Raw genomic sequence first — 288358 nt, 5'->3', positions numbered from 1 at the left:
CTGTATTGAGGCCATTGGTTAAAACCCAGAGAGGCCTAAGAAAACACCAGCCTGTTTGTCTAGCTAGAATGGTGATACTAATACTGGAAGTAAATATAAATCAATGTTCAATAGATTGCAATACAGCTCCAAAAGTAGGTTACACAACGCACAGATCAAGAGCACTCCTCTCCTCATTGTGGGGACAGCCTCGCCTGCCTTCCACTCCTCTTAAAGGAGCAATCTGCAGTTGCTACCTACATTTTTGGACTTATAAATGAATGATATGTACACATTGATTCTTGAAGAATATAACTTATAAATGCCTCATGAGCTTAGTTCAACTGTTGTACCCCATCAGAACCCAAAATATACGCCTGTTTTACTTCAATGTTTGTAAACAAAGTAAATGTAAACAAACACGATATAGTCTCGAAACATAGTTAAAACTATCATTTGTATATCATGGATGGTCAGTCCTTGCATCCATAGCTCTGTCTATGAATTTGAGAGTGGTTATATTTCTCCAGCCCTATCCCTCAGCTTTTTAATGTAACAGGGGCAGGGATTACACTTTGTTATTGTTTCATCTGCTGATTGCTGCTTTAAGCCTCCTCTGATCCACATCTTCCATACAAAGGTGATATGTTTCCCATGCAATTTTCTCTCATGTGAAGCTGGCTGGTAATTTCTCGCTTATCTTCCAAAAGCAATGAGATCTGTGAAAATCCTAAGACTCGTTTTAGTCTTGTTGAATTTTTCCCACCTTGTTGGAGTGGAGTGCAGCTACAGCCACTCTACACATTAAGCTGGAATCGGAGTAATGTATGTATCTTCTGATACATTCTTTCCGTCCCTCCCAGCCTCTCAGTATGGACCCCCTAAGGCCTGCAGGGATACCTGTTGTGTGTCCCAAATGGCACCCTATTCCCTACAAAGTGCACTACTTTTGACCAGAGGCCTATGGGCTCTCCGCTGTTCAGGAAATCAGAGTTGCGGGACTTCTAAGAACAAAGCAACAATGAGAGAACTGGGAAGTGTCCCAAATGTCACCTTATTCCCTATTTAGTGCTATATCCCATAGGGTTCTTGTCAAACAGTAGTGCACTTTGTAGGGGCATGTGCAATGAGGCTGCGTACGAACGGAGTACAAATGGAAGAATCACATCACTACTGTAACAAGCAAAAGATGTGGACTGGAAGGATTCAGGCTGATTTCCATTGACTCTGGCTGTCATTGATTTGCTTTTCAGTTGAGTTGTTACTGTCATATTCCATGACTGTTTTACAATGCTTTGACAATTATGTTGAAAAATCATCTAGTCAAGTTCATCACAACATATGGTATAGGCCGCTTTAAAACATCAACGCCTTGCCTTGAAGGGCCATACATGGTTTAATACAGCTTTGATGTACATTTTTTACTTCTCTGCGTCATCCTCTTGAGTAGCTTTGAGGTAGGATCAAGTAGCGTTGACGAAGGAGATAAGACAGCCATTGTTGTTCGGCAAAGAGCCTTTTGCAGTATTGTTGACATTTCCTGTTAGATCGCTGGTCTCATATCCTGAGATAACTTTCCTACCAGGTGGCGTGGCGAGAATCTGTCTCCGCACCACGTGCTCTCACCACTGGTGTCCCCCAGGGCTCTGTTCTAGGCCCTCTCCTATTCTCGCTATACACCAAGTCACTTGGCTCTGTCATATCCTCACATGGTCTCTCCTATCATTGCTATGCAGACGACACACAATTAATCTTCTCCTTTCCCCCCTCTGATAACCGAGGTGGTGAATCGGCATCTCTGCATGTCTGGCAGACATATCAGTGTGGATGACGGATCACCACCTCAAGCTGAACCTCGGCAAGACGGAGCTGCTCTCCTCCCAGGGAAGGACTGCCCGTTCCATGATCTCGCCATCACGGTTGACAACTCCATTGGTGCTCCTCCCAGAGTGCTAAAGAACCTGGGCTGATCCTGGACAACACCTGTCGTTCTCAACTAACATCAAGGCGGTGACCCTTTCCTGTAGGTTCATGCTCTACAACATTCCAGAGTACGACCCTGCCTCACGCAGGAAGCGGCGCAGGTCCCTAATCAGGCACTTGTCATCTCCGTCTGGATTAACTGCAACTCGCTGTTGGCTGGGTCCCTGCTGTGCCATTAAACCCCTACAACTCATCCAGAACGCCGCAGCCCGTCTGGTGTTCAACTTTCCCAAGTTCTCTCACGTCACCCGCTCCTCCGCTCTCTCCACTGGCTTCCAGTTGAAGCTCGCATCCGCTACAAGACCATGGTGCTTGCCTACGGAGCTGTGAGGGAACGGCACCTCGTACCTTCAGGCTCTGATCAGGCCCTACACCCAAACAAGGGCACTGCGTTCATCCACTTGGCCTGCTCGCCTCCCTACCTCTGAGGAAGTACAGTTCCCGCTCAGCCCAGTCAAAACTGTTCGCTGCTCTGGCACCCCAATGGTGAACAACTCCCTCACGACGCCAGGTCAGCGGAGTCAATCACCACCTTCCGGAGACACCTGAAACCCCACCTCTTTAAGGAATACTAGGATAGGATAAAGTAATCCTTCTAACCCCCCCCCCCTTAAACGAGTTAGATGCACTATTGTAAAGTGGTTGTTCCACTGGATATCATAAGGTGAATGCACCAATTTGTAAGTCGCTCTGGATAAGAGCGTCTGCTAAATGACTTAAATGTAAATGTAAATGTAAAATATCCCTCTGTGCATAGGTTACAGGCTTAAGTGTTCACTCATTTTCACACATTTACTCTTCAATGTCCTCATATTATATCCAAGGTTAGTTACAGTGCAAATAGGACTATGTAAGTGTACTGTGTGCACTGGTCATCAATTTTGTGTTGATTTACCCCTATTTTGATAATTGGTTTGTCACTTTTAATTCAAATGAATGTGGTAGCTGTTCTGAAGTGGTTGAATGTCACCATTCATTCTTAGGCTGCTTTAATAAAAGTAGATAGGCTTGAGTGGCTTCGTAACCTCAAACACAGCTGGAGGCATATGAAGTCTGTATTCCAATCCACAGACACTCACTATGCTATAGCTATTTTGTAGCTATAGAGAGCTGATTGGCCATGGCCTCTGTTGGTATGGAAACCCGCCACAGAGCAGGCGGGAGGGATAGTGTGGTCTCAGAACGAAAAGAAAGTCAACCACCTCCTCCTGAGGACCAATTTGCTCCGAGGCTCTCTGAGGAAAGGCCTGTTGCTTACATTGGGCCCGCTTACCATTTAAGGCCAAGCTGCAGCAGGCAAACGTAACCTTTTCCATACCAGTTTGCTCGCAGACTCACTGGAGACCCAGGGAGGGAGAGATGGAGAAAAAGAGATGAGCAGGAGTGAAATACTGGCTGGCTGTTTGAGGGAATTTCGAGGGAGTCAGAAACAGAAGTATCTGTTGCATTTGTGCAGTTCTTGGTTGCATCCCAAATGGCACTATTCACTATATAGTGCACTAGTAAAAGTATGTACACCTTGTCTGAATCTTCTGGTCTGCTGTTGTACAGTTGACCTCTTTCAGCCCTGACACCTCCATTTATCTGTCAGACAGTACCCAGTCAACATACCCAACATACCTAGTCAACAGATAACAACCTTTAAAGGATAAAAGCCATTGAGAATTGATTCACCAATATGAACCAACCAGTAGCTGAGATTGGTGAGTGGTAGGGAAGGACAGCTTTTATTTGACCTTGTGTGAGGGTCATGGTGAGATTTGCTGTTTTTGACACACCTAGAGCACCTAGAGGGGGAATAGACTAATTTGTTGCCTATACAATATATTCTCCAAAAAAAGTCAGTATAGTATACATAAAGATGGCTGAATTGTAGGCTGTAGTACTGATGTCAATGAACTCATGATATTAGTGTTTAAACATTTAGCTAAACCTAGGCTACCAGATTAGACTAAAAAGACAACCCAAAACCTCAGAGTTCGTCCCTAATTGCACCCTATTCCCTATAGTGCACTACTTTGGACCAGAGCCCTATGTGTACCTGATCAAAAGTAGTGCTCTAAATAAGGTATCTGTTTGTCTTTCCTTGTGTTGAAGGATGGAGGATATCTCCTGAGAGCACGGGACTTCCTGGTGTTTGTGTAGGGATGTAGGGATTGGGTTGGATGCAACAGCGATTGCACTGCCATGGTTGGCTAGAAATGGAGAGGCTTTAAGGATCAGGAGTTTGGGTGTTTCATTGTAGTCCAAAAAAGCACCACAGTATGTGTCTGATAGAGTGCTACTTTGCTCAACTCATCTGCCATAGACATTCATTGGTGGACACAAAAGTAAGAAGAGGTATACATTTTTTTGATGTGTGTCAAAGTGTGTGTGTATTATGGAGTTTTAATGTAGATATAGACAAAACATCTCCTGTGCAAGCTCTAATTCTACGCACTTTTCTAGGACACTAGACGGGGGCTCGTCTCAGCCTGAAGTCAGGGAGCCAGGAAACAATCAACACAATTCAATAATCACCAGCTAGGACTGTCCGTTCATATGGAGTCAAGGCATTTCTCTGGGTTTATTTACCTTGGATCCAATTCCATTTGCTTTTTAATTTCATGGCCAAGTGGACCTCCCTGACTTCCTGGCCTTCCACCCGGGGTCGGACCCCCCCCTTTCCCTGCCTTCCCACCCCCTGACAACACAAACTGCGGGCACAAAGGTCACGCCACTCTCCTATAAACCACACATACACACGATGAAGAGGTCCCTGGCTGCATACTCACACGGACGCACGCATGTATGCATGCACGCACACACACACGCACACACACACACACACACGCAAGCACTGTGCGCATACACATACAGATACAGCTGTTCCTGGATCACTTTGCTTGTTTCCCCTGACATCCTCCATGTAGGAAAGCCACGGCTGTGGCTATCAGTCGAGTCTCTGCACAGCATAAAGATGTCATCGGACAGCGACTGTAAATCTCACTTAAAGCACTGTGAGTCTTCCTAGGGAGGAGGATGTGCTGTGTCACGAGGCAGAATACAGAGTTTCCAGCACTGTGACAGTTTAAATGCACAGGTTGAGAAGTAGCAGTGGATGATGGTTTTGGAGGCATTGTAAGATAACCATGATGGATGATGGTTGAGAGGGTGAGGTCAGGAAGTTCCTTGGGATCAGGTCTACCTTCTGTAACACAGCAGATTGTGAGAGGAAGCCACAACTCCAGCTACTGGGAGACCATGCTGACTCCATGCTGACTCCATGCTGACTCTGAGGTCTCCACGGTGTGCAGGTCCAGTCCAACATCAACAAAGCAGTGAATGTTTGTAAAATCACAAACACAGAATGATTATAAAAGAGAGCTATCTATCCTTGTCTTGTTCAGATCCCCTACTGACTGAATGTGTAAACTCTCCCAGTGAACCTGGCTCCAGTTGTTTGTGTATGTAATATGCACTGCAGGTATGTGCAGGATGTTTTGGTTTCTCCGCTGCTCTTTGCTAAAGCCATTATTTTTGGCGGAGAGTTGTCATGGTGATCCTTAGCTTGATGCTGCTGCTAATTCCACAAAGTTTAAGTAGAGAAAGACAAGGAAATCATTCAATGCAGAAAGGTGTTGGTGTGCTTCTATGTGTGTTGTTAACCATACACTGCACTGCACTTGTTTTGGGGCTTTTTTTGTTTGGCACCCTATGATTCATATGACGGTATGAGACATGGTATGAGATGGACTCAACATGAGACTCGAGAGACATAACTGAATTATATTTTATCAACACAATTAATTATTTGTATATGCCAGGATTAATAATCAACTCTTCTGCTGATTGGCTACAACAGGGATATGATGTTTCCTGTATTGAGTATTTCCTGTTCAGCTTATTCACTGACATTTGGCCCTTGGCAGTCATAGCAATTCCTATCCTCTCTCTCTCTACATTGTGCTAGGCTTTTTCATTCACTGAAATGCTTGTCCAAGGTGTCTGCCAGATGCAGACAAACATTGCGTCTCAAATGGCACCCTATTCCCTACACAGTGCACTACTTTTGATGGGCCCTGGTCACAAGTAGTGCACTACATACGGTAGGGAATAGGGTGCCATTTGGGACGCACACACAGTCATACATAGTTATAGTAATGATAACAATTATGAAGTCTATGCACTTACTGTGCCCCCTGGCTCCTCCTGGAGACACTGATCTTTAACATAGAAGCTTTGTAGTGTGTGTATGTTCTGTGTGTGTGTGTGTACGCGACCTGTAATGTCTAAGCTTTGTAGTAGCTGTTGATGCTGTAGATGCTGAGGGAGTGATTTATCTGCTGCACTGCTGGTGCTCCTCCTGGGAGCAGTCCGTCTGCTGTGAGGAGGCTGACTTTGACGGCTCAATACACTTTGACTGAATGATATCCGACTGCATCTCAAATGGCACCTTATTCACTATATAGTGCACTATGTAGGGAATAGGGTGCCATTTTGGACGCAGACAGAGTCCCCGTCAGGCTCCTGGGTAGTTTAACCACAGAACAGACCAACTGGCACTGTCGATGATTGAGCCAAGGATGTTAGTCTTGGCAAGAGCTGTGAACATTTAATGTTTCTATTCCCCCTGTGTGTTTACGACAAATGGATTTGGATCTGTCTTTAATTAAATAAATATAAAATATGAATATAAAAAATCAAGACCCTACTGGAGTCGAAGACCCAGGTATGAGTTTTTCTCTCCTTTCAGACTTAGTATTTAAGGGGCAATCTGGGATTCAGACAACAACAAAGCCACAAAGTCACTGTTTTAGTAAACAGCTGAGGGATGGGCCTGGAGAAATGTAACTATTCTCAATTTCATAGACCGAGCTATGGATGCCAGGACTGACAGCATTTATGTTATATTCTATGGATGTAGATTGCCCCTTTAACAAATGCTGCATGTTGGTGTCACCAGAGACCTGTGACTGTTCCTAATAAAAGGGTGATGTAATGCACAAGCCCCTCTCTGTCTGTCTGTCTTTTGGCCCGGCAGGTTTGCTGCTGAGCTGTTAGTTCATACATACATAAAGCCATACTCTACAGGCCAAGTCTGCATCCCAAATGACACCCTATTTGCTTTATAGTGCACTGCTTGTGCGTAGGGCCCTGGTCAAAAGTAGTCCACTATATAGGGGTATAGGGTGCTATTTGAGACCACACATACAGTAGAGTGCTGATAGCTGACATATGTGACAAGCTCCCCACTTGCACCATGACACAAGAATTCACACACTTCCTCGCCATCAACAGCTGCAGTTTTAACAAGGGCACAGAGATTCAATTACTTTCTGTTTTTCACTTACACATTTTCATCAGCTGGGCAATGGAGGAAATGTGGTAACTAGATGTGGTAACTAGGTTTCTGCTGCCTGAAACATGGAGTACTCTGTATCCCGGCTATATTTAATGAGGAATTGTAGAAGAATAAGATAGTGGTACATTGAAGCCAGAATACAGTGCCCCCATTATGGGTTACTTTGGGGCAGAAATATGATGTATAAACTTGGGTCCACAGAGAGTGGCCGTGGGAGGGGAGGTTTTCAGCTGGGCCCAATTTTTGGTGTGTAATTCTGCTATAAAGAAGTCAACATCAGCGTGGAGGTAAAATAGAGGTAACTGTCAGGTGAAGGTGGCGGGGGGGGGGGGGGGGGGGTCTCTCTCTTCCTGCTGTATCTCTTTCTCTTCCTCACACACTCTCTTTCAATTCAATTTCAGGGCTTTATTGGCATGGGAAACATGTTTACATTTCCAAAGCAAGTGAAATAGATAATAAACAAAAGTGAAATAAACAATCAAAAATTTACAGTAAACATTACTCTCACAGAAGTTCCAAAATAATAAAGACATTTCAAATGTCATTATGTCTATATACAGTGTTGTAATGATATGCAAATAGTTAAAGTACAAAAGGGAAAATATATCAACATAAATATGGGTTGTATTTACAATGGTGTTTGTCCTTTTCTTGTGGCAACAGGTCACAAATCTTGCTGCTGTGATGGCACACTGGTATTTCACCCAGTAGATATGGGAATTTATCAAAATCAGGTTTGTTTTCAAATTCTTTGTGGATCTGTGGGAAATATGTGTCTCTAATATTGTCATACATTTGGCAGGAGGTTAGGAAGTGAAGCTCAGTTTCCACCTCATTTTGTGGGCAGTGTGCATATAGCCTGTCTTCTCTTGAGAGCCAGGTCTGCCTACAGCACCCTTTCTCAATAGCAAGGCTATGCTCACTGAGTCTGTACATAGTCAAAGCTCTCTCTGGGTTTCTGCATGGATTCCTCTGTTCCATTTAATTTTCTAATTTAACCTTTAACCTAGGCAAGTCAGTTGAGAACAAATTCTTATTTACAATGACAGCTTACCCCGGGCCAATTGTGCACCACTATATGGGACTCACAATCACAGCCGGATGTGATGCAGCCTGGATTCGAAGCAAGTACTGCAGTGACGCCTCTTGCACTGAGATGCAGTGTCTTAGACCACTGCGCCACTCGGGAGCCCAATTTGCTCAGTGTTTGAATTGCAGGCAGCAGCCAGCCCTTAGACCTTTCCCCAGCCCTTCTCCTCAGCCCAGTCTCTCTCCTCCAGCCCCAGCCAACCAAGTCTCCTTGGCCGCTCTGCTCTCCCTGCCTCCCTCCCTGTCATGAATGAGGCTGAGGTGGTCTGGGACCCCAGCCTTGTCTTCTATGGGTTGTATGTCTGTGATTGTGTACAGAGAGTGGGGGTAAGTTTGTTGGGAGTTAGTAGTGTTTCATGTCTGTACTTTCTATGCCTGTCAGGTTTGGGTGACATCCATTGATGTGTGGGTGAAATTAAGATATTTGAATGTGGTGTGCATTTCACCAGAGGTGAGAAATGTGTGCTATACTAACTTATTTGTGTCCTTGTAGCATGTCACCTCAAACTGTTATGGGTCAGTTTATGCTAACTAAATAAGAAGAACAGAAGTGAAGCCAATGGATAAATCTCTACTGGAATTTTCTTCAGATGGTTTTAGGGCACAAACACTGGCATAGCCCCCCCCCCCCTCCCGTTATACCTAATGTCCAGAGAGTTGGTTAGATTTGTCTAAATTCCTAAATTAATATTCGATCGATCAAATGTATTTATAAAGACCTTTTTACATCAGCAGATGTCTCAGTGTGCTATACAGAAACCCAGCTTAAAACCCCAAACAGCAAGCAATGCTGATGTAGAAGTACGATGGTTAGGGAAAACTCCCTAGAAAGGCAGGAACCTAGGAAGAAACCAGGCTTTGAGGGGCGGCCAGTCCTCTGGCTGTGCCGGGTGGAGAAAGTACATGACCATTAAGGCAAGATTGTTCTTCAAGATGTTCAAACATTCATAGATGACCAGCAGGGTCATTCAGAGGTCGAGACAGCAGGTGCAGTACAGAGAGAGAGAGTCAAAAACAACAGGTCCGGGAAAAGATAGCATGTCCGGTGAACAGGTCAGAGTTCCATAGCCGCAGGCAGAACAGTTGAGGAATGAGCAGGGTCAGCTATACCTTAAGGACTCTTTATTCATGTTCTCATTACATGAAGTGTAATAAGACCACTGATGGTCTGTAAAGTTCTCAAATGTTGATAGATTTAAACAAACAATATTAGAATCTCCATTTTCACAACCATAAACCGTCAACTCCATCTGCATGATAGATTACGATAGAATATTTGGTTCAAATATGTTACATTTAATTTGGTTTAATTTAGTCATTAAGCAACTGAGGAAAAAAACAAGATTGCTACTGCATATACCACTTGAATGTATACCAAATGTTTGTCAATTCCGTAAAACATGAACTCTTTTTTGTCTAACGTGAAACTCAGAGTGCTAAAAGATCTGAGAGTGTTTTATTGGGGATTTCCAAATGAAGAATTTTCCATGTTTTACAAATGTTTGTATCAAACTTGTATTTTTAAAGGTAAAAATATGTCTGTTTTGATTATCTGTTGTTAACTCCGTCAATGACTTGTCAACTCCGTCACTGATGACTAAACCCCTTAAGATATACACTACAGTTCAAAAGTTTGGGGTCACTTAGAAATGTCCTTGTTTTTGTCCATTAAAATTACTTAAAAATTGATCAGAACGGTGTAGACATTGTTAATGTTGTAAATGACTATTGTAGCTGGAAAAGGCAGATTTTTTAATGGAATATCTACATAGGTGTACAGAGGCCCATTATCAGCAACCATCACTCCTGTGTTCCAATGGCACGTTGTGTTAGCCTTTTAAAATTATAAACTTGGATAAGCTAATTGATCATTAGAAAACCCTTTTGCAATTATGTTAGCACGGCTGAAAACGGTTGTCCTGATTAAAGAAGAAATAAAACTGGCCTTCTTTAGACTAGTTGAGTATCTGGAGCATCAGCATTTGTGTGTTCGATTACAGGCTTAAAATGTCCAGAAACAAAGACCTTTCTTCTGAAACTTGTCAGTCTATTATTGTTTTGAGAAATTAAGGCTATTCCATGTGAGAAATTGCCAATAAACTGAAGATCTTGTACAACGCTGTGTACTACTCCCTTCACAGAACAGCGCAAACTGTCTCTAACCAGAATAGAAAGAGGAGTGGGAGGCCCCGGTGCACAACTGAGCAAGAGGACAAGTACATTAGAGTGTCTAGTTTGAGAAACAGACGCCTCACAAGTCCTCAACGGGCAGCTTCATTAAATAGTACCCACAAAACACCAGTCTCAACATCAACAGTGAGGAGGCGACTCCGGGATGCTGTCCTTCTAGGCATAGTTCCTCTGTCCAGTGTCTGTGTTCTTTTGCCCATCTTAATCTTTTCTTTTTATTGGCCAGTCTGGGATATGGCTTTTTCTTTGCAACTGAAGGTGGGCCACCAATACTTCTCGGAGATAGATTGAGTAGTACGAGTAATACCTGGATGTTCAGCGATGACAGTTGTGTGCGCCCAGGTCAGCAGCCGATCCCTTATCCCCGTGGGAACGTAAATGCGCTCAAGAGGACAAGTAGTGGTTGCGGGTTCCCTCTCCAGAGCCTGGCGAATGTCCACATCTACGTCCCAGACCACAGGGGCTACGACTCGAGAGGGAGGAATTATGAATGCATTCAGGACAGGACCCTCTCCCGAATAGTAGAGATGGGACAGGGCATCGGCTTTGGTGTTCTTTGAACCTGGATGATAGGTCAGCGTGAAGTCAAATCTAGTAAAGAAAAGGGCCCACCTTGTTTGGCGCGGGTTCAGCCGCATCGCTGTCCGTATGGACTCCAGGTTCCGATGGTCGTTGAGGATTACGAATGGATCCTTAGCACCCTCCAGCCAGTGTCTCCACTCCTCTAATGCCTACTTCACCACCAGGAGCTCTCGATCGCCTACGCCATAATTCCTCTCTGCAGAAACAGTTTCTTAGAGTAATACGCACAACGATACCATTTTTGTGGATTACCTTGTTGTTAAGACAGGACAGCTCCCACGCCCACCTCTGAACCGTCCACCTCCACCACAAGGGGTAGCGTAGGATCTGGGTGTTTGAGCAATGAGGCGGAGGTGAAACGTCCCTTCAGTAGGCGGAAGGCCTCGTCAGCTGCTGGACTCCACACCAACCTACGGGGTCTGGCCATGACCTGACCGCATCTACCTTCTTAATGTCCATCATCACTCCTTGCGGGCTGATCTTGTAGCCTAGAAAGGAGATAGCTTTCTGATGAAATTGGCACTTCTCTGCCTTGACATATAGTTGGTTGGCCAGGAGGTGTTCCAGGACTACTCGAACGTGAGCGTTGTGATCCTCCAAGGTAGCCGAGTAGACCAGGATGTCGTCGATTTACACGACCACCTGGCATCCGAGCATGTCCCGGAACACCTTGTTGATGAATGCCTGGAACACTGATGGAGCATTGGCAAACACACAGAAAATCCAAGATGGTTGCCAATCAGTCTGTCCGTTTGTATGTGTGATCCTTGAGATCCGTGTTTTTATGTTTTAATGACCCTGATCCTGTTCAAAGAAGGAACACATTTTTATGTGAAGGTGGATGCTGTATATAACAACAATTATTTGTATTCTATTATTTACTTGTACAAAGATTTCTGATTGAGAAGGTGTCTGTCTGCGCACAAGGCCAGCTACGCGAGCGCAGGTGCGCACTGAAGGCTAGGAGCGGAGAAGCAGTTATCGGATTGGAAAACCTGAAACAACGTGGGCCGTGGGAAAATCTATGTTGTTTTACACAACGTCTACTGGACGTTGCAAACCTGTGCTGAAATACCTCTAAAAAATGACATTATGTATCTGTTACTGTGCCTGCTCTTTACTCAATGCCATCCTGGATTTAATAGGCTGAATGATCAATGGGTGAGTGAATTATCTTCGCCTTATGCCCTACAATTTGCAAACACTCCGACGAGACCATCATGTCACTACAACAAGATACTTGGTCTCTCTCTGCAATTGCATTTGTACCACTCTCAAACGCAAATGGACCTACACTTGATGGCATACTTCCAAAGTCTCAAACTATTGAATTACTTTTTTTCTGTGGGCAACTGAGATATATTGTTACAGTTGAAGTCGGAAGTTTACATACACTTAGGTTGGAGTCATTAAAACTCAATTTTCAACCACTCCACAAATGTCTTGTTAACAAACTATAGTTTTGGCAAGTCGGTTAGGACATCTACTTTGTGCATGACACAAGTCATTTTTCCAACAATTGTTTTAACAGAAGAATTAATTTCAACTTGATCATTCACTGTATCACAATTCCAGTGGGTCAGAAGTTTACATACACTAAGTTGACTGTGCCTTTAAACAGCTTGGAATATTCCAGAAAATGATGTTATGGCTTTAGAAGCTTCTGATAGGCTAATTGACATCATTTGAGTCAATTGGAGGTGTACCTGTGGATGTTTTCAAGGCCTACCTTCAAACTCAGTGCCTCTTTGCTTGACATCATGGAAAATCAAAAGAAATCAGCCAGGACTCAGAAAAAGAATGTGTAGACCTCCACAAGTCTGGTTCATCCTTGGAAGCAATTTCCAAACGCCTGAAAAGTACACGTTTATCTGTCACAAACAATAGTACGCAAGTATAAACACCATGGGACCACACAGCCACTCAGGAAGGAGATGCGTTCTGTCTCCTAGAGATGAACGTACTTTGGTGCGAAAAGTTTGCAAATCAATCCCAGAACAACAGCAAAGGACCTTGTGAAGATGCTGGAGGGAACAGGTAAAAATGTATCAATAGCCTCAGTAAAACGAGTCTTATATTGACATAACCTGAAAGGCCTCTCACAGCAAGGAAGAAGCCACTGCTCCAAAACCACTATAAATGAAGCCAGACTACGGTTTTGCAACTGCACATGGGGACTAAGATCGTTCTTTTTGGAGAAATGTCCTCTGGTCGGAATGAAACAAAATAGAACTGTTTGGCCATAATGACCATTGTTATGTTTGGAGGACAAAGGGGGAGACTTGCAAGCCGAAGAACACAAATCCCAACTGTGAAGCAGGGGGTGGCAGCATCATGTTGCGGGGGTGCTTTGCGGCAGGAGGGACTGGTGCACTTCACAAAATAGATGGCATCATGCGGTAGGAAAATGATGTGGATATATTGAAGCAACATCTCAAGACATCAGTCAGGAAGTTAAAGCTTGGTCGCAAATGGGTCTTCCAAATGGACAATGACCCCAAGCATACTTCCAAAGTTGTGGCAAAATGGCTTAAGGACAACAAAGTCAAGGTATTGGAGTGGTATCACAAAGCCCTGACCTCAATCCTATAGAAAATGTGTGGGCAGAACTGAAGAAGAGTGTGCGCGCAAGGAGGCCTACAAACCTGACTCAGTTACACCAGCTCTGTCGGGAAGAATGTGCCGAAATTCACCCAACTTATTGTGGGAAGCTTGTGGAAGGCTACCCGAAATGTTTGACCCAAGTTAAACAATTTAAAGGCATGCTACCAAATACTAATTGAGTGTATGTAAACTTCTGACCCACTGGCAATGTGATGAAAGAAATAAAAGCTGAAATAAATAATTCTCTCCACTATTATTCTGACATTTCACATTCTTAAAATAAAGTGGTGAATCTAACTGACCGAAGACAGGGAATTGTTACTAGGATTAAATGTCAGGAACTGTGAAAAACTGAGTTTAAATGTATTTGGCTAAGGTGTATGTAAACGTCCGACTTCAACTGTATGCTTTTATTGTTGATCTCTGGTAATGTGCGACCAAACCCTGTGCCGGTAGATACCGGTAGATACCGATTCCCTATGATTTTAAAAACAGAGCAGGTTTTGGCATCTTGCATGTTAATGTCAGAAGTCTATTTCCAAAAATAGACGTGATTAGAATATGGGCCAAAACGACAAATGCAGAAGTAATGGTTTTATCAGAAACTTGGCTAAAGAAATCTGTGCCAAATAACTTGATTTATATTGATCGATACACGGTTTTTAGAACGGATCGTATGAGTAAAGGAGGAGGGGTTGCAATTTATGTGAAATCCGAGTTTATCACCTCTGAAATTCTCTCGATTACCAAAGCAAAACATTTTGAACCACTTGTGGTTAAAGTGAACGTATATAAGGACTCCCACATCACTGTAGTCAGCTGCTACAGACCGCCCTCGGCTTCGGGAGACGCACTAAGCTCTCTTTCTGATGTCCTGCACAAGTTAAATGACTATTCATTATTTTAGGAGATTTGAACTGTTACATGCTTTCATCTGTATCAGACTCTTTTAAAGAACTGTGTGACTCTCTGAATCTCGCTCAATTCATTAATTCGCCTACAAGACCGAATCCCAGAACACCTAACAAATCAACGCTATTGGACGTTATTCTAACGAATACCCCTCACAAATACACATCGACTGGGATATTCTGTAATGATGCCAGTGATCACTGTGCAATTGCTTGTGTTAGAAATACAAAAATGACCAAAGCCAAAGACATTTTAGACAGTTTGATGAGCAAGCGTTCTTACATAATTTGTACCATAATACTGACAGAGTAAGTCTGATTCTCCATGTTGACACTGCCTGAGACTATTTTATATGAAATTTGTCTCGATCTGTGATAAGCATGCCCCTGTGAAGAAATTTTGAATCAGTGGAAGGGACAATCCCTGGTTTTCAGATAACTTGGCAGAATTAATTAGAAAGAGAAATATCTCTTGGGCTCAAGCTAGACATACAAATGCCTCTGTTGACTGGGTCTCCGTCAGAGCGCTAAGAAACAAATGCACAGGTTTGATCAGGAAGTCCAAATCAGATTACTATTTAAATGCTGTCACAGAGAGCCTAAACAACCCTACCAAGTTCTGGAAGCTAATCCAATCAGTCTCAGGTTCTAATGTCTCCACTGGCCTTCCTGACCATTTAATGATGGATTCTAATGAAGTGAAAGATAAAGCAGATATTGTAGGGTTTTTTAACAAGCACTTCATATCTGCTGGTTCAGTTGGTGGGGCCCAGGCCTGTAATGTAAACTCTGTTACAGTCGACTATAAAATATGTCCTCATGTGAACCATTTTAACTTTGAGCCTGTTTCTTATACTGAGGTCTATAAACCACTAAAGGCTATAGACACTAGAAAGACTGCAAATCCAGAAAACCTGGATGCCTACAGTACATCTTAAAGCTAGCAGTTAGTATTATTTCTGAACCTGTGGCTCACATTTTCTACTTGAGTCTCTTGACCAATTCCATACCCAGCATTTGGAAATAAGCTTATGTCCTCCCGCTGCTAAAGGGTGGAGATCCCTCAGATGCTAATAACTATTGTCCCATCTTTAAACTCCCTATCCTGGCCAAAGTCTATGAATCCCTAGTGAACTCAGTTAAAAAACGTCTTAATTGAAAAGAACATACTGAGCGGGGTTCAGTCTGGCTTTAGATCTGGGCACAGCACCACAACTGCAGCTATGGCAGTGGCAAATTACATCGTTAATGCACTTGATAAAAAGCAACATTGTGCTGCTCTGTTTGTGGATTCATCAAAGGCCTTTGATTCAGTTGACCATGAATTGGTAATTGGACTCAGAAACATTGGTCTCAGTGAAGGGGCTGTAAATTGGTAAACAGAACACAATGTGTATATACAATGTATATATTTCTTGAGATTAATAGAGGTGTGGACAAACCTATATATTTAGCTCCTGTGTTGTTCTCAATTTGTATTAATGATTTGGGAAATGGGATGCAACCAGCAAAGTTACATCTATATCCAGATGATACAGTCATATATTCATGTGTTCCTTCTCTGGTTCAGGCTGTTGAAGAGCTCCTGACTGCTTTTCAGTCACTGCAGGCCTTCCTTTATGGTCTCAAACTGGTCTTGAATGTACAAAAAACTAAATTCATGACCTTTACCAGAGCTAGAACTCTGCCAGAGAACGTTAGCATTGTCACATTTGGTAGCTTATCTATTGAAAAAGTGTTATCCTACAAAAAGTTAATGTGGTTAATCTTGTGACAAAGCTTACATTGAAATTGGGTTTTTATTTTCGTAATAAGACTTGCTTCCCACTTATGGCTAGAAAGAAGCTTGTTCAGACCACTTTTTTCTCTGTTATTGATTATGGTGACTTGTTGTATATGCATGCAACCTCCTCCGTCTTACAGAGACTGGACTCTGTTTATCATGCATCCTTGCGCTTTATTACAAATGCCTAGTCACTCACCCACCATTCCACATTGTACCAAATGGTAGGTTGGGCCTCACTTTATATGTGCAGAAAGATATATGTGTTCATCTACTAAGCCCTTTTGGACAAACTCCCTCTTTACCTCTGTAGTCTGGTCACCACCAGCAGTTACCATACCCGGTCTGCTAGTTGGTTGCTACTTAAAGTCCCCAGGACATTCACAGTATTAGGCAAGACTGCCTTCTCTTCTTGTGCACCAGAGGCATGGAATAGTCTACAATCCATGCTTCATCTAGATATGTTAGTGCCACTGAATTAATTTAAAATATTGATGGAAGACTGTGTTACAGAGGAGTGTAAATGCTTTTTTTTAGGCTGGATCATGTTGTATTGTATTGTTGTATGTTTTAATTATGTAATGTATTGATTGTTTCTACCTTCGTGGCCAGGTCTCCCTTGAAAAAGAGACTCTGGGTCTGAATGGGCTTTTCCAGGTTAAATAAAGGTTAAATAGATTTAAAAAATAAGCCAAAATGAATCACCAAGTACTCGTAGTGACCAGACATCGTGCTGAAAGCTGTCTTCCATTCATCTCCCTCATCAATGCGGATGAGATTGTATGCACTCCGCAGGTCCAATTTGGTAAAGAACTGGGCCCCGCGGAGCTGTTCGATGGCTGCCGGCACCAACGGGAGAGGGCAACAATACTTGGTGATCTAATTTAGTCCTCGGTAATCAATACATGGGTGTAATCCTCCATTCTTCTTCGCCACGAAGAAGAAGCCTGCTGACGCAGGAGACGTGGACGTGCGGATGAAACCTTGTTGGAGTGCCTCATAGATGTACTCCTCCATGACCTTGGTTTCAGCCACCGACAGAGGGTGCCTAGATCGACATTCGGCTGCCTAGATCGTGATTTTCATCCTCGACCATGAGAGGGTGGGGTTATGGCGTTGGAGCACCCTGGAATTCACTAGCGCTGTAGAAACAATACATGAGGAACAGTCAGCTAGTGTGCTCGACACTAAAAAGGGTGATGAAGATGGGATACTCACACCTGCCCCAGGAGGTGGAAAATCACGTGACCGTCCCTCTGCTCTCGGGGATCCCGAGTTGGGGCGTAAGCTAGTGCCCCTCTTGGCCACAATAGGGACAGAGCCCCAGCTGTTTACGTCTGCGTCGCTCCACCGCAGGGAGGCGGGTAACCCCTACCTCCGTGAGTTCAGGCTCTGATACAGAGCTTTCACTGAGGGAGGGAGAGAAGCGATGAGGGTACCGATGCTCCCAAATAGGTTATCCAGACGGATGGCCGTCGCGATGAGTGCGTCCAAGAAGAGGTTGTCATCTCGACATGCCAGTTCCGTCTGGACCTCCTCGCGCAGACCTCTTCTGAATAACATAAGGAGCGCCGGCTCATTCCATCCGCTGGATGCTGCTACTGCCCGGAAGGTGAGCACGTACTCGGCAGCGGTCTGGCCATCCTGATGTTGTTGGAGTAGGTGCTCACCCCCCTCTCTGCCCTCCGGTGGATGATCGAAGACACCTCTGAACAGAGGAAAGAACCACTCATACGAAGCCAGCTCCTCCTCTCTTCTCTACCAGACGGCCGTAGTCCACCCCAAGCCCGCCCAGTCAGCAGAGAAATAACTGTGGCAACCTTGGATCTCTCATTCTCAAAATAGAAAGAGCACTGGAGTAGGAAGCCACGGCATTTTGATGTGGTTTCGTCATATTTTTCCGGGAGGGACAAACGGGCATCGCTGACCTGGGCAGACTGCTGAATGGACTGGTGTGCTGGCTCGCTGGGTCAACTGGTGGCAGAGTATCCTCCGCTAGTTGAAGGCAACGCCTCTCAGGTATGTTTGAGACATTGAAGACTGAGAAGAACCTCTTCCATAGCCGTACCCAGTGAAGTGATGGAGTCCAGGTGTGTCTAATGATGAGGCGCAGGTGCACGTAACGATTGTGCCAGGTATTCGTAATGATGGTTGTCAAAGCCAGTGATTAGTAAACCGACGACGTCAAACACCGGAGAGGGGGAGTAGATGTGACAATTTGTGGGAAAAAAGTTGAGATTGTCCCATCTTTCAAGAATCCCTGAGCTCTAAAACAGAAACATTGTTCTCTCTGTCGCATTGCAAAAAAATATCCAAACTAAAAAATCTTATGCGCTACACCATTGGGAACACGACATGAAATTGAGGATTATGGGTAAGTGTGGCCTGCTTCTAGTCCATTTATTTCTTAAGCAAGCTATTTTCAAATGAGAAAGTACTGTCATAAAAAAATCGGCAAAGCCGTACATGGATATTTTTTTTGAAGGGGACACATTTCTGTAATAATCATTAGAGGACAACGCTGGAGAAGACATGATGGTGTACTGCTTTCAATGGTTTCAGAGGGAGCTCATGTGTTTCCAGCATGTATCATGATGTCAACACAGAAAAAACTCCCCTTGGGCATCCAGGCAGGAAAATGAAGGAGCATGTTCACCAGAGACCTAAATAATTAACTGAAAAAAAGGGTGCTTTGAATTTACTTAATTAAAATGTGTACATCGGTTCCACATGAATGAAACATGTTAGATAAACACACATTTTTTATTTTTCAGTTTACTTATTTTCTTTTTGTCAAGCAAATATAATTTGTTGAAGTAAATGCATTGTAATGGAACATAATCAATTGAACATGATTTGGTAAAGCTAATTTTATTTTAATTAAATGTGTAGCTTCAAATGGATTTGATCATGTTCCCTAAACCTGTTCACTACTTAATAATTAACATTATTTTATTGATGATATTACTCATAATTATGTAGAACTTTGTCCATGCAAAAAGTACAGCTCGTGAATCATAAGAACATGATACAGACAGAAATAAGTCAAGACTGAAGTCCTTTTAAATGTCAACTAAATCAAGAACTGCTGGTAATATTTGAACACCTCCTATTACAAGGTTAAAATTAAGTGGTTCTGTCACAACTTCCGCCGAAGTCGGCTCCTCTCCTTGTTCATTTTTCATGTATCCATTTGTTTTGTCTTGTTCCCTGCACACCTGGTTTTCATTCTCCAATCAATCTACATGTATTTATTCCTCTGTTCCCCATCATGTCTTTGTGTAAGATTGTTTGTCTTACGTGTGTATTGTTGACGCGCCAAAATGGCTTGTTCTTTCCGTGTTATTTTTCACGAAGATGTTTATTGTTAAACATAATTCTTGTGACTGTTTTGCGCATTTTGCACTTTTGCCTAATAAAGTGTGGGCCTGTTCACAAATCTCTGCTCTCCTGCACCTGACTTCGCTACCAGTACGCACACATCTGACAGGTTCTAACCAAGATTTCCATTCTATTCAGATTACATTTCAGACATAACCAATTTGATCACTGTATTATTCAGCATTCATAAAAACAAAAGACATGGAGTCTTTAATCTGAATGATACAATTCTGGAGGGAAAAAAAGAGTGCATCTAACCGCAGCTAATGAAATAAGATGGAAGACAGAGGAGATGACATAGTAATAGTGATAGAATATGATGGTGGCACAGAAAAGGAGAGGAAGAGAAAGAAAAAAGGACAGAAGATGGAAACACTTCAATCTATTAACAATCTATTAACATTCCTAAACAAGGTTTTCTGGGTCTTCACCCATATACACAGACACTCCCTTTATGATGCACTCTCATCCGACATCTATGTTGCTATTTTAAGAAAAGAGAAGGATTTTTGAAATGTATGTCTTATTTTGAAGCCCAGTCAACTTTTGGTGTAGAACCACATGTGAATGTGTCTTTGAAGCGTAAGGAATTCTTACATCAGCCACAGGTGCCATGATTGATATGAGTCTTCTGCCCAGCTGTCCTCCTCTTCTTCAGAACAACTTCAGCAGGTTATCTGAGTGTATATCAAGTTGAGAAAGAAATTTGGACTGGAGTGGGGTTGTGGTGATTCGCTTAAACTCAACATTGATCTGAAAATAGTAGTTCAACAAATTAGATTAAAAACTGCAGAAAGGAAAATAGACGGGATGATCACACAAGCAGCAATCTAGAGGGTTCTCTACAGGGAGAGAAATAACTAGACAGTCAGCACAAATGGTGAGAACTCTGAATAAGGCTCACTTATGTGGCAAGCTGAGGGATAGAAATCTTCTACCTTCACCAACAAATCCCAAATAACATACCCAATACATCAACAATAAGACACGCATGGCTAATTTATCTCAATGACTTCAAAGAGCGCAGGCCATCTTGCCATGAAGTCCTCTACCATGGGTGCGTCATGGACAACTTCATGTGTCCTGTATACAAACATCTTCTCCATTTTGAACTTCACTGTGTCTCTGTTGTTCCTTTTCTTCACGTCGTACAGTAGAGCTTCCGCATGTCCCCGAGGCTCTCTTCTGTTTCTCCTGAGGGATATTTGGGGCAAACATTCACTTCTGCTCTCTTTGGCTTTTTAACACCATAGGCTGCACTTGACTTCCCTGCAGGTTTGTGTTTCAAGGAGTTTATCGTCACCCCTGGACATCCCAGTCTTCTCAGGCGAGTGCGGTAGTTTGCCAGTTTGTATTTCAAACTGGTTTTCCATCCTCCACATACAGTGAAGGAACATTTCTAAGTCAGATTTTTAGTAACCTCTGTTGAGTGGACTTTACTTTGGTGAACAATTAAGGCATTCCAGGCCTTAAATGCGCATGGACAGTCAATGTATGTACATGGGTAACGGACAGTATGGCCGTAATGTGGGTGCTTTAACTTGTAATGATACAAAAGTTAGGACCTACTTGAAACCAATTCTGAACACCTCTTACATTTCCACATGTAACGATCGTCGTATAGCGGAGAAGGAGAAGACCAAGGTGCAGCGTGGTAAGTATTCATAATTCCTTTATGAATACTAGAACAAAACAACAAAAACGATAAACGAACAGTTCTGCAAGGTGACATACACTAAACAGAAAACAACCACCCATAAACACAAGTGGGAAAACAGGCTACCTACGTATGGCTCTCAATGAGACAATGATAGACAGCTGCCTCTGATTGAGAACCATACCAGGCCAAACACATAGAAACAGAAAACCTAGACCTACAACATAGAATACCCACCCACATCACACCCTGACCAAACTAAAAATAGAAACATACAAAGCAATCTACGGTCAGGGCGTGACATCACATTTGCACAACACTGGAAAAATAGAACAGAAGTACCATGAGACCTAAAGACTGACATTCGTAGCAATTTTTTGGGTGGTATTAAAACAACCTCTGATAACAGTACTCACCAACACTATATAGCATTTGAATGGGTAGACAAAGCAGCACACATGTAGTAGGAAAACACCATGGACCTGTAAATATACATTTTGTTCATGAAATTATTATTTGTTTCATTATGAAATGCTTGATTCAATTATCTATGGATTTATGCATGCATCCACTCATATGCACCTACATTGAATTGTTTTTATTTTTGTCAAATCATTTTAAATGTATTGATAAATGGACACCGATAATATAAAGTAGTGAAACAATTTGCTCCACATCCCATTTCAATAAGTCACCTTTGCACCACATTTTGCAACATGGAGGCAGCCATGGGAAAACTGTTGAACTGCATGAAAGCACCAATCTCATAGGATTAGGTGTATAATCATTAGATCTTAAATATGTAAAAAAAAAAAAAAAAAATGTCTGTTTGATGCAAATACATTAACTTTAATTTTTTTAAACTTTTACCTCACATGAAAAAAAATGGCGCACTAAATGCTGCTGCAAAGTGATTGCAGGCGATGTCGTGCACAAGCACCAAAGCATTAGTTAGCTAGAAAGTTAGCTAGCATGTTAGCTAGCTCAAGCGGTGTGCACTCCCCTTTAAACCTTAATTAGTTCTTGGCTTGCTAAATTCTAAGTTCTTGAACAATAGGTAAACATCATGATATTTCGCCAACTAACTTTACCTCCTTGAAAAATGTAAATCTTGACCTAGTCCAGTTTTACTGGTCATAGAAGCTAGCTGGCAACATCGTCTTTTACCTTTAGCTGACATGCAAGTATGTTTCAGACTCGAGCACAAAATGAGGATATGGAGCAATCACTAATGACATTACTGCTTACAATTCTGATTACAACCACATAGACAAACGTTGAATAAAATCTAGCACCATGCTTACCTTGACCAAGATTCTAGGTACTGTCTTCTCCACTAACGCGCCAGCATTCTTTCTGGAAGATGCTTCTCTCGCGCGGTTTGAATTGTTCCTCGTTACTCATCATGAATGAACTTTATTGGTTCACACTCCCCCTACATGATTCAATCTAGTACATCTGATTTTGCTTCATGTTGCATTGATTGCAAGCAATGAAATCGCGCTGAGAGGAGAAACAAAACATGTTTGAGTAAATCACACATAATATGTTTTTGTAAATCTGACAGCCCACCTTGTCCCGTTTTTTCAGTGCATTAACAATCCTGCGCTGAGAAATACTCCACCTAATTCCTCTAATGATTCCTGGTTTAATTGGCAGGGCAATGACCAAGGCTGCATCAAAAATTGCACCCTATTCACTATGTCACTAGTCACCATTACTTTTGACCTTTACTGGTCAAAAGTAGTGCTCTACATAGGGAATAGAGTGCTATTTGGGACACAGTATACAGGGGTGGTGTAGTGGGTGGTGGTGTAATTGAATGTAGTGTAGGCATTAGGCTGAGGCTCTCCAAGGCCACTTAGCATCCTGTGGTAGGAGCTCTCATCACTAGTCACCATCAATCACTGACCAGACAGCAGGCTTCTAATGCCTGGAGACGTCTTGCCCTCCTCGCTGGCTCTCTGCACACATGGAACAAGACTGCCATATTGCCAACACACGGGCTATGGTTATGTCCCAAATGGCACCCTATTCAGTATTTAGTGTACTACTTTTTTTAAACATACTGTATAAATAACGAATAGGGTGCCATTAGGGAAACAGCCCATTGCTAGGATAAAAATGATATTGCCAGGTCTCCCGATGGACGTAGCAGTCTAAGGCACTGCATCGCAGTGTTGCAGCGTCACTAAAGCCTGGGGTTCAATCCCAGGCTGTGTCATTACTGGCCATGACCGGGAGTCCCATAGAGCGGCGCACAATTGGCCCAGTGTCGCCCGGGTTAGGGGAGGGTTTGGCCGGGGGGCTTTACTTGGCTCATCGCACTCTAGTGACTCCTTGTGGAGGGCTGGGTGCCTGCAGGCTGACTTTTGTGGTCAGTTGAACAGTGTTTCCTCCGACACATTGGTGCAGCTGGTTTCCGGGTTAAGCGAGCGTGTGTTAAGAAGCGCAGCTTGGCGGGTCATGTTTCGGAGGACGTATGACTCGACTTTCGCCTGTCCGGAGCCCGTTGGGGAGTTGCAGGGATGAGACAAGATCGTTAACACAAAATTGGGAATAAAAAGGGGGTAAAAATTACATAAATTACATAAATTACATACATTTTATATTTGAGATTCTTCAAATAGCCACCCTTTGCCTTGATGACAGCTTTGCACACTCTTGCCATTCTCTCAACCAGCTTCATGAGGTATGCATTTCAATTAACAGGTGTGCCTTCTTAAAAGTTAATTTGTGGAATTCTTTTCCTTCTTATTGCACTTGAGCCAATCAGTTGCGTTGTGACAAGGTAGGGGGGTAAACAGAAGATAGCCCTATTTGTTAAAAGTCCATATTATGTCAAGAACAGCTTAAATAAGCAAAGAGAAATGACTGTCCATCATTACTGACATGAAGGTCAGTCAATACGGAACATTTCAAGAACTTTGAATGTTTCTTCAAGTGCAGTCGCAAAAACCATCAAGCGCTATGATGAAACTGGCTCTCATGAGGACCGCCACAGGAATGGAAGACCCAGAATTACTGGATCTTACTTTAAGACATGAAGGTCAGTCAATCCAGACCCAGAGTTACCTCTGCTGCATAGGATAAGCTTCACGGAGTTCAAGTAACAGATACATCTCAACATCAACTGTTCAGAGGAGACCTTGCGAATGATCGAATTGCTGCAAAGAAACCACTACTAAAGGACACCAATAAGAAGAAGAGACTTGCTTGGGTCAAGAAACACGAGCAATGGCCATTAGACCGGTGGAAATTTGGAGTCCAAATTGGAGATTTTTGGTTCCAACCGCCAAGTTTTTGTGAGGTGCGGTGTGGGTGAATGGATGATTTGCGCATGTGTATTTCCCCACTGTAAAATATGGAGAGGAGGTGTTATGGTGTGGGGGTGCTTTGCTGGTGAATCTATCTGTGATTTATTTAGGATTTAAGGCACACTTAACCAGCATGGCTACGACAGCATTCTGCAGCAATACGCCTTCCCATCTTGTTTGGGCTTAGTGGGACTATTTTTATTTTTATTTTTTTCAACAGGACAATGACCCAACACACCTCCAGGCTGTGTAAGGGCTGTTTTACCAAGAAGAAGAGTGATGGAGTGCTGCATCAGATGACCTGGCCTCCACAATCCCCCGGCCTCAACCAAATTGAGATCGTTTGGGATGAGTCGGACTGCAGAGTGAAGGAAAAGCAGCCAACAAGTGCTAAGCATTTGTTGGAACTCCTTCAAGACTGTTGGAAAAGCATTTCAGGTGAAGCTGGCTGAGAGAATTTACATGTTATTTTGATTTGTTTAACTTTTTTGGTTACTACATGATTCCTTTGTGTTATTTCATAGTTTTGATGTCTTTACTAATATTCTACAATGTAGAAAATAGTCAAAATAAAGAAAAACCCTTGAATGAGTAGGTGTTCTAAAACTTTTGAAACTTCTAAAACTTTTCTGCATTCAATTACAGCATTTAAAGCATTATTTGCTGGTTGATGGTATTGATTGAGCAAGCTAGCTACGTTCTCATGCTCGGAGATCCTGTCTGATGTTGCAGATCAATGGTGCTCGTGGTTCAGTGTTTATTGGTCTCCAGGGTATCGGCCTGTCTGTCTCCATGAATTTACATCTGGACTCATTCATTCTGTCAAGGGCAACCACAGAGCACAGGGGAATAGCTGAACTTTGCACCAATCTCAGTAAAATGGAAAGGGGAGGTGAAATGTATAGAATAATTCACAGGTCTGCTCTATATCATAATAGTATACATTGATGCAATGCTTCAGTGAAGAGGATGGATGTCCCCATGTGTGAATAACTTATTCAAAATGGTGGAGCTTTTTTCACCTTCTTCTTGAACCCGCCTGGCTCAAGTCTATGTGTCCTATTCACCTCTCTCACTATAAAAACGGTCCTTATCCTTCCCGCAGGCTCAATGACAAATGGAAAGCCATATTTCTTACACAACTTGAAGAAACAACATGGGGTAAAACATCTCAGAGCGTTGGGTTGATAGCTTGAACAGTTATCAAGCTCATATCTGGTAATTGGAGAGACAATCTTCAATAGATCCTATAACTAGCACTTACTAGTGTAAAGAAAAAGGTCAGTAAACCAAAGATACATTGACTGCCACTACGTATAATAAGCTAAGCATTGTCTCTTGCACCAAAACACTCTGCAATGTTACTAAATAAAGCACCTCAGGGCATTACTAAACAGGGTTGCACTGGAGGCATGTTGTCAGTTGGTGCAGTCAGCAACACAAATGTCAGTTTGTAGCCTAAGACATGGCAACAGTAATTAGCTGGACCTACTCTAGTCAGACAGCCCAAGGTTGTTTCAAGGGTACGGAGAAAACTCAATGTGTGTTTTTCCTCGTTTCCAATACATGTCAATGCTACATTAGACCCGTGGAATGAACTGCAGACGAGAACAGTTGCAGCCTGTTAATAAAAACAGCCCTGGCTAATTTATAGCGCACAATACCTGTGCACTTTACACATCCAATGTAAACAGCCTATGGTATTTTATGAGCACATTACCTACTTTTTTTTGCACAGTGAGGTTGTTTGAGTGTGGTGCATGGAAAGGGCTTTTCCTCTAAATAAAAAAATGTCCCTATTATTGGCAACAAAAAAATGAATTGGCACTGTGGGTATCCTATTGGAATGAATAGGCCTTTCATAGATTTAACTGAACACATAAGGTCCTAGACAAGCCAGTGATGAGCCACTTGGTGCTAAACCAAGATTGAAAACATGGCCTCAGTGTGAGAATATAATAGCATGGGATACTAGACTACATTAATGTATAACAGAGAGGGAAGGAAGGAGAGAGCAAACCTTCACGGCTAGTGAACATTATAGTGCAGTAAACAGGGAAAAGTGCAACAGCCAAACGATCCACTAGGGTTTGGTGATTATCACTTTCCTGAGAGTGAAGTGTGTTTGCCATGTTTTTGTGAACGCTTATAAAGACACACTTTTATATAAGTACTACAAGTAATATGTCACAAAGCGTATTTTTCAGTGATGTTGTTGATATGTTTTCAAATCGTTCTCTAGCAGTGATGCACTATACAGTATTTGGAATAGGGTGCCATTTGGGATACACTCAAGGTTATGTCTCAGAACTGAATGGTTGTTTTGCTGCTGAAGGTAATCCATGCAGCCAGTTGACTCATGGGGCCTTGTTACCAGCCTGCCCTTCAGAATGCATTATAATTCAGTAAATCAGGGCAACACCTGCAGTCACTACCTCATGTGCAAGTCAGCATGGTGTGTGTGTGTGTGTGTGTGTGTGTGTGTGTGTGTGTGTGTGTGTGTGTGTGTGTGTGTGTGTGTGTGTGTGTGTGTGTGTGTGTGTGTGTGTGTGTGTGTGTGTGTGTGTGTGTGTGTGTGTGTGTGTGTGTGTGTGTGTGTGTGTGTGGGGTGTGTGTGTGGTGTGTGTGTGTTGTGTGTGTGTGTGTGTGTGTGTGTGTGTGTGTGTGTGCATAATATATAGGTGAGCATACGCATGTGTGTGTTGTGTGTGTAAAGTATCTTTGTATGCATTACTTTGCTTTGCAGTCTGTTTATTTAATAATACTGGACAGAGGAATGTCAGTGTTCATTGATGTGATATCTGTGGCAGCTTTGTATTCTGAAGGGAACAGAACCTCCATGGCGTTGTCCTAAATTACACCCTATTCCCTATATAGTGCACTACAGTGCCCATAGGCCTTTGGTCAAAAGTAGTGCACTATGTATGAAATAGGGTGCTATTTGGGATGTACAACATTACACAATGGAATAAGTTTGTTTGGCATCTACTCCTCTGGGAGTTCTTTGATAGACATTCAACAGATATCTGACTGGATACATTGAATTCCTCACCTATGAGAACAGTTTTAAGAGTTCAGCTTTTTTTCTACCTTTATTTAACTAGGCAGGTCAGTTAAGAACAAATTCTTATTTTCAGTGACAGTGGGTTAACTGCCTTGTTCAGGGGCAGAACGACAGATTTTTACCTTGTCAGCTCGGGGATTCGATCTTGCAACCTTTCGGTTATTAGCCCAACGCTCTAACCACTAGGCTACCCTGCCACCAAAGGAATGTCAGTGTTCATAGCTACAGGTGATATCTTGACCCTTGACTCAAACCAAGTCAGAGTTTGGTTGTTGTCTACATTTTGGTTGCTAATTAGGATATTGCAATAAGTTTTTTTTAAATCCACCTTAAAATAAATGTACGTTTTGTGTCACTTGACAGTTCATTTTCAAGGTTGTTTTCCTCCCATGTAGACCTACTGCACAAAACAAAGAAAAGAGCAGAAACATGAGTCTAAAATGTAAAGTTGAGAGGAAGAAAGATTGCTTTCCAATCATCGGATCTTCCATAAAAGTCTCTCAGCAGATGGTGAGTATGCAAAGAGAGGATGAAACAGAATCTTAGGGACACCTGCACCACACAGGCAGGCAGGCCGGGCCTCCAGTGAAAACTGAAACCTTTTCTCTCCGCCTTTCAGGAAATCAGAGTAGTAGAGCTTCTAAGAACAGAGCAACAATGGGAGAACTGGGAGAAAGGTCTGGTAGTGTTCCAAATGGAACCTTATTCCCTATTTAGTGTTCTAGCCTATAGGGCTCTTGTCAAAAGTAGTGCACTATATAGTAAATAGGGTGCCATTTGGGATGCTGACCTGGCTTTGCTCATTTAATCTTGTTCCAGATGGAAATTGGACTCCAGTTTGAAGAACTTCTTTGTTTCAGCTGTATGGATAAGAATAGATACGGTGGGTATGTATGGTTGCTATTATTCATACTGTAGTCTAGCTCTTTGTCCTTGTGATGATCCTCCTTGATATGATACTGTTACAGTTATAAGTTAAAACATTTTCTCTGATAAAAAACAATAGATGTCAGATCTTGCTTCAAATAAATGTGTATTTAAGTACAGTATTTGTATTTTAAATCTTATTTTTTGTGTATTTGAGTATTTTTTTAAATGATTTAAGTAGAAGCCTGAGAGCTGTAGTGAAAGCCTTTTGTTGATTGTACTCTGTGCTGAGGTGAAGTGGCTAAAAGCTGCCCCTCTCCCTCCCCAACAGCACTCCACACACCTCTCCACTCCCTCCCCAACTGCCCTCCACACAAAGGACCAGTAGAGAGCAGGATGAGAGAGAAGGCAGCATAAGCCCTTCTACAAGCCTTTCTCTGAACTCCTTAACAATCTAACATGGAGTGGCTGTGGCATACCTGGGGCCTGGAGGAACATGGAGGCTCACTGTGAGGGGGACTTAGGCTAGACATACTCAGGTCCTCTGGGGCTCCTGATGAAGGCCTCACTAATGGACGTCATTGTTGGATTGAAAGTGTTGGTTTAAGGGGGTGGGATGTGGGGTGCGGGTGGTTCTTGTATGATAAATATTTGAGGGTGGGTAGGCTCAGAGCCAGAGAGCTGTCTGTCAAACAGACTGATTGGCGTACTGCAAAGGGAAACTCCACAGATTTACATTGAAATGTGAATTTTTTGTTTCAGTTTGGCTGGAAATGGGTTCTTGGTGAAACCAGCACAGTTATCCAAATGATTGGGTTTTCTTTTGGTTTTGACAAGTTCATTCCAAATGACTCGACTAATTGGCCCACACAAACTATTACTTCAGTTTTTCTCCGCTGTTTGCACTGTCTAAAATGACACTGTAAGATGTATAGTTTAATTTCTAAACTGGAATCAGCTGTTAGGTTGATGAATCGCTGATTGATGAACGGTAGACCAGCAGTGATCTTCCTAAGGGAAAGGGTGACAATGTGACGCTGTGGCTGGAATCGTGTGTGTGTGTGTGTGTGTGTGTGTGNTGTGTGTGTGTGTGTGTGTGTGTGTGTGTGTGTGTGTGTGTGTGTGTGTGTGTTTAAGCGCTTATTGTAGCTTATGATGGAAGTGTCTCAAACAATGTGTTATGGCCCTGTTAATGCAGAATGCTACATTGTAGGGCACGTTGAAGATTCTGAATTAGAACGTTACCTCACTAGTTTACCCGTTTACAGGTTAGGGAGTTACAACCGTGAACTGTATCACCTTATTCCATATGTTTGAGTGAAGAAAATAAATCAAACACGTGTGAAATATGTCTGTAGAAAGATACAAATGTTACAAGGGACTGTGAAAATAGAGGAAGCCTGAGAAACACACATGGCGATCACATTTTCAGCAAGGGAGCACTTGTCAACCTGGAATGTTGTTGCAAAAACAAATACAAGTTGTTCCTAATTGCTTTTACTTTTGCACAAAAATCCTAGTTACAGCCAAAGGAGAGACGTAAATCAGTGTTATGTTTTCTCCGGTCGGTCTGGCACTAACCTAGGAGACTACCATCTTTCAACCTCCTCAGCAAAAATGTTTAAATAGATGTGCGAACCAGGTACAGTTTCAGCAGGCTCTCCAAGACAGTTGAAGCAGAGGTCAGATGAGTTACTTCAGAGAAAAAAATCTTCTGTAAGTCATGCTCAAAATGAATTATACGATAGGATACTATGACTTTATTGTCCATTTAAGTGGACGTTCATTTTGTGAATTTACTCTTCATTTAATTGTGTTGTTTTTTTGGCAATGATATACACAAAATACTCTAATGTCAAAGTGGAAGAACATGTTTATATTTTTTTGTTAATGGAAAATAAAACACAAATATATCTTGATTAGATAACTGTTCAACCCACTGAGTCAATAAATTGTTGGAATCACCTGTAGCAGTGAATACAGCTGACAGTCTTTCTGGGTAAGTCTCTAAGAGCTTTGCAAACCTGGATTGTACAATATTGCCCATTATTCTTTAAAAAATGTATCAAGCACTGTCAAGTTGGTTGATGATCATTGCTAGACAGCCATTTTGAAGTCTTGCCATAGATTTTCAAGATGATTGTAACTAAGCTTCTCAGGAACATTCAATGTCATCTTGGTAAGCAAACCCAGTGTATATTTGGCCTTGTGTTTTAGGTTATTGTCCTGCTGAAAGGTGAATTTGTCTCCTAGTGTCTGTTGGAAATCAGACTGAACCAGAGTTTCCTCTAGGATTTTGCGTGTGCTTAGCTCTATTCCATTTATTTTATTTTTAAAAACTCCCTAGTCCTTGCAGATGACAATTATATCCATAGCATGAGGAAGTCACCACCATTCTTGAAAATATGAAGGGTGGTACTCAGTGATGGGTTTTGTATTCATAACGCTTTGTATTCAGGACAAAAAGTGAATTTCTTAGCAAATTCTTTGGTAGTATTACTTTATTGCATTATTGCAAACAGGATGCATGTTTTTATTTTTATATTTTTTTCTGTACAGGGTTCCTTCTTTTCAATCTATCATTTATTGTGGAGTAACTACAATGTTGTTGATCCATCCTCAGTTTTCTCCTATCACAGCCATTAAACTCTGTAACTGTTTTAAAACCACCATTGGCCTCATGGTGGATTCCCTGAACGGTTTCCTTCCTCTCCGGCAACTGATTTAGGAAGAACGCCTGTATCTTTGTAATGACTGGGTCTATTGATACACTATCCAAACTGTAAAATTAATAACTGCACCATGCTCTAAGGGATATTCAAGCCAATTTTGTTTACCCATCTACCAATAGGTGCTCTTCTTTGCAAACCATAGGAAAACTTCCCTTGTCTTTGTGGTTGAATCTGTGCTTGAAATTCACTACTCGACTCAGGGACCTTACAGATAATTGTACGTGTGGGGTACAGAGTTGAGGTAGTCATTTAAAAATCATGTTGAACACTATTGTTGCAGACAAGTTGAGTCCATGCAACTTATGTGACTAAGCACATTTTTACACCTGTACTTATTTAGACTTGCCATGACTAAAGGGTTGAATACTTATTGACTCAAGACATTTCAGCTTTTAATTTGTAATTAATTTATAAACATTTCTAAAAAATATAATTCCACTTTGACATTATGGGGTATTGTGTGTAGATCAGTGTAACAAAATCTCAATTTAATCAATTTAAAATGCAGGATGTAACACAACAAAATGTGGAACAAGTCAAGGGGTGTGAATACTTTCTGAAGGTAATGTATGCTTGTGGTAAACTTTTTGGAAGAAGAATCAATTGTATAATGTGTAAATCTATTCCATGTCCATGTTCGCTGAATGGACAAATTAGCCCCAAAGAACAGCTGGGGGAAAGTGATCCGTGGCTCAACCTATACAGACAGTTAGTAGTTAACGCTTCAAAACGCTAATTCAATGAATATCAGTATACTATCAGGGCCTCCTTAGAGCACTGAGAATAAACTACTGTTGCACAGTTCTTCAACATGTTTCCATGACATCCTAACACACACCAAACACACTGTAGTGGTGGAAGTGTAGTTTCACTATTAGTACTTGTACTTAATAAGCAGTTTGTGGGAGGCAGCATTTGTTAGGGTGCATTCCATTCTATTCCCTGTTTTGTGCACTTATTTTTGCCAGAGCCCTATGAGCCCTGGTCAGAAGTTGTGCACTTTATAGGGAAAATGGTGCCATTTGTGACGTAACCTCAGCCCAGCATTAGAATACTCTGATTACAGAGTTCTCGAGTGGCGCAGCGGTCTAAGGCACTGCCTCTCAGAGCAAGAGGTGTCACTGCAGTCCCTGGTTCGTATCCAGGCTCCATCACATCTGGCCGTGATTGGGAGTCCCATATAGCGATGCACAATTGGCCCGGGTTAGGCTGTCATTGTAAATAAGAATTTGTTCTTAACTGACTTGCCTAGTTAAGTAAAGGTAAAATAAAAAAACACATCTTGATATCAGTATGGCCTTCATGTTATAAGATCATGATGTTATCCAGGAAATACTCTGGGAGTGTGTCACTGGATTGATAGAAAAAATTACTAGCACTTAAAATTACCAGTGTTCTTCACTCTTTGTCCTGGAGGTCCACAGTATAGGGGCTTTTGTTAGGCTACAACCCATGCTATAACCCCTGTTTCAACTACTATCATCAAAAGAATCACTATGTTCAGTCGAATATATGGTTTTACTTCACTTCACATGCATAATATGTATGTTATGTGTTTGAGAGGACAGCAGCTGGACAGCAGAGGAAAGCTGGAGGACACATGCCATTGCTACTTCTAACGTAATTCCCTTCTACTATCCATCAGGATGTCAATATTCATTTTTTCAACTCCGGAACCAACCTCACCTAATAGTGTTTGCTAGCGATCCCAACCAAACAACTGTTTTATGTAATACACTGACTGAGAGGGCACTACTGGTCAACCTTACCAATGCAGCCACTGTCTTCAGCTGTTTTAGTCTGGACAAAGAAGAGCTTGTTAATTGTTTCTATATGAGATTAATTCTGAACTTGCAGATAGGAGGAAACCCGTTAACAGCTGTAATTAGAGTTCCACACACCACTCAGATGTTTGCTGGGGACTTCGCATATGTCCCAAATGGCACCCTATTCCCTATATAGTGCACCAATTTTCTACCAGGGCCCATAGGCTGCTAACAAACCTCTTACATTAAATACATCTTTCATTTCAAGAGAAGAACAGCTCTCATGTACAGTTCCCTTCACAGAGGTCTGGAGAATGACAACATGGCATCACGTCATTCAAACATCCAATAATTCAAAGTGTAATCTCATAAAGATTCAATGGAGATGTGCAACCCATGATATGAGACATAGATGTGAGAGACAATAGCACCAACAGTAGTGTACTTGTGTCTGTTGTTTACCTCTCATGGTTTCCTGTCAGCCCAGTCAGTTCATCTGCCTCATCAGGGTGTACTGTATGCTGGCCTGTAGTATAACCGCTGCAGAAAGCCTTCCTCAAGGAATTAACTAAACTCCTGAAGACTATATGTTAAACATAGCCAGAGGCCCACTACAACAAATGACAGAGTTATACAAAGACAGACTGGCCACTCATTATCTCATCCACTGTGACACGGTTACACCATGAAAGGAAAAACATTTCCTGGCCTTTTTCTCAGTTTGCTTTCTACGAAAAATAATGCCATAAAAAAAGCTAATGTCAAATACAAATAGTTTCAAATAATATTTTCTTGAAACTTGTGGACCTCCCCTATCTTGATATGTTTTCTGTTCGTGTCCAGTTTGTGTTGTCTACATCTTATTGGTTGTGATTATTGAAAGAGATTGAAAATAATGGTCTGACTGATCTCAGCAGGCAAAGAGAGAGAGAGCAGAAGAGATATGTACTGCAGATTACATGGCTGATTCTTTTTTCTATTCCCTTCCTTTGTGGGTACCAGTGAGTGAGGTCATGACATGCGGCTGTCTGTCTGCATTCTCTAAACTGTGTGGCATTTTTTGTTTGCTTTTGTCTCTTCCTTGTGTATGGTCCTGCCATATATCGATACGGATCTTTTATCATTCCAGACTTTGTTTATTTATGATGAACTCTTCCTGTCTGCGTGTGGGGAGCGTTCGGCAGGCTGCTTCCACGGTTCTGTATCCCTGTCTCCCTGGGTGGTACTGGGACAATGCAGTCTCCAGCAGCATGGTTCCAGGCTGGGGGCTTGAGTCTTCCCACAGTGGAGCAGGCCATCACAAACCACGTCAGGTTCCTCTCAGAACAAAGACAGCTAATTATCTGTCACCATTGACAACGCCGGTCCCGTTATAGGGCACCTGTCATCTGTCGCATAGAGAGAGACCTGGAGAGGAGCGAGCATCTATACTGTAACACTAGCTGTGTGTTAACACTGTACTGTATCAAACAGGGCTTCAATGGGACATAGATCTTTGAACTCCGTGCTTGGCACGCTGGCCGAGCTAAACCACTTGATGATTAGTGATGGTCAGTGGTCAGTTCAGTGGTCAGTTCAGTGGTCAGCGGCTGCAGCTCACTCAGCACTGGAGCGATGCAGGTCAGGTCAGGGCAGGTTGACTCCCAGCAGGAAGGAGAGAGGCTGGGAGAGGAGCGGCAGGCAGGGCCATGCTGCATCCATGGGGGGGAGAGAGGAGCAGAGCAGAGGGCAGCTAGGCTGGCTGTCAGAGATGGAGTGGATGGAGCAGAGGGCCCCCCGTCCGGTGACTGCTTCATGTCCAGATGGTGTGTGACCTGACAAATAGGGGTCAGTCTGTGGGCTCTCAGACCGGCCTGTTAGCATGGGGGGCGAGCAACTATTGTTGTCCTCCGAGTAGAAAGGATAGAGGATAGCCAGTAGTAGGCAGGGAAATGTATAATTGATCAAGTTGTATCTCTTGTATCTGCAATTCTTTTTCAAATAACAATATTCAAAACAACATTATGTAAAGATTTAAATGATAGTTAGAGCCTCACTTTCATAACGGCTAGTTTCCTTTCCTCTTGCCTTGCACTAATTTTACTAGTTAATCCAAATAATCCGTGTTTGTTTTTTTAGACATGCCAGGCATGCCATATCTGACGCAACTGAAGTATGCGTTAAGTTAACAGTTTTCACATTCTTTTTGGCCTTTAATCATCCTCTTCATATAGTTTGCATTAGATGCTTTTAGGCGGCTTTTAAGGCACCTGCACACTCATTCATTTACACTTGTCTGAGCTGAAGCACGTCCTGTTCCCTTAACAGCTCTTAACGCCCATCTAAAGCTCTCTGGGTTATGCAAACAGATGCCATCAAGCATAGGAAATGTTTTGTCTGTACTCCATTAGCTCACAAATGGCTGCCTCAACACACTGCATGTCATAGTCTGGAAGAGACTCAAGCATGCTAAGACAGATATCTTGAAACATGCTTCGCACTTTGATCAAACATTGAGAAGGCAGCTTCGAACTTTGGTAAGGAGGAAGGGAGACTACATTAATAATGAATTCAATTGAGTGTATTAGACTAGTTTAAACATGTATTTTGGGTCAAACTACTATCAAATGGCAAATTATTTGCGGACATACAATATGTACCCATGAGCCTCTTTACCAAGCCATTTAAACACACGCATATGAAAATTGCTCTAGGAAATTGCCAATGTTCAACAAACATCCTTGAACTCTGTGAATAATGTATTCATGCGTAACAAACAGAGCACATCCACTTCCACTCCTCCATTCCCCGTCTGTTTTCCTCATGACACTACCCATTGAAAGCCCCATGAATGACTGTCTATCTAGGTTCTCTCTCAGTGGGTTTTTCCCCTTCCTTCGTGTGTGCTCCTCCACAGGGCTGTGTGCTCCTCCACAGGGCTGTATGCTCCTCCACAGGGCTGTGGACCTTCCGTTGGTATTTTGATTCCGGCATCCCATCCTCCATGCTCCTGTTTAGATTCTTCACTTAAACATCTCCGCCTGATTTCTGCGGAATCCGCTGGGCGTTTTTCTCCGGAAGCCCGGGGATCAGTGGGAACAGAGTTGGGAATGGCAGGACTCTACAGGCTCTCCAGAGGAGTACACCTGATTAAGACAAGTGTTCTATCAACAACTTGAGCTCCGGACGTTTCCTTCCTGAGGTTTACCACAAAAATCCCAGGCCTTCCAGCGAGCCCTCCCTAGTACTGCAGTGGTGTTGCTGGTAAATACCTGGAGCTAGCTGGATGTCTGTTCAAAGTAATGCACTATATAGGGAATAGGGTGCCATTTGGGCCAGATCCAATGCCTCTCCCAGTCCCGGGCAGCCTGGCTAGAGAGAGAACACGGAGGGAGATGAAGAGATTAGTTGATCATCCTCTCTGATGACAGGGTGTGCTGATGTGTTGCCACAGAACCAACATCTATCAGTGTCTTTCTGTAGGGCTAGGAAATAAGGAGTGGCTGACTCCTTTTCGGGGTTCTACATGAGTATACTATACACTAGGTCCTGTGACAGACTAGCGTTCTGTCCAGGGGATGTGCTTGTACACAAGCTGCCTCACACTACAGAAACAGGAGATTCTGGATTCTGCTCTATGAGCCGTTCTGGCTCGGACAAGGCCTACTTATTTTATACACTATCATTTTCAAGGCACTTACGATACTCAACGTTTTCAGAAATTGTAGGCTTATTGTTAAGGCTTACTATAGTTCCATTTATGTTGTCTATGTCTATTTCACTGTTGCAAGATGGCAGTACAGTAGATATTCCATGGCAATCGTATCATGAAATCAAGAAATACCCAGTGTTTTTCCCCCTCTTTCCTATATCTGTGTGTGTCTGGCTCTATACTAAGGCAACAGGCCAGAGACTAAGCGGACTCCATGAGATGGGACTCCAAAAATGGCAGCTGTTCACATTTCCTGCGTATTGAATGTCGAGTGGTTGGTGAGTGCATTATTAACAGATGGACTTCCTGGTTGTGTTAATGCAGGTCTGAGATTGGGAAATGGGAGAAATGCAAAGAGCGCTCAACCCTGGCACTGTGACTTGGCCCAGCTGCCCAGTATGTGTGTGTTTTAAGGGGGCTGTTTGACTAAAGATTGCCACTTCCACCTTAGGCCCGATTTGTTTAATTTCCTAGTGGAGTGATTGGATTATGAATTGATTCATTCATTATTCTCGGCACAAATGCACTGTACGGTATATTGAATCAGTGTTATTATGCTGTGTCTTCATCTGTAGAAAATATTCAGTTGATATACAAACCTGTAGCATGGCACCCTATTCCCTATATAATGCATCACTTTTGACCAGAGCCTATAGTAGTGCGCTATAAAGGGAATAGGGTGCCATTTGGGACAAAGATATTTCCTACATTGATTTAGTGCTCAATTCAATCCGTAGCTCTGAAGAGCTTTAATACTATATTATAACGAGCTATGGAGTCTAAGAGAGCTTTTCTCTAATGGCATTCCTTTTATTGAGTACACACACACACACACACACACACACACACACACACACACACACACACACACACACACACACACACACACACACACACACACACACACACACACACACACGCACACACATCTGCTGTAAGGAACTGCATGGAGTGTTTTGGTTTGTGCTTCTTGAGGTTGAGTGTATTGAAACCAGAAATAGCAGATATTTAAGTAAGAGCAGCCGTGTTGTTGATTACAGATGAACTGTATTGTTAGAATACATTTAATCGATTCGCACACCTAAAATCTATCCACACATTTGGCTTGATGAAGTGTTGCTTAGGCACTTAGATAATTGTTAATGCACAAAATAGTCCTCAGTCCACACATGTATTCATCCACACACATTTCTCTTCTTGTCCCCCATTATGAAATTGGGGAGGAGATTGTGGATCTGTCACCACTCGTTAGTTCGTACGTTAGTCACACGTGATATCTCAGACAGCACTGGGACGATTTTCACAAAACTTTGGTGAATGATACGTCTTGCCATAGATATCCTGCATGTAGGTTATTACACTGATTGGCCCAAGGCGGAAACTATAGAAATTAACTGAAATGTGTTAGTCACGCAATATCTCAATTGGCCCAAGGGGGGCGCTGCATCATCCGGGGCAGACGAAATGTCTACTGTTGCCTTGTATAAACATGTTTTTCTTGTTTCAGCTATCATCAAGCTCGCCATGTGCTATTTATTTTGTTATACAATTATACTGCACACACCTTCCTGTGTTGTGTTATGTCCCAAATGGCACACTATTCCCTACATAGTGCACTACTTTTGACCAGCCCCTATGGTCCACTATGGAATAGGGTGCCATTTGGGACACATACTCTGTCTTGGTAACTGGAATGAAACAAGCCAGGAGGAAGGCTATTTAAAATTCTTCTGTCTCAGACCAATCAGCGGAATCAGTAGAATAAACAGTTCCTAGTTAGTCTGTTGGGCTCTAGTTCGTCTCATGCCCTGAGGATACTTCTAACTCAACGTCTTCAGGAAGTCATGACTGACTCTAGTCTCCATCTCAGAGTTATACCGTTCAAGTCTGCTGCTCTCACTTTGTCTGATGGCCAAGATATTAACTACTGGAGAAGGAATGTAGATACAGTATATGATGTGGAAATGTCTATTTATGGATTAGATAGTTTAAATAGTATTTTTTCTTTGTACTGTTTGGTCACTCTTCTGGGAGGATATTTCTCTTATTTAGCTCTCTATGACAAAGCAGGTCATATGAATATAGTACCATATCTACAGTATTTGTCATGTAGTATTGAAACTACCTGAACCCCTTCCTACATCAGGGGAACATGTCTGCCTCGTTACTGTTATTTTATTGTTACTCTTAAATTTATTTATTTTTTATTAAGTATTTTTTTACTTCAGTTAATTTTTGTAAATATTTTCTTAACACTTATTATTCTTAAAACTGCATTGTTGGTTAAGGGCTTGTAAGTAAGCATGTCACTGTAAGGTCTACACCTGTTGTATTCGGCGCATGTGACAAATAACATTTGACAAGGAAGAGTTCAAAGCTATTTTATTGTAAGTAATTGGACCCAGTCCATGTAACTAATTTGACCACAATTTATGTTTCATTGTTGATATATAGTTGTTTATATATAGTTACAGTAAATATTATTATTCTAATTCTGGATTTTAAAAAAATACCAGAATCCTTTTCTATTTCAAGGGATTAGAAGTAGACCCCATCCGTGTAACTAATTTGACCACCAAGTTTTCAAAGCAATTAGTCACAACAGTATGTAAATATCCAAACAGTTTGTTCCGTGCTGCCTGCCTACCACCCCCAGACTCGGTGTGCATCCCAAATGGCACCCTGCTCTCTAGGGCCCATAGGCCTCTGCTCAAAAGTAGTGCACAAAATAGAGAATATGGTGCCATTTGGGATGCGACCCATGTGGCCTCATTTAGAAAGATGTAAACCAGTCTACTTCCTGTATACATAGTCACTGGCAGAGGAATTACTGGCACAGTTTATCTCAACTGTCTCCTGCCCACACATTTGTTAACTCACCCAAGCATTACAGCTAAAGAGTCAGCTTCTCAGAAAAGTGCTGGCCACACCCTAATAGAAAAAAACTGTTGAAAGTTGACATATTTTCTTTTCTTATTTTGAAAATGTTAATGAATTCCAATGACTGTAATGTGAATATAACATATTGTAATAATATTACATAATATTCTGTATGTAGCATACCATCATAACTTCTGCCAAGTACTATACAGTGTGAGCTGTTGTCTGTTCAAATAAAAATCACATTTTATTAGTCACATGTGCTGAAAACTGCAGGTATTTCACCTTACAGTGAAATGCTTGCTTACGAGCCCCTAACCAACAGTGCAGTTTCAAAAACTACGGATAAGGATAAGAGATAAAAGTAACAAGTAATTAAAGAGCAGCAGTAAAACATAACAATATATACATGGGGGTGCCGGTACACAGTCAATGTGCGGGGCACCGGTTAGTTGAGGTAGTACGTACATGTAGGTAGAGTTAATTAAAGTGACTATGCATAGATGACAACAGAGAGTGGCAGTGGCGTGGAGAGGGGAGGGGGCAATGTGAATAGTATGGGTAGCCATTTGACTAGATGTTCAGGAGTCTCATGGCTTGGGGGTAGAAGCTGTTTTGAAGCCTCTTGGACCTAGACTTGTCGCTTCGGTACAGCTTGCCATGTGGTAGCAGAGAGAACAGTCTATGACTAGGGTGGCTGGAGTCTTTTACAATTTTCAGGGCCTTCCTCTGACACCGCCTGGTATAGAGGTCCTGGATGGCAGGAAGCTTGGCCCTAGTGATGTACGGGGCCGTTCGCACTACCCTCTGTAGTGCCTTTCGGTCGGAGGCCGAGCATTTGCCATACCAGGCAGTGATGCAACCAATCAGGATGCTCTCGATGGTGCAGCTGTAGAACCTTTTGAGGATCTGAGGACCCATGCTAAATCTTTTCAGTCTCCTGAGGGGGAATAAGTTTTGTCGTGCCCGCTTAACGACTGTCATGGTGTGCTTGGACCATGTTAGTTTGTTGCAGCCCCGTCAATGAGAATGGGGGCGTGCTCGGTCCTCTTTTGCAGTCCACAATCATCTCCTTTTTCTTGATCACGTTGAGGGAGAGGTTGTTGTCCTGGCACCACACGGCCAGGTCTCTGACCTCCTCCCTATAGGCTGTCTCATCGTTGTCGGTGATCAGGCCTACCACTGTTGTGTCGTCTGCAAACTTAATGATGGTGTTGGAGTCGTGACTGGCCACGCAGTCGTGGGTGAACAGGCAGTACAGGAGGTGAGTGAGCATGCACCCCTGGGGAGCTCCAGTGTTGAGGATCAGCATGGCAGATGTGTTGCTACCTACCCTCACCACCTGGGAGTGGCCTGTCAGGAAGTCCAGGATCCAGTTGCAGAGGGAGGTGTTTAGTCCCAGGATCCTTAGCTTAGTGATGAGCTTTGAGGGTACTATGGTGTTGCACGCTGAGCTGTAGTCAATGAATAGCATTCTCACATAGGTGTTCCTTCTGTCCAGGTGGGAAAGGGCAGTGTGGAGTGCAATAGAGACAGCATCATCTGTGGATCTGTTGGGGCGGTATGCAAATTGGAGTGGGTCTAGGGTTTCTGCGATGATGGTGTTGATGTGAGCCATGACCAGCCTTTTATAGCACCTCGTGGCTACAGGCGTGAGTGCTACGGGTTGGTAGTCATTCAGGCAGGTTACCTTAGTGTTCTTGGGCACAGGCACTATGGTGGTCTGCTTAAAACATGTTGGTATTACAGACTGGGACAGGGAGAGGTTGAAAATATCAGTGAAGACACTTGCTAGTTGGTCAGCGCATGCTCGCAGTACACGTCCTGGTAATCCATCTGGCCCTGCGGCCTTGTGAATGTTGACCTGTTTAAAGGTCTTACTCACATCAACTACGGAGAGCGTGATCACACAGTCTTCCGGTACAGCTGGTGCTCTCATGCATGTTTCAGTGTTATTTGCCTCGAAGCGAACATAGAAGTAGTTTAGCTTGTCCGGTAGGCTCGTGTCACTGGGCAGCTCTTGGCTGTGCTTCCTTTTGTAGTTTGTAATGGTTTGCAAGCCCTGCCACATCCGACGAGCGTCAGAGTCGGTAGTACGACTCGATCTTAGTCCTGTATTGACGCTTTGCCTGTTTGATGGTTCGTCGGAGGACATAGCGGGATTTCTTATAAGCTTCCGGGTTAGAGTCCCGCTCCTTGAAAGCGGCTGCTCTAGCCTTTAGCTCAGTGCGGATGTTGCCTGTAATCCATGGTTTCTGGTTGAGGTATGTACGTACGGTCACTGTGGGGACTACGTCATCGATGTACTTATTGATGAAGCCAATGACAGATGTGGTGTACTCCTCAATGCCATTGGAGGAATCCCGGAACATATTCCAGTCTGTGCTAGCAAAACAGTCTTGTAGCTTAGCATCTGCTTCATCTGCCCACTTTTTTATTGATCTAGTCACTGGTGCTTCCTGCTTGAATTTTTGCTTGTAAGCAGGAATCAGGAGGATAGAATTATGGGCAAGGGAGAGCTTTGTATGCATCACTGGCATCCGTACAGTGATACCACCAGCGTAATGACTGACTGACTGTCTGGCTGTGGTCTGGTCACAGAGCTGACTGACTGGCTGGCTGTGATCTGGTCTGGAGACAGAGCTGACTGACTGAGCCTGACTGAGCGAGTTGTGCCAGTTGTCTGCATGTTGTTCTGACTCGCTGCCAAATCATAGTACTCAGCCAACAAATGGAGCATGACACAGAGATCCATCTTAGAGTGGCGCCGTGACATGGACTGATTCTCTGTGGGGCTAGCTGGGCTGCCTCCCTTTTCACATACTATATCTCTGGACACTGTACACCAACTGCAAACATGCTCAAGTGGCAGATGATAGACAGGACAGACAACTCTTATTGTTCTTTTAAATATGTGTTCTAATGTAAATATGTGTTCTAATGTAAATATGTGTTCTAATGTAAATATATGGGGGTATGAAATTAGGGCATGAGGTTAAACCCAGGCTGAATTAATGAAACTGTTTGCTACTGTACATAACTGTAGAAATTAGTGAAAATAAATACATTTCGATATAGGCCTTATCAAAAGTAATTTGTGGACGTATTACTTTTTCCTTGTTTGTGAGTACCCAGCTCATTGTGGTGAATAGGGCTATACATTGTAAAGACATTGTGTAGAACTGGACAGGTGAGTCTGGTATAATTGCTAGGTATTTTAATCTCCAAATGTAATCTGTGTGCATCCCGAATGGCAATTTATTCCCTATATAGTGCACTACTATTGACCAGAGGTCAAAAGTAGTGCACTATATAGGGAATAAGTTTCCATTTGGGACACAGCCTCTCTGTGGGAATAACTGGATACTTGATTGTATAATACATGCAACAGAACATAGTCATTAAACAACAATTGAAGTTTTTTCAGATAAGGATGGATTTCACCCACCTGTTGGATTTATTGAACCTGCTGCCTTTACAGGAGGCACTGCAGGTGTTTTCCACTGAAAATAATATACCGTTTATTTTTGAATTTCTCCTGAAGAGAAAAAAAAACTGGTTAAAGGAGAGATTCATTAGTAGATGTGATACAGTACATATAATTATGTAGGCAAAAGCAGAGTAAAAGGCATTAGGGCATCAACCTGACAAAATTATACAGTAGTTAAATCATAACAATGGTTGCAGTATAGCATCCAGTGCAATAAAAAAGCATGGAACCAAAGGCTCTTACATATACAGTACTGTACCATAAATTCAACTTTATAATTGGATTTGATATGACAAAAACCTCCCCAGATCAATCTCAACCTGTACAAAGGTCCTCGTCCACACAGCAGGTGAGGCCGCGTGTGACCTTAAGACTCCTATAGATCCAGGATTGCATCCCAAATGGCACCCTATTCCCTACATAGTGCACTACTTTTGACCAGCGCCATACGTACCCTTGTCAAAAGTAGTTCACTAAATAGGGAACAGGGTGCCATTTGGGATATAGCCCATCTCTACTTCCACGGCTTCCAGTCAACAGGAAATTACCTGTGGCTTTTGGCTGATTGCTTTGTCCCTCATGGGCGGTTCTTGGGGCGCGCGTCCGTGGAGAATCCCCTGTCTCCGTGCTCCACACAGGACGCCAAATAGAAAAATCTCTCCAGTGCATTAGGGCTTCAATGAACTAATTCACTTTTTTATGATCTCCCATGTCTCCCTGTCTCGAGACTCGTTTTATGGCAGACCAACATTTTTGTGTTGGCCGGGCCAGGCGGCATGTGCAGCTGAGCCTTTCCTGTGGATGGAGACCCTGGCTGAACCAGGTAGACCCACACAGGCAGACCCAGGCCGAGTGAAGCTGGAGCTGAAGCTGGACAAGTGTAGTTAGACCACTCTCTCTCTCCATGTTTTCACAGCAGTTAGCTGTTAATGGAAACAGAGCCCACTGGCTGTTAGCTGTAATGAGAATAAGACCCAGGTAGGCCTGTGGGGAGGAGGAGGGGAGGAGAGAGGATGGAGGTGGTAAGGAGAAGATGAGGTGGGGGGAACGGCCTTCGGAGTGTCCGTCCATCCGTTCATCTCTCTGATCATTGGACCAATGAGGATTTCGTCTGCACCCTAGGAGGAACCCGGTATTGGGGAAATTAAACATTTTCAAACCTACCTTCCCTTACAAACCCAATACACCCACAGTACCTTAGAAGAATACCACATTACTGATTGATCGAATAGTGTTTTGTCCAATTGAAAATATTGATTCATGATTTTTAATGGTAAAGACTGAAGATATTGTAACACAGTACATTGTGTCACACATGAACACATAGCCAGCAACTTTTTCCTATTCGACCAGAGGAGCTCCAACCTGCTTTCCTCACATCCTAATGAGTCAGACTCACGGCCACATGAGTTCAGACTGTGATGGTTGGGAGAGAAGGGGCCTGAGTCAGTCGAGGAGAATACGTGTTCACAGTCATGGAAAACAATCTGACAGTGTGTAGAGGGCCTGAACCCTGGTCCCCTTGACAACCAACTCTGTCAAATGCTATTCAAATTGAATTGAAATACTTTAGCTGGGCTTCATTGAGCTTGTCTGGTATAATGGAACCAATAGAATACTTATAAAACTGTATAATGAAACCAAAAGACTACTTATAAAACTGTATAATTGAACCAATAGAATACTTATAAAACTGTATAATAGAACCAATAGAATACTTCTAAAACTACAAACTCCACCCCTCTGAGACTCCAAATAGCAGTTGAACCCGGGACTGCTTCAGACCTCCTGGTGAGTGCTGTGTATTAAGCCTGCTGGAGGAGTACACTAACAGTATAGTATGGACCTTAACCTGAATCAGTCCCTACAAGAGAGGAGATAGCTGGGAAAGACCAGAGCCACTGGGTAAACTATATTGACCTCACACTAATAGGCAAAACATTAGAAACATAAAACACATCATAACAGTTACATACTGTGAGAGAATGGAATATGCAGTATACTGTATATCCTCAACAGAATGAGACAGAATGCGCTTGCTGCTGCCAAGATTTCAGTAGTCGTGTTTATTCAATATCTAAAAACGACATTATCACTATTAGACCATATTCATAAAGCATCTGAGTAGCAGTGCAGGATCAGTTTTACCTTATAGATCATAATGAATTCTTATTATATGGATATGGACCTGATTCTAGATCAGCACTTCTTCCATGCAACACTTTATGAATATGGGACCATGTGAGGTTTTAGGGAATGGAGGACAACAATATTCTGTGGTTATTGATCTGTCTCACAGCTCCCTCTAGTGTCCAGAAAAGTATTTTGTTTGATGTGAAATACCCATAACTCGCATCAATCATAGATAGCACAGCAGATATCTGACAGAGACAACTGTAGTTGGTCACAGGAAACATGATTATGATTAGCCTACCAGATTATTATCTTAATCATTTCATCCTCTCTGTGTAGCAGAAAACAAATGGACAAGAAATGTGAAATATTCAACATTCAATTAAATATATTTTCCATGTTGCTCATCCATATATTGCAGAGTAATGGTTATTTTATGATGAACATGTGTGTATGAGTTAATGAAAGATGGTTAACACATTAAGATTCTGAGGAGAGGAAAATCCTGATGGGATCCATACCTCATGTCTCTCTCTGTCTGGCCCAAAGTTCTTTACGATGATTACTTTCACAGACTTGATTTTTTACAGTATCACCTTGGTTTTGCTGTAGCCATGCCTGTTGACAGCCACACCGGGGACGTAAATGTCAGCCGACGTGCTACACTAGAGTATGAATTAAACCATCAGACGCAGAAGTAAAACAAAATGGACTGGACCTGCAAGCCAAGTGCTACAGTGTGTCTATGCTACAGTGTGTCTCAATTAAGTTACATCTTTGCGATCATGTGGGACAAACTTGCATGACATTTTTTACGGTCTTGATTTTTTGGATTTTAACTGTCTGTCTGTGTTTGGAATATTTTATTTTACACATATTTTGTAGTTTGTTGCTGAATTACAATTCTCTCATAAGCATACAGTACCAGTCAAGGTGTTTTTCTTGGCCCAAGCAAGTCTCTCCTTCTTATTGGTGTCTTTTAGTAGTGGTTTCTTTGCATCAATTAGACTATGAAGGCCTGATTCACGCAGTCTCCTCTGAACAGTTGATGTTGAGATATGTCTGTTACTTGAACTCTGTGAAGCATTTATTGGGTTGCAATTTCTGAGGCTGGTAACTCTAATAAACTTATCCTCTGCAGCAGAGGTAACTCTGGGTCTTCCTTTCCTGTGGCGGTCCTCATGAGAGCCAGTTTAATCATAGTGCTTGATGGTTTTTGCAACTGCAGTTGAAGAAATGTTCAAAGTCCTTGAAATTTTCCAGATTGCCTGACCTTCGTGTCTTAAAGTAATGGTGGACTGTCATTTGTCTTTGCTTATTTGAGCTGTATTTGCCATAATATGGACTTGATCTTTTACTAAATAGGGCTATCTTTTGTATACCAACCCTATCTTGTCACAACACAACTGATTGGCTCAGATGCGTTAAGAAGGAAATAAATTACACAAATTTACATTTAACAAGGCACACCTGTTAATTGAAATGCATTCGAGGTGACTACCTCATGAAGCTGGTTGAGAGAATGCCAAGAGTGCAAAGCTGTCATCAAGGCAAAGTGTAGCTACTTTGAACACTTTTTAACACTTTTTTGGTTACTACATGATTCCATATGTGTTATTTCATACTTTTGATGTCTTCACTATTATTCTACAATGTAGAAAATAGTAAAACTAAAAGAAAACCATTGACTGAGTAGGTGTGTCAACTTTTGACTGGTATTGTATAAATATTTTTTCTAATGCCCATTAAGGAAAGAGATCGAGAGAGTTTCTATTCTCTGGATCCTGTGTCCTTGTCCTTGCCTGACACAGCTGGGTAGAACTCTTAGTAGAACCCTGGGCTTTCTGACATGGCCTCCTAAATGGAAGGTCCCACTCTCCCGGACAAGGTCAATGCAAACCTCTATGATTATTCTTGAGATAATAACATGGTGATTTTTGATGGACATGGGTTAAAAAAAACATAAAGAAGGAATAAAAAACTATTCTGGAAATTCTGAGCACTCTACTAGGGAACAAGTGGAAGCATCATGTCTCCCGACGATTTTATTCAGGAGCCGTTGGTTTTTCCCCTCTGGATAAAACATTCCTGATTCCTGCTAATTAAGAAAAAGTATGTTAATGCTCATAACTGTCAATAGCTGATGTTGTAACGCATTATGTAGCCTTTATAAAGGCTCTATGAATGCATTCATAAGGACACCAACAGTAAAATCTTACCAAAACTACAATATTAAATGGATGGATTAAATGGGAATATCACAAATAAGTAAGAATATACAGTAGCTGTATCCAGGCTTTGCCTTACAGTGTTTGTTTACGTCTGTGTGTGTGTGTTAGTACCTGCGGCATTTCCATCCTCTCACTGACAGTCAATTCTCAGGTTAATGTTTTGATGGGAGCCCCGTCTCCTTGAACACCAATATTGTATTTATTTAACCTTTATTTAACTAAGCAAGTCAATTAAGAACAAATTCTCATTGGAATAGCAATGCAATGCAGCAGAGAAAGCTAACAGCTCCACATGGCTGCCAGGTGGGCCAGAACCAAACAAAGGAAGCCTTTAATAAGGCACTATGGAGGTCCAGGGAGGGCCTTGTAATTGCGTGCATGGGGTGGATGCATCCCAAGTGGCACCATAGGATGCATCCCAAATGGCATCCTATTCACTATATAGTGCACTACGTTTGCCAAAAGCCCTATGAAGTCCATATTATGCACTACATAGGGTGCTATTTGGGATGCACCCATAGTATGCCATGCTACATATGTGGGTGGTGAGCCACCAGTTGGACCAGAAACCACATCAGATCCCAGAGATTGCAGACTGGGTAAAGATGTTTTTCTTTGGTTGGCCGAGAGACAAACGATTTTAGTCTTTTCCGAAACCAGCTAGCCAGCAAAGTAAACATGTTGTGAAATGGAGAAGGCAACATGTTTAACTAACATCTAAACAACATCAAGCAAATCATAAATTCTGCCTTGAATCTGACTCTGCGTCAATGTTATGGCTTTGACCATATTATCACCATAATTGCGACATTATAGTTTTCCGGTAGACTAGTATGGCTCAATTATATTTTAATCTTCTTCTCTTGCACAGTCATCTTCATATCATATGCTAGTTTCAGGTACAGTATTACACTGGCTCCTATTGTTGTTCTGAGATGGGAAAGATACTGCACTGCACTGTACATTCATACACAATCATGCTTTCAAAAACCATTTCACAATATGTGTCACACCCTGATCTGTTTCACCTGTCTTTGTGATTGTCTCCACCCCCCTCCAAGTTTCGCCCATCTTCCCCATTATCCCCTGTGTATTTATACCTGTGTTCTCTGTCTGTTGCCAGTTCGTTTTGTTTTGTCAAGCCTACCAGCGTTTTTCCCTCTGCTCCTGTCTCTCGATTGTTCCTGTTTCCTAGTTTTCCCGGTGTTGACTATTCTGCCTGCCCTGACCCAGAGCCTGCCTGCCGTCCTATACCTTTGCCCCACCTTTCTGGATTACTGACCTTTGCCTGCCCTGACCCTGAGCCTGCCAGCCGTCCTGTATCTTTGCCCCACATATCTGGATTACCGACCTCTGCCTGCCCTTGACCTGCTTTTTGCCTGCCCCTGTTCGATTAATAAACTGTTGTTACTTCGTTGTTGTCTGCATCTGGGTCTTACCTGAAACGTGATAACATTTGTGTACCTTTATTTAACTAGGCAAGTCAGTTAAAAACAAATTCTTATTTACAATGATGGCCTAGGAACAGTGGGTTAACTGCCTTGTTCAGGGGCAGAACGACAGATTTTTACCTTGTCAGCTCGGAGATTCGATCGAGCAACCTTTGGGTTACTGGCCCAACGCGCTAACCACTAGGCTACCTGCCGCCCCTACTGGTAGCCCCTTACTACTTAACATGTAGTAAAACTGTATGTATTTTTTTAAGACATGCAACTATTTCAAATGTTTTGCATAGTTTGATTTCATTTTAGAATTATTGCAATCAAATCAAATCCAATTTTATTGGTCACATACACGTGTTTAGCAGATGCTCTTGCGGGTGTAGCGAAATACTTGTGTTTCTAGCTCCGACAGTGTAGTAATATGTAACAAGTAATATCTAACAGTTACACAAAATATACACACAAATCTAAAATACACACAAATCTAAGTAAAGGAATGTAATTAAGAATATATAAATATATGGAAGAGCAATATCACAGCAACATAGACTAAGATACAGTAGAATAGTATAGAATACAGTATATACAGTTGAAGTCGGAAGTTTACATACACTTAGGTTGGAGTCATTAAAACTCAATTTTCAACCACTCCACAAATTTCTTGTTAACAAACTATAGTTTTGGCAAGTCGGTTAGGGCATCTACTTTGTGCATGACACAATTCATTTTTCCAACAATTGTTTACAGACAGATTATTTCACTTATCATTCACTGTATCACAATTCCAGTGGGTCAGAAGTTTACATACACTAAGTTGACTGTGCCTTTAAACAGCTTGGAAAATTCCAGAAAATGATGGCATAGCTTTAGAAGCTTCTGATAGGATAATTGACATAATTTGAGTCAATTGGAGGTGTACCTGTGGATGTATTTCAAGGCCTACCTTCAAACTCAGTGCCTCTTTGCTTGACATCATGGAAAATCAAGAGAAATCAGCCAGGACCTCAGAAAAATATTGTAGACCTCCACACGTCTGGTTCATCCTTGGGGGCAATTTCAAAATGCCTGAAGGTACCACGTTCATCTGTACAAACAATAGTATGCAAGTATAAACACCACGCAGCCGCTCAGAAAGGAGACGCGTTCTGTCTCCTAGAGATGAACGTACTTTGGTGCGAAAAGTGCAAATAAATCCCAGAACAACAACAAAGAACCTTGTGAAGATGCTGGAGGAAACAGGTACAAAAGTATCTATATCCACAGTAAAATTAGTCCTATATTGACATAACCTGAAAGGCCGCTCAGCAAGGAAGAAGCCACTGCTCCAAAACCGCCATAAAAAAGCCAGACTACGGTTTGCAACTGCACATGGGGACAAAGATCGTACTTTCTGGAGAAATGTCCTCTGGTCTGATGAAACAAAAATAGAACTGTTTGGTCATAATGACCATCGTTATGTTGGGAGGAAAAAGGGGGAGACTTGCAAGCCGAAGAACACCATCCCAACCGTGAAGCACGGGGGTGGCAGCATCATGTTGTGGGGGTGTTTTGCTAGGGACTAGTGCACTTCACAAAATAGATGGCATCATGAGGTAGGAAAATTATGTGGATATATTGAAGCAACATCTCAAGACATCAGTCAGGAAGTTAAAGCTTGGTCGCAAATGGGTTTTCTAAATGGACAATGACCCCAAGCATACTTCCAAAGTTGTGGCAAATGGCTTAAGGACAACAACAGGTATTGGAGTGGCATCGAAGCCCTGACCTCATCCTATTAGAACATTTGTGTGCAGAACTGAAAAAGTGTGTGCGAGCAAGGAGGCCTACAAACCTGACTCAGTTACACCAGCTCTGTCAGGAGGAATGTGCCAAAAATTCACACTTATTGTGGAAAGCTTGTGGAAGGCTACCCGAAACGTTTGACCCAAGTTAAACAATTTAAAGGCAATGCTACCAAATACTAATTAAGTGTATGTAAACTTCTGACCCACTGGGAATGTGATGAAAGAAATTAAAGCTGAAATAAATAATTCTCTCTACTATTATTCTGACATTTCACATTCTTAAAATAAAGTGGTGAACCTAACTGACCTAAAACAGGGAATTGTTACTAGGATTAAATGTCAGGAATTGTGAAAAACTGAGTTTAAATGTATTTGGCTAAGGTGTATGTAAACTTCCGACTTCAACTGTACATATGAGATGAGTAATGCAAAATATGTTAACATTATTAGTGACTAATGTTCCGTTTATTAAAGTGGTCAGTGATTTCAAGTCTATGTATATAGGCAGCAGCCTCTATGAGCTAGTAATGGCTATTTAACAGTCTGATGGCCTTGAGAAAGAAGCTGTTTTTCAGTCTCTCTTTCCCAGTTTTTATGCACCTGTACTGACCTCGCCATCTGAATGATAGCGGGGGTGAACAGGCAGTGGCTTGGGTGATTGTTGTCCTTGATGATAGTTTTGGCCTTCCTGTGACATGTGACAGATGCTGTAGGTGTCCTGGAGGGCAGGTAGCTTTCCACCTTCTCCACTACTGTCCCGTCGATGTGGATAGGGGGGTGCTCCCTCTGCTGTTTCCTGAAGTCCATGATCATCTCTTTTGTTTTGTTGACGTTGAGTGAGAGGTTATATTACCACACTCCCAGAGCCCTCACCTCCTCCCTGTAGGTTTTCTCGTCGTTGTTGGTAATCAAGCCTACTACTGTTGTGTCGTATGCAAACTTGATGATTGAGTTGGAGGCGTGCTTGGCCATTCAGTTATGGGTGAACAGGGAGTACAGGAAGGGGCAGAGCACGCACCCTTGTGGGCCCCAGTGTTCAGGATCAGCGAAGTGGAGGTGTTCAGGTGTTCATTTAGTTCAGGTACCTTTGCTTTCTTGGGTACAGGAACAATGGTGGCCATCTTGAAGCATGTGGGGACAGCAGACTGGGATAGGGAGAGATTGAATATGTCCGTAAACATACCAGCTAGCTGGTCTGCGCATGCAATGAGGACGCGGCTAGGGATGGCGTCTGGGCCGACAGCCTTGCAAGGGTTAACACGCTTAAACGTCTTACTCACGTCGTCCACGGAGAAGGAGATCCCACAGTCCTTGGTAGCGGGCCGCGTCGGTGGCACTATGTTATCCTCAATGCTGGCGAAGAAGGTATTTAGCTCATCCGGAAGCAAGACTTGGTGTCCACGACATGGCTGGTTTCCCTTTTGTCGTCTTTGATTGTTTGTAGACCCTGCCACATACGTCTTGTGTCTGAGCCGTTGAATTGCGACTCTACGTTGTCTCTATACTGATGTTTTGCCTGTTTGATTGCCTTGCAGAGGGAATAACTACACTGTTTGTATTCTGCCATATTTCCAGTCACCTTGCTATGGTTAAATGCAGTGGTTCGTGCTTTCAGTTTTGCGTGATTGCTGCCATCTATCTACGGTATCTGATTAGGTTAGGTTTTAATAGTCACAGTGGGTACAACATCTCCTATGCACTTCCTGATAAACTCAGTCACCATGTCAGTATATAAGTCAATGTTATTCTCTGAAGCTACCCAGAAACTATCTCATTCTGCGTGATCAAAACTGTTCTTGAAATGTGGATTCCGATTGGTCAGACCAGCGTTGGATAGTCCTTAGCACTGGTACTTCCTATTTGAGTTTCTGCCTATAGGAAGGGAGGAGCAAAATGGAGTCGTGGTCAGATTTGCCGAATTGAGGTCGGGGGAGGGCCTAGTATGCATCCCAGAAGTTGGAGTGACTGTTGTCAAGTGTTTTAGCGTGAGTTTTCATAAAGTCCAGTTCTTTGAGGGCCGTCGTGGTATCAGCTTGAGGGGGGATATACATGGCTGTGACTATAACCAAAGAAAATTATATGCAAAAGTTGATATGCAAAAGTTCTTCCCAGCTGTGTGTAATAACACAAAACATTTTCTGGGCTAACAATGTAAGATATAATACATTAAAAAACTAAATACTGCAAAGTGCTATAACATCTATAACAGTTCTACATTATAACATTCTACAGATGCCTGTATCATTTCATTGCATTTTAGACTTACAATCACATAACATTGTCATGCACCCTTCTATAACAGTCTGCTGACTGCCTGTCATGCCACTGTGCTGCTGTCTTTGGATGCCCTGCTGCTAGTAACCCAGCTGGAAACCTGAGAACACTTGTTACGTTTGCTCATCAGCCATGGTGACAGGGTCTGCGTCCCAAATTAAACCCTATTCCCTATATAGTGCATTACTTTTGACCAATGCCCATAATGCTCTGGTCAAATGTAGTGTACTAAAAAAAGGGAATAAGGTGCCATTTGGGATGCGGACGGGGATCCCTAGCAGGGAGGGATAACCTAGCTTGGGACTGGGAGAGTCCCTCATGATCCATATCCCAGACCTAGACTGACCTCTCACTGTTATGTCAACAGCTCTCCTCTTGTCTTCTGAACCGTCATCAACACATGATGTATACACTCACACACAGAGACGCACACGCGCACGCACGCACACACACACACACACACACACACACACACACACACACACACACACACACACACACACACACACACACACACACACACACACACAGAGCGGTGCCAGTGACTGCTCCTTAGGCTTGTCTTGGTGGATGTCTCTAGCATCTGGTGGATTTACTGTGGAGAGGAAGGGAGGTGAGGTGGATGGCCAGCCCAGACTGTTGATAAATGAGCTTGGCGGGCACCCATGGAGACAGGCACATTCTTTTCAGACAGTGCTCACTCTGCCAGACAATTGTTAACATATAGCTAGCCCACCTGAGACCTCTGCTCTTAAATTAAACACATTTACGAGGACCATTTATCATGCTTCAAACAGAAGCCACCTCTCTTTCTTTTCACTACCTCTTTCTACCCCTCTGTCTTGCTCTCTCTCCCTCTCTCTTCCTCTCTCTCCCCCTGCCTCTTTCTCTCTTTGCCTATTTTTCTCTCACTTTCTCTTTTTCTCTCTCTCTCTCTATCTCTGACTCTCTCTGCCTCCCCCCCCCCTCTCTCTCCTTCTCTTTCTCTCTTTTTCTTTATCTCTCTCTTTCTCTGACTCTCTTTCTCTCTCTCCCTATCTCTATCTCTATGTCTCCAAATGATGGTGGGCCAGTGTTCATTTGGCTTTGAATCTGCCGACACAGCCATAACCGAGATAAAGTAATTTGTGTGCTTTCAACAGACGGATAATATTTATCTTAAAAAACCAGGGCATACTCTTACCTTATTTGTATTTAGTCATCCAGATTCCTTCCCAGAACCATATCACAGATCATTACTCGTCTTTATATTTTATCTTGCATACAGTGTGTTCTTTTTATGAGTGCTCTCTTGTGATTACATGCATTTATCTGCCTCTTGGATGACAGAAATGAATCACTACTTGAGAAAATAAAAGGTATATATCCAGTAGAGCACAAATCATATCCTCTGAAATCAACTGCAATTGCATCTCATTATCACTAAATATCTCTCAGCAGTTCTTGATGACTTTGCCAGATAAATCGATAACCCAGCAGCATAGAGACAAAGATTTTAAACAAGATTGTTGATATAGCTGTAGAATATTATGAACTCTGCACATCTAGTCCCAGTGTGCATCCCAAATGGAACCCTTTTCCCTATATAGAGCACTTGACTAGGGATAGAGCTCTGGTTTAAAGTAGTACACTCTATATGGAATAGGGTGCCATTTGGGACAGAACTCCAGAGATGGCGAGTTTTCCCATCTCTGGCCTCCCTCTCTGCCATACGTCATAAACCTGCTGGCCTGGAGTTTATTAGGTAGAGGAGATGGTGTCCCTTTAGTGCACTGTCCTCTCCCAGGACCCGATTGCATCCCAAATGGTACCTTATTTCCTATGGGCCCGATCAAAAGAAGTGCACTATGTAGGGAATAGGGTGCATTTTGGGAATCGGATCCAAGGCATCTGTGTCTGTGTCCCAAATGGCAACTAATTCATTATATAGTGCACTATTGGCTCTGTTCAAGTGTAGTGCACTATGTAGGGAATAGGGTTCCATTTGGGACGCTGACCCTGTCTCAGGGCTGTCTGAGTGCTGACAGGTAGCTGGCCTGGCTGACAGGGAGAAGGAAGGAGACAGACAGGCTGTGGCATTGCCAGGCAGCTCCCTGGACCTCTGAGGCCGACTAATGAGCCCTGGATCGGCCTGTCAGACTGTCCGGGATAGGTCATGTCCCAAATTGCACGCTATCCCTATATATAGTGTACTACTTTTTAACAGAACCACCACTCTAAATGGAATTGTGTGCCATTTGGGATGTATCCTAAGTAGTGCTGCTGCTGAAATGGTTATCTAGGGGAAGACAGGGGGAAGAAAGTTGAACATTTTAAGGGAAATTACTTTGGTTCTTTTTAAAAGTTCATCAGTGATGATGTTTGGTCTTAGATGTGAAAGAGTTGAACTGGAGTTTTGTGTGAATTCCTCCATCGGCCTATGGCTGCTGTGGTTTGGTGGCGCCACCTCTTGTTCAGCGGTGTCTAATGCATTGTCAAAAGCCACAAACTTGAATAGTAAATCTAAGAGTTGTTAACTATACTTATTATTCAACCACCTGACTGAGTGTGTGGGTCAAATAAACCAAAGAATAAATGATCTCTTGTTGTTCACCTTTGTTTGTCTGACCATTTGTCTGCCATGTAGGCCTTTGACCTTTTCCTCTATTTTACATCCAGAGGCTAGGACAACCTGAAAAGTCATTGTAGCAGGCAACATTGTTTTGAAACAGCAACATATAGGTCAAAGATAATAAGAGATTTCCATCTAAGTGACTGAATTGTTCAAATTATTTTTTTAACTGTATGAAGATTGATATGAATACTTTTTTTGTATGTCCAAGGTCGGAATAGTTGCATATATAAACAGATGAAAGAATGTATTTGTTTGTTATTTGTTTATTTGTTTGCCTTTATTTGGTCTTCCACATTTACATATATGTGATATTACATATGTTTGATATTAATCAGTCATATTAATTTAATATAATTTAATATTATTTGTTTATTTCCAGCCAGACCCGCCATTGGCTGTAATGTCACAAGAGATGAGGGGTATATAATCAACCACCAGAGGGCACTGCAATAAAAGCAGGTTTTCACTGACTAAAGAAAGCCAGGTAGCACTGAGACATCACATTTAAAATGGGGCAATTCTTGTTTCTCCATCTGGTAATGACTAAAACACAGCAGCACTCATTTATTTCTGTCCACTCTGTCCTGGGCATAACCATGTTTCTTTAAGATATGTTCTAAACCCTCATAATAACATTCATTCTTGGCCGCATCCCAAATGGAACCCTAAGTAGTATGCTACTTTTGACCAGGTCTTATAGGCTCTGTATAGGTCTACTGTATAGGGAATATGGTGTCATTTGGGATGCAAACATTATTTGTTAACATTATTTGTTAACCACACTCTGTATCCAGAAGAGAAGTTGAAGTCGGAGGTTTACATACACCTTAGCCAAATACATTTAAACTCAGTTTTTCACAACTCCTGACATTTAATCCAAGTAACAATTCCCTGTCTTAGGTCAGTTAGGATCACCACTTTATTTTAAGAATGTTAAATGTCAGAATAATAGTAGAGAGAATTATTTATTTCAGCTTTAATTTCTTTCATCACATTCCCAGTGGGTCAGAAGTTTACATACACTTAATTAGTATTTGGTAGCATTGCCTTTAAATTGTTTAACTTGTGTCAAACGTTTCGGGTAGCCTTCCACAAGCTTCCCACAATAAGTTGGGTGAAATTTGGCCCATTCCTGTTGACAGAGCTAGTGTAACTGAGTCAGGTTTGTAGGCCTCCTTGCTTGCACACACTTTTTCAGTTCTGCCCAAAATGTTTCTATAGGATTGAGGTCATGGCTTTGTGATGGCCACTCCAATACCTTGACTTTGTTGTCCTTAAGCCATTTTGCCACAACTTTGGAAGTATGCTCAGGGTCATTTGCGACCCATTTGCGACCAAGCTTTAACTTCCTGACTGATGTCTTGAGATGTTGCTTCAATATATCCACATAATTTTCCTACCTCATGATGCCATCTATTTTGTGAAGTGCACCAGTCCCTCCTGCAGCAAAGCACCCCCACAACATGATGCTGCCACCCCCGTGCTTCACGGTTGGGATGGTGTTCTTCGGCTTGCAAGCCTCCCCCTTTTTCCTCCAAACATAACGCTGGTCATTATGGCCAAACGGTTCTATTTTTCTATATCGGAGGACATTTCTCCAAAAAGTACGATCTTTGTCCCCATGTGCAGTTGCAAACCGTAGTCTGGTTCAGGTTATGTCAATATAGGACTCGTTTTACTGTGGATATAGATACTTTTGTAACCGTTTCCTCCAGCATCTTCACAAGGTCTTTTGCTGTTGTTCTGGGATTGATTTTCACTTTTCGCACCAAAGTACATTCATCTCTAGGAGACAGAACGCATCTCCTTCCTGAGCGGTATGATGACTGCGTGGTCCCATGGTGTTTATACTTGCGTACTATTGTTTGTACAGATGAACGTGGTACCTTCAGGTGTTTGGAAATTGCTCCCAAGGATGAACCAGACTTGTGGAGGTCTACCATTTTCTTGGTAGAGGTCTTGGCTGATTTCTCTTGATTTTCCCATGATGTCAAGCAAAGAGACACTGAGTTTGAAGGTAGGCCTTGAAATACATCCACAGGTACACCTCCAATTGACTCAAATTATGTCAATTTGCCTATCAGAAGCTTCTAAGGCCATGACATCATATTCTGGAATTTTCCAAGCTGTTTAAAGGCACGGTCAACTTATTGTATGTAAACCACTGGAATTGTGATACAGTGAATTATAAGTGAAATAATCTGTCGGTAAACAATTGTTTGAAAAATGTATTGTGTCATGCACAATGTAGATGTCCTAACCGACTTGCCAAAACTATAGTTTGTTAACAAGACATTTGTGGAGTGGTTGAAAAACGAGTTTTAATGACTCCACACTCAAGTCACTCCTGCTGAAACTCTCACATCCAAACTCAAGGGTTTTACAACTTCATGAAACGGTCATTTTTGAATTGCACTTTCCATAACTAACACCATCATTTAATATAGTTAAAATAGCAGCACTAACAGTAAATGAGGCAGTCTGGTAGTTGTTAATGTCTCTTAATTATAGACTACGTCTCAAGTGGTACCCTATTCCCTATGAAGTGCACTACTTTTTGACCAGTGCCCATAGGGCTCTGGTCAGAACTGGTCAAACGTAGTGCACCATATAAGGAACAGGGTGCCATTTGGGAATCAGCAATATACTCCGTTGACTCTTTGGCTTCCTATATGACTGGGAATAAGTTTTAAAATAACACATTTAGTTATTAATTCTAAAATAAAGATTTAATTTCACTGAGAGGGCTTGATTAATATTATGCCATGGGATCTTTTTAACATGCAAAACAAATAGATGTTTATGTAATGCTTTTCTAATGAACTATGCTTAGTTTCACTGATGAGCATGTTTCCATCTCTTACATTGGGGTCGTTCCATGTCATTTTAGCAAAACATTACACCCACCATGTAGTTAGAAACAGATAAGATTAGCATTCCTGCAATTATTTTTCTGAAATATTATTTGATCTCTGATAAGCTATTTGATTGCACCCAAATTGGCCATTTTAATATTCACGAAATATAGTACCTAACATCTTATTTGGGACAAACTGTTTTCTGACAATGAGTTAATTTTCAGTGCATTCTTAGTGAATTTGGTGATCTTTTTTTCTTCCTGTTCAGAGGAATGAGTCATTGAAGTTGTTTATGTCCCATCCTCATCCTGATATTACCAGGTTCTGGCCACTAGATGGTGCTGTTCCTGCTATTACTACATGTTTTGAATATTATATCAAACCTATAAATTAAAATGGCCAATTTGGATGTAATCAATTAGCTTAATTTCTCAGAGATCAAATTAAATTAAAAACATATAATGTTGCAGGGATTCTAATCTTACCTGTTTCTAACAACAGAAAAAATACTTAGAAGTTATTCCCTTTCTCTCTTTCTTATTCCCTATGCGTATTAGATAGTCAATCATTGTGGTATTATTAATAAGATATTATGGTATTATGGCCACCCTGTGACTCAAGTAATTGAAAGTGAGCTGTAGTTATTAGAGGGTCATACACTCTCCAAACAAGGAGTGTATGATGTTAAACTTAGTAGAAATGTGATGGTGCTTGCGAACTTCATAATGACTATTCTCGGTGAAGCAAACCTATGGATGAGGACATGTAGGAGAATGACAGACACTGTACAGTACATTTGACCTTTCTTTTGCCAAATAATATGACAGTGATGGATGTCCTTTCAAAATGATGACTGTTATTATGGCGATCCTTGTGGTGGCACCAACCTTAACAACCTGTTCCTCTACACATCACCTTTAAGCTGTTTCTAGCTCCTATGACACATAACCTCTATGCTGAACAATTGTATAACAGTAACATCAGTCATCCACTATGACAGTTAGCCTACAGCTTACTACACTGTTGGTCAAATAGACACACATTGCAGGAAGGACGTAGCATGTTGGAGTAGAGGAGGAGGTCCATCACTCATCTAAATCCCTGATGAAGGCATCAACCCCACGAAACACATTGGCTTTAATAATAATAAAGCATTTCTTGAATCAGCCTCCATTGTGTTCAAGTATGACTGAATATCTCTTCATCCCTCATCTTGTCAAAGAATGTTCAAGAAAATTTTCCAAAAGTGTGCTTGGCCCGACCTCTGCTTTGCTGCATTGCCTAGCCCTACAGCCCTACAGCCCTACAGCCCTACAGCCCTACAGCGAAGACTCTTCTCATTGTGCTGAGATTTTCTTTCCAACATTCAACATTCACATCAGGTGCCAAAGAACTGACTCAAAAATGTAATACTGGGCACAGTTCGCAGATGAAGACTTCATTGATTGACGCACAGAGAGCAATTACATAAGGATCCATGCGTATCTCCAGGCGGTCGTTAGAGTAATTTCTCTGATTCTGCCCTGTCTGAAGACAGAGTCAATGTGCCAAATGGCACCCTATTCCTTATATAGAGCCCTATGGACTCTGTTCAAAAGTAGTGCACAATATGGGGAAGGGGTGCTATTTGGGATGCAGGCAGAAGCTGTGCAGGGCATCTCCACGTCCACTCTCTGCACCAGACTCCACACCACTCATACATACCACACACGTCACAAGAATGAAACACACACTGAGTGTACAAAATAATAATAACACCTTCCTAATATTGAGTTCCACCCCCCCCCTTTTTGCCCTCAGAATAGTCAAATCAAACCAAATCAAATGTATTTGTCACATACACATGGTTAGCAGATGTTAATGCGAGTGTAGCGAAATGCTTGTGCTTCTAGTTCCGACAGTGCAGTAATATCTAACAAGTAATCTAACAATTCCCCAACAACTACCTAATACACACAAATCTGAAGGGGTGAATGAGAATATGTACATGTAAGTACATGGATAAGCGATGGCCGAGCGGCATAGGCAAGGTACAATAGATGGTATAAAATACAGTATGTACAGTATATACAGTATACAGTATATATAGTCTCAAATCGTCAGGGCATGGACTCTACAAGGTGTCGAAAGCGATCCACAGGGATCCTGGCCCATGTTGAGTCCAATGCTTCCCACAGTTGTGAATGGCACACATACACAATTCATGTCTCAATTGTCTTAAGGCTTAAAAATACTTCTTTAACCTGTCTCCTCCCCTTCATCTTCACTGATTGAAGTGGATTTAACTAGTGACATCAATAAGGGATCATAGCTTTCACCTGGAATCACCTGGTCAGTCTATGTCATGGAAAGAGCAGGTGTCCTTAATGTTTTGTACACTCAGTGTATATCACGTGCAGCAACACGCTTTATGCCTGTCGAAAGTATCCAACTCTGTGAAAACATATTGTCAGAGGCATGAAATGGGTTTGGTCTGTTGGACCTCTATTTGTGGTGTGTATCGTGGACACATGGAAACACACCCTTAAGACTCACAGTGTCTGCTCCCTCCCTCTATGGTTCCCCTGGTTACTCCGCCTTTAGAGTGTGTTCCAAAGACTGTCCTCTGGTTCACACAGAGGCTCTATCTTAATTCTTCTTTCCTCGATTCCTCGCATCCTGTCTCCTTGCATCTTTCTCAACCATATTGGAGGAGAAGGTCCAAGGTCCCTCAGACCTTCTTTTGTATTGAGAAGAAGGGAATAGAGAATGTTTTCCTGGTCAGGTCAAACATTCACAAAAAAAATCCTGGTCCTCCTAATCATGGGCTACGCTATGCATGCTATGAGTTCCCATGACGGCAACATTTGTTTTGTGTGGACAGGCTCGTTTATGTGTGGTGGTGCCATTAACAACCCCTATTAATAATGTGCAACTGTGATTGTCTCAAGCATAATTATATTATCAATCATGCTTTTCCAGACACAAACATATATTAGAACATGTCTGCAAATTCTCAGGAGGGTACTTGGTTGGGGAATTATCATAGATAATGTTTAATTATGCTAATTAAATGTAAGTCATTTGGAATTAAATTACAACATGCACGGGCTAATGAATATGTATAGTGTGAAAGTGAGTTATGGTTACATGATGAAGGAAGGTAGAGTTGTCATCAGGCAGAAACAGAGATGTAAAGGAATGACTATGTGGAGGATGGAGGATGGAGCCTCTGTGGAGGAAGGGGTGAAGGATGGGAACATTAATGCCTGAGTCCCAAATGGCACCATATTCCCAATATAGCCCTTTGGACCCTGGTCAAAAGTAGTGCTCTAAGGAATAGGGTGCCATTTGGGACCCTAAGTCAACACCTCTGGATGTCAGGTTGCTGGGCCACAAAGCTGGCTGGGACCGAGGATCCCAGGGTGCATCACTCTGGAGCTCCTCCAGACAGGTGTCACAGAGAGGGGAGGATCCGTGGTCCCATGGCCCCAGCACAGTGACCTCACCCCGGGCCAGCTGTCTGACTCTGAGGGACGGGGACCCAACACAGCTGGGAGGACCAGAGGCCGGTCAGGACACAGTGGAAACAAGACCTACTGTAGGGACAAAGGGAAGTCTCGTTGGCTTTATTTCTCTAAGCTTCCCTTCAAATGTCACACTTGTCTTTCGGTGAGGAGATGAGGTTTAAACAGAGTATACAGAGTGCAGCACAGGAAAAAGTAAAACATCAAACATGTATCTTGAAATTGCAGATGAATGCCCCCCCTCAAAACCAATTCTTCTCTCTTGCTCTCTCTCTCTCTCATTCTCTTTCTCTGTCTCTCTATCTATCTCTCATTTGATCTCTTTATACAGTAAGTGGTGGGTTAAATTTCAGACAGGCCATCACCGCCCATAAATGGGAGTGGAGAGTGCTGCTGAGTAATGTAATCTGATTAGTTATAATGCCTTTATATGAGACGAAATCAGATGAAAGTTGCCCCTTTAGATGTTTGGAATGACACGTGGCAGTTCAGGCTGTGTAGTGCACTCGACGCTAGCTGCTCACTGCTATATGGAGAGAGAGGCTGCTCTCCAGTTCTTGTCTGGCTTCTACTGCTACTTCTACTGGTGATATTGTCTGGTATATATGATTATCGAAAAAATTAAATGAAAGCAGATGGGGTTTTTTCAATGGTAAAAATACCTCAGCATCTGTGATTATGTGAAAGTAGCACATTGCTGTGTTGTATAATACAGTGCCTTCAGAAAGTATTCACATCTGTTTACTTTTTCCATATTTTGTGTTACAGCCTGAATTTAAAATTGATTAAATTGAGATTTTGTGTCACTGATATACACACAATACCCCATAATGTCAAAGTGGATATTTTTTTTTATGAATAAAACATGTAAAGCTGAAATGTCTTGAGGCAATAAGTCTTCAACCCCTTTGTTATAGCCAGAGCACTCCTGATATCTCCAGGAGTGTATGCATATATATTTTGTCTTTATTGGTTGTTGTCTAGTACTGTATTTTTGCTAACTAGAGCCATCTTCTCTAAGTGTTGCCTGTCTTCCCAGTACGTGGTGTGTGAACTTCTGACTGCTATTCATTTACAGATGATTGTTCACACATCAACCAGGATTAAAGGACAGGGCAATTTGTGACTGTTATTGTTTTGGTAATCAGTGGCTGTATTGGAGGGAGAGGGGTTTCTCCTCTCCTAGGCAATCAGCAATTAGTACCAGGAGGTGTGCTCTTCACCTTTGCAAGTCAATTAGAAATTAGGATTAGTATTTCAGTCTCCACTGTTTTCTCAGCGGCAGCTGTAAGCGGCGGTCTCGTTGCAAAACAAAGACAGTTCTGCGGAGTTGTTCGAGGAAGGAAAGAGAGGAAGGCTCCACACCACTTTCTCACTTCAGTGTCTTACCTACTGTAGTTATTTTCACATTATCTTATTTTGCTCTTTTGTAGCTTTGGCAACTATGTGTGTGTTTTCTATCCCAGTTCGCTCCTCTCCCTGTAGGCTTTACGGACGGTCCTGTCACGCCCTGGCCTTAGTTATCTTTGTTTTCTTTATTATTTTAGTTAGGTCAGGTTGTGACATGGGGGATGTATGTGTTTTGTATTGTCTAGGGGTTGTGTATGTTTATGGTGCAGTGTCTAGTCTAGGTGTTTGTATGTCTATGGCTGCCTAGATTGGTTCTCAATTAGAGGCAGCTGTTGATCATTGTCTCTGATTGGGAACCGTATTTAGGCAACCATATTCATTGGGTATTTCGTGGGTTATTGTCTATGTGTAGTTTTTGTCAGCACTATTTGTTTATAGCGTCACGTTCATTCGTTTGTTGTTTTGTTAGTTTGTCAAGTGTTTTTCATTTCATTAAAAGAAGAATGCATTGTTATCACGCTGCGCCTTGGTCCTCCTCTCTTCCACCATCTAACGATCGTGACAGGTCCACTCCCCTTCTAATTTAGTGTACCCTGCGTGTACAACCCATGTGGAATTCCAGGTCTCTGGCAACATTTGGAACTGCCGATTTGGGGTCAAGAACACCGAGTTCATCTCAGCCTATGCTCCCCTTCAGTCCCTTGACTTTTTGGCCCTAACGGAGACATGGAGAACCCCAGAAAACATTGCCACTCCAGCTGCTCTCTCTTCATCTGACTACGTTTTCTCTCATAGTCCAAGAGCATTTGGTCGTTGTGGTGGTGACACAAGGCTACTCATTTGTCCTAAGTGGAGATTTTCTCTTTTCTCCGTCTCAACTGTCCATCTCCTCATTTGAAATCCATGCTGTCACTGTCACTTGTCCACTCACACTTAACATTGTCATCTATCGCCCACCAGGTGCCCTTAGAGATTTCCTCATTGTGCTTGACACCTTGATAAACTCATTTCCTGATGATGTCTCACCACTCTTCATCTTCAACCTCCCAATGTCTGCCTTCGATTAATTTCTTTCCAACTCTCTCTTTCCCCTCCTTGACTCTTTTGATCTCACCCTTTCCCAGTATCCTCCCATTCATAAGTAGGAAATACGCTTGACTTCATCTTTACTAGAGGCTGTTCGCCTACTAATCTCACTGCAACCCCTTCCTGGCCTCTGATCACTACTTTGTTTCCTTTTCTGACTCCCTTTCCTCCAACCTTAGCCACTCAGCCCCAACCCAGATGGTCATGCGCCATTGCAATCTTCGCTATCTCTCTCTCCCAATACTCTCTCCTCATATCCTATCATCTCTCCCTTTTGCTAAATCTTTCTCCCTCCTGTCTCCTGATTCTGCCTCTTTAACCCTACTCTCCTCCCTTTCTGCATCCTATGACTTGCACTGTCCCCTTACCTCTCAGCCGGATCAGCCCTCCCTTCCAGCTCCGTGGGTGACTCATTGTGAGCTTACCGAACAGGGCTGCAGGCAGCTGAGCAAAAATGGTGGAAAACTAAACTTCCGGAGGACCTATCATCCTTTCACTTCCTCCTCTCTACCTTCTCTTCCTCTGTATCTGCTGCTAAAGCCACTTTCTATCACTCTAAATTTAAAGCTTCTGTCTCTTACGCTAGGAAACTATTTCCCACCTTCTCCTCCCTCCTTAATCCTCCACCTCCTCTATCTCTTCGGACGACTTTGTCAACCACGTTTAAAAGAAGGTTGACGACATCCGCTCCTCATCCACTTAGCCTATTGAGTCCCACTCACACAGAACTACCCTACGCCTTGACCTCTTTCTCCCCTCTCTTTCCAGATGAAATCCTGCAGCTAGTGAGGTCAGGCCGCCCGACAACCTGCCTGGTCAACCCCATCCCCTCCTCCCTTCTCCAGACCATCTCTAGAGACCTCTCCCATTCTTCACTTTCCTCATCAACTCTTCCCTGACAGCTGGCTGCGTCCCCTTTGACTTCAAAACAAGTTACTCCCCACCTCAAGAAACCAACACTTGACGCCTCTGACGTCCAAAATTACAGACTGGTATCCCTTTCTTTTCTTTATAAAACACTTGAGCGTGCTGTCTCTGATCAACTCTCTCGCTAGCTCTCTCAGAACGATCTTCTTGACCCTTAACCAGTCAAGCTTCAAGACTGGTCACTCAACCGAGACTGCTCTTCTCTGTGTCACGGAGGCTCTCCGCACTGCCAAAGCTAAATCTATATCGTCTGTTTAAATCCTCCTAGATCTATCCACTGCCTTCGACACTGTAAACCATCAGATCCTCCTCTCCACCCTCTCAAGGCTGGGTTTGTCAGGCTCTGTACACTGACACGGAGAGGATCTGTGTCTGCACCATGTACTTTCACGACTGGTGTCCCCCAGGGCTCGGTTCTTGGCCCTCTCCTGTTCTTTCTATACACTAAGTCACTCACCTACATCATATCCTCTCATGGACTCTCCTATCATTGCTATTCGGATGACACTAAACTACTTTTCTCCTCCCCGCCTTCTGACACCGAGATGGTGACACGCATCTCCACGTACCTGGCAGATATCTCTGCTTGGATGTCAGCCCACCACATCAAGTTCAATTTCGACAAGACGGAGCTGCGCTTCCTCCCGGGTAAGGCCTGCCTGCTCAAAGACCTCTCAATCACAGTTGACAATTCCACAGTGTCCCCCTCCCAGAGTGCAAAGAACCTTGGCATGACCCTGTACAACACCCTGTCTTTCTCTGCAAACAAGTGCTCTACAACATCCGTAGAGTACGACCCTACCTCACACAGGAAGCAGCTCAGGTCCTAATCCAGGCACTTGTCATCTCCCATCTGGACTACTGCAACTCGCTGTTGACTGGGCTCCCCACTTGTGCCATCAAACCCCTGCAATTCATCCAGAATTCTGCAGCCTGCCTGATGCTCAACCCCCCCCCCCCAAAAAGAAAAAAAATGCCTTTTGTGAACTACCACTTGCACTTATTTTTTACTAAGCTCTGCCTTTGCTGATAGCTACTTTATTGAGGAAATTTGACTTACTGTGATATGTGGTTGTCCCACCTAGCCATCTTAAGATGAATGCACTAACTGTAAGTCGCTCTGAATAAGAGCGTCTCTAAATTACAAAAATATAAATGCAAGCTTAAAAAGTTCAAGAGTAAAAATGTGCTTAACAAGTCACATAATAAGTTGCATGGACTCATTCCGTGTTCAATAATAGTGGTTAACATGATTTTTGAATAACTACCCCATCTCTGTACCCCACACATACAATTATCGAGTAGTGAATTTCAAGTACAGATTAAACCACAAAGACCAGGGAGGTTTTGCAAAGAAGGGCACAGATTGATATATGTGTAAAAAAAAAAAATGCTGAATATCCCTTTGAGCATGGTGAAGTTAATAATTAGGCTTTGGATGGTGTATTATTACACCCAAAGATACAGGCATCCTTTCTAACTCAGTTGCCGGAGAGGAAGGAAACTGCTCCGGGATTTCATCATGAGGCCAATGGTGATTTTAAAACAGTTACAGAGTTTAATGGTTCTGATATGAGAAAACTGAGGATGAATCAACATTGTAGTTACTCCACAATACTAACCTAAATGACTGAGTGACAAGAAGAAAGCATGTACAGAATACAACTCTTCCAAAACATGCATCCTGTTTGCAACAAGGCACTAAAGTAATACTGCAAAAAATACAAATACAACACAACACATCACTGAGTACCACTCTTCATATTTTCAAGCATGGTGGTGGCTGAATCATGTTATGGGTATGCCTGTCCTAGGCAAGGTTTTTTTAATGATAAAAATAACTGTAATAGAGCTATAAGCACAGGCAAAATCCTAGAGGAAAACCTGGTTCAGTCTGCTTTCCAACAGCTACTGGGAGATGAATTCACCTTCCAGAAGGACAATAACCGAAAACATAAGGCTAAATATACACTGAAGTTGCTTACCAAGACGGCATTGAATGTTTCTGAGTGGCCTAGTTACAGCTTTGACTTAAATCAGCTTGAAATTTATGGCAAGAATTGAAAATGGCTGTTTAGCTTTGATCAGCAATCAACTTAACAGAGCTTGAATCATTTAAAAAAGAATAATGGGCAAATATTGTACAATCCAGGTGGTCAAAGCTCTACCAAAGGTGAAGCTACAATGTATTGACTCAGGGCTGAGATATTTCTGTATTTTATTTTCAAAAATGTTTCACTTTGTTATTATGGGGTATTGTGTGTAGATGGGTTAGAATCAATTTATACAATTTTGAATTCAGGCTGTAACACAACAAAATGTGGAAAAAGTCAAGTGGTGTGAATACTTTCTGAAGGCACTGTATCTGGAAACATGGTGGTGTGGTTTATGTACACACTGGAGGGCACCGTTTAACAGTTGTCCGCCTGTTGTGATTGAGAGATCGAGAGAGGGGAGAGAGAGCGAGAGAGACAGAGAGAGAGCAAAAGCAAAAGAACAAAAGATATACCCCTAACCCCCGGCTTAGAGCAACACCTGCAAATCATTGTTCCAATTGAAGTAAGAGAATCAATCTGATCCAAATGTGCTGGGAGCTAAATGTCTGACTGCCACCTGTGTTCTCAGCCCGGCCAGGGAGAGAGAGAGCAGGTAGCTACTCACCCTAGGTGTGTGCTCGGGTACTTCAAAGAGAAAATCACTATGTTCACCTCAGGGTCTGGAGACGGGCCTATATACCAAATGTGTTCCCACTGAGCCCGTATGTCTGTGTCTGTCATAATTTCCACAAGCACATTCAGTTTTTCTTTGGAGAAATATGAAGCCCTCAATTATTGGATTTCTGTGTTTCTGTGGTATGTTTTGGGGGCCTTAGAGTGGTATTGGGATTTGGATTTCTGTCATTCTATTTTGTTTAGAGGCCGTTTCTGTGGTATGTTTTGGGGGCCTTATAGTGCCAGTGGAATTTGTGTCTTCTCTTCCTTTTCTCTACTCGATCATCATGAGTCTGTCCCTGGCTTTGATGGCTTTGCTATCACCACAGATACATTGTATTATTCTGCATGGCATCTGTCTAACTCTCCCAGGAACTGACACCAGTGTTATTTCAAACCAGTCTTTGTACAGAGTGGGAAAGGCATCAGGGGATGTTTTCCAATATTTAATGATTCAGGAATCTACGGAACAGTGAGAATATCAAAAACCAAGATGAAAAATGTGCTAATATTCTGAGTAGACGAAATTTGGCCATGAGACCACATATACTTGCTTTTGTTTCTCTGATTCTGTATATAGCAGTTCTGTGCACAGAAAAATATAATCAAAAGTGCAACATCAGTGTATGGGCCTTCATGTCCCATAGGAACCAGTATCATAGAGTCAGTCCAGAGATTATATGTAACAAAACACAACTGTAGTCTTCTCCACAGGCTGGCTAATGGCTTACATTTCAGAGTTTAAAATGTAAAAAGTGTGTTTGTTTCTGTGTGTGTGCCTGTGTGTGCCTGTGTGTGCGTGCCTATGTGTGTGCGTGTAACATTTTTGTTCTTGTCAACCAAAGTTATTTCAGTTCCACATGTTTAATTTTAATTCTGTACTATTCTGTTTCTGAGAAGTCAGAAAAGCAGAAGTGAACTTCTCATTGTCATTCAGAGCACTCCGAAGAACACAAGCATCTCATTCCGTTCCGTGGACACCTACAATATGTTAAATGTTAGAGAATGATTTAAAGAAAGGAGGAAACAGCATGGAATATGATGAAGTGGATGGAAATTAATTAATGAATTAAATATTTAATTAGTTTATTCAGTGTGACACCGAACAAGCCATGGTTAAAGAGAAAAATGTTTATTCCTCTGTGTAGAATGAATGGTAGTTTATCTTTTAGAATGTAAAATGTTGCCAGAATGGTGTGTGAAAAAGTCCCCCTCTGTTTCTCACTTGGGGTAAGGAAAAGTAATTTATTGGAATGTTCCCAAACAATCACCCGATTGTGTTAAAAACCTGTGAGAAATAGGGAGCATTTAAAAGTCATTCAATGCAACTGTGCAAGCAGCACCGACTCTTAAGGATTTCAAGTGGAAAAAACCCAGGAAGAGATGTCCAAAGGGAAGTGGCCTCCAGATACTGACTGCATCCCAAATGACACCCTACTCCCTATATAGTGCACTACTTTTGACCAGAGCCTGTAGCTCCTATTCCCATTTGGAACTAAGCCACTGATAAATGTGCTATACTGTATTAAATGTCTAAATATAGTTTGAATCAATGGAATCGGAACAATCTTCTCCTCACAACTACTGGGTCAGTAGGCAACTGAAAACTAACAGCTATACGCAGAATCAGATGGCTAATTCTCTGATATGGAGGGTAAATATAGACTCACTGTAACATGAACTGACTGAGTGTACATATGATGTGGTGCAGGCCAAGAAATAGAGCAGGCATTAGAAAAACTGTGATTACAAAGAGAGGTTATGAAATAAAGATTGATATCCGCATTCTGATTAATGCTCCCACAGTTTGTTGTGCAACGCTTCGACCTAAAGATTTTCATCAGGCTTATAAACTGTTGAATTGTGTAATTTGCTAAATGTTACTGTACGCAACATAAGAGGTAGTAGTACACTGTTGCATTGGTATGGTGATATTCTTTTTATACATTAGCGCTGATTTTATGAGACTTTCCAAAAGACACATCTTAAAGAGTTTTTCCCACATAGCCTACTGCTGGATTAGCATGAACTAATATAAATAACAATGTCAGCCAGTAAGGTGGTTTATCTCATTACCTTGAAATCAAAAATAGTTAATTCATCTCTCTGAGATGCAAGCATCTTCCTATAACACCATCTACTTCTATAGCACTGTCCTCTGTCTCAACCAATCCTTTTTAAGTTGAGATGCAGAGAAATCTGAGCAACCACACATAGACATTTTTAGGCTATTAATGCATGTAGCTTTGACACAAGATATATTTCATGCTGTTGAAATGCAGCTAAGAATCTTTTCAGATCGAAACAGAGAAGTATGAATGGCTGTCGCTGTGCTTTGCCTATGAATGCCAGATCATGCAGTGGGACAACAACTCCTTCTCTAGCCCAGAGGCACATCATGGGCTAATCTTCCAGTTTACTAATAAATGTTCTCATTAAAACAGTATAGCAAAATGGCCCAAAATAATCTAGAAAACACTGTTTGAATTTCTCAGCGAGCCCCTCTCCAAGCCATCTTGAGACAATTGGACAACAAAAAAATGCAATTAGACAGTCTGAGTTAAATCGGTTTTGACATCAGTAGGCTACAATTTCAGTGTAGAAGAATTGTCACCATTTTATTTTGGTTTTACGGGAAGCTAAATCCTGTGGCACTGTGTATTATACTTGGGTGGGTAGTGTATTTGACTTTATTGAGAATGAAATCAAATGGCACTTGCTTTAACATGCTTAAGCAATCAGATGGGGCTGTGTGGAAAAAACACCCCAGCACACCACATGAAAAATGTTTCTGGATAATCTCTAAATGGCTGTTGTTATTTTGATCATTATTTTATTTGCACATCATGTGACAACATTTGAGAGAAATCTGAGGAGAACAAAACAAAATCAGCACACATCTCTGAATTCAAGTCATTTTGTAGATGTTTTTCAGCTCTGTCTCGTACGCTTATCTACACAACGATGTAGCTGTACAGTACCGTGCATATGTTAACAAATCTACACTATATAACGACCGTGATAGTCTCTTCTGTTTTGTGATTATTTTCTTTTAAACAAAATGTATACTTCAACAATAATATGGGGAGACAAAACAACCACAAAGTACTTTAGGGCTGTTGTCTTTTCTCCTGATCTTCAGGATATATTATATGTGCTGTTTAATCCTATTATATGACCATCAGGCCATTTGTCCCTGCTCATTACCATGACATTCAGGAAGAGACGTATAAAACGCTACATTCAATTTGATTGCCAGGAACTGCCCAAAACAGGCTCTAGTCTACTGCATCTTGGCCATTTGAAACATATTTTGTCAATGTCTAATCAAATCATCATCTTTCCGCATAAATGGTAGGACAATGCAAGATTTGGCATTTAGTAAATATTATTCATTGCTTTCTGTTTTCATTATGTTATCCCTGAAAGTAAGACAGACAATATCTGCAGTTCTGCATGTACGATTGTTATCAAGTTGATGATATGTTTTGAGTGGTTTGTATAGCTTTCCTTAAAACCAGCGACTATGGAACTTTTTTACAGGCCTATTATCAAATTGCTATGAAATAGAAAGCAATTTCTATTGTGATCGAGGTTGAAAGCCCAAGAGAAAATGGCAGCTGAAGAAAGAAAAAGAAAAATAACATTTTTCCAACCCACAATTTGCAACACTTCTGTAGAATGACCCATATAGAGTCCTGGTGAAAGTCGTGCACTATATAGGGCACTCCAACTCAACTATGGATCTCGAAGCCAGTTCCACTGCATTTCTTCATTGTTCCCCTCTAATCAGGGACTGATTTAGACCTGGGACACCAGGTGTGTGCAATTAATTATCAGGTAGAACAGAAAACCAGCAGGCTCCGGACCTCGTAGGGTAAGAGTTGAGTACCCCTGATATAGGGAATAGGGTGCCATTTGGGACACAAGCAGTATGTTGCAACACTGTAGCAGTAACAAAGACCTTCCCAAAGCGTGTCTTTACCATGGCCTGTAATGACTGTCTGTGTGGCTCTTTTTAAACAAGCACGGTGTGTTTGTGTTAGTTAGTGAATACCTTGTCCTTTTGCCTAATTCTACTACATACTTATGTAAATGTGATATTTCATTATTTTCTTTTTTTATACATTTGCAGAAATGTATAAAAAAAAATGTTTTTGCTTTGTTATTATGGGCTATTGTGTGTACAGTAGATTGATGAGGGGGGGGGGGAAATACTTTTATCAATTTTAGGATAAGGCTGTAACGTAACTAAATGTGGAAAAAGTCAAGGGGTCTGAATACTTTCTGAATGCACTGTATAGAAAATGCTGTGCTGATAAACATTTACAATAGAAGGTAATTAATGAGGGCCGGAGTACTAGGCTTTATTGGCATTCCAAAGGCATGCACAAACCGCCTCAGGCACTCTCAGAGAGGAGGAATCCTTCTAGGGTCACATTGTACCACTGTAACAACAACAGAGATTTGCTTTAAGAAAATGTTTGACGAGGGGTAGCTGAAGTGCATCTTTTAAAACATGTATGTGTAAGGTAAACGTGATCAGTAGTGTAAAGCCTTGAAGATTGGCTACTTTTTCATGTCTCCACAATCTTTCACTTCAAAACCCCATCCCACTGGGCACACACTGGTTGAATCAACGTTGTTTCCACGTTATTTCAAGGACATTTTGTTGAACCAATGTGAAATACACTTTGAATTGATGTCTGTGCTCAGTGGGATGACATTCTCAGAAATGTGTTGGTATTTATGGTGCTTTCAAGACAACTGTGAACTCAGAAAAAAACAAGGTCAAATCATTACGCCAGTGATCTTCTATAAGGGTACAAGGCGAGACCGAGATGCAGACACAGGAGTCAGATGGTTAGAGTCCAAGATGTTTATTAACAATCCATAAGGGATAGGCAAGAGAATGGTTGTGGACAGGCAAAAGGTCGAAACCAGTTCAGAGTTCCAGAGGTACAGAATGGCATGCAGGCTCGAGGTCAGGGCAGGCAGAATGGTCAGGCAGGCAGGAATGGAGTCCAGAAAAACAGGCAAAGGTCAAAACTGGGAGGACTAGTACAAGAGAATATAAAAGCAGGAGCACGGGAAAAACACGCTGGTTGACTTGAACATACAAGACGAACTGGCACAGAGATACCGGAAACACAGGGATAAATACACTGGGGGAAATGAGCGACACCTGGAGGGGGTGGAGACAATCACAAGGACAGGTGAAACAGATCAGAGCGGGACTTCTTCAGGTCGAAAAGTCGGAGCTCTAGAAAGATGCCTGAGTTTCCAACTTGGAATTCCGAGTTGGTTGACCATTCAAAACAATTTTTCCCAGTCGAAGCAAATTTCTTTCAGAATTCCCAGTTATTTTGAATGCACTGAAGTCTGAGATTTCCCAATTCCCAGTTCCCAGTTGTTTTGAACGTGGCATTAGCATCTCTTCACACACCACTTCTAAACTCTGTCATGCTCTTGGTTAGATCTGTCATTTGTAAAGTATCAGATGCAGTGTGGCCTCTTATTTCCATTATACATTTTCCATGTCTAAAACCAGCTGTCATCAAGGTGTTGCTCGCATCACATACCTGTTTTACGGTAATTGATGAGTGAGTCGGAGTTCATAGCTTGGTGACATTCCTAAGGTGTGTATATAATGGAAAAGGTAGAGAAGCAGCCCGAGGAGGTGGTTAACCTGGTCTCAGAGCATTTCATATTATTCTGTACTGTACGTAAAAATGTCTGTTCCCCTAGCCTAGCTAATGATAGCCAGCTAGCTAACTAGAGTTTGTAACATATCACATATCATACGAAATAGGTGATGGACATCCACAAATGAATACATACTATACGAAACGTAACATTTCATACTAATTGGAGTGTCCCCGATTTCTTTACATAATAATACGAAATGCTCTGAGAAAGGGTTGAGGTGGTGGGAGGGGGAGGCAGGGGGAAGGGTCTGTCACAGAGTCACAGAGGTGCTGAATGTGCCTCTTAAATCTGACGTTGTCTGACAAGTAGTCCTGAAGTTGGCCTATCAGATGAAGAGACAGGGTTGTGAACTTGAGTCACATGACTTGGACTCGGGTCTGACTCGCGTCACAAATCTGATAACTTGAGACTCGACATGATAGAAAATAAAATAACTTGAGATTGATGACTTGAACTTCTCTGGCCAGGTTTTGTAAAGTTTTGTCACTCATTTTGTGGCAAAGAGTCTCTGTGGATTACCTTCCACACAGCCAGAGACAGTAGCCACAGCATCTCCCTTGCAAAAAAAACATTCAACAGATTGGCTAGTGAAACGCGCACTCGGCCCTCTGATTGGACCAGCAAACTGTCAATTAACACAAGTCAGGTGAGCTAGTGAACAGATTTCTGATTTGCTGCACAGCTAGCTATAGGATCGGGTGAATGGAGAATCCATCAAGTTGGATAGGGGTATCTTGTCCGAGAGCCATGCTTCAGAAAAGCAGAGAATATTGCAGTTTCATGAGTCCCGTTGGTAGGAAATTCGTGATCAGAGGTCATCCATATTTTTATCAAGTGACTGTATATTGGCCAGTAGAATAGAGGGAAGAGGTGTCCGGTTTTCCCATTCACCATCTCTCTTGCATCTGTAACGCCTGCGTTTACTCTGGGGTAGCCCAAAAAATTGGGTCTTAATTACAGAAAGAGCCTAGGGCAGATAAGTAGAAGTTGAAGCCGGAATTGAGGTAAGTAACTGCCAATCTGATGTTCAAAAGTTATTGTAGGTTGTAACAAATGATAGCGGATACATTTTGTGAAATACAGTAAAAATAAACTACAAAAGAATCACAAAATAGCAAAGTCGGGTCAGCATCACTGCTTGGTATGGCAATAGCACCTTCCTCGATTGCATGGCACTACAGAGGGTGGTGTGGACACCCCAGTACATCAATGGGGCCGAGCTCCCTGCCGTCCAGGACCTCTATATCAGGCGGTGTGAAAGGAAGGCCAGGAAAATCGTAAAAGACTCCAGCCACCCAAGCCATAGACAGTTCTCTCTGCTTCCGCACGGCAAGCGGTACCATGACACCAATAGGCTCCTGAACAGCTTCTATCCCCAAGCCATAAGGCTGCTAAATTGCAAACTAAATAGCTAACAAAATGGCTACACGGACAATCTAAATTGATCCTATTTTTGCACACTCTATGCACACACACACGGCCCCACACACTCACACACACAGACACTCCAACACACACACAAACCCTCACTCCATAATTTGCTCACACACACATAATATGCACATACATTTATACGGACTCTACACTACACCACTTTGTGTGGCTCAGTTGGCAGAGCATAGCACCAGTTGGAAAATGAATGTACTCACTACTGTAATTTGCTCTGGATAAGTGTTTGCTAAATGACTAAAATGTAAAAAATGTAATCCTGACTGTACACACACGCCACAGCAGGCTGCTGAGGGGAGAACCGGCTCATAATAATGGAGTGAATGGAATGGTGGTGAAACCATTTGAAACCATTCCATTTATTCTGTTCCAGCAATCACAATGAGCCTGTCCTCCCCAATTAAGGTGCCACACGCACCCCCACTCACATACAGTGCATTCGTAAAGTATTCAGACCCCTTGACTTTTTAAACATTTTGTTACGTTGCAGTCTTGTTCTAAAATGGATGAAATCGTTTTTTTTTTATTTCTCATCAAACTACACACAATACCCCATAATGCCCAAGCAAAAACTGTTTTTTATAAATTTGTGCAAATGTTAAAAAAAAWWTTTTTTTTAAATGGAACATTCACATAAGTATTCTGATTCTTTATTCAGTACTTTGTTGAAGCACCTTTGGCAGTGATTACAGCCTTGAATCTTCTTGGGTATGACGCTACAAGCTTGGCACACCTGTATTTGTGGGTTTCTCCCATTCTTCTCTGCAGATCCTCTCATGTTCTGTCAGGTTGGATGGGGAGCGTCGCTGCACAGCTATTTTCAGGTCTCTCCAGAGATGTTAGATCGGGTTCAAGTCCGGGCTCTGGCTGGGCCTCTCAAGGACATTCAGAAACTTGTCCTGAAGCCACTCCTGCGTTGTCTTGGCTGTGTGCTTAGGGTCGTTGTACTGTTGGAAGGTGAACCTTCACCCCAGTCTGAGGTCCTGAGCACTCTGGAGCAGGTTTTCATCAAGAATCTCTCTGTACTTTGCTCCGTTCATCTTTCCCTCGATCCTGACTAGTTTCCCAGTCCCTGCCACTGAAAAGCAGCCCCACAGCATGATGCTGCCACCACCATGGTTCACCTTAGGGATGGTGCCAGATTTCCTCCGGACGTGACGCTTGGCATTCAGGCCAAAGAGTTCAATCTTGGTTTCATCACACCAGAGCATCTTGTTTCTCTTAGTCTGACAACTCCAAGCGGGCTGTTGTGCCTTTTACTGAGGAGTGGCTTCCGTTTGGCCACTCTACCATAAAGACTGATTAGTGGAGTGCTGCAGAGATGGTTGTCATTCTGGAAGGTTCTTCCATCTCCACTGAGGAACTATGGAGCCCTGTCAGTGACCATTGGGTTCTTGGTCACCTCCCTGACCAAGGCCCTTCTCCCCCGATTACTCAGTTTGGCCAGGTGGCCAGCTCTAGGAAGAGTCTTGATGGTTCAAAACTTCTTCCATTTAAGAATGATAGAGGCCCTGATGGGGACCTTCAATGCTGCAGAAATGTTTTGATACCATTCCCCAGATCTGTGCCTCGACACAATCCCGTCTTGGAGCTCTATGGCCAAGTCCTTCGACCTCATGGCTTGGTTTTTGCTCTGACATGTGCTGTTAACTGTGGGACCTTATAGAAGCAGGTGTGTGCCTTTCCAAATCATGTTCAAATTGAATTTACTACAGGTGGATTCCAATCAAGTTGTAGAAACATCTCAAGGATGATCAATGGAAACAGGATGCACTTGAGCTCAATTTCGAGTCTGAATACTTTCCGAATGCACTGTAGGAGGAGATTTGGCATGGGTCCCCAGATCCTCAAAAAGTTATACAGCTGAACCATCAAAAGCATCCTGACCAGTTGCATCACCGCCTGGTATGGCAACTGCTCGGCATCTGACTGTAAGGCACTACAAAGGGTAATGCGTACGGCCCAGTACATCACTGGGTTCAAGCTTCCTGACATCCAGGATATACAGCAGTTTTTACACTGCTGCTACTCGCTGTTTATTATCTATGCATAGTCACTTTACAAATTACCTCGACTAACATGTACCCCTGCACATTGACTCGGTACTGGTAACCCCTGTATATAGCCTCGTTATTGTTATTTACATTTCTTGTGTTACTTTTTGATTGATTCGATTTTCTTTACTTTAGTTTATTTAGTGAATATTTTATTAACTCTATTTCCTGAATTGCATTGTTGGTTAAGGGCTTGTAAGTAAGCATTTAACGGTAAGGTCTACACCTGTTGTATTCGGCGCATATGACAAATAAAATTTGATTTGATCTACCTGTGTCCGTTCAGATAGGACAGGTTAAGCCTGACAAAGAGGCTATTTCTTTTGGGCTATTGCCCATGTATATTTGGTAAAGCTACTTGTATATTTTGTATGATATGGCACTTTCACCATTGGATCACCAAGATCTGTAGATAAATGTACACTCTGAGCATGTCATCTTGCCTTGTCTTCTGCTGATGTCATGGCCTTACAACTGAAACAAGTCCCTATTTTACAATAACATAAAATAATGAAAAGGGCTGTTGTCACGCCCTGACCGTAGATTGCTTTGTATGTTTCTATTTTTAGTTTGGTCAGGGTGTGATGTGGGTGGGTATTCTATGTCTGGGTATTCTATGTTGTAGGTCTAGGTTTTCTGTTTCTGTGTGTTTGGCCTGGTGTGGTTCCCAATCAGAGGCAGCTGTCTYTCGTTGTCTCTGATTGGGAGCCATATTTAGGTAGCCTGTTTTCCRACTTTTGTTTGTGGGTGGTTGTTTCCTGTTTAGTGTTTTGTTTCACCTTTCAGGACTGTTCGTTTGTTGTTTGTCAAGTGTTTTTGTATTTTATTAAAAAATATGACCACTTACCACGCTGCACCTTGGTCCTCCTTCTCCAGATGACAATCGTTACAGCTGTCTGGTAGACTCAAATAGACAAAGATTCGTAGTTAAACAATTCATTGCATCTATAGATTTTTTTTACTTGACTTGAGACTTGACCTGAAAAAACATGTGACTCCATCCTACTTGCTCTTAGAATGTACAGCTTGACTCGAGACTTGACCCGTTCTACTTGGGACTCGACTTGAGACTCGAACCTTGTGACTTGAGACTTGCTTGTGACTCGAATAATAGTGACTAGGCCCCACCTTTGCGAAAAGCCATGACTGAACCATAAGAACACAGCTGTGACCAGGGTGCCAAGCTTCTGTTGCACAACATAACCTTCTCTAACAGGAAATAGTAGGAAATACTCCCCGCCTCCACATCACAGCGCCTTGGACTGTTTTGTGTTATGTAATAAATGGTGTATGCAGGACACTCCCCCCACCCCTTCTCTCTCTCTGTCAGCATTGAATAGTTGTAGAATCTGCAGCTGTTGCCTGTCATTATGGAGAGGAGTCTGGAGCGAGGAAAGGAGTCTGCTTCTGCCTGCTGTGAGAGAGAACACCTGTTTTATGTTGTGCTCTGGCGTCAGGATCGCTCTCTGGCCCACGTACCACGATGTAAACCATCTCAACACATACCATGATGTAAACCATCTCAACACGTACCACGATGTAAACCATCTCAACAGTACCACGATGTAAACCATCTCCAAACACGTACCAGATGTTAAACGCATCTAACACGATACCACTATGGTAAACATCTGCAATCACATGACGACGATGTAACCATCTCAACACGTCTACGATGTAACTCATCTCAACACATACCACGATGTGAACCATCTCAACACGTACCGTACGATGTAGAGACACATCTCAACCGTAGCCACGGAGTAAATAACATACTGCACACGTACCACGATGTAAACGCAATCTAAACACAGGATGTAAACGCTACCGTACAGTGTAAACCATCTCAACAAGCGTATCGGACAGAATGTAAACATGGCTCTAATTACACTATCCACGATGGTAGAAGGTCCACTCAAACACGTACCCGGGTGTATCGATTGTATAGCGCATCTCAACACGTACCTTGAGCGATGGTAAAGCCTATTTTTCTTCATCATCTGTTTAATTATACGACTCGCATATCAAGCTATAACTCCACAGTAGTATGAACAAGAAAAAATAGTTTTTCAAACAGAAATCAACATCGCTGGGGGGTACGGTTCTGGGGTACGATTGTGACAGACTATATAGTGCTCTTTCTTACCGTGTGCGATCCACGTGTTTTTCGAAAGGATTTAGTTCCATCGAGGTACGATGTTGTGAATTATATTTTCTTCGATAAAAAAAAACTCAAACACGATAAACAATAAAATTGGTTTAAAACCCATTCGTGTTTTTCGTTTGGGGTTTACTGAGGGAAAGTTTTTTTGTATTAAAAAAACTATCCCATAAACTCACGCCGTTGAGGCTCACAACCTCGTGTTCTTGAAGAAAATGTTTTTTAAAAATTTACCCCGATCGAGTGGGTAAACCATCGGTGCGGTTTAAAACAGATACCAACGGGTGGTTGTTTGAAGGAAAAAATGGGGTTTCTTATCTGACTGTTATACCCATCTTTCATCATCTGTACCACATCCCGTTGGGGTTTAAAGGGTTTTTGTTTTTTTTATCGTTTTTGTGACGAATGGTAATACTTAAATCCATCAGACTGTACAGCGTAGCTAACACGATCAGATGTATATATTTTCCCTTATTCTCTAACAGTGGGCTAATTTTGGCAGAGTATATCCACCACGTACTACCGTTGCGACTTACTACAACGTTCAGTTTCAGCGTTCATCTACACTAGCATTATGCAATAGCGAGGTTGCGGTTTCTTTTGCTGCTTCTGTTGACGTCACGGCATGATCTTGGACGTGGGTTTACGCCTATCGTTTTGAAGAAAATGGTTTTTTTTAACATCCGTGGGTAACGTGTTTTTTTTGGAAGATGGGTTTTACAATCGTTGGTTACGGTGTTTTTTTTTCGGGAGGATTGGTTTTTTACAACAATCGTGGGGTACGCTTTTTTCCTGGGAGAAATTGGGCTTTTACAACATCGGTGGGGTGTACGTGGCGCTTTTTTCTTTCGGGGGAAAAAAAGGCAAACTTTTTTTTACACCAAAAAAATGGGTTAAATTTTGGGTTTGACACACACTCTGGTTTTTTTCTTTTTGTGGGTCTCACGTGTTTTTCCTTTTTTGGAGGATTGGCTGTTTCAATCGTGGTCACGTTTGACCACACAAAATTGGGGGGTTTTTCTACAAACCAAATCCCGTGGGGGCTCTTCTTACGTCGTTTTCCTGAGAATCTTGGGGGCGTTTTACATTCGTGGGTTACGTGTTTCGAAAGAAAAAAATTGGGTTACCATTCCGGTACAAATTGTTTGAACAGAAAAAAAATTGCGCTCTGCAGTCTTAGCAGATGATATGCTGAGCCAACATTCGAGTACGTGTATATAGCTAGGTGGGTTTGGCGATGGTTTTTTTTACTCTATGGGTTGTGTTTTAAGACAATTTGGTTCACCTTCGTGGGTTTGAACTCATCTGAGGGCCTCCTGCTCACATCAATCACACTGCGCTTCGGTGCCCGATAATCTCCCCCTGGGAAACGCTCTCAAATACTCATAAACACATAAAGGGCATTACCATAGAAATATTAAAGGTGTCAGTATACTATTTAATGCCTAACCACAAATCACTCTGTCTAATACCTCGCCAGAGGAGCAGCTAATGCTCAATTTTAGGGCTCGCCAAATGAAAAGTTATTTATAGCATTTATCTTCCCCTCCCCTCCTTGTGTTTCTTGCCTTTCCAGCAGCCGTTCGAATGATCTCCGAGACTGAACTGAAGAGACAGCTAACCATTACAAAAATACACATCCTCTCCTCTCCTCCTCTCTCCTTTCTTCTCCTCTCCCTCCCTCTATAATCTTCTACTCTCAGTCGTCCGTCCTCTCTCTCTACTACTGTCTCATTGATCTATGTCTCTGTCTCTCTGTCCATCTGTCTCTAATGATCAATAGTACACTTCTCTCTTTCTCTCTCTCTTCTTCTCTCTCTCTTTCTCTTCTCTCTCTCTCTCTCTCTCTCTCTCTCTCTCTCTCTCTCTCTCTCTCTCTCCACATCTGTTCTACAATAAGGCTGCTGTTGACATCGCCTGTTCGTCCATATCTGTCCACATGTCTGGCTAGTGCAACATACACTATCAGAGGTCCCTGAAGGCTTGTGATGCAGGAGTTGTATGTATCTCTGTCTTTAAAATGTATATATTTAAAGGAGGGTGATGAAGGATAACATTACCCAAGTTATCTCCATCGTTTCAGGACTGTGGGACTCTCACTCAGTGGATCCATAATAACAGATGGGCAATAGATGAGTAATAGTGTGGTGAGTCAATGAACAACCAGCTCAAATGCATCTTTGAAGTGTGAGGTTTTAATAATCACATAAATTAACATGGAAGGGCTCTATGAAAAGGCAATTTGTGCCCAGGTTGATTACATGAAGGCAAGTGAACAGATAATAAGCCTTTTCCATTCCACTGTAATATTTTGCACAGACAATTTATCATTTGTGTACGCCCTGACCTTAGAGATCCTTTTTATGTCTCTATTTTGGTTGGTCGGGGCGTGAGTTGGGGTGGGCATTCTATGTTTTTGTTCTATGTTGTCTATTTCTATGTGTTTGGCCGGGTGTGGTTCTCAATCAGAGGCAGCTGTCTATCGTTGTCTCTGATTGAGAACCATACTTAGGTAGCCTTTTCCCACCTGTGTTTTGTGGGTGTTGTTTTCTGTTTTGTGTCGGCCCCAGACAGGACTGTTTCGTTTGTTCCGTTTTGTTATTTTTTGTTCTAGTGTTCAGTGTTATTAAAAGTCATGAACACGTACCACGCTGCACCTTGGTCCTCTCCTTCTTCCTCAGACGAACGACGTTACAATTTGAGGTTAATGTGGGTTTGAATGCACATCACACACATCATTGCACAGCTTTTAAGTTGAATACGGATTGTGACAAGACCTTTCATGAATGAGTAGTAGTGTGAGAGCGTATATACCCTATATTGTAGGGAATAGGGTGCCATTTGGGTAGGGAATAGGGTGCCATTTGGGACGCAACCCTGGTCTTCAGTGGGATAATCGATCTGAGACTGAGCATAAGGATTTTTAAATGGTCCAAATGACGGGGAATAAACAGGCCCCATTTCCTTTAGGATTAGATCTGGGCCCACACTGCTCTATAGATGCTCTCATTAGGAGGGCTAGAACACTGAGACAAAATGGTATCCACAAGTTCATCTGACTCTGGGGAAGTAGATAAAGGGCCTCATTTCAAAAATCCTGAAGTATCCCTTTAACCTTTTACTGCGGTGGGCTAAATCAGGGTCACACAGAGTGATTCTTGGTGGTCTTAAACAAATCTACATTGATTCAAAAGTATACAACTCACACACATCGTTATGGGCTTGAAAAAAGAAGACACCTGTAGCGTGTCAGATATAGAGTTGAAATGTATACAATTTTGAGTTTTCATCCCAATATTACACTTTATATACATCAAGGAAGACTGAAAAGTAACAAAACTGTTTGACATAGAAAACACTCCAAAAAATTTGTGAACAGAAACAAAATCTTTATTAACTATGAAATGATGACAAATATAAATAACATTAAACCCATGAGGCCAAAGAGTGCACTTTGGTCATTGACTGCAGGAAAGGGCTACCCACCGGAACATCTGACTAACAGCACAAGTGTCACGATCGTGTGGAGGATTGACGGACCAAAATGCAGCAGTTGGAAAATAAGCCATCTCTTTTATTATAGAAGAAGGCAAAACGAAACAAAACACACTTGCGAACTAATCAAAACAATAAACGATCGTGAAGCTAAATAAACGATGTGCACACACACAGGCTACAAACGTTTAACATAGACAATTACCCACATCACATGAAAGCCTATTGCTACCCTAAATATGGCTCCCAATCAGAGACAACAGAAATCAGCTGTCTCTAATTGGGAACTCATTCAGGCAACCATAGACTCTCCTAGACAACTAAACCAACATAGACAACGCTAGACACATGCACTCAACACAAACCCATACACTACACCCAACACCCCCTTTACCATATAATCACCCAAAACCGACAAAACACAAACAATCCCCATGTCACACCCTGACCTAACTAAAATAATAAAGAAAACAAAGAATACTAAGGCCAGGGCGTGACAACAAGAGACACATCTGATAAATATTGAGTCAGAATAACCTGAGTCAAACTTTGATCTTCACTCACCTAACTGAACAGAGTGAAAATTCCACTGACTAATTAAATACGTTTTCAATGAAAGCGGAACAACAACAAGCAGTTGGAGATCCAAACACACTCAACTCCTGTTGTGAAAATTGTTCCTTCTAGCCAATCAGTCATCTCCAGTCATTTAACTCTCTGTTATTCTATAGCCAATTCTGTTAATGTCAACTCTATTTGTGTCAACTCTCTTAGAGTCAACTCTATCAAATCAAATTTATTTACATCAGCTGATATCTCAAAGTGCTTTACAGAAACCCAGCCTAAAACCCCAAACAGCAAGCAATGCAGGTGTAGAAGCACGGTGGCTAGGAAAAACTCCCTAGACAAGCCTCAAAACCTGAAGAACCTGAGAGTGAACCAGGCTATGAGTGGTGGCCAGTCCTCTTCTGGCTGTGCCGGGTGGAGATTATAACAGAACATGGCAAGTGTCAAATGTTTCATAAATGACAGCATGGTCAAATAATATAATCACAGTAGTTGTCGAGGGTGCAGCAAGTCAGCACCTCAGGACTAAATGTCAGTTGGTTTTTCATAGCCGATCATTAAGAGTATCTCTACCGCTCCTGCTCTCTAGAGAGTTTGAAAACAGCAGGTTGGGACAGGTAGCACGTCCGGTGAACAGGTCAGGGTTCCCATAGCCGCAGGCAGAACAGTGAAACTGCAGCAGCAGCACGGCCAGGTGGGACTGGGGGACAGAAGGAGTCATCATGCAGGTAGTCCTGAGGCATGGTCCTAGGTGTAGTCTCCGAGAGAGAGAAAAAAAGAGAAATATGGAGAGAGTCTATAATATTCACACGTCACACGGAGATAAGACAGGAGAATACTCCAGATATAACAAACGGACCCTAGCCCACGGCAAATAAACTACTGCGCAGTTAATACTGGAGGCTGAGACAGGAGGGTCAGGAGACACTGTGGCCCCTCGAGTGATACCCCCGGACAGGGCCAACAGGAAGGATATAAACCCCCAACTTTGCCAAAGCACGCACGCCCCACACACTAGAGGGAATCTTCAACCACACACTTACATTCTGAGCACAGAGGCGAGTATAGCCCACAAGATTCTCCACCACGGCCAACCCAAGAGGGGCGCCAACCCAGACAGGAAGACCACATCAGTGACTCAAACCCACTCAAGTGACACCCACTCCTAGGGACGATAGCAGGAGTAGACCAGTGACTCAGCCCCTGTAATAGGGTTGAGGCAGAGAATCCAGTGGAGAGAGGGGAACGGCCAAGCAGAGACAGCAAGGGCGGTTGGTTGCTCCAGAGCCTTTCCATTCACCTTCACACCCCTGGGCCAGAACTCCCACTCATACATATGACCCACTGAAGAGATGAGTCTTCAGTAAAGCTTAAAAGTTGAGACCGAGTCTGCATTTCTCACATGGGTAGGCAGACCATTCCATAAAAATGGAGCTCTATATGAGAAAGCCTACCTCCAGCTGTTTGCTTAGAAATTTTAGGGACAATTAGGAGGCCTGCGTCTTGTGACCGTAGCATACGTGTAGGTATGTACGGCAGGACCAAATCGGAAAGATGGGTAGGAGCAAGCCATGTAATGTTTCTTTGTAGGTTAGCAGTAAAACCTTGAAATCAGCCCTGCCTTAACAGGAAGCCAGTGTAGGGAGGCTAGCACTGGAGTAATATGATCAAATTTTGGGGTTTCTAGTCAGGATTCTAGCAGCCGTATTTAGCATCTAACTGAAGTATATTTAGTGCTTTATCCGGGTAGCCGGAAAGTAGAGCATGCAGTAGTCTAACCTAGAAGTAACAAAAGCATGGATACATTTTTCTGCATCATTTTTGGACAGAAAGTTTCTGATTTTTGCAATGTTACGTAGATGGAAAAAAGCTGGAGTCCTTGAAACAGTCTTGATTTCGTCAAAAGAGAGATCAGGGTCCAGAGTAACGCCGAGGTCCTTCACAGTTTTTATTTGAGATGACTTTACAACCATCAAGATTAATTGTCAGATTCAATAGAATCTTTCTTTTGTTTCTTGGAGCTGGAACAAGCATCTCTGTTTTGTCCGAGTTTAAAAGTAGAAAGTTTTCAGCCATCCACTTCCTTATGTTGAAACACAGTTCTAGCGAGGGCAATTTTGGGGCTTCACTGTTTCATTTGAAATGTACAGCTGTGTGTCATCCGCATAGCAGTGAAAGTTAACATTATGTTTTCGAAAGACATCCCAAGAGGTAAAATATATAGTGAAAACAGTAGTGGTCCTAAAAGGAACCTTGAGGAACACCGAAATGTACAGTTGATTTGTCAGAGGACAAACCATTCACAAGAGACAAACTGATATCTTTCCGAAAGATCAAACAGAGGCCAGAACTTGTCCGTGTAGGCCAATTTGGGTTTCCAATTCTTCCCAAAAGAATATAGTGATCGATGGTATCAAAGGCAGCACTAGCTCTAGGAGCACGAGGACAGATGCAGAGCTCGCGGTCTGACGCACATTAAAAGGTCATTTACAACCTTCACAAGTGCAGTCTCAGTGCTATGATTGGGTCTAACCAGACTGAAGCATTTCGTATACATTGTTTGTCTTCAGGAAGGCAGTGAGTTGCTGTGCAACAGCTTTTTCTAAAATGTTTGAGAGGAATGGGAATTCGATATAGGCCGATAGTTTTTTATATTTTCTGGGTCAAGGTTTGGCTTTTTCAGAGAGGCTTTATTACTGCCACTTTTAGTGAGTTTGGTACACATCCGGTGGATAGAGAGCCGTTTATTATGTTCAACATAGAGGGCCAAGCACAGGAAGCAGCTCTTTCAGTAGTTTAGTTGGAATAGGGTCCATATGCAGCTTGAAGGTTTAGAGACCATGATTATATTTTCATCATTGTGTCAAGAGATATAGTACTAAAACAATTTGAGTGTCTTTCTTGATCCTAGGTCCTGGCAGAGTTGTGCAGACTCAGGAAGCTGAGCTTTGGAGGAATACCACAATTTAAAGGGAGTCCGTAATTTGCTTCTAATGATCATGATCTTTCCTCAAAGAAGTTCATGAATTTATTACTGTTGAAGTGAAAGCCATCCTCCATACTTGGGGAATGTCTACTTTTTAGTTAGCTTTGTGACAGTATCAAAAATAAATTTTCGGATTGTCGTTGTTTTCCTCAATAAAGTTGGAAAAAAAGGATGATTGAGCAGCAGTGAGGGCTCTTCGATACTGCACGGTACTGTCTTTCCAAGCTAGTCGAAGACTTCTAGTTTGGTGTGACGCTATTTCCATTCCAATTTTCTGGAAGCTTGCTTCAGAGCTCGGGTATTTTTCTTTATACCAGGGAGCTAGTTTCTCTATGACAAATGTTTTTCGTTTTTATGGGGTGCAACTGCATCTAGGGTATTGCGCAAGGTTAAATTGAGTTCCTCAGTTAGTGGTGGTTAACTGATTTTTTGTCCTCTGACGTCCTTGGGTAGGCAGAGGGGAGTCTGGAAGGGCATCAAGGAATCTTTGTGTTGTCTGAGAATTTAATGCACAGACTTTTGATGCTCCTTGGTCGGGGTCTGAGCAGATTATTTGTTGCGATTGCAAACGTAATAAAAATGGTGGTCCGATAGTGGATGATTATGAGGAAAAACATTAAGATCTACAACATTTATTCCATTGCACAAAACTAGGTCCAGAGTATGACTGTGACAGTGAGTAGGTCTGAGAGACATGTTGGACAAAACCCACTGAGTCGATGATGGCTCCGAAAGCCTTTTGGAGTGGTCTGTGGACTTTTCCATGTGAATATTAAAATCAAACAAAATATGTTAATATTATCTGCTATGACTACAAGGTCCGATAGGAATTCAGGGAACTCAGTGAGGAACGCTGTATAATGGCCCAGGAGGCCTGTAAACAGTAGCTATAAAAAAGTGATTGAGTAGGCTGCATAGATTTCATGACTAGAAGCTCAAAAGACGAAAACGTATTTTTTTTTTGTAAATTGAAATTTTGCTATCGTAAATGTTAGCAACACCTCCGCCTTTGCGGGATGCACGGGGGATATGGTCACTAGTGTAACCAGGAGGTGAGGTCTCATTTAACACAGTAAATTCATCAGGCTTAAGCCATGTTTCAGTCAGGCCAATCACATAAGATTATTGATCAGTGATTAGTTCATTGACTATAACTGCCTTGAAGTGAGGGATCTAACATTAAGTAGCCCTATTTTGAGATGTGAGGTATCACGATCTCTTTCAATAATGGCAAAGAATGGAGGAGGTCTTTATCCTAGTGAGATTGCTAAGGGAACACCGCCATGTTAGTTTTGCCCAACCTAGGTCGAGGCACAGACACGGTCTCAATGGGGATAGCTGAGCTGATACACTGGACTGTGCTAGTGGCAGATCCACTAAGCTGGCAGGCTGGCTAACAGCCTGCTGCCTGGCCTGCACCCTATTTCATTGTGGAGCTAGAGGAGTTAGAGCCCTGTCTATGTTGGTAAATAAAGATGAGCACGCCACCTCCTCCAGCTAGGATGGAGTCCGTCACTCCTCAGCAAGCCAGGCTTGGTCCTGTTTGTGGTGAGTCCCAGAAAGAGGGCCAATTATCTACAAATTCTGGAATCATATGGATCACTCTATTAGTGTCAACTCTATTGGTGTCAACTCTATTGGTGTCAACTCTGTTATTGCCAATTCTGTGAGCGTCAACTCTATTAGTGTTGACACTGTTAGTGTCAACTCTGTTATTGTCAACTCTGCTAATGTAAAATGCCTGTACCAGTCAAAGGTTTGGACACACCTACTCATTCAAGGGTTTTTCTTTATTTTTACTATTTTCTACATTGTAGAATAAAAGTGAAGACATCAAAACTATGAAATAACACATATGGAATCATGTAGTAACCAAAAAAGTATTAAACAAATGAAAATATATTTTAAATGGGAGATTCTTCAAAGTAGCCACCCTTTGCCTTGATGACAGCTTTGCAATACTCTTGGCATTCTCTCAACCAGCTTCATGAGGAATGTTTTTCCAAGACTCTTCAAGGAGTTCCCACATATGCTGAGCAGTTGTTGGCTGCTTTTCCTTCACTCTGCGGTCCTACTCATCCCAAACCATCTCAATTTGGTTGAGGTCGGGTGATTGTGGAAACCAGGTTGTCTGATGCAGCACTCCATCACGCTCCTTCTTGGTAAAACAGCCCTTACACAGCCTAGAGGTTTGTTGGGTCATTGTCCTGTTGAAAAACAAATTATAGTACCACTAAGTGCAAACCAGATGGGATGGTGTATCGCTGCAGAATGCTGTGATAGCCATGCTGGTTAAGGTCCTCATGAGAGCCCCCACACCATCACACCTCCTCCTCCATGCTACACGGTGGGAACCACACATGCGGAGATCATCCGTTCATCTACTCTGCGTCTCACAAAGACACGGCGGTTGGATCCAAAAATGAACTTAACTCTAATGAACTTATCCTCTGCAGTAGAGGCAACTCTGGTCTTCCTTTCCTGTGACGGTCCTCATGAGAGGCAGTTTCATCATAGTGCTTGATGGTTTTTGCGACTGCACTTGAAGAAACTTTAAAAGTTCTTGAAATTTTACGGCTTGACTGACCTTCATGTCTTAAAGTAATGATCAACTGTCGTTTCTCTTTGCTTATTTGAGCTGTTCTTGCCATAATATGGTCTTTTACCAAATAGGGCTATCTTCTGTTTACCACCCCTACCTTGTCACAACACAACTGATTGGCTCAAAAGCATTAAGAAGGAAAGAAATTCACACCTGTTAATTGAAATGCATTCCTCATGAAGATGGTTGAGAGAATGCCAAGAGTGTGCAAAGCTGTCATCAAGGCAAATGGTGGCTAGTTTGAAGAATCTCAAATATAAAATATATTTTGATTTGTTTAACACTTTTTTGGTTACTACATGATTCCATATGTGTTATTTCATAGTTTGATGTCTTCACTATTATTCTACAATGTAGAAAAAGTTAAAATGAAGGAAAACCCTTGAATGAATAGGTGTGTCCAAACTTTCACCATTTTGATCCAAGAGAAGATCTTTGTCAGGTCACATTTAGAGCCTCCTGTGGTATGTTGGCAGTGGCCCCTCACTGTGGGGTGTTGATGGGCCTGGAGATATCCCTCCACAGATTGGTCTACTACCTCACAGGCAATTCTCTCCACTTGGCTTCCATCACCTGCTTTAGCACCAGGGAGCCGCAGGGTTGCACCCTAAATGGCACCTTATTTCCTATATTGTGCACTACTTTTGACCAGAGCTCCTATATCGGCAATTGGGTGCCATTTGCGATGTAGCCTCAGAGAAGCAGCCTGCTGGGCTGAGATTGCAGCATCCATCCGGTCAAGACAGATCTCAGAGAACAAGCTGGATAATGGCAGCAGCTAGTGCTAATTTCTCAGTCACCCGATACTGTTGTTTGCTCACAAATGAGGTTTCTCAGCAGGGCACAGAGCTGAGGAGCTCAATGCAAGCTGATTGGACACACTTGGTGATTCCTGTATGTTGGATTATGTATGAAGCAATGTTGTTTACAGAAATATGGACTAGTGATCCTGTGTCTAGTTTATATACTGTAGTTCTTAGCTAAACTATTTATTATTAAGACATTTGTCTAATTTGTTCAGTCAAAATGTGTTGAAATATGTTTTCATGTCAAGTTTATTTTGTGAAAGGTTTCTGATTTAGGAGCTCTAGATGTTCTGTGGAACAACACATGGCTCATGGGAAGTGCATTGAAGAAACCTGTGTTTTGTTTTTAAATGATGACTCCTTCAGTCTTCATACAGTATGTGGATTGGATGGGAAACAGATGTTAACTGATAAGACCCAGACCCAGTGATAGAGCACAGAGATGCCGGCTGGCTCCCAAATGGCACTCTATTCCCTACATAGTCTACTACTTTTGACCAGAGACCTATGGGCCCTGGTCAAAAGTAGTACATACTAGGGCCTCCCGAGTGGCGCAGTGGTCTAAGGCACTACATCTCAGTGCTAGCTGCATTATTACAGATCCTGGTTCAATACTGGGCTGTGTCACAGCCGGCTGCGACCAGAAGACCCTTGAGGCGATGCACAATTGGTCCAGCATCGTCCGGGTTAGGGGAGGGTTTGGCCGGCCAGGGATGTCCTTGTCCCATTGCGCTCTAGCGACTCCTGTGGTGAGCTGGGCTCATGCACTAAGACACGGTCGCCAGGTGTACAGTGACACATTGGTCCTGCTGGCTTCCGGGTAAAGTATGCATTGTGTCAAGAAGCTTGGCGGGGTTATGTTTTGGAGGACGCACTGCTCCCGACCTGCGCTTCTCCCGAGTCCGTACGAGAGTTGCAGCGATGGGACAAGACTCTAACTGGATATGGATATGACGAAATTAGGGAGAACATTTTTTTTTATAAAGATGGTTGTACGTACTGTATATGGAATAAGGTGCCATTTGGGACACAGGACGAGAAGTTGTCTACTTACCAATGCCACTTCAGGGTTCCCTCCCTTCTCCATGTAAGCAGTGGAACAATCAGGCCAAACCATCCCCAACAGAAAAATTACATTCCACTAGCTTGGAACTTGGTTTCTGCCGTGAAGGAAATGGAACAATATACTACAGAAATAACAAAGACATGCATCACTGAGATGTATTTGAATTGTCCTGGCTCAGGATTGAAGATGGGTTGGTATTAAAATGAATCATACAAAATAACTGGGAACTGACTCACCTTATCTACAATTCAGTTACTGGTTTGAGTGATTATATGAGTTTGCATAATTTTATGAAAAACACTGTACATCAATGTAAAACTCAACATAAATCACATTTTACCTCAGACCTTGATCGTTGTGTACATGGTATAGTAATTTGATATTCTCTGCTTAAAAGGTTAATCTGTTTTGGATGAAGCATTATTTCCCACTGTTTGAATGTGGCATGGATTATAGCAAGCTATAAGTGCACAACCCCACATGTAAAACACTGGCATAGAGCCAATGGTTAATTTGATTTTATAGCCCACAAACAAAGTGTTTAACTGTTTGAGGTCCATTTCACCCTGGAAACAAAAACTTTCTTTCTTCTCCTTTTTACTTCCATTCTTTTATATTTGCAGTTTCTGGTAGCAACAATAGAAGGATCAACACAAATGAAATAAGTGCATTTTCAGCGTTACTTATCATGTAATGGTTTAATTTGATGTTTTTTGCCAATCAGTCAATAAACCACAATACGCCCCCTTCGCTTGAACATAAATTCAGTGAAACATCTAACATTGTTCCTTTGGGAGGTTGTTAGACATTAACCAAACGGAATAACTTGTTGGCAAGATTCAGTGAAGATGATGACTGGACAGCAGAACCAGTGAGATAGCCTTGCTCTTAAGAACACAATCACGTCTGAACCATGGCCACAGTAGCCGGACCATTCTCCTTTCTCTCCTATCATCTTCAGCTTCCTTACCTCTGTCATCCTGCCATTCCACCCAGGGCTTGATCCATCACACACCCTGGACGAACTGGTTCGGTCATCCTCTCCTCTTACAGACACCCAGGACATGCCCAGGTAATTGGACTTCACTTCACAGGAGGGTTAAGGGTATGAGTGATTGTAAGGGAGTCAGGGAGTCACAGCCAAGTGCTCATAAGCCCTATCTGGAGTGTACACCCCCATAATCAATCTGTCTATCTCTACACTGCAGTTTTCAATTTGGGCCCATGGACTCCTTCACACTCTTCACTGGGATCTTCTTCACTGGGAAGCATTGAGATGTATTCTATTCTCCTCTGTGTGAAAACAGAGAAGATGCATGGGAGAAGAGTCACACAGCAGTGCTCACAGTGCAGTCAGTCAATGTGCAGTCTGACTCTACCTGTGACACCCACGCTTCAAGGTTTAAACTAAACCCATCTATTTCACTTATTTCTTCATTTTCAGCTATTTTCTTTGGCTTTATATTGATAATAAAGACTGCAGGCTACGCTCTGATTGAATGAAAAGATCCAGTGGCTGTGTAGCGGCAAGCCGATGTATAACAGAGGACAATTACATGGTCTTTTACAATGCCAATACTGAGGCATAGCAGAGGAGAGGAGGTACGAAGTGTAGCAGATGCACCATAAAAGTAACTGGTCAGATGCTTTTGTGTGGTGGAAATAAAGTGGTTGGTTTGGAGTACATGAAGGATCCCTTTGATAGGCTGTCAAAACCTCTGCTTTTTGGTCATCAATCACAATCAGTCTGTCTATATAAAATTATGAGTAGTGCTACCTGGGATTTGAGGAAGAAATATTGATTACATCATACCTACAGTATATAGTATGCTACGTGATGCGGTATGACTAACGTTGTGGTGTATAGAAAACTATAAAGCACTTGCATCTTAATTCAGTTGAACATTGGTCAACGTGAGTCTTAATGGTAAGTACCACTAAGCCAAGTATGACAGATATAAGAGGCTGCACAGTAATATTCTAGCCAGGTTCATTCTAGCCTTTCATTTCGCTACACACCTTGTTTGAAGCTCTCCATGCTCAGTTTGGTAAGCACAACATGTATGTAGATTTAATGGTCTTGTCACGACTTCCGCCGAAGTTGGTCCCTCTCCTTGTTCGGGCGGCGTTCGGCGGTCGACGTCACCGGCCTTCTAGCCACCGCCGATCCACTTTTCATTTTCCATTTGTTTTGTCTTAGTCTTACACACCTGGTTTCACTCACCCAATTACATGTTTATTATTTAACCCTCTGTTCCCCATGTTTGTTTGTGAGTGATTGTTCTTTGTAAATTGGTCCATTATTGTGGGCTCGTTTATTTGCCTTGTATTTTTGTATTTTGAGTAAAGTACGTTGATTACTAATTTCTGCTGTCCTGCGCCTGACCCTCTACACCAGCTACACACAGGACCCCATTACAGGTCTTTCTTTAATGGGAAAATAACTGAAGCACAACCCTGCTTTACAATTCGACAGCCAACATTTGAACCTGGATGCTCTAGGGGAAATTGAATTAATGAAAACAGAAACGACATATGCTTTAAAACGCACATTAGAAAATAATACTTTTCAATACCTCTGACACCTGATGTGTCACCCAATGGCACCCAATGGCACCCTATCCCCTACTAGTTTTGACAAGAACCCATAGAGTAGTGCACTATAAAGTGAATTGGGTGCCATTTCGTATGCAGCCATAACCTCATTGAGAAAAACGTGTTGGGAGTGAACTCCATTCTTACTCTTTTTATACAAATTTCAACAAAGATTTGAGGATCTCAAAGCCTGTTTTACATTACTGAAAAGAAGGATTTATTGACTTAGCTTGGCAATATGATCAGAAATTATGTCAATGCTGGATAAACATGCAGGATAAAGTCTCAAGTTTCATGTCTAGTTTCAAAAGTCTTGAATCCTCTACACATCATATGCTGATTTTCATCCTCACTGATCTGCCTTGTGGGGATAGTTGGGTGCGTCCCAAATGACACCCTATACCCCATATAGTGCACTACTTTTGACCAGGGTCAACAGAGTCAAAAGTAGTGCACTATATAAGGAAGAGGGAACCATTTGGGACGTAACCTAGGATGTGACAAGGAGCAGATAGAAAGCATGCTGATGGATGAATGTGTGTTCCCCTCATCTATCCCCTGGGCAGGGGGACGAGGCGTGTCAGACATTGGATTTCATTGGCCGTAAAAAGGCTTTAGAACCAGGAAATGCAACCGAGACCCAGGCTACATCCCAAATGGTACCATTTTCCCTATGTAGTGGTCAAAAGTAGTGCACTACATAAGGAATAGGGTGCCATTCGGGACACAGTCCCACAGCCATCCTGGCATACAGTGGTCATTTAAGCAACCTGAGGAGATGTGGTATATATATTTTTTTTTTTTAACTAGGCAAGTCAGTTAAGAACAAATTCTTGTTTTCAATGACAGCCTTGGAACAGTGGGGTAACTGCCTTGTACAGGGGCAGAACAACATATTTTTGCTTTGTCAGTTCGGGGATTTGATCTGGCAACCTTTTGGTTGCAAGTCCAATGCTCTAACACTCTAACCACTAGGCTACCTGCCGCCCCTACCTGCCGCCCCTGCTGCCTGGCTAATATACCACGGGTAAGGGAAGTTCTTATGCACGACGCAACGCGGAGTGCCTGGACACAGCCCTTAGCCATGGTATATTGGCCATATATCACAAACCCCTGAGGTGCCTTATTGCTATTATAAACTGGTTACCAACATAATTAGAGCAGTAAAAATAAAGGTTTTGTCATATCGATGGTATACGGTCTGATATACCATGGCTGTCAGACAATCAGCATTAAGGGCTCGAACCACCCAGTTTATAATACAACATATTATATCATTGAATTGGTTCGCAGACACACACATAAAAGGATGGAGCACATTACTCATTCATAACACTGTGTTTATAGCCTGCTCATTAGTTATGCATTGTGACTAGGGCTGTATCTCAAATGGTACCCAATTCCCTATAGTGCACCACTTTTAGTAGTAAAGTAGTGCACTATATAGGGAATAGGTTGCCATTTCGGATGCACTTTGTATGGACTATACATTAGTAGTTTATGTTGAATGCATGAAAGTATAGACGATAGTAATTTGTTCTGGTGGAAGGTCCATATAGACCAGGGATTAGCATCTCCGGGCCTGGAGGGTTGACTCACAGTGTGTGCGGGCTTTTGTTCCTTCCCACCACTAACACACCTGCTTTAACATTCTCAAAACTGCAAGTTACTGTGAATGAATATTTACATGGCATGCATAAAATAAAGCAATCATAATGATGAAAATATGGATTAACAGTCTAGTTAGAATAACATGAATGGATACAGTATTTCCCGTACTTAACACCCACATATCCATGGGCCTTTGCAGGATACCTACAGATGTAGGACCTTCATTTGATCACCCTGTTGCAGGAGAACTTTCTTGCAATGCAGGACATTTAACACTTGTAATGTATTTGAGGTTTTAAAAGACTTCTGAAGTCTGTAATTTCCACTTTGAAATTTCAGACTTGATTTTCCCTTATGAAAAATGTATTAATCCCCACAGAAGTGTCTATTAAATATAATTCACATAATATTTCACATTATTTTCCTGCTGTAGCAAACTGGCTCAAATTCAGATCCTATATCTGTAACATCCATCCGTGTGCTGTGCACATGCCTTGGTACGTGCTTGTGTGTGTCAGTTTCTGTGAGTGAGTGAAAATGTCTAAAATGCAGTGTAGTTAGTACTTTCAATCCCTCCCACCACACACCTCCTCTCCTGCAAGCACCTGCTTGTTATGCTTTTACTGTTAGTCAATGGTATTGAGTCAATGCAACCTTCACGCTACAACAACATGATGCAAGAGCAGTGTGTACTTAAATGGAATAGCGGTGCAGGTTTATTACCAAAATCAGATGAGGCAAGAAAAAACGTTTTAATTACCAGTTACAGTGATTTGCAGGATGCACAGAACTGCAACAAGACTGCACATTCACATGGTAAATGACTTGATGCCTAGTCCACTCTGTTCTTGGTTGGACTGATAATAAGATTTCCAAGATGATTACAAACAGTAAAATGAATATGTCGAATAGGTCATCCCGTACCCATTCCAACCACTCTAAGACAACACTTAGCATCCTATTAGCAGAACATCCTCTGAAAATGTTTGTTATACTCAGGGTTGGGTAGATTACTATCTAAATGTAATCCATTACAGTTACTAGTTACCTGTCCAAAATTGTAATCAGTAATGTTACTTTTGGATTGCCCAAACTCAGTAACGTAATCTGATTACATTCAGTTACTTTTAGATGACTTTCCCCAATTGAACCACATCTATTGCAGGATAAATCAATGTTAAAGTTTACATAGCTGACCATATATGGATGTTACATTTTACTTTATGGGTTGGTTATGTAGGCTTCTTCTAACCCATTGCTTTCTACTACATATAATAATACGATTCAATTATATATTTACATTAAAACCCAAAGTCTATCAGAATTCCAATCATTCCAATAAATGGCATACCCCTTGATCTTCAAGAAAAATACTTGAAAATATGAAGTATGGATTAGCCAAATTGTTTTACCTGAGCATAAACCCAAAACTAAGGACTTATTAGCCAGCCTTACTCTGTTGTTTATGATTTTGTTGTCATGGAGGACTGATTGGGCTCATTGATTTGAGTTAAAAAATAAGTGCTGCGCTCATGGAATGGCATGCTTTGAGCATTTCTGAAAAGTGATATTTACATTTGAAAAATAAATGTCAAATGCTACATTGGCTACAGGCCTATTGTTAAACGTTTTGTTGGTGACACTTTGATATCTTGATAATCCACAGATGAAACAACAACAAAACGTTTGCCCCGCCTCTGTTTTGGTAAAAAGCATGTAACCACTCTCAGATTATAGGCAAAGCTATGGATGCAAGGACTGACAATCCATGATATCAAAATTATTGTTTTAAGCATGTTATGAGGCTATACAGTGTTTGTTTACATTTACAATGTTTACAAACATTGGAGTAAAACAAGCGTATATTTTGGGTTCTCATGGAGTGTGACAGTTGAACTAAACTCATGAGGCATTTATAAGTTATATACTTCAAGAATCAATGGATATACAGTCGAAGTCAGAAGTTTACATACACTTAGGTTGGAGTCATTAAAACTTGTTTTTCAACCACTCCACGAATGTCTTGTTAACAAACTATAGTTTTTGGCAAATCGGTTCGGACATCTACTTTGTGCATGACACAATACATTTTTCCAACAATTGTTTACCGACAGATTATTTCACTTATAATTCACTGTATCACAATTCCAGTGGGTCAGAAGTTTACATACAATAAGATGACTGTGCCTTTAAACAGCTTGGAAAAATTCCAGAAAATGATGTAATGGCTTTAGAAGCTTCTGATAGGCTAATTGACATCATTTGAGTCAATTGGAGATGTATCTGTGGATGTATTTCAAGGCCTACCTTCAAACTCAGTGTCTCTTTGCTTGACATCATGGGAAAATCAAAAGAAATCAGCCAAGACCTCAGAAAAATAATTGTAGATCTCCACAAGTCTGGATCATCCTTGGGAGCAATTTCCAAACGCCTGAAGGTACCACATTCATTTGTACAAATAATAGTACGCAAGTATATACACCATGGGACCACGCAGCCGTCATAACGCTCAGGAAGGAGACGCATTCTGTCTCCTAGAGATGAACGTACTTTGGTGCGAAAAGTGAAAATCAATCCCAGAACAACAGCAAAGGACCTTGTGAAGATGCTGGAGGAAACAGGTACAAAAGTATCTATATACACAGTAAAACAAGTCCTATATCGACATAACCTGAAAGGCCGCTCAGCAAAGAAGAAGCCACTGCTCCAAAACCGCCATTAAAAAGCCAGACTACGGTTTGCAACTGCACATGCGAACAAATATCGTACTTTTTGTAGAAATGTCCTCTGGTCTGATGAAACAAAAATAGAACTGTTTGGCCATAATGACCATCGTTATGTTTGGAGGAAAAAGGGGGGGGGCTTGCAACCGTGAAGCACGGGGTGGCAGCATCACGTTGTGGGGGTGTTTTGCTGCAGGAGGGACTGGTGCACTTCACAAAATAGATGGCATCATGAGGTAGGAAAATTATGTGGATATATTGAAGAAACATCTCAAGACATCAGTCAGGAAGTTAAAGCTTTGTTGCAAATGGGTCTTCCAAATGAACAATGACCCCAAGCATACTTCCAAAGTTGTGGCAAAATGACTTAAGGACAACAAAGTCAAGGTATTGGAGTGGCCATCACAAAACCCTGACTTCAATCCTATAGAAAATGTTTTGGGCAGAACTGAAAAAGTGTGTGCGAGCAAGAAGGTCTACAAACCTGACTCAGTTACACCAGCTCTGTCAGGAGGCATGGGCCAAAAGTCACCCAACTTATTGTGGGAAGCTTGTGGAAGGCTACCCGAAACATTTGACCGAAGTAAAACAATTTAATGGCAATGCTACCAAATACTAATTGAGTGTATGTAAACTTCTGACCCACTGGGAATGTGAAGAAAGAAATTAAAGCTGAAATAAATCATTCTCTCTACTATTATTCTGACATTTCACATTCTTAAAATAAAGTGGTGATCCTAACTGACCTAAAACAGGGAATTTTTACTAGGATTAAATGTCAGGAACTGTGAAAAACTGAGTTTAAATGTATTTGGCTAAGGTGTATTTAAACTTCCGACTTCAATTGTATATATAATTTATAAGTCCAAAAATGGATGTAGCAACTACAGATTGCCCCTTTAAGTCTATCAAAAGTGTGTGAGTTTGAACATGTGTCCTTTAGGCCTATGGATCGAAAATTGTTATCAGCATGAATTAGATTGAAAAAGAAAAGTCCCACTTTTATTCCATAGGCTGGGATCCATACTGTGCAGGTGTTGCACGAGTGCATTTTTCACTGGCTGTCCACTGGTTTCAAAAACAATGATTGATAGGCAGCTTAAACTTCTTGAATTCAATCAAATACACATTTAGAATTATGAACAGCCATCCACAACAACCACAATCCGTAAGGAGCAAATAGCTAAATAGTGTGATTCACAGCAATGCGCTATGTAGATAACAATAATAAGTGATATCTGTATCGCCGTAGACTACACCACTGCTGTCATCCTTACCTACAAGCGTTTATTCAATATTTGGATGCCGACAGCAGTCGTTCCATTGGAAGACATAGCTTGGACTGTAGCCTACAAAAGCCTTTTCCTGCGATCCATCAAACACATATGGTGTGTCATCATAGTGGTCTCTGATTTGTTGTCAGACTCACTCAGGTGGAACAAACTTAAACTTGCGCCTTTTTTCATTGCTGATTTGAATGTCATTGAGAAAACAGTGTCAAAGATAATTTCTCTCGCAAACCTCGTTTCTGAATTTAAAAGTAATCCCCTAAGTAATCATCTAGTTTTTCAAAAGCATCTGTAATCTGATTACAATATTTTTGCTGGTAACGTAAGGATTACAGTTACCGTTTTTTGTAATCCGTTACTCCCCAACCCTGGTTATACTTCCCTCATGCTAACATAACATACTGATGGAAACTCAACAAAGTTGCAGAGATTGGAGCTAATGGGTTCATCATTTTCTTTCAGACTATTTTCCCATCTCAATTGACCTCGAAAGTTATCACTATAGTTTTTGTTGCATTTCCAAAGAGCCCATCGGTTAGCTAAGTGCATCTCTAAATCTAAATGGACACAAAGGACCTTCAAAACAAACCCTTTGTGTCAGTTGCTTTGACAAACAACTCTATGACTCCGTGAGCTAATGATGGCACTAGTCCTCATGAAAACCGACTAATCCAATTGTCCTGTTAAGGTCGTTAAAGCTCAAAAGGAAAATTAACCTGACTCAGTGAGAGAGAGTGAGAGTGAGAGTGAGAGAGAGTGAGAGAGAGAGTGAGAGAGTGAGAGAGAGAGAGAGAGAGAGAGAAAGAGAGAGAATTTCCATTCAGGCTGTGTTTTTGCATTATTGATTGAGTATTAATAGCGGAAGCAGCATTCATTAGAGTGAAGAGCGAGGAAGGCCAGAATGAACTACAGTAATGGCAGTCTAAACCAGGGCTCTGGATGTGAGTGTGTGTAGTCTGTGTTGCAACTGTAGGGTTTGAAATATGCAGTTGAATTATTGTTCACATAATAAAATCCTTATTACTACACCAAGGGTAGTCTACACTGAATAAAAAGTAATTGCTCTGAAGTAATATTACTATGGATTATATTGCTTGGTGGGAAACTGGCAATATAATAACAAACCTGTTCAGATCATTGCTGTCTTATACGAACATAAGTCATGAAAAAGCACAGTTGTTAAAGGAACACAGATGAGTTGTGGACAACATAAAACCACCATACACAACAGCAGATTCAATTGGTGTTTAAAAGGGAATCATTACAACGTTCATAAATTCTCAAGTAATTCATTCCTCTTCTTGTCATTATGAGAGCTTAAGAAATTCTATATAATCTTGTAAAAACATACAGGCTGATATATTGCCAATAGATCACAGCACCGTAGGTAGTGTTGTTGTGTGATCAGTGCAATGTAATCACCTCAATCATTTAAAACAAATTGCCCTTGTTCAATCAATAGAGGTTCAGGGGCAAGGGAGAAGAATGCATTTCATCATGGATTTTGTAATAAGCAATACATTTTGAGTTAAGATTGCAAAGGCCATGCATTTTTCTCTGCAGATAATAAATCTGTAGCATCCACAGCAGTGTGGATGGAATCTGCCGTGATTACAGTACATGGAGTGGTGGGATATTGAATTTCTTGTATATGCGGCTAGATGTCCTTAAGATGATGGAAGGACAATTTCGGACACATATTAAGGATGACATAAGATGAATGGAAAGCAACAGCAGTTTACTCAAGAATACACACTTATCATAGGAATTCAGCAAAGGCAAGATGCACAATATTGTCTTTATGCACCACCAGGCTCCTGAGAAACAGCCATGAACTGTCCTGTATATGTTTAAGTGTAAGTCCTGTATAAGTGTTCTGTATTCTATTCATGCCATGTATTATGTATTTTAAGTGAGTGTTTTTTTTTCTTGATGTCAGTTCTACATTTCTTTGTGAGCAAGAATCAATAAACTCAAACTCAAACTCGATGTGACAAGCAATGCAGTTATTACACAGATGCCAAGGACGATACAGATGTAACCACCATAGATGGTGCTTCAATTACCGTATGTAAAGCTTTCTATTTCTAAGAGTTGTTTTGACATCTAGCATTTCTTCCTTTATTTATTTCAAATACAACATTGAGGGACAGTTTTCCAGACACAGATTAAGCCTAGTCCTAGACTGAAAAGCAAACTCAACGAAGAATCTTCATCCAGAATTGTTTTGAGTCCAGGACTAGCCTTGATCTGTGACCACCCTTAAAATGTCTTACATAACATGACATTTCTACTTTGACATTCTCTTGATGTAATATGTTTATTTTAGGTGTTCTGTATTTGACATAAATGTCCGGGAGCTGATAAATTGTGTAGTTGCTATAATACTTAGCTGTCTGTGGATAGTGTTTAGATAGTCAGGTAGCATGTGGTAATACATCCATCCGCCCTGTCCTGATCCTTCTGATTTATATCACTCACTGAATAAATGACAGTCTGTGGAAAAATCAACACAGGATGACACAGGTAAGCACTTCGGTGCGGTGATGGTCAAGGAGAGGGATATTGAGTAGTTCACAGGTCATTTTCACCTCTGAACCTGCAGGTTGGTTGGCCTGCATTCAACATATGCTTTTTCTTTAAAAGTTATCTTTGGTTGGGGAAGTTAGCAACACAACCGCCAGCTTTTAAAAGAACACTAAACCTCCTTCCCCCTCAATATTGTTTGTGTGCATGTAATTTAGTTAGTCATTAGGTTTCCCACTCTCATGACAGGTTAGAAAAAAAACATATTAGCTAGTTACTGCCATGCGTTCATTGTCTACAAGAACATTACACAAGGGTCTCAAAGAAACAGTTTATGTGCAAATGCTGTTCAAAGTATATCGAAGTGGGTCTGAAAAGTGTGTCTGACATTGCCAGTGAATGTTTGTAATGACACCACTGTCACCCTCCCCGACCTTGCAGCCAGATGTTTATATTTACATCTCATTTAACTCACTGCGATGCTGATTGGTTACCTGCTGTTTAGGAGTGAGACCACCTACAGGGTAATGTCATTCATGTGTTTGTCTGAGACTAAAGGTCCTATTATAAAACAACTGTTTTTGGTATTAAATCCAGAGGCGTATACTTATAGATGGTAAAGGCACAAAGTATTCACCATCAGAATGTTCGTCCTGCATACTGTACTCACATTGTAATCTTTCAAGCAATAGCAAAAGAGGTAACGTACTCTGTTCCATTGTGGAGTTCAATGGATAATGAAATAGGCCTTCTGAAATGAGAAAGGTTACATGTTGGATAGCAGCTGCCTCCTACCAACAATAACTCAAACATAAACATTTTGGTGTTGGTTTCAGGCTAGGATTTCTGAATTAAACCAACATGGAATAGAATAGAATAAAACATTTAAATTGAAGTTATTTATTGAATGACTTACAAACTGCCCCAGGTAATAGCTAGCCTATAGGAAAAACATCTAAGTGAATTTCTCTAGAGGCTATACAGGCAATCCCAGAGACAGCAGTAAATGGAGTCTGCTCCTATGGGCATTCCTCATGTTTATTGACTCCAGGCAACTTACATGCTCTATCATGCGTGTATGTAACCATTAAGTATTGCCACAATAAGTCAAGCTGAGTGGATCACAGGCTTTTTGGGTCATTTATTACTTTGTACTGTATGTTCAGGCCCTATGACGGGGAATGGGTGCTTGAAGGATCAATTCAACACTTTGCCAGCCCATATAAATAAAAAAATGTTGATGTAGTTGCATTGATCCTACTCTAATTGACTGTAATCCATGATGGAAGATGGGCTGACAAGCCGTAATAGAGAGCTTATCACTATAGTTCCACAGTATAGCCAAGAGAATAAAGCCAAGTCACTCTGTGTCCCACATGACACCCTATTCCCTTCATAGTGCCCATAGGGCTCTGGTCAAAAGTTAAAGGGAATAGGTTGCCTTTTGGGATGTGGACTATGGCGATAATAGCAACATTTCCATGTCCAACATGATGCCAATGATTCCCTCCTCTGATTTAGCCTACAGTCTAGAAAACAGGATGGGATTCCCTTGTGGGGGATACTGTATGACTCAGAACATCCGGTAATCCGTGTGGGATGTCCCTGCCCTACACTGGGCTTGATAGGAGGGGTTGTGTGTGAAAGTATAGGGATACATCCCAAATGGCATGCTATTCCCTTTATAGTGCACTACTTCTGACCCTGGTGCTATTTGGGACACAGGCCATGTGTATATTGGCAGTGTATGAAGTACAGTAGAGAGAATTATACGGTTATTATCGCTCTATGAGTCATACTAATGTACATTTAGAATAGTGTGATTGTGAGGCGGTTTTGGTCAGCACTGCCACTTAGGCTACAAAGGAAAAACTCAACAACTCCTTTGTCTTCATGGAGATTAATTATGTCCCTTACTATTTAATGGAAATGTAATAAATGAGTCTTACAGTACGTACCCTTTAGAGTAGTGTGATTGTGAGGTGGTTTTGGTCAGGCACTGACAAATGTTAAATTCCTTTTACTCCAGTGATATAAATAAGTAATATTTCAACATACATACTACTCAATAGTTGTAAAAAATAATAACTGGAACGTTTATTTTACACGATGACATATTAACCCTTTAGTGAACCCTCTGCATCTTACAGGACATGTACTCAGTCCTGTACGGCCTAGAACATAATCTTCACTGTGTGGTCAGATGGTGATAGAAGGCAGAGTGCGTTTGATCAAGATTAATAATCCCGCTTTATTTTATCTCTTCCAATTTTCTGAGTTGAGATGAGGCTGAACCGAACCAGGCAGTCTGAGTGATCAAGCTAAATGACCGAAGAGGACCATTCTATCACATTTCAGGGAAGACCCAGATGCAGATAGTGTCGAACTAACAAAAGTGTATTACTACAACAGGGGGCAGACAAAACGAAAGGTCAAGGGCAGGCAGAGGTCAGTAATCCAGGGTGATGTGACAAGGTATAGAACAACAGGCAGGCTCAGGGTCAGGGCAGGCAGAATGGTCAAAACCGGGAAAACTAGAAAACAGGAACTATAGAAAAAGACAGGAGCAAGGGGAAAAACGCTGGTAGGCTTGACGGACAAAACAAACTGGCAACAGACAAACAGAGTCACAGGTATAAATACACAGGGGATAATGGGAAAGATGGGCGACACACAAGCACAAAGACAGGTGAAACAGATCAGGGTAACACACAGTCATAGTTTATAGACTGACTTGATGACAGACAGAAAGGCAGAAGAGGAAAACAAGGTAATTAAATCAGAGCTCCCTGCCTGTCTGCAAGATGCTGTGACACACACACCCACACACACGCACGCAGACACACCACACACCACACCACAACACACACACCACACACACACACACAACACACACACACACACACACACACACACACACACACACACACACACACACACACACACACACACACACACACACACACATGTCTGCAAGATGCTGTGGCACGCACGCACACACGCAACACACACACACACACCACACACACCACACACACACACACACACACACACACACACACACACACACCACACAACACACACAAACCACACACACACTGTCTGCAGGATGCTGTGACTTTACTGACATGGTGGGCCATTATCATTTCATTAGCAGCTGATTTTGGGGGGGCTGAACAACACACAAAATTTCCTCTTCAAAACTTTTTTCCATTATCATGTAGTTCCAAAATGAAGGGGGGTCGGAGACAACCATTTTGTGCTGGGTTTATTTTTTGGTTGCTTCCTTGGTCACCTAATTTGATTGGTGAAAAGTATGCTATAGAAATCTAGTCTGGCTAACACCATCTCTCGAAGTCCACCTGACAGTGAGTCAGAGCTCTTCCTCGCTATGTAGTCTACCATACTCAACACAATCATATATAAGAGGTTTCCATTTAGATGCATCAATCTGCTTCTTCTATGATGGATTACCATCTTTTCTTTATGTGTGTGTGTCGATCCATCCCTTGAAAGCCGTGGCTTACCGCTGTTCGTCCAATGAGGTAGTATTGCATTGACCTTGTTGCTATAGCAATCTGGGGTTCATTATGGCAGTGGTTAGGATTTCCCTGTAACTGCTGCTGTAATGCACATTATGCGCACACACACACACACACAACACACACACACACACACACACACACACACACACACACACACACACACACACACACACACACCACACACACACACAACACACCACACACACACAAAACTACAATCACAGCTATTAATTTTAGCCAGAGGAATGGAGTGATATGCTAGGTTTCAGCCAAGGTGGTGTAGTCTGCCCATTGGAGTCGTGCACTATATAGGGAAAATAGTGCACTATATAGGGAATAGGGTGCCATTTGGCACGTATACTAGCTAGTGCTAGGCTAGCTGCCACTCCCTTGGTTTATAGAGTGCATTCAGAAAGTATTCACACCCCTTGACTTTTTCCACATTTTGTTGAATCCCTGATCTACACACAATACCCCATAATGTCAAAGTGGAATTATGTTTTTAGAAATGTTTGCAAATTAAAAGCTCAAATGTCTTGAGTCAATAAGTATTCAAACCTTTTGTTATGGCAAGCCTAAATAAGTACAGGAATAAAAATGTGCTTAACAAGTCACATAATAAGTTGCATGGACTCACTCTGTGTGCAATAATAGTGTTTAATGTAATTTTTTTATGACTACCCCATCTCTGTACCCCCGAATACAAATAACTATCTGTAAGGTCCCTCAGTCTAGCAGTGAATTTTAAACACAGATTCAACCACAAAGACCAGGGAGATTTTCCAATGGTTCGTAAAGAAGGCACCTATTGGTAGATAGGTAAAAAAAAAAAATAAGCAGACATTGAATATCCCTTTGAGCATGGTGCAGTTATTAATTACACTTTGGATGGTGTATTAATACACCCAGTCACTACAAAGATATTGGCACCCTTCCTAACTCAGTTGCCGAAGAAGAAGGAAACCACTTAAGGAATTCACCATGAAGCAAATGGTGAATTTAAAACAGTTACAGAGTTTAATGGCTGTGATAGGAGAAAACTGAGGATGGATCAACAACGTTATAGTTACTCCACAATACTATAGTAATTGCCACAGTGCAAAGATGGAAGACGGTACTGTAACGTCCTGACCAGAGTTATTATGTGTTTTGCTTGTTTAGTGTTGGTCAGGACGTGAGCTGGGTGGGAATTCTATGTTGTGTGTCTAGTTTGTCTGTTTCTATGTCCAGCCTAATATGGTTCTCAATCAGAGGCAGATGGTAATCGTTGTCCCTGATTGAGAATCATATATAGGAGGCTTGTTTTGTGTTGGGATTTTGTGGGTGTTTGTTTCCTGTCTCTGTGATTGTCTGCACCAGATAGGTCTGTCTCGGTTTTTGCACATTTGTTATTTTGTATTGTTGTTTGTAGTGTTTCACTTCACCGTTACAGGTACAGAATAGAAATATTCCAAAACATGCATCCAGCTTGCAACAAGGCACTAAAGTAACTGTAAAATCCTAGAGGAAAACTTGCTTCAGTCTGCTTTCCAACAGATATTGGGAGACTAATTCACTTTAAGCAGGAAAATAACCTAAAACACAAGGCCAAATATACACTGAAGTTACTTACCAACACAGCATTGAATGTTCCTGAGTGGTCTAGTTAAATTTTCTACTTAAATTGTCTTGAAAATATATGGCAAGACTTGAAAATGGCTGTCTAGCAATGATCAACAACCAACTTGACAGAGCTTGAAGATGTTTTTTAAGAATAATCAGAAAATATTGTACAATCCAGGTGCGCAAAGCTCTTAGAGACTTACCTAAAAAAGACTCACAGCTGTAATCGCTGCCGAAGGGGATTCTAACATGTATCGACTAAGGGGGTTGAATACTTACCTAATGAAGATATATTAGTGTTTTATTTTCCATTAAGTAAAAAAAAAAAATTGAATAATTGAATTCTTCTTCCACTTTGACATTACAGAGTATTTTGTGTAGATCGTTGACAAAAAAATTACAATTAAATCCTTTTAAATACGACTTTGTAACAACAAAATGTGGAAAAAGTCAAGGGATGTGAATACTTTCTGAAGGCACTGTAAATATGTCCTAATATGCCAGCTCCTGATTGTAATGTGTCACCCTAGGTAATTTTATGGAATCACCATGGATACACACTGTCTGGAATGACAGAGGTAGATGCCATGAAACCACCACATGGAAATAGACTTTACACGTGATGGAATGACGCACAAATAGTCGAAATCAGTCAAAATTCTCAAGTTACACAATATCACCTGTTGCGTTAAAAGAACATGCAACATTATACAATGGGTGTGCGATAATGCAGTATTTTGCACAAGAGTATAACTGCATCATGTCAAATATAACATATGAATGCGTTATGGTTCTTTGAGTACATTTATCTCATATCTGTCTCTATACTGTAGTGTTGGAGAGAACTTGGTACAGTAATGAGTTACAGTATTCAGACAGATCCCATCCACTATTGTGTCTGTGTGTTTCTGGTACGGATGGTGAAGCAGGACTCCCCAGTAGGCCCCCACTAGCTGAGCGAGAGAGAAAGAGGATTAGAGAAACAGACACAGTCTTCTCTTGGACTGCCGCCTCCCTCCCTCCACCACTCACTCCTTCCACTCCTCCCTTCCTCCCTCCCCCCAACCCACCACCATAAAACATGGCTATGGAGAAGTTGCAATAAAACCAGGCTATCAAAATGTCAAACTCTGTTATGTCATAAAACATCAATCAATGACTTCTATTTCTCTGCCTTTTTCATGTTTGACCTGCTTTTTGGATGGACTTGAATTCAATGTGTTGTTGTGTTGTGCAGTGTTCCTATCAGAGTATTCAATGTTGAAAATCCATCTCTTTGTGTTGCGTGTGTAGTTAGTCCTATAGTTCTTCTACTGCTCCTAGTGCTCCACTTTAACAGCAGACATTTTGGCTTCCACGACTGGTCATGAAAAAACCTGGGACCAGCAGTTTGGACGCATAACTTGTGTGTGTTTATGTGAGTGAATAAACAAGCAAGTACAGAGGTTGCGTCTGAGTGCAGATTAAGGCAGGAGTTAGAAAAATAAAAAGATAGGGGGTGTCTGCCGAGTAAAAGGGCTGCATTCCACCATATGCATTTTGCGTCTGCGTGCAGTTGCGTGCCGTTGCGTGCAGAAGGCAGGAGTTGGATAGAAAAGATTATAAGAGGGGGATATTCTGTGGAGTAAAATGGCTGAATTCCAACTTCCAACATCTGCACAAGGTCCACTCCCACACCAAGGGAATTCCTTTAGAAATATACACTATTTGTCTGAGGGAGGGGTGAACAAGGGGTGAGGAGGTGGGCGCGAAAACAGGGACCAGACCCTCTGAATCATCACAGCTAGCTAACAGCTCCAATATTGTCTGCATCCCAAATGGCACCCTATTCCCTACATAGTGCACTACTTTTGTCCAAAGCCCTATGAGTCCTGGTCAAAAGTAGTGCACAACCCTAGTGTTGTTTCCTCAGATACACAGCAATCTGCACAGAGGAAATGAGTTCCAGCACTGACAGCAGTATAGGGGAATGTTTTTCATTTCTATTGTGATGTTGTGAGTCATGATGGAGATACCAAGGCCAGAAATGAGTCGCCAGCAGGGGAAAAAATACATGATACATTTTACAATACATGCCAATTTTATGGGAAAAACATGAGATTGAAAATGAGATTTTCCTTTGTGTGTCTCAGCATTACTTCACTCTCTAAGAAAGTTTGAATAGATTGGAAAAGGTGTGAATAATATAATAACAATAATGCTGCAATATGTGAGGTATTGTAGACTGATGGATAAGAAAATTTCACCCAGCTTGCGTATCAAATTGCACCCTATTCGCTATATAGTGAACTACTTTTGACCAGGGCACATGGGGCTCTGGTCAAAAATGGTGCACTATATAGGGAATAGGGTGCCATTTGTGATTCAGTCTTATTTTCCCACTGTGATAAAAGGCTTTGGGGAGGCAGCTCACACATGCACCCAAACACACACACAAAAAACAATACAAACATGCACTGTCACCCCACAAGCATTGCGCCAGTGGGAAGAGCCCTCATATGCTAGAAAAGGAAAGGGATATGAAAACGCTTTCCTATGGAGAGGAAATAGCCTTAAGTGCTTCCTCATCTCTCCCACTGGTTGGTTAGCATAACAATATAGTAGTAACTTGAGTAACCACCACATTTCTCACCTCAAAACGTATAATGATGTATTAAACTTCTATAGCGCTTTCATAGTATCTCAAAGCGCTTCAAGAGCAAAAAACAAGCAAGCAATAAGCAGTATCATGACAGGTCAACCAATAGAGGCCAGGTCTTTGAAAGCTGCATCCTCAGAAGATGGAAAGGGTCAGTTAATGGCTTGAGCGAAGGTAGCTGGTCAGAGGGTGGTAGATGATGGTGATGGAGTCTGCTGGTGATCTTGTAGAGGGCAAGTCTGGGAACCAACAGCCACTGGACTTCTCCTCTTCCACTCTGTGTAGCCAATTGGGTGATGCCTTAGCAGCTCTGGGCGCCAAAATGCTCACCACACAGCCCTCTGCCTCAGCACTGCTGTATTCCTCTACGCTTCATGCCACTCCTGAAATGATACTCTTAAAGGATCAGGAAATGGCAGCCAGGTGAAACAAAAAAGCTGGTAATGTGTCCAGATGCATTTTCAAACAAAAACATTAGCTAGCCATCTAGCCAATCCAAAATGATTTAACCTGTCAGTCAATCTGCAAATATGTGGCTCAAAAGCACCAGATATACTGTATATCTGGTTTAGTAGCGGTCACAGTTCCACTGCCATTTGTTTTATTGTTCCCCTCTAATCAGGGCCTGATTTAGACCTGGGACACCTGTTATTTGCAATTAATTATCAGGTAGAAGAGAAAACCAGCAGGCTCCGGACCTCGTAGGGTAAGAGTTGAATACCACTGTACTATGTAGTCAAATGTTTTTCGAAAGCAGCACCATCACATTGAGCAAGTTGTTTTCCTTTTCCATCGCCATCATTATTAAGCAACAAAACATGCTATGTATAAAAGAGGAATGCAATAACTTCAGAAATGTTCTCCATTTGTTTCCCATCTTAGAAAAATGTAACTGTCCATCAAATGATTTATATTCTTGGCAGGAACACTGAGTTGCATGCATGTAGTGACTGGATCGGAAGAGAGAGGTGGGGAGAATGAGAATGTCAGAAAACAGACCTGTACCACACACACACACACGTATACATACACACACACAGGTTCACACATGTACACACAGACACAGGCTTGTGTTTCTGAGCCAAGGTGGGAGGGGGATATCTTGGGCGAGTTGGATAGCAGTACTGTTTCAACCTGTTAGTCTATTACATAACACACACTTCTGACCTGCATCACCCTCCTCCTCTGAAATGTTCCACTACATTTATGAGGTAAGTCTACAGGGGAGCTCGGAGCTCGTGTCATTGACAAAGTGAGCTATTGTTATGCGCAACAGTCTCTGTGGTTGGTTCTTTTAAAGGAGGATGAATAATGATATCAGTTGTTTTGCAGAAATTAATTGACTTGAGGCCTATATATGGAAAGGCATAGACAATGGGGTGATGCAATATTCTCTATGTGCTGAATGCTCAAATGGGTATGTGTACATCAGTGGCGGTCGGTGCCGTTTAAGATGAGGGAGAACGCACATTGTTTTTAATGAGCATGGCCTTATTTCTATTACAGGATATTGGATGACTGTCATTCATATTCATTCACCCAGCTCAATGTAACAGTGATAGGTTTAGGCTACTACATGATACTCAAATATGCCCTATACCCATCATGAGGTTGCTACAATCTAGCCTATGAATTAAAGTTTACAACATAGATGTACACAGGTCGAGAGAACATTTTTGTGGGGACAGACAGTGACACATAGACAGACAGTGACACATTCAATATCTTCTTGCACACTCTTGCCTGCATCTAGCTGATCTAGGGTGCAACAGTTGCAAACGAGAGTTTCTATTGGAAAAATTCAGGTTTGTTTTTCATTATAGTGAACGTAGCTTATAGGACTAACGCGTTAGTAAAACCACTACAATCATGCAGTACAGTGTACAAAAAGTAAGCAATTTAGCAGTTACACCAGCAGTTACAATAAATTAATAAAACCAAAAACGTACCTTGACTTGAAAGAGTTCCAGCATTGTGTTGGATAGTCATAGTCAGCTAGCATCTCTCTGTTTGAGCCGGGTGTTTGAGTAAGGTAAACTAGCTAACTGCATTTGCTAGCTAAGTAAGTGAACGTGAAAGTGAAAAAAAATACAAAATATCTCTCTCTCTTACTTCTCCATTTTTTAAGAAATGTATTTGTTCAAAACTGTACGACTATTGTCTTTCTCTTTCTTTGAGTCAACTACTCACCGCATTCTATTCACTACAATTCTAGCTACCTGTAGCTTATGCTTTTAGTACTAGATTAATTCTCTTTGATTGGGTGGACAACATGTCAGTTCATGCTGGAAGAGCTCTGACAGGTTGGAGGACGTCCTCCAGAAGTTATCATAATTACTGTGTAAGTCTATGGAAGGGGGTGAGAACTACGAGACTCCTAGGTTTTGTATTGAAGTCAATGTACCCAGAGGAGGATGGAAGCTAGCTGTCCTCTGGTTACACCATGGTACTACCCTACAGAGTGCTGCTGAGGCTACTGCATACTTTAATTGCAAAACAGTGTGTTTTAATCAATTGTTTGGTGACGTGAATATATTTAGTATAGTTTTATCTGAAAAAGGATAACCTTTTAGATGTTTCACACATTTTATTTTTATGAAATTCACTGAGGAGGATGGTCCTCCCCTTCCTCCTCTGAGGAGCCTCCACTGGTGTGTGATTATTAACAGTCATTGATATTATAGTCCGTAGCTATGTACTGTATAGCTGATATACAGTATGTTGGGTTACTGCAGTTCACTTTGCAGATAGCACGAAGAAACTGAAGGCAGAATACATGCTAATTAGAGCAGCACCATCACTAGATAGGCAGTAGTGGGGCAATAGCCAGAGAGATAACCCAAGGACCCTGTCTTACTATATTCAGTTGGAACAAGTTACTTGTCCTTGGAAAATATACTGTTGTGCACCTCAGCACTGTAATACACTTGACCTGACCTGGCTTTGAGATGGGCAACTGATCCACCAGTTGAAGTATCCACCATTCAGAAGGTGTACAACTGCCCTGTTGGCCCAAGTAAATGTCCCCCACTGGGAGGTAAATTCAAATTCAAAGTCCCAAATGCCACCCTACTCTCTATATAGAGCCTATATACTTTTGACAGGGGCCCATAGGGATCATAGGGATATTTTGATCAAAAGTAATGCACTGTATAGGGTGCAATTTGGGATGCAACAAAAATATGATGGCCAGACTCCCCATAGAGATAAACGCCTGGTAGGTGATTCCTCGGTAGTACAGAGAGTTGAAGACTGAGGTCAACCTGCAGCTTGGTCAAGTGCCAATAACTTAGCCAGACAGTGGCCCAGGTCACTGACTCAGGCTGCGTCCTAAATGTCACTCTATTCCATATATACTGTAGTGTACCACTTTCGACCAGGTCCTACAGGGGTCTTGTCAAACGTAGTGCACTATACAGGCAATAGGCAGCCATTTGGGACACAACCTGAGACCTGAGAGGGGCTGCAACTGGATTAAGGGGTGCCTATTTTTTCCTTTCAATACAGGTGTTTTTCATTTGGGCTCCAAGCCCAGAGGTCAGCTCTGTCTGTCTGAAGATGACCTGGTACTAGGTCCTCTCGTGCATCTGGAGGCTTGGACAGGACACCAACCGCCAACATTGTGCTGGACAAATGTCACCTTTCTGGCTCTCTTTTAGTAATTAGGAGCGATCCTAGATGTTCAGTTTGGTTTTATGTGATAGAATCAGATCAGCATGTTATGAGCAGGATTTGGATGTCTCACCATGTTGCTGTAATAGTTAGAAATATTTCCAGTGACAGCTAGTTCTAGAAAGGAATTTTGTGCTCAATACCACCAAAAGTGAAGCAAGTCCCATCATCATCTTAATTTAATAGGTAAAAAATGCTTTGGAGACAACTAGAAAGTCTTCCACCACAAGCGTATTTTCCCCCAGTGATTTGTGTGACACACAAGAAAGAAAGGCTTTATGTGAGTATTGGAAACGGGTTATGTTTTTAACATTTCCTCTTCATGGAAAAATAAAAATACGTTTTGTGCTAAATCGCTAAAAACAACCAACCTCCTCCTCCTTAACAGCTTGATCTATGAACAGTCTGTCCCCAACAAATGCAACAAATGCACTGCATAAAATTACAGTTAATATATGAGCTTTCTGTTTGTCATAACTCTTTCCTCCTCCACTGTGTGGTCTCTTCTCTGCTTCCCCACTGTTTTAACTAAAGATATATGTGTAAAGACTGTACTTAGCATCTAAATTGCTGCTCCGCGGTGCCCAGGTGACAGTGATTAATCCACTTACTGCCAGACTCTTGACCTGAATAGGGCACACATTCACACACAAACACACAAACATACACACACTGCACTTTTCATCGTTGCTATTTGGTTAAATCACATTTATATTTTTGACCGGTATGTTATTTCCTATGGGAGCAATGTCCTATTTCTCCAGACAGTACGCACACAGGGAAATTTACATTGTAAAACATATCAACTGTTTTCTTTGCAAGTGTAACTGCTGTGTGCCATTGTGGTAAAGTACCAAATGGCTGTGCCCCTGATGGCACCTAATTCTTTATATAGTGCACTTCCATTTTTACATTTACAACATTTAGCAGACACTCTTGTCCAGATCGATTTATAGGAGCAATTAGGGTTAAGTGCCTTGCTCAAGGGCACATCGACAGATTTTTCACATAGCCGGGTCTGGGATTTGAACCAGCGACTTTTCGGTTACTGGCCCAACGCACTTAACCACGAAGTTACCTGCCGCCCCCATTGGCCTACTTCCCCATGGGCGCTGGTCAAAAGTAGTGCACCAAAAAGGGAAAAGAGTGCCACTTGGGTTGTATAGTACGACTACACTACCCCAGTTTGATCAGAAGGAGGGAAGGGTTAATGACTTTTAGGTGACCGATGGTTTACCCTTCAAACCCACAGAACTATGCAGTGTTATAATGAACCACCAGTAACACTAACTATCAATAGTTTTTTTTTGTTGATACAGTCTTGCAAGGTCTTGCAGAACAACGCAGGGTCTTCTTTACGTACCACCCGTTACACTACATAAACGTTCTATAAAACCTAGACATTGTTACAATCTGAATCTCTTATAGGCTGTAGCATGTAGACCTAAAATAGGTTTTTGGTTTTGGGCTGTCTTCCTACTGAATGGGGATCTGTGAACTTGGCATTCTGGCCTCGTGCCAGACACTTTTTGGCTATGCTTCCTTGTTTTGGGATCACACACACATTCACACACATACATTCACTGGGGACATAGCTATGTGATTTCTCACCACTTGGGAATCTTGGCTCGGTATGTGGCGTTGCCCTCATAGGGGTGCATCCCAAATGGTACCATTTTCCCTACATAGTGCACTACTTTGGACTAGGGCCCAATGGGAATAGGTTGCCAATATTGAAGACGCATCCTCTGTCTCCGTGTCTGAGCTAATGGGAGATGCTAGCAGAAGGAAATGGCTCGCATCCCATGTTTGTGAATGTCCCGATTGTGAGTGAGTCGGAACATAGCTCGGAGACTGAAGAGGGTGGTCTCTCTGGCATTGTAAAGAGGAGTGAGCCCCTGGTCTCTCTCATTGCCTGCTAGGGGGGGGGGGGGGGGGGGGGGGGGGGGGGGGGGGGGGGGGGGGGGCGGGTAGCTGGACCCCAGACAGAAGGAGAATGAAAGAAGGGACTATTTAGGATGGTGTTGGTGGTGGAGGTTTTACTGCAAGCACAGCTTAAAATTGTGCAGACGCACAGAAATACAGTAGTGCTATAGTCCAAGTGCATTTTGTCCTGCAAGAAGAGAGTGCAACATGCACAGAAGATGTTTTAAGCCTTCAATCAAAACATGGTACAAATCGAAATTTAAGAGGTTAATATTGAGCTTTACAAATTATATTGAAACGTTGGGTCAAGTCCTCTAGTCTAGCGAGCACAATATCTATGATCAAGAGCAGAGGTCTCTTACTGATCTTCAAACTGATCTGTTCTCATGCATCTGCAGAATCAGAATCAGAACACTTTATTGCCAAGCAACAAATGTTACTAGGTATTTATCTTGGTGTTGTACACAGAAGGTTAAGAGACATCAACATAAAAAAGCAGACCATTTCAGTGATCATTCCACACAGTAAAACAAACGTCTGGCTCCGCAATGTCTTGCTCTGGTAGATTTGACAAAACATAACACAGCCCTGGGTGTTCAGGAGGTGCTATTTGCACCATCAAGGATGTACAGAAATATTCATGAACAATTAACAGTAATGATGCTGTTTTGTTCTTCTGACTGCAGAACTAGGGGGAGCTATGTCTTTGTCTGCAGGCCAGGGCTGCATCACAAATAGCACACTACTCTTTATATAGTGCACTACTTTTGATCAGAGCCCTGGTCAAAGGTAGTGCACTATGTAGTGAATACATGTAGATTTCCATTTGGGATGCAACCTAGGCCTCCACTCACTCCACTTCACTCCCCAAGAATGTGGCTTCTGAACTGGTTGGCACGTACAGACACAAGCCCATCTCTGTCTGGGACGGAGACCATTCAAATGGATTCTTTCAAATGGGGGGGTTTGGGGTTGTATTCATTTACAATGAATGGGCAGCAGGGCAGCATAGTTTCCACCATGTGGTGAGAAATCATGCAATCATGCAACAGCCATGGCCAGGGTAATTTGAAGCAGCAACACATCGGGAGACAGGGACAACGGGTGCATGTCACCAACGTCGTTGAGCCAAGTCATTTTTTTCCCTCTCCACTTTGAGCACTTTCATTGAAGCAATAGATGCATTGTGTCAAATCCCCAGGCCGGATGCGAGCCTCACTGACAACAGACAGCCCATCCACGAAATCTGAGCTCTGTACAACTGGCAGAGATGGAACAACAACAGGGAGTCTGTGGCTCCATACCAGAAAACAGATTTGTGTGCGTGTGTGCATGTGTGCGTGCGTGTGTATGTTTATGCCCAGCTTTGAGGGGAATAAGAGACACTTTAACTTTCTTTTGTTGATTAAGTGAGTAATTTACAATATGCAATATAAGGTAGCAAAGCAAAAAAATAATTGTATTCGATACTCAATATCTTCGGTTACAACCACTTCAATTATCTGTGTGGTGTATGTCTTTGGAGAGGATGATTGGTGATTTGAATCCCATTGGGGGAAACCACGTTCACATCTATAACCCTGGATTAACAGAGCTTGAAACTGTGCCAGACTTTTCAATAAGATGTTCAAACAATTCCTTATGAACCCTCTGAGCTTTTTTATATTACCATCAGTGTCTTCTGATGGTAATTAGATTCCACAACTTTATCATCTTATATAAGATGAGTGATTCACAATTTGGTTTTTAAGTCTGCATTATATTTGTTAACTAAGTCTAACTCTTTATAAGCCACATGTTCAATCAATTATATTTAAGAATATTCTAAAACGCATTGCCATCAGATCATAATATCACACTTTGATTTTAATGACAGAAAAATGATATAATTTGGGCCAATGTTCCCGGACCCCAAAACATGCAGGTCTTCTTCATCTTGTTGTACTGACCAGTCACCAGTCTGCTATTAATTTCCTCTAAACATAATTACTTTCATCTCTGTAATATATAGATGGTGTTTGATGTGGTCTGTTTGTTCACTATGACCTATCTTCATTGCCGTTGCCAAGGGACAAGGAAGGAAGAATACTGTAGCTAGGTGGCCAGCAACAATATATATTAAAACACACTGTTTTGCAATGAAGGTCTACAGTAGCCTCAACAGCACTCTCTGTGGTAGCACCATGGTGTAGCCGGAGGGAAGCTAGTTTCTGTCCTCCTCTGGGTACATTGACTTCAATACAAAACCTTGGAGGCTCATGGTTCTCACCCCCATCCATAGACTTACTCAGTAATTATGACAACTTCCGGGGGACGTCCTCCAACCTATCAGAGCTCTTTTAGCATGAACTGACATGTTGTCCACCCAATCAAAGGATCAGAAAATTAATATAGTACTGAAAGCATAAGCTACAGCTAGCTAGCACTGCAGTGCATATATTGTGGTGAGTAGTTGACTCAAAGAGAGAGAAAGACAATAGTTGAACAGTTTTGAACAAATTAATTTCTTCAAAAATGTAGGAGAAGCAAGAGAGAGAGCAAGAGAGAGAGTGAGAGAGAGCTAGCTATATTTTGTTGTATTTTTTTCACGTTCACTTACTCAAACACCCGGCTCAAACAAAGAGGGATCTATGTTAGCTAGCTGGCTATGGCTATCCAACACGTGAACTCTTCCAAGTCAAGGTAAGCTTTTGGTTTTATTAATTTATTGCCACTGGGGCCCGCTGGTGTAACTGCTAAACTGCTTGCTATACACTGTACTGCATGGTTGTAGCGGGTTTACTAACACGTTAGTTCTAGTAGCTATGTTGACTATGAAGTTAGCTAATAATGGTGACAACTATTTAGGCTGTGTGTAGCGGTTAGCGGTTATGGTAAGCTTTTGGTAGTAGGATGGTGCCGGAGGGGAGGGCTGCCGTCTTATCGGTTCTGAACCAACCATGCTATTTTGTTTGTTTTTTCGCATTGTTCGTAACTCGTTTTGTACATAATGTTGCTGCTACCATCTCTTATGACCGAAAATAGCTTCTGGACATCAGAACTGCGATTGCTCACTTCAAACTGGACAAAGAGTTCTTCTTCAATGAGTCAGACAGGAGGGATATCCTACTACAGACACCCGACCAGGCCCAGATCCCTGTGATTTGCTGGAGAAGGAAACTGAGATTTCGTGGAAAAAGATCAGGGTGCCTTGCGAGGATCAGGCGACGAGTGGCTAATCGGCCCTGGCCTTCCGTCCTGCTACCTAATGTTCAATTGCTGGAAAATAAAAGGGACGAGCTGAACGCACATATATCCTACTAATGGGACATTAAAAACTGTAATATCTTATGTTTCACCGAGTCATGTCGGAACAACGGCATTAAGAACATACAGCTGGCGGGTTATACACTCCATCGGCAGGAGAGAACAGCAGCCTCTGGTAAGACAGAGAACCTATGCAAATATGTGAACAACAACTAGTGCAATATATCTAAGTAAGTCTCGAGGCTTTGCTCGCCTGAGGTAGAGTATCTCATGATAAGCTGTAGACCACACTATCTACCTAGAGAGTTTTCATCAGTATATTTTGTAGCTGTCCACATACCACCACAGACCGATGCTGGCACTAAAACCGCGCTCAATGAGCTGTATACCGCCATAAGCAAACAGGAAAACGCTCATCCAGAGGCGTCTCTCCTAGTGGCCCGGGGACTTTAATAGAGGGAAACTTAAATCAGTTTTACCTAATTTCTATCAGCATGTTAAATGTGCAACCAGAGGAAAAATAATTCTAGACCACCTTTACTCCACACAAAGCTCTCCCCACCCTCCATTTGGCAAATCTGACCATGATTATATCCTCCTGATTCCTGCTTACATGCAAAAATTAAAGCAGGAAGCACCAGTGACTCAGCCTATAAAAAAAGCGGTCAGATGAAGCAGATGCTAAACTACACGACTGCTTTGCTAGCACAGACTGGAATATGTTCCGGGATTCTTCCGATGGCTTTGAGGAGTACACCACATCAGGTACTGGCTTTATCAATAAGTGCATTGAGGATGTCGTCCCCACAGTGACTGTACGTACATACTCCAACCAGAAGCCATGGATTACAGGAAACATCCTCACTGAACTAAAGGGTAGAGCTGCCCTAACCCGGAAGCTTATAAGAAATCTCGCTCTGACAAACCATCAAACAGGCAAAGTGTCAGTACAGGACTAAGATCGAATCATACTACACCGACTCTGACGCTCGTCGGATGTGGCAGGGCTTGAAAACTATTACAGACTACAAAGGGAAGGACAGCAGAGAGCTGCCCGGTGACACGGGCCTACCAGACGAGCTAAATAACTTCTATGCTCGCTTCGAGGCAAGTAACACTGAAACATGCATGAGAACATCAGCTGTTCCGGACGACTGTGTGATCACACTCTCCGCAGCCGATGTGAGTAAGACCTTCAAAGAGGTCAACATTCACAAGGCCGCAGGGATTACCAGGACGTGTACTCCGAGCATGTGCTGACCAACTGGCAAGTGTCTTCACTGACATTTTCAACCTCTCCCTGTCTGAGTCTGTAATACCAACATGTTTCAAGCAGACCACCATAGTCCCTGTGCCCAAGAACACTAAGGTAACCTGCCTAAATGCCTACCGACCCGTAGCACTCACGTCTGTAGCCATGAAATGCTTTGAAAGGCTGGTCATGGCTCACATTAACACCATTATCCCAGAAGCCCCAGAACCACTACAATTTACATACCGCACCAACAGATCCACAGATGATGCTGTCTCTATTCCACTGTCCTTTCCCACCTGGACAGAAGGAACACCTATGTGAGAATGCTATTCATTGACTACAGCTTAGCGTTCAACACCATAGTGCCCTCAAAACGCATCACTAAGCTAAGGACCCTGGGACTAAACACCTCCCTCTGCAACTGGATCCTGGACTTCCTGACGGGCCGCCCCCAGGTGGTAAGGGTAGGTAACAACACATCCGCCACGCTGGTCCTCAACACGGGGTCCCTCAGGGGTGTGTGCTCAGCCCCCTCTTGTGCTCCCTGTTCACTCATGATTGCACGGCCAAGCACGACTCCAACACCATCATTAAGTTTGCTGATGACACAACAGTGGTAGGCCTGATCACCGACTATGATGAGACAGCCTATAGGGAGGAGGTCAGAGACAACAACCTTTCCCTCAACGTGATCAAGACAAAGGCGATGATTGTGAACTACAGGAAAAGGAGGACCGAGCACGCTCCCATTCTCATCGACGGGGCTGTAGTGGAGCAGGTTGAGAGCTTCAAGTTCCTTGGCGTCCACATCACCAATAAACTAACATGGTCCAAGCACACCAAGGCAGTCGTGAAGAGGGCACGTCAAAACCTATTCCCCCTCAGGAGACTGAAAAGATTTGGCATGGGTCCTCAGATCCTCAAAAGGTTTTACAGCTGCACCATCAAGAGCATCCTGATGGGTTGCATCACTGCCTGGTATGGCAACTGCTCGGCCTCCGACCGCAAGGCACTACAGAGGGTAGTGCGTACGGCACAGTACATCACCGGTGGTCAAGCTTCCTGCCATCCAGGACCTCTATACCAGGCGGTGTCAGAGGAAGGCCCTGAAAATGGTCAAAGACTCCAGTCACCCTAGTCATAGACTGTTCTCTCTGCTACCACACGGAAAGTGGTACCGGAGTGCCAAGTCTAGGTCCAAGAGGCTCCTAAACAGCTTCTACCCCCAAGCCATAATCAAATGGCTACCCGGATTATTTGCATTGCCCCCCCTCTGGAATGCTGCTGCTACTCTCTGTTATTATCTATGCATAGTCACTTTAATAACTCCACCTACATGTACATATTAACTCAATTACCTCGATACCGGTGCCCCCGCACATTGACATTGACTCTGTACCGGTAACCCCTGTATAAAGCATTGCTATTGTTATTTACTGCTGCTCTTTAATTATTTGTTATTCTTATCTCTTACTTTTTTGGGGGGTTATTTTCTTAAAACTGCATTGTTGTTTAAGGGTTTTTAAGTAAGCATTTCACTGTAAGGTCTACACCTGTTGTATGCGGCGCATGTGACAAATAAAATTTGATTTGACGATATGAAGGTTTGGCTTGGGAAGGTTTTATCACCTGGTCACAGAGAGCAGTTGTGTCCACAAGCGAAGGGAAAAGGTGAGAGGAGGAGAGTGCATAGATGCGAGAAGGAATTATGTAACGAGCAAAGCAATCATGCTGTTTGTATGTGGCTGCTATGGAAGTGAAAGTGTTTGCGGGTGATCAGGTGTGTATTCATTCCGCTGATTCTGTTGAAAAATGTTTCTTAAACTGAAGCAAATGGAATGAAACAGTGAAAAACATACTTGAATTTGTCCAAATGAAACTCTCGTTTGCAACTGTTGGACTAATGATTACACCCTAGATCAGCTAGACGCAGGCAAGAGTATACAAGGCGGTATTGAATGTGTCACTGTCACCTTGATTACTCAAATTTTCTCTCGATCTGTACACCTATGTTGTAAACTTTCATTCATAGGCTAGGTTGTACCAACCTCATGACGGCTGTAGGGAACATTTGAGAATCATGTACTGTAGTAGCCTAAACCAATCAATGTTACATTGAACTGGGTGAATGGAATATGAATGACAGTCATCCAATATGCTGTAATAGAAATAAGGCCATGCTCATAAAAAATAACGTCCTCCCTCGTCTTAAACGGCACCGACCGCCACTGATGTAGTCAATTACTCTCCTCAAACTACAGTGCTGTGCACTTACTTTTCTTCACCTTGCTGTGCGTGTGTATTACATAAGACATTTTCTTGTTGAAATTATGATTTGAATGTCACATTCCTGGTATTAATAATAATATTAATAATTGATTCAACTTTTATGGAGCTATTCATTACATAAAGAATCTCAAAGCGCTTTCAAGAAACAAAAAAAGACATGCAATTAAATAAAAAAATACATCACAACATCATCAGATGGACAGTCATTAGAAAGTTTATGGGTTGAATGGTCATCTGAGGGAGGTGGTCAAGCAGGGAGAGAAAGTCCAGGGGCTGTAAAAGACAGTATAACATTTATTAAATAAGCACAGCTTTAGTTGATTTCAGATTGCAATTTATCGCAGTTTATATGCAAATAAATATCATGCATTTCCTTTTCCAAAACGTGAGTGTAATTTCACCCAGTGCTGTGCGTGTGGAGCAAGAGGAAATGTTCCAAATCCCTAACCGGAACCGGTGACAAATATGAAAATATCCAATATTGTGGCACTGTCTGATATATACAAGGTCATCTCTTCTATACAAGGTCATCTCTTCTATACAACGTCATCTCTTCTATACAAGGTCATCTCTTCTATACAACGTCATCTCTTCTATACAAGGTCATCTCTTCTATACAAGGTCATCTCTTCTATACAAGGTCATCTCTTTTTTATCTTTTAAAAGGCAATGGAGCTGATAGTATCCGCCCGCAGCGCGGCGCTGGGAGAATTAGCTGCAGTAGCATATGGGTGATAGTGCTAGAATGAAAGCGTGCCCACAGTGAAGAAAGGCAAACATCTCACAGGGTTAATGGAGGGATTGGATTTTTTTTGTCCCCCTCTTCCAATTTATCTCATACGTATTGGTATTAACCTTTTGCCTTCATGTTCATGGGGGAGTGGGGTGGGAGTGGGGGAGAGAGGATAAAACATAAGTCCATAATGAGATTTCACAGACGTGAAGCATGTACAATTTGTGATGATCATATTCCATTTTGTCAATATCCAAGAGATGGCATTACATCAGCTCCAGAAGCAGTAGATCAAGTAGCATCAGATACTTCACATCTGACCTATATTCTGCTTGGTTAAACTGCACATACAGACAAATGCACATGTTGGTTTTCTTTGTCCTTTTTTCTCTGCTCGAGGAGGAACATTTCAATCAAACCATACAATTACTGCATATGGTCTATGGATTTAAAACGTTCTTCCTTTCTTCCTCTATTAAATCAAATCAAATTGTATTGGTCATATACACATGGTTAGCAGATGTTAATGTGAGTGTAGCGAAATGCTTATGCTTCTAGATCCGACAGTGCAGTAATATCTAACAAGTAATCTAACAAATTCACAACAACTACCTTATACACACAAATGTAAAGGGATGAATAAGAATATGTACATATAAATATATGGATGAGCGATGGCCGTGCGGCATTGGCAAGATACGGTAGATGGTATGGAGTACAGTATATACATATGAGATGAGTAATGTAGGATATGTAAACATTATTTAAAGTGACTGGTGATACCTTTATTAAGAAATGCTCTTAAAGTAGCCAGAGATTTGAGTCAGTATGTTGGCAGCAGCCACTCAATGTTAGTGATGGCTGTTTAACAGTCTGATGGCCTTGAGATAGAAGCTGTTTTTCAGTCTCTCGATCCCAGCTTTGATGCATCTGTACTGACCTCGCCTTCTGGATGATAACGGGGTGAACAGGCAGTGGCTCGGGTGGTTGTTGTCCTTGATGATCTTTTTGACCTTCCTGTGACATCGAGTGCTGTAGGTGTCCTGAAGGGCAGGTAGTTTGCCCCCGGTGATGTGTTGTGCAGACCTCACTACCCTCTGGAGAGCCTTGTGGTTGAGGGCGGTGCAGTTTCCGTGCCAGGCGGTGATACAGCCCGACAGGATGCTCTCGATTGTTCATCTGTAAAAGTTTGTCAGTGTTTTAGGTGACAAGCCAAATTTTTTCAGCTTCCTGAGGTTGAAGAGGCGCTGTTGCGCCTTCTTCACCACGCTATCTGTGTGGGTGGACCATTTCAGTTTGTCCGTGATGTGTACGCCGAGGAGTTTAAAACTTTCCACCTTCTCCATTACTGTCCCGTCGATGTGGATGGGGGGGGTGGGGGAGGTGCTCCCTCTGCTGTTTCCTGAAGTTCACGATCATGTCCTTTGTTTTGTTAACGTTGAGTGAATGTCCATTTACGAGATTACATTGAATAAAATGTTAAATAAATTTGATAAAAGTGTTATTCTATTTCATACTGCTATAAGGAATATCAGTGAAGCACAATCTCCTCCCCATTCAGAAGCGGTAGTCCTAATTCTCTGAGGTATTCCAGGCTATTGATGAATGCGTGAAACTCAGTGGCCAACTGACTCCCAGCATTGTAGCAACGGGACCGAAGAATACTTAGATACACTGCATCAACCAACCAGGTGACTCATCCAATGAAACTTTGATATGATTAGCTCATCAGCCATGATGTCATACTGTAAAGTGCTGGTGAATTTACACATGCAGAGAGCACAGGCTCTATAAATCCATTGGCCTCAGTTTCAGCAAACATAGAAGTGAGCAAAAAACCTTTCTGAATGTATGATGTCACCTTTCACACTTGATTTCCAGTGGCCTCAAATACACTCTTAGACAAGTGGAAATAATTATGACAGGACCAGGGCAGTAGGTACACTCTTAGAAAAAGGGTTATTCAGCTGTCCCCATAGGAGAACACTTTAAAGATCTATTTTTGGTTCCAGGTAGAACCTTTTGGGATTCCCTTTAGAACCCTTTCCACAGAGGGTGCGTCTGCACAGCCCACTGCATCCTGTGCCTGCGCCCCGCATCAGCAGGGCAAAAACAACTATCCAGCCAGGACGGGTTGTGCAGGCTCTACGCTCAAGACCTCCAGTGCGCCTCCACGGCCCAGTGTAGCCGGTGCCTCTGCCTAGGACAGGGCCTCCTGTATGTCTCTCCAGCCTGGTGAGTCCTGTGCCTGCGCCTAGAACTAATCCTCCCGTATGTCTCCCCAGCCTGGTGAGCCCTGTGGCAGCTCAACGTACCAGACTGCCCATACGTCTCCTCCCTCCAGTGATGATCCATGGCAAGAAGCCTCCAGTGATGATCCATGGCAAGAAGCCTCCAGTGATGATCCATGGCACGAAGCCTCCAGTGATGATCCATGACACGAAGCCTCCAGTGATGATCCATGGCAAGAAGCCTCCAGTGATGATCCATGGCACGAAGCCTCCAGTGAGGAGTCATGGAACGAAGGCCTCCAGTCCGGAGCCTCCAGCGAAGGTCTCCAGTCCGGAGCCTCCAGCGACGTTCTCCAGTCCGGCACCTCCAGCGACGGCCTCCAGTCCGGAGCCTCCAACGACGGCCTCCAGTCCGGAACCTCCAGCGACGTTCTCCAGTTCGGAGCCTCCAGCGACGTTCTCCAGTCCGGAGCCTCCAGCGACGGCCTCCAGTCCGGAGCCCCCAACGAGGGTGCCCAGTCCGGGGCCCGCTACGAGGGTCCCCAGTCTGGGGTCGGCTACGAGGGTCCCCACACCAGAGGCGCCACCAAAGTGGGGGGAGCCAGAGGCGGAGGGGGGTCTACGTCCCGCACCAGAGCCGCCGCCGTAATGGAAGCCCACACGGACCCTCCCCTTTAGAGTCAGGTTTTGCGGCCGGAGTCCGCACCTTTGGGGGAGGGTACTGTCACGCCCTGGCCATAGAGAGGCTTTTATTCTCTATTTTGGTTAGGCCAGGGTGTGACTAGGGTGGGCATTCTAGTTTCTTTATTTCTATGTTTTCTATTTCTTTGTGTTTGGCCGGGTGTGGTTCTCAATCAGAGGCAGCTGTCTATCGTTGTCTCTGATTGAGAACCATACTTAGGTAGCTCTTTTTTCCACCTGTCTTTGTGGGAAGTTGACTTTGTTTAGGGCACATAGCCTTTAGCTTCACGGTTTGTTTTTGTAGTGTTTATTGTTTTGTTCGGCATAATGTTTTATTAATAAAAGAAAATGTACGCTCACCACACTGCACCTTGGTCCTCCTCTTTCAACAGCCGTGACACTACCTTCAAACTCAGTACCTCTTTGCTTGACATCATGGGAAAATCAAAAGAAATCAGCCAAGACCTCAGAAAACAAATTGTAGACCTCCACAAGTCTGGTTCATCCTTGGAAGAAATTTACAACCGCCTGAAGGTACCACGTTCATCTGTACAAACAATAGTACGCAAGTATAAACACCATGGGACCATGCAGCCGTCATACCGCTCAGGAAGGAGACGCGTTCTGTCTCCTAGAGATGAATGTACTTTGGTGCAAAAAGTGCAAATCAATCCCAGAACAACAGCAAGGGACCTTGTGAAGATGCTGGAGGAAACAGGTACAAAAGTATCTATAGCCACAGTAAAACGAGTCCTATGTCGACATAACCTGAAAGGCCGCTCAGCAAGGAAGAAGCCACTGCTCCAAAACCGCCATTAAAAAGCCAGACTACGGTTTGCAACTCCATATGCGTACAAAGATCGTACTTTTTGGAGTGTCCTGGCGTCTGATAAAACAAAAATAGAACTGTTTGGCCATAACGACCATCGTTATGTTTGGAGGAAAATTGGGAGGCTTGCAAGCCAAAGAACACCATCCCAACCGTGAAGCACGGGGGTGGCAGCATCATGTTGTGGGGGTGTTTTGCTGCAGGAGGGACTGGTGCACTTCACAAAATAGTTGGCATCACGAGGAAAGAAAAGTATGTGGATATATTGAAGAAACATCTCAAGACATCAGTCAGGAAGTTAAAGCTTGGTCGCAAATGGGTCTTCAAAATGAACAATGACCCCAAGCATACTTCCAAAGTTGTGGCAAAATGGGTTGAGCACAACAAAGTCAAGGTATCGGAGTGGCCATCACAAAGCCCTGACCTCAATCCTATAGAAAATGTGTGGGCAGAACTGAAAAAGTGTGTGCGAGCAAGGAGGCCTTACAAACCTGTCTCAGTTCCACCAGCTCTGTCAGAAGGAATGGGCCAAAATTCACCCAACTTATTGTGGGAAGCTTGTGGAAGGCTACCCGAAATGTTTGACCCAAGTTAAACAATTTAAAGGCAATGCTACCAAATACTAATTGAGTGTATGTGAACTTCTGACCCACAGGGAATGTGATGAAATAAATTAAAGCTGAAATTAATCATTCTCTCTACTATTATTCTGACATTTCACATTCTTAAAATAAAGCGGTGATCCTAACTGACCTAAGACGGAATTTTTACTCGGATTAAATGTGAGGAATTGTGAAAAACTGAGTTTAAATGGCTAAGGTGTATGTAAACTTCCGACTTCAACTGTATCTGCAAATTTCAAGACATGGCATATGAGGGTACAAAGAGATACCTGATGGGTTGGGCAATCATTTTCTCGTCAATCATCTTTAAAAAACGTACATTTCAAAACCGGAAATCAACCAATCTTCCGTCGTTAACACAATGGAAAGGTCAAATGCTTTATTACCTAAATGTTTAAAGTGCATGGGCGACTGAGAGAAACCAAATGGTACAGTTTCAGGCCATGTGGCGGAGAGTGAAGCGGGTGCTGAACATGGAGGTTGGAGCATGTGGGTTTGGGAGGGTGTGATTTAGTTGATGTTTGTGTGATGTCGTTTCTATGTGTATGTTTTGTTTTGTAAAAAAATGTATAATAATTTACAAACAAAAAAATACCTGGTGTGAGTCAGCATCCAGTTCCTAATAAGGTCGAGTCATCCAGACAACATGAGTGTTAGAGGAAAATCCCTAAAGCCCAGAAGAAACTGGTGATATCATCTACTTACTAATTCCAGTAACAGTGTTTTACAGTGAGCATGTATTATAACTGCCTGTCTCCCAAATGGCACCCTATTCTCTACTTTTATCCAGAGTCCTATGGGTCCTTGTCAAGAGTGGTGCACTATATAGTGGATAGGGTGCAATTTGGGACTCACAATTAATATAGTACATGCTATGGAGTTGCTGATCTGTTTATTGAATTAAAGTACACTTCTTTGCTCTGTGTTTAGTGTTGAGTTTTCACTGGGAGATCAAATGTTAATGCTTTAGCTAAGGCTAACAAGGAGGGGAAGGCTGTGTGTGAGTGTGTGTGTTTGGGGAGTAGAGGGACTCCAGCATGTCTCCAGATGGTATTTATTGCATGCTTTGTTTTAACATCCATTCAATATGTGTGAAAATCTATTTCTCATTTGGACCTAATTGTCTTTTTAAGTTGGTGACTCGATTCTATCTGCGAGACGGTGTGTTTGGGCCCCACCCACTAGCAGCTGCATTTCACACCCCAATTACATGTGTCTGTCTGGGGCCACACGGTAGAAAGAACAGGCCTTTGGGGAGGCTCCTCAGCCTCCTTCTCCTCGATGAGCTAGCTAGGAAGCTTCCCACATGGTACCCTTTTCTCTTCTTACGGTAGGGCACTACTTTTCATTAGGACCCAATTGTCTTTTTGTGTTGGTGACTCAAGACTCAAAAGTAGTGCACTATATAGGGAATATGATGCCATTTAGGACTCAGACTAATTTACAGAGTTTAATCTATGCTTATGGGAACCCTGTATAATCTCAAAGTAAGCAGCCTCGCCCAATGACCCAGTCAGTAGTGCAGTACGGCTCTGGTTCTTCTCCAATAGCTTTTGTGTACGGTGCGGTAATCACTGGACTATGTGGTAAGTTACATCAGTGCAGATGTAGTGTCAGTAGACATTTTTTGGAATGATACATAGACAATGATGTCATAGTTACACTAAATCCAGTCATTAATCTTGTTGTGCAGTATGACGACATGTGCATGTTATCATACTTCTGTGGAATCATGTCTCTCACATAGCTAGGTCAATCATAGTCATTATACATTGTACATCTTCACTGTAAAACTCTGACTGTCTCCCAAATGGCACCCTATTCCCTATATAGTGCACCACTTTGACCAGGACTCATAGGGCTCTGGTCAAACGTGGTGCACTGTATGGGCCCTGGTCAAATGTACTGCACTATAGGGAATATGGTGCCATTTGGGACTCACAGACTCTACAGTATGTGCAGGCCTATACTTTACACACTGATACATTGCATAACATCTGGGAAGTTTCACCTACATTTGACTAAGGGATGCATTATTATGATTCACACACCAAGGTCATGCTGTACTTTGCTGTGTATAATACAACACTTAAACTCCGTCCCAAATGGCACCCTATTGCCTATATAGTGCACTACTTTTGATCAGGACCCATAGGTAGGGGCATGGTTAAAAGTACTTCACCATGTAGGGATAAGGGTGCCATTTGGGACACAGCCTTAGCGTGTAGTCATACTGTATAATAGTGACATTGGAGCAGTAGGAAACAGCTGTTACATTTGAAGCAAGGCCACAAAGGCTGTATATTCTTGTTTAGTTGTTTGAGGATTGATTCAGACACATTTTATGACCAATAACTTGCTATTACCAAAACAGACATCTCAAAAGTATCATGGAAAATAATTCAGTAAGCGTAAGAGCTCACAAATTGCATTTAGCCTATACAAAATGTTTAATTTACAAAAATGACACACTCTTTACAAAGCATGGAAAGCTACGTTTTTATCTGCAAACCAGGGATAGAGAGATTCTTGAAGACTGATTCAGTACCCCCAACATGAGACATTTGATACATGTAATGTTCAGTCAAATAGGATGTAATCCTCACACATTTCAGCAGAATAAAAAAAGCATCCACCACAGCAAATTGTTTAATTCTACCTCACCAAAAGCTAGTGTTTGCTTAGACTCATTGTTGTTCAGTGAACGGCCTTCATCTCACTCCCTAAATTGAAATGGTCTCTTTGAGAATCCTTCTTGCGCTGAATCTGTATGTGATTTCCCCCTTGAAGCTATACAGAACATGATACCATCACTAATCTCAGAGCCTTGTATGCCCATTGCATACCTCAGTAAATCATGAATCTTGATCCAGAAAGAGAGAGAGTGATAGAGAGAGCAACAGGGACAGAGGGAGAGAAAGAGTCAGAGAGCGGGGGGAGGAAGAGAGAGAGGGGGGAGAGAGAGTGATAAAGAGAGTGAGAGGGAGAGAGGAAGCGAGAGAGGGAGAGAAAGAGAGAGCGTCAGAGAGCGGTGGGAGGAAGAGAGAGAGGGGAGCGAGATGGAGTGAGTGAGAGAGAGAACACATTTGAACAAAAGTGCCATTAAGCACTATGTGTGATAGTGTGAATTTCAAAAAGCCATTTGTACATAAAGAAACAACCATCTAATTTTGTCTGAATTTAGTGTATGTAGCCATCTCTTTGTGCTGTGTATGTAGCCATCTCTTTGTGCTGTGTATGTAGCCATCTCTTTGTGCTGTGTATGTAGCCATTCTAATTGTGCTGTGTATGTAGCCATCTCTTTGTGCTGTGTATGTAGCCATCTCTTGTTGCTTGTGTGTAGCCATCTCTTTGTGCTGTGTATGTAGCCATCTCTTTGTGCTGTGTATGTAGCCATCTCTTTGTGCTGTGTATGTAGCATCTAATTGTGCTGTGTGTGTAGCCATCTCTTTGTGCTGTGTGTGTAGCCATCTCTTTGTGCTGTGTATGTAGCCATCTCTTTGTGCTGTGTATGTAGCCATCTCTTTGTGCTGTGTGTGTAGCCATCTCTTTGTGCTGTGTGTGTAGCCATCTCTTTGTGCTGTGTATGTAGCCATCTCTTTGTGCTGTGTGTGTAGCCATCTCTTTGTGCTGCGGAATGGAAGCAAAAACTGACCTGTCAAACAACGGATTGCTACTTGTTTGTAGAAGAATAAATAGGACATGTTCTGGAAGATTCTGCAGTTCCACTGAATGTCTACCGCTTGTTAATGTAGGGATATTTTTACATGCATGAGATGCATACAGTAGATATCTACATTTGACACTTTTTTCCATAAAGAAAATGACCATGGTTTTTGAAATAGACACAAGACAAGACATTAGCCCCAGTCTCCTACCGTATAACAGTGTCTGTACCCAGGTTATCCTCTGAGTAACAGCGGAAGCGACTTGAAATCCCCACAAAAACAAATTACATTGATACATCGTGTAAGATAACATGTCAGAGACAGAGAGAGACTGACAGCTAGAACCGCAGGACATGTGCGACAGTCTCAAGCCATAAGCACATTGGAAAACCCAACCATAGATCATGCCCTCCTCTCATCAGTAAATACGACGGACTATATGAGACTGTATGAGACCAAACAATATATTTTACCACACAATATACAATATTGTTATATTATTTATCACGCAATATACAGCAATTTTTTTTTATATATATATACTGAGTGTACAAAACATTAAGGACACCTGTTCTTTCCATTACATATAACAGGTGAATCCAGGTGAAAGCTATGATCCCTTATCACTTGTTAAATCCATCTCAATCAGTATAGTTGAAGGGGAGGAGACAGATTAAAGAAGGATTTTTAAGCATTGAGACATGGATTGTGTATGTTTGCCATTCAGAGGGTGACAAAAGATTTAAGTGCCTTTGAATGAGGTATGGAAGTAGGTGCCAGGCGCACCGGTTTGAGTCTAGAACTGCAACACTGCTGGGTTTTTCACACTCAACAGTTTCCTGTGTGTATTAATAGTGGTCCATCACCCAAAGGACATCCAGACAACTTTACACAACTGTGGAATTGGAGTCAACATGGGCCAGCATCCCTGTGGAAAGCTTTCGACACCTTGATGAATTGAGGCTGTTCTGAGGGCAAAAATATGGGGTGCAACTCAATATTAGGAAGGTGTCCTTAATGTTTTGTACACTCAGTGTATTTTTTATTGAGTTTTTATGTGATCAATTAAAGTTGTCTCTGCCTTCTGTGGTCATATCCAACATGTAAGTGTAGTGTTGGCGGTATGGTTTAACAACATGTGACCTCCAAATAACTATTGTTGTTGTTGTGACCATTACCAACAGGTTTTGATTGCGGTAAAAAATGTATGTGCTCAATCTTCTGAAAATGGTTATGGGAATAATACTGAATATTTTCACTGGAAATCCAGAGTTCTTCAGATCTCTGTCTCTTTTCTCTAGTAAAACCCATATTGACTCAGAACATTAAAAGTGGAAAATAGCAAGAATCCAAGCTCTTTTCTTGTGTGCCTGCCAACTCAACAAGTCACAACATATCACACTGCATCCATAATGGAAAATCCATTGTCCCCACTGCGTTGAGAGTCAAAAACAACTTAGGGGACATTTTCCCATGAAGCTGCAACAGTATAATTACCAATGGCACATACTGTCTGCCTGCTTCCCAAATGATACCCATCATAGTGCACTACTTTTGAGTCCCATAGGCCCTGGTCAAAACTAGTGCACTATATACAGATGTAGGATCTTAATTTAAGCCAGTTTGCTACAGCAGGAAAATAATCCTGCAGCAACAGGAAATACAAATAATTATGTGGATTACTGTATAAATAATGGACATTTGTGTAAGAGTTAATACATTTTTCGTAAAGGAAAATCAAGTTTGACATTTCTAAGTGGAAATTGCAAACTTTAGAAGCCTTTTTAAACCTCAAATACACTACAAGTTCTAAATGTCCTGCATTGCATGAAAGTTCACCTGCAATAGAGTATTCAGAGAGGTTGGGTTAAATGCGGAAGACACATTTCAGTTGAATGCATTCAGTTGTACAACTGACTAGGTATCCCCCTTTCCCTTGCCCTTTCAAATTAAGATCCTACATCTGTAGAGTTATCATCTACTCTGATGATTTCCTGGCATGGGTAACACACAGACAGCAGTACATCAGGACGTCTCTTATAACGTACTGTACAGCAGCAACCAAACCTAATGTGTTTGGCCCAGAGAGGGGAGGAACTTTTCTGAGTCCTAAATGGCACCCTATTACATACAGATATTGGATCTTAATTTGAGCAGTATTGTCGCAGAAAAATAATCCTGCAGCAACAGGATTTTAACATTTAGTCCATAATGTTGCTTGATCGGGGGTGAGGCTATTAGCTGGCCTAAAGTTGGCTACATGAAAAGTGCAATACTAAAAATATAACCGCGTTTGTGTGGGTTTTCACTGAATTATTAAACTTGTAAAATTCTCAGCAAATAAGGAATTAAGATCCTACATCTATAGTGCACTAGTTTTGACCAGAACCCTATGGGGCCACTACATAGGGAATAGGGTGCCATTTGGGATTCAACTCTTGGCTCAGTGTGGTGTGGTGGATGTGAAGCAGTAGCTCTCGCTCTCTCTCTCTCTCTATCTATCTCTCTCTCTGTAGATGCAGTGTTCACCTCCTGATAACCTCAGGCCAGTTTCTGGGCCAAAAGCAAACATGACTATCAGCAGATGTTGGCGGGGTGGCCCAGAGGACATACTGTTGATTTGCATCCCTACTTTTGAAGTAGTGCACTATATAGGGAACAGGGTGTCATTTGGGACATGGCCTATGTATGCAGACAGACCACAGGTCCACAGTCTAATGGATGCTGATTCATAAACAGACAGTATAGCGCAAATATGGCTAGTCAAACCCATCTAGTGTGCTCGCATACTCACTTAAAGACCTTCTCTTGAAAAACGAGAAAAAAGCGCCAATAGTACTGCTTGTCCATTTTGAGACGCTGTAGCCAGTATACACTTCCTCAAAATAGTTAGAATTAATAATTAAGATAACTCAAGAAATATGTCATTAATTTTGACGTTTTTGCAGAGGAGATCTTAGTCGCACAATTTTACATCTAACTAAGATGTTTGGTGCACGAGTCGTCTCTCGTTGAATGAAATACAAAGACTTTATTGAAGAATATGTGTATATTGTGTGTATAATAGGTGTATACTGTCGACCAGTCACCGACGAAAGGGTGTAGACTTCGGCTCCGAACATCGGCTTACTTCCAGAAAATGTTTTATGTGCCCGAACAGCCGAAAAAACCCTCACTGATGTCCAAAACAACCAAAAACATCACAAAATGTCATCATAATATATGCACGAACTCAGCCAAACTATTTTGTCTGAGAAGTATGAGGAAGCCTTTACAGTTCACTCAATGTCTTGGTTTCCTCATGATCCACATGCGATCAAGATATCTTTAAGAGTAATGCATCTACTGGTGTGTGCATGTGCGTGTGTGTGTGTGAGTGTGTCCATGCGTGCTTGCATGCATACTTGAGTGTGTGTAAGACAGTTGGGGGTAAGTAGGTGACGGGTGGTGAGATGGTGACAAGGGATGACAGTATAGCCTGTGGAAAGCGCTCAGTTAAACAGAGCAACATGCCTCACAAGTCTACACAAGAGAACTGGTTCTGAGTCTTGGGGTAGGGGCCATCACCGAGGTGACAGCTTGACTTGCTTTTGAAAAATCTTGCAAATTACACATTTGAATCAAGATCCAAAAATAACTTCAGGTGCAAACTGTTTTGATGTAATCTATGATAAAATAAATCATCAAAGGTGAGGTGTTCCTGTTAACGTCAATCAAATGTGAATTAAATAGTGGTTTTGGTGGAGTAACCTACAGTAATCTGTTAAGAAACGTTGTATAAAAGGCAGCTGAGACCGAAGCTACAGTATATGGAGAAATTAAACAAACAATGGTTGGGGATTACCAGACTGAGACATGTAGTCATGCATGTGACAAACCAATCTGTATCCTAAAAAAAATGGCACCCTATTCCCTATATAGTGGACAACTTCTGGCCAAAAGTAGTGCACTATGTAGGGAATAGGATATGGTCCCAATGGCATGTTAGGTCCTGCACAAGCCCTTTCTCAAGGCAACACCTCATATTTAGTTTCTCAGGGTGACACCTGCGGGCACAGGCAGAGATTTCGACATGATGAGGGAAGCTGGATCCAAGCCATGGGAGAAAAAAAGATGCATTCCAAATGGCACCCTATTCTCTATTGACCAGCGTGCATAGTGTTCTGGTCAAAAGTAGTGTACTGTATAGGGAATAGGGACGGGTTTGGGACGCAAACTGGGATCCTACATAGCCCAGAGGAACTAATGGGCTAGCATAGTAATCACAGACGCTCTCTGATTAATGATAGCAATGACTGAATTCTGCTGGCACAATCATGCAACCATTGTGCTCATACTGCAATGCACGTTGGAATCATAGAAACATGCTACTGTGTTTTTGGTGTTTGCTGAATTTGGTGCTGCTTTTTTGTTATGATTAATGCAGTGGTGGATTGCATTTTGCAGAGCATATCACAAGCTGCTTTGTTGCAATGCATTTAGATACAGTAGTAGTAATACAAACAGTGTATAACAGTGTATCTGATGACTTTTCAATGATTTTTATTCTAGTGTGAGATATGTATCTGGGTGTATACCTGTAGATTTAACACCAACCACACCCACAGTATTGTCATGGACCCACGGTTCTCAATGTTTGCTGCAGCTATGCATGCATGCTGTCAAAATGACCTCAATGAACAGACTCAAGATATATTATAATTGCTATACCTTTCTGCTAGCCTGACTTTGAACCCAGTGAGTCACAATAAACAGACACTAATCCGGTATTCAGACAGAAACTGAGAGGTCTGTTTTCTTTAGCTATATTAAAGGGGAAATCTGGGATTGAAGCATCCATTTTTTTTGCTTTTAGATGAATGATATAGTATATATAGCCAGTTTAGCCACACTTAGGTTTGAATAATGGAGCTGGGGGGGATGGCTGCTGTTTTACGGGCTCCTAACCATCTGTGCAATGTTGTTTGTTTTTTCGCATTGTTTGCAACTAATTTTGTACATAATGATGCTGCTACCGTCTCCGATGACCTAAAAGAGCTTCTGGACAACAGAACAGCGATTACTCACCTCGAACTGGACAAAGATTTTTTCTTTAATGAGTCCGACGCAAAGGATATACTGCTTTGTCGAGACAAGGCACAAATCCCCGTCATCAGTGTGAAGAAAAGACAGAGAAAAAGAGGGAGGAGGGCGGGGTGCCTGGTAAGAATTCGCCGACGAGTAGGTAAACCACCACTTCCCTCCGTATTATTGTCCAACGTGCAATCATTGGAAAACAAACTAGACAATCTACGATTAAGACTATCCTACCAACGGGACATTAAAAACTGTAATATCTTATGTTTCATAGAGACTTGGCTGAACGATGACACGGATAATATAGAGCTGGCTGGCTTCTCCGTGTTTCAGCAGGACAGAGCAGCTATGTCTGGTAAGACGAGGGCCAGGTGTGTGTGTGTGTCTATTTGTCAATAACTGCTGGCCCGCGATGTCTAATATTAAAGAAGTCTTGATGTATTGCTCACCTGAGGTAGAGTATCTCATGATAAGCTGTAGACCACACTATCTGCCTAGAGAGTTTTCATCAGTATATTTTGTAGCTGTCCACATACCACCACAGACCGATGCTGGCACTAAAACCGCGCTCAATGAGCTGTATAAGTCCATAAGCAAACAAGAAAATGCTCATCCAGAAGCGGCGCTCCTAGTGGCCGGGGACTTTAATGCAGGCAAACTTAAATCTGTTTTACCTCATTTTTACCAGCATGTTAAACGTGCAACCAGAGTGAAAAAACTCTATACCACCTTTATTCCACACACATAATTCTATCCTCCTGATTCCTGCTTACAAGCAAAAACTAAAGCAGGATGTACCAGTCACTCGCTCAATACGGAAGTGGTCTGTTGACACGGATGCTACGATACAGGACAGTTTTGCTAGCACAGAGTGGAATATGTTCCAGGATTCATCCAATGGCATTGAGGAGTATACCACCTCAGTCACTGGCTTCATCAATAACTGTATCAACGAAGTCGTCCCCATAGTGACCATACGCACAAGACATGGATTAAAGGAAACATCCGCAACGAGATAATAGCTAGAGCTGCCACTTTCAAGGAGCGGGACACTAATTCGGATGCTTAAAAGAAATCCCGCTATGCCCTCAGATCAAACAGGAAAAGCGTAAATACAGAACTAAGATTTAATCCTACTACACCAGCTCTGACGCTCATCGGATGTGGCATGGCTTGAAAACGATTACCGACTACAAAGGTAAACCCAGCCGCGAGCTGCCCAATGAAGCAAGTCTACCAGACGAGCTAAATGCCTTTTATGCTCGCTTCGAGGCAAGCAACACTAAACCATGCATGAGAGCACCATCTGTTCCGGATGACTGTGTGATCACGCTCTTTGTAGCTGATGTGAGCAAGACAGGTCAACATTCACAAAGCCGCGGGGCCAGATGGATTACCAGGACGTTTCTTAGCTGACATTTTCAACCTCTCCCTGGCCGAGTCTGTAATACCTACATGTTTCAAACAGACCACCATAGTCCCTGTGCCCAAGAAAGCAAAGGTAACTTGCCTAAATGATAACTGCCCATAGCACTCACGTCGGTAGCCACGAAGTGTTTTAAAAAGCTGGTCATGGCTCACATCAACACCATCATGCCAGAAACCCTAGACCCATTCCAATTCGCATACCGCCCCAACAGATCCACAGATGAAGCAATCTCAATCACACTCCACACTGCCCTTTCCCACATGTGAGAATGCTGTTAATTGACTACAGCTCAGCGTTCAACACCATAGTGCCCACAAGCTCATCACTAAGCTAAGGACCATGGGACTAAACACCTCCCTCTGCAACTGGATCCTGGACTTCCTGATGGGGTGCCCCCAGGTGGTAAGGATAGGCAACAACACATCTGCCATGCTGATCCTCAACACAGGGGCCCCTCAGGGGTGCATGTTTAGTCCCCTCCATTACTCCCTGTTCACCCAGGACTGCGTGGCCAAACACGATTCCAGCACCATCATTAAGTTTGCTGATGACACAACAGTGGTAAGCCTGATCACAGACAACGATGAGACAGCCAATAGGGAGGAGGTCAGAGACCTGTCAGTGTGGTGCCAGGACAACAACCTCTCTCTCAATGTGAGCAAGACAAAGGAGCTGATCATGGACTATAGGAAAAGGAGGGCCGAACAGGCCCCCATTAACATCGACAGGACGGAAGGGGAGCAGGTCAAGAGTTTCAAGTTACTTGGTGTCCACATCACCAACAAACTATCATGGTGAGCAAGCACCTAACTGAGGAACTCAATTTAACCTTGCGCAATACCCTAAATGCAGTTGCACCCCTAAAAACTAAAAACATTTGTCATAAGAAACTAGCTCCCTGGTATACAGAAAATACCCGAGCTCTGAAGCAAGCTTCCAGAAAATTGGAACGGAAATGGCGTCACACCAAACTGTAAGTCTTCCGACTAGCTTGGAAAGACAGTACCGTGCAGTATCGAAGAGCCCTCACTGCTGCTCGATCATCCTATTTTTCCAACTTAATTGAGGAAAATAAGAACAATCCAAAATTTATTTTTGATACTGTCGCAAAGCTAACTAAAAAGAAGCATTCCCCCAAGTGAGGATGGCTTTCACTTCAGCAGTAATACATTCATGAACTTCTTTGAGGAAAAGATCATGATCATTAGAAAGCAAATTACGGACTCCTCTTTAAATCTGCGTATTCCTCCAAAGCTCAGCTTTGCACAACTCTGCCAGGACCTAGGATCAAGAGAGACAATTAAGTGTTTTAGTACTATATCTCTTGACACAATGATGAAAATAATCATGGCCTCTAAACCTTCAAGCTGCATACTGGACCCTATTCCAACTAAACTACTGAAAGAGCTGCTTCCTGTGCTTGGCCCTCCTATGTTGAACATAATAAACGGCTCTCTATCCACCGGATGTGTACCAAACTCACTAAAAGTGGCAGTAATAAAGCCTCTCTTGAAAAGGCCAAACCTTGACCCAGAAAATATAAAAAACTATCGGCCTATATCGAATCTTCCATTCCTCTCAAAAATTCTAGAAAAAGCTGTTGCACAGCAACTCACTGCCTTCCTGAAGACAAACAATGTATATGAAATGCTTCAGTCTGGTTTTAGACCCCATCATAGCACTGAGACTGCACTTGTGAAGGTGGTAAATTACCTTTTAATGGCGTCAGACCGAGGCTCTGCATCTGTCCTCGTGCTCCTAGACCTTAGTGCTGGCTTTGATACCATCGATCACCACATTTTTTGGAGAGATTGGAAACCCAAATTGGTCTACACGGACCAGTTCTGGCCTGGTTTAGATCTTATCTGTCGGAAAGATATCAGTTTGTCTCTGTGAATGGTTTGTCCTCTGACAAATCAACTGTATATTTCGGTGTTCCTCAAGGTTACGTTTTAGGACCACTACTGTTTTCACTATATATTGTACCTCTTGGGGATGTCATTCGAAAACATAATGTTAACTTTCACTGCTATGCGGATGACACACAGCTGTACATTTCAATGAAACATGGTGAAGCCCCAAAATTGCCCTCGCTAGAAGCCTGTGTTTCAGACATAAGGAAGTGGATGGCTGAAAACTTTCTACTTTTAAACTCGGACAAAACAGAGATGCTTGTTCTAGGTCCCAAGAAACAAAGAGATCTTCTGTTGAATCTGACAATTAATCTTGATGGTTGTAAAGTCATCTCAAATAAAACTGTGAAAGACCTCGGCGTTACTCTGGACCCTGATCTCTCTTTTGACGAACATATCAGACTGTTTCAAGGACAGCTTTTTTCCATCTACGTAACATTGCAAAAGTCAGAAACTTTCTGTCCAAAAATGATGCAGAAATATTCATCCATGCTTTTCTTACTTCTAGGTTACCCGGATAAAGCACTAAATAAACTTCAGTTAGTGCTAAATACGGCTGCTAGAATCCTGACTAGAACCAAAAAATCTGATCATATTACTCCAGTGCTAGCCTCCCTACACTGGCTTCCTGTTAAGGCAAGGGCTGATTTCAAGGTTTTACTGCTGACCTACAAAGCATTACATGGGCTTGCTCCTACCTATCTTTCCGATTTGGTCCTGCCGCACTTACCTACACGTACGCTACAGTCACAAGACGCAGGCCTCCTAATTGTCCCTAGAATTTTTAAACAAACAGCTGGAGGCAGGGCTTTCTCTTATAGAGCTCCATTTTTATGGAATGGTCTGCCTACCCATGTGAGAGACGCAGACTCGGTCTCAACTGTTAAGTCTTTCCTGAAGACTCATCTCTTCAGTGGGTCATATGATTGAGTGTAGTCTGGCCCAGGAGTGTGAAGGTGAAAGGAAAGGCTCTGGAGCAACGAACCGCCCTTGCTGTCTCTGCCTGGCCGGTTCCCCTCTCTCCACTGGGATTCTCTGCCTCTAACCCAATTACAGGGGCTGAGTCACTGGCTTACTGGTGCTCTTTCATGCCGTCCCTAGGAGGGGTGCGTCACAGTTACTGACGTCATCTTCCTGTCTGGGTTGGCGCCCCCCCTTGGGTTGTGCCGTGGCGGAGATCTTTGTGGGCTATACTCGGCCTTGTCTCAGGATGGTAAGTTGGTGGTTGAAGATATCCCTCTAGTGGTGTGGGGGCTGTGCTTTGGCAAAGTGGGTGGGGTTATATCCTTCCTGTTTGGCCCTGTCCGGGGGTATCATCGGATTTGGCCACAGTGTCTCCTGACCCCTCCTGTCTCAGCCTCCAGTATTTATGCTGCAGTAGTTTATGTGTCGGGGGGCTAGGGTCAGTTTGTTATATCTGGAGTACTTCTCTGGTGTCCTGTGTGAATTTAAGTATGCTCTCATGCTCTCTCTAATTCTCTCTTTCTTTCTCTCTCTCGGAGGACCTGAGCCATAGGACCATGCCTCAGGACTACCTGGCATGATGACTCCTTGCTGTCCCCAGTCCACCTGGCCGTGCTGCTGCTGCAGTTTCAACTGTTCTGCCTGTGGCTATGGAACCCTGACCTGTTCACCGGACGTACTACCTGTCCCAGACCTGCTGTTTTCAACTCTCTAGAGACAGCAGAAGCGGTAGAGATACTCTTAATGATCGGCTATGAAAGCCAACTGACATTTACTCCTGAGGTGCTGACTTGCTGCACCCTCGACAACTACTGTGATTATTATTATTTGACCATGCTGGTCATTTATGAACATTTGAACATCTTGGCCATGTTCTGTTATAAGCTCCACCCGGCACAGCCAGAAGAGGACTGGCCACCACTCATAGCCTGGTTCCTCTCTAGGTTTCTTCCTAGGTTTTGGCCTTTCTAGGGAGTTTTTCCTAGCCACCGTGCTTCTACACCTGCATTGCTTGCTGTTTGGGGTTTTAGGCTGGGTTTCTGTACAGCACTTTGGGATATCAGCTGATGTAAGAAGGGCTATATAAATACATTTGATTTGATGGTCCAAACACACCAAGACAGTTGTGAAGAGGGCACGACAACACCTTTTCCCCCTCAGTAGACTGAAAAGATTTGGCTTGGGTCCCCAGATCCTCAGAAAGTTCTACAGCTGCACCATCAAGCGCATCTTGACTGGTTTTATCACCGCCTGGTAGGGCAAATGCTCGGCATCTGACCGTAAGGCACTACAGAGGGTAGTGAGTATGGCCCAGTACATCACTGGGGCCAAGCTTCCTGACATCCAGGACCTAAACTCAGCAACAAAAGAAACGTCCTCTCACTGTCAACTGCGTTTATTTTTAGCAAACTTAACATGTGTAAATATTTGTATGAACATAACAAGATTCAACAACTGAGACATAAACTGAACAAGTTCCACAAACCATGTTATTGACTTGTTTATTGTTTACTCCATGTGTAACTCTGTGTTGTTGTCTGTTCACACTGCTATGCTTTATCTTGGCCAGGTCGCAGTTGCAAATGAGAACTTGTTCTCAACTAGCCTACCTGGTTAAATAAAGGTGAAATAAAAAAAATTAAAAAAAATGTGACTAACAGAAATTTACTAATGTGTCCCTGAACAAAGGGGGGTCAAAATCAAAAGTAACAGTCAGTATCTGGTGTGGCCACCAGCTGCATTAAGTAGTGGAGTGCATCTCCTCCTCATGGACTGCACCAGATTTGCCCGTTCTTGCTGTGAGATGCTACCCCACTCTTCCACCAAGCCACCTGCAAGTTCCCGGACATTTCTGGGGGTATGGCCCTAGCCCTCACCCTCGGATCCAACAGGTCCCAGACGTGCTTAATGGGATTGAGATCTGGGCTCTTCGCTGGCCATGGCAGAACACTGACATTCCTGTCTTGCAAGAAATCACGCACAGAACGAGCAGTATGGCTGGTGGCATTGTCATGCTGGAGGATCGTGTCAGGATGAGCCTGCAGGAAGGGTACCACATGAGGAGGAAGATGTCTTCCCTGTAATGCACAGCGTTGAGATTGCCTGCAATGTCGAATCCGACCATCACCCCTGATGAGATAAAACCGCGACTCGTCAGAGAAGACCACTTTTTGCCAGTCCTGTCTGGTCCAACAACGGTGGGTTTGTGCCCATAGGCAACGTTGTTGCCGGTGATGTCTGGTGAGGACCTGCCTTACAACAGGCCTACAAGCCCTCAGTCCAGCCTCTCTCAGCCTATTGCGGACAGTCTGAGCACTGACGGAGGGATTGTGCGTTCCTGGTGTAACTTGGGCAGTTGTTGTTGCCATCCTGCACCTGTCCTGCAGGTGTGATGTTCGGATGTACCGATCCTGTGCAGGTGTTGTAACGCGTGGTCTGCCACTGCGAGGATGATCAGCTGTCCGTCCTGTCTCCCTGTAGCGCTGTCTTAGGCGTCTCACAGTACGGACATTGCAATTTATTGCCCTGGCCACATTTACAGTCCTCATGCCTCCTTGCAGCATGCCTAAGGCACGTTCACGCAGATGAGCAGGGACCCTAGGCATCTTTCTTTTGGTGTTTTTCAGAGTCAGTAGAAAGGCCTCTTTAGTGTTCTAAGTTTTCATAACTGTGACATTAATTGCCTATCGTCTGTAAGCTGTTAGTGTCTTAACGACCGTTCCACAGGTGCATGTTCATTAATTGTTTATGGTTCAATGAACATGCATGGGAAACAGTGGTTAAACCCTTTACAATGAAGATCTGTGAAGTTATTTGGATTTTTATGAATTATCTTTGAAAGACAGGGTCCTGAAAAAGGGAAGTTTCTTTTTTTGCTGAGTTTATATACAGTGTCAGAGGAAGGCCCAAAAAACTGTCAAAGACTCCAGTCACCCAAGTCGTAGACTGTTCTCTCTGCTACCGGACGGCAAGCAGTACCAGAGCGCCAAGTCTAGGACCAAAAGGCTCCTTAACAGCTTCTACCCCCAAGCCATTAGACTGCTGAACAACTAATCAAATGTCCACCCGGACTATCTACATTGACCCCCCCCTCCCTTCGTTTTCACACTGCTGCTACTCGCTGTTAATTATCTATGCATAGTCACTTTACAAATTACCTTGACTATCCTGTACCCCCCACATTGACTCGGTACCGGTACCCCCTGTATATAGCCTCGTTATTGTTATGTCAATTTTTTAAACTTTTGTTTATTTAGTAAATATTTCTTGAACTGCATTGTTGGTTAAGGGCTTGTAAGTAAGCATTTCACGGTAAGGTCTACACCTGTGGTATTCGGCGCATATGACAAATAAAATATGATTTGATTTGATTTTGAAATGTTATTTTATTTGAATACCAGATTACCCTTTTAACAGAGACATGTAATAACGCTGTCATATGGGCTGCTCTCCAGAATAGACTGGTTGTGCTGTGAAAAGGAAATGCTGCTTGCAGGTCAGAACATCAGCCAGTGCTCGCTGCCAGCCTGGTGTCTGCCTTGCGTTCTTTAAACAGGTGTCTTCCCACACGCCTCCAGTGTGTGTCTGGATCTGTAAGAGATCCATCTCTTTTACAGGCAGACATGCAACACACAAACACACACACACACACACGCCGTACACGAGCACATCCCAAATGGCACCGTATTCCCTAATTAAAAGTAATGCACTATATAGGGAATAGGGTGAAATTTGGGATGCTACCACTATCAGCCACACAGACAGAGCACACAGCTTGAGAAAACTCATGTGTCTGAGCGAATGGCCGAATGGTCTGATGCTTCTCCTCACCTCCTCACCACCAAACCACTGGACAGTGCACTGCACATTGAGGACTGAGAATCTTTTCTGATTGCAAAAAAATTGAATTCTCAGCCTGCGTTTCCAGAGCTTGAAAAACCTCAACATAATTAACCTCATTAACACAATGGAAAGATCAAACGCTTTATTATCTAAAAGTTTAAAGTGTGTGGGCGACTGAGAGAAACAAAATGGTGCAATTTGAGGCCATGTGGCGGAGAGTGAAGCGGGTGCTGGAGATGGGGGTGTGAGCAGGTTAGTCTGGGCAGGGTGGTGTTGTGGATGTTTGTGTGCGTCTGTATGTTGTTGTTTGTATGCGGATGTTTTGTATTGTAAAACAAATCATCATAAACGATTTAATAAATAATAATAATTATCCCATAAAGTGCAGTCACATGAGACTTTAGGATGTTCATCGACTAGAAATATATATTTTTCATCTGGTGAGGAAAGCGTATTTGAGATTGCTTGGATGACTTGCTGTCATATTTCATACTCCACTTTGTTTTTGCTACATTAATACATTTCAGAATTTATCTTTTTCAAGATGGGGGATACAGGGAATGACAGTGTATGGCCCTTAGCCTGGAGATGTTTTGCCTCATTGATTAGCTCGTAGACATGATGGAGCAGAAAGCAAGGCCTTTCTGACAGACTACCACACTAACTAGCAGTATATTTACTTCTCTTACTGTCAATACCACATGCCCACAGAGTATGTTTGGAATGTTATTTAGACTCTAATAATGTTTGACAAGCTCCTTGACTGTGTAGGATTGGGCTTGCTAGCCTCAGCAATGTTGTTGGCAGTGGCACTTCTCAAAACACACTGAAATGCCGTAACAGATCCTCAAAACACAAGCACGTAAAACAGAATTTTGGGTTGCTACAAGCAAGACTGAGTGAGGGGCCTTTTGTTACATAATGCCTTGTTGCGTTCTGCAAAAACATTGAGTAGCCACTTTTTCTGCTTAGTTCAAGGGAAACATTTAAGCAGTACAATAGTAAAACTGACTCTGAAGGAATGTGCTTGTTTTTGTATATGCTGCAGACAGTATGTGGCTCCATCTAAAATGGCACCCTATTCCCTACATAGTGCTCTAATTTTGACCATAACCTATTCCTTTGGGCCCTGGTCAACAGTAGTGCACTATAATAGTGAATAGGGTGCCATTTCAGACACAGCCAGTGTGTGTTTCTCCAACATCCTGATCAATGCTATTCACAGTGAGGTTGTTACATAACGCCGGTCCTCAGCAGCAGTGAGAGTTGCCAAATCTCTGTTTGGCTTCCCCAGCAGCTAGCCTACTATGGCAGTGATTTTCTCATGGAACAAATGAAACGGGGCTCAAGCTAAGGATGACAGATGCATATGTTGCGTCCCAAAGTTCCAGGGTCAAAAGTAGTGCACTACATGGGGAATAGAGTGCTATTTGGGATGTAACCATAGATTCCACTCTCCCTCTCCGTTCTCACAAACACTGTGCGGGGAAATCTGACAAATTGAATACGATGTAATATGACAAGTGAAATGTATCTTACACAGTATTTTCAAATAGGTAACCTATTCTGAGGACATCATTTTGTGACGAGATACAATCAACTGCATTTAATTTCACTAAAAGTGTGCTTATTACTAGCCTCGTAATCACCAGACTACCATCCGTGCAGCGAACATTTATGTAAGCTCGCGAGATCAGGCGGCTTACAAGGCTAGCTTATTACAGGAACACCAACGAGCAGGGATCTTCATTTACTGGCTAATCAGACTCTCAAGGATAATTGTGTTTTCCTTCTGATGAGAAGCAGTTAGTATTCTCAATGTCAACTGAGAGGAACTAGCAGATTTATGGCAGGTGTGGGAACAGCTTGAGGCCAGTGTCACTATGCTCAGCCAGTGAGTGTCATTGGCCCAGTGATACAGCCTGGCTCTGGCTCTGCTATTGAAGGACCAACTGTCTTAGAGCCTGTTTGCCGGGCTGCCCGTCTGCCCGTCTGTCTGTCTGTCTGTCTGTCTGTCTGTCTGTCTGTCTGTCTGTCTGTCTGTCTGTCTGTCTGTCTGTCTGTCTGTCTGTCTGTCTGTCTAGCTGTCTGCATAAACTGAACTTTTAGTTCAATTTGGTCTGAATTATGTGCATATTGATGAATGTAATCTATGAGGCAGACTGTTTATCTACATTACCTCAATCTTTGAAAACCTACTTTTTCAACATTAAAAACCCCTTGGGCTATAGTAGCATCCTCATACAAACACATAGGGTATCATGTCCGTGTTGGTCCTGGATCAAGCAGGGTCCTGACACCACCACCATATCAGCACAGCAGCTAACAGAGTCCATCTGTCTGCCACTGTGTGTTAGTGTGTGTGTGTTTGTCCCGCTGTACTGCTGTCCCACTGGCTACGCCAACAAACAGGCCTCACCGTGTTCTGCAGCCTCAACACAGAGGCTGATGATCTTAGACAGCACTGTGCTGCACCACAGAGGGGGTTGCAAACAAACAGACATGGATACCATTCTCATGATACAGATCAAAGACACACAAATAGACACGAGTACGCACGCACGCACGCACGCACGCACGCACGCACGCACGCACACACACACACACACACACACACACACACACACAACACACACACAAACACACACACACACACACACACACCATACACACACACACACACAGTACTGTGCCCAATATGGAGCCCATTCCTGTGGCATGCAAAACTGCCCCCATCTAAACATGAGATCTGAACAGACTTTGTTGCTTGAAGATTGGTATGACTGCCCTGCTGTGAGTGACTCAGACAAAAATAAACAGTTGGGCATGATTACATGGTACCCAATGTAGCTGCAGAAACTGCATGTTTGAGGACAAATGACTCATAGGTGCCTATAAATACTGTAACATTAAAATACACAGCTTGAGCTATGCCTTTCTTTTATTTCAGAGCACGTTAATGCATTGTTTGTGGTCTTGGTGACTCATCTTGCAGCACGTGATGATAGATGAGCCTCGCACTGTAAACATGTTGTCAGACACGATCACATGGCATTGTGGTTTTTAAATGAGGTAAATCTGAGGTTTGGATTAGCTCTGGCGTTTTAGTTATATGGGTGCTTCTCAAGTGAGTGAGTCAGTTGGGGGGGAGGATTCCTTTTGCGGATGTTGAGAATTCCATGGGTGTATCCCAAATGGCACCCTACTTCAAATCAAATCAAATCAAATGTATTTATATAGCCCTTCGTACATCAGCTAATATCTCGAAGTGCTGTACAGAAACCCAGCCTAAAACCCCAAACAGCAAGCAATGCAGGTGTAGAAGCAAGTACTTCCTATATAGTATACTACTTTTGACCAGGTCCCTATGGGCCGTGGTCAACAGTAGTGCACTACTGTATATAGGGAATAGGGTATCATTTGGGACGCACACCAGGTCTGTGATACATTGGGAAGAGGTCAAGTTCCGGGTGTTCATGTATGGATGTGGGATTCCTCTGGGGTCAGTCCTGTTATCATACATTACCCAGCTGCTGTCTGGGAGGCCATGACACACACACGTGCACGCAATCGCATGCACGGACGGACACACGCACGCAAACACAACACAAACACAAACACGCACTCCTCTGACACAGTTTGCGCTGGCACGCCAGCCCCCCAAAAAATTCCAATGAATGAAATGGAATACATGCATGGCGCTTATATAAATACTCATGTGTATAGTAATTTAAAGAGCCTTTGCTCTCAAGTAGAAATAATCAGCGCTAAACGTTTTGTACTAAATGCATAATCTCCATGCAAGGGCAATTTATCTGGAATTTACTCTGAAAGTTTTCTATATAACATGGTGTATGTCCTTAACTGGCTCTGGCAATGTTTTCCATAGGCCTAGAGTATATATCCTCTTTCTCTGTCCTCTGCATTTTCCATTTGTGGCTGTAGAGTGGTTTCCTTCCTGATTTTAAGAATACAGGATGAATGCTACCCTGGCCTGCACCATACATGCAAGGCCCACTACTCACTGGTCAAATGTCTGTAAGTAGTTAGTTGCAGTTGTAAAACCCAAACGCACATTTCACACACACAGCTACTTTTAAACTTTAGCTCTTTTTTTGCCTTGTCAGGTTGGGATTTTGATGATTCAACTCGTTAGATAGAACCCTTTTCTAAGTGCTGCACCAACATTTGAGACGAGAACCAAAATGATGGCTGTCTAAAGACTGTGGTCTGAGTAGAGGAAGCTAGACAGAAGCACTCAGCTTTATTACGTTGGGAGCACTTAGCTACTGCTGCAATTAAACACATCCACCACTGGATATTAGCATTACCTGACAACATAGAAAATGTTAGAAAATCGCAGTTTTTTTTGTCAAGGATGAAGAAAAATACATCAAAATCTGCTATAGATTATTAATTAAATGTAATATCCTACACTATTGAATGTTTGTGAATTATTACATGAAGTCATATTTTTTTACATACATTTTACATAAATTATAACATGTTTATTATAGTCATGATCAGGTTTTATTTCATCATTAAGGTTTCAATGTGTTCTAACTGTCGTGTAGGTTGGGATTGCTGCACACAGTTTTATCTCTGTTTGTGATATACTGCAAGGACTCAGTGCAATCTTGTTCAGTACACAATCTTGTTCAGTATACAATCTTGTTCAGTATACAATCTTGTTCAGTGTACAATCTTGTTCAGTATACAATCTTGTTCAGTATACAATCTTGTTCAGTGTACAATCTTGTTCAGTGTACAATCTTGTTCAGTATACAATCTTGTTCAGTATACAATCTTGTTCAGTGTACAATCTTGTTCAGTATGCAATCTTGTTCAGTATACAATTTTGTTCAGTATGCAATCTTGTTCAGTATACAATCTTGTTCAGTATACAATATTTTTCAGTATACTCACATGTTCCCGATGAAATATTTACATGGGAGTTCAGGAGATGCCTCAGGTATGCACAAACATTCAGGATGGCACATAAGGTAAGTTCTATATGTAATTCTGTCAATGACCCCAGTTGACCCCCCATATATCAAAAAGAGGGCCAAATATACACATTCACAGCAACTAAGATCAGAGACTGATATCAATGCATCGCCTTACTTCCAATATTTCCTAAAGGATTGAATAGTGCTCTTTTTATGTTGTTTTTCATGCCATAAACTCCGGAAAAGGTCTTACTTTGACACACTTGATGGTTTATTGGTCAAGGTAAAGTGAAGGCATCTGTTTTGCTGAGAGCTGGTCATGAGACACTGTGAGTCATATTCAGCTGGACTGGATGAGGTCTTTCCTCCTGAGCACAAGCCACTGCCATCTTTTCACTTCAGTTATTACAGAGTGGTAGTCTATACACACAGAAAAGAGCTGGTCTGCATCCCAAATTGAACTCTATTTTGTATATAGTGCACTACTTTTGACCAAAAGCACTGCACAATATAGGAAATAGAGTGCCAATTGGCATGCAGCCCTGGAGAGTTCCTCAGCAGAGACCTCATGTTCTATCAAATCTTTTAAACATATTTGCTGGGTCATCCAACTTGGCCCCACAGTGAAAATGTATTGAACTTGTTTCCTAACATTCAGAATCTGCAGAGCCTGGTTTTACAGTTTGATGAAAATATTTCCAGAAAGATTCAATGGATCATCTAATTTAATTGAGCATTTAGTCACAAGCTAGTCTTGGCGTCATTGAGTTACGACTCAAGCTCTTTTACTTGTTTATCCCCCAAACAGATGCTGAAGTTGAATTCATTCCAAGCAGATGATACTTGTCTCATGATGACACAAATAAACGGTACCCTTAGAATGTGTTTATCTTGTCAGTTTCCTGAGATTCTCAGGACAGGTGAATTTCAATCTTAAATCGAATACATTTTTGAACATCAAATCAAAGTCTACATAATGAATGTTTGTTGAGCAAAATTATCATTATTAGGCTAATAATGGCGGCCTCAAGTAAAAACCCACTGTCTCTTATGGCAAAATCTGATGCTGAGTGTTGCAAATATGCCTACAGCTGAGACTGACTAAAGAGACTCAGTAGGGCAAAGGGTAGAAGGCAGCAGACTGACTAGGCTGGTGGATGAGACAATGGGTTTCTGTTCCAAAAATGTTGTTTATCGAAGCTCTCTTTAACTTTTCAATGTGCTTGTTTGTTTTCCTGGAATTCAACTTTATCCCAGATCTTATGCAATTCTTCAGATGCGTTTTGCACGAATATAATGTTGGACTATTTAGCTGAAAACATTTATATTAAAAAATATATTAATATCTATTATGTTCTGTTGTTTGTTGGGACATAATGTAGGCTATCATTATATTAATGAAATCACCAATTAGCTCATATTGTACAATATGCAAAGCAATGCAAAACATATTTTTGCATAAATGTCAATGAGCCTCCATTTGCTTATCACACATGCTTCTGTCTTGCTAATTGAATGATTGATCCTATAATTTCATTGACTGACTGTTTCTTTAAATACTGGCACTTTGTTTGAGGTGTGGCTCCCTGGGGGAAGTTGCCATGTGTCTACTGAAATATGTACGTATTTGATTTGAAGTTGAATGAATGTTTAGGTAGTGCTTCCCTCGACCGTGCACAATGAGAACCTGTTTTTGTTTGTGTATTTCAATGTGTTCTACTGTGTGCTCCTTGTCCTTTGACCAGGCTTAGAAGATAGAAGTCTGAGGTTTTGACTAATGTTGAAGGACACATTTTTTTAATTTAGAAACTTACAACCTGTCTACATCTTTATTTTGACACTTTATGAACCTGTATGTACTGTACATATGTTAGGCAGAGCTCGCTATTATCTTTAAACCTGGGGTGGTGTAGGATCAGCTACATTTGTTCCTCTACTGCCTCACAAATGCCAGGGTATTTATGACTGTCATTCTAGAGCAGTGATCTTTTATTAGAGATGTGTATTAAACTTAGTGCCTAGGTGGGCTATATTTACAGTAGGCAACTCAATTGAGATCTTTCTCCACAACCTATATTCTATTTGAGAAAATAATCAACAAGATGGAATTATAAAGGTCTGATATAGGCTGTTTTAAAGCTTCCCTGCATGATGGTAGCCTTTCTGAATAGACTAAAATAACCAGGGGGAAATGAGAAACATCAACTGGGGCTGCTATTTAATCAAACATACTCACTGTCCAATCACTGAAATGTATGTTTTAATCTAAATGGTGTGACAAACTCATGTTTGCAAAGTTGTTACATTGGCCACTGTTTTCCAGTGTCTCTTCCCGGAAAGGTGTTGATTGGATGCCACCCCCATATTCCATCCCATAGGCTGGTGTTCCAAGCTGTGTTAAAATAGATCGTCTGTTAGTTCAGTCACAGTGACATATGCATTGGTTTTACTCAATACTTGAGAATTGTTAAAATATCAATACAAATTATTATATTTTAAAACTTGTGCCATAATAGTCAGCTGTAACCAACAATGCCTTGGAAGGTAAGCTGAAATCATACTATACCGACAGATGTGGATTCTTCGCTTTAGTACGCGTGAAAACTTTATATACTGCTCTAAAAATAGAGCCCACATGGTCCAATGGGAATGAAGGAGTATTCAGTCATCGCACCAACCATATCACAGAAGATCGTCAAGGTGGGCGGGTATTACACATTGGCTAACCGATTGGTCAGTATCACGAAAGCGTAATTTAATCACGTGCGGAAGGCTGGCTGTAAGATTTTGAATAGGGAAGTTTACAGAGTGTCGACGGACTTTCAGGGAGTTCACTGTTTGCTATTAGAGCAAGCAAGAAAGAGCGTTCCCCGAAGAACACTTTCACTATCACCACTGGAAGGCGATATGGTCAGACCTACTTCTCTCAACTTTTTTACAACAGAAAATTATACACGCTAATACATCGAAGACGCACGTTTAAAAAAAAAAGAAGACAATTCAACTATCTTGAATTTTGGGTGTAATTGCAGCTGCACCTATATAGGAGCGAAATGGATGTTATTCCTATGTGCAGCATTTTTCAGGAGCTCCAGATTGTACATGACACCGGATACTTTTCAGCTTTACCATCTCTCGAGGAGTACTGGCAGCAGGTATTTATATTTGTGAATAGTCCTATTTCTGACAGAGAAACACTCTAAAATGAATGAAAAATGTTTTCCACATCGCAGTAAACCTGTGCGCAACTGCAGGTTGCTGTCAGTGGAGAGGCAAGCTGTCCGGAATGCAGAACAACAAAAAGTTTTACTATTTGGACTTGTAGCACGTTCTTGACACCTTAGTAAATTCCATGCACGTATATGTAACAACACAAGCATGCACGTTGCAATTATATTAGTTACGCTAAGGGCCTAGTCCAATGAGTGAACCACGAAACATTGTTTTTATTCCGTTTTAGAGACGACTGATGCGTCATCGTGAAAAGAATGTGTGTGTGTGAGAGAGAGAGCTCGTATTTGGAATTAGCGGAGACGAGTATGTGCGTCTTCAAATGATTTTGTTAAAAATTACCACCATCTCTCACTCAACATGTGTTTTCATAGGAATTACATAATATTCGAGAAACTACGTCTTCTTTTTTTGCTGAGTGATTGAAGTGAATTGGCTACACGGTGTAGTTTCCCTTCCATATGCGGGTTTGGGGCCGTTCACTCTCCATGCGGTCTGAGGCATTTAAAGCTCGCCAGAGATCCATTCTGCCCTGTTGAAAATAAATGTTTGCAATGAATACGAAGTATTTTTTAGGTTTGCCAGAAATCTATTACGTAACAACTTACTCTATAATGTATATTGGTTTTAACTGATGTTTTCTATACCCAAATAGTTTGAAATTAATTCATTATTAATATTGTTTACTTATGAATATATTGAAGTTAGTGGTCACTTTCGGGTTGTCACGCTTTACGGAAGAGTCCTTCCCTTTTAGAATAAAAAGAAGCCCATAAATGTATGTAGCTCTTGCAGTATTCATAAATAAAGCTTTTTATGGACCTGCTTGAACCAGGCCTACCTCCTCCATCCCCTTGTGTGCCATGTTATTTCTAGCAATGCCACTGGATGCCTTATTAAATCCACATTATGCTGAATAATTGATACATTTAAAATATCTACAAGCACTTCCCTAACACACAGGGGGCCCCTGTAGCATATGTAAATGATATAATTGTGCATGATGACAGCTATGTTGGAGGAAAGAGCACCGCCACCAACTGAGTAATTTCTTCTAAGGAAATGTGTGTACTAACCTTTCCTGATCTAGTCCGCTTCTCAAAAGGCACCCTATTCCCTATATAGTGCACTACTTTGACCACTACCCTGTGGGCCCTGGTCAAAAGTATTTGACTATGAAGGTAATAGGGTGCCATTTGGGAAGCAGCCATAGTCTGAGGACACCCGTTATATGCACTCCACTGCCTTCAGAATTGTACATTGTCTATATATGTACTGCATAGGTTGTTTATATTCCTATTTCCTATATGGTTTACTCATTCTCCTCCATCTGTGGGTGTATATATGGGTTGTTTCCTACATGGTTTACTCATTATCCTCTCCATCTGTGGGTGTATATATGGGTTGTTTCCTCATTATCCTCCATCTGTGGGTGTATATATGGGTTGTTTCCTCATTATCCTCCATCTGTGGGTGTATATATGGGTTGTTTACTCATTATCCTCTCCTCCATCAGTATGTGTGTATATATGGGTTGTTTACTCATTATCCTCTCCTCCATCWGTGMGTGTATATATGMMTTMTTTACTCATTATCCTCTCCATCTGTGGGTGTATATATGGGTTGTTTCCTCATTATCCTCCATCTGTGGGTGTATATATGGGTTGTTTACTCATTATCCTCTCCTCCATCAGTATGTGTGTATATATGGGTTGTTTACTCATTATCCTCTCCTCCATCTGTGGGTGTATATATGGGTTGTTTCCTCATTATCCTCCATCTGTGGGTGTATATATGGGTTGTTTACTCATTATCCTCTCCTCCATCAGTATGTGTGTATATATGGGTTGTTTACTCATTATCCTCTCCTCCATCAGTGTGTGTATATATGGGTTGTTTACTCATTATCCTCTCCTCCATCAGTATGTGTGTATATATGGGTTGTTTACTCATTATCCTCTCCTCCATCAGTGTTTGTATATTTGTGTTGTTTCCTACATGCTGTCCTAATTTTTCTCTTATCCCATCAGACATGTCTGGAGTTGGAGCGGTACCTCCAGAGCGAGCCCTACGTCTCGGCCACAGACATCAAGTTTGAGACGAGCCAGGAGGACCTCTGGATGATCCTGGCCTGTGGGGACAAGGCCGAGTCCGACCCAAAGATCCTCACTAACATTAAGGAGGAAGACAATCAGGAGGCCAACAGCTTTAACTCCGACGCCAGCAGCGAGGCGTCCGACGGCTCCGATGACCTCTCCCCTACCCTCGACTTCACCTCCAACCCACTGAGTGACATTATGGGAGAGGGAGAGGACCTGAGTTCCACTGTTATCAGTACTCCACCATCTTCTCCTGAGGTGAGCAAGGTGGCCTCCTCCATATCCTCCCAGGTGTGGAGCGGTATACAGAACGTGTTGCACTCACCTGGGAAAATACAGACCGGGGGCATTGGTGGACGAACGGCGGAGAGGGGGAGCTTAGCCAACGGGGAGGATTCTCCAGATGGGAGGAGGCGGGTCCACAGGTGTCATTTCAACGGATGCCGTAAGGTCTACACGAAAAGTTCCCACTTGAAAGCACACCAGCGTACACATACAGGTAAATTGTTGATTGTGTACAGGTAAATTGCATGACCCAACAACACCCCCTCCCATCCAAGTGTTTATATGGATATAAAAGAGCAGAATCTCTGAGCTATTCGACCAGGCCCTAGTCTAATATTATACAGGTAATGTAGGCCAGTCCAGCAAGAGTGGTGGTGGGTGTTGTTACCCACATACTAATGCTGTTGTCACAGCAGAGAGGCCTTGGAAAAGAAAATCCAGACAAGCTGGTTATGTCATCAGTATTCGGAATCTGCAAATCTTTACTTTACAAAGAACATTCAGAAGATTATTCCATTTCAGGAGGGACTATATTTAAACCTCATCAAAAAATGTACATATTCATAGGCTTACAAGAGAGTATTTTGTTTTTGATTTCTACTCATGAATTTGGTCTCTGCATTCTTGGAATAGTTCACTAGAAGAAGGCCTAAACTGTGAACTAATTCCCACAGCAGCATTGACTTCACGTTAACTAAGGGGGAGGGGTGACATAGCAACCTTTTGTGGGCATAGCCAAGCCAGCCATAGAAGATGTGGACTGGATCTTGAAAGCAGATCACATTTCACCATGGGAAAAGAAAACGACTGAATCATTTAAATTTAGAGTGTGGTGGGAATTTTACATTTACAGTTATTCCTTACTGAGTTATGTGAGCAGTTGTCCGCCATCACCTCTGACCTCTTGCTGGTTACAGCTGTCTTGCACATGAGCAAGGTTCCAACATTCCAAGCAAACTATGTTACCAGAGCGAATGGAATTTTCACCGTTAGAAATCGTCTACATTTATCCCTTCTCACCCGCCCACTTTATAAGCCCGGCGTTTGCTTATTCAACTATTTTTAAGCTGTACATCACAGCTCATATTTCCAAGTTGTAGTACTCTATCTAGTAGTATGTAGAACTTATAGTATGTTATGTCTATTTCTGATTTGAAAAATAATGGAGCACTGTCCTTCATGCTGTCTTGATACACAGTAATAATATAATTTGTTTTCTGTTTGCAGGTGAGAAGCCTTACAGGTGCTCATGGGAAGGCTGTGAGTGGCGTTTTGCACGGAGTGATGAGCTAACCAGACACTTCAGGAAGCACACTGGGGCAAAGCCGTTTAAATGCAGTCACTGTGACAGGTAGAAGTGTTTAGGGATTTATTTATCTTTTGTTTGTTTTAAATATTTTATTGAGAAATGTTGTAAATGTCATTAACAATTGTTAAATGTTTGGGCAGGTAAGGTAAATCCATGCACCTGAAATATTGACTTGAATATTACTGCTGTTATATTCGTCTTTTACCTATTCTAAAAATGATGAGGCTAATTTGCTTTCTCTTTCTCCATGCAGGTGTTTCTCTCGTTCGGACCATTTGGCGCTTCACATGAAGAGACACATCTAAGAGCTGGGCCCCAGAGTAGAGCAGTGTTGAGGGATGGTCCTGACGGTCTCCTAACCTGTCTGTGGGGAGGCGCAATGCCCTGAGAGGGGAGGAAGGGGAACAAGGGGAGCATGCCCCAGTAAAAGCATGCAGGCAATTTCTGCACCATACTTAGTGCCTCCAAGACCTCTCGGAGGAAAGAGCTCTGGAAGGTCGACACATTCTGGAAAAAGAATCACGGAAACAACCAAGGATGACGGAGAATGAAGAGATCCGCTAGAAATAAGAAAATGTCAGAGGACAAGAAATAATGTTTTTTCTTTGTATGGTGTCTGATGCTTTGTGGAGTTAGGTCCTGGTCTGGACACATGCAGTGATACTACTCCAATAAACGTGTTGTTTCTTGTGAGCTTGTGAGAATGCCTGTGACTGAGTGCCTGCTTGTGGATATGACTATTAAGCGTATGGTTGTGAGCTGAATGGCGTTGAGGGGATGTTGTGTTGTGCTGGGAGTTTATTGTCTCGTTTTGTGGTAATGAATGAATGCAAGCAAAGGTGCTGTTGTGTGGGGCATTGGTTGAATCTAGGCTGGGTTTGGCAGTGTGTGTCCGGGCCGCCAGTTTGAGGTTTGAGAGAGAGCGCCCCCATCTGAGAGGAGGTGGTAGGACACTCTTAAACGAGATGGGGAGGAGGGAAGTGGATTGTTTGGCGCAGATATAAATTGTGCAATGTATTAAGTAGCGTGTCTCAAAGTTAATGCTACCAAGCTCATTTGTTGTCCATTGTGTAAGCTCTGTATCTAATGGTTGTATACAACATTAATACCTTTATTATACCAGAAGTTGCATGATCTTGGGTTTGTTTGTCACTCGATGAGTTATAATGATGGCAAATCCCAATAACAAGCAGCTGTACATCTGTTTTACACCATAGATATCACATTATTGTACAGAAACATGAAGCAGCAACTTGTTTCCTTTTGTTTTGTATGTCTGGAGATATCACTATTGCTTGGCAACTGTCTTGATCATGGAATAGTTTATTTCTATTCCATTTAAAAATTAATTTCTTTATTTTTCTTCTCTTGCTCTCCTTTTTTTCTATATCTGTAAATGCACTGTTGACCTTAATGATGCCTTATGTAAGTGGCCTTGTCCAGATAAATAGATCACTCACGGGGGTTGAAATGCAGTAGTGTATGATTTGAATAGCTTTATTAAGGCTCTGATTCATATGGCCACACCTTTTGCCCTTGTCTAGGTCAGTCTCCGAACTTGAATAAAAGTCAGCTTTATACTTACTGACATTTTACATTTCTGTGCATCATTTGTCAACAAACATACAGTATCTATCCATTGAGACAAAATCAAAATGTTTTGAAAATTATCCTTGAGCCGAGACACAATTGTAGAGCACTTGAAACAATTACATTTGAAATGGTTTACTACTGTGTAGTAGCATAATGTGGTATGTCATGCACTTAAAATGAAATGTGGGATGGTAAATTAGGTAAGTTACTGTCAATTATAGAGTCTCCTAGTTGGTTGGGGGGTTGAGTTCTCGTGACATGTGATCTGCTCGGTCACGAAGGCCTTGGTAAATTAAGATTGATTGCAAATAGCCAATTCTGGTCAGACCATGGCATGTTTAGTGTCTGTTGAATTGTTAAACGCTTACCTGACGAGTGCTCTCAAACTGACAATGGATGCTTATTGACCTGTATGGACTTGTTTTAACCCCATACCATTGTACAGTACAGTTGATCTGGTCAACAGTACTGTTGGAAAGTCTCCTTTTAAAATGTACATTATGGATATCAAAACATGCAAAATATGTGTTATTTAAAAATAGTTTTTTTTCAAAGAAGCTTATATTTTGCAGGGTAAGGGACCAAACAAATCTAAATTGTGCAGTTTGTTTATGAAAAAACAAAGACCAGGCCACATTTAATTTGAGGGAGTACTAATGGCTCAACAAACTGAAAACAAATTATGTATTGTTCACTTCTGATAGTCTGCTACAGTGTTGGAGAATGATTTACATTTTCTAGCTTGAACGGGGAATGATTCAGTAAAGAGAAATTAAACTGATTGTTGGAGGAATTACACAATGAACAGCTTTCTATAATCAAAATCAAAACTGCAAATTGTCAGCTCTATCTTTAAAGTATCTTTATTGATGAAAAAAATTGAGGTTTACTTTTGTTTGATTAATGGCATGTTTTGTTTTTTTCAAATTGTTTTGTAAAATAGTTATTTCTGTATGAATGTATTTTTTATTGGAGTAATGATAAAAAAAAATCAAATATTTGGGTGTTTTTGTTCTACCTGCTTCTTGAATCATCATACTGTGACCTGATATAAAACATGAGCTCTTACAGTAACTTGAGTGCAATGAAGGTAAAGCTTTTCAAATATACTCCTTCAGTTTCCTTTCATGTTCAGATCCACCTCACTGTATAGTCAGCTACGTAGGCTACTTCTCAAAGCCACCGAGGTGGATTGCTGAACAATTTAAATAAGACTTCTGAATGAACTCCACCTGTAATTATTTATTTTTTAAGTATTTAACTAGGCAAGTCAGTTAAGAACAAATTCTTATTTACAATGACAGCCTACCAGGAAACAGTGGGTTAACTGCTTTGTTCAGGGGCAGAACAACAGATTTTTACCTTGTCAGCTCAGGAATTTGATCCAGCAACCTTTTGGTTACTGGCCCAACGCTTTAACCACTAGGCTACCTGCCATAATAATTGTTAGTTTAGTTTGGGCTCTTAATATGAAATAATTAAATTGAGACTGAGCTGTGTATAGTAATACCAGTATGCCATGCAGTATCACAGACAGCGATGGTCCAGTATGTTCTCATTTCATTATCATGCAGTTTCAAGCACATATAATTAGAATGGTCAGAGGTTCCAAGCATGTTATACTCAATACATTTCTATGTGGTATCATTTCAACACGTCACTGTGCTCTAACACTAGCAAAAGATCGAGCACATCCTTCTCATGCATATCAAACTGGATCTTCCCAGTCAAGGTCTACTAGTAGAACGAGAACCTCCACAAGCTTCTGCATGGGTTCAACAGACAGACAGATGCCTTTCTCTCCCTCACCCACCACATCACAGCTCATCTCATATGACCTGGGGGTCAGGGGGTGCCAGTTAAAACCAGAGTGAACTGAAAGGTCAACCCAGCATGGGGTTGGTAGACCATCATCTCAGTGGTATCATAGAGACCTTCAGCAGGTTCACGTTCAAACACAGAGATAAAGAGGAACAGGGATCAAGACCTGCTGCTGTAGCTGATTGTTATAGAAATCTTTATTTACCTCCAAATGTCTGCCTACGTCTCCAATGACACCCTATTCCCAAAATAGTGCACTACTTTTGACCTACGGCCTTTGGTCAAAAGTAGTGCACTATATAGGGGATAGTGTCATTGTTTTAAGTCAGATGGCGTCACTCCTAGGCACCACTCGTCCCTCAACCGATCATTGCAAGCAGAATCGACATGCCATCTGACGTAAGACAAGGGGATAGGGTGCCATTTAGGATGCAGAATATATTTACCTTAAATTGTTTGTTTAGGCTGAGACGTTACACGTTTAGAAAGCACACGGTGCAGATTATGTTTACATCACATTTATTGCAAACATCATTAAAGTCATCCATTAAATTGGTACCTCTGCACTTCTCTCTACCACACAGTATTGTGGTTCTTCGCTCTTTCCCTGAAGGCTGAGCAGCATGGGTTAGTTCACCACTCTGTGTACAGGCAGTGGGCTACAGGCAATGGGCCAATGGGGGCTGAGGCTGAGGCTGAGTTCAGGCCAGAACTGGGTTCAAATACGTTGTGCCTTCATGCGTTTGCATCCCCCCTGGGTCCTGTTCTCCTCTGATGTACAGCAGCTCATTACCACAGCCTATTAAAAGGGCCCATTATTCATTTACACACAGTACACTTTGAACTTGAAACGAATATCCCCACATCTCAGTTAGGGCTCTATCCCTAATGGCACCTTGTCCCTGTATAGTGCACTACTTTTGACCAGACCACTATGGTCCCTGGTCAATAGTAGTGCACTTAATAGGGAAAAGGGTGACATTTGAGAAGCAGCCTATGTCTTACATAACTAAACTTAACCCATAGCAGCATCATCGGCGACCAAGCAGGCAGTCTGGTGCCATTGTCTCTACCATTGTCGCACAGTGTGACAGACTGCACTGGATCTTTCAATGTTGCTACACAGGTTTGATTAGTGTGGTTGAATGCTAGGGATGCACTGTGGTCTAGTTAACATGCCTGGTGATCTATAGTGTAGGCTGATACTTTGGATGAAAACAGATGAGATCAATGCAGTGTTTGTGGTTTAAACATCCACATGAAGACATTTCAACAGCCATTACAGCCTTATTATAAAAAATATATTGATATTAATATCATTTGTGATGAGATAGTGTCACTGCATCATCTTGGTTCAACATATGGGATTGATACTTACGCTACGGACAGAGGGAGGATAACATGTCTTCTATCATAATGAGATGGAATAAAATGTCTTCAATCATAATGAGATGGAATAAAATGTCTCCATTATTTGCATTGACAGCTTCATTGTTTTACATAAAAAGGCAGTTCTAACTCATGTTGTGGGGTTCTTTTGAAGTAACAACACAAAAAAGCAATTTGGCCATAGATTCACGTACGACTGTAAAGTAATTTAAAAGACAAGACCTTCTCTTTAAGGTCAGTGAAACTTTTTTCATTAGAAGATCCATCCGTACCTTTTTGTCTTTTAGGTTAGCTAACTCCACTTGACTCCATTTGAATGCATCTGTCACCATGACAACTACTTTATTTTGACTTGTTTTGCCTGTGGGAGGTTTTTCAGTCAGCTTTTTCTAATTTCACAGCATGTGAATATCTCCATTCAGTAATTACAATCCCATCCATTCTCATTTTCTGTGTCCGGACAATGTGCCTAAATATACAAGCCCAAAATGTCCACGCTTCCCCCTATCTCTCTGTCACACAACACCACACACACCCCACACCACACACACACACACACACACACACACACACACACACACACACACACACACACACACACACACACACACACACACACACACACACACACACACACACACACACACACACACACACACACACACACACACAACACACACACACACACACACACACACACACACACACACACACACACACACACACACACACACACACACACACACACACACACGGAAAAGCATATAACAACGACAAACCCCCTGCCACACACATGCACGCAGGCATGCAAGAGAGTAAAAGTCTAATCCAATTATCCAACTTTTTTTCAAAATCCAACTTTTTTCCCTCTACCTCTAAACTAAAAGGAGAGGAATAGGAAGTAGCCTAATACCACATCCATTGTCCCTTTAAAGGGCAGAAAGGTCTTAAGTGATAACACTTGACTTTGTGACAGAGTCAGGATATGTCAGTTGGCCCAAAATGTCATCGAGCACTTTAAAAGGGGGCAATGTTAGTGTGATGTCACACCAGATGTCTGCAGCTTTACTCATCTGTCCATGATCTGAAAATAAGTTAAGGGGTTAGCGACAGCTTTTCTAGAAAGCTCCAGTTCAGAGGTGACACATGAAAGAGATGTTAGTGTACCTGGGGGCTCTGGTCAAAAGTAGTGCTCTTTATAGGGAATAGGGAACCATTTGGGACACAGTATAAGGAACCATTTAGGACACACCACCCCAACTCTACTAAGCTATCCAGACCTGCTTGACCAAAATGTCACATATTATAAGTCGCAATGTATTGCCAGTGATGAAAAATATTTGTAAAATAACACAATTAATGAGCAATTATGTAGACATATACAGATATCTACATACAGTGCCTTCGGAAAGTATTCAGACCCCTTGACCTTTTACACATTTTGTTATGTTACAGCCTTAATCTAAAATGGATTAAATAAAAAATGTCAATTAAAATTCTAAAAACCTGTTTTCGATTTGTCATTATGGGGTATTGTGTGTTCCTAAATATTTGTTTTTAATCCATTTTTAGAAAAGGCTGTAACCTAACAACATGTGGAAAAAGTCAAGGGATCTGAATACATTCCGAAGGCATTGTATGTATGGCAGATGGTATTCGATACCAACATTTAAATATACAGTACTGTACTTTAACTCAGAGTGCACTAAATGCCACCAGGAATGAAAGCAGGATTATTCAATACATTATCAGTGTAATCTGTGTTCTTGTTGTCAGTCTGTCTTTGTAAGGTTGTGTTATTGTTGTCAGTCTGTCCGTGTACGGTTGTGTTCTTGTTGTCAGTCTGTCCGTGTACGGTTGTGTTCTTGTTGTCAGTCTGTCCGTTGTACGCGTTGTGTCTTGTTGTCAGTCTGTCCGTGTAAGTTGTGTTTTCTTGTTGTCAGTCTGTCCGTGTACGGTTTGTTTCTTGTTGGCAGTCTGTCTTTGTAAGGTTGTGTTCTTGTTGTCAGTCTGTCTTTGTACGGTTGTGTTCTTGTTGTCAGTCTGTCCGTGTACGGTTGTGTTCTTGTTGTCAGTCTGTCCGTGTACGGTTGTGTTCTTGTTGTCAGTCTGTCTTGTAAGGTTGTGTTCCTTGTTGTCAGTCGTCCGTGTAAGGTTGTGTTCTTGTTGTCAGCGTCCTGTCCGGTACGTTGTGTTCTTGTTGTCAGTCTGTCCGTGTAAGGTTGTGTTCTTGTTGTCAGTCTGTCCGTGTACGGTTGTGTTCTTGTTGTCAGTCTGTCCTTGTAAGGTTGTGTTCCTTGTTGTCAGTCTGTCCGTGTAAGGTTGTGTTCCTTGTTGTCAGTCTGTCCTTGTAAGGGTGTGTTTCTTGTTGTCAGTCTGTCCTCGTAAGGGTGTGTTTCTTGTTGTCAGTCTGTCCTCGTAAGGGTGTGTTTCTTGTTGTCTAGGTCCCTCATTTTGATTTATCTTATCACTGTAGCACATTGCAGTAGTTTTTTCAATAAAAAATGTATTGTTATTATTATTTTTATTAAGTTGAAGACTGGATGATTAGATCTTCACCACTGAACATATGTTTCCTCTTTCCAAAATGAAGCGGCTGTGATCCTGATTAATTGGATAGTTATTTTTTTACTACATCCTATAGCTTGTTATTTACAATGCCAGTTAACTTTTCTCAGGGCACTAGAGGTCAAGAGGCTACCAACTGGTTTATTTAATGTAAACAATGGCCCAGGTTAGCTAATGTTTACCATAGAGCACTGTGGAGGATTCAGCTTCAGCCTAGTGTCCAAGGCAAAACAGATATAGTTACTGATATATTGTTGATGGCCATACCTGACAATGGATCCAAGGCTTTGTATAATTTGTATAATCTGCTCCACAATAATACACATTAGCATGGTGATTATGCAATTGTCCACATTTTGACTGTAGACTTTCAGGCTAGTTTCATTACTTTTAGAAATGTGTTTTTCTCATATCGTTATATTGCTCCATAGCAGACTAATAACGTAAGGAAGTTCACTCGTGTGGCCTTCTGAAGTCCTTCCCTCAAGTGAACAAAAAAACTAAGTTTCTGTATATTTTGTTAAGATAACGAACAATTTGTGCAGCTTGTGAAAGTTTAAAGCAAACACAAAGTTCCTTCATTTGTGTAATCAAGGAAAATGGAGTGAATAAATCTTGTGGTTAATCTAATAGTGCATTTCCTTTGTGGTGGTTCTGAAAAGCCTTTTAGGAACTGACACTCCAGCCACAGAAAGGGCAGCATGGAGTACTGTAGGCTATATGCCAGGCATGCTCAGAATATTTCTGTCTGCAGACACGCACACACACAAACACACAAGCACACACACACATTGTTTAGTATGTTTATTCAATGAGTCAATGTGTTTGTACCTGTCCATGTCCCTATTGAAATAAACCATAGATCTCCTGCAAATTAACAATCACTTGCCGTTAACATAGAATACGATTGATTTAAAAAATAATCATGGCAACAATGTATTGTTCATGAAATTATGCTTGAATTTGACATATTCCCACCCCCCACCCATTGTTCATGAAATTATGCTTAAAGCCAACATATTCCCACCCCCATAATTCAAATATCTGACCACCCAAACATTCCAAGTCAAAGCCGCCATGTAAACAATGTGTCATTGTAAAGTGTTTGATCACTGAGCCTATTCTCATGGAACTCCTGAGGTTTGTGACTGGGGTGATGCACTCAAGGCTGAAAAGCATAGCTTTTTGATTTGGGTTTCGGGGGATCATTTTTTGAAAAAGAATAATAAAACAACTGTCAACTAATTGGCAAAAGTAGCAAGCACTGGTAAACTACAAAGTGATTCCACATGGGAAATGTAGAAACCACGTTATTAGCAGTAGCACTGCAGACACAGCAGAGAGAGAGTGAGGAGAGGGAGGAAGTTTCAGAGCATCTTCTGCTACAGTATATTCCCAGGAGTAGCTAGTATTTTTATACTTTCATTGTAAAATATATGTATTTTCACAGTACAAAATAGAAACTCGTGATGATGCCAGAGGAGCGACTGTTCTTTGTCAATTAACTCAGAATGATGGTGGTCTAGGATTGATGGATGACTACATTTAAGATTACCCTGACGCACACTCACACACTCACACACTCACACACAGAACTCCAGAACAGACTTAAATCAGTTTTTGCTCATGTCTGTCAAAGACTAAATTACATGTATTTTTTTCAGGTCAAATAATACAATTCTTCATATTTTCAAAGACATATACAGTGCCTTCAGAAAGTACTTACACCCCCTGACTATTTCCCCAAATTGTCTTACAAAGTAGGATTAAAAGGGATTTAATTGTACTTTTTTGTCAACGATCTACACAAAATACTCTGTAATGTCAAAGTGAAAAAAATATTGGATTATATTTTTTTATTAATGGCAAATTAGATATGTATTCAACCGCTTGAGTCAATACATGTTAGAATCACCTTTGGCAGTGATTATAGCTATGAGTCTTTCTGGGTAAATCTCTAAGAGCTTTGCAAACCTGGATTGTACAATATTTGTTCCAATATTCTTTTTAAAATTCTTCAAGCTCTGTTGATCATTGCTAGACAGCCATTTCCAAGTTCTGCCATAGCTTTTCAAGCTGATTTAAGTCAAAACTGTAACTAGGCCACTCAGGAACATTCAATGTCATCTTGGTAAGTAATTCCAGTATATTTTTGGCCTTGAATTATTTTAGGTTATTGTCCTGCAGAAAGGAGACTGAACCATGTTTTCCTCTAGGACTATTTTCCTATTCCTTTTCTTTTTATACTAAACAACTCCCTAGTCCTTGCCGATGACAAGCATAACATGATGCAGCCACCACCATGCTTGAAAATATGAAGAGTGGTACTCAGTGATGTGTTGTGTTGGATTTTCACCAAACATAATGCTTTGTATTCATGCCAAAAAGTGTATTTCTTTGACACATTTTTTGCATTACTTTAGTGCATCATGGGAAACAGAATGCATGTTTTGAAATATTTTTATTCTGTACAAGCTTCCTTCTTTTCACTTCATCATTTAGGTTAGTATTGGGGAGTAACTACAATGATTGATCCATCCTAGTTTTCTCCTATCACAGCCATTTTCCTCTGTAACTGGTTTAAAATCACTATTGGCTTTATGGTGAAATCCCTGAGAGGTTTCCTTCCTCTCTGGCAACTGTTCAGACACCTGTATCTTTGTAGTGACTGAGTGTATTGATACACCATCCAAAGTGTAATTAATAACTTCACCATGCTCAAAGGGATATTCAATGTCTGCTTCTTCTATTTTTTACAAAGGGGTTGAATACTTATTGTCTCAAGACATTTTAGCTTTCATTTTATTATAATTTGTACAAATTTCTAAAAACATAATTCCACTTTGACATTATGGGGTATTGTGTGTTTATCAGTGAAACAAAATCTAAATGTAATACATTTTAAATTCAGGCTGTAACATAACAAAATGTGGTAAAAGTCAAGGGGTGTGAATACTTTCTGAAGACACTGTATCTTCCCCCATCATAATACTAATAATATACTATCATCAGAATAACCACGAAATACACTGCTCATGGCCATAATCTTGTTGTCTGCTCTGCTTTCTTCCACTGCAGATGTCAGAGAGCCATGCAAAGCTATTTGGCAAGTTGTGCTGAAATCCACAGCTTCGGCCTACTGAAAGGTATGAGATAGGTGGGTGCTTGCAATGCTCCAGTGATCTTGTGAATGACAGAGAGAAAAGCTTACTTTCCTCTCTGAATCACAGTGCACTGCACTCCTCTGAATTTCCCATCACTATTGACTAAAAACAAAGCATGTGTGTGTGTGCACTGTGGGCTCTAGCTGAGGGCACACACACACTCAAGTCCACATGTAGAATTGACTTACCTTTACTGCTGAAAGAAATGTTTCTAAATTATTCCAATGGATGAGTCTCAGTGTGTTGGGTCTGAATAGGATGGTATCAAGTAGCTATAATTACGAGACCAAAATTATACAGTTTAGTATACAGTCTCACACCATAATAGCAAATTATGTTAAACTGTAAGCTTGGTGCATAATTATTTTAATTTAGTTTACTCCAAGATCATGCATAATCATCATATTTGGACTAAATACTTGACAGGAACATTTGTCTTTGTTATGACAAGTACGGTTCATGTACAGATGTAGAATCTTAATTTGATCAGCCTGTTGCAGGAGAACTTTCCTGGAATGCAGGAAATGTAAAACTTGTAATGTATTTGGTTGAAAAAGGCTTCTGAAGTTTGTAATTTCCACTTTGAAATTTCAGACTTGCTTTTCCCTTATTAAAAATATATCAACCCCTACACAAATGTCCATTCATTATAATCCACATAATAATTCACATTTCCTATTGCTGCAGGATTATTTTCCTTCTGTAGCAAACTGGTTCAATTTAAGATCCTACATCTGTAAGATTGATGTCAATCAGAAGTAAACAGACAAACAAACAAATAAACAAACAAACAGTGGAGGAAGAAGGGTCACAGTGGAGAATATGTTCTCATTTCTCGAGTGGTAAGACAAAGAGGCCGATGATGTCACCATGACAGTATGAGAGTGCCGAGTATAGAATCAGAATGACTAGAATAGGAATTCCGTGATTCTAATTATATGGTGCTGAGCACTCAGTGTGTGCATCATAGAGATCCTATTACATTTTTAGAGGGGCTATGTCATAAACCCTAAAAGTTCCACAATGGGGCCAAAGTCGCAGCCATCTTGGTCAGGGAGAAATCCAATACCAGTCTAATTGGAATGAATGACAGTAGAGGCATAGTTAATGCATTTCCTGCTTTTACTTATGCAGGAAAATATAAAGTAAGGCATGTGATGGTTCTGAAATTGTGTGATGGGATTATAGTCAACCTAAAATATTGTCATATAATTATAAATACAGTTTATACGGGTTTTATACACATTTTCAGAATAAATAGCCTCTAAAATATATGTAAACAGCCCATACATTTCTCAGATTTTGTTTTCTTGGAAAGCTGTGAGTGCTATTATATGATACCATGTCAGTACTTGTATTTATTTACCATCAACTGATTTGAGCCAGTGTATGGCTGTGGCTTGACTGCATTATTTGAATGGAATGTTGGCACATTGGCAGTTGATTAGAAAATAGTATTGAATAATTCCTGTTAGCAGTTGATGTTATACTTTAATAACACAGACCCCATCGCAAATCAGGGGGAGGAAAATTGGTTTATTCAAATAGGACAAATCATGCTTGGAAGTAGATGGTCATTCTCCCCTGTCTTCTGTGATGCTCGCCTGAGACTCTCTCCTGTAATTCTCTCCACAGAACAAAGGTACAGGATGAATCTTATAACCCAGCCCTAGCCTGTGGTTGACCAATTAGAATTCCTTGCAATAAAACTGAGCCAATGCCCAAATAACAAGTATCCTATTTCAGGTTGGACCAATGAGAACGTGCCACACATAGCTATAAGTTCAGGACTGACATTCCTAACAGATGTTGAATTGAAAACCAACCACTTCCATTGATAATTCCCTGTTACAGAAAAATCACAATTTCCCTTGATCGCTATTACTCTATTGACTTTCGTCCTCTGTCTCTGCGTTGTGTATTTATCTTCGAAATATTCTTATTTAAAAAATAAATATACTTAAAATGTATTTTTAGAAAATAATAAAAAACATGAAAAAATAGACAGTATAAAACACATGAAACACCTTGCATTTCTATAAAACACAAAGGGCATATTGTACTTGCTGTTACAATGATAAATAGATTTCACACAAATGTATAGAAAATAAGTATTAACAGGTGTAATGATGATGTCCCTTACGATTCCTACCTCATCCTGTATTAGGAGGAAACTCACAACAAAAAAGTATTGTCTACAAGACAATAATATTCAGTTGTCCTATTGGCAAGGTAATCACTCACCAAGTCCTTTAAAAGTGACCAGCTCTTCCACACTGGAATCAGTACCACATAGATAACTATTAAAAATGATGTTCTGACAGTCTGCCGGTAGTGTCACGACTTCCGCCGAAGTCAGTTCCTCTCCTTGTTCGGGCAGCGTTCGGCGGTCGACGTCACCGGTCTTCTAGCCATCGCCAATCCACCTTTCATTTTCCATTTGCTTTGTCTTGTTTTCACACACACCTGGTTTACATTTCCCTCATTACTTGTCGTGTATTTAACCCTCTGTTATTTAACTGCTCCGGTTATTACCCAGTTCTGCTCTCCTGCGTCTGACTTCCATGCCACCAGTTACGCACCCTTTACAGGTAGTGAGGAATTCTTCTTCCGTTCCACTGGTTGCACTTTACCGGTGATCTTGTATTGTTTCAGGTACAATCCTTGAATCGAAGGATATTGCTGCAGCCTCAGACGATAGATTCTCATAACCTGTAATGAAGGAAACAAAAAAGTGAAAGTAACATGTCCTGATTTCAAGAGAAATTGATATTTCGCATAGTTTTCCCTAAGTAAGCATGTCCCGATTTTCAGGAAAAAGTTGGGCATTTCACCTAGATATCCCTAATATGACAACTGCGGTGTACAACATAGAAGCTTATCAGGTTCTGATCATCTTACTATGCTTCTTCACCCGAGATTGGCCCCCAATTGCTAATCAATCAGTTATTTTTTCTCCAGGCTCCGCTTTGTCATCAAAATGGACAATCTTGCAATGAGTGACACGTATCCATCATGATTTTCCCTGGACTTTTACTGCTGATCTTGTTATGAACAAAACTTGATAAGGACCTTCCCATTTTGGCCCTAATGTATCTGTTATATATTTTTTTACCATCACCCACTCTCCTGGTACTACGTCATGTCTCCCCCTCGGGAGTTTTCCCCACGCCTCTTTTACTTGTCTGTCTGCTTCCCCTACTGCATTAGAGAGTTGTATGAAATGGTTAAGCATTGTGTCCCTCATAAAGTGAACGTCTGCTTATCTCAAATCTAACGTGCCTGTGACGACCTCAAATGGACTCAACCCTGTGGTTTTGTTATGTGTTGCGCGTATACTACATAATACCGTAGGCAATGCATCTGAGGTGCATTATCATCAACTGATTTGAGCCAGTGTATGGCTGTGGATTGACTGCATTATTTGAATGGAATGTTGCCATATTGGCAGTTAATTTGAAAATTGTAATGAATAATTCCTCTAAAACTTTCTGGCTAGCTAGCTAACACACATCAGTGCAGATAAATTTTTTTCATTCATTATTTTACACAACATCTTATCACAACACCGTTAAATCATGGTTGACCAACTCCCTGACCAACATGGCTGACCTTTGGACCATCATAAGAAGGTTCATGTCCATTCTAGTGTTCTGATGCCTAATTCTTTGGCGTGCATATGGTCCAAGGTAGGTTGGACAATCTTTCTGCTCTGATGTGGATTGTTGTTCCCTAGTTGCAACTCATATCATATTAAAACTGGTTTATTGTACCTGCTGTTGCTCTGTCCTGGGGAGCTGAGTTTTCCTTATTACATCCCTATATTAGACAGTCCTTGCATTGACAACCAGTGGAGGACCCAGACATCGCTCCCAGGCAGACAGTAAATATCACCAGTGGGTGAGGTCAGAGGAGACATTAGATCTGATTGAGCCTGAGGTCTGCAGGCAGGCAGCTTGTTCTCGTTGCGAGGGAGTGGAGCGGAGAGGAATGTCCTCTAAACTTGTGGCTGATCTGCAATTCCAATGAGCACTTTGCTGATTAATGAGAGAACCAAAGGTCTAAATGCTGTTGGTAAATGATGGTGTTCTAAATTAGCAATTTCCTTTAAATGAATGTTTTTATTTATAATGAGCGCATCTGCAGGGCCACTTGTGGATTCCATCCCACAGCAGTGCAGAGTGGAGGACAACTGTGGTTGAGAACCAAATGGAACCCTATACCATTTATAGTGCACTAGTTTAGACCAGAGGGAATAGGCTGCCACTTGGAATGTGTCCTGTAAGGACTGTACATGCACAGAATCAGAGATAATTGGAGAGAGATAAGTTTAGAGAAAAATTATTTATGTGACAATATTTTTATAATGAGCGGGCAAATGCATTACAAAACGGGGAAACTTTTGTCAGCTGATCTGAAAGAAAGTTGCTGGTGGAAGAAGTTGAGACATCATAATGTATCTCTTATTTTGCAGTTTCTGTCTCAGACATTATGGCACTTGTCGTGAAAGACAAGAGGTTGCACCAGCTGGGTGTGAAAAAGTTTGTCTTAAATGGTAAATTGGACATATAGTTTTGACCAGGTGTACGTCCAACTGGTGCAACCGGCCCCTGGTGCAGTGCATCTCTCTCTGCCGGGTTAATAGGATAACTTAGATCGGCAATTATGATATTTAGCTAGTTGGTGTACCCCTGGAGAGGGATATAGAGAGAGTCATTATAGAGAGATGGAAACACAACACTTAGGCCTAGACCACAACAATCAGCTTCTAAACAAGAAAACAGGCCAAATGCTTTTTAGCAGCATGTTTAGCTTTCCCCAGTTTGTCCTTGGATCCTGAAATGTACTAAAAGCATTGTTGCCATCCCCCTTTCCCAAATCCCTTGGTTAGTTGTGGTGGGAACCACGCAGCAAGAAGGAAAAGCGATTGCAGGTGTGTCGAGAAGAAGTGTACAAGAACAATGGATCCTTGCTTAACTATTCACAAGCTGAATGTGTGTACTCTGTTTAATGTGTGGGCGTGGAAGCGAACTGAAGAGTCCATGTTCGCATTGTCAGGTTTGTACACCTCAAATGAGAGTTAGATATTAAAATATAAACCTACCTTTCTGAAGATGCCAGGAGATGTAGTGTAGTAACATACTGTATCAACAATCTATTTTTACACACATTAAAATTCAATGATAACATGGTAAATGCAAACATGTTGATAAATGATCTGTGCTATAATAAGCTTGGTCATATTCATATGCTAGATACAGCATTTAAATGTCTTATTGTCCTTGTGTACAGTGCAGCTATACAAAACACGTAGAGAAAAGCTAAATGCACATTTTGTGATAAGGAGTATTCCTTGGAATGAAGATTAATAGCACACTAGAGAGATCTCTCTTATAGTTGAAGAGGTTCTCTGCATTATTTGTGAAGGCCTCCCAGGGTAATTAACATTAAATGTTTCTGTCCCAAATGGCACCCTACTCCCTATATAGTGCACTACTTTTGAGTTCCATCTCGGAGGCAGACAATGTCACCCAGAGCTAGCATTAGCCCATAATTACAACATCAGTCATTATTGATCATTGTCACTTAATAAACAGCTTAACATTTTGAGGAATTCCAAGATGAAATGCCCCCACAACAAAGGAGGCCGTCCACATTTATCTTGAGGACAAGAGATAAACAAATAGACTAAACAAGGTCTGTACCCCAAATGGCACCATATTCCCTACATAGCGCACTACGTTTGACCAAAGCCCTGTGGGTAGTAGTGCACTATATAGGGAATAGGGTGCTAATTGGGACAGGAATTATGCCTGGCTAAGGATTTGGAGCACTCCATGCAGGATCAACATCCAAACAGTCATTTAAAAAGGAACATATAAAGTCAGCTCGCCCTTAAGCCTCCATTTCAAGGATTGGCTGTTATTGTTTGCATTGTTTCCTTTTCCATTACAAATAGTTGGGCAAAGTGTCAATGTAAGTCTTTGGCAGAAGGAATGCTGAATGCTGCCAAAAATGTAGATGGAAGGTGAGTTACTCTCTATACAGTGTAAGTGAATTCTGAGCAGCACACAAAACAAACAATGCATTAGTCCTACACACAAGACTTCTGATTCAGTCTGATTGTCTTGTTACTCACTGTCTAGGGGTTTTGAACTTGAAGATGAAGATGAGTAACTAGTGTTTAATGCCATGGGGAACCTGAATAGAGATTATAGATACATTGCCTTCAGAAAGTATTCACACCCCACATTTTGTTGTGTTACAGCCTGAATTTTAAATGGATTAAATTGTAATTTCTTATCACTGGCCTACACACAATACCCCATAATGTGAAGGTGGAATTCTGCTTTTTATTTTTTTATTTTACAAATGAATACAAAATGAAAAGCTGAAATGTGTTGAGTCAATAAGTATTCAACCCCTTTGTTATGGAAAGCCTAAATAAGTTCAGAAGTAAAACAAGTCACATAATAAGTTGCATGCACTAACTCTGTGCTCAATAATAGTGTTTACAATTATTTTTGAATGACTACATCATCTCTGTACCCCACACATAGAATTATCTATAAGGTCTCCCAGTCGAGCAGTGAATTTCAAAAACCCATATTCAACCACAAAAAAACATTTTTTTTTTTTAAGCAGGCATTGAAAATCATGGAGCTCGGTGAAGATATTCATGACACTTTGGGTGGTGTATCAATACACCCAGTCAATACAAAGATACAGGCATCCTTCCTAACTCAGATGCCAGAGAGGAAGGAAACTGCTCAGGGATTTCACCATGAGGCAATTGGTAACTTTAAAACAGTTACAGAGTTTAATGGCTGTGATAGGAGAAAACTGAGGATGGATCAACAACATTTTTGTTACTTCACAATACTAACCTGATTGACAGAGTGAAAAAAAGGAAGCCTGTACAGAATAAAAATATTCCAAAACATGCATCCTGTTTGCAACAAGGCACTAAAGTAATACTGCAAAAAATGTGAAAAACAATTAACTTTTTGTCCTAAATACAAAGTGTTATGTTTGGGGCAAATCCAATACAACACATTACCGAGTACCACTCTTTTCAAGCATAGTGGTGGCTGCATCATGTTATGGGTATGCTTGTAACTGTTAAGGACTGGGAAGTTTTTCAGGATAAAAAATAAATGGAATGGAGCTAAGCACATGCAAAATCCTAGAGGAAAACCTGGTTCAGTCTGCTTTCCACCAGACACTGGGAGCTGAATTCATCTTTCATCAGGACAATAACCTAAAACACAAGGCCAAATCTACACTGGAGTTGTTTCCCAAGAAGACAGTGAATGCTCCTGAGTGGCCAAGTTACAATTTTGACTTAACATCTACTTGAAAATCTATGGCAAGATCTGAAAATGGTTGTCTAGCAATGATCAACAACCAATTTGAATAATTTTTTTAAGAATAATGGGCAAATGTTGCACAATCTAGACGTGGAAAGCGCTTAGAGACTTACCTAGAAAGACTCACAGTTGTAATCACTACCAGTTGTATCACAGTTGTATCACAGTTGTAGCACTAATGTGCTGCTACAAGGTATTGACTCAGGGATGTGAATACTTATATGAATTAGATATTTCTGATTTAAATTTTCAATACATTTTCAATCAAATCTAAAAACATCGTTGGTGGAAGGAGAAGAGGACCAAAGTGCAGCAGGGTACGTATTCATAGTAATTTATTAAAGAATGAATACTGAACAAAAACAACAAACCGACAAACGAACAGTTCTGTAAGGTGCAAACAAAAACACTAAACAGAAAATAACTACCCACAACCCATAGTGGGAAAACAGGCTACCTAAGTATGATTCTCAATCAGAGACAACGATCTACACCTGCCTCTGATTGAGAACCATACTAGGCCAAACACATAGAAATATAATGACTAGAACAAAACATAGAAAAACAACATAGAATGCCCACCCCAACTCACGCCCTGACCAAACTAAAATAAAGACCTAAAAAAGGAACTAAGGTCAGAACGTGACAGTAAGAGCAAAAACATCAGAAAGAATGGCATCATTATCGTCCACAAATGTAGCATACACAGACGGTGAAAAGAGTTTTGGCATGTGCAAATTTTTTCTTGAATCTGTTTTGAGTCTTATACCTTGTATAACACCAGATTGTCTTTCAAATATGTTTTTCCTGTTCTATTCGGAACTCTTTTGGGTGAAAAAGAGGTGCAAGCTGCGCTATAGCGCTGAAGTTCACCGCTATAGCGCACTTGAAATTTTAAGATAAGTTCTGATTGAGCCGACATATGGGCCCTGGTCAAAAGTTGGGAGCCATTTGGGACGTAACCTCTGTGTACATGGCCTTTTCAGTGAATGCTAGCCAAGGGTCCTTAAGTGGTTGGTGGAAATTCCACTAACTGAGAGCAGCATGGTTGCCTAAACACTGACGGTAGGTCAGTGGTTCCCAACCTTTTTCGGTTACTGTACCACCAACTGAAATTTGCTCTGCCCAAAGTACCCCTGAAGTACCCACTCATGTGCATTTTACCAGTAAGACTCACAGTGGTCTCATGAGTCTTCTCAAGTACCCCCTGTGAATAGGCCAAGTACCCACAGGAGTCCTAGTACCCCTGGTTGGGAACCAACGCAGTAGGTGAACAAAATCCTTCATTACAAATGTTGAAAAGCAATAACCAGACAGAGAAAAGACAAAAACAAATGAACTGCTAGCTTAATTGGATAAGGGAAATGTCCAATAGTGGAACTAGCGGAATTACTAAACAAACAAAAAATGCTGAGTTGTTTGGATGACCCTGGATTGCAGGCATTGGGTAATTTAGTTGGGTTATTTTCTTTAAAAATAGCAAGGTTGGGTTGTTAATATTGGGTTATTGATGTTGGGTTATTGAGATAATAATAACCCAACTTTGATCTTCTGGATTTGATCTTCTCCCGCCAAATCCAGAACATCAAAGTGATCCGGCAAACTCGTGAATGAGGATCGTTGCAGCTGTGTATCAAGTCTAGCCGGCGCTGAGTGGAATTAGCTACTTTTAGCTGGACAAACGGGCAAGGCGTTGTGGCTGATCAAAAGCGATGACTAAAAAGCTAGCTAGCTAACATGACTAATTATTCATTCAGGAATAAATGACCTAGATAGCTATCATAATTCTATATTATCTCAGTCATTGATTTTGTATAAATTTAGCTAGCTAGCAAACAACCCCATGCATGCTAGCTCAAGCATTAGCTAGCTACTTAGGTAACATGATAACTTAACGTTAGCTGGTTAGCAAGCTATTTTCCTGTGCTCTGTGGTAGCAAACATTTTAGATTTTTGTTGAAGTTTGGCTAGTTAGCTAGCAACGTCAGGGTGTTACTGTGGTGCATTGTTTCACATCAGGTTGCTATCTAGATAACTTAGCTTAGCTAGGTAGCTAACTCAAACTAGGTTTCTTGCATGGTTTGGCTAGCCAAGACCAGCAAGCTAGCTATAGATTTTACTAAGCTAGCTAGGCCTATTCCCTGTCTGAGTTAATTTAACATGGTTGTAGCTAGTGGGCAAGCGTATAACTCCTGCTTTTATGGTGGTTCAGTTACTGTATGTTTTTATATCCTAGCTAATTGTTTCTGAGTTAGATACCTAGCTGGCTAGCTAGTCTGTCTGGATGCAGACAGTTACTTTAACGTTATACAGAAATGAAAGAGTGTCTCAATTGTTCATTCAAGTTTAGGCTATCCATTTTGACTCCACTTAATCTGTGTTAATGTTATGTCTTTGTCACCCACTGCCCAGATACTAGAGGGCATGGCCCTGAGAGTACGTATCCCAACACCAGTGTTCCGAATGCAGGCGGCTACAAATTGAAATGAAAGTAGTTACTCAAATTTTAATTCACGTTTATTTTGTCTGTCCCCTAAAACCTTATGTCTTTGTCCCCCAGATATTAAAGACGACATGATCCTGAGAGTGTTTTTCCCACCACCAGTGTAACGAGTTGGACAGAAGATTGCCCGCCCAAGAATTGATGAGGCCCAAAAGTCATAATGTATCGTTACTGTAATTGAGTGGCTTTTCCAAGTACCTGTACTTTTTATTTATTTTTTCAAAGTCAGTTACAGTACTTCTACTTGAGTAGGCTATTTAAGTACTCTTACCAACCCTGCTGTAAACCACTCACAATGTGGCTTGACTCATCTCAATGCAGATTAACGTGTGTGTGTGCAGGCTTGTGTAATGAGTGTCTTGATTATTGTACAACATTTTATAATCATATTCTCTAATCCCCAGGCTGGAACCAATATGGCTGAATATCTCCACCAGGTGACCAAAAGAACAAGAGACCCCATCCCTTTCTTCTGACTCTCGGGGACAATCGCCTATACTCCCTGACATTCAACATTGTGAATGGGCAGGGTCTGGAGCAGAAAACATGTTTCGTTGTCGTTGTTTTACATGAATTCATCTTGAAAATTGATACCTGGCAGGGGTTGGGGGAGTAGATGGTAAAGTTTTTACTTTTCTTCAGCCCCATTCCCCAGCTCTATTTGGTAGGTCTGCTGTGATTGTACAATCATGGATTCTGCTTCTAAAGAGTTGGTTTATTTGTGTGTTCCTTATTTGTTGTTTATCTTTTGCATGACTTCATTTTGTATTTTATCTACAATTTCTCATGATTGGCCATGTCATTTTAATAATTTCATAGACTGTGTAGTAACGTTGTAACATTGATTGTTATTGTTCAAATATTTGTACCTTTAGAAAATTAACAGATTCTGTCATAGAGAGAAGGTTCAAAAAAATTACCCAGCGATAAAGTAAGAAATAACCCACTGATGGGTCAAAAATACATGAATAACAATAACCCAGCAAAAGAGTGAAAAGCAACCCACTGCTGCGTCAAAATAACCACATTTTTGTGTAAATCAAGTAACCCAAAGTGTTAGGTCATTCATGTAACCCAACAGTGCTGGGTCAAAATAACCCAGGGTTAGGTATGTACTATAGTGATCCAGTGCTGGGTTACTATTGACCCAACATTTTTGAGAGTATCCACACATCTGTTCATTCCAATTCATTTGATTCACTTTGATTCACTTTGACCACCATGTCCATTCTCAGAGTCCAGTTTAGTCCTCACAGAACTGGAATATCCTAGATCCTAACTAGGGCAATGAGCTTTTCCTGACCAAGTGATCTGACCTGGAAAATATCTGAGCCTATACCATAACATGTTTCATGGTTTCATAGTGTGTATGATGACTACCAACTTAAAACAGAATAAAGGTTTGGTATTTCTACCAATGCCTATTATTTTAGTTCTGTATGATCTCTAATTCATGAATACAGGCCAGCTAGACAAACGATCCTTTCTATCTGGCCGTGTTTACCCTCATAGTATTGTATAATACTGACGAGGGCTACATTTCTTTCACCATGCTCCTGAGTATAACAATGATTTATAGTCATTGGCTTCTAGATCTCGCTCACAGAGAACTTATCAGACTCAGAGAAGGAACTCCTATTGAGAAATACATCCCTTTTCATCTATATTACTCTCTTGTAAGGAATTCCAATAAGGCTCCATAAGTTACGATATATGGCCATTCTGGGGGGTTCATTCAGACAGTATCAACATACTAAGCTCAGCTATACTAAACTCAGCTCTAATAAGCTCAGCTATACTAAACTCAGCTCTAATAAGCTCAGCTATACACGTAACTGTTGAAAGGAAAACCATGCTGAGAAGTGAACGCTTGTAAAAAAATATATATATATTTAATTTGGCTCACTAGGCTCAACTGCAGAGTTATTAAAGGTTGTTTTCAAAATTTTTAGGCTAACGACCTGTGTCAAACCAGTCTATGCATGCAAGGAGATCAAGAATGTTATTTATTTCTTTTGGTATATGCCCCAGGTTGCACTCCAAATGGCACCCTATTCCCTTGATAGTCCATAGGGAATAGGGTGCCGTTTGGGACGAAGTTCCAGACTCCACCCTGAAATAACAACCTACTCTATCACATCAAATATTTGTACTTGTCACATATATACCTTAGTGTGAAATGCCTACTTACAAGCCCTTAACCAACAATGCAGTTTTAAGAAAAATAAGTGTTAAGAATGTATTTACTAAAATAACTGAAGCAAAAAATAAAGAAAAAGGAAGACAATTAAAAAGCAACAATAAAATAACAGTAACGATGCTATATATAGGGGGTACCGGTACAGAGTCAATGTGTGGGGGTACAGGTTAATTGAGGTAATATGTACATGTAGGTAGAAGTAAAGTGATTATGCATAGGTAATAAACAGAGAGCTGCAGCAGCGTAAAAATAGGGCCTTCCTCTGACACCGCCTGGTATAGAGGTCCTGGATGGCAGGAAGCTTGGCCCCAGTGATGTACTGGGCCGCACGCAAAACCTCTGTAGTGCCTTGTGGTCGGAGGCCGGGCATTTGCCATACCTGGCAGTGATGCAACCAGTCAGAATGCTCTCGCTGATGCAGCTGTATAACTTTTTGAGGATCTGAGGACCCATGCCAAATATTGTCAGTCTCCTGAGGAGGAATAAGCATTGTCGTGCCCTCTTCACAACTGTCTTGGTGTGTTTGGACCATGATAGTTTGTTGGTGATGTGGACACCAAGGAACTTGAAGCTCTCAACCTGCTACACTACAGCCCCGTCGATGAGAATGGGGGCGTGCTCGGCCCTCCTTTTCCTGTAGTCCACGTACATCTCCCTTGTCTTGATCACATTGAGGGAAAGGTTGTTATTCTGGCACCACACTGCCAGTTCTCTGATCTCCTCCCTAAAGGCTGTCTCATAGTTGTGGGTGATCAGGCCTACTACTGTTGTGTTGTCGGCAAACGTAATGATGGTGTTAGAGTCGTGCTTGGTCATGCAGTCCTGGGTGGACAGGGAGTACAGGAGGGGACTGAGCATGCACGCCTGAGGGGCCCCCGTGTTGAGGATCAGCTTGGCAAATGTTTTGTTTTCTACCCTCACCACCTGGGGGCGGCCCGTCAGGAAGTCCAGAATCCAGTTGCAGAGGGAGGTGTTTAGTCCCAGGGTCCTTAGCTTAGTGATGAGCTTTAAGGGCACTATGGTGTTGAACGCTGAGCTGTAGTCAATGAATAGCATTCTCACATAGGTGTTCCTTTTGTCTAGGTGGGAAAGGGCAGTGTGGAGTGCAATTGAGATTGCGTCGTCTGTGGATCTGTTGGGGCGGTATGTAAATTGAAGTGGTTCTAGGGTTTCTGGGAAAATGGTGTTGATGTGAGTCATTACCAGCCTTTCAAAGCACTTCATTGTTACAGACGTGAGTGCTACAGATCGGTAGTCATTTGGGCAGGTTACCTTGTGTTCTTGGGCACAGGGACTATGGTGGTCTGCTTGAAACATGTTGGTATTACAGATTCGGTCAGGGAGAGGTTGAAAATGTCAGTGAAGACATTTGCTAGTTGGTCAGCGCATGCTCGGAGTACACGTCCTGGTAATCTGTCTGGCCCTGCAGCTTTGTGAATGTTGACCTGTTTGAAGGTCTTACTCACATTGGCTACGGAGAGCGTGATCCCGCAGTTGTCCGGAACAGCTGGTGCTCTCATCCATGCTTCAGTGTTGCTTGACTCGAAGCAAGCATAGAAGTCATTTAGCTCATCTGGTAGGCTCGCGGCTGTGCTTCCCTTTGTAGTCCATAATAGTTTGCAAGCCCTGCCACATCCTATGAGTGTCAGAGTTGTTGTAGTAGGATTCAATCTGTGTTGACGCTTTGCCTGTTTGATGGTTCGTCGGAGGGTGGAGCGGGATTTCCTATAAGCGTCCGGGTTAGAGTCCTGCTCCTTGAAAGCGGCAGCTCTACCCTTTATCTCAGTGCGGATGTTGCCTGTAATCCATGGCTTCTGGTTGGGGTATGTACATACGGTCACTGTTGGGACGACGTCATCGATGCACTTATCGATGAAGCCTGTGACTGATGTGGCGTACTCCTCAATGCCGACGGAAGAATCCCGGAACATATTCCAGTCTGTGCGAGCAAAACAGTTCTGTAGCTTAGCGTCCGCGTCATCTGACCACTTCCGTATTGAGCGAGTCACTGGTTCTTCCTGCTTTAGTTTTTGCTTGGAAGCAGGAATCAGGATGATATAGTTGTGTTCAGATTTGCCAAATGGAGGGCGAGGGAGAGCTTTGTACGTGTCTCTGTGTGTATAGTACAGGTGGTCTAGAGTTGTTTTCCCTCTGGTTGCACATGTAACATGCTGGTTGAAATTGCATGCAGGGAAACAGATTAAAGTCCCCGGCCACTAGGAGTGCCGCCTCTGGATGAGCATATTCTTGTTTGTTTATGGCCTTATACAGCTAGTTGAATGTGGTCTTAGTGCCAGCATTGGTTTATGGTGGTAAATAGACAGCTACAAAAAATATAGATGAAAACTCTCTTGGTTAATAGTATGGTCTACAGCTTATCATGAGATAACTAATTTTCCCCCGACATCGGAAATCCCCTCCACTCGATGACGATTAAATCACCTCAAACTCAACATTTAAATGGACTGGAAAATAACGGTACGTTTTGCGAGTAAAGACACCCTTCTGCTAGCTGACCACCAATTTTCATTGCAATTTATGTAAGTTAAGTTAGGTTTTGAGAGTTTTCAAAAAAGTAACACATACACATTTTGTGGGACATGCATTATATTGTAAAATTCGACTGCGTGACAGACCACATATAATTTAATATCCAACTTTTTACGTACTTCAGGTAAGTCTTTTTTTTTTACTGGAAGGCTTGCCAACTAGTCAACTGTCTAGTAAACACTTTGGATACGAGGTTGGTGTCTCTTTTTTTAACTTATCAAAAAGCTGATAGTAGTAGTTTTTCCTCTGAAATGTCAAACATGCTAATTGCTAACCCGTTAGCTAACATTTTTACGATGCCAATAATCACAAAACATTGATGGCTTGATCACAAGATATCACTGTTCAAGGTAATATATTTCTTAAACGCTGTTGAATATGCCGATAACAAGGGGTGCTACGCTACTCTACCTCAGGCGAGCAAAACCCAGAGACTTCCTTAATATTAGATTTGTGCACCAGCTGTTATTCACAAATAGACCCAGACCGCCACCCCTTATGTTACCAGAGACAGCTGTTTTATCTTGCCAATGCACTAAAAACCCAGACAGCTGTATGTTATCCATATAGTCGTTCAGCCATGACTCGGTGAAACATAAGATATTACAGTTTTTAATGTTCCGTTGGTAGGATAGTCTGGAAAGGAGCTCATCCAGTTTATTATCCAGTTATTACACGTTGGCCAATAGAACAGATGGTAGAGGTGGATTACCCACTCGCTGTCAGATTCCTACAAGGCACATTGTCTGGACTGTAAGACATCTTTAGTAGGTATATGATGACGATGCTATCACTTATAAGTGTCAATAATATGCAGCTCCCTGGCTCTATCTAACATATACCAACTTATCTGTATTTTACGTAACTGGCTAAATGTGCACTTTGGCTACCAGCCAACATAAGTAATTGAGAGAAAAAGTTGTGTGATACACACCCATGTTATTCTTTTTTTTCACATACTCATTCATCATCTGGCGTGGCCTTCTGACACTCACAATGAAGGAGGAAAAGGAAAGAATGCAGAGGCCCCAGAATACAAAACATTGGCCTACTATTTAAACATACTGTTATTTGAACAGGCTTTTCAAAAGGCTACCATGCATGAGGTGTGTGAAGCACATTTATAGCCTATATACAGGTAAGCTATACAAGTCTATTGTTGCGAACTAAATCAAATGAGCAGCAAAATTAATTATCTGACAAGTGCACTATGATGGAGGTCTCAGTGCTTGGCAGTTTATGAGATTTACACCTCTGTAGGTACTTAACGTGTATGTACATGGAATCAGCCTAACAGTATGTGCATATCTCATTGAGGTCTGAAAGGGCAAACCCCTATTACGTCACAGGGTATGTACAGTGCAATATTCTAATTTTAACATTAGTAACCATGGTACATAGTAGAGTAAAATGCAGACTGTAAGGAGGGGAGTGCACAGTACTAAACAATGACATTTGATTGACTTTTCTGTTTTACAACCAAATGTCTATTTTTGATGTAAATGTTATAGAAGGGTCCAGACACCTTTTTTGTGATTTTATAACTTTTCGAGAAACTTTTCCCAAACAGAAAATCACTTCCTCATCCTCATTGTGTATTATGGGGGCCCTGAAAAAACATCTCCAAAAACAACTAAAAACGTCCTTTTAGAAATGTCAAAGCTCTCAGTATAGTGCTGCTAGATGTTATACACATGAAGTTGTGTCATTCCAAACTTTATACGCAATGTTATATTCCCTTTTGCTTGGCTCGTCCCGTCTGCTGCTACAGGTAACTGCCAAAACAAAGGAAACACCAACATATAGTTTTTTTTGGTGTGTGCATTTTCTCCCCCTTTTTCTCCCCAATTTCGATCTTGTCTCATCGCTGCAACTCCCCAAAGGGCTCGGGAGAGGCGAAGGTGGAGTCATGAGTCCTCCTAAACATGACCCGCCTAACCACGCTCCTTAACACCCGCCAGCTTAACCCGGGAAGCCAGCCGCACCAATGTTTCGGAGGAAACACCATTCGACTGGCGACCTAAGTTAGCCTGCAGACACCCGGCCCGCCACAAGGAGCCGCTAGAGCGCGATGAGCCAAGTAAAGATACCCCGGTCAAACCCACCCCTAACCCGGACGACGCTGGGCCAATTGTGCGCCGTCCGATGGAACTCCCAGCCACGGCCGGTTGTGGCACAGCCCGGGAATGAATCCGGGTCTGTAGTAACACCTTCAGCACTGCGATGCAGTGCATTAGACCGATGCGCCTCTCGGGAGACCCAACATATAGTGTCTTAATAGGGCGTTGGGCCACCACAAGCCGCCAGAACAGCTTCAATGCGCCTTGGCATGGAAGATTCTGTCAAGTGTTTGGAATTTCCTCTGTGGAAGCACCGTATGCTTTTAATATACTTTAATAATACTTTAATATACTCCCCAAAGATTATGGATATACTGACAAGACACATGTCTCTCCACCCTAACAATGGGAGTCGTTGTCCACAAAGCAACAGGGCGGGCTGTCTAGCTACCGCCTATCCTTTCTCTGGTTTGGTGGATACATCTCATGATTGTAATCCTTTTTTTACTATTCGATGAGGGTTGTTGACGTCAATCGCCTGTATTCAATGGAAGAGATGCTATGCTACTAGCCTCATGCCATGTATAACCATAGCCATCTCGAGACAACTCCGTGTTTTTTATCAAAGTTGACGGCATGTCATGTGTCCTACTTATATCAGTACATTTGTATCAACTTAAGCATTAAAAAACAATTTGATCAAATAAACCTCACATAGCAAATAAGCCTTTAATTTTTGTTGTTGACCAAAATCGAGTCTCTCAATGATCTCCATACAAAAGCTCCTTGCTTGGTGGGTGAAACAACCAAAACACGCCACCTGCTTGAGGGAGACAGATTTTTTGTTTAGTTGGGCTCTCTCTTCTGCTCTGCTATCCCTCAAGTGTTTTCTTTATCTTGGCAGTAACCTGCAAACTGGGCGGAGAGGTATCATTCGAGTCGCAAAACAAAATGGAATATAACGTTGTGGAATGACACAATTTAATGTGTACAACATCTAGAGAACTGCATCACTATACTGAGAGATTTGCAGTTTCTAAAATTATGTATTTGGGTGTTTTGGAGGCTTTGTTCATGTTTTTTCAGAGCCCCCATACTACAGAATCAGGATAAGGAAGTGAAAACGTGAAATCACAAAAAAAGGTGTCTGGACCCTTCTATAACATGCAATTTACATCACAAATAGAGATTTGGTTGTAAAGATATCCATTAAGACGAGAATTATACAAATATTTTATGAATGTATAGGAGGATACCCTGACAGAACATCAAATGGATAAAGACAAGATTCAATTTTGTATTTCTTTGAATGAATACCTGAGAGGTATAATTTGTTTTGCCTGATGATTCCATAGTGGCGGTGCTTCCCTCTGACAGTGCTTCCCTTTAGTTTTTGATTGACAGTGTTTTTGAACAGTGTCAGTAGCAGGAAAAAATTTATCTCAATTCAATTTTTTGAGGTAAGGGTCTGATCCAAACGCAGTAGGCCATAGTGGCCTGTTCATTCAAAATGTGATTACAAGGGAACATACTGTAGCTGTAAAATAACCTTGATCTGTGAACGACGTCTCCTTACTAAGTGATCAGCACCATTATGGCTTTGTGTTGTCAGGGATTTTGGGTCTATAAGCTGCGTCTGATTCGAGAAATTTCTCCCAGGCCTGACTGACACTGTTAACCCCATGTTATAGTAAGCTTCTACCACTCTAAGCGAAGCGACAGCACTATTTTAGTCCCCTAGGCCCTGAGCTTGACACACTAATTATATAACCGCAATGCCAGAGCAGCTCTTGCTGCTCCATTTATTTTCTATGTCATAGTTTACTGTAACACTTTTCACCCACATCACATGGTGTGTTTTCAGGTCAATTTCCATTTTACACATGCATGTGAATACTATAGTGGGTTATCTGTACATTTTCCATGGTGTATTACAGATTTAGAAGGTTTTATGGTTATGAACATTTCTGAAATATATATAATATATATATATTTCTTGGAACTGTTTTACTTCCTATATATTTTTGTGATCGTACTCCTCAAATCACCGTATTTGCTTATTTTGATCCAATAAAGGTGACTAAATCCCATATGATTTATCAAAAATACTCAATTGTGAACAAAGACATTACTGTCAAGCATAAAAACAGAAGTGAGTGCCTGGGTTTTGATATTAAGCTTCAAATGACAGCTTGTGAAATGCAGTAAATTGGTCTCCTTCCCTCTCAGTTGAATATTGCACAAGGGAGGGGAAGGGGGGGGGGGGGGGGTTGTTAGTAAATTACAGCACTTTCCTCCCCTGAGGGGAATGGACTTGTGTTGGTAAATTATTGGGCCAGCAGCTGACACAAAACATTATTCAAATCATGCTTATCCCCAGACTGGTCAAATCTGACATTTAGCTGCAACATGAGCCATTTATGAGAGTAATAATACACACACAAAGAGGATTTTGCCAATGTTTGTGTTTTCATATAAAGACTCTCCTGTGGGACTTTCCTCCAGACCCTTGCAAGGTGTGCTTATTGTGGTCCGCTTAGTAATCAAATATTTGATTTGGAGCCAGTCTAGATTTGAGACAATGAAAAAGGACTTTAGCTTTCTCTAGCTAATAACATCAAATAATGTTCTCTACTCTCTTCCAGTGTATACTTTGGAGAAGAGTTCAACCAGCTGGTGTCTGAGCCTACAGATTTCTAAATATGACATAAATGTTTGTGTCTTCTGCTTTCTGTCTAAACTAAAGCGGAAGAGGATAATTCAACACAACAAAACTAATATCAACAGGAAAAAGAAGAGGGCATGGTCATCAACAATGCACATGGTACTGTAAGTACCAAAGAGATCACAGTCAAAAGGATCACAGATCACAGAGGACATGGAGCTAGGGTCATCTCTAAATGATGATTTCCCAACTGCCTGTGAAATGTTCTTTAGGGTAGATTCTGGTAAATTGAGATTTTTTTTAACATTCAGCATCACTCTGTCAAGGGAGATATAGTATTTTTTCTAACAAAGATATCTACATATAATCAGAATTTCAAAACATAGCTTGTCACGTGGCACAACTTACCCCGGGTATGGTATGGGGTAAGTTGCTCCGCTTACAAATTTCTGTACTGAATTATATATTACCACTACCTTTTACAAAATATATATATTTTACCCACTTTTTCAGTGATATCCAATTGGTAGTTACAATCTTGTCTCATCGCTGCGACCCCTCAACGGACTTGGGAGAGGCAAAGGTCGAGAGTGTCCTCCGAAACATGACCTGCCAAGTCGTACTGCTTCTTGACACACTGCTTGCTTAACCCGGAAGCCAGCCTCACCAATGTGTCGGAGGAAACATCGTCCAACTGACAACCAATGTCAGTCTGCAGGCACCCGGTCCACCACAAGGAGTCGTTAGAGCACGATGCGACAAAGAAATCCCCCCGGCCAAACCCGGGCCAATTGTGTGCCGTCCCATGGGACTCCCGGTCACGGCCGGCTGTAACAGCCTGGGATCGAACCAGAGGCTGTACTGGCTCCTCAACACTGTGATGCAGTGCCTTAGACCGCTACGCCATTCGGGAGACCACCACTACTTTTTTTAAACAATGTGTATCTTTATTTATTTTTTGTCTTTTAATAATTTTATTAAGCAACTATGAACACAGGCTTTACGCCTAACAAACACTTTGTGCTTTTTTAAACACTTTAAACATGTTGTTACCTCATACCTGTTGTTACCTCATATCACAGCGATAATGCCTTGCATTACACCTGGAAAGAAAACACTTAAATTTGCTTAACTTGCCACATTGGCTAAACCATTGTCTCAACTTACCCCAAGGCAAACATTTTGACTATATTAGCCCACACAGCTACAAGGATGCACTTTCATGCTTGGTTTAGGACCTCATATTGAAGTTTATGGAGACTCCAACTGATGTATAGAACAATCTTAAAACTATTTAATTTGGTTGAGATACAAGCATCATGAAAGCTCAATAAATAAACACAATAAATGAACTTGACTTGGTGAAACGTTTTTTGTTTTTTTTACCTAACTTGCTACCACTATTTCTATGTGATTTCTTCCTTCACAGATTCCATGAAATTATGTTATTTTCCTAGTTATTTGGACAAATTATACATTTTGTGTATGGTTTCCTAGAAACAAGCGTACTTCAACTTACCCCTTTGGTTCAACTTACCCTACTCTGTCCTAATGACTGAGTACTGTGGTTCTGTCATGTAGCCTAATATGTCATCATCACAGAACGTTCACGTCCAACAGTCAGAACCAAGGGTGTGTTTGCATTCAGAAGCTGTACACTTTCCAAATGTATTATGATAAAAACTGGTTGAATGTAGTGTTGTTTTTTGCTATATTAAGGACAGCAGAGCAAGAAAAAGTAACCCCAAAATACACTTTATGTCAGAATAAAGAAAATGGGAGACCAAGTGAAAAAATGTGCAGCTGTTGCAAAAGTAATTTCTGAAAAAAGTAGCACATACTCAACAACCTCTGAGTTTGCTAACCTTCAATACCCCACACACTGCACTGCACTACAGACAGTACTCCTAAATAATGCTGCTTTATATTCACATCTCTTCCTTTGTGGAGCTGATTTTATGATTAAGACAAGGTTGGGTCAAGGTTGAAGGATTACCCCCATGCGTCGTCCTCCCCCACAGATAGCGACAGGAGGAGAAAACAAAAGCAGCATTGTTGTAAACAAGAGGTCTACATCCCAAACAGTACACTATTCCCTTCATTGCACAATCATTTGGGACATGTAGCCTATTTGAATCGTTCTGGAGCACAGAACATATGTAGCAGTTAAAACCTGGAGCTTGGGGCATGGTTCACAGCAACTGAACCTTTGTCACCACAGTTCTCTGATTAGTGAGGATTATTAGGGTAGATTTAAAGGACTACTGTTCAACCCCTATTGTACACTTTTCTCATGAATTAAATTTTTGCAGTGCGCGCAAGGGAACCACACCTGCAAAGCCCCTACGCACCTGCAGAAGTCTGAATTCCAACTAAATCAAATCAAATTTTATTGGTCACATACACATATTTAACAGATGTTATTGCGGGTGTAGCGAAATTCTTGTGTTCCTAGCTCCAACAGTGTAGTAGAAGTGCGTGGAAAAGGTGTGCATAAGAAAGACATACATTTCCAAAGTCTGAATCGGTCCTTAACAAATGGAGAAATGGAGTTCAATTTCCAGCTAATATCCATTCATTTAAAAATGTTGATTATTTCTCCTTGTCATTATCATTCACCTGATGACAAGACAGGTGGGTCGCCGGTTTGCCTGGGTGGGGGTCCCTAGGCAAGAAAGGAACTCGTTCTCTCTCTCTTTCATTCTATCTCTCCATGTCTCTCTCTCTCCTAAGCATCTATCCCTCCAATCAAGACTAGATTTAAAGGGATAGTTTGGGATTTTGGGGCCAATGAGGCCTTTTATCTAGAGTCAGATGAACTTGTGGATACCATTTATATGTATCTGCGTCCAGTATGAAGGAAGTTAGAGGTAATTTTGCGCGTGCCAATGCTTACTAGCATTAGTGCAATGACTGGAAACACGCTAGTTGTTCCCATAGACTTCTAGTCAATGCGCTAACGCCAGTTAGCAACTTCCTTCAAACGGAACGCAGCTAGGCCTAACAAAAAAATGGTATCTGCGAGTTAAACTGACTCTAGGGAAGTAGATTAAGGGCCTCATTGCCAAAATCCCAAACTATCCCTTTAAAATGTGAAGAATAAAGAAACAGCCTCACACTGCCTCTCCAGATCTAGATGATATCATCCATGGCGATGAATGAAAGCATTAGAAAGCGACTAACCCCCCCACCACACACTGACGCACACACACACACTTGATTAAGCTGTTGCTAGGACCTAACTCCAGAGGGATGTTTCATGGAAGAGATCACTGCCTTTTTGAGAATGACCCCCTTTGTGCTGGTGCTGTTTGGGGTCAATTAATAGATCAAATGTGGGATATACAATGCAGTCAACGATAAACTGGAGCCAATTATTATCTTTGTCTCTCCCTGGGGCTGCTGGCCGGGCAGGATTGGATGGGGGCTGGGAATGCACAGTGCAATGTCCGTCCTGGTTAAGGCCATTCGCACCATACGTCCATGGCTGGCTTGCTCTACTATAAATGTCATGCGAGCCGAAGGCTATTCTATACTATTTTATTTCCATACCAGCAGCTTACCATTAACTATTAAGGGCAATCCACACCTGCCATTGACCAAGCCTACCGTTGTCATAAAAGTGTCCAATAAAGGAGGCTGTGAGAGTGGATCCTTTGGGAATTCATCCTGAACCTTGTGGTCATATTTACTTGGACCCCTCGGCCTTGTTACAATATATGACCCATTTATGTCTATATTGGCTGTTTGTGTTGACCTTCACGTTTATGAGACAGAAACAGAAAGGGCAACTGGCCTGATTCATGTGCCATGCCTGTAAACTGACTGTCTAGCTATAACGACGCTTGATATACTGTAGGCCTATTTCTATGCCCAAGTTTAAAGCATTATCTGAGCATTTCAATTTAGATACCTGTTAGATTCATCTTGAGCATTAGGTACAGATGTAGGATCTTAATTTGACCATTAATGTGACAGAAAAATAATCCTGCTTGATCGGTGGTTAGGCTAATAGCTTGCCAAAATTAGGCTACATGAAAAGTGCAACACTGTTAATATAAACGTGTGTTTTAGTGCAGATTTTCAATGAATTCATGTGAATCATGAAGCTCATCTGCATTTCCTGCAGGGCAGGAAAATTCTTAGCAACAAAAGTGTTATCAAATTAAAATCTTACACCTGTATTGTATAAATATTTTCTGGAATATTTTTCACCTTTTAATGTATTATTTATAGCATTCATTATTTTATTGTATTACTATTATATACATTTGTGCTGGAAAAACTGTGTTTCCTACAGTATGTATGCTCCCATGGTTTTCTGTTCTGTTTAATTTCAGTTAAACACAGAGTCTGTTATTTGTCAATACCTTAGAGTGAAGTTATTGAACGTTGCAAGGCCTTAACATAATTAATACACAGAATCCTCTGCATGTCTTCCGTGTTCTCTTCCACCCTACATTCCTCCCTCCTTCCCTCCCACCATTCCCCTGAGGTTCTACACAGTAGGGTCTCAGCTGGGTGGAATCCAGCATGAGTGCATCCCGTTGTTGCCATAGAAACCCTGTAAAGCCAACAACAGCTATGGGACTCAAAACGCAGGCTAGCTGTATATAGAGATACACAAATAAAAGTCCTGCTTAAACTGGAGCACAATAAAAGGTTGACAAATACATTTTCAAAACACCAAAAAGATTACAAGGGATATTTAAATAGTGAGTCGCTGTGAATGAATAATTATTTCAGAAACTATAAATCAAAGTTGTCTTAGAATTGTTGTCATCTACTGTAGGTTTTGCAGGTAGCTACTTTAGTCTACTAGATACAGCATCACAGCCTATTGCTCTACAGTATGTCACCTCATATAAAGTATGTTGCTGTGATTTGACTACTGGAGTGTCTTCCAATAACGTAAGCCTGTCTGTCTGTGATCCAAATCGATGTCTTCTCAGCCATAGCTGCTCCATTCAAATGTTCTCTGAGTTCCAGCTGCTACCGACTAACACAGTCAATCTTTCATAAAGCAGCTGGGTTATAGATCTGTCAGGACAAATAAGACTGCTGGCATTTACAGGGGAATCACACAGAAAGGCCTATCAATTGGGTTGCATCCACAATGGCACCCTATTCCCTATATAGTGTGCTCCTTTTGACCAGGGCCAATAGGGAACTGGTCAAAAACCCTGGTCAAAAGTAATGCCCTATATAGGGAATAGGGTGCCATTTGGGATGCATACTTGTCAGCTTTATATTGTGGAAATAAATGAAGTGAATCCCCAACAGACAACCAACAGTGAACAGTTAATAATACTTTAGGATATGGGACGTCTAACGTCTTACTAAATATTTATTACAAGCTAATTGACCATGGCTTCATGAATATGTATCTAATTCATTACCTGTTAATTGGTAGTTAATTAGCCTTGAATGTTCATCCAATTAGACTCAGGCACACACAAGCTATTAGGGACTGACTAGTCATTAGTTAATCACCCAAACTAAGCCTAAATGTTGACCAATTTGAGACAAATCTATCAATGCAAGACATAAGACACTAGTGGATTTGACGTACTGTTTTTGACAGCGTCCCAAGAATTGTGAAAAGCCAGTCAGTCTATTGCTACATATAACAAGGACTACAATAGTTCCTTATCACAATCAGAAATTCCTCAACAACTTTTATTTCTGAAGAAAAAATAATATATTTTTTGTTGTTGTATTAACCCGGGTATTCAATGCGACCTGGAAACAAAAAAAGCATTCTGTCTGCCTTTTGATTATTATAATTTTTTCTACTAAACGCAAATAAAAATCCCCAATAAATGTGTTCTTTCATCAAAGCAATATGTAAATGTTGACACTCCAAGGACATGGTTCCTTGAGGAACGCCAGCAAAGCGAAGCACAGAGCCTGTCACATTGTATAAATGATTGGAGACAGGCGCAGGAATACGTGATAGGGGGTTTTAATCTCCACCCAAAATACAACATGCCATGAAAGGCACGGGGCGAAGCCCAAAACAAACACGTATACAAAAACACAGGGATGTAACCCAAACAAAAGACTGAGGTTAAAACTCTAATAAATACAGGGGACGAGACCCGTAATAACAAGTGCACAACAATACACGGGACGAGACCCATAATAACGAGTACACAATACACGCACACGAAAGCCGAAACAACAAAGCACAGGTACTCACAAGACCAACGAACATGGGAAGAATAACAGACAAGACAATGGTGAACAGAGAGCACATATATAGAATTACTAATAAGGGGAATTGGAATCAGGTATGCGTAATGAGACAGTTCAGTGACTCATTTTATCACTACTGTGTTTTTATGGAAGCAGCCAGCATCGCTGTGGAGAATGAACTGTTCGTTGTTCGTGTAGAAAAGTGAGAGAGAAATGTATGCCTTTAATTAAGCAGAGAAGTGTCTGGCATCGCAGGAATGCTATTGCAACTGTAGCGCTACTCACCACAGAGATGTGTGCTAAAGGGCTTCATACAGCAGGATTAAAGGGGCAATCTAAGATTCAAACAACAACAGAGCAGTAACCCCGCCACTTTTTGGGGGGATTGGGGCTGGAGAAATGTAACTACTGTCAAATTCATAGACTATCCCTGAGATCAAAATTATATTTTTTAAATCTACAGTGCATTTGGAAAGCATTCAGACCCTTTACTCAGTAATTTGTTGAAGCACCTTTGGCAGCGATTACAGCCACGGGTCTTTTTTGGTATGACGCTACAAGCTTGGCACACCTGTATTTGGGGAGTTTCTCCTATTCTTCTCTGCAGATCTTCTCAAGCTGTGTCAGGTTGGATGGGGAGCGTCAATGCACAGCTATTTTCAAGCCTCTCCAGAGATTTTCCGATCAGGTTCAAGTCCGGGCTTCTCGCTGGGCCGATCAAGAACAGAGACTTGTCCCGAAGCCATTCCTGCGTTGTCTTGGCTGTGTGTTAAGGGTTATTGTCCTTTTCATCAAGGAACTCTATGTACTTTGCACCGTTCATCTTTCCCTCAATCCTGACTAGTCTCCCAGTCCATGCTGCTGAAAAACATCCCCACAGCATGATGCTGCCACCACCATAATTCACCGTAGGGATGGTGCCAGGTTTCCTCCGGACGTGACGCTTGGCATTCAGGCCAAATAGTTTAATCTTGGTTTCATCAGACAAGAGAATCTTGTTTCTCATAGACAGAATCCTTTAGGTGCCTTTTGGCAAACTCCAAGTGGGCCTGAATGCCTTTTACTGAGGAGTGGATTCCGTCTGAACACTCTACCATAAAGGTCTGATTGGTGGAGTGCTGCAGAGATGGTTGTCCTTCTGGAAGATTCTCCCATCTCCACAGATGAGCTCTATCAGAGTGACCATCAGCTTCTTGGTCACCTCCCTGACCAAGGCCCTTCTCCCCAGATTGCTCAGTTTGCCAGCTCTAGGAAGAGTCTTGGTGGTTCCAAACTTCTTCCATTTAAGAATGATGGAGGCCACTGTGTTCTTGGGGACCTTCAATGCTGCATACATTTTTTGTTACCCGTCCCCAGATCTGTGCCTCTACACAATCCTGTCTCAGAGCTCTACGGTCAATTCCTTCGACCTCATGGCTTGTTTTTTGCTCTAACATGCACTGCCAACTGTGGGACCTTATATAGACAGGTGTGTGCCTTTTCAAATCATGTCCAATCAATTGAATTTACCACAGGTGGACTCCAATCAAGTTGTAGAAACATCTCAAGGATGATCAAAGGAAACAGGATGCACCTGAGCTCCATTTCGATTCTCATAGCAAAGGGTCTGAATAATTATGTAAATAAGGTGTTTCTGTTTTTTTATGGGGTAGCTTGATGAGGGGAAAAAATTATTTAATCAATTTTAGAATAAGGTTATAGTAACAAAATGTGGAAAAAGTCAAGGGGTCTGAATACTTTCCGAATGCACTGTATTTTTAAGATAAGGTTTGAGGCTCTGATGGGCTATGATAGTTGAACTGAGCTCATGATGCATTTATAAGTTATATTCTTCAAGTGCAATTGCTATATATCATTCATTTAAAAGTCCTAAAATGGATATACTGTACCAATCACAGATTGCCCCTTTTAAAGTGTCTTGGACTTGAAAGTGTAAAGAGAAGAGACAGAGATGGTGAGCTCACCATAAATGAGCTCATCGGGGTATCATAACTGAGGAAGGCATCATGGGTAACTGCATGACTCAAGGGGATAGCCTGCCCTGACACAATTCACTCCCCCCACCGCCTCTCATCGCCTCTCACCGTCCACCTTACTATAAAACAGCCTCTACACTTGGCTTTGATCACATACCATTGCCAACATCAAAAGCACCTGGTGACTTATGTTGATACTGAATCATTGTGTGAAATACAAAAGATAGAATATAAAAAAGTGTGTTTCAAATGATTAACACACTTTTATCATATACACCACGCAATGCTAATGACAATGGGGAAAACAGAATTGTATCTATTAACACAAAGAAACAAAACTTGCCTGTAAGATATTTATTCTGTGTTAAAATTCTACATTTCGGTGATAAAACCAAAGTAACTGAAGAAAGCAAGCATTCCTTATTCAGTGACCATATTGTGAGGCTGGGTCAAATTTTCTGCAGACACGAGAGACGTGGTTCAGGTTGAATGTAACAATAACATTCTATACGTCTTCAAATTTAAAGAACATGCTTTTGAAATCCTGTTTGAATTCCAGGAACAATAGTGTATGCATCTCAAATTACACCCTATTCCCTAAATAGTGCACAGGGCCCATAGGGCTCTACTCAAAAGTAGTGCACTATATAGAAAATAGGTTACCATTGATGACATTGAGGCCAACACAAGAAAACAAATCAACACATTAGCACAAACATGCAGTATTGAGCAAAATGCAGTATTGAGCAAGCTGCCTGTGAGCATCTCACAATAAAAACTGTAGAATTGAGGCGGGTAAATTAGCTTGCTATTACTATCATCACTCAACTTCATGAGGTTTTCAATTGCCTTGATTGTAAGTTCAATCAATTTAGTCCAGTCTAAGGGTTAATCAGGCCCATCAGACCACTCCACACAGTGTGCTTGGTCAAGCCTTAATCTGCATCCCAAATGGCATTTTATTCCCTATATGGTACACTACTTTTTACCAGGACCGATAAGGCTCTGATCAAAAGTAGTTTAGTATATAGGAAACAGGGTGCCCTACCGTATTTCCTTGCCCGTTCAAATAAAATATTGAAATATTTATCATTTATTTGACCGAGACGCGCGCCAACAGAAAGACACATCAATCTCAGTTAAAGCATCCGAGCGAGCGAAACAGAACCCCTCTGTTTCAGTATGTAGATCATGGAGATGATCGTGGACTACAGGAAAAGGAGGGCCGAACACGCCCCCATTCACATCGACGGGGCTGTAGTGGAGCGGGTTGAGAGCTTCAAGTTCCTTGGTGTCCACATCAACAACAAACTATCATGGTCCAAGCACACCAAGACAGACATGAAGAGGGCACGACAACACCTTTTCATCCTTAGGAGACTGAAAAGATTTGGCATGGGTCCTCACATCCTTAAAAGATTCTACAGCTGCACTATTGAGAGCATCCTGACCGGTTGCATCACCTCCTGGTATGGCAACTGCTCGGCATCCTACCGTAAGGCTCTACAGAGGGTAGTGCGTACAGCCCAGTAAATCACTGGGGCCAAGCTTCCTGGACCTATATACTAGGTGGTGTCAGAGGAAGGCCCAAGCGCGTGCATTCATAGAAGGTCCCGTGAAAAAACATGCCCCCCTATGGAAATCAAAGGCCCATCCAACTGATTCGTTCTGCTGCCGGGTCTGTGTAGAACTTTGACCCAGCTGCCTAACCCTTGTTGGAATGATGGGTAGCCTATATTTTCTATAGATTATTAACTTCCAACACAGGATGTAATGTAAAGACAATGCATAGTTGAGTGGTACTCTGCTTATTTTTATTTTACCTTTATTTTACCAGGAAAAGCCCATTGAGACCCAGAGTCTCTTTTTCAAGGGAGACCTGGCCAAGAAGGCAGCAACAATCAATACCTTACATAATTAAAACATACAACAATACAATACAACAACATGATCCAGCCAAAAAAATGCATTTTACACTCCTCTGTAACAGTCTCCCATCAATATTTTAAATTAATTCAGTGGCACTAACATATCTAGATGAAGCATGGATTGTAGACTATTCCATGCCTCTGGTGCACAAGAAGAGAAGGCAGTCTTGCCTAATACTGTGAATGTCCTGTGGACTTTAAGTAGCAACCAACTAGCAGACCGGGTATGGTAACTGCTGGTGGTGAAGGAGACCAGACTACAGAGGTAAAGAGGGAGTTTACCCAACAGGGCTTAGTAGATGAACACATACAGATGTATCTTTCTGTGCATATAAAGTGAGGCCCAACCTACCATTTGGTACAATGTGGAATGGTGGGTGAGTGACTAGGCATTTGTAATAAAGCGCAAGGATGCATGATAAACAGAGTCCAGTCTCTGTAAGACGGAGGAGGTTGCATGCATATACAACAAGTCACCATAATCAATTACAGAGAGAAAAGTGGCCTGAACAAGCTTCTTTCTAACCATAAGCGGGAAGCAAGCCTTATTACGAAAATAAAAACCCAATTTACATTTATGCTTAGTGTGAGAGTGCTGTCTCCCATCCTGCACTTTGTGTCTTTACACCTCAGGGGTAGGGGTTTGCAGTCAGTCCCTATGCCACTGTACAGATGTCGGATCACTCTTTTGTTTCTGAGAATTTTCCTGATGCATCGGGAAATTCAAATGAGCTTCGTAATTGGCAAAACATTTGCAGATTTCTTTTGCTCCATGCGGGGGCAGTCAAGTAATTGGGATCAGGGCTCGCTATCTTAAAGAGTTTGGATGACAAGCTATTTTGAATACAGTACATTGGTCAAGGGGTTGTGAAAAGTTCATACAGATGTAAAAGGGGAACCAATAGTATCAATTCATGTAAAAACAAATGAAAATAGCCACATTTTGTTAGGAGGTTTAAATCTGACAGCGACAATATAATAACATGAATCTGTAACTGAGGTGATTTGGTAAAATATAATGGAGTAAAAATAAGTTACTTCCTTCAGAAATTACTTGAGTAACAGTACAAGTACAGCACACAGAGTAACTAGAAAAGTAACGTTACTAGTTCCTCCAAGGCATCAAAGGACAGTAGTAGGCTGGATTTGAACCCATTCCTTGGCTGGCATATGTATGCTGTTCTCAGTGGCTGTACCCGATGACCCACTCAGGTGCTGAGATAATCATGAATTTATTTTGCCTATTGATTGCCTTGAACATATAATAAAACAATTGATCTAAATGAAAAATACATCTACCCTCTACAAATGTTGTCCATTTCTTATAATCTATATAAGATTTCACAGGAGATGCGCTGTAACCTGCACATAGTTTACATAGGCTACTTGAACTGACCGCCCAGTGGACCTGCATTCTAAGTTATTGTAACCTACAAACACCACTTCCAGGTGCCCTCTGGTGGCAATTCAAAATATTATATAGACATTCAAATCAACATTTTTTGTGACTAACTCAAGCTAGACCACAGCCTGTCATTTCAATGGGAATAAATTAGACATAGTGGGCAGATGAAACGAGGAGGGGGCAGAGCCAAACCAGAGCTAGCGGGATCATATTGGCACGTTCTAGCATGAATTCAGACCCTTTAATCAGTAGTTTGTTGAAGCACCTCAAGTCTTCTTGGGTATGACCCTACAAGCGTGGCACACCTGTATTTGGGGAGTTTCTCCCATTCTTCTCTGCAGATCTTCTCAAGCATCAATGCACAGCTATTTTCAGGTCTCTCCAGAGATGTTCGATCGGGTTCAAGTCCGGGCTCTGGCTGGGCCAGTCAGTGACATTCATAGACTTGTCCCGAAGCCACTCCTGCGTTGTCTTGGCTGTATGCTTAGGGTCATTGTCCTGTTGGAAGGTCTCACCTCAGTCTGACATCCTGAGCGCTCTGGAGCAGGTTATCATCAAGGATCTCTTTGTACTTTGCTCCATTCATCTTTCCCTCAATCTTGACTAGTCTCTAAGTCCCTGCCGCTGAAAAACATCCCCACAGCATGATGCTGTCACCACCATGCTTCACCGTAGGGATGGTGCCAGTTTTCCTTCAGACGTGACGCTTGGCATTCAGGCCGAAGAGTTCAATCTTGGTTTCATCAGACCAGAGAATCTTGTTTATCATGGTCTGAGAGTCCTTTTGGCAAAATCCAAGCGGGCTGTCATGTGCCTTTTACTGGCACCATCCCTACAGTGAAGCATGGTGGTGGCAGCATCATGCTGTGTGGATGTTTTTCATACCCTTGAGGTGCTTCAACAAAATACTGATTAAAGGGTCTGAATACTTATGTAAATGGTATATTTTCATACATTTGCAAAAAGATAAATAACTGTTTTTGCTTTGTCATTATGGGATATTGTGTGTAGATTGATGATGGAAATAATAAAATTGTATACATTTCAGAAAAAAAGCTGTAATGTTAAAAAAAAATTGGACAAAGTCAAGGGGTCTGACTTCCGGTTGGTGTTTCCACTCAAATATGGTGATGAGAGGAAGCCCAGTGGCCAGCTGTGGGAGAAGATGCTGCTAAATGGATTTTGGCCAACTTTAGGCTGATTTTCTCATTGATTAAACATTTGATCTCAATACAGTTTTCTGTTCCCAAAACTAAGATATGTTACGAACAGAGTGGACTTAGTTTTGTAGATTTTACCCTTTGCCAAAGTTTTAAAAAACTGTGTTGTTTAGAAGGAGTGTAAGGGCGAATTTAGTTATTTCACACGCGCACAAACAGAAATATGTAAATACATGCTAGAACGTGCCAATATCATCTCGCTAGCTCGGGGTTAGCTCTGCCCCCCTCCTTGCTTGTTCTGCCTACTATGAGTCATTTTTTCCCATTGAAATGACAGGCTGTGGTCTAGCTTGAGTTAGTTACAAAAATCTTTGATTTGAATGACTTTTTAATATTTTGAAGGTTCTCCCATCTCTTGCTTCTGGAAGGTTCTCCCATCTCTACAGAGGAACTCTGCAGCTCTGTCAGAGTGCCCATCTGGTTCTTGGTCACCTCCCTGACCAAGGCCCTTCGCCACAAATTGCTCAGTTTGGCCGGGCGGCCCGCTCTATGACTTTCCAAATCATGTCCAATCAATTTAATTCATCACAGGTGGACTCCAATCAATGGAAACAGAATGCACCTGAGCTCAATTCCGTGTCTCTATGTAAAAAAGCTATTTCTGTTTTTCCCAAAATTCTAAAAACCTGTTTTCGCTTTGTCATTATGGGGTATTGTGTGTAGATTGATGAGGAAAATGTATTTTATCAATTTTAGAATAAGGCTGTGACATAACAAAATGTGGAAAAATTTAAGGGGTCCGAATACTTTCCGAATGCACTGTACATCCAGTGAAATATCTGGCTCATTGTTCTATCTGTGTTAAAATCCTCCTGCTGCAGGATTATTTTCCTCCTGCGACGAAATTGGTCATATTAAGATCTGACATCTGTAGGACCTTAATTTGATCACTCTTTTATTGCTAAGAATTGTCCTGCAGCAGGAAATGCGAGCTTGTAATGTATTTGAGGTTTAAAAAGGCTTCTAAAGTTGTAATTTCAGACTTGAAAATCAAATCAAATTTTATTTGTCACATACACATGGTTAGCAGATGTTAATGCGAGTGTAGCGAAATGCTTGTGCTTCTAGTTCCGACCATGCAGTGATATCTAACAAGTAATCTAACCTAACAATTTCACAACAACTACCTTATACACACAAGTGTAAAGGAATGAATAAGAATATGTACATAAAAATATATGAACGAGTGATGGCCGAACGGCATAGGCAAGATGCAGTAGGTGGTAGAGTACAGTATATACATATGAGATGAGTAATGTAGGGTATGTAAACATTATATAAAGTGGCATTGTTTAAAGTGGCTATTGATACATGTATTACATACATTTTTCCATTATTAAAGTGGCTAGAGTTGAGTCAGTATGTTGGCAGCAGCCACTCAATGTTAGTGATGGCTGTTTAACAGTCTGATGGCCTTGCGATAGAAGCTGTTTTTCTCGGTCCCCGCTTTGATGCACCTGTACTGACCTCGCCTTTTGGATGATAGCGGGGTGAACAGGCAGTGGCTCGGGTGGTTGTTGTCCTTGATGATCTTTTTGGCCTTCCTGTGACATCGAGTGGTGTAGGTGTCCTGGAGGGCAGGTAGTTTGCCCCCGGTGATGCGTTGTGCAGACCTCACTACCCTCTGGAGAGCCTTGCGGTTGTGGGCGGAGCAGTTGCCGTACCAGGCGGTGATACAGCCCGACAGGATGCTCTCGATTGTGCATCTGTAAAAGTTTGTGAGTGTTTTTGGTGACAAGCCAAATTTCTTCAGCCCTGCTGCGCCTTCTTCACCACGCTGTCTGTGTGGGTGGTCCATTTCAGTTTGTCCGTGATGTGTACGCCGAGGAACTTAATACTTTCCACCTTCTCCACTACTGTCCCATCGATGTGGAAAGGGGGCTGCTCCCTCTGCTGTTTCCTGAAGTCCATGATCATCTCCTTTGTTTTGTTGACATTGAGTGTGATGTTATTTTCCTGACACCACACTCCGAGGGCCCTCACCTCCTCCCTGTAGGCCGTCTCGTCGTTGTTGATAATCAAGCCTACCACTGTAGTGTCGTCTGCAAACTTGATGATTGAGTTGGAGGCGTGCATAGCCACGCAGTCATGGGTGAACAGGGAGTACAGGAGAGGGCTGAGAACGCACCCTTGTGGGGCCCCAGTGTTGAGGATCAGCGGGGTGGAGATGTGTTAAATTTCATAATTGGGTTATTTGATTAGACAACTAGACAAAAGACAGGGGCTATGTTCCAAATGGCACCCTATTCCCTATATAGTGCACGACTTTTGACCAGGACCCATAGGGCTCTGGGTCAAAAGTAGTGCACTATGAGGATAGGGTGCAATTTGAGACAGATTCAAGAACTTCAAACTTCCATCAGTGTGACATCAAATCTGATGAAAGCTCAACAAGCTAATATTACTGCTACGACGTGCTTTGCAGTCCAGTGTGTGTGAGCACCATTAATTGCTTATTTTTAGGGCAATTATTTTGGTCTTGGTATTGTCAATCAATTCTAAATCTTCTATACCGATATTAAGTAGATTCATATCAGTGCCTTTTCATGGTTCAGTCGTTGAGGATAATAAAATGACAGTGGGATAAATTTAATAATTTTGTGACAATTCTTTCTATTTCTTAAAGAAATTGAGAGTGGTGATATAGGCTACCTCTGGGAATTGGATTCAATTATTTACTAAATTAAATGAGAATAATATGTACAAGTTTCATTAAATGCAATTATATTAATTCTACATCTCTTGGGATTTACAGCAACTTGGCATAAATACCTAATGCAGCCACACTGTAACCTCTGTTGTATTGCATGTATTAATGTACTACACAATATATATTATACAGGTCAAAATGTCATCTCCTGTAGGTGGAGGGATGCCTGTTGATGTTGATAGCTCATCTTAAATGTCTGTGTAGTAAAGTCACTGTGGGAATTGTTATTAGTATTTTTTTGTTTGTTATTCATTCGAGACATTTCCATAAAACCATAACAAAACTTCAGAAGCCCTGGACACGACCCCAACAAACACTTTCCAGAAAATACACTTTAGGCTACATGATCTAATTTACTGTAAAGTTTAAGTCGAGACCAGTGGCGTGTATTCATGGATGCAAAGGGAAAAAATCTACCAAGAAAAATAGTTTATCTTTCATCTCTCTGTGTTTCATAATTTTCCTACAATTGGCAAGAGGCTGAATATATCTCACAGAAGAAAGCATTAGAGCGGGCGAAACAGAGCCACTCTGTCTCCCTACGTGTAGACAATCTATCTGATGTTCTATGATCCAAACGAGTATGACATTGTTGCCGCCCGTAGCATTGAAGGCAAGGGAAGCCAGCGAACATCTGGCCTCCCTTAACAAAAATAGTATAAAAATGTGCCAATTGGCATTGAGCTAAACTGAGCGAGCTCAACTGTGAATGGTTCTGGCGCACCAAAAAAAAGTGTCAAGGGAAGACAACTTGGATTAGGTCATTGACAGAAAAACTTGAATTGTTGCATCTCGTTGTGTTGTTGTCCTCCGGTGGCTAGCTAGCTAAAATTAGCCCTTTCCTAAATTAGCCTTGGATGAAGATAGGGACTTGGACTTGTCGGGTTTACTTAATTCTCCATACTGACCAATGATTATAACGGCGATTCTGATCCAACCATTAATACATTGTTGTGCCCTTGGCCTGAGAGGATGGAAGTTCAAAATGTAGCTAGATGTAGAAGGTTAATGTTAACTAGCTAACGTTGCCAATGAATGGAAGTTAGGCTAGCGAACAAGCATTTTAGCCAGGTAGCCTAGGACAACAAAAAATAAAAGCGTATACAGTATGACAGAGTAATAGAACGTTTTGTCAACATGAAAGAGAGGAGGATGGCATTGGCATTTCTCTACAAGTAAGGTGAGTCAACATGCTTTTTTACTTTTCTACAATTGAGAGCATACTGTCGGGCTGCATCACAGCCTGGTACGGCAACTCCACCGCCGCTGATCGCAAGGCTCTAGAGAGGGTGGTACTTTCAGCCGAATGCACCATCACTGCCTGCCCTCCAGGACACCTACACCCCCCTGGAGGGCAGGCAGTGATGGCGCATTCGGCTGAGCGTACCACCCTCTCTAGAGCCTTGCGATCAGCGGCGGTGGAGTTGCCGTACCAGGCTGTGATGCAGCCCAACAGTATGCTCTCAATTGTGCTCCTATAGAACACTGAGGGCCGTCGGGGACAAGCAGAATTTCTTCCGCCTCCTGAGGTTAAAGAGTCACTGCCGTGCCTTCTTCATCATGGTGTCCGTGTGGTATGACCATTTCAGCTCATCAGAGATGAGTACACAGAGGAACTTTATGTTTTTGACTATCTCCACGGCGGCCCCGTTTATGAGGTTGAGGGCTTGCCCAACCTGGTTCCTTCTGAAATCCACAATCAGCTCCTTTGTTTTGCTGACGTTGAGGGAGAGGTTGTTTACCTGGCACCACGTCGTCAGATTTCCTACCTCCTCCCTGTAGGCCGTCTCGTTGTTGTTGGTAATCAGTAATACTATTTTCATGTCGGCAGTGTACTTGATGATGGAATTGTAACTGTGTGAGGCCATGCTGTCGTGGGTATACAGAGAGTACATGAGGGGACTGAGGACGTACCCCCTTGTGGGGCCCCCGTGTTGAGGATCAGTGTGGAGGAGGTAATGTTGCCTACCTTCACCCCCTGGGGGCAGTCCAGGAAGTCCAGGATCCAGTTGCATAGGGAGGAGTTCAATTCCAGGGTCGCGAGCTTTGTGATGAGCTTAGAGGGCATTATGGTATTGAAGGCCGGGGTGTAGTTGATAAACAGCATCCTCACATATGCATTCCTTTTATCCAGGTGGTTGAGGGCAGTGTGCAGTGCAATGGCGTTTGCGTTGTCCTTGGATCAGGGTGGTAGGCGAAATGGAGAGAGTTGAGTGTGTCCGGGAGGGAGGGAGGAGGTGAAGTGTTCTTTGACTAGCCTCTTGAAGCAAATCATGATGACGGAATTTAGTGCTGCTGTTCGGTAGCCATTCTGTTCAGTTACTTTCCCTTTATTGGGCAATATAGACATGGCCTGATGAGTGAAGACTGATGTAGAAACTAGAACCTAGGCTCTGTCCCAAATGGCACCCTATTCCCTTTATAGTGCATTAATTTTGGGATGGATACCCAGTCATCTTCTTTTATATCGCAGTGTTATGACTCACTCAGAACAGTTTAGATTGGTACAGTAACAATAACACAGAACCACTGAACCATTTAAACTACTGTGCTGACACTAATAAGTGTTCACAGTCCTCATAGTAGGCCGAAGAATCTATTATTTTTTAGAGGCACTCAGAACCTCCTTCCCAAATGGCACCCTATCCCATGGGCTCTGGTCAAAAGTAGTGCATTATATAGGGAATAGGGTGCCATTTGGTGAGAAAAGCAGCAGAAGCAGCAGCTCCACTAACTCTCTTTAATATCAGTTTCCTTGGGTTTGCCATAAGAAGAGATATGAATTGTTTTAACTGCGTGGCAGGCAGACCTCATGGGATTTCCCCCCACTCAGCAGTAATGAGCAGTGCAGGCAATATTTTGCTTATGGGCCCATAAACAACATACTTATTGAGATGGAGGTAGCTGCAGGCACCCAGGCTAATTCAGACACAGTGGTGGTGCACGGTGCACTGGGGGGTGATTTCATACAGGCAAGATCCAGGGACATGCAGCTCTGCTGTTTCAGAAGCAGTCCATCAACTGGTGTAACACTCAGTGGAGCAAGCTTAGGAGAGTCTAGTGTCATGGCACTATAAAGCGAGGGGGAGGGAGACATGGAGGGAGCATGCCTATTAATAAATGATGCTATTGAGATTAAAGATGTCATAAATGGACATGTGTGAAAAGATTCCCTGATGAGCTGAACTCTTATGGAGACCTCAGATGTACAGAGGATAAACTAAATTGCCATTAATAAGGGATAAAGAAGGCCTTTTGGTGAGTCAAATTGGTCAGATTAGTTCTCCTTTAACATTGAAATGTCAGACAGCAAGCTGCCTCTGCCTGCCTGTGGAGATACAGTGTGCTGAAATGTGTCAACTCCACAGTGGATGCTCAATGGGGAAGTTGCTTTGTGTTTTGTGGGTGGAAAAGAGGATAACAAAGTCTGTTCAAAACAGAGTCCTCTCCTCTCTCCAAATTGTTTTCCTTTATTCTGACATGTTTACACACACACACACACACACACACACACACACACACACACACACACACAACACACACACACACACACACACACACACACACACACACACACACACACACACACACACATTCCCTCTTACCATGTGTTATCCATCCATTCTCAAACACATGTGCCATTGGTTGAGCCTGTTTCCATGGAAAACAGGATAGTGGATAATGATAATGATATTCAAACAAAACACACACTAGAGTTGACAAAATAATAATAATATACACAGTAAACTGAATAAAGTAATATTTTATTGTCTGTAATAGGCTAATCTACTTTATGTCAACAACAGATTAGTAGGTCACTGCAACCTGCTGTTGTTGTTGACATACATACAGTGTGTACACTAACATTTGCATTCATGAATGTTTGAAGGTGAATAAGGTCAAATCTAGTCTTATCCAACCGTACATAAAAGTGTGTTATAATATCAAAACCATTTCTAGTTCATTAGATATCAGATGTCTGGTACATAGTCATGTAGATATCAGTATACAAGGAGAGCTATAAAAGGTTAGCATCTAACACAGGGAAGCTTATTTTCCCCACTGAGCTCTGAGGTTCCAGGGGAGTGAGCCCTGAGGGAGATATATTGCCTTCAGAACTTATTCCACATTTTGTCGTGTTACAGCTTGAATTCAAAATTGATTAAATAGATCAATTTTAACTTCAGGCTGTATGTCAGGGATGGGAAACATTGATGGGGGTAGGGGCCACAAAAAAACAGAACTCATCATGAGGGGCCACAGTGGCTCATGGGTCTGCGTACCCACATGCAGTGCCAGCCGCTAGACTAACTTAACAATCTAAAATAAAATAGCTGACACAGACTAATTGAGTGACTGCTGATGCACAACAACATTTTCGAAATTGCACCTTGTGTATTCTATTATTGTAACTCTCAACAGTAAGCTGAAACCCTGAGCACCGCATTCCCTACTGTATATTGTGCCTACTTTTGACCAGGGCTCTGGTCAAAAGTAGTGCACTATGTAGGGAATTAGGTGCCATTTGAGACGGAGCCAGAGAAACTACTGCTGCACATTGATAACGAGCAAAGGACTCTGGAATGAAGTGAGGCGCACATCAAATGCATCCTGTGTCTCAGAACATCCTGCCTGGCAGCCAGTCAACCTCCTACCCTCTATAGTCTACAACCTCTGTCACACACTCACAAGTCAATGTCACTGAAACGTAGATAGCATAATTGTTTCGTTCCCTATGACTTCAGTCAGTTGTCAGATGCCCCTGCAAAAACAATGATGAATGGTCCAAAATAATTAGTATTGAAAATAGTGATTTGAAGTCACACTAACATTTCTATGGCGTAGCTGTAGCTCCGTAGCCCGAACCCATCTTAAACATCAATGCAAGGCCACCGCCTGAGGTCACAGTGAATTCATTTCAACATCAACGAACACCCATTTAAATTCCATCATACAATAGACAGACACAAATCAACACCCAGGCTGCATCCCTATTCCCTACATATGACACTAATTCTGACCAGAAGCCTAAGGGCCCAGGTCAGAAGTAGTGCACTATAGGGAATAGGGTGCCGATTGGGACGCATTCATAGCTACAGTGCTGTGTTGCGTCTATCCAAGGTAATAAACGATCTCCAGTTAATTATGCGCGTCTCACATTATATGGCCGTCAGGTCGAGGTCGACGTCTGTAATTTACCTGACATTTTTAAATGCGCCAGCAGTTTTATGAATGGACACAAATAGCCCACCAGAGACTCATGAAAAACAGGTGGCTCTCAAAGGCATCGGTATGGTCTCACCATGGCTGCGTCCCAAATTGTACTCTAGAGTATTCCCTATAAAGTGCACTACTATTCAGGCTGCAGCATTACCTGTTGACCAGGAGCCTAATGAATGATCTATGAGGGGAGTTGCGATGAGACTTGTGCCTGTGTGATGTTCTCTGGCACTTTGACTCTATTTGTGCTTCATAGACAAGAACATCTTTCCCCTCTCCTCCCATTAAATGTTAATAAAAACCTTGCCTTTAAGATGCAAATCAAGAAGTCATGGTAAATAGTGTTGGCCCCTTTTATGTTGCTGGCTTTCTATCCCTGTGAGGGAGTTTTATTGAGTGTGCTGCTGTCTATGTGGCACGTAGTCTTTCTGTTGTCTTTCATTTTGCATTTTTACGGCTCTCCTGATGGTGGTTAGCTACATTATTGAACATCTTTTTGTAGTAGATATTTTCTGATCACTCATGCAATCTTAAAGTCACAGGGGACACACTGACAGTCTTCAATAAAAAATGTCTGCACAAAAAAAAGTAATTTCATGGCTTGTTTGGCAGGCGCACCTTTGATGAAATACATTTTGTTTGAGAGGGAGATAAACTTACCAAGTAAAGCAAGGGAATTCATTCCTGTATTATTTGTTTATAGCCACACTTTCTAGTCCCCTTCCTAAAAAAAACTCTAGCTGTTTTGTGATGTCTGTGATGGCTTTACATGGCAATGGAGCCCCTGAGGAGAACAAGGAGCCAATCAAGGACTGTCACCGAGTTAACGTCGCCTGTCAATAGGGCTGCAGAGAACAAAGAACAACACCCAGGGAATTCAAACTCTGGGGTTCGACTTGGGAGCCCTAGCTTTTTTTTATACGAGACACATGCTGTTTGGTTTCCAAAGTGGTACGAGGAATTACTGCATATAACAGTGATAACGAGTGTCTGCATATTGGGATTAATATTGTTCTGTGAAGTTCTTGGCGCTCTCCATTAATTATGCATGAATGTTGGAGAGATGAACATTTATTTGGGGATTTTTCGGCAACAATGTCAAAGTATATAATGATATTCCTGTCTATTATAACTCTAATGAATAATTTACATTTATGACAACACATTGCATTAAAGGAAGCTTTTTAGAAACTGCCAAAAAAGGTTTGCCTTTCATGACCATGGCATGTTAAATTGATATCGCTGTCAACTATTCCTAAAAATGTCTATGTGTCACTTCAAATGTGACACAAACAAACACTGGCATTCATCAAGGTTACAATGTCAGATCACATCACATATACTATTCTTTGTGATTACCATTTCAAAAACAACTGTTGGCAACCACGTGGAGATGTAGAGTACACAAGGCCTACTATTAAAAAGGCTACACTACATGTGTTCATAATTGTACAATAGAGAAAGTTCACACCAGAACAGCAGGCAAGGAAGCCCAGAGCCAAATCCCCGAGCTGACAAGGTAAAAATCTGTCGTTCTGCCCCTGAACAAGGCAGTTAACCCACTGTTCCTAGGCCGTCATTGAAAATAAGAATTTGTTCTTAACTGACTTGTAAAAGACTCCCTGTACTTGCTTCCCGATTATTAGCATACACGTTACACCTGGATTGTATAATATTTGACCATTTATTCTTTAAAAAATTCTTTAAGCTCTGTCAAGTTAGTTGTTTACTAGAAAGCCATTTTCAAGTCTTGCCATGAACTTTCAAACAGATTTAAAAACTGTACCTAGGCCATTTTGGAACATTCAATGTCATCTTGGTAATCAACAGTGTAGATTTGCCCTTGTGTTTTCAATTTTTGTCCTACTGAAAGGTGATTTTGTGTCTGTTGGAAAGCAGACAACCAGGTTTTCCTCTAGGATTTTGCCTGTGCTTAGCTCTATTCTGTTTCTTTTTATCCAGAAAACTCCCTAGTCCTTGCCAATGACAAGCATACCCATAACATGATGCAGCCACCACCATGCTTGAAAATATGAAGAGTGGTACACCGTCATGTGCTGTGTTGGATTTTCCCCAAACATAACACTTTGTATTCAGTACATAAAGTTCATTTTTTTGCCACATTTTTTGCAGTTTTACTTTAGTGTCTTATTGCAAACAGGATGCATGTTTTGGAATATATATTCTGTACATGCTTCCATCTTTTCACTCTGGCATTTAGGTGAGTATTGTAACTACAATGTTGTTGATCCAGCCTCAGTTTCTCCTACCACAGCCATTAAACTCTGAAGCCGTTTTAAAATCGCCATTGGCCTCATGGTGAAATCCCTGAGCGGTTCCCTTCCTCTCTGGCATCTGAGTTAGGAAGGATGCCTGTGTCTTTGTAGTGACTGGGTGTATTGATACACCATCCAAAGCCTAATTATAACTTTACCATGCTCAAAGGGATATTCAATGTCTTCTTTTGTTTATTTTTACCCATCTACCAATAGGTGCCCTTCTTTGCGAGGCATTGGAAAACCTGCATGGTCTTTTTGGTTGAATCTGTGCTTGAAATTCACTACTCGACTAACGGACCTTTTAGATCATTTGATGTGTGGTGTACAATCTTATTAGTAACTAAAATATCATGGTAAGCACTATTCTTGCACACAGAGTGAATCACAGGCCTCCCACTCCTCTTTCTATTCTGGTTAGAGACAGTTTGCGCTGCCCTGTGAAGGGAGTAGCACACAACGCTGTACGAGATCTTCAGTTTCTTGGCAATTTCTCGCATGGAATAGCCTTAATTTCTCAGAACAAGAATAGACTGACGAGTTTCAGAGGAAAGTTCTTTGTTTCTGGCCATTTTGAGCCTGTAATCTAACACACAAATGCTGATGCTCCAGATACTAAACTAGTGTAAAGAAGGCCACTTTGTATTGCTTCTTTAAGCAGCACAACAGTTTTCAGCTGTGCTAACATAATTGCAAAAGGGTTTTCTAATGATCAATTAGCCTTTTAAAATGATGAACTTGGATTAGCTAACACAACGTGCCATTGGAACACAGAAGTGATGGTTGCTGATAATGGGCCTCTGTACGCATATGTAGATATGCCATTAAAAGTCTGCCGTTTCCAGCTACAACAGTCATTTACAACATTAACAATCAATCAACAATCTGATCAATTTGATGTTATTTTAATGGACAAAAAAGTAGCTTTCTTAAAAAAAAAAAAAAAGGACATTTCTAAGTGAAAGTCGCCCAGTAAAATACAATTTGAGTAAAAGTTTAAATCAAATCAAATCTTATTTGTCACGTGCCGAATACAACAGGTGTAGATCTTAGAGTGAAATGCTTACTTGCAAGCCCTAACCAACAATGTCGTTTTCAGAAAAAAGGAATATAGATATAAAAAAAAATTATAGTAAAAAATGTTAATTCAAGAGCAGCAGTAAAATAACAGTAGTGAGGCTATATACAGGGGGTCCCGGTATTGAATCAATGTGCGGGGGCACCGGTTAGTTGAGGTAATATGTACATGTAGGTAGAGTTAAGGTGACTATGCATAGAGCAGGTAGCCTAGTGGTTAGAGCGTTGGGCCAGAAACCAAAAGGTTGCTAGATCGAATCCCTGAGCTGACAAGGTAAAAATCTGTAATTCTGCCCCTGAACAAGGCAGTTAACCCACTGTTCCTAGGCTGTCTTTGTAAATAAGAATTTGTTCTTAACTGACTAGTAAAATAGAAAATAAGCAGCAGTGTAACAGAGGGGGGAGGGGAGAATGCAAATAGTCTGGGTAGCCAATTGATTAGCTGTTAAGGAGTCTTATGGCTTGGGGGTAGAAGCTGTTACAAAGACTTTTGGACCTAGACTTGGCTTCACTGCAAGTATATTGTATGTTTTAAATATTCACAAAAAATTCAATAATAATAAAATGATGGTGTTGGAGTCATACCTGTACATGCAGTCCTGAGTGAACAGGGAGTACAGGAGGGAACTGAGCACGCACCCCTGAGGGGCCCCCGTGTTGAGGATCAGCGTGGCAAATGTCTTGTTACCTACCCTTACCACCTGGGGGCGGCCCGTCAGGAAGTCCAGTATCCAGTTGCAGAGGGATGTGTTTTGTCCCAGGGTCCTTAGCTTAGTGATGAGTTTTGAGGGCACTATGGTGATGAATGCAATGAATAGCATTCTCACGTAGGTGTTCCTTTTGTCCAAGTGGGAAAGGGCAGTGTGGAGTGCAATAGAGATTGCATCATCTGTGGATCTCTTAGAGCGATTTGCAAATTGGAGTCGGTCTAGGGTTTCTGGGATAATGACATGCCATGACCAGGTTTTCAAAGCACCTCATAGATACAGACATGAGTGCTACGGGTCAGTAGTCATTTAGGCAGGTTACCTTAGTGTTCTTGGGCACAGGGACTATGGTGGTCTGCTTGAAACATTGGTATTACAGATACGGTCAGGGACAGGTTGAAAATGTCAGTGAAGACACTTGCCAGTTGGTCATCGCATGCTCGGAGAACACATCCTGGTAATCCTTCTGGCCCTGCGGCCTTGTGAATGTTGACCTGTTTAAAGGTCTTTCCACATCGGCTACGCAGAGCGTGATAACACAGTCGTCCGGAACAGCTGATGCTCTCATGCATGCTTCAGTGTTGCTTGCCTCGAAGCGAGCATAGAAGTAATTTAGCTTGTCTGGTAGGCTCGTGTTACTGGGCAGCTCGCGGCTGTGGTTCCCTTTGTAGTCTGTAATAGGTTTCAAGCCCTGCCACATCCGACGAGCGTCAGAGCTGGTGTAGTACGATTGAATCTTAGTCCTGTATTGACACTGACTGTTTGATGGTTCGTCGGAGGGATTTATCCCACATAGCTGGATTTCTTATAATCGTCCGGGTTAGAGTCCTGCTCCATGAAAGCGGCAGCTCTACTCTTTAGATCAGTGCGGATGTTGCCTGCAATCCATGGCTTCTGGTTGGGGTATGTACGTACAGTCACTGTGGGGACGACGTCATCGATGCACTTATTGATGAAGTCAGTGACTGATGTGATGTACTCCTCAATGCCAAGGGAAGAATCCTGGAACATATTCCAGTCTGTGCTAGCAAAACAGTCCTGTAGCTTAGCATCTGCGTCATCTGACCACTTCTTCTTGCTTTAGTTTTTGCTTGTAAGCTGGAATCAGGAGGATAGAATTATGGTCCGATTTGCCAAATGGAGGGGGAACGAGAGCTTCGTACGAGTCTCTGTATGTGGCGTAAAGGTGCTCTTGAGTTTTTTTTCCTCTGGTTGCACATTTAACATGCTTGTAGAAATTAGGTAAAATGGATTTAAGTTTCCCTGCATTAAAGTCCCCAGCCACTAGGAGCATCAACTCTGGATGAGCGTTTCCTGTTTGCTTATGGCCTTATACAGCTCATTGAGTGAGGTTTTAGTGCCAGCATCGGTTTGTGGTGGTAAGTAGACAGCTACGAAAAATATGGATGAAAACTCTCTTGGTAAATAGTGTGGTCTACAGCTTATCATGAGATACTCTACCTCAGGCGAGCAAAACCTTGAGACTTCCTTAACTTCTTATGGCTGCAATCTAGTTAACGGGATGATATGACAACAGCCAGTGAAAGTGCAGGGCGCCAAATTCAAACAACAGAAATCTCATAATTAAAATTCCTCAAACATACATGTATCTTATACCATTTTAAAGGTAATCTTGTTGTTAATCCCACCAAAGTGTCCGATTTCAAATACGCTTTACAGCGAAAGCACCACAAACGATTATGTTAGGTCACCGCAAAATCACAGACAAACACAGTCATTTTCCCAGCCAAAGACAGGAGTCACAAAAAGCAGAAATAGAGATCAAATTAAACACTAACCTTTGATGATCTTCATCAGATGACACTCATAGGACTTCATGTTACACAATACATATATGTTTTGTTCGATTAAGTTCATATTTATATCCAAAAACCTCAGTTTACATTGGCGCCATGTTCAGAAATGCCTCCAAAATATCCAGAGAAATTAAAGAGAGCCACGTCAAATAACATAAATACTCATCATAAACTTTGATGAAAGATACATGTTTTACATAGAATTAAAGATAAACTTGTTCTTAATGCAACCGCTGTGTCAGATTTAAAAAAGCTTTACGGCAAAAGCACAATATTCAATAATCTGAGAACAGGGTTCAGCCACAAAAGGAAGCCATACAGTTACCCGCCAAATTGTGCAGTCAACAAAACTCATAAAAAGCATTATAAATCTTCACTTACCTTTGCTGATCTTCGTCGGAATGCACTCCCAGGACTCCCACTTCCACAAGAAATGTTTGTTTTGTTCGGTAATGTCCATTATTTATGTCCAAATAGCTATTTTTGTTAGTGTGTTTGGTAAACAAATCCAAAGTCAGGAAGTGCGTTCACTAAAAGCAGACAAAATGTAAAAAAGTTCCGTAACAGTCAGTAGAAACATGTCAAACGATGTATTGAATCAATCTTTAGAATGTTTTTAACATAAATCTTCAGTAACGTTCCAACAGGAGAATTACATTGACTTCAGATGTGCGATGGAACAGAGCTCCCTCTCATGTGAACGTGCATGGTCAGAGCATGGTCAGGTCATGATAGACCTTACTCAATCCCCTCTCATTCGGCCCCACTTCACAGTAGAGGCATCAGACAAGGTTCTACAGACTGTTGACATCTAGTGGAAGCCGTAGGAAGTGCAAACTCATCCATATCCCACTGTCTATTCAATAGGGTCTTGGTTAAAAATAGACCAACCTCAGAATTCCCACTTCCTGTTTGGATTTTTTCTCAGGTTTTTGCCGGCCATATGAGTTCTGTTATACTCACAGACATCATTCAAAAAGTTTTAGAAACTTCAGAGTGTTTTCTATCCAATACGAATAATAACATGCATATATTAGCAACTGGGACTGAGGAGCAGGCAGTTTACTATGGGCACCTCTGTGCACCTTTCATCCAAGCTACTCAATACTGCCCCTGCAGCCATAAGAAGTTTAATATTAGATTTCATGCACCAGCTGTTGTTTACGAATATAGACAGACCACCACCCCTTGTCTTACCAGAGACGGCTGTTCTATCTTGCTGATGCAGCCTAAACTCCGCCAGCTGTGTTTTATTAATGTCGTCGTTCAGCCACGACTCTGTGAAACATAAGATATTACAGTTTTTATTGTCCCGTTTGTAGGATATTCATGATCGTAGCTCGTCTATTTTGTTATCCAATGATTGTACGTTGGCTAATAGGATTGATGGTAGAGGCAGATTACTCACTCGCCGTCAGATCCTTACAAGACACCCCAACCTACGTCCTCAATATCTCCATCTCATTCTCATGCGAATCACAGGGATTTGGTACTTGTCGGGTGTCTGAGATAAATCTTTGTCCAGTACGGAGTGAGTAATCGCTGTCCTGATATCTAGAAGCTCTTTTCGGTCATAAGAGATGGTGCCAGAAACATTTTGTACAAAAAAAGTTATAAATAACCCCCAAAAAACACACAATAGAACAATTGGTTAGGAGACCGTAAAACGGCAGCCATCTCCTCCGGCACCATTATCACTAAAGTATTTGGGTTTATTTGGTTTTAAATATACTTAAGTAGCAAAAGTAAATGTAATTGCTAAAATATACTTAAGTATCAAAAGTAAAAGTATAAATCATTTCAAATTCCTTTAAGCAAACCAGACAGCACAATTTTCTTGTTGTTTTAACTTACGGATAGCTAGGGGCACACTCAGATATAATTTACAAACGAAGCATATGTGTTTAGTGAGTCCGCCAGATCAGAAACAGTATTGATTATCAGGGATGTTCTTTTGATAAGTGCGTGAATTAGACCATTTTCCTGTCCTGCTAAGCAAATAAAATGTAACGAGTACTTTTGGGTGCCAGGGAAAATGTATGGAGTAAAAGTACAATTATTTTCTTTAGGAATGTAGTGAAGTAAAAGTTGTCAAAGATATAAATAGTAAAGTAAAGTAACATACGCCCCAAAAAACGACTTGATTACTGAATACTGGGCAAAAAATATTTTTGGTATGTCAGATTGTTCTCCTGGTGATTTGCTAAATGTACAATCCTAAACGAGTGTTGTGATACAAATGTAATAAGCATGTCAAACATCCTTCCTCCCAATGACGTTTACATGTGAGAATTGCCAGAACAAACTAAACAACCTGAGATGCCAAAAATATTTTCGGGCTACGCAGTTCTAACCTAACCCTATTAGGTTTTGAACTCAAATCAAATTGTATTAGTCACATGCGCCGAATACAACAGGTGCAGACCTTACAGTGGAAATGCTTACTTACGAGCCCCTAACCGACAGTGCAGCTTAAAAAAATATGGATAAGAATAAGAGATAAAAGTAACAAGTCATTAAAGAGGAGCAGTAAAAAAATATACATGGGGGTGCTGGTACACAGTCAATGTGCGGGGGCACCGGTTAGTTGAGGTAGTATGTACATGTAGGTAGAGTTAATTAAAGTGACTATGCATAGATGACAACAGAGAGTCGGAGTGGTGTGGAGAGGGGAGGGGGCAATGTGAATAGTCTGGGTAGCCATTTGACTAGATGTTCAGGAGTCTTATGGCTTGGGGTTAGAAGCTGTTTAGAAGCCTCTTGGACCTAGACTTGTCACTCTGGTACAGCTTGCCATGTGGTAGCAGAGAGAACAGTCTATGACTAGGGTGGCTGGAGTATTTGACAATTTTCAGGGCCTTCCTCTGACACGCCTAGTATAGAGGTCCTGGATGGCAGGAAGCTTGGCCGCAGTGATGTACTGGGCCATTCGCACTACCCTCTGTAGTGCCTTTCGGTCGGAAGCCGAGTAGTTGCCATACCAGGCAGTGATGCAACCAGTCAGGATGCTCTCGATGGTGCAGCTGTGGAACCTTTTGAGGATCTGAGGACCCATGCCAAATCTTTTCAGTCTCCTGAGGGGGAATAGGTTTTGTCGTGCCTGCTTCACGACTGTCATGGTCTGCTCAAACCATGTTAGTTTGTTGGTGATGTGGACACCAAGGAACTTGAAGCTCTCAACCTGCTCCACTGCAGCCCCGTCGATGAGAATGGGGGCGTTCTCGGTCCTCTTTTTCCTGTAGTCCACAATCATCTCCTTTGTCTTGATCACGTTGAGGGAGAGGTTGTTGTCCTGGCACCACACAGCCAGGTCTCTGACCTCCTCCCTATAGGCTGTCTCGTTGTTGTCGGTGATCAGGCCTACCACTGTTGTGTCATCGGCAAGTTTAATGATGGTGTTGGAGTCGAACTGAGTTACTTCACATACTATCGACCTCTATGCTCTCTCCATTTAATCTCAATCTTACAAGCGCTGTTCATTGTGCTCTTACAATCTGTCAGATTTCTATATAGCGCCACAGTATGGTTTTTACTGCGTCCAATTGAAAGAAAACAGGACCCAGGGCCATTCGTCAGAAGAGAGAGAAGCCATCTGAGGTCCATATGTGTTGAGTGGCTGTGGGAGGATATCTGTCCTGATAAATGTCACACTGAGATCAACTATAATATTTCAACCCAAACACATCATATAGATAGAGAGCGCGCGAGAGAGATGCGTTCGGCTTGTGTGTGTGCACAGTGCAAGTAAGTGCATACTTGATAACCTAAAATGGTTGATTCTCTTCATTTATATAGTTGCGGGCGGACTACGTGTGGCACAAACAGCTATAGCTCACAGGAAGACAATATCAGAATTCTGATCAATGCACTATACTGCGCAGATGCCTGAATGAAGATCTTGAGTCTAGACAGTCCTGTTCTGCATAGCACTGGCCATAAAAGCAGACTGTGCTAGCCTAGAGAGCACACTAATAATTATTGGGTTGTGTTTGAAAATGCTGCACTACAGACACTGAATGTGATGCACTACTATGTATGCTTCTACATAGGGGGGCAACTTTGGTTTTAGAAATGGGGGGGTACATAACTATTAATTTATTTTTATCCAAAACACTCCAAACAGCCTCCCCGACCGCTCGGAGGCGTCCACATGGTCCTAAAGCACACCGTTGCCTCATTCACATTCCATGACATTCCAATGATAAAACTGGAAGGGGGAAATGCTATTTCAGAATGTGGGGGGACATGTCCCCCCCCCATCCCCAGTGAAAGTTGCGCCCCTGCTTCTACATAATTTTTAAAGGCCCACTTTTCTGAACAAGTTTAGCTTAATTTGTCAAGATTCAAAATATACAATCTGATTCCTCTACATACAACAACCTCTGTTGTACTGATACTGTGGTATTTCAATGGGATAGCTCATGTGTAGTAGATGTCTTGTGTGTCAGAGTTCCTTGTATGATAAGGTATACTACTCACAGGGGTCCACTCGGCTCCTGGCAGTGGTTCCATGCCACCAGCTCAAGGTCTCCTCATGCTGATGGTGGAATAACTTCAGTTTGCTGTCAATGGAAACTGAAGTTATTCTGAATAACCCTGAGTGCATCCATCATGTCCATCATGTCCATGCATTACATTCAGACCTAGTGAATACAGTAGGGTATTATATCATTAGGGGGTGTGATGAAGAGTACTTTATTTTCTCCAAGAAATAAACTGAAATATTTGTAGTGTATGAGCAAATAGCCTAGTTTGTGACCTTCATTTGCATAAAGACACACACTTCAACATTACATACTGCAGAGATATTGTAAACAGTAAAGCAACAATTGAGCATGGGCTACAAAGTAACATGTTCTGCGTACTTCATAATACAGAAATGGACCGAAATTGCTACATTGCAGAGTCACACGAACTGACAGACATGACCCTCTGCCTTCATCTGCTGGTAGAAAGAGCAATTTACAGCCAGACTGAGAAATGGGAAAAGAAGACTGTTTATCTAGCTACCTCAGCCACCCGAGCCATGGCCTGTGCTTCCTGATTTCATCACTCAGAAACAGGCAGTATAGGAGTATCATGGCAAAAACTGTCAGACTGGCCAATAGCTTCTACCCCCAGACCATCAGGCTGCTGAATAGCCACGAATAGCCAAGACTAGCCCCCCGCCCTCACCCAACAAGGGTAATTTCAAAATTGTTACAGTTGTAAATATGTATTATTATTTAATTCACTTCTTTTTTTGACCTGCACTGTTGGAGCTCAAGAATGTCACTGTACCCTGCAATTACATCTCTACCCTGTGCATTGAGTTTCCACATACACAACGTCACAATTGGCTATATCATCAAATGTAATGAAAACAAAATGTTGCTTTTTTGTCTTAATTTAAGGTTAGGCATAAGGTTAGCAGTATGGTTAACCTTAAGTCTAAAATCAGAAATTAAGAAGAGAAATTATATAAATAGTCGAGGTTTATTACTTTGTGGCTGTGGTAACTAGTGACGACCCTTTGCATGTGACTCCCTCCAGCCCATCAAGCAAGGACTTTTTGTTTGGAGTGTCGAATTTGGTCAACAACATAATGTCTTATTTACTAAGTGAGGTTTATTTGATTGAATCGAAGTTTCGTAATGCTTAGGTTGTTACGAGTGTGACATCTCCACAACTTTGAGAAAAAAACACTTTATATCAGAGTTGTCTTGAGACGGCTATGAATGAGGCTAGTAATCAAAGTCCCTCTGTCTATCTTGAAAACAGGTGGCTGACGTCAACAACTCTCATCGAATATTCAAATATATATATAAATATTGCGATGTATCCACCAATCCAGAGAAAGAATAAACGGGATCTAGAAACTCTGCAGAGTGGATTTGTGGAAAACGACTACCCATAGTTTGGGTGGAGAGAAAAGTATCTTGACGGTACATCCACAATCTTTGTCTAAACATCTCATTCATTTTAGGAAGGTGTTCCTGTGTTGCGCGCATATTATCTGTTGCGCCCATGAAAACTGCGACCAACGACTCGTCTTAATCACCTTTTGTTGCAACAAATTAAAACGGGTGAAATAATAAGAACAGTCATCAAATTTGCGAGAATTACTCACAAACTCCACAATTAAACAATCCCGCTTCACAACGACGCCATCTTGGTCCATGTTTTGCCCTTCGAAAACTTCCCGACCTCTTGGATGTGTCATAATCGTCATACCACGTTTACCCAATCATATTTGGTGTTATTACCAGTTTAGCCAATAAAAAATTAGATTGTACAACACTAAAATGAATAGTCCGCTAATTCTAAATAGCAAACCGCAGCTTGTGTAGATCTATAAACAGCATGAACCCACTCATACCTATAACAGTGAGTGACTTGGCCCATTGCATGTATTGGTTTGTCTGTAATCTGCGCAGATGCCACGTTAACATGTCCAATTCAATTTCAATGTGTCAACTATTTACAGCATGAGAGGATATGGATGTGCAGCTAACCAAATCGTGCTGACGTTATGATAGTAAAGCTGTTCAGCGTATAGTATTCTGATATGCACGTGCATGGATAAATACCAATTAGATATATTGTCGCTAAATTAAGGAAATAATGTTTAGGCAGAGTAAAACAGTTCTCCAGAAACTTCGAAATCTACGGTGAGTATACATTAGCTAGCCAGCTAGCCCTTGATCATGACTCAGTTACATCACATTGCACATAACCGTATGATCTTTATGAGTAAATCTCACGGCCGGCACCAGAACAAATCCGTTGAACGGGCATTTGATTTCCATAGGGTGGATGTTTTTTTTTACGGGACCTTCAATGTGGATATAGGCTATAACCTGGTGGGGGGGAAAAAACGTACAGTTGAAGTCGGAAGTTTACATACACCTTAGCCAAATACATTTAAACTCAGTTTTTCACAATTCCTGACATTTAATCCTAGTAAAAAATGTCCTGTCTTAGGTCAGTTAGGATCACCACTTTATTTTAAGTGAAATGTCAGAATAATAGGAGAGAATGATTGATTTCAGCTTTTATTTTTGTCACATTCCCAGTGGGTCAGAAGTTTACATACATTCAATTAGTAATTGGTAGCATTGCCTTTAAATTGTTTAACTTGGGTCAAACGTTTTGGGTAGCCTTCCACAAGCTTCCCATAATAAGTTGGGTGAATTTTGGCCCATTCCTCCTGACAGAGCTGGTGGAACTGAGTCAGGTTTGTAGACCTCCTTGCTCGCACACGCTTTTTCAGTTCTGCCCACAAATATTCTATAGGATTGAGGTCAGGGCTTTGTGATGGCCACTCCAATACCTTGACTTTGCTGTCCTTAAGCCATTTTGCAACAACTTTGGAAGTATGTTTGGGGTCATTGTTAATTTGGAAGACCCATTTGCGACCAAGCTTTAACTTCCTGACTGATATCTTGAGATGTTGCTTCAATATATCCACATAATTTTCTTTCCTCATGATGCCATCTATTTTGTGAAGTGCACCAGTCCCTCCTGCAGCAAAGCACCCCCACATGATGCTGCCACCCCCGTGCTTCACAGTTGGGATGGTGTTCTTTGGCTTGCAAGCCTCGCCCTTTTTCCTCCAAACATAATGATTTTCATTATGGCCAAACAGTTCTATTTTTGTTTCATCAGACCAGAGGACATTTCTCCAAAAAGTACAATCTTTGTCCCCATGTGCAGTTGCAAACCATAGTCTGGCTTTTTAATGGCAGTTTTGGAGGAGTGGCTTCTCCTTGCTGAGCGGCCTTTCAGGTTATGTCAATATAGGACTCGTTTTACTGTGGATATAGATACTTTTGTACCTGTTTCCTCCAGCATCTTCACAAGGTCCTTTGTTGTTGTTCTGGGATTGATTTGCACTTTTTCGCACCAAAGTATGTTTATCTCTAGGAGACAGAACGCATCTCCTTCCTGAGCGGTATGGCGGCTGCGTGGTCCCGTGGTGTTTATATTTGCGTACTATTGTTCGTACAGATGAACGTGGTACCTTCAGGCATTTTGAAACTGCTTGTGAGGTCTACAATATTTTTTTCTGAGGTCTTGGCTGATTTCTTTTGATTTTCCCATGATGTCAAGCAAAGAGGCACTGAGTTTGAAGGTAGGCCTTGAAATACATCCACAGGTACACCTCCAATTGACTCAAATGATGTCAATTGGCCTATCAGAAGCTTCTAAAGCCATGACATAATTTTCTGGAATTTTCCAAGCTGTTTAAAGGCAGAGTCAATTTAGTGTATGTAAACTTCTGACCCACTGGAATTGTGTTACAGTGAATTATAAGTGAAATAATCTGTCTGTAAACAATTGTTGGAACAATTAGTTGTGTCATGCGCAAAGTAGATGTCCTAACTGACTTGCCAAAACTATAGTTTGTTGACAAGAATTTTGTGGCGTGGTTGAAAAACGAGTTTTAATGACTCCAACCTGAGTGTATGTAAACTTCCGACTTCAACTGTATATATGGGTGATTCTGCAACTACGGGCACTTCTATGTCCTCGGGGTCAAGTCTTTTTTTAAATATATGTTAAATTCATACTACAATCGCCCCATATTTTTTAACACATCTATCAAGTATTTTATCTACTTTTCAGTTGCATTTTTTTTACCTACATTTCACTGTTTTGCCCTTGTCCCTTACCCAGACTTTTGAGCTTCTACTATGTTTTTCTATGAGAAAACATTAATAATTACACATGTAATGTTATCTACTAGAGAAAGAGTCAATTAAATAAAATCTATATCAATATGTATTGTGAGTATGCCCTTTATATTGTTATTTACACAAAATATACCTGTCCTTTGGTAATGGTGTAATTTCCACCACTGAGGGCAAGTTCCTCATTTAATATAGTTTTGTCAAGAGCATGTTAATTTAGTTACCATGAAAAATGGCTGCAGTGGGCAGTTGTTCCAGATGTGATGTCCAAAAGTTGAAGAAAAATCTAGGTAAATATTGCTTGTGTAGAGAATATTTTTTTGTCAGTCATTTCCAAGCAGTCTATGATTTCTTTAAATTGTGGTATAATTTTGAAAAAAATTGTATATTTGATGTATTTATTGTAAACTACAGTACCTGTCAAAAGTTTGGACACACACACTCATTCAAGGGTTTTTCTTTATTTTTACTATTTTCTACATTGTAGAATAATAGTGAAGACATCAAAACTATGAAATAACACCTATGGAATCATATAGTTAATAAATCCTCTACAGGATCGGTGGGTCCCCTGCGGGATGGTTGAGCTAACGTAGGCTAATGTGATTAGCATGAGGTTGTAAGTAACAAGAACATTTCCCAGAACATAGACATATCTGATAATGTCAGAAGCTTAAATTCTTGTTAATCTAACTGCACTGTCCAATTTACAGTAGATATTACAGTGAAATAATACCATGCTATTGTTTGAGGAGAGTGCACAGTTATGAACTTGAAAATGTATTAATAAACCAATTAGGCACATTTGGGCAGTCTTGATACAAAAGTTTGAACAGAAATGCAATGGTTCATTGAATTAGTCTAAAACTTTGCACAAACACTGCTGCCATCTAGTGGCCAACATCTAAATGGCGTCTGGGCTGGCATAATACCTTATGGTCTTTTTCTTGCATTTCAAAGATGAAGTTACAAAAACGAAAAAAACATGTTTTTTTCTTTGTTATCTTTTACCAGATCTAATGTGTTTTATTCTCCTACATGAATTTAACATTTCCACAAACTTCAAAGTGTTTCCTTTCAAATGGTATCATCTGATGCAAGCCAGCAATGATCTCTCTCTTGGCAAATCCAGTTTCCAGGGGCAGAATCCTTCATGGAGGTTCAGGAGCACCTCAGCAACAGAGAGGGCATTGCAGTACCAGGCAGGACAGAAGATCCATGGCTTCACAGTTAAGGAGGTAAAATGCCGGGCCAAAAACTAAAATGTGAATCCCTTTGGGTCAATAGGATTGGAAAACACAGACCCACAACAAGAGTAAAATCCTGATCTGATAAAATCACATACACTTCTAGTCAAGGTTTAGCATAAAGTCAGGATAAATGGGATCTTATCTTCCTGTGTTTTTGCAGGTGGTTACTGTTCCTGACCTGTTCCTTACAGCTGTCAAACTGACCCATGACAACACAGGCGCCCAGTATCTACACGCAGCTAGAGATGACAAGAACAATCTCTTTAGGTAATAATCCCACATTTGCGGAAGTATGCTTTATTTGACTAAGTTTGTATGTTAAAATGGAACCTCGTCCCCAGCCTCAATTGCTTCCCTGACAGAGATAGAGAGCCGGCTGGTTGAAGAGATTAGATCAAATTAAATGTTCTAGTTTAGTAATAAAATACTTATTCTAAGCCAGTGCTTTTTCTAACGACAGTGTTTCCATCTCTTGTCGTAACACCTCTGCAGTGTTCAGCTCAGGACGACCCCGATGGACAACACAGGGGTTCCACACATCCTGGAACACACAGTGTTGTGTGGCTCAGAGAAGTACCCCTGCAGAGACCCCTTTTTCAAGATGCTCAACAGATCCCTCTCCACCTTCATGAACGCATTCACAGGTTGTGTGTGATGTTGGTGTTGGTGTGTGGTGTGTGTGTGTGTGTGTGTGTGTGTGTGTGTGTGTGTGTGTGTGTGTGTGTGTGTGTGTGTGTGTGTGTGTGTGTGTGTGTGTGTGTGTGTGTGTGTGTGTGTGTGTGTGTGTGTGTGTGTGTGTGTGTGTGTGTGTTGTGTGCGACACGCATGGTGTCTGAAATGTCATTGGTTTTTTTCTCCACAGCTAGTGATTTCACTATGTATCCATTCTCCACACAAAACGGAAAGACTTCCAGATACTCCTCTCCGTGTATCTGGATGCAGGTTTTTCCTTGTCTACGAGACTGATTTTTGGTAAGTGTGGTGTTTTAAATAGCTGCCTCTTTAATCAAAATCAGTGACATCAGAAGTCTGCATTCATATCCTTGTGTTTTGTTAAAGGCAGGAGGGATGGAGACTGGAGAATGAAGACCCTACAGATCCTACTTCCCGCCTGGTCTTCAAAGGAGTTGTCTTCAATGAAATGAAGGGCCTTTTGTGAGTTACTTCGTTCCAAACTATTTATTTAGAGATTTGTTATTTAGATTATTGTGATTAATTTGTGAGAATTACAGAATATTTGGTCAGGAGATGGACAAATAGAAGTCACATTGGAATCTTACATTTCCTCTCTGTTTTTGATTTCAGTCAGACAACGAGGGTATATTCCAGCACCTGCAGAACAAGCTGTATCCTGACACACATACGGTGTGGTGTCTGGAGGGAACCCCTGGCCATCCCTGACCTCTCCTGGGAACAACTGAAGCACTTCCACGCTACACACTACCACCCAGCAATGCAAGTACAGTACACTGTGACATGCACAATACACCACCACCACCATGCTTCAACACTAGCTACTGCTCATTGTGATAAACCATGACCTGTACAGTACACTGTGACTTGCACAATACACCACCACCACCATGCTTCACACTAGCTACTGCTCATTGTGATACACCATGACCTGTACAGTACACTGTGACATGCACAATACACCACACACCATGCTTCAACACTAGCTACTGCTCATTGTGATACACCATGACCACAGTACACTGTGACATGCACAATACACCACCACCACCATGCTTCAACACTAGCTACTACTCATTGTGATACACCATGACCTGTACAGTACACTGTGACATGCACAATACACCACCACCACCATGCTTCAACACTAGCTACTGCTCATTGTGATACACCATGACCTGTACAGTACATTGTGACAATGCACAATACACCCACCACCACCATGCTTCAACACTAGCTACTGCTCATGTGATACACATGACCTGTACAGTATATGTGACATGCACAATACACCACCACCACCATGCTTCAACACTAGCTACTGCTCATTGTGATACACCATGACCTGTACAGTACACTGTCACACATTACCATTTAGCAATGCACGGCACAACACACTGTCACACACCCCAATATTATATACTCGGTACAGTAGCACTGTGTCTTGTCACACAACTCTGTTGGGCCTTGGCAGTAACATGGTTTCCCCTTTTCTGCTCCTCAGGTTCTTCACCTATGGGGATCTGCCCTTAGAGCAGCACTTGAAACAGATCCAGGAGGAGGCTCTGTCCAAGTTTGAGCGCACTGAGCCTGACACTGCTGTCCCTAACCAACCCCACTGGGACAGGCCTGTGCGTCTGCCCATTCAGTATCACTGTAGTTCTTTCAGTACCTGCTGTCAGATATTAGTTTATTCATCATCAGCTCCCAGATATTACAAATCTATGCACTCCACTTGAGCAACTTTGGCAAGGTCTATGGTTTGGAAGTTTGAATTAATTTCACCGTAATGCTTATTTGAATGATCTTGATAAGGTCCTGTTTGATGATGTTTTAATGTCCGTTTTTTTATGTGTGACGACAAAGACATTTCCACATTTGTGTGGACAGAAGTGTTTCTAATTGTAATGGACTTTTCCACAGAGAGAGGACCATGTGACCTGCAGTCCCGATGCTATGGCTCCTGATGCAGCCAAACAGAACACGCTGTGTATGAGCTACCTGCTAGGAGAGTACGTAATACTGAGCTACTGCAACACTATTAGTTGTTTCTCTAAAATTGTTTCTGGGATAGTATACATTGATTTGTTTTAAAGTGACTTTAACCTCAATTGTTGCATGTCATGATTTACATGTGCATTTTGGTCATTTAAAATCAGTAAGCGATGCAGTAGTGGTCTCATTCAGGTGTCCTTCTCTCTGCAGTATCACAGACACATTTGAGGGCTTCACCCTGAGCCTGCTGTCCTCTCTGATGATCTCTGGACCCAACTCTCCCTTCTACAAGACCCTCATAGAACCCAAGATAGGAACAGACTTCTCCTCTGTCGTAGGGTGGGTTAACCTCTTTGGAGACGGATTTAAAAGCAAATGAACATTGATAAAACACTTTAAAAAGACATAGAAAGTCCCAGAATACAGGCACTTTATCTCAATGAAGTTAAAGAACTTGTGAGGTACACATTGGCATAGCTCTTTGAAATGTTGATATATACTGAACAGTAAAATGCTTTATTTACCAGTATCTGTTATTTTCCAGATATGATGGGAGCACCAAAGAGGCATCATTCAGCATAGGCTTGCAAGGAATGGCTGAGGAAGACACTGAGAAAGTCAAGCAAATCATTGTCCAAACCATTGATGAGATCATTGCGTAAGTATACTGCTGATGTGTTATGTACAGTAACACTATCATCACAATAATGTAATCTAACTGTACTTCTCTCCTACCGATGCAGTTATGGATTTGAGGAGGAGAGGATAGAGGCCCTGCTTCATAAGATTGAAATCCAGATGAAACATCAGTCTACCAGCTTCGGGTTGTCACTGGCTTCAGTGAGTACAAGGCCACAGTTTGTCTGGGGTCTCCACTGTGATGTTTTAACCATGAACATTTTGTTTTCTATACACACACACACACACACTCTAAACAGAGGTGAAATGTGAAGGGAATTGAATTGTATATGAAGACAGACTTAAGAATATAAACATACCATAGTGATTGTCCTGGGAGCAGCATCTCCTGTATACAGTATGACCATATTAACCCTCTGGTAAGTTTACTATTCCATTAGTCAGCACCTCTCTAACTATACTGAACAAAAATATAAACTCAACATGTAAAGTGTTGGTCTGATGTTTCATGTTTTGAAATAAAAGATCCTAGAAATGTTCCAAACGCACAAAAAGCTTATTTCTCTAAAATGTTGTGTACAAATTAGTTTACATCCCTGTTAGAGAGCATTTCCCCTTTGCCAAGATAAGCCATCCACCTGACAGGTATGCATATCAAGAAGCTGATTAAACAGCATGATCATTACACAGGTGTAACTTGTGCTGGGGGCAATAAAAGGCCACTCTAAAATGTGCAGTTTTGTCACAAAACACAATGCCACAGATGTCTCAAGTTTTGAGGGAGTGTGCAATTGGCATGCTGACTGCAGGAGTGTCCACCAGAGCTGTTGCCAGATAATTGAATGTCCATTTCTCAGTATGGCAGTATATCCAACCGGCCTCACAACCACAGACCACATGTAACCACTCCACCCCAGGACCTTCACATCTGGCTTCTTCACCTGCGGATTGTCTGAGACCAGCTCCCTGGACAGCTGATGAAACTGAGGAGTATTTCAGTCTGTAATAAAGCCCTTTTGCGGGGGAAAACAAATTCTAATTGGCTGGGCTCCCCAGTGGGTGGGCTGCAGCCCTGCCCAGTCATGTGAAATCCATAGATTAGGATCTAAGGAATTTATTTCAATTGACAACTAAGTCAAATTGTTGTATTTTTGTTCAGTATATTTTGGGTGCGTGTCGTCAACTCATGCTTTATACTTGTCTCTGCAGAACATACAGTAGCTTCCTGCTGGAACTACAATGGACACACACACACCTAGGTGCTGCTCATTAAATTAGTATGACATTTTACCCTGTGTGTTGTCTCTCTGCTAACAGTACATAGCTTCCTGTTGGAACCATGATGGAGACCCGGTCCAGCTGCTGAAGATCAGCGACAGTGTGGCCCAGTTCAGACAAGCCCTGAAGGACAACCCTCGCTTCCTCCAGGAGAAAGTCCTACACTACTTCAAGGTGAGAGACCAGACAGGAGAAATAAGTTGAGTTGAGTTTCTTTCAGTATACATAGCATCTGAATAGCCTATGTAACAGTAAGTTGTAATGGGATAAAGCAGTCTAATCAAGAAAGTTGATGTCATCATGCAGGGGTCATAGACCAGGGGGTTGTTGAAAGAAGAAAATGACTTCAGTTTAATCATGTCACTGAGTAGGAGACTGTTCAGTGTTACTGGTAATGTCATGTCATGGTAATGTCATGTCACATTAGCATCTTGTTTGTGCCCATGCAGGACAACACTCACAGGCTGACTCTGTCTATGAGTCCTGATGAGGCGTACCTGGAGAAACAGGTCAAAGCAGAGGAGGAGAAACTCCAGAAGAAGGTACAGGCTTTGTCTGAGAGTGACAAGAAAGACATCTATGAGAAAGGTAAGTTATACGCCAACGGGTTGCCTGACAACATCACGAAAAAGATGCGTTCTCATCGATGGGGCAGAAGGTTGTGTGTTATGAATCTGAACGGTCAGATAGCTAGCAACAATGACAATAAGCTGCCATGTGGCTTGTTTCAGCTAGTTGTATCTTGTTCTTGGTACTACACTACATGACCAAAAAGTATGTGGACAGCTGCTTGTCGAACATCTCATTCCAAAATCATGGGCATTAATATGGAGTTGGTCCCCCTTTGCTGCTATAACAGCCTCCACTTTTCCACTAGATGTTGGAACATTGATGCGGGGACTTGCTTCCATTCAGCCACGAGCATTAGTGAGGTCAGACACTGATGTTGGGCAATTAGGCCTGGTTTTGCAGTCAGCGTTCCAATTCATCCCGAAGGTGTTCGATGGGGATCAAATCAAATTGTATTGGTCACATACACATGCTTAGCAGATGTTACTGCGAGTGCAGCGAAGTGCTTGTGCTTCTAGTTCCGACAGTGCAGTAATATCTAACATGTAGTCTAACTATTCCACACAACTCCCTAATACACACAAGTCTAAGTAAAGGAATGGAATAAGAATATATACATGTAAATATATGGATGAGCAATTTACAGAGCGGCATAGGCAAGATGCAATAGATGGTATAAAATACAGTATATACATATGAGATGAGTGATGCAAGATATATAAACATTATTAAAGTAGCATTATTAAAGTGACTAGTGATCCATTAATTAAAGTGGCCAATTTAGGCAGCAGCTTCTCTGTGTTAGTGATGACTGTTTTAACAGTCTGATAGCCTTGAGATAGAAGCTGTTATTCAGTCTCTCGGTCCCAGCTTTGATGCACCTGTACTGACCTCGCCTTCTGGATGTTAGCGGGGTGAACAGGCAGTAGCTCAGGTGGTTGTTATCCTTGATGATCCTTCCTGTGATAGCGGGTGCTGTAGGTGTCCTGGAGGGCAGGTAGTTTGCCCCCGATGATGCGTTGTGCAGACCGCACCACTGGAGGGCCTTGCGGTTGTGGGCGGTGTAGTTGCCGTACCAGGCGGTGATACAGCCCGACAGGATGCTCTCAATTGTGCATCTGTAAAAGTTTGTGAGGGTTTTAGGTGACAAGCCACATTTCTTCAGCCTCCTGAGGTTGAAGAGGTGCTGTTGCACTTTCTTCAACACGCTGTCTGTGTGGGTGGACCATTTCAGTTTGTCCGTGATGTGTACGCCGAGGAACTTAAAACGTTCCACCTTCTCCACTACTGTCCCGTGGATGGGGGGGTGCTCCCTCTGCTGTTTTCTGAAGTCCACAATCATCTCCTTTGTTTTGTTGACTACGGTTCAGTCATGTGGTCAGGTGCCACAAAGAGGGACTTAGGAAAATTACAATTGGAACTTGGTCAGGGCTCTGTGCAGGCCAGTCAAGTTCTTCCACACCGATCTCAACAAACCATTTCTGTATGGACCTCGCTTTGTGCACAGGGGCATTGTCATGTTGAAACAGGAAAGGGCCTTCTCCAAACTGTTGCCACAAAGTTGGAAGCACAGAATTGTCTAGAATGTCATTGTATGCTGCAGCATTAACATTTCCCTTCACTGGAATTAAGGGGCCTAGGCCGAACCATGAAAAACAGCCCCAGGCCATTATTCCTCCACCACGAAGCTTTACAGTTGCCACTATTTATTCGGGCAGGTAGCGTTCTTCTGGCATCCACCAAACCCAGATTAATCTGTCGGACTGCCTGATGGTGAAGTATGATTCATCACTCCAGAGAACGCGTTTCCACTGCCCCAGAGTCCAATGGCGGCGAGCTTTACACCACTCCAGCCGACGCTTGGCATTGCGCATGTTGATCTTAGTCTTGTGTGCGGCTGCTCGGCCATGGAAACCCATTTCATGGAGCTCCCGACGAACAGTTCTTGTGCTGACGTTGCTTCCAGAGGCAGTTTGGAACTCGGTAGTGAATGTTGCAACTGAGGACAGATGATTTTTACGCGCTACACGTGTTCCCATTCTGTGAGCATGTGTGGCCTACCACTTCGCGGCTGAGTCGTTGTTGCTCCTAGACGTTTCCATTTCACAATAACAGCACTTACAGTTGACCGGGACAGCTCTAGCAGAGCAGAAATTTTACAAACTGACTTGTTGGAAGGGTGGCATCCTATGACGGTGCCACATTGTAAGTCACTGACCTCTTCATTAAGGCTGTTTTACTGCCAATGTTTGTCTATGGAGATTTCATGGCTGTGTGCTCGATTTTATACACCTGTCAGCAACGGGTGTGGCTGAAATTGCTGAATGCACTAATTTGAAGGGGTGTCCACATACTCTTGTATATATAGTGTAGGTCTTGTTTTGAGGTGTTTTGACTGATGTCATATGTAGGGCTAAAATGTGCTAGCTAGCTAACCAATATCTGTAACGATGTATTTGAGGGACACCAAGTGCTCATTGTGCAAATGTATTTATGTTTTCAATACACATTTGGAGACTAAATATAATTCACTTTTTCAATAATCCTTGTTTTGCCCCAAAGTTGGGCACTCATTGGTTTTGTTGCTAAACAACCCACCCGTCTTTTAAGGAGAATGAAGAATCATTCACTTCATTATGAAAACTTTATAAACCATTCATGATCATAACGTTTTTCAGTATTCTTGCACTAATTTATGACTTTCTATTCAGGTCTTGAGCTGCTATCGGTTCAGAGCAAGATCCAGGATGCCTCATGTCTCCCTGCCCTGAATGTGTCTGACATTGAGCCAACGATAGCAGTCACACCTGTAGAGATGGGCACTGCAGGTACAGTACTACCTGTAGTACACGCTGACGCTACACTCTAGTTACTCTAGGCTCTGAGATTACACTCTAATAGTGTTTCCCATCTCCAGTCCCCCCAACACTACATCTCCTGTCCTCCAGTACCCCCGACACTACATGTCCTCCAGTACCCCCGACACTACATGTCTCCAGTACCCCGACACTATCTCCTCCAGTACCCCCGACACTACAATCTCCTCCAGTACCCCCCGACCTACAGTCCATCCAGTCCCGCCCACTACCATCTCCTCCAGTACCCCCGACACTACATCTCCTCCAGTACCCCCGACACTACATCTCCTCCAGTACCCCCGACACTACATGTACTTCGTTCTGCCCCTGAACAAGGCAGTTAACCCACTGTTCCTAGGCTGTCATTGAAAATAAGAATTTGTTCTTAACTGACTTGCCGTTAAATAAAGGTTAAAAAAAAAAGGCCAGAGTACAATCTTGGTTTCATCAGACCAGAGAATCTTGTTTCTCATGTTCTGAGAGTCCTTTAGGTACCTTTTGGCAAACTTCAAACAGGCTGTCATGTGCCTTTTACAGATAGGTTTGTGCCTTTTCCAAATCATGTTCAATCAATTAAATTGACCACAGGTGAACTCCAATTAAGTTGTAGAAACATCTCAAGGATGATCAATGAAAACAGGATGCACCTGAGCGCAATTTTGAGTCTCATAGCAGAGGGTCTAAATACTTATGTAAATAAGGTATTTCTGTTTATTTTTAATGAATTTGAAAAATATTCTCAAAACCTGTTTTCACTTTGTCATTATGGATATTGTGAGGAAATTTTTTAATTTAATACATTTTAGAATAAGGCTGTAACTTGACAAAATGTAGATTATGTTTTGATTTACAATTTCCAAGTATTGGTAGACTGGCAAATAAACTGGTCCACATGTCAAGACAGAAATTCTTGGACTCATGGTTTTGTCTCCCTCTGACATTTGTCCTGTTCTACTCTCTTCACCCCACTAGGAGGCGTCCCAGTGCAGTACTGTGAGCAGCCAACCAATGGGATGGTCTACTTCAGGGCTATGTGTAGTCTCAACACCCTCCCTGAAGACCTCAAACTATATGTGCCCCTCTTCTGCAGTGTCATCACCAAGTGAGTCCAGACCCCATATAATATGACCAATCATTTGTGTATTGTCTAGAAGGCATAGCTCGTGTGGTTTGGTTTCATAAACATGTTTTGAGGGTAATGGAGTTAGTTGCAATTGTGATGAGTATTGAGTTTTTGTCTTGAGAATGTGTGTCCGACTGGGTTACTGAGGTGGTTGTGAGAAGGCGTGCTGCGTCGGTCCAGGTTGAGCTACCGGTATGTAGTATTTGTGATCAGTTAATGATGGCCGTGTGCATTGTGATCAGGTAATGGAGGTGTGTGTTATTTTAGGATGGGGTGTAAGGTGTGATTGATAAGGCGTATGTGTTGGTCCAGGCTGTGAGATGAGACATGCTAATGGGAGTGTGTTGTTACCAGGATGGGCTGTGGAGGGCTGGACTACAGGCAGCAGGCCCAGCAGATGGAGCTGAAGACAGGAGGCATGTCCATCTCCACATCAGTCAACCCTGACTACTCTAACATGGATATGTATGAACAGGTCTGTCCTAGGGCTGGGCGATATATCGGATTCATTCTAATGTATTTTTTTGCGTGATATTCCAAATGCCTGTATCACAAGAATCAAAGTTTTGTTATTTTTCATTTTTATGAGTGTCTCCTTCGCTCCTTCTGTGCTGTGAGCAACTTCCCATTTACACCAGAGATCTGTATATAATGACGAGATGTACGTCTCCGCCCCATCAATGGGAGACGTTGTCCCAAAGGCGGGAAGGCAAGATACAAGTTTAGGTCCAAAATAAGCCCATAGAAACGCATTGGTGAAACAAACGCATTATCGAGAGCGAAACCTTTCGCTTCGCCTCTTCTTCTATGGTTTACACACCAAGCCCCTCCCCCTGCCGCTCACGCCAACAAAGTTGAGAGATCACATCGTCCTCTCTGACATGCGGTTTCAACTCACTTTTCCATTTGAGGTTTGGTCCAACATAATCGGTCATATGGACACAAACACATTGACACATTATTTTACATTGACACATTATTGAAACTTTTCTAACGATACCCTTTTTATGTCTCAACTACTTAAATTGCACACATAGCAGACACTACTAAAATGAGAATATCAATGAACATTGATTCTGTCAAATGAATGCTCAGTTTGTCGCATGCGGCATTGGGGTACCACATACTGCTAGCAGCATTTTAGCCAAAGACTGTTATACTAGCTGTCTAGTCTGTGTTTTATAAATGTGCAATAAGCATTCAATTATATGAGGAATTGGCAACTCGTTCTCATTCTGAGAAATAAGGTAGGCCAGTTCAACATTTGAACAAAGTGGACAGACTAACATGCTTTTCAAACAGTTGGAGGCAGACAGAAGGGTGTGTTCATAGCAATTCAACTGTTCAACCTTGTTAGCTAGCAAATAGATCCAAGTTGGCTGAACTTGAAATATAAACATTAGCTGGCTACTTACTAGCACGTGGGCTTGAGAGATTGTTGATGAGACCTGTCTTAATTTTCTGTAGCCTAATGCCTGCTACAAGAGTTTAGTCATTATTAGTGAATTTGCATTATGCATGGTTATAGTTACATTTGTAACAAAAAGGACATTTTCATAGACAGACTTGAAAGCCAGATCAGTGAATATTGAAGAAAAAAAAGCAGGTTAAACTATACTGAACAAAAATATAAACGCAACATGCAACAATTTCAAAGATTTTACTGAGTTACAGTTCATGTAAGGAAATCGGTCAATTGAAATAAATTCATTAGGCCCTAATCTATGGACTTCACATGACTGGGCAGGGGTGCAGCCATGGGTGGGCCTTGGAGGGTACAGGCCCACCCACTTGGCAGCCAGGCCCACCCACTCGGGAGCTAGGCCCAGCCAATCATTATGAGTTTTCCCTGCAGGTGAAAAAGATGGATGTAGAGGTCCTGGGCTGGTGTGGTTACATGTGAGCTGTGGTTGTGAGGCCGGTTGGACGTACTGCCAAATTCTCTAAAAACGAAATTGGGGGCAGCCTATTGTTGGTAGAGAAATTAACATTAAATTCTCTGGCAACAGCTCTGGTGGACATTCTTGCAGTCAGCTTGCCAATCTCACGCTCCCTCAAAAGTTGAGACATCTGTGGCATTATGTTGTGTGACAGAACTGCACATTTTAAAGTGCCCTTTTATTGTCCCAAGCACAAGGTGCTCCTGTGTAATGATCATGCTGTTTAATCAGCTTCTTGATATTCCACACTTGGAATGGATGGATTATCTTGGCAAAGGAGAAATACTCACTAAAAGTGGTGTAAACAAACTTTGAGAGAGAGAGAAGCTTTTTTGGGGTATGGAACATTTCTGGGATTTTGCATTTAAGCTCATGAAACATGGGAACAACCATTTACATGTTGCGTTTATATTATTTTCAGTGTATTTTGATAAAATAATGAAATTATTAGTGGGTCTTCTTCTGGAAGGCTTAGATTCTCAGCCTAGGTATAAATTCACAAGCCCTGAATTCATTAGATTATTGCTGACTGTTTGAAATGCAGTGTATTTGACCTTTAATTGTACAACAATGCTTATTTAGAGAAAACAAAAAATTGCGATATATTGTGAATCGCCCATAAATTTGAAAAAATCCAGATATGATTTTTAGGCCATATCGCTCAGTCCCCAGCCAGTCAGTCAGTCATAATAAAGCCTAATGTATACCTTTACGTAAGTATAGCACAATTAGCTATAAGAAAGAGCATTGTTCATTCACAGTCTGATTCACAGGGAGTCCTCCTCTCATCTTCCTGTCTGGAGAGGAATCTTCCTGATATGTTTCACCTGTGGAGTGACATATTCAACAGGTAGGCTCGCATGTCCATCAGAATAATACCATGGCACATAATCCATCGATGGTCGCATGGTCGCTAATAAACCACATGTCCATTGTTTTTTAATGACTCATTTGATTGATATTATTTAAGCCCTTCTCTCTCTGTGCTCTGACCTTTGAACCTTTAACTTGACCTACAGCCCGCACTTTGATGATGAGGAGCGTCTGCGTGTGCTGGTCATGATGTCGGCTCAGGAACTAGCCAATGGGATCTCTTACTCTGGTCACATGTACGCCATGACGAGGGCGGCTCGCAGCCTGACCCCAACAGGAGAATTACAGGAGATCTTCGGAGGGATGGAGCAGGTGCGAGGGGGGAGGACAATGAGGGTTTGGAAGCAAAGAAAAAGCTGTATGATGAAGGAAAAGGGTTATTGTAACATCTGAATGAGAATATAATGCACTTCTGTACACTCAAATTAAATACATCTCAGTTTTCTTGTGTATCTTGAATATCAGGTCAAGTTCATGAAAAGGATTGCGGAGATGCCAGACCTCACCCAAGTTCTACGGACACTTCCTAGAATAAAGAGACACATTCTCAACCCACTGAACATGAGGTGGGTATAGTCTTTACACTTGACAGCTACTTCAAGATTTTACTATAATTTCTCTATTTTGACTTGAGGGTAAAGTATATTACAACTTCTCGTTGTTCGGACAGATGTGCGGTCAACTCAACGCCTCAGAAGATGTCTGATGCCGCTGGACAGTTGGATAACTTCATGTCTAACGTTGCTTCCAATAAGAAGGATCGCAAACCCGTCCGGTCCGATATCACTGAGGTATGAATTTGTCAAACTATCTTAGTACTGTACTGAGACTGCACTGTAACACAGTGAAATAAATACTTGGGATATGTCCCCAATGGCAGCCTATCCTTTACATAGTGCACTACTTTTGACCATGGCTCATATGAAGTGCACTATGTAGGGAATAGGGTCCCATTTGGGACAAAACCTGAATCTTGCTGTGAGTTGACAGGTGTTCTTTTAATCTTAACAGAGACCTCTTGACCCACTGGCAGCTCCTGGATCTGGCCCAAGTAGAAAACTAATCACTGTGCGTACCGCCTCCACTTTTAAACTAGACCTATGTATCAAGCATCTCAGTAGGAATACTGATTGAGGAACAGTTTTGCCTTTTAAGATCGCAATGAATAAGATTACATGTTAGACAGGGGGACCTGAGCCTAGAGCAGCACTCCTACTCTGAGACACTTGATCCATACGGCCTCTGAACATTAGTTTGGTCTTCCTTTTATTATTGTTGAGTAACACTTTTATCATTGGTTTCTGACCTTCTTAATCTACCATTGAGCTAATGTAAGTGTGTTCGATCATCACCCCACAGGAGCCCAACTTCAAGCCCTGCCAGATGAAGACATTTTTCCCAATGCCCTTCCCAATCAACTTTGTCAGCGAATGTATCCGAACCGTGCCCTTCACCCATGAGGACTATGCGAGGTGACTGTCTTAAAGGGATAGTTTGGGATTTTGGCAATGATACCCTTTATCTACTTCCCTAGAGTCAGATGAACTCATGGATACCATTTTTATGCTAACTAGCATTAGTGCAAATGCTAGCTGTTTCTGTAGATCCATGTTCATATTTACTAGGGTTGCAAAAAGCGTACTTTCCCCAAATTCCCTGATGTTCCAGAAATCTGGTTTGGATATTCCTGGAATCAGGAGGGAATACGCACAAACTCCAGAATCCTCCAACCAGGATGTCTGGAAAACTTAGGATATTTCTGAAGGTTACAAATGTTGTAACCCCGTATTTACCCATTCTCGTCCCCGCTCTCTCCCTCAGCCTGAATATCCTGTCCCGGATGATGACTGCTAAGTACCTGCACGGCGAGATCAGAGAGAAGGGTGGGGCCTATGGTGGAGGGGCCAGGGTGGGAGGAGGACTATTCACCTTCTATTCATACAGGTGTGTAGTGTATTAATGTACTGTAATACAACAGGATTATACTGTAATTAAACAGGTTTTAACAGTAGTCATACAGATTAAGACATGACAAAGCTGCAGAAAGACATGTTGCGGAAAATCTCCAAAACTATAACTTTTCAGGAAATTGAAGAAACTGCAATATTTTATCATTGAACACACAATCACAAAACTTCACAAGCTATTTTGAATACATTTTCTTGATCCTCGAGTCATGAAATGTTCAGAGTACATTAAGGGGACTTACACATTTTAATTCATGTACTGTACTGTTTGAATACATGTATTAGATCACTTCTTGGCATATTTCATTAGCTTTAGCCCATTGTTCCATGTCCCTGTGTTGATTTCAGAGACCCCAACTCGGTGCAGACTCTGTCAACCTTCCGTAAGAGTGTGGACTGGGTCAGATTAGGACAGTTTACCCAGCAGGACATCGACGAGGCCAAGCTGTCTGTGTTCTCAGCCGTGGACTCCCCCGTCGCCCCCTCCAATAAAGGTGAACAGAGGATGTGTCCCAAATGGCACCCTATTCCCTATATAGTGCTACTTTTGACCAGAGCCCTGCAGGCCCTGGTTAAAGGTAGTGCCCTATATAGGGAATAGGGTGCCATTTGGGATGCTACCAGAGCCCTTCACCTCTTCACCTGACATTTAACATGCTGTTATTGTATGTCCTGTTAAGTTTTATTGTAGTAACTTGTTATTATAACGCATGTATAACATGAGGACAGCTCTACAGAGACAGTCATTTACTTAGAGAGGTTGTCCCTTACCAGGGTCTCACTTTGGAAAGAAACATGACTGTCTTCTAAATGACGTGTTATAAATGGACCATGATAAGAGATGAAAAAGACCAAGTGTCAATCCTTGTCTTGACATGTAATATCACATGATCATATTGCAGGTATGGGCCGTTTCCTGAGTGGAATCACAGATGAGTTGAAACAGGCCCACAGAGAGAGACTCTTCGCTGTCACAGACAAGAGCCTGGTCAATGTGGCTGGGAGGTAATGTGGTTTTTGGTTTAATATTATTTCAGGTGTTGTTGAATCTGTTTTTTGTGCTCCAACTCCTGTTTACCATGAATTAGTCCTTTTTGGAAGTTTTCTGAGCATGCCTTATTATTGGACTTTGAATGAAAGTGAATATGAAGAGAATGGCCATTTAATATTTTTTATCCATGTTTTACACAGATACCTTGGCATTGGACAGAGGACATGTGGAGTTGCTATTCTTGGTCCTGAGAATGACACCATCAAGAAAGATCCGTCATGGGTGGTAAAATAACAGGACATCAGGGAAAATTATCCACATGTATCTTCTCCAATTAAGAGACTTCAGATGCACTGTGTTTGATGGTAAACATCAGTGGTACTTGATTGTCCTAAAAAACTGGACTATTGCTACAGTGTTATAATATACATTTATTATTGAATTAACCAGACAGTTGCTTTGGTTTTTGATGTTGTTACGGCTCTGTGTTACACAAAGTTTAATATTCCATTGAGGTATGTGTGTAAAGCTATTTTGTAGGCAAACTGAATGCGCACAACAGTAAACAGATAATCTCATAAATAATATCACGTCTAACCTCACCTGAATACCATATTCATAATGTATCAAATATGACAACGTACATTTCATTCAATACGTCAGAATTTCTTTATGGCATAGAACCCTACCTCTGGCTTCAGAATGTGTACAAGTATGTACACCGATGGCTTCTGTTTACTGAAATATTGTATTTCTATAGAGTACATATGTATATGAAAATATGACCATTAAATTATCATGATGTTGTAATACAATGTGTTATCTAATCCTGAACTCATACCTTGCGTACCAGACACAATGCTACATGCAGCTTTATCCTGTGAGATTTCCATGCCCATCCTCTGACCTCAAATGTTGAATAGTGTGGTGAGGAGAGGTGACGTGAACTTCACATTGAGGTTTCACAATTGTCATCACAATAAATATTCTTTAATACTTGGAGAAAACACTCGGATCACACAGTGAGTTAACATTAAAATGGGTTTCACAAACACATCCTCAACTAAGCCACAAAATACAGCAGCGGAACTAACATGACCTACTCTTAGATGCCAACCCAGGTTTGATACAAAGTGCAAGTACGGAGTGACAACACAACATAACACTGGAGTAGACCTACAGTAGGTGGTGGGATAAACAGCTCTCCCTTTAGAAGAAGGTGGAGAGGGAAGAAGAAGCATCTATGGGAGTAGACTAGGGCTACATCCCAGTTCTCCACCCTTTTCCAAAAGTGTGCACTTGCACACTCCCCATCATGAATTTAAAAGCATAGGATTGGTGTAAGCATTCGCTGAAAGCAGTTTCTACCAGTGTAAAATCCATATGAGAAAGTGTGCAAGTGCATACTTCAGAAGAAGGGTGGACAATTGAGCCCTAAGTAGCTTCTGAGGGGACATGAGTATGGGACGGAGTGAAAGTGCTGGTAAGAGTTACCATGATTGGAGCTAAGTTACACTGAATGGATCAGCTCAGAGCAGCCCTAGCTAAAGACTAGCCTATCCAGACTATGTGCTGGTCTAGCCTACCCAGACTAGGTGCTGGTCAGCGAAGCTAGCTGGTCAGCTCAGTCCACCTTCTTGGGCCTGACCCGGGTCACATGCTCCAGCTGGCCAGAGTCAGACACGTCGTAGCTGGTCTTGTATTTAGCCAGGATCTTCATCAGGGGGCGAAGCTTCAACCACCACTGTTCCTTAGGGATCCTGTGGCTGATAGGGTAGAATAGGACAAAACACACACACACGAGACCATGATGACATAAAATAAACAGTTTGAAGCTTTAGTTAATGCACTCAATTTGGCACTTTGTTTTATACGGGTGGACATTGTCAGTTAAATTGAAGGAAGAATGTTTTAACCTTGTGCTACCATGGTCTACACAACATGTAAAAGTTGTCTTACACAAAGTCTGTTTGGTCTTTGAGCTGCACCACTGGTTGGAAGACCATGGCTCTGCGACGCATCCCCAGCAAACAGGCAGTGTCCTCTGTGTTAGCAAACACCTTCCCTGCACAAGGAGAAGAAATACAGTCGGGCACACTTATTTGAGTCCAAATTCCACCCTATTCCCCCTATGGACCATGGTCAAAAGTAGTGCACTATATAGTTGAAATGGTGCCATTTAGGATGTATATTAACCAATATGCAAACCAAAAAGGCCCCATCTTTTTTGTATTTTTTTGTTGTTGTATTTTTAGTATTAAATTCAGAACATGTACTCTACCTTCTTTATATGACTCCTTGAGCTTTCTTGAAATCCATTGAATCGCTTTGGCTGCAATCTTCGTTCCAAAGTTCCTGTCGAATGGGGAAGGAGCACCTCCCTTTGGAAATAAAATAAATAATCTGTTTTACTCAGGTCAGGTTCATGTCATAATAAACTGTAAGGTAATATGTGGATTACACAGTAACATGATCAATATACAGTATGCCGTCATTCAATTCACATCTGACTGGTTGGTATCAGTTGCAATCGGGCTACAGTGAGTGTGAGTGTGTGTGTGTGTGTGTGTCTGTAACCACACCTGCTGCATATGTCCAAGGACATTCTTCCTGCAGTCAAACACTCCTTTCCCCTCCTCAGAGTACAGCTGGTAGATGAAATCTGTGGTGAAGTTCTCATTGGAGTTCTCATTCCTGTAACGTCACACACACACACACACAATGTCAAGGTTCCATTTGTCCTGCTGCTACGTTACAGGGTGATTCTTCCTACTGTGTTCAGTAATACTGAGAAATATTGAGTGGTCGCTATAGAGCCTCGATAGACCATCACAAAAAGTAGAGTATTTTAACATACACATGACAATTTGTATTAATAGCCTACACAGTGTGGCATAAAGATAGTAAGACTATCATACATAGCTGGCTACGTACATGTATGCCTTTATTGTTAACATACTGTACATTTGTAAAGAGGCTATCATGCTAGACATGAGCTCTGCCTTACCTCAGCACCAAGCCTCTCTGGATACCCGTCTTCATCTTCTCTGTCAAATGCTCAACGTTGGACTGAAGCAGAGAGAAAAGCCTCACATTATCTGTGATAAGTCTGAAGTATTCTAGAGTATTCCACCTCTATCTGTAACCTACATGAGCTTTCCGAGCTGCAGAACGAAGCTCATTTCTCTGCTGTGTCTCAGGGACAGAGTACTGCAGAGTGCTCTGGTGACCAGGAGGTGGCACACTTCTTACTGCTGTTCTGTCCCCTACTTAGATGAGTTGTCGCCATTCACTCCAATTAAAGTAGGCTACAGTATACACCATGCCGATGGAACATATGCTAGACCACTGAATTACACTCAACATTATCTTTTGTTTATAATGAGTGTGTGCTCTTTGCAACACATGGGTAAATATCGACATCACCTTGTTCCACAATGGAGCATATATATAACATTCATTGCATTAAATAATAATGTAGCATATATATAACATCCATTGCATTACAAAATAATGTAGCATATATATAACATTCATTGCATTAAATAATAATGTAGCATATATATAACATTCGTTGCATTAAATAATAATGTAGCATATATATAATATTCATTGCATTAAATAATACAAATTATTTCATCTGTCATTGGTCTGGTCTTAGAAGGAGACTGCATATTTTATCCATGATCTGAAGGGCTCTACAACATTTGTGTACCTGACAACAGCAGAATGTCTCTCAGACAATAACAACTAGCACGACAACAACACTCTAGTGCTGTTGAGTAGGCCTCCTCAAACCATAACAATGAGATCTGTCTTGATCAGAGCTTAACACTCCTGGAATGATGATGCGTTCTACCTATTAATAACCACAATAGCTACGTACTGTAATGTACTGTAATCTGGGTCACTTGAGCACTCCTAAAATAGAGGCCCCGTTGCACTGAGGGATTATATGTACATCAGTTACTATGGATTCCAATGATGAATTAACTTTGATGTAAATATTTAGGTTTATAACAGTGTATACTGTATAAACCTGTGATTCCAAAATTGCCAGGTTTTCTATAATTCCTGGTTGGAGGATTCCAAATCAAATGAAATTGTATTTGTCACATGCTTCGTAAACAACAGGTGTGGACTAACAGTGAAATGCTTACTTACGGGCCCTTCCCAACAACGCAGAGAAATAATAGAAAAATAATAACACAAGGAATAAATACACGAGTAATGATAACTTTGCTACTGTATATACACGGGGTACCAGTACCAAGTCGATGTGCCGGGGTACGAGGTAATTGAGGTAGATATGTACATATAGGTAGGGATAAAGTCACTAGGCTACATAGATAATAAACAGTAACAGCAGCGTATGTGATGAGTCAAAAGAGCTAGTGAAAAAAGGGTCAATGCAGGTAGTCCGGGTAGCTATTTAGCAGTCTTATCCTGAATATTCCCTCCTGATGCCGGGAATCTTCCAACCAGGATTTCTGTAAAACCTGGGAATTTCAGGAAAGTTACTATAATTTTTCTACCTTATGTAAAACAATATCCCTCACCTGGAGGTCTCTGATGTCGAAGGGTTCCTCATAGATGTAGACAGCGTCAGCCCCCGCAGCCAGTCCCCCGACACTGGCCAGGTACCCACAGTATCCCCCCATGGTCTCAATGATGAACACACGCCGCTTGGTCCCACTGGCAGACTGCTTGATGCGGTCACATGTCTGACACACATACAGATGCTCATAGTCAGATCAAATAGACACACAGGTTGTGTCCATAATGGCACCCTATTCCCTTTTTAGTGCATTACTTTTGACCAGGGCTAATAAGGCTCTGGTCAAAAGTTGTTCACTATATAGGGAATAGGGTGGCATTTGTGACACAAACCAATGTTACAATTATCAATAGCATGCAGACAATGTTGTTTTGTTGGGTAGTAGGTACTGTACATACAAAATGCTGTGTATTGGTATCAAACATGCTCACACAATTACCCAAAACATGCTCCAGGTCACAATATAATACGATCATAAAATACAAACAGCATTTCAAGATTTACCAGGATGCAGATCTAGTCTCAAATAATTCTTCCAAAACATCAAACCAGAAACCAGTTAGTAAAGGAACAGGAAGTCTAATTCTAACTAGTGAAGCATGTATGTTCTAAGTGTACACAAATGGGGTTGTTTACATTGTGTGCGTGTGTGAGTGAATGTGGAAGAGAAATCATGGGAAATATCTGTCTGTTGTCAGTCTATATTCCCACAATAGTTTCACAATGTCAACTAGGGTCGCACATCTGTCCAATAAGTGAACTACTTTTTGAGCTAATAATTATGACTTGTAGATGTCTAGGAAAGCAGACCACATAATAATACAAATCTAGTGATCACTGATAACTTCAAATGGTACAGTATCATTTCCCCCCTGTTAAAAGCTGTGTTCTAGCCTGAGTGCCAGTCTGTTTGTGCTATCATGCCAACTCATTGCCACTCCTTGTCGTGCTTGGCTTGACAATGACACCAATGAAGTTGGCAAAAGCATAAACAGATCTGAGACCAGGCTATGTGAGTTCTACCTTACCTCCACGATGGCATTGAGGGAAGTGTCTGCCCCGATACTCAGATCAGTACCGGGCACATTGTTACTAATGGTGGCAGGCAGCACACACATCGGGATGCAAAAGTCCTCATGGCTGGTCCGGGCCTCATAGAGCTGCAGCAAACACTCAAACGCCTGGTGAAGTGGTGCGGCACAAACGCGTTACACCACTAGGTGGAGCATCTCATACTCAGAGAGACCCTACTACACGGTACCCTAGTATGGGCTATGTCCCAAATGGCACCCTATTCCCTATGTAGTGCAATATACAGCCCATAGGGCTATGGTCAAAATTAGTGCACTATAAAGGGAATAGGCTCTCATTTGGGAGGCAGATCATACTACATGTTACCCTATTAAGGCCTGATCTACACCCTACACCATGTAGTAGCGGTGTGTGTAAGGCTCTTCCGTGTAAGAGAGGGGTTGGCTTGGCATCCCATTGGCAAAGAGGAGACAGAAGAGGGGCGGAGTTGGTTGGTCACCCTAGCTGGCAGACAGACAGAAGTGTTGTCGTGGAAACAACAGTAGACTCAGTCAGTCACAATGCAGCCTGGCGACACTGCACTTGACCTCACGACATGAGGGAACGTTTGTACGCAAGTGGCAAAATGCTGGTCGTTATCTGTAAGGTCCACTACCCATGCAGACAATCGTGTTCAAAACAAAATGGTGGTCTGTTCTGGTTGAAGACAACAATTAGATAGGCTATTACTGTTCTATGAATCACTTAATCTCCCTTTTTTTCTGTATATCAGCAACAGATTGTCAGTAAACTCAAATTAAAATGCTGTATTTGTTTACAACAAGTAAGTTATTAAAGTGAATTCACTTCTTTCTCCAATAGAGTATAGTGACTATTCGTTTCAGATGCTTAGTGAGAATCAAGTTTTGGTTGATGATAGAAATAAAATCAACTAGATGGGTGAATGGAAAATGATTGGTTTAGGAAAACATCTAAATGTTAGTACTACTACTACTTCTACTTCATTCATACCCTTCTCTTCCAAACCTCCACCTCATCCACCTCATCCACCTGGCTTGTAGCCATTTGGATAGCAGGATAGGAGTGTTGTAGAGCTAAGGGTTGTGTTAAACCAGACCAAGGACCAGACAGCTCATCATGTTTAGTAGACAAGGTGCAGGGAGAACAATGGAAGTCGCAGGGTCCAAAACATGCCACGTCACTAGTTCATGCCCCTATCTATCACTTACCTGGGACCTAACTGAGAGCTCCACTATGACATTTACCAGCAAAAACAACAGACACCAGAGGCCTCAGACTGAAAGAACTAGCCCTAATATAGTACTACACTCCTAATACTACCCCTACCTCTAAATACTACCCCTACCCTTAATATACAGTGCCTTGCAAAAGTATTCACCCCCTTGGCGTTTTTTCTATTTTGTTGCATTACAACCTGTAATTTAAATTGATTTTTATTTGGATTTCATGTAATGGACATACACAAAATAGTCCAAATTGGTGAAGTGAAATGAAAAAAATAACTTGTTAAAAAAATTCCCCAAAATAAATAACGGAAAAGTGGTGTGTGCATACAGTATATATTCACCCCCTTTGCTGTGAAGCCCCTAAATAAGATCTGTGCAACCAATTACCTTCAGAAGTCACATAAATAGTTAAATAAAGTCTACCTGTGTGCAATCTAAGTGTCACATGATCTCACAGATGATCTCAGTAAATATACACCTGTTCTGAAAGGCCCCAGAGTCTGCAACACCACTAAGCAAGGGGCACCACCAAGCAAGCGGCACCATGAAGACCAAGGAGCTCTCCAAACAGGTCAGGGACAAAGTTGTGGTCAAGTACAGATCAGGGTTGGGTTATAAAAAAATATCAGAAACTTTGAACATCCCACGGAGCACCATTAAATCCATTATAAAAAAATTGAAAGAATATGGCACCACAACAAACCTGCCAAGAGAGGGCCGCCCACCAAAACTCACGGACCAGGCAAGGAGAGTATTAATCAGAGAGGCAACAAAGAGACCAAAGATAACCCTGAAGGAGCTGCAAAGCTCCACAGCGGAGACTGGAGTATCTGTCCATAGAACCAAGCCGTATACTCCACAGAGCTGGGCTTTACGGAAGTGGCCAGAAAAAAGCCCTTGCTTTAAGGAAAAATAAGAAAACACGTTTGGTGTTCGCCAAAAGGCATGTGGGAGACTCCCAAAACATATGGAAAAAGGTACTCTGGTCAGATGAGACTAAAAGTGAGCTTTTTGGCCATCAAGGAAAACGCTATGTTTGGTGCAAACCCAACACCTGTCATCACCCCGAGAACATCATTCCCACAGTGAAGCATGGTGGTGACAGCATCATGCTGTGGGGATATTTGGGACTGGGAAACTGGTCAGAATTGAAGGAATGATGGATGGCGTTAAATACAGGGAAATTCTTGACAGAAACCTGTTTCAGCCTTCCAGAGATTTGAGACTGGGACGGAGGTTCACCTTCCAGCAGGAAAATGACCTTATGCATACTGCTAAAGCAACACTCGAGTGGAAGACATTTAAATGTCTTGGAATGGCCTAGTCAAAGCCCAGACCTCAATCCAATTGAGAATCTGTGGTATGACTTAAAGATTGCTGTACACCAGCGGAACCCATCCAACTTATAGGAGCTGGAGCAGTTTTGCATTGAAGAATGGGCAAAAATCATCTCAGTGGCTAGATGTGCCAAGCTTATAGAGACATATCCCAAGAGACTTGCAGCTGCAATTGCTGCAAAAGGTGGCTCTACAAAGTGCTGACTGTGGGGGGGGGGGGGGGCGTGAATAGTTATGCACAGTCAAGTTTTCTGTTAATTTTTCTTATTTCTTGTTTGTTTCACAATAAAAAAATATTTTCATCTTCAAAGTGGTAGGCATGTTGTGTAAATCAAATTATAGAAACCCCCGAAAAATCTATTTTAATTCCAGGTTGTAAGGCAACAAAATAGGAAAAAGGCCAAGGGGGGTGAATACTTACACAAGCCACTGTACCTACCCCTAATAATCCTACCCCTAATATATCTATCCTTACCCCTAATCACCTACCCCTAATACTACTCCTACCCCTAATATACCTCCCCTAATACAACCCCTACCCCTAATACAACCCTACCCCTAAATTACCTACCCCTAATACTACACCTACCCCTAATACTACCACTACCCCAAAATGACCTAACCCTAATACTACATCTACCCCTGATACTACTACTAACCCTAATATACCTTCACCAAATATGCCTCCACTAATACTCCCCTACCCGTAAATGACCTACCCCTAATACTACCCCGACTCAGGTATGTCTTTTTTTTCTGTGGTCCTTTGCAGAAGCTTGAATTGTTTACTGTGTGTGGTCGTTTCCTGAGTGAGTTTTTGAGACTTTGTGTTATTTTTATTTTATTTTTTCAAGTGTACTGTGGTCCTGCGGCTACTGTTTCTCAGTGAAGTATTATGTTTATTCTTAACCACTGATTCCTCGTCTGGTCTCTCTCTGCACCTGGGTCCAACCTTACCACGTCACATTACCACTCTCAATACCTTCAAGCATATTGGTGGCTGCATCATGTTATGGGTATGCTTGTAATCGTTAAGGACTGGGGAGTTTTTCAGGATAAAAAACTACATGGAATGGAGCTAAGTACAGGCAAAATCCTAGAGAAAAACCTTGTTGTCTGCTTTCCACCAGACACCAGGAGATTGTTTCAGCTTTCAGCGGGACAATAACCTAAAACACAAGGACAAATCTACATTGGAGTTGCTTACCAAGAAGACAGTGAATGTTCCCGAGTGGCTGAGTTAGTTTTGACTTAAATCTACTTGAAAATCTATGGAAAGACCTGAAAATGGTTGTTTAGCAATGATCTACAACCAATTTGACAGTGCTTGGAGAATTTTGAAAAGAATAATAGGCAAATGTTGCAAAATCAAGGTGTGGAAAGCTTTTAGAGACTTACCCAGAAAGACTCACAGCTGTAATGGGTGCCAAAGATGCTTCTACAAAGTATTGACTCAGGGGTGTGAATACTTATGTAAATGAGATATTCCTGTATTTAATTTTCAATAAATCTGCAAAATATTCTAAAAACAGGTTTTCACTTCGTCATTATGGGGTATTGTGTGTAGATTGGTTAGAGAAACCCCCCGAATTTAATACATTTTGAACTTAGGCTGTAACACAACAAAAGTGGAATAAGTCAAGAGGTATGAATACTTTCTGAAGGCACTGTATCTACTCCTAATGTATCTACTCCTACCCCCAATATACCTACCCCAAATTACACCCCTACCCCTAATATCCCTAATCCTACTCCTACCACTACTAATCATATACTACTGTACCTCTTTACATGGTTGAGCTTTAATAAAATCACTGTTAACTTCTTGCTGTTTTTACAATACAGTCTCTTGCAACTGATCAGAGGATAAGTTGTCATACTATATCTAACTCTTTCACTTAGTGTTTACTATGCCCTTCTATGGCTTTTTAAACTCTACCTAACTATTTCCTTTCAGATGATAAAGTAGCACATGCATACGTTGGTCAACACAAATCAGTTTGGTGCCTTTAGGTAACGCTCAGTTACATTCAGCCAGTTGTGATGCTGGTAAATGCCACGCCCGAGCTGCGATCAGTGAAGCCCCCAATTCTGATTGGCTGGAGGGTGTTCTTAAAACACGTAAACTTGCGACCTCTGACCCCCAGCCAGACTTACATCAGTAATAGCATTCAAAGCTGTGTCTGCGCCAATGCTGAGGTCAGAGCCCGGTATATTGTTGGAGACCGTGGCAGGGACCATAACCATGGGGACACAGAACTCATTATATTTCTCCCGGGCAGCGGACAGTTCCATGACTCCCAGGAAGGCCTACAGTACAGGGCAGAGCCAGGGCTTTAGAGTTAATTGGGTAGCATACCAAAATGGCACCCTATTCCCTATATAGTACACTACTTAGTAGTGCACTGTATAGGGTATAGGGTGCCATTTAGTACACAGCCATAAAGACAGGACAAGGTGGGCGGAGCCAGTGTGAGGGAGCCGGGCCTATCAAAATGGACAGTGTGACATAGGAAGCACCCCACAGTGTAACTGACACAGATATGGGGGACACAGGGAGGAGAGCCTGAAGGGTGCTAGGAATTGTGGAGAAATATGTTCTTAATAATCATAGGAGGGAATAATGGAGAATATTTTGTCACTTTAGATTGTGAAATGAATGAATACAACAGTGTGACAAACATAGAAAAGGATATGAGACAGGAGTATATTCCAGTGTATTTCTCAAAGATTATTATTAGTATTACTATTAGAGTGTATTACTATTACTAAGATTCAAATTTTACTATTACTAAGATTCAAATAGGACTCTAATGTAAGATCTTTCAGTGTGCCGGACAATGCATTTAACTAACAAGTACTTAAAGTATTTGAGGATTACTAGAGTAGACTATGCTAAAAACTTTTCACATTTATAAAAAGTACAATATACAATTTGGTAATGCATAGTGGTGGTATAAACCTGTAATAATATTCAACTGTTATTTCAATGTCCAATGCATTTGATGCTGTGATGTGCTGTACATACCTCAAATCCACCGATAACAAGCAAAGCATTGATGTTATGTATCCTGATTTGTTCAGCTATCTTATCAAGATGCTTCGCTGGAAGGGTTCTGAAATTAGGAATGAAAATCTGTGTTAATCTACAGTACCCGATATGTCAGTGTTGACTTTCCATGCTGCACGTTTTGAAACACTTGTTGTGTCCCAAATGGCACTCTATGGGCTCTGTTCATTGGCCTACCTCTTTGTTCCCAGTATGGACCCCCCTTGTCCAGTCCAACCACCTACATCTCCCCATTTAATCTCCTTTATCTGTGTGGACACAAACACAACAAAACTGCGTTTGAGATTGAGGTTTCAAATGTGTTCTGAGTAGTCTCCATAAAGCTCTCCTAATTGCTAAGATCCTCATTCATTACGTTCATTTCAATGGGACACAAAACATGCTAAAGGAATGAATGACATTCTAAAAAACAATCCCGCACATCAGATTTGCAGTCAATGATATAGACATATAACATCTATCCTGCTTTGTATGACAGTTTGATTGTACTGTGTTATCGCTCATTGAAGCACACAGGCTCTAATCTACCAACAGTACTCTACCAAGGTCTCACTCATCCCTCGGTGTTGGGCAAGGTAAAGTAGCATTTGACCATGGACGAAGGAGCACACCATTATTTTCAATCACTTATCCCTGCCTTCATGCTTTCCTCCAGCTGAGTGCCCAGGGCCCTTGAAACAAAGACTGACCCAGGCAGTGTTGTTTGAGGTCTGGTGACAGAGAGAGTGGGTGACAGAGAGGGAGTGACAGAAAAAGGGAGTGACAGAAAGAGGGAGTGACAGAGAAAGGGATTGGGTGTGAGGGTGAGAAAGTAGGGGTTAGAGGCCTAGGAAATGGGATGAGAGTGGAGGTGAGAGGGAGGCCTGCATAAAGGAGAAGGGGTGAGAGAGAGGCCTGCATAAAGGAGAGGGGTGGAGAGAGAGGCCTGCACAAAGGAGAGGGGGTGAGAGAGAGGCCTGCATAAAGGAGAGAGGGTGAGTGAGAGGCCTGCATAAAGGAGAGGGGGTGAGTGAGAGGCCTGGCCAGCATAAAGGAGAAAGGGTGAGTGAGAGGCCTGCACAAAGGAGAGGGGGTGAGTGAGAGGTCTGCATAAAGGAGGGGGTGAGTGAGAGGCCTGGCCTGCATAAAGGAGAGGGGTGAGTGAGAGGCCTGGCCTGCATAAAGGAGAGGGGGTGAGTGAGAGTCCTGGCCTGCATAAAGGAGAGGGGTGAGTGAGAGGCCTGGCCTGACATAAGGAGAGGGGTGAGTGAGAGGCCTGGCATGCATAAAGGAGAGAGGGTGAGTGAGAGCCTGCATAAAGGACAGAGGCCTGTGTAAAGGAGAGGGGTGAGAGTGGAGGTGAGTGAGAGGCCTGTACAGTGGGGCAAAAAAGTATTTAGTCAGCCACCAATTGTGCAAGTTCTCCCACTTAAAAGATGAGAGAGGCCTGTAATTTTCATCATATGTACACTTCAACTATGACAGACAAAATGAGAAAAAAAATCCAGAAAATCACATTGTAGGATTTTTAATGAATTTATTTGCAAATTATGGTGGAAAATAAGTATTTGGTCACCTACAAACAAGCAAGATTTCTGGCTCTCACAGACCTGTAACTTCTTCTTTTAAGAGGCTCCTCTGTCCTCCACTGGTTACCTGTATTAATGGCACCTGTTTGAACTTGTTATCAGTATAAAAGACACCTGTCCACAACCTCAAACAGTCACACTCCAAACTCCACTATGGCCAAGACCAAAGAGCTGTCAAAGGACCACAGAAACAAAATTGTAGACCTGCACCAGGCTGGGAAGACTGAATCTGCAATAGGTAAGCAGCTTGGTTTGAAGAAATCAACTGTGGGAGCAATTATTGGAAATGGAAGACATACAAGACCACTGATAATCTCCCTCGATCTGGGGCTCCACGCAAGATCTCACCACGTGGGGTCAAAATGATCACAAAAATCATTTTGAAAGGACAGGGGGTGAGTGAGAGGCCTGCATAAAGGACAAGGGGTGAGTGAGAGGCCTGCATAAAGGACAGGGGTGAGTGAGAGGCCTGCATAAAGGACAGGGGGTGAGTGAGAGGGCCTGGATAAAGGACAGGGGGTGAGTGAGAGGCCTGCATAAAGGACAGGGGTGAGTGAGAGGCCTGCATAAAGGACAGGGGGTGAGTGAGAGCCTGCATAAAGGACAGGGGTGAGTGAGAGGGCCTGGATAAAGGACAGGGGGTGAGTGAGAGGCCTGCATAAAGGACAGGGGGTGAGTGAGAGGCCTGCATAAAGGACAAGGGGTGAGTGAGAGGCCTGCATAAAGGACAGGGGTGGTGAGAGGCCTGCATAAAGGACAGGGGGTGAGTGAGAGGCCTGCATAAAGGACAGGGGGTGAGTGAGAGGCCTGCATAAAGGACAGGGGGTGAGTGAGAGGCCTGCATAAAGGACAGGGGTGAGTGAGAGGCCTGCATAAAGGACAGGGGGTGAGTGAGAGGCCTGCATAAAGGACAGGGGGTGAGTGAGATGCTGCATAAAGGACAGGGGGTGAGTTAAAGGCCTGCATAAAGGACAGGGGGTGAGTGAGAGGCCTGCATAAAGGACAGGGGGTGAGTTAAAGGCCTGCATAAAGGACAGGGGGTGAGTGAGAGGCCTGCATAAAGGACAGGGGTGAGTGAGAGGCCTGCATAAAGGACAAGGGGTGAGTGAGAGGCCTGCATAAAGGACAGGGGGTGAGTGAGAGGCCTGCATAAAGGACAGGGGTGAGTGAGAGGCCTGCATAAAGGACAAGGGGTGAGTGAGAGGCCTGCATAAAGAACAGGGGGTGAGTGAGAGGCCTGCATAAAGGACAGGGGTGAGTGAGAGGGCCTGGATAAAGGACAGGGGGTGAGTGAGAGGCCTGCATAAAGGACAGGGTGAGTGAGAGGGCCTGGATAAAGGACAGGGGTGAGTGAGAGGCCTGCATAAAGGACAGGGGGTGAGTGAGAGGGCCTGGATAAAGGACAGGGGGTGAGTGAGAGGGCCTGGATAAAGGAAAGGGGGTGAAATGAGAGGCCTGCATAAAAGACAGGGGGTGAGTGAGAGGGCCTGGATAAAGGACAGGGGGTGAGTGAGAGGCCTGCATAAAGGACAGGGGGTGAGTGAGAGGGCCTGGATAAAGGACAAGGGGTGAGTGAGAGGGCCTGGATAAAGGACAAGGGGTGAGTGAGAGGGCCTGGATAAAGGAGAGTGGAGGTGAGAGTAATTGGCTTACTTACTTACTTACTGACTTTATTGTCCCCAAGGGGAAATTTTGTTGCAGTGTCATGTACACGTTTAAAGTGGCGGTTAAATACAAAACTGAAAATACAATTGTAAGCACTGTAAGCACTCCTGTTTATCACCCCACACAAGTATTATCTGAAAAACACCATCAGTGTCAGTGGCAGCGGACACAAGAGGAAAGGTGACTTACAGTAGGCAGCTACTTTTCTACTCTGCAAAGACAAGGTCACTATAACTTTTAGCTTATCTGGCTTCACTGTCATGTTTATATTAATCATTTTAAATATGCGTTCTGGTTATTCTAATGGCTTTCAAAATATGGTGTAGACTGCCTTTCAAGGTTAATGGTGTAAACAATACTAGGGGACAAATATGATCAAATGTGTTATACAGTGAGCAAACAACCTGTTGATCATGTGGCAGTGAGACCATAATTCTCAGTGGGGAAGAATAAAATGACTATAATCATGTGTCTTAACCCCAGTACCTGTCCCTTGTAGAATCCCTCGAAGCCGTCGTTAACGGCGAACATCTTGTGCCCCTCGGTGATGCCCACCCTGACGGCCGAGCGGACAGCTGCGTTCATGCCCGCAGCAGGGGCACCCACGTTCAGCACCGCCACGTTGAAGGAGCTCTGAGGATCAACAGCGCAGTCGTCACACACACACATTTAGAAATACACACACACACAAAAACACACACAAAAATACATACACATTTTAAACTAGCAGAGTTGGGGTCATTTCAATTTCTATTCAGTAAATTCAAAATGCTCATTGATACCCATATCACCAAACCCCTCTGTATACATACACCTGCTCATAGTGGTTGATACTGGGTAGAGATGCTCTACAAGCCTGGCAAAGCTGTTGTCTCCGTGGAGAATGGAGCAGCATGCAGAGACAATCTTTAGCAAGGCCTCATGCTACGGCTCCAAGATGCTGCATCTGTATAGGCTGTTGTTGTACTTCACATAGACCACTGGCTCTGAGCTCAATCACATGATCACAACGTGCTCATGGACAGATAGACCCCACGTATATGAGTGCCCTCATAGGCGTGGTAATCTCAAAGTAATCTCTTACTTTGAGCAGATCACAAGCATGTGTCTGATTGATACTTCTCTGCAGCAGAACTAGCTAGTAGGCTACTATGGCAACAGCAAGCATACTGAACGTGCATGAACAGGGCACTTCTTAGAACACAGATATACTGTTCTTCTACTAAGCAGAGCCATGAAGAAATAAGCAATGAGGCTACAGCAACAGACATCTGTCATTTTGTGACACTATTTATGTTCAAAATGGTCTAATCCTACATGTACTACGTCAGAAGCTGTCTAGTTCAATCATGGCCCTATGGGGGTATTATTCTATTCAAATAAAGATGTCGTTAGAAAAAATTAAACCTAAAAGCTACTTGTTTTTCTATTCTACAGGGCCATTGATGCAGCAAATTAGTATTTCAAACGAAGCCTGGTCCCAGGTCCGTTTGTGCTCTTGCCAACTCCATTGCTGTCATTGTCAAGCCAAACACACAAAGTTGGCATGATAGCACAAACGGTGTACATATAGGAGAACTTAGCACTGATCTAGAGCTGGTATATTATAGTAGGTTACAGTACAGTACGTACATTATATGGGAGCTCATCCTCTTCCTATCCCCTCAAGACAGAAAACAATTTAACAAACACACTCTGTTAGTGTCACAAAAAGACCTCAGTATGAGCCACAATGCACCTCAACAGGAAGTACCTGATCCTAACAGACAAATCTGAGAAACGCTGGAAAGACACAAATGTTAGGGAAAACACATGTGAATGTCACAGTAACTTTGTCAATGTACAATATAAATGTTTGCCTTGGGTTATCTGAGGATTAGAGGTCGACCGATTAATCGGAATGGCCGATTAATTAGGGCCGATTTCAAGTTTTCATAACAATCGGAAATCGTTTTTTTTTTTTTTTTTACACCTTTATTTAACTAGGCAAGTCAGTTAAGAACACATTCTTATTTTCAATGACGGCCTAGGAACGGTGGGTTAACTGCCTTGTTCAGGGGCAGAACGACAGATTTTTACCTTGTCAGCTCAGAGATTCAATCTTGCAACCTTACGGTTAACTAGTCCAACGCTCTAACCACCTGCCTCACGAGGAGCCCGCCTGTTACGCGAATGCAGTAAGAAGCCAAGGTATGTTGCTAGCTAGCATTAAACTTATCTTATAAAAAACAATCAATCAATCATAATCACTAGTTATAACTACACATGGTTGATGATATTACTAGTTTATCTATCGTGTCCTGCGTTGCATATAATCGATGCAGTGCGCATTCGCGAAAAAGGACTGTCGTTGCTCCAACGTGTACCTAACCATAAACATCAATGCCTTTCTTAAAATCAATACACAGAAGTATATATTTTTAAACCTGCATATTTAGCTAACAGAAATCCAGGTTAGCAGGCAATATTAACCAGGTGAAATTGTGTCACTTCTCTTGCGTTCATTGCACGCAGAGTCAGGGTATATGCAACAGTTTGGGCCGCCTGGCTCATTGCGAACTAATTTGCCAGAATTTTACGTAATTATGACATAACATTGAAGGCTGTGCAATGTAACAGGAATATTTAGACTGATGGATGCCACCCGTTAGATAAAATACAGAATGGTTCCTTATTTCACTGAAAGAATAAATGTTTTGTTTTTGAGATGATAGTTTACGGATTTGACCATATTAATGACCTAAGGCTCGTATTTCTGTGTGTTATTATGTTATAATTAAGTCTATGATTTGATAGAGCAGTCTGACTGAGCGATGGTAGGCACAGCAGGCTCGTAAGCATTCATTCAAACAGCACTTTCGTGCGTTTTGCCAGCAGCTCTTTGCAATGCTTCAAGCATTGCGCTGTTTATGACTTCAAGCCTATCAACTCCCGAGATTAGGCTGGTGTAACCGATGTGAAATGGCTAGCTAGTTAGCGGGGTGCGCGCTAATAGCGTTTCAAACGTCACTCGCTCTGAGACTTGGAGTAATTGTTCCCCTTGCTCTGCATGGGTAACGCTGCTTCGAGGGTGGCTGTTGTCGATGTGTTCCTGGTTCGAGCCCAGGTAGCGGCGAGGAGAGGGATGGAAGCTATACTGTTACACTGGCAATACTAAAGTGCCTATAAGAACATCCAATAGTCAAAGGTATATGAAATACAAATCGTATAGAGAGAAATAGTCCTATAATTCCTATAATAACTACAACCTAAAACTTCTTACCTGGGAATATTGAAGACTCATGTTAAAAGGAACCACCAGCTTTCATATATTCTCATGTTCTGAGCAAGGAACTTAAACATTAGCTTTCTTACATGGCACATATTGCACTTTTACTTTCTTCTCCAACACTTTGTTTTTGCATTATTTAAACCAAATTGAACAGGCTAAATGTATTTTATTGATGTATTATATTAAGTTAAAATAAGTGTTCATTCAGTATTGTTGGAATTGTCATTACTACAAATAAACAAAAAAAATTGGCCGATGAATTGGTATCGGCTTTTTTTGGTCCTCCAATAATCGGTATCGATATCGGCGTTGAAAAATCATAATCGGTCGACCTCTACTGAGGATACTTACATTTGGGAGTTCAGAGTCTGCTTTCCGGTAAGACAGGAGTTTGTAGGTGTTCAGGTTGTTTTCGAAACTTCTGCAAAATATTAATGAAACATACTGTTATTCATTCATCTACCTTGTAGATGTCCAGAAACCTCCATTACTAAGTTGCATAAACTTTTAAAGGCAAGAGGAAAATGAATCTGAATCCTGTAAAGCTGCAATGGTCCTGCTAGACTAGACTGCTGGCCAAATAAAGATATGCATCTTAGAAATACAGAGATATCACTTTATTTTATCAAAGAATGTAGAATTGGTACAAGAGTCAGATAATATACCTGCCACGCAGTCTCACAGCTTCCTCAAAATTCTTCTCGTCCATGGCTTTCTGGACGTCTTGTGTCTATTGAGAAAATAAATACGAGTGGTTAATGTGTCTGGAATCAACAGCCTATCAATTGTCTTTATTCATAATAGATCTATAATGTATACAGTAGGTAGAAGTACTTGATGCATCCTGTAAATGGTGTAGAACCTGAAAACATCACAAAGGGGTAGGCTATCACTTCATACGTGTTCATTACTGTTGAGTAAAGCAATCTCACACACACTATCTTGGCTGGCGGCCATCCCCATCTGTACACTGTACAGAATACTAAACCAGGGTCCCAGCAGGGCTGTGTAGCATGTGAACAAACAGTGTAAGTGTACCATCTGAACACACTCCATGAGGGGCAGACGGACAGCCTGGTTCCCACACAGAGACACTACGCAGGCCGGGGTGCTGGCTGACGCCTCCAACAGGGCCAGGACCGCCTCCACTCCCATACGACTGGCCTGGACAGACAGGGTGGAGGGCAAAGGTCAAATCATATTTATACTGGGGTCAACTTAGAATTAATGGTGATCTGGGACATTGGGAAAATAACTTCAAGTTCAGTTAGAAATTGCATAACAGTATTAAATGACATGCTCTTTAAATTATGATTACCATTCTGAAACTGCCTCATGGTTACTAACCAAAACAAACAAACCAGGGATATTATTCAGCTATTAGACAGACGGCAGCACAAAGGGCTGTGACTCTAACTGAAAAGTAGTGCACTATATAGGGAATAGGGTGCCATTTAGGAAGCAACCCAGTCTATAAGTGCCTTTTCATTGTATGTGAGTACGTGGGTAACACTCACCAGGATCCGGTCGAAGGCAGAGGGGGTTCCTCCTCTCTGGACGTGACCCAGGATGGTGACTCGGGTGTCAAAGCCCAGACAGCTAACAACCAACTATAGTAGGAGAGGAAGGCCAGGTATTGAGCAATGTACGTTTCCTCAAATTAGCAGAGTAATTCAATAACACTTACGTCCCAAATGGCACCCTATTCCCTATATAGTGCACTACTACAAAAGTAATGCATTATATAGATCAGTGTTTCTTAATTCTGGTCCTAGGGACCCAAAGGAGTGCACATCTGATTCCACTAATCATTTGATGATGAGCTAAATCAGCTGTGTAGTGCTAAGGCAAAAACCAAAATGTGCACCCTTTTGTGTCCCCAGGACCAGGATATAGAGAATAGGGTGCCATTTGGAATGCAAAAATTGTCTATTTGTATTGTATGGTAGAAAGAGAATGACAATGGCATGCTATACCTTAGGAAGAAAGACAGTAGGGGAAAGCACAAGCACTGTACACCCATGCAAAACAGTTCCTGTCATGTACATAGTAAGTGAGTCTCCAACACTTACACCTGTGTGTTCCAAATGGCACACTATTCCCTATATAGTGCACTACTTTTAACCAGAGCTGGTCAAAACTAGTACAGTATATTATAGAGAATAGGGTGCCATTTTGGACTCAGCCCTTGTTCTTTTGTTCTGCCAAGTAAACTGTACTGTATAAGACTCTTACCAGAACAGAGATCCTATTAGTTATATATGTATTTCTATGCTTACCAGGTTAGGTATGCTGATGAAGAACAAGGTTGCAAGGCACAAACAGGAAGAAGTATAATTCACAGAAGTTCACATTACTAAGAAAGATCCAATAAAATAGTTAGATGAAGAGTTAAAACATGGACAGCATGTTGTTAATGGGACAGAGAGATGGAGAGATGACGATGTGCAGCCAGAAGTAACCACGGCACACAGAAGTACTGTACCAGACCTGGGTTCAAATACAATATGAAATCATTTCAAATACTTAATGTGGGCTTGATTAAGCTTGTCTGGCGCAATTAAACCAATAGAAAAGTCGCAAAAAGATTTCAAATAGGATTTGAACCCAGGTCTGCAGAGGAGTACTCCACCAGTACAGGACAGCTGAGTACTTACTTCCTTAATATGGTCTGTAGTGATAGGCTTGTTGTGAGAATCTATCGCCCCCTCTGCTACAATAATGATATTGAGCCGTTTCTTATCTGCACGATTCTATAAGAATACAAACAAAGCACAGATATACAGTACATGACAGAACATTTTTGCATTTGGCTTTTCAAAAGCTGGACCCGGTTTATGCTGAAACAGCTGCATGCCTACCAGAGAGAGAGAAAGAACAGATCTGCCTACTACCTCTGTCCATTTCTCACTTAACAGAGTCCTTTCATCTGTAAAGCATGAAGCTATTCACACATCTGTAGGACCTGCTTTTGGTTCCCCCTTCGTTGCATATTCAGGTACTCACATCCTTGACATTATTAACAGTTATAGCCTTTCCTTGTCTGTCAATGGCTCCTTCAGCAACAATGATTATATTCAGCCTTGAACCCCTGGATCGGCTCTGGACATTAAGAAACACAATGAACACTGCTACTTTTGCTATGGTTGAAGGAAATAAAATACACTACAACGTGTTATCACTAAGCAGTAAATCCTATTCAATGTGAGGTATAGATTGAAATGTATTTGTTAGATCTGCAGATGTCAGATGTTACCTGTGTGTGTGTGTGTGTGCGTGTCTGTGTTGTTACCTCAGACAGTTTCTGACACATCTGTTCCTCCCACCCGTCCTCAGGGGGCATCTCAGGGATCAGCACCCAGTCAGCCCCCCACAGCCAGAGCACTTACTAAGGCCAGGTACCTACGCACGCACGCACGCACGCACGCACGCACGCACGCACGCACGCACGCAGCACGCACGCACGCACGCACGCACGCACACACACACACACACACACACACACACACACACACACACTGTACATTTAGTATACAATAAAATATCAAATATAAATACATGCAATACAAACCCATTTGTGTATGTACAAACATTTTCAAAGCAGGACTGCTGAGAGTCCATTGCTAAATTGTAGCAAGTACAAGAATAAAGCAGGAAATGAAAGCAGAAATGAAATGCCATTCCATACCCACAATGTCTTCCCATGACCTCCAGCACAAACGTCCTCTGGTGGCTGAGAGAAAGGAGAGAAGTCTGTGTAAATGTTGATTGTGTACAAACAACACCACTGAGCTAAATATGCCACTGTATCTGTCAGTACCTCTATCTGTGTAAATGTTGGCTCATCTAAAAGTTAAGAAATGTACCATTCAACAACAATCATCTATGTCAGTACCTCTGGGCTGTAGTCATGATTGCGTCCACCACCTCTATGATTCTGTGCAGGGCAGAGTCTGTCCCGATTGTCATGTCAGTGCCACAGAAGTCATTGTCGATGGAGCCCACCATTCCCACGATGTGCAGCTCTGAGTTGTTCTGGGCAGCCTCCTCATCAATCAGACCTTTATACACAATGCAACGTAATATGAACCTACTGGCTTCACTACTGAGTAATGTACACTCATAGATGGAATGGCTGTATACAGGCTTTGGTAATACATAGTAATACATGTTTTACTACAACATGTCAGGCATATAAATACATTTTTTTGCGTAGAAATTAGTGATGGAGTAGATTACTGTGAACATTTGGTCCACTCCATTGACTACAACATTGAGATACCCTGCTGGACCAGTTCCTCCAGTAGTCCGCTCCACTCCTCTCTGAAGAGGTTGGCCCCAGTGAGGCTGCCGTCCCCTCCAATCACACACAGGTTGGTGATGTCACGCTGCACCAGGTGGTGGGCAGCCTTTAGACGCCCCTCGTGGCTGCGGAACTCCTTGCAGCGGGCACTGCCAATGACTGTGCCACCCTGACAGGAAAATACAACAGCCAAGAATTCAGATGAATGGATGAATGACAGTTGAAAAGATGGATTGATGGATGGATGACAACTGAATTGATGGATGGATAGGTTGAGGTTGGTGGATAGATGAATGAAGATTGGATGAATGGGTGAAGGATAGATGGAGGGATGGATGGATGGATGATTGAATTAATTAATGTTGGAAGGATAGACGGATAAATGTGGATGGGTGGGTGGATGAAGGTAGGATGAATGGAACAAAACAGCTCTAGACCAAACCAATGGATGATATTATCTGACACAATTGAGCACATTGATAGGTGTCATTAATTCAACATCGCACATATTTTTTTAGTGTTGTGTGTTTTGTTGTCATTAACTATCAGGTTCATGCAGAATCCACAATGACAGGGCACCTTCCACTCTGTTTAGCATCAGCCAGAAATGCAGCTGCGCTCATCTGTCACATGCATTTGTAAATTCTGGGACCACAAATATATTCAAACCATTAACCATCATATACTGTATAATATACTGTAGCCTCTGGCCAAAATATTCATTAACCACTACGTATACTATATATATAGCCTGTGACTGTGATGATAATGTTAAACAAATCCATAGTATTTTGCCTAAAGGCATTCATTGCACTACTTACCACTTGCAGCATGCTTGAGACACTTTCCCATGATGCCTCTTCAATGTTATCCCCACCATCTACCATACCCTGGTAACCCTGCATAGAGAAAATAAATATTAACATTATCTCACAGCATAGGCCTATATTTCCTAATATTAATATGAACATATTCATGAATTACAATGTTGTTACATAGTAACAGTCGTTGACTCTGCAACGCATCTTTGATAACATCAGGGATATTGACTTACATTCATTTTGAGAGGACAATGCTAAATCATGCTAACTGCTACCTGTAGCAAAAGTAAACAACATATTATCATGGATGCTGTCTCTGCTGGCATACATAGACAACTCGAGGTAAGATCAATTTGGCCCAAACATGAAAATTAGATGAACCATCCCTTTAACACCAGCACAAATGATGCCCACTTATTAAAGGTACACTGATATATCTCACAGCATACTGTTGTTTATTCAAGACTCATGGCAATGGCACTACAGGGACGTTTGAAGCTTCCTGTAATCTAATTATTTAGACATTGACACCAGAGCTCATATCCTCCCTCCTCCATTGAGTCAGACAGAGCAGATAACAACATGTTACAGTTAGCCTCTTGCAGAGCGTATGTCCCAAATTCCAACCTATTCCGTATAGTGCACTACTTTTGACCAGCGCCCATACTGTCACGACTTCCACCGAAGGTGGCTCCTCTCCCTGTTCGGCAGTCACCGGCCTACTAGCTGCCACCGATCCATTTTTCATTTTCGTTTGTGTCTGTCTGTATTGTTTACACCTGTGTCTTATTAGTTGATTTCGGTGGGTATATTTACCTCCGCTGCCTGCTAGTCATTGTGCGGGATTGTTTTCTGTGGTTACGTTATCAGGGGTGCGTGTCTGCACCACGGGGTTTTCTTTTTCTCAGGGCAGTTGTGCCGTTTGGTATTTTCACGCCCTGACCTTAGAGATCCTTTTTATGTCTCTATTTTGGTTTGGTCAGGGCGTGAGTTGGGGTGGGCATTCTATGTCTGGTGTTCTATGTTTTCTTTTTCTGTGTGTTTGGCCGGGTGTGGTTCTCAATCAGAGGCAGCTGTCTATCGTTGTCTCTGATTGAGAACCATACTTAGGTAGCCTTTTACCACCTGTTTGTTTTGGGTAGTTTGTTTTATGTTTTATGTTGTTTCACCAGACGAACTTGTCATGTTTTGTCTTTGATCATCATGTCTTGTCCCTGTGCTTCCCTCTGCTGGTCTTATTAGGTTCTTTCCCTCTTTCTATCCCTCTCTCTCCCCTCCCTCTCTCCCTCTCTCGCTCTCTCTCTCTATCGTTCCGTTCCTGCTCCCAGCTGTTTCTCATTCTCCTACGACCTCATTTACTCTTTCAACCTGTCCCCTATTTTGCCCTCTGATTAGAGTCCCTATTTCTCCTCTGTTTTCCGCTTCTGTCCTTGTCGGATTCTTGTTTGATGTTTGCTGTTCTGTGTCCTTGTTCCGCCTGTCGTGTTTTTGCCTTCTTCAGATGCTGCGTGTGAGCAGGTGTCTATGTCAGCTACGGCCTGTGCCTTCCTGAAGCGACCTGCAGTCTGTGGTCGCCGTCTCCAGTCGTTCTCTCTTACTGACGAGAGGTTTCAGTTTCCTGTTTTGGATTTACCTTTGATAATATCCAGGAGAATCATTGTTTGTTTAATACTGGAATAAAGACTCTGTTTCTATTACGTCGCTTTTGGGTCCTCATTCACCAGCATAACAGAAGAATCCGACCAAGATGGACCCAGCGACTATGGATTCTCTCAACACTGCCGTCGAGTTCCAGGGAGCAATGCTCGGCAGACACGAGCAGGAATTGTTTGCTGCTCGTCATGCCGTTGAGACCCTGGCCGCTCAGGTCTCCGATCTCTCTGGACAGTTTCAGAGTCTTCGTCTCGTGCCACCAGCTACTTCCTGGTCTTCCGAGTCTCCGGAACCTAGGGTTAATAACCCACCATGTTACTCTGGGCAGCCCACTGAGTGTCGCTCCTTTCTCACCCAGTGTGATATTGTGTTCTCTCTCCAGCCCAACACGTACTCAAGAGAGAGAGCTCGGATCGCTTACGTCATATCACTCCTTACTGGTCGGGCTCGGGAGTGGGGCACAGCTATCTGGGAGGCAAGGGCTGAGTGTTCTAACGATTATCAGAACTTTAAAGAGGAGATGATACGGGTTTTTGATCGTTCCGTTTTTGGGAAGGAGGCTTCCAGGGCCCTGGCTTCCCTATGTCAAGGTGATCGATCCATAACGGATTACTCTATAGAGTTTCGCACTCTTGCTGCCTCCAGTGACTGGAACGAGCCGGCGTTGCTCGCTCGTTTTCTGGAGGGACTCCACGCTGGGTTAAGGATGAGATTCTCTCCCGGGAGGTTCCTTCCAGCGTGGACTCTTTGATTGCACTCGCCATCCGCATAGAACGACGGGTAGATCTTCGTCACCGAGCTCGTGGAAGAGAGCTCGCGTTAACGGTGTTTTCCCCTCTCCGCTTCTCAACCATCTCCTCCCACCGGCTCAGAGACTGAGCCCATCAGCTGGGAGGTATTCGCATCTCGACTAAGGAGAGGGAACGGAGAATCACACCCGCCTTTGCCTCTATTGCGGTTCTGCTGGACATTTTGTCATGTCATGTCCAGTAAAAGCCAGAGCTCATCAGTAAGCGGAGGGCTACTGGTGAGCGCTACTACTCAAGTCTCTCCATCAAGATCCTGTACTACCTTGTCGGTCCATCTACGCTGGACCGGTTCGGCTGCTTCCTGCAGTGCCTTGATAGACTCTGGGGCTGAGGGTTGTTTTATGGACGAAGCATGGGCTCGGAACATGAGATTCCTCTCAGACAGTTAGGGAAGCCCACGCCCATGTTCGCCTTAGATGGTAGTCTTCTCCCCAGTATCAGATGTGAGACACTACCTTTAACCCTCACAGTATCTGGTACCACAGTGAGACCATTTCCTTTTTGATTTTTCGTTCACCTTTTACACCTGTTGTTTTGGGTCATCCTGGCTAGTATGTCATAATCCTTCTATTAATTGGTCTAGTAATTCTATCCTATCCTGGAACGTTTCTTGTCATGTGAAGTGTTAATGTCTGCTATTCCTCCTGTTTCTTCTGTCCCCTCTACTCAGGAGGAACCTGGTGATTTGACAGGAGTGCCGGAGGAATATCATGATCTGCGCACGGTCTTCAGTCGGACCAGAGCCAACTCTCTTCCTCCTCACCGGTCGTATGATTGTTGTATTGATCTCTTTCCGGGGACCACTCCCCCCTCGGGGTAGACTATACTCTCTGTCGGCTCCCGAACGTAAGGCTCTCGAGGATTATCTGTCTGTTTCTCTCGACGCCGGTACCGTGGTGCTTTCTTCCTCTCCCGCCGGAGCGGGGTTTTTCTTTGTTAAGAAGAAGGACGGTACTCTGCGCCCTGCGTGGATTATCGAGGGCTGAATGACATAACGGTTAAGAATCGTTATCCGCTTCCCCTTATGTCGTCAGCCTTCGAGATTCTGCAGGGAGCCAGGTTCTTTACTAAGTTGGACCTTCGCAACGCTTACCATCTCGTGCGCATCAGAGAGGGGGACGAGTGGAAAACGGCGTTTAACACTCCGTTAGGGCATTTTGAATACCGGGTTCTGCCGTTCGGTCTCGCTAATGCTCCAGCTGTCTTTCAGGCATTAGTTAATGATGTACTGAGAGACATGCTGAACATCTTTGTTTTCGTTTACCTTGACGATATCCTGATTTTTTCACCGTCTCTCGAGATTCATGTTCAGCACGTTCGACGTGTACTCCAGCGCCTTTTAGAGAATTGTCTCTACGTGAAGGCTGAGAAGTGCGCCTTTCATGTCTCCTCTGTCACATTTCTCGGTTCTGTTATTTCCGCTGAGGCATTCAGATGGATCCGCTAAGGTCCAGGCTGTCAGCGATTGGCCCGTCCCTAAGTCACGTGTCGAGTTGCAGCGCTTTCTCGTTTTCGCTAATTTCTATCGGCGTTTCATTCGTAATTTCGGTCAAGTGGCTGCCCCTCTCACAGCTCTGACTTCTGTCAAGACTTGCTTTAAGTGGTCCGGTTCCGCCCAGGGAGCTTTTGATCTCCTCAAGAAGCGTTTTACATCCGCCCCTATCCTTGTTACTCCTGACGTCACTAAACAATTCATTGTCGAGGTTGACGCTTCAGAGGTGGGCGTGGGAGCCATTCTGTCCCAGCGCTTCCATTCTGACGATAAGGTCCATCCTTGCGCTTACTTTTCTCATCGCCTGTCGCCATCGGAACGCAACTATGATGTGGGTAACCGCGAACTGCTCGCCATCCGCTTAGCCATAGGCGAATGGCGACAGTGGTTGGAGGGGGCGACCGTCCCTTTTGTCGTTTGGACTGACCATAAGAACCTTGAGTACTCCGTTCTGCCAACGACTTAATGCACGTCAAGCTCGTTGGGCGTTGTTTTTCGCTCGTTTCGAGTTCGTGATTTCCTATCGCCCGGGAAATAAGAACACCAAGCCTGATGCTTTCCCGTCTTTTAGTTCTTCTGTGGCTTCTACCGACCCCGAGGGATTCTCCCTGAAGGGCGTGTTGTCGGGTTGACTGTCTGGGGAATTGAGAGACAGGTTAAGCAAGCACTCACTCACACTGCGTCGCCGCGCGCTTGTCCTAGTAACCTTCTGTTCGTTCCTGTCTCTACTCGTCTGGCTGTTCTTCAGTGGGCTCACTCTGCCAAGTTAGCTGGCCACCCCGGCGTTCGGGGTACGCTTGCTTCTATTCGCCAGCGGTTTTGGTGGCCTACTCAGGAGCGGGACACGCGCCGTTTCGTGGCTGCTTGTTCGGACTGCGCGCAGACTAAGTCAGGTAACTCTCCTCCTGCCGGTCGTCTCAGACCGCTTCCCATTCCTTCTCGACCATGGTCTCACATCGCCTTAGACTTTATTACCGGTCTGCCTTCGTCTGCGGGGAAGACTGTGATTCTTACGGTTATCGATAGGTTCTCTAAGGCGGCACATTTCATTCCCCTCGCTAGCTTCCTTCCGCTAAGGAGACGGCACAAATCATCATTGAGAATGTGTTCAGAATTCATGGCCTCCCGTTAGACGCCGTTTCAGACAGAGGCCCGCAATTCACGTCACAGTTTTGGAGGGAGTTCTGTCGGTTGATTGGTGCTTCGTCAGTCTCTCTTCCGGGTTTCATCCCCAGTCTAACGGTCAAGCAGAAAGGGCCAATCAGTCGATTGGTCGCATATTACGCAGCCTTTCGTTTCGAAACCCTGCGTCTTGGCAGAACAGCTCCCCTGGGCTGAGTACGCTCACAACTCGCTTCCTTCGTCTGCTACCGGGCTATCTCCGTTTCAGAGTAGTCTTGGGTACCAGCCTCCTCTGTTCTCGTCCCAGCTCGCCGAGTCCAGCGTTCCCTCCGCTCAGGCTTTTGTCCAACGTTGTGAGCGCACCTGGAGGAGGGTCAGGTCTGCACTTTGCCGTTAACAGGGGGCAGACTGTGAGAGCCGCCAATAAACGTAGGATTAAGAGTCCTAGGTATTGTCGCGGTCAGAGAGTGTGGCTTTCCACTCGTAACTTCCCCTTACGACAGCTTTTCGCAAGTTGACTCCGCGTTCATTGGTCCGTTCCGTGTCTCTCAGGTCGTCAATCCTGTCGCTGTGCGACTGCTTCTTCCGCGACATCTTCGTCGCGTCCACCCTGTCTTCCATGTCTCCTGTGTCAAGCCTTTTCTTCGCGCCCGTTCGTCTTCCCTCCCCCCCCCGTCCTTGTCGAGGGCGCACCTATTTACAAGGTACGGAAGATCATGGACATGCGTTCTCGGGGACGTGGTCACCAGTACTTAGTGGATTGGGAGGGTTACGGTCCTGAGGAGAGGAGTTGGGTTCCATCTCGGGACGTGCTGGACCGTTCGTTGATTGATGATTTCCTTCGTTGCCGCCAGGGTTCCTCCTCGAGTGCGCCAGGAGGCGCTCGGTGAGTGGGGGGTACTGTCATGTTTTTGTCTTTGATCTCATGTCTTGTCCCTGTGCTTCCCTCTGCTGGTCTTTATTAGGTTCTTTCCCTCTTTCTATCCCTCTCTCTCCCTCCCCTCTCCCTCTCTCGCTCTCTCTCCTATCGTTCGTTCCTGCTCCCAGCTGTTTCTCATTCTCCTAACGACCTCATTTACTCTTTCACACCTGTCCCTATTTTGCCCTCTGATTAGAGTCCCTATTTCTCCCTCTGTTTTCCGCTTCTGTCCTTGTCGGATTCTTGTTTGATGTTTGCTGTTCTGTGTCCTTGTTCCGCCCTGTCGTGTTTTTGCCTTCTTCAGATGCTGCGTCGTGAGCAGGTGTCTATGTCAGCTACGGCCTGTGCCTTCCTGAAGCGACCTGCAGTCTGTGGTCGCGTCTCCAGTCGTTCCTCTCTACTGACGAGAGGATTTCAGTTTCCTGTTTTGGATTTACCTTTGATAATATCCAGGAGAATCATTGTTTGTTTAATACTGGAATAAAGACTCTGTTTCTATTACGTCGCTTTTGGGTCCTCATTCACCAGCATAACAGAACTGTTTCGTTTCGTTCTCTCTCTTTGTTGTTTTTGGTTGTTTCAGTGTTTTGGTCTCCTCCCTTAGATGATCGTAACAGGTATGAGTTTAGGAGTAGAGGTTTCTCCCCCGTGTGTAGCGTTTATTTCCCTGTGTGTGTGGCGACCTCGTTTGGGCGAGTTTCAGTCCCATGTTGTAGTTGAGTTGGGACTGCCTAATAAACTATTTTGCCACTGGGACTTCCTTGCTCTCCTGCTCCTGATTCCTGCACCTCCCTTCATTAAGAGGCACGTAACAGAATCCCGCATCTCCTATGGAATCAGCAGGAGCTGACACGCTCTCCACTTCCATGGAGGAGCGCGTGCAACACCACACCACCGTTCTCCATCGTCTCGGGACCGCTATGGATCAAGTGATGGCGATGATGGAGAGATGGGAGAGAGGTGGRCTGCCTGCCCCTCCACCGGCCACACTCCAACCAGCACCACCACCTTCTCCGGCGTCATCCGGCCCCAGCGGTATTCGGCTCGCGCTCCCGAGGGAGTACGATGGGACGGCTGCCGGGTGCAAGGGTTTTCTGCTCCAGCTGGAGCTTTACCTGGCAACCGTGCACCCGGCTCTTTCGGGAGGTGAGAGCGTGAACGCCCTCAAGTCCTGCCTATCAGGCAAAGCTCTGGAGTGAGCCAATGCGGTCTGGGATGGACCAGACTCGGCGAGGGACCACTACCCAGAGTAGAGCGTCTGTTGAGCGGTGGGTGAGCGTCTGTTCCATCTACGGCAGGAGACGAGGAGCGCTCAAGACTTCGCGCTGGAGTTCAGGACTTTGGCCGCCGGCGCAGGTTGGAACGACAGGGCCCTGATTGACCACTATAGGTGCAGCCTACGTGAGGACGTCTGCAGGGAGCTAGCATGTAGAGACGCTACCCTCACCCTGGACCAGCTAGTGGACATGTCCATCAGGTTGGACAACTTGCTGGCTACACGCGGGCGTCCGGATTGGGTCCTGTTGGTTCCACCCCCCAGCGCCTCCGCTCCAACCCCCATGGAGTTAGGGGGTGCTGCAGCGAGGGCGATCGGAGGAGGAGCTTCCTCCTGCACTGGGTGTGGTCGGAGAGTGCACACTGCCGACCGGTGCTGGAGGAGCTCGTCTGGGAGTTGAGACGGCAGGCCGAGTACTGTTCGGGCACCCCAGGTGAGTCAGCTCCAGGCTCACCCAGAGCCCCCTGTTGGTCACATGTATGTGTTAATCTCTTTCCCTGAGTTTTCCCCCCATTCCCAGCATAAGGCGCTAGTAGATTCAGGCGCAGCGGGGAATTTCATGGACCACGGTTTCGTGCATAGGTTAGGGATTCCGCTGGTTCAGATGGACAAACCATTCCATGTGCACTCCCTAGACAGTCGACCATTAGGGTCAGGGGTGGTCAGAGAGGCCACGGCTCCACTGGACATGGTTACGCAGGGGGGTCACGAGGAGAGCATTAGTCTCTTCCTCATTGATTCACCTGCGTTTCCAGTGGTGCTGGGGATTCCCTGGTTGGCCTTTCACAACCCCACTATTTCGTGGCAACAGAGGGCGTGGTCAGAGGAGTGGTCAGGTAGGTGTGTGGGAGTTTCCATCGGTGCAACTACGGTGGAGAGTCCAGACCAAAGCTCCACCGTGCGCATTCCCCCCGAATATGCCGATTTGGCTATCGCCTTCTGTAAAAAGAGGGCGACCCAAATACCACCCCATCGACGAGGGGATTGTGCGATAAACCTCCAGGTAAACGCCGCGCTTCCCAGGAGTCACGTGTATCCCCTGTCACAGGAGGAGATGGTGGCTATGGAGACATATGTCTCTGAATCTCTGAGGCAGGGGTACATTCGGTCCTCCACGTCACCCGCCTCCTCGAGTTTCTTTTTTGTGAAGAAGAAGGAGGGAGGTCTGCGTCCATTCATTGACTATAGAGGTCTAAATTCTATTATGGTGGGGTACAGTTACCCGCTACCTCTCATCGCTACGGCGACGGAGTCATTTCACGGAGCACGCCTCTTCACAAAACTGGATCTCAGGAGCGAGTATAACTTGGTGCGTTTCCGGGAGGGAGATGATTGGAAGACAGCGTTTAGTACCACATCCGGCCATTATGAGTACCTCGTCATGCCGTATGGGTTGAAGAATGCCCCAGCAGTCTTCCAATCCTTCGTAGACGAGATTCTCAGGGACCTGCACGGGCAGGGTGTGGTGGCGTATATCGATGACATTCTGATATATTCCGCCACACGCGCCGCGCATGTGTCTCTGGTGCGCAGAGTACTTGGGCGACTGTTGGAGCATGACCTGTACGTCAAGGCTGAGAAATGCGTGTTCTCCCAACAGGCCGTCTCCTTCCTGGGTTATCGCATTTCCACATCAGGGTTGGTGATGGAGTGTGACCGCATTGCAGCTGTGCATAATTGGCCGACTCCCACCACGGTAAAGGAGGTGCAGCGGTTTTTAGGGTTTGCCAATTACTACCGGAGGTTTATCCAGGGTTTTGGGCAGGTGGCTGCTCCCATTACCTCACTGCTGAAGGGGGGCCCAGTGCGTCTGCGGTGGTCGGCTGAGGCGGACAGAGCGTTTTGTCGCTTGAGGACTCTGTTTACAGAGGCTCCCGTGTTGGCTCATCCGGATCCCTCTTTGGCATTCATAGTGGAGGTGGACGCGTCCGAGGCTGGGATTGGAGCCGTGCTCTCACAGCGCTCTGGCGTGCCACTGAAATTCCGCCCCTGCGCTTTCTTTTCGAGGAAGCTCAGCCCGGCGGAGCAAAACTATGACGTGGGGGACCGAGAGTTGCTGGCTGTCGTAAAAGCCCTGAAGGTGTGGAGACATTGGCTTAAGGGGGCTCAACACCCTCAACACTTTCCTCATCTGGACCGACCACCGTAATCTGGAGTACATCCGGGCGGCGAGGAGACTGAACCCTCGCCAGGCAAGGTAGGCCATATTTTTCATCAGGTTCAGATTTACGATATCGTATAGACCAGGTTCCCAGAACGCTAAGGCAGACGTACTGTCCCGTCTGTATGATACAGAGGAGCGGTCCATCGATCCCACCCCCATACTTTCGGCCTCTTGTCTGGTGGCGCCGGTGGTGTGGGAGGTGGACGCGGACATCGAGCGGGCATCTCGGTCAGAGCCTACTCCACCTCAGTGTCCAGCTGGGCGGAGGTACGTCCCGCTTGGTGTCCGTGATAGGTTGATTAGGTGAGAGCACACGTTACCCTCCTCTGGTCATCCGGGTATCGATAGGACGGTGCGAAGCCTTAGGGGGAAGTACTGTTGGCCCACTTTAGCTAAGGACGTGAGGGTCTATGTCTCCTCCTGTTCAGTGTGCTCTCAGTGCAAGGCTCCTAGACACCTACCCAGAGGGAAGTTGCAACCCCTCCCCGTTCCACAGCAGCCTTAGTCACACCTATCGGTAGACTTCTTGACCGATCTTGCTCCGTCCCAGGGTAACACCATGATCCTGGTCGTTGTGGATCGTTTTTCTAAGTCCTGTCGTCTCCTCCCTTTGCCCGGTCTCCCTACGGCCCTAGACTGCGGAGGCCCTGTTTACTCACATTTTCCGGCACTACGGGGTGCCTGAGGACATCGTTTCTGATCGGGGTCCCCAGTTCACGTCCCGGGTTTGGAGGGCGTTCATGGAGTGTCTGGGGGTCTCGGTCAGCCTGACCTCTGGTTTTCACCCCGAGAGTAATGGGCAGGTGGAGGGAGTAAACCAGGATGTGGGTAGGTTTCTGCGGTCGTATTGCCAGGACCGGCCAGGGGAGTGGGCGATGTACGTTCCATGGGCAGAGATGGCTCAGAACTCACTCCGTCACTCCTCAACTAACCTTTCGCCCTTTCAGTGCGTGTTGGGATATCAGCCGGTCCTGGTACCGTGGCATCCGAGCCAGACCGAGGCTCCTGTGGTGGAGGACTGGGTGAAGCGCTCGAAGGAAACCTGGGAGGCCGTCCACGGGCACCTGAAACGGGCCGAAGGGCGGCAGAAAGCGAGCGCTGACCGCCACCGCAGTGAGGCCCCGGTGTTCGCACCGTCTCCATCCGGATCGCCCTGCGCATCGTCCTCCGGGTCATCCTCGAGGCCGGCATCGGCGCGCTGCGGGAGCCGCCCGTCAGGGGGGGGGGTACTGTCACGACTTCCACCGAAGGTGGCTCCTCTCCCTGTTCGGGTGGTGCTCAGCGGTCGTCGTCACCGGCCTACTAGCTGCCACCGATCCATTTTTCCTTTTTGTTTGTGTCTGTCTGTATTGTTTACACCTGTGTCTTATTAGTTGATTTCGGTGGGTATATTTACTTCCACTGCCTGCTAGTCTTTGTGGGGGATTGTTTTCTGTGGTTACATTATTAGGGGTGCGTGTCTGCACCACGGGGTTTTCTTTTTCTCACGGCAGTTGTGCCGTTTGGTATGAGTTTAGGAGTAGAGATTTCTCCCCCGTGTGTAGCGTTTATTTCGCTGTGTGTGTGGCGAACTCGTTTGGGCGTGTTTCAGTCCCATGTTGTAGTTGTGTTGGGACTGCCTAATAAACTATTTTGCCACTGGGACTTCCTTGCTCTCCTGCTCCTGATTCCTGCACCTCCCTCCATTAAGAGGCACGTAACACATACCCCATTGCCTATATAGTGCACTACTTTTGGTGTGCATAGGGCTCTGGTAAAAAGCTGTGCACTATAGAGGGACTAGTGTGCCATTTGAGACACAGACAGTGAGTGTGCTGTGAGCCTGCTCAACGGAATAACTTTCATCAATCATCAAACACTGGAGTCTCTAACAATAGACGACACTTAAGCAAAGACTCCAGCCACCCAAGTTCTCTCTACTAGCACACAGCAAGCACTACCAATGCAAGTATGGAACCAACAGGACCCTGAACAGTTTTGACCCCCAAGCCATAAGACTGCTAAATAAATAGTTAAAATAGTTTACTAATTAGCTACCTGCATTGACCCTTTTTGCACTAACTATTTTGTCTCATCACACACGCTGCTGTTACTGTTTATTGTCTATCCTGTAGCCTAGTCACTCTATCCCTACCTATATGTACATATCTACCTCAAATACCCCTGCACATCGACTTGGTACTGGTACCCCGTGTATATACAGTAGCAAAGTTATCATTACTTGTGTATTTATTCCTTGTGTTATTATTTTTCTATTATTTCTCTGCGTTGTTGGGAAGTAAGTAAGCATTTCACTGTTAGTCCACACCTGTTGTTTATGAAGCATGTGACAAATACAATTTGATTTGATTTGATATTCTCATACAGTATTCCATCATGACCTCATGACCTCTGACCAGACCTCTGACCAGGCGTTAAGTCATCCTTATAAAAGCATTAAGTGAAAACTGAAGACAGAATCACACCTAATTGAATTCTTAAGCCCTGGAATTATTTTATTTGACCCCATTGTTGGAAGTGCCTGTAAGCAAGCATTTCACTCTAGTCTACACCTGTTTACGAAGCATGTGACAAATACAATTTGATTTTATTTGACCCCAGTGGACAGGAACATTATTAGATAACCTCCAGAGTCAGAAGTATGATTTCCTCAGCATATTAATTAGCTGCTTATGTATGGGAAACTGTTCCCGCTACCAACACCATGACTTCAAAAGTTTCCAATTCAAATACTCTACTTCTCATTTCCATGACCCTTAAATGAAATAAAAGTCATCTCGTTGAACATTTATACCGAAGAATCGCTCCTCCTCTGTTTTATTTAAACATTACACATTTTGCATAGAGATCCTTTTAATCACCAATTTAATTTAGTGTTCTATTTCATTCTGTAACATTTTGTTTATCCAAACCACTACTGCTCAAAGAAAAAGCTTTGCCCTATGAGCACAGAGCTTGTCGGTGTTGATTTGTCTCAGTGTCAGTGGTATAACAGTACAAGTACAAGTGTCTATCATGATCTCACCTCATGGACGAAGTAGACTTTAGCTCCCACATAAATACCCATGCGGACCACAGCCCGTACAGCAGCATTCATACCTGCACAACAACAACACAGAGAGGCAGAGAGAGACAGAGCGAGACAGAGAGAATGAAAAATACATTCATTATATGACAATGCATGTTATATTTGGTAGGTTACAGGCTGAAAATACTAATCAGGGAGATGGGATGAATCATGTAAATCAAGTTAACATGGTGTGCTCCGTCCAGCAGAGAAAGATACTTGCATAGGCATTGACCTTGATTCAGTATCTAATACCTTTTCCATTGACAGTGTGGAAATTGGTCATAATGATTACAAAGACTTGCATCTTAGTTGCACCAAAACAACGTTAATATTGTAATACAAGTGTGGGAATAATTTTGAATGCAGTATCTTTGGTCACCTTATTACGGACAAGAAAATACACTCTAATCTAGTACCTACAGTAAAAGGGTTATCTGGCTGTCCCCATAGGAGAACCCTTTAAGGAACCATTTTTGGTTCCAGGTAAGAACCCTTTTTGGTTCCTTTTTGGTTCCCCTTCCACAGAGGGCTCTACATGGAACCCAAAAGGGTTCTACCTGGAACCAAAAAGGGTTATCCTATGGGAACAGCCAAAGAACCCTTTTAGAACACTTTTAGAACCCTTTTTTTCTAAGAGTGTAGCACTTACTGCTTACAGCTACATTCTCATTAGTCTGTACACGCAGCCAAGAACAGTAGGGCAGCCCTGTGGTGCCAACACTGCTCTATGCTGATGTCCTTCCACTTCTCCCACACCACACAACAAGGCTGCTATTCACTGGCTTCCCAGAGCACTCTGAATGTGGGTGGGAGCAGGCGCTGCCTTGGATGTCATTATTGTTAGTGTCAGCCTCCAAGAGCTTCTTAGGCCCACAACAATGGACTCACGTGTGTCTGAAATGGGACCCTATTCCCTATAGTGCACTAGTTTTTACCCCTATTCCTTATATAGTGCACTTACTTTGACCAGGGCCCACATAGGGTACACTATATAGGATATAGAGTTTCATTTCAGAATCAGCATGCCTTCACAGTAAACAGACTGTAGAGAGACCAGAGTGCATGGTTGGTCTGGCACAGATATTAAGGGTCTGTTGTCTGGGTCGATGCTAACGAGCACTGATTCTGGTACTGTGGGTTGGCTGGTGCCAGTCATTGTTGCTAGGAGACCAGTAACAATATAAGATGAAGGAGACCTGTGTGTACACAGAAAATGGTACATATATTATCCAATGTAGGCTAACAATTAAGCTAACACTTAATCCCACTGGAAGATTTCCTGAAGCATGGCCAATGGTTCTGTAAGTCATTTTAGGAATCACCCTATATACAGAACCAACTGATCTTTTCTGGCAGGTAAGACTTGTAAGTGGTTTTTACTTACATCATGTGAGAAAATATGCATATTGAATGTTCTAGTCTTCAGGGTAGGCTACAGGATGCTTTCTAGCTTCGACCGCAACTGGATTCTGGCGGGACTTTTGTCCGAATCGCACTATATTCCTGCTGTGTAGACAATGGTAGATTTCATGGTAGGTAGTCTCGTACAAAGTGCTTGGTCTGATGGTAGCCCACTGTTGACACAGCAGGAATGTAGTGTGATTGTGACAAAAGTTTGATTCAGGTGTTTATTTGATAGCGAGGGACAAATGTATCTTTACGACGGCCAAGTAGTGTTCGTAGAGATTATCGACTAGGTATGTTTAGGTATGTTTGATTTCTCTACAGCAGGCAGTGGCGTGTTTTCATGAATACCAAGGGAAGCCAGGCTTCCCCCAAAACTGTACAAAGAAAAAAATAAAAACACATATCTTTCATCTCTCTGTGTTTCATAATTTTCTCACAGGAGAAAGCATCCGAGCGATCAAAACAGTACTCCTCTGTCTCTCTACATGACAACCATCTACAGTTGAAGTCGGAAGTTTACATACTCTTAGGTTGGAGTCATCAAAACTCATTTTTCAACCACTCCACAAATGTCTTGTTAACAAAATATAGTTTTGACAAGTCAGTTAGGACATCTACTTTGTGCATGACACAAGTAATTTTTTCAACAATTGTTTACAGACAGATTATTTCATTTATAATTCACTGTATCACAATCCAGTGGGTCAGAAGTTTACATACACTAAATTGACTGTGCATTTAAACAGCTTGGAAAATTCCAGAAAATGATGTCATGGCTTTAGAAGCTTCTGATAGGCTAATTAACATAATTTGAGTCAATTGGAGGTGTACCTGTGGATGTATTTCAAGGCCTACCTTCAAACTCAGTGCCTCTTTGCTTGACATCATGMGAAAATCAAAAGAAATCAGCCAAGACATCAGAAAAAATAATTGTAGACCTCCACAAGTCTGGTTCATCCTTGGGAGCAATTTCCAAACGCCTGAAGGTACCACGTTCATCTGTARAAACAATAGTACGCAAGTATAAACACCATGGGACCACGCAGTCGTCATACCGCTCAGGAAGGATACGCGTTCTGTATCCTAGAGATGAACGTACTTTGGTGCAAAAGTGCAAATCAATCCCAGAACAACAGCAAAGGACCTTGTGAAGATGCTGGAGGAAACAGATACAAAAGTATCTATAGCCACAGTAAAACGAGTTCCATATCGACATAACCTAAAAGTCCGCTCAGCAAGGAAGAAGCCACTGCTCCAAAACTGCCATGAAAAAGCCAGACTACGGTTTGCGACTGCACATGGGGACAAAGATCATACCTTTTAGAGAAAAGTCCTCTGGTCTGATGAAACAAAAATAGAACTGTTTGGCCATAATGCTTGCAAGCCGAAGAAGACCATCCCAACCGTGAAGCACGGGGGTGGCAGCATCATGTTGTGGGGGTGCTTTGCTGCAGGAGGGACTGGTGCACAAAATAGATGGCATCATGAGTGAGCAAAATGATGTGGATATATTGAAGGAACATCTCAAGACATCAGTCAGGAAGTTAAAGCTTGGTCGCAAATGGGTCTTCCAAATGGACAATGACCCCAAGCATACTTCCAAGGTTGTGGCAAAATGGCTTAAGGACAACAAAGTCAAGGTATTGGAGTGGTCATCACAAAGCCCTGACCTCAATCTTATAGAAGATTTGTGGACAGAACTGAAAAAGCATGTGCGAACAAGGAGGCCTACAAACCTGACTCAGTTACACCAGCTCTGTCAGGAGGAATGGGCCAAAATTCCCCCAACTTATTGTGGGAAGCTTGTGGAAGGCTACCTGAAACATTTGACCCAAGTTAAACAATTTAAAAGGCAATGCTACCAAATACTAATTGTATGTAAACTTCTGACCCACTGAGAATGTGATGAAATAAATAAAAGCTGAAATAATTATTCTGACATTTCACATTCTTAAAATAAAGTGGTGATCCTAACTGACCTAAAACAGGGAATTTTTACTGGGATTAAATGTCAGGAATTGTGAAAAACTGAGTTTAAATGCATTTTTCTAAGGTGTATGTAAACTTCTGACTTCAACTGTATCTGATGTTGTCTGGTACAAACAAGTATAACATTGTTGCCGCCCGTAGCATTGAAGGCAATGTAGGGGTGCGCCATGAGCTCTTGTGGTGACCGTATCACCGCTACAACGGCGGTAATGAGTCATGAAGGCAGTCAAAGTCCCGGTAATTAGGCTTCTCCAAGCTCTGATGCTGCATCCTCCATTTGCTATTTGGAAGCATCCTCCTGTTTCGATACAGGTGAATGATAATGGTCCATTCTAAATCAAAACAAATTTCACACATATATTATTTAATATACGTAAGGACAAGATTAAATCAAGAATATTCTGATGGGTGACTATATTAGCCTACCACTTGTGAATTACATATTATCACTTGTGAATGATGCCCAGCATAAGAAAAAAGTTTTTTGTTTTTTTCGAATCATAGTCCTCATGTAGCCTAGCCCATATATGTTTTATTAAGGTTTGTATCACAACTAAAGTGGCCAAATAACTTCTTAAAATTAAGCACATTAATCTGCTTTACAAGGGGTGTAGTTATACAATTATACTAATTGTTATACATAAGCAGCGTGTGAGTTTCAAGTTAGGGGAGAGATCATTTTCACCATAAAAATGCACCTTTATAATAAAAGCATTAGATGCATAATTGCATTTGCGGTCACTTTTGATAATGGTGTTTTCCGCTAATGGAACATTTGTGCTTATAGCCTACTACCATGTGCGCATTGCTGCGCTTATAATGTGAAGAAATAGCCTAATAGTTTATCAACATTTTAAGCTAAACTTTCTGATCTGTTGCATCAGCCACATTGTGTAAAACAAAATGTTGATGCTAGTGGTTGTATTAATTTGGGATCTATCGCATCCCACAACTGTCCCAGACTATGTTTGGAATATTTTTTTCTCGCACAGAATAGAATAGGTCGACCTTTCTACTATGGGGATGGTAGATTGACATAGGCTAGCGCTTTTGCTGTTTGTTAGGCCTACTCATCTTGTTGGCTGACAAAAGTAAATGTGGACAGTTCTTCCAATATCTTCAATGTTCACCTCGGAATTGGATAAGGACGTGCGCAGTTATGTCCCTGATGTGTCTGTCTTCACTTGTAGCCTGTGAGAAAGACCCGATCACGTGATTGAGTGTGCAGCACTCACTGGCCGCAAAAGGCATGGATTCTTTTAGGGTGCATTACGGCCACACAAAGGGGATGCCGCCATGAAATTCTAGACATGATCAAGTGCTTGTCAAATTGTGAATGAGTGATTGATGTAATGTGTACAGCCTAGGCAAAAAACAAAGCAGAGATCATGCCTTTCAAACAACTTTTTTCAAATCATCATTAGAGTCGCATCATGCAGCCTTACAATCTGTTAAAAATCAAAACATATAGCCCAACTTTTGTAGAACAACTAAAGTTACATTAATAACTCTAAATTAAGCATATAATAATACCTATTTCTTTGTTAACCGCTCAACACAGAATAGCTGCATGTGCGCACTCCCTCAAATCATTTGGAGAAAATATTATTTCTGTCACACCCTGATTTGTTTCACCTGTCTTTGTGATTGTCTCCACCCCCCTCCAGGTGTCGTCCATCTTCCCCATTATACCCTGTGTATTTATACCTGTGTTCTCTGTTTGTCTGTTGCCAGTTCGTCTTGTTTGTTCAAGCCTACCAATGTTTTGTCTCAGCTCCTGTTTTTCCCTAGTCTCTCTTTTTCTTGTCCTCCTGGTTTTTGACCCTTGCCTGTCCTGACCAAGTACCCACCCCCCTGACCACTCTGCCTATCCCTGAGCCTGCCTGCCGTCTTGTACCTTTGCTACTACTCTGGATTACTGAACTCTGCCTGTCTTGACCTGTCGTTTGCCTGCCCCTGTGGTTACAATAAACATTGTTACTTCACACAGTCTGCACTTGGGTCTTACCTTGATTCCTGATCATTTCTATTTTATTCAGCTTTGTTCAATTGTATTCTTCATACTATAAAATAATGCCATGGAATTCTAAGCAAATCTCGTCTGCTAAATGTACTTTTGTAGCCCACAGCCATTTGGCTTAGCCAGATCAGGACCTAACATAAGGACAACTCAGAGTATGCTATTCTGTTCTTCTGAAATAGACAACATTGTCTTCATATCATGCTTCTTTAGACCTGTCTAAATTAAATAATGTATTTATTGTGGAGGTGTAGGCTATATTACATGTATTTATTAGACTTTTTAAAATGTAGATGTTCAGAAGGTCAGCATCAGTGGCTTGTGAAAGCCAGGAGATGGTAAATGTGTTTATGTTAATTAACGGTTAATTACCGTGAGACCGACAGTTATTTTCGTGACCCCCACAGCCCTAGGTGCGCCAGGAGGTTGCTATCCGGTTTTGCGATAAAACAAAGGTGTGGTTGAATTTATTCTGCCACTGTCTTATTGTCTCGGCCTTTAGGTCTATATATATATATTGGTCGCAAGGCATATGAACTAACAGGTTACAGAGCAAATGTCACGTTCTGACCATAGTTCTTTTGTATTTTCTTTGTTTTAGTGTGGTCAGGGCGTGAGTTGGGTGGGTAATCTATGTTTTCTATTTCTATGTTGGTTTTCTGTGTTTGGCCTGATATGGTTCTCAATCAGAGGCAGCTGTCTGTCGTTGTCCCTGATTGGGAACCATATTTAGGTAGCCTGTTTTCTGTTGGGTTTTGTGGGTGGTTGTCTTCAGTCTTTGTGTGTCTGCACCAGATAGAACTGTTTCGGTTTTCACTTTTGTTGTTTTGTAATTTGTAGTGTTCAGTTTTTGATTATCATTAAATTAAGATGAACACTAACCACGCTGCGCTTTGGTCCTCTCCAAAGCCAAGGAGTTGTTGATGAAATTGGAGGAGAGTGAAGAGAGAGAGCTGATGGTTTGGCGTAGTATGCACGGCATTCGCCCTGAGGAGCGTGTTAGCTGTCTGATGCCACCTGTGTCAGTTCCTAGTACTCATCCTGAAACATGTGTTAAAGTTCCGGAACAATTGATGCCGGCTATACACACCAGGTCTCCAGAGTACCTTCACAACCCGGGATGTTTTGTTCCTGCTCCCCGCACTCGCCCTGAGGTGCGTGTTCCCAGTCCGGTACCACCAGTTCCGTCACCACGCACCAGGCCTACTGTGCGCCTCCAGAGTCCAGTATGCCCTGTTCCCGCTCCCCGCACTCGCCCTGAGGTGCGTGTTTCCAGTCCGGTCCACCAGTTCCGTCACCAGCACCAGGCCCCTACTGTGCGCCTCCAGAGTCGCAGTATGCCCTGTTCCTGCTTCCCGCACTCGCCTGAAGGTGCGTGTTCCCCAGTCGGTACCACCAGTTCCGGCACCATGCAACCAGGCCTACTGTGGCCTCCAGCGTCCAGTATGCCCTGTTTCTGCTCCCCGCACTCGCCTGAGGTGCGTGTTCCCAGTCCGGTCCCACCAGTTCCGGCACATGCACCAGGCCTACTGTGCGCCTCCAGAGTTCGCAGTAATGCCTGTTCCTGCTCCCCGCATCGCTGAAGGTGCGTGTCCCAGTCCGTAGCCACCAGTTCCGGACACGCACCAGGCTACCTGTGCGCCTCCAGAGTCCGCAGTAATGCCCTGTTCCTGCTTCCCCGCACTCGCCCTGAGGTGCTTGTTCTCAGCCGGTACCCAGTTCCAGGCCACCATGCCACCAGGCCTACTGTGCGCCTCCAAGGGTCCAGTATGCGTTCCTGCTCCCGCACTCGCCCTGAGGTGGCGTGTTCCAGCCCGGTACACCAGTTCCGGCACCACGCACAGGCGCTACTGTGCGCTCAGCAAGGCCTGAGCTGCCCGTCTGTCCAGCGCCGCCTGAGCTGCCCGTCTGTCCATGCGCCGCCTGAGCTGCCCGTCTGTCCTGAGCCGCTAGAGCCGCCCCGTCTTCCGGACGCCGCTAGCGGGCCGCCCGCAGTCAGGAGCCGCCAGAGCCGCCCGCAGTCAGGAGGCTGCCAGAAGCCGCCGCAGTCGGAGCTGCCAGAGCCGCCGCCAGTCAGGAGCTGCCAGAGCCGCCGCCAGTCAGCTGCCCTGCAGCCCGGAGTTGCCTTTTGCAGTCGCTGAGCTACCCTCAGTTCCTGAGCTACCCCTCAGTCCTGAGGCTGCCTCCTCAGTCCTGAGCTACCCTTAGTCCGGAGTGCCCTAGTCGCGGAGTTGGCCCTCAGTCCGGGAGTTGCCCTCAGTCCGGGTCCCAGTCGATGCCCTTCAGTCCTGCGCTAGCCTCTCAGTCATGAGCTACCTCTCCCAGTCTGAGCTACCTCTCAGTCATGAGCTACCTCTCAGTCCCGGAGCTTGCCCCTCAGTCCGGAGTGCCTCGCCCGAGCTGCCCCTCAGGCCGGAGCTGCCCTCAGTCGGAGCTGCCCTCTCTCCGGCTGCCCCGCCGGAGGAGTTTTTTTCAGTCCAGAGGCGGTCCTTCAGTCCAGAGGCGTCCTTCAGTCCTGTGGGCCCATTTTTATAGGGTTCCGGCCAGGGTCGGCGGCGAGGGTTGCCGTTCCTAGGAGGCTTATAAAGCGGACAAAGACTGTGGTGGAGTGGGGTCCACGGTTCCAGCGCCAGACGGCCGTGCCAGCCAGCGGACAGATGCCCACCCAGACCCTCCCCTATAGGTTCAGGTTTCTGCGGCCCGGAATCCGCACCTCTGTGCCGCCTCTCCCCCCCCCCCCCCCCTCCGTACTGTCACGTTCTAACCATAGTTTTTTGTATTTTCTTTGTTTAGTGTGGTCAGGCGTGTGGTTGGGTGGGTAATCTATGTTTTCTATTTCTGTGTTGGTTTTCTGTGTTTGGCCTGATATGGTTCTCAATCAGGGGCAGCTGTCTATGTGTGGTCCTGATTGGGAACCATATTTGGTAGCCTGTTTTCTGTTTGGGTTTTGTGGATGGTTGTCTTCAGTCCTTTGATGTGTCTGCCACCAGATAGAACTGTTTCGGTTTTCATTTTGTTGGTTTGTATTTGTAGTGGTCAGTTTTTTAATATCGATTAATAAGAAGAACACTAACCAGACCACGCTGCGCTTTGGTCCTCTCCTTTTTTCGCCACCGGAACGAAAGCCGTTACAGCAACAACACACATTATCACAACACATAGGTTTAATATCGCTTTTGGGGAGGGGGGGGGGGTGCTTGATTCCCCAGTGATTTAACCGCCGACGCAACTGACTGCAGGGTTCCCCAACTGGTAGTTTATTTGGCCCACCCAAGTTTCTTTTTTTGCATTTTAATTGTTGGACATAGAAGACAGTAACAACACCAGGAAATCGTCCCTAGTGATTTTAATTTTGGTAATCTGTTCCCATGTATTCCTACACATAATAGAGATATCGTATACAAATGTAAGCAAGGTTTGAAATTATGTTTTAGTTAAATATTATTTCTGTCTGGGCTTCTTGTGGTCAATTTGGAGTCAAAAAATTATTTCTAATTATGTTCCGGCCCACCGACCAGCCACTCAAAAAAAATGATTTGGACGCGGCTGAATCTAGTTGATGATCCCTGCTCTACAGCAGCAGGATGCAGTGTATTTCTCAAAACAGACATATGCATACAACCTCTTCCTTCCAGCACTACTGACCCTTCAAGATAGGATCAAGCACAGCAGGCCAATGAAACACAGCGACACAACAGTGTGTTTGAAGGCTTTGAGCAAGGTGAAAATATTTGGGCCATGCAGGTAACAATCTTTAAAGCTGTGAAGAGATAACGTGTCATTACATGGTTACACGTGTAGGCTTTTTAGAACTAGTACTCTGATGAGAAAGGGAGTAGCCTACTACTCTACTCCCCACTATGTCACACTTTAATGACAGATACAGTAGGCTATTGTTGCAAATGTACTACAGTATCATAAATTCTATGGAAATCTCAGCCTGCTGTAGTCTGCCAATAAGATAGTCCATGTAAAGAGAGTACAATATTATTAGTGAATGACAGCCAGGGCCAGGCATGGAACGATGAAGGGCTGAGTCACACTTATTACTACCACAGTCCTTTACTGAGATGTCAGTTGTGTTTCCACATTATAGTGACGCATAGAGGTAGCCAAATGTCTCAACTCTGTCAGATGTAGGCTACATTTCGGAGTTGAGAAACCCAGGGGAAAACTCCGCTACTTGCTGCGCCTCACGTAGGTCTACCCTACTCTCATCCCCATCCTCCTCTTCACGCGCTTGTCTGCCGATTAGTCATGCCATGCGCGCTACAATAGTCAAGATGTGTTTTAATTGGCAGCCACCTCTCCTTGTGTCCCATGATAAGGTGCACTGTGGTTGTGTCCCAAATGGCACCATATTCCCTGTAAAGTGCACCAATTCTTATCAGAGCCCTATGGGCCCTGGTCAAAAGTAGTACGCTATATTGGTAATTTGGGACACAGTCCCCCGCCACTTCCTGCCAGGCTGGCACAAATGTTAACCTTATCCTCAGAGGTTTTAATGCACAGGGAACTTTATAATGATAGTCACATTGAAATAGGCTGATATAAAATTAAATACATTACAATATTGATAGGCTAGTATGCAGTGGCAACCCATCATTCAGGGCAGGTGGGGCAGAGCCCCAAAAAATGTCTGTTTTGCATGCTATTGTGGCATTAATACGTGCTAATATCAGATAGCAAACAATGTAAAAAATAAATAAAAAATCATTGAGTTAATAAAGCCGCACACAAACATGGTCTGTTTTTTGCTTTCTTAAGTAAGGCAGCTCCAAAATGAAGGTGTTTCAGCCTAGCTCAGTGCTTTCTGTGGTGAAAGCACTGAGCCAGCGGAAAATACGGAGCGTAGGGGTTGGTAATGTTCACTTGTTGCGCCGTGATTGGCTAAGTGTTCTGTCACTCACGGGGACACTGCGTCACCACAAAATCTACGGAGAGAACTCTAAAATTCGAACCCCTTTGGTGCTGACATACAGTTACATTAGAAGTGCCCATCAAAGGCTCAAGGTCATTGACCACAGATAAAATTACATCAAATCACGTTATATCTACTGTAGCTTTGATTGGACTGATCATGTCAACATCAAACTTTCAAAATCTTAGCTAGCAAGCTAGACAAGCAGTCATCCTCATGAATCAAGTCAACAATCTACTGGCAAATCCTTTTCATATGAAGATAAATTATAGATAAAACGTATCGGTGCTCATCGGCCATTGAACATAAACATTACACAACAAGATGGAAATTCAACAATGAGAGGCTTCGAAGGAATCAGTGGCTAACTGCAAGCATTGCTAAGCAATCACTAGCCTGCTATTCAGTGGAGTGGGTGTGTGGTCCAAGTCTGGGTTTAAGGGTCTCTTTTCCAAGCTTAAAAGGATACAAATGCACATGCAAGAGAAATGGGAACGCTGGAAAAAAACTAGCTCGGACTGGGAAAATATATTTTGAACGATTATCCAACTCGGATGTCAGGAACTCTGGCTTCTTTCTAGAGCTCCGACCTGAAGATCACTGACGTCATGAATCGGCCTTGTTTTTTTCTGAGTTCCCAGTTGTCTTGAAAGCAACATAAATCCAGAAAATGCCAGACTTTGATGACAAAATTTGCCCACAAGAAGGACCGCCGTGCCACCTTCCTGTTCAAGTGAGCACAGCACAACAAGATGAGTCCAAAAATATATTGTATGCTGCTACATAAATTATGTAATATGCCAGGGAGATATGTATACTGTAGCTAAGAAAGTAATACTAAGTGTATGTTGTGTAATAAGCTATTAGTAGCCCATGTGGCTCACCCTATTAATTTGGTCCCTTTCCCCCTCATAACCTAGCCTACTGTTCTTACTTGGTGGTGCACATGTAGCCTATACCCTGTTTTAGAGAAATGTAATCATTGAATATTTTAAGAGCTTTCATTGTCTGCTTATATGCCCCCTTCATTTATCCCACGGTTCTGTCTTGGTGTACAGGGAAAATACTGTAAGAATGGCCCGTGAACTTAATTCTATTAATGTACATTTCAAAAGTGCTGAACAAATAGTTATATTGACTACGTCCGTCCTAGCTCGCTCATTAATGTCTTAATCGAAATGACAAATCGCCTCTTATCCGCTTGTCGTCCCCTTATGCTATAGTTTGTACATCTCAATTGTTAGTAGAAACCACATTTGTTTAAGCAAGTCAGCTATATCAGCTGTTTTTTTTAAGGCAGTAAATGAGGCTGAATGAACTGTTTCGCTGCCAGACAAGGCTCCTCTGATAGCCAGGTGTAGTGGTGGTAAGGATTCACTCCATGATGCTGAAAAGAAAGCTCTGCTGTTGGGACAGCTTTATGTAGGCCCTAACAGTTTGTGGGCACCGTTTGTCACGGTTATAGTGCAATTAATGTATTGTTTAGTGTTGTGTTGTGGCTTTGCTGGCATGGATCCCAATTTTCTGTTGTTGTTGAGTTTGCCCCACCAAGATTTACATGCTAAAATCGCAACTGCTACTATGCACATATGCTTAGCTCTCTGCAATTGGCATGTTAAGTTTAACATCCAGGGCGTGCGCCTGCAGACGTGATGACATATCTGCGCCATAGGTTATCAACGAATGGAATTCCGCAATGCAGGCTTCAGTGTCGAATAGTGCTATCCGGGATTCTTGGGACGTCCACACTCTTACCCTAACCCTAACCTTAACCATAAATATCCCTTACCGGATAGCACCGACCCTTCAGTATGATACACTTTTTTGCTCCGTGTTTTTGTTGATTACAATAATGCATCATATCCCTTTTCCAATTGTGTGACAATTCTAACCAAAAATAGCCTACCAATTGCCTACATACTCCACAAATAATGTTATTATGAATTTTTATTTCATGTTGAACAGCTTTTTTGGGTCAATACTCAACTAGCCTACATTATCTTTTGAATAATTAAGTCAAACATATGAGAACAAAATACTGAGTTCCTTTACGCTAAACACAATGACAGCACTTTTAATACTGATAATAATTCGACACTTTGTTTCCCTTTTAGTATCGTAATGATTACACAATTCCAGCGTTTGTTACAGTATCACTCTAATCCACTTGTAGCCTAACAGTAACTGATACCTTGAGCATCTCCTCCGCTTGTCAGAACGCCGATGGATTTTCCAGCACCGGAAAGATTCTCAAAGAATTTCTTGGTGTCCTGCCGCTTCGCCATGGCTCTTCTATCCTTCACAAGATTATATACGAAAAGTCTTATTTGTTGTTGGTATGTAGGTTTTTCAATTAAATAGGTGTCGGTATTTGAGAGACCGACTGTAAATGAATGCAGTGGTTAACGCCCCCTTCCTTTCCCTGCTTCGCTGACTCGCTTCTGACAGTCACCGATGGCACCAGTGAGGTCACGGCTAGATGGGATACAGTTTGTGTCAAATTAACGTCTAAAGTWTTTTTTTTTTGGGGGGGGGGGGGGGGTTTAGCTAACCTTAACCTAATTATCATAACCTGATAAGTTAATTATCTTAACTTGCTGCTTAAACAAAATCTGTTCAATTCTGATATAAACTGTATCCCATCTAGTCAAAACCCAGCGGAGAGCCTATAAAGTGATCCTCTTGTAATTAATTGACAGCGGTGTCATCCAATAGAATGCTGCATCACGTATATTCCTCCAACTATTCTGACCAATTGGGCCGGTAGAAATTACTAGCGCGACAACGATGAGGTAGGGACAACGACGAGGTAGGGACTAGGAACAGTTCAACAGGGAGCAATGAAGAAGCTGGCATTTCACTAGTTTTTATTTTATTTTTTATAAATCTGTCCATAGGCATAGTTGAGTTTTAACCTCAAAGTGAATTTACTATGTAATGAAATATAGTCTCTAATATTGTCTGATTATAACTAGTTTGTCCTGCATCACTCCTTCAGCCTAGACCTACTGCATCATATTACATAACAGGCCACAGCCCCATCATGAGCAAGAAACCAAGATGGCATCTCAGAGACTCAGACTATCCGCTGTCATACTAATAATGATGTCACTAATGGTCACATAGCCCCCACCAAGCTTGTTACCATCCAGGCATCCTTATTTTCAGATTTCGTCCAGACTGAAATGATACTACTCTGGAGAGGGGTGGCTATAGAATGTTTATGTGAAGAATCAATTGCTTGGCCAGAAAAGAGAGAGGGGCACACCTACTGGTAGAAAGGACATGGATGATGAAGAACAGACACAAGGATAATATGTCAGTAGCATGCAATATTCTTCTGCCCCACACCACATTACCTAATTGGTTATATTTACACAGGCAGCCCAATGTTGACACTTTTTCCACTAATTGGTATTTTGACCAATCATATCAGATCTTTTCATATCAACTCTTTTTCAGGGCTGATCTTACTGGTAAAAATACCAATTAGTGAGCAAGTTCACATTGGGCTGCCTGTGTGAACACAGCCATACTGACACAAAGCTATTGTCTGCCTAAATGTTATATTATTCCTGGAAAGCCTCTCCTTACAAAGCCCTAAAATATTAATGAAAGTCCAGGTGGGGTAGTAGTAGAGCCTTTCGTGTGTATGTTATACTCTGAGTCGATATGACAAGCAGTGATGCAGAACTTCTAAATATAGAGTAGCCTTGGGTCAGGCTGGTGCTGGGGGTGATGGAGAGGGAGAGGAGGGGGGAGAACCCACACAGCTCTTGGAATGCCATTGTCTGATATTGCACATACAGCACCGAGCAGTTTTGGTCCTGCATGTCACAATGAGCAGTCTCTCGTTGACAGGCTTAACTGGCCAGGAGTTAGTGCTCACCCAAGATTAGGTTCTGGGTGCTACTCATAAATACAGTGCTCACCCAAGATTAGGTTCTGGGTGCTACTCATAAATACTCATATTGAGTAAACATCTCCTTTGTTTTAATGGCCTCTCGCAGGTTGGTTGTTCAGTGTTGGTTATTTAACCCTGTCAAAAAGGGCAAGCAAAGCAGGCGTGAAAGTCCTCTAAACACTGGGTCTGAAATAATTTGACCAGCGTTGGTGTGATACTGATAGATTTAATAAATAAATCAGCATATTGTCAAAAAATGTAAGAAAAAAAGGCATCACTGTTTTCCTCAATTTTACTGTTTTTCTTAATGTGCACATGAAGGACCAAATTCATTACTTTCGTCATAGAATTCCAGTTCATTGGAGGTTTGTTTGATGACGCATTTTTAAAATTTGCATCTGTTTTTTTTACTGTCAGTAAAGAGAGACATCTAGTGGCATATTGCATCTCTGCAGGCTGTTGTGGCCTTTTAGGAATGTACTCTGCTTTCCAACCAGAAAGGGGAGCTCAACCCCCAAAAAATGACTCTAAAATTAGACTTCTGAAAACTATTAGTGGCTTATCTTTTGTTGCTAGGACCAGGTCTGGGTAGGTAACTTTCTAAATGTAATCCGTTACAGTTGCTAGTTGCCTGTCCAAAATTATAATGTTATGTCATTTTTGGATTACCCAAACTCAGTAACGTAATCTGATTACTTTCGGTTACTTTTGGATGACTTTCTCCTTGAGGCATTAGAAGAAGACCAAAAAAAATCAAACACATTTGGTGTGTCATCATAGTGGTCTCTGACTTAGGTGGAACAAATTTAAACTTGTGCCTTTTTTCAATGCTGAATTCAATGTCATTGAGAAATCAGAAAGGTGTCATAATGTTTTTTTTTCTTCTCAAAAACATTCTTTCTGAATTTTAAAGTAATCCAAGGAGTAATCAATTCGTTTTTTTTTTTTTGTATTTGTAATCTGATTACAATGTTTTTGTTACGTAATCTGTCACGCCCTGATATGTTTCACCTGTCCTTGTGCTTGTCTCCACCCCCCTCCAGGTGCTGTCCATTTTCCCCATTTTCTCCTGGGTACTTATACCGGTGTTCTCTGTTTGTCTGTTACCAGTTCGTTTTGTTTCGTCAAGTCTACCAGCGGTTTTCCCCTGGGTTCCTGTCTATTGATTGTTCCTGTTTTTCACGGTTTTTACCTTTTCTGCCTGCCCTGAGCCTGCCTGACGTCCTGAACCTTTGCCCCACTACTCTGGATACCGACCTCTGCCTGACCTGACCCTGCCTGACGTCCTGTACCTTTGCCCCACTACTCTAGATACCGACCTCTGCCTGACCTGACCCTGCCTGCCGTCCTGTACCTTTGTCCCACTACTCTGGATTATCGACCCCTGCCTGCCTTGACCTGTCTTTTGCCTGCCCGTGTTGCTGTAATAAACATTGTTACATTTGGGTCTTACCTGAAACGTGATAGTAATCAGTTACTCCCCAACCCTGGCAGGGACAGTAGGATTTATCTGGAAAAACAACAAAAAACTTAGCCGGGACCCACAAATAAAAACATTTTTCTGTCCGATTTTG

The 288358-nt window shown here is 42.4% G+C and overlaps 2 protein-coding genes, 1 long non-coding RNA gene and 1 pseudogene across 3 annotated transcripts; 2 read left to right on the top strand and 2 right to left on the bottom strand.

Moving 5' to 3' along the window:
• The first annotated feature begins 151804 nt into the window (after nucleotides 1-151804).
• LOC111979359 (Krueppel-like factor 6) lies at nucleotides 151805-156858 on the top strand. The gene is made up of 4 exons (XM_024009850.2): nucleotides 151805-152131; nucleotides 154238-154805; nucleotides 155819-155942; nucleotides 156154-156858. Exons 1-4 carry the CDS (start codon nucleotides 152030-152032, stop codon nucleotides 156203-156205), a joined length of 846 nt encoding a protein of 281 aa, XP_023865618.1. The 5' UTR covers nucleotides 151805-152029; the 3' UTR covers nucleotides 156206-156858.
• A 10854-nt stretch (nucleotides 156859-167712) lies between these two features.
• On the bottom strand, nucleotides 167713-218495 carry LOC111978997 (uncharacterized). Its single transcript, XR_002879259.2, has 3 exons — nucleotides 218427-218495; nucleotides 216797-216960; nucleotides 167713-169147 (listed from the first exon to the last, which is right to left on the bottom strand). It is a non-coding gene; the product is annotated as an uncharacterized lncRNA (long non-coding RNA).
• Nucleotides 218496-218776: 281 nt separating this feature from the next.
• LOC111979122 (presequence protease, mitochondrial-like) lies at nucleotides 218777-237981 on the top strand. The gene is given in 31 exon segments (XM_024009422.2): nucleotides 218777-218967; nucleotides 222122-222227; nucleotides 222400-222506; nucleotides 222732-222883; nucleotides 223102-223137; nucleotides 223140-223184; nucleotides 223187-223211; nucleotides 223299-223398; nucleotides 223545-223590; nucleotides 223593-223619; nucleotides 223622-223703; nucleotides 224437-224563; nucleotides 224856-224944; nucleotides 225138-225266; nucleotides 225472-225585; nucleotides 225671-225767; nucleotides 226884-227018; nucleotides 227294-227432; nucleotides 230126-230242; nucleotides 231245-231374; nucleotides 231750-231870; nucleotides 234109-234185; nucleotides 234355-234520; nucleotides 234674-234774; nucleotides 234879-234999; nucleotides 235220-235276; nucleotides 235568-235680; nucleotides 236030-236152; nucleotides 236524-236669; nucleotides 237078-237180; nucleotides 237367-237981. Coding segments are annotated over 31 exon segments (3072 nt in total). The 5' UTR covers nucleotides 218777-218920; the 3' UTR covers nucleotides 237461-237981.
• Nucleotides 237982-238256: 275 nt separating this feature from the next.
• Nucleotides 238257-285323, bottom strand: LOC111979120 (ATP-dependent 6-phosphofructokinase, platelet type-like; annotated as a pseudogene).
• Nucleotides 285324-288358: the final 3035 nt, after the last annotated feature.

The sequence above is a fragment of the Salvelinus sp. IW2-2015 genome, linkage group LG19 (genome assembly GCF_002910315.2).
Source record: "Salvelinus sp. IW2-2015 linkage group LG19, ASM291031v2, whole genome shotgun sequence".
Taxonomy (NCBI): Eukaryota; Metazoa; Chordata; class Actinopteri; order Salmoniformes; family Salmonidae; genus Salvelinus; species Salvelinus sp. IW2-2015.
This window is presented reverse-complemented; position numbering and strand designations above follow the sequence as displayed.

Excerpts from the sequence above, each read along its gene's own strand:
- LOC111979359 (XM_024009850.2), top strand. The coding sequence starts at position 152,030 with ATGGATGTTATTCCTATGTGCAGCATTTTTCAGGAGCTCCAGATTGTA. Across the intron at positions 154,806-155,818 it reads ACACCAGCGTACACATACAG|GTGAGAAGCCTTACAGGTGC; the intron begins GTAAATTGTTGA and ends TTCTGTTTGCAG. Across the intron at positions 155,943-156,153 it reads AAATGCAGTCACTGTGACAG|GTGTTTCTCTCGTTCGGACC; the intron begins GTAGAAGTGTTT and ends TTCTCCATGCAG.